This window comes from Oncorhynchus mykiss, chromosome 8 (assembly GCF_057628025.1).
Source record: "Oncorhynchus mykiss isolate SJ-2025 chromosome 8, ASM5762802v1, whole genome shotgun sequence".
Lineage (NCBI taxonomy): Eukaryota > Metazoa > Chordata > Actinopteri > Salmoniformes > Salmonidae > Oncorhynchus > Oncorhynchus mykiss.
The window spans coordinates 23075491-23325796 of NC_143029.1; the positions used below are offsets into that span (position 1 = coordinate 23075491).

Consider the following 250306-nt stretch of genomic DNA (forward strand, 5'->3'; position numbering starts at 1 on the left):
ATCACATGTAAAATATATGAAATAATTAAATAAGATGATATTCAAATAAAAAATGTCATGACAAAGCTGTAAAACATTACCATCAACGTAGTGAATACCATTGGTTTTTAATATGAGGGTTTCAGCATGAAATATCCTTTATATTATATTAAATATTATATTATTTTACACACTTATTTATTTTATTTTACTACTTTGTTGTCCATGTTTTTTAATCAAATGATGAAAAAAGTCAATAGTTGGAAGAGTTGCAACTATGGACTTGCCATTGTCGGTTAGATGTTTTTTTTCATTAGTCAGTCAATTTTCTCTTGAACCATATGTTGTATCTACTAGAAACTCATGGACAATATGGACACAGATGTAAAAACATATACTATATATAAATATTTTTTTAATGATTCAAGTATAAATTACCAAAGTTACGATAGATTGCCATAGATTCTCTCTTAATTACCAAAATTACTGAAGATTCCGGTAACTTTGCAACCCTAGTCACACTATTATCATTATTAGATGTGCAACATTACCCTCTAGTGGATATAATCAACATCACAACAACACCAAGGTCAGAAGTGAACTATGAGGTCATTTTGCAGTGCTTTTCATGAGGTGTAATCATTACATCCAAAATACCCTCAGCCCCAAGTAGCTTCCATAGGCATCCCCCCCCCATAAATGTATTAGATTTAGGTTTGCCAGTGATATTGTATCATGTCTGTTTTTCAGGTTTGTACTGCATCAGTCGCTTGATATATGAGAAAAAGTGATGATGAAAGCATTAGGGTCAATAGTGGGCCTTGCCTTGCTCCTGGTCTCTGCTCAGTGTCTACTGCCTCCATCCAAGGACGATCTAAGCCGTAAGTCATCTGAGAACAAAACATTTTTTAAATACCGGTAAATTGTATGATGCGGGATGTTCTGTCCATTGGAGTCATTTGGAGATTTATTTTTAAGCAACGATTCTTATTGGCAGAGATTTCCCTCCTCGGAATGAAGTACCTGGACAAGCAGATAGAAAATGCTATCAGTGGGGTGAAGGAGATGAAGACAGTGATGGAGAGGTCTGGAGAGGACCATGAGAAGTTCCTGAGTGCCCTGGAGAAAACTTCACAGCAAAAAGAGGTACAGTGTATTTGAGCATCATACTGTACATGTTGAGCTTTGGTCACTATATTGGCCCCCCCAAAAAATCAGTGATCAACTTGTACATTTTGTATGCAATTCATCACCTTATACAGTTTCCTGGGTGATTACAGTAGTTCCCAGCCACTGACCCTGTTTCTGTGCTTGTTTGTCAGGATGCTCTGAAGGCAGCTCAGGAGATGGAGACGAAGCTGAGTGAGGAGCAGGAGGTGTGTAACGGCACCATGCAGTCTCTGTGGGAGGAGTGCAAGCCCTGCCTGAAGAACACCTGCATCAAGTACTACTCCAGGACCTGCAGCAGTGGCGCTGGACTAGTCGGCAGACAGGTATCGCCTCAACTACACAGAACTATCATCAATCAATCTCCACATTGGTTTGCAATTGTAACTCAAATATGTTTTGTGAGAAATACTTACACAGGGGTGTGCAGTACAAAAGCACATGATCAATGTGCTTAACTATTGTTATACAATCCTTCCAAATAAAATAGGTTACTGTTGTACTAGCTGCTTTCTCCTGTTTTCTCTCAGCTGGAAGAGGTTCTGAACAGGACCTCTCCATTCTCCATCTGGATCAACGGGGAGAACATGGATGTTCTGGAGCGAGAGGACCAGGAGCAGAGCTGGAGGTTCCAGAATCTGGAGGAGCGTTACTCCAACGTGGCCGATGGGGTGGACAGCATCTTCACTGACAGCATGAGGGTGTTTGACCACATGCGCTCCCTCAACCCTCCCATGTTCCCCAGCCCCTACCGCATGCCCAGCATCTGGGGTCAGGGTGAGAGGGCCAATGAGAGAGCAAAGGCGGGCGAGGTGCATTCCCGTGTGGTCAGGTCCCCTCTGAAGGACCCAGACTTCCATGGGTTCCACAACATGTTCGCTCCCATGATGGACATGGCCTGGAATATCTTTGGCTCCATGGGGCCTTTCATGGATGCAGATGCTAACTTTGACATCAACCCCTCAGAGGGTATGCCTCAGTCCTAATTAAACAACTGTTATTAGACCATAATATGATGTGAAGAGTCACATAAAATTACCTTTGGGTCTTTTTTTCCACAGAGGGGAGTGTGAATGAGGATGTTGTTGTGACAAAGCCTTCCGGTATGACCTGCAGAGAGATACGTCGCAATTCTGCTGGCTGCATTAAACTGCGAGGAGAGTGTGAAAAATGTGTAGCGATCCAGGATATTGGTAAAGCCCTTCAGATTTGTCTTTTCTCTTTTGCAACATTCACATAACCCAAGTGCTTCATAACTCAGAGGTCAGAACAGGTCTGAACAAAAGCAAGCAGGATTATCCTTGGCACTGACATCACAGGGAGTAGCATTCATCATGCAACATGCACTGGCTTGTACACCTACATTTTCAAGTCTCTATGATACCACAAAGCCATGCCTTGGCTGAATCAAGTATAATAAGTTGCTATTACATCACACCAGAAGTTGCTGACATAGGGCTGAAGGGACAACAGCAACCCTGTTGACTATATAGTTGTGTATTATATGAATTGATGTTCTCTCGTCCAGACTGCTCTGGGAAGAAGCCTCTGACTGGTCCTCTGAAGGAGGAGCTGGAGCAGGCCCTGGCCATGGCTGAGAAGTTCACCCAGGAGTACAACAAGCAGCTGAGGAGGTTTGAGGAGAAGATGTCTAACACATCCAGCCTGCTGGACCTGTTCAGCAAGCAGTTTGGCTGGGTGTCTGCCCTGGCCAACAATACCGACACCAAGGATGGAATCTTCAAGATTGAAACAGTGAGACTCCATAGTCTGCATGGGGTTTCTTTTACTAAAGTATTTCTTTTTATCATGGTCTTATGAATAGACGTACAGTTGAAGTCTGAAGTTTACATACACCTTAGCCAAATACATTTAAACTCAGTTTTTCACAATTCCTGACATTTAATCCTAGTAAAAATTCCCTGTCTTAGGTCAGTTACAATCACCACTTTATTTTAAGAATGTGAAATGTCAGAATAATAATAGAGATAATGATTTATTTCAGCTTTCATTTCTTTCATCACATTTCCAGTGGGTCAGAAGTTTACATATACTCAATTAGTATTTGGTAGCATTGCCTTTAAATTGTTTAACTTGGGTCAAACGTTTTGGGTAGCCTTCCACAATCTTCCCACAATAAGTTGGGTGAATTTTGGCCCATTCCTCCTGACAGAGCTGGTGTAACAGAGTTAGGTTTGTAGGCCTCTTTGCTCACACACGCTTTTTCAGTTCTGCCCACACATTTTCTATAGGATTGAGGTCAGGGCTTTGTGATGGCCACTCCAATACCTTGACTATGTTGTCCTTAAGCCATTTTGCCACAACTTTGGAAGTATGCATAGTCACTGTCCATTTGGAAGACCCATAGATGATGCCATCTATTTTGTGAAGTGCACCAGTCTCTCCTGCAGCAAAGCACCCCCACAACATGATGCTGCCACCCCCGTGCTTCACGGTTGGGATGATGTTCTTCGGCTTGCACGCCTCCCCCTTTTTCCTCCAAACATAACGATGGTCATTATAGCCAAACAGTTCTATTTTTGTTTCATCAGACCACAGGACATCTCCCCAAAAAGTACGATCTTTGTTCCCATGTGCAGCTGCAAACCATAGTCGCTTTTTCATGGTGGATTTGAAGCAGTGGCTTCTTCCTTGCTGAGTGGCCTTTCAGGTTATGTCGATATAGGACTCGTTTTACAGTGGATATAGATACTTTTGTACCCGTTTCCTCCAGCATCTTCACAAGGTCCTTTACTGTTGTTCTGGGATTGATTTGCACTTTCGCACCAAAGTATGTTCATCTCTAGGAGACAGAACGCGTCTCCTTCCTGAGCAGTATGACGGCTGTGCGGTCCCATGGTGTTAATACTTGCATACTATTGTTTGTACAGAGGTACCTTCAGGTGTTTGGAAATTGCTCCCATGGATGAACCAGACTTGTGGAGGTCTGCAAGTTATTTTCTGAGGTCTTGGCTGATTTCTTTAGATTTTCCCATGTCGTCAATCGAAGAGGCACTGAGTTTGAAGGTAGGCTTGAAATACATCCACAGGTACACCTCCAATTGACTCAAATAATGTCAATTAGCCTATCAGAAGCTTCTAAAGCCATGACATAATGTTCTGGAATTTTCAAGCTGTTTAAAGGCACAGTCAACTTAGTGTATGTAAACTTCTGACCCGGAATTGTGATACAGTGAATTAGAAGTGAAATAATCTGTCTAAATAATTGTTGGAAAAATGACTTGTGTCATGCACAAAGTAGATGTCCTAATCGACTTGCCAAAACCATAGTTTGTTAACAAGAAATTTGTGGAGTGGTTGAAAAACGAGTTCTATTTACTCCAACCTAAGTGTATGTAAACTTCCCACTTCAACTGTATGTTGAAATGTCTTGATCTCCTCCAAGGTCATGTCCAAGGACACGGAGGACCCTGAGAAACCAGGGGACACCAACGTGTCTGTGCAGCTGTTTAACACCCCTGCCATGACCTTCAGTGTGCCTGGAGACATTACCTGGAACGACCCGAAGTTCTCAGAGGTGGTGGCACAAGAGGCCCTTGACCGCTACAAACAGACAACAGTGTGAGTTCTGCTCTATTACTGGACAAATAATATTGCAAATCAAACCAGGCTTTATTTATTATTGTTCAACTGCACCATGTGACAATGACAAGAAATGTATTTTAACTTACGTTATTCCCTTCCCAGAGTGGTGAAGTAAACATCTGGAGGGCACCAATGTTCAGGACAATTTCACAAGTCAACTATAAGAGAAGAGAATAGAAGTGAAAGCTACGTCCTCATCATTGTTGATATTACAAGTTATTGTATTCCTATATGTTCTGTGTAACTAGAGTTCATCCTGCTATAAAAAACCTAACTAGAAATGGTGCACCAAGTCCTGTTGGCTTGAGGAGAAAGAAGAATATAGTACTAATGTTACCCTTTGAGTAAAACTGATCCTTGTTTCAAGTGAATTGCAACTTTTTATTTTGTACTTTGTCCTCGTCTGTCTGCATCATTTCCAATCCCCCCTATTTTTTTTGTGAATATATATACTGGGGCAAAAAAAGTATTTAGTCAGCCACCAATTGTGCAAGTTCTCCCACTTAAAAAAGATGAGAGAGGCCTGTAAATTTTCATCATAGGTACACTTCAACTATGTCAGACAAAATGAGAAGAAAAAAAATCCAGAAAATCACATTGTAGGATTTTTAATGAATTTGCAAATTATGGTGGAAAATAAGTATTTGGTCAATAACCAAAGTTTATCTCAATACTTTGTTATATACCCTTTGTTGGCAATGACAGAGGTCAAACGTTTTCTGTAAGTCTTCAAGGTTTTCACACAATATTGCTGGTATTTTGGCCCATTCCTCCATGCAGATCTCCTCTAGAGCAGTGATGTTTTGGGGCTGTTGCTGGGCAACACGGACTTTCAACTCCCTCCAAAGATTTTCTGAGGGTTGAGATCTGGAGACTGGCTAGGCCACTCCAAGACCTTGAAATGCTTCTTATGAAGCCACTCCTTCGTTGCCCAGGCGGTGTGTTTGGGATCATTGTCAAGCTGAAAGACCCAGCCATGTTTCATCTTCAATGCCCTTGCTGATGGAAGGAGGTTTTCACTCAAAATCTCACGATACATGGCCCCATTAATTCTTTCCTTTACACGGATCAGTCGTCCTGGTCCATTTGCAGAAAAACAGCCCCAAAGCATTCTTTGTCCTCCAAACACGACGAGTTGAGTTTTTACCAAAAAGTTATATTTTGGTTTCATCTGACCATATGACATTCTCCCAATCTTCTTCTGGATCATCCAAATGCTCTCTAGCAAACTTCAGACGGGGCTGGACATGTACTGGCTTAAGCAGGGGGACACGTCTGGCACTGCAGGATTTGAGTCCCTGGCGGCGTAGTGTGTTACTGATGGTAGGCTTTGTTACTTTGGTCCCAGCTCTCTGCAGGTCATTCACTAGGTCCCCCTGTGTGGTTCTGGGATTTTTGCTCACCGTTCTTGTGATCATTTTGACCCCACGTGGTGAGATCTTGCGTGGAGCCCCAGATCGAGGGAGATTATCAGTGGTCTTGTATGTCTTCCATTTCCTAATAATTGCACCCAGTTGATTTCTTCAAACCAAGCTGCTTACCTATTGCAGATTCAGTCTTCCCAGCCTGGTGCAGGTCTACAATTTTGCCAGAAATCTTGCTTGTTTGTAGGTGACCAAATACTTATTGTCCACCATAATTTGCAAATAAATTCATTAAAAATCCTATAATGTGATTTTTTCTTCTAGTAAGTCCTATTTTTTTTCTTCTCATTTTGTCTGTCATAGTTGAAGTGTACCTATGATGAAAATTTGCACAATCGGTGGCTGACTAAATACTTTTTTGCCCCACTGTGTATACACACACAGTACTCGTCAAAGGACACGCCTACTCCTTCCAGTTTTTCTCTCTCCTTTTGTGAAGACATCAAAACTATGATACAACACAAAGGGAATCATGTAGTAACAACAAAAAAAGAGTTAAATCAAAATATATTTTATATTTGAGATTCTTCAAAGTAGCCACCCTTTGCCTTGACATATTTTCCCCTAACCCTACCACCTCTCTCCTAATTTGAGTAAACGAATGGACACCACTTAGGCGTCTACTTCCAGCTTATACACTACATACCTTTTGCTTGAGAAATGTTACACCTGGGGAGAAGTTAACTTGTATGTCAGACTGGAATGCATAAATTGATAGTGTTAAAAATGTAGCAATATACACATTTGTAAGTTCTTCCTTGAGTCAAATGAGCAATAAAATAAATTAGACCTGGTAAAAAGGCAGTTAAAATATTGTGCAGTTTTTATTTTGTGTAAAAATCACACAGCTGCTAGTTCATTCTGCAGAGATACATCCATGCAGTTAAACATCTATGATCACACAGCCATAATATAAGCAATTAAATAGAATATTTGCTGTTAGTCAGCAATTAATGCAAATGTACATATGAGATCAAAAGGTGTGTATCATATACAATGTACAACATACCCCTTATACAGTACATCAACCTGAACAGCAGGGAAAAGAAGGCTCAACTTGGTTCAATACAGGGAGAATAGATTACAGTGGAAACCTGAACGCCAGGAGTAAGGCTTTTGAAGACAGGTTAAGAAATTAAGAAAACACAAGAAGTTCCAGAAAAACAAAAAGACAGTTATACAAGGTGTAGATACCAACACAAATGTCAGACTAGGTAAGATACCGTATACAGGTAGAAATCAAGTGGTTTGTATTTAAGCACTGTCTTCATTCTAGATAAGAGCATGAACAACATGCGGGGGGTGGACAAAAACAAAAAACAGGGGAAAAGTGCAGTCGTTTCATTCTGGTCTCGCTTCCATAGTTGGTTATCATATCTCACAGGGAACCTTGTGTTTGGGGCAGGACTGATTCAATTTATGTACCGTAAGAGGCACAGGCAGCGTCAGCATGAGCAACTACAGAGCCAGGAGCAAAGACAAAAAGGTGGTCTGTCATCTGGGGGTCAATCACTTCACATAGTAACACAGCTCATTTTGTTACAGATTAAATTGCAGAAGACTAGTGGAAGAAAAAAATATACATACACACTCATTTCAACATGCCGTTTATGTAACCATTGCGTGCCCAAATAAATCCAAACACACACCATACATACAGCACACATGTATACAGAGACGCACATGGACAGAATAGCCCTCCGCGTAGCAGGATGCTGTAATAAACTGGAACATGAATTCATTCCTGTCACATGATCAGTCCAAAGCACTCCAGGATAGAGTCATCTCCTGTAGACTCCTCACAATGCCTTCACTGGCATGATTATCTGTCCTCGACAGGTCCCAGGAGACCAGGCCCACACACAGCACAGGCAGACCCCAGAGTGCTCCTCTACTGGACACTTGTCATCATGGGGAAGAATGAGGGAGGGAACTCAGCCTTCAATACCCCATGACTCAAGTTCCAGTTCAGTGCCTGTCAGTCTGGCCCCGGGGCCTGTGATATAGTATAAGGAATTGACGTCCAGAATAATCTTTGCTATTTCTTTGATAAATAAAAGTGCCAATATTTGTAACATTCCTATCCCAGCCCCTTTGGAAAGACTGTTCTGTCTGATGAGGGCGAGTCAGGGTGTGTTGTTGCAAACCGACCGTCAGTCCGACCGACAGGCGGTCAAGTCCGTCAGTCAGCCCGTCAGTCAGTCAGACCGACCGACCGTCCGTCCATCCGACAGACAGACCGTCCGACAGACAGACCATCAGGCAGACCGTCCGACAGACAGACGGTCGGTCAGTCCATCTGGTTCCCACAGAAGAGACAGCAGAATGCAGAGGGAATGGACAGCGGAGATAACATGTGCATCACACAAAAGGCCCCTTCAGGTCTCTCCTATCTTCTCTCATGGACTTGTCCTCCTCACACACACAGGTTACAAATGGGAAAATGGTCTGAGCTGTTCCAGTTGAACCTCCAAAGATATCCTCTCTTCTAGTAAGTCCTATGAATTAAAAACAACAAGATAAACAATCCTCAAACGAGGACTAAAGTTTAACCTTGTTAAAGGCTTGGATTTTGTGAAGATAACATTTTCCAAAATAAGCATCAGGTTCATTTTAGTAACAGAATAGCTAGCTAGCATGCATGTATTATTGTAATCACTCCTATACCTTTAGCTGTTGCTGTAATTCACTGTTGAGTCTGGCCAAAACTGTGTTGGTTTCCTTGTTTCTTCTGATAGAGGCTTGAATTGCTTTTTTATCCTTACCAACAGACCTGCAAAAAGTATTCAAGAGAGTTTTAAGTTCGTTACTGATGTTAACTACGGAATCTAATGTATAATCAACAACCACAGACCAGTCACTATTCAGATTTACTATGTGCCCGATGTCACAAGAAGGCCAAAAAGATCATCAAGGACAACAACCTCCCGAGCCACTGCCTGTTCACCCTGCTATCATCCAGAAGGCGAGGTCAGTACAGGTGCATCAAAGCAGGGACCAAGAGACTGAAAAACAGCTTCTATCTCAAGGCCATCAGACTGTTAAACAGCCACCACTAACATTGAGTGGCTGCTGCCAACATACTGACTCAACTCCAGCCACTTTAATAATGTAAAAATTGATGAAAAATGTATCACTAGCCACTTTAAACAATGCCACTTCATATGTTTACACACCCTACATTACTCATCTCATATGTATATACTGTACTCTATACCATCTACTGCATCTTGCCTATGCCCTTCTATACCATCACTCATTCATATATATCTTTATGTACATATTCTTATTCATTCCTTTACACTTGTGTGCATAAGGTAATTGTTGTGAAATTGTTAGGTTAGATTACTAGTTGGATATTACTGCATTGTCGGAACTAGAAGCACAAGCATTTCGCTACACTTGCATTACCGTCTGCTAACCATGTGTATGTGACAAATAACATTTGATTTGAGATTCCTTTGAAACCCCTGTTCCTACCTGGGAATGGATGGCAGTGTAGCTAGAACAGTGGCTATGACGTTAGACTTCGGGGGGAGGGCTTCATCCTGGAGTTCGTCCTCGGATTTCAGTCTCCGGCGGACAGGTTTGGGTGGGGGGGCCATGATGGACCCTTTGGCCTGACAGGAAAAAAACAAACCCGCTGTCTAAATCATCTGAACAAATGAGGACATTTAGGCCCCCAGTATTGGCATCATGGTCTCAGTAAGTCCACTACTTACAGAGTTCACAGTAGCTGCAGCTCTCTCTTCCTGGTTGTCAATCTTCACAGTTCTCAAAGGCCCAGCCCCTTCTGTAGACTTCTCTACCTGTGAACAGAGCACACACAGTCTCAGTCTGTTTTCTTATAACAGAGCACAGCTGATAGAACATGTTCTGTATTATACTGTATGTCTGACTCACTGGCAGACTCTCTGGGTGCTTCTCCCCGTCGTCACTGGGCTGATCTGAGGCAGCGAACGCCTGGAACTGACTGAAGTCAGCGAAGTTGGGCTGCTCTGGGATCTGCTGGGGCGAGGTAGTGGAGTGAGCTGCCAGGCCCTCATCCGAGCGATGCCCACTATGAGGACCAGAGGTCTGGGGACAAAGGGGATAAACAGTGTTCAGACTTAACACTGCACGTTGAAAACTGAACACAACCTTTAACTGGAGAGTACATGGTCAATGACTGTAATCTGTGTAGAGTGAATAGAGCGTATGGACAAGAAAAGACAAAGGGAAGAGATTTCAGCATTTCAATGTGTATATTTCCTATAAAAAAAGACTACCCAGAGGTGGCAACATCTCTTCTGCTATGAGATTGACTTTCTTCTGTCTGTATTGGCTTTCTACCTGTGTGGGTAGCGGCCTAGGAGGTATGGCTGGAGGACAGGCCACGACTCCGGATTGCTGTGGCCCTGTGGGGTGAGCGGCAAAGTTTCTGTTCATGTCTAGCGAGGAGGAGCGGGAGTGGGAGGCGTTGGGCCTGGGAGGGGGTGGTGGGGGGGCAGCCGCCACCTTTAGACCTTCAGGAGAGGTCCCAGAATTAGACCTACAACCCAGACAACACGGCTAGTGAGCTTACTGTTCAAAAGCGCTTCAATAAACAAAGCATCTATTATCTCTAGACATTGAGACTAACTTACCTTTGTCTTGTTACAACACTTGTAATTGGGTCTTGATCTGAAGTATATGAATCTGAACTGCTATAACCATCACCTTTAGTAAAGAACATTAGTATTCTGTTTAACCAATCCTCAAGGAAATGCCATATAATTATGGTCACATGACATTTTCTACAATAGATTTACCTACAAACTGCAATAGTCCTAGGTTCTTTATGATAATGGAACATCCCTTGACACTTACCAGAGTTAGCTGTTACAAACTTCATAGAGGTGGCAAGCTTGGTTTCTTCAGAAAGCTCAGGTGGTTTAGCCATCAGGGGACTGGTAGGATGTGTGTGGTCTGCAGGAATGAGAAAGAAAACAGTAAATTCCATCAACAGTATATATATATTTTTTTTTTAAACAGTTCTTAAAAGAAAAGGGTACAGTGCATCCCTTCACCACTCCCAGCCAAATATGTGAGAGTTGCTAGTTGATGGAGTCTCAAAAGTGAACACTGCTTTAGAGGACAGAGCTCAGTGTATGTTTAAGCGCTGTTATCATATGGGGAAACCATCTTACCACTTCCGGTTCTCTTCAGCTCCATCTCTTGCATATGGATCTTGCTTGGGGTCATGCGGATGGGAACAGGGTGGACAATAGCTGTATCCTGTAAGGACAAAGGTTTCTTGTTTGATCATTAGCTCACAATAATAATGCCTTAAGGAATCTATCCATTCCCTTTGACTGTAAAGAGAACTTTCATACTGTCAGAACAGTTTATAAGGTTAGAAAAGGCTTACAGTGGGGCAAAAAAAGTATTTAGTCAGCCACCAATTGTGCATGTTCTCCACTTAAAAAGATGAGGCCTGTAATTTTCATCATAGGTACACTTCAACTATGACAGACAAAATGAGAAAATGACGTTGTAGGATTTTTAATGAATTTATTTGCAAATTATGGTGGAAAATAAGTATTTGGTCACCTACAAACAAGCAAGATTTCTGTCGCTCACAGACCTGTAACTTCTTCTTTAAGAGGCTCCTCTGTCCTCCACTCGTTACCTGTATTAATGGCACCTGTTTGAACTTGTTATCAGTATAATAGACACCTCTCCACAACCTCAAACAGTCACACGCCAAACTCCACTATGGCCAAGACCAAAGAGCTGTCAAAGGACACCAGAAACAAAATTGTAGACCTGCACCAGGCTGGGAAGACTGAATCTGCAATAGGTAAGCAGCTTGGTTTGAAGAAATCAACTGGGAGCAATTATTAGGAAATGGAAGATATACAAGACCACTGATAATCTCCCTCGATCTGGGGCTCCACGCAAGATCTCACCCCGTGGGGTCAAAATGATCACAAGAACGGTGAGCAAAAATCCCAGAACCACACGGGGGTGAATGACCTAGTGAATGACCTGCAGAGAGCTGGGACCAAAGTAACAAAGCCTACCATCAGTAACACACTACGCCGCCAGGGACTCAAATCATGCAGTGCCAGATGTGTCCCCCTGCTTAAGCCAGTACATGTCCAGGCCCATCTGAAGTTTGCTAGAGAGCATTTGGATGATGTCATATGGTCAGATGAAACCAAAATATAACTTTTTGGTAAAAACTCAACTCGTCGTGTTTGGAGGACAAAGAATGCTTTGGGGCTGTTTTTCTGCAAATGGACCAGGACAACTGATCCGTGTAAAGGAAAGAATTAATGGGGCCATGTATCGTGAGATTTTGAGTGAAAACCTCCTTCCATCAGCAAGGGCATTGAAGATGAAACGTGGCTGGGTCTTTCAGCATGACAATGATCCCAAACACACCGCCTGGGCAACGAAGGAGTGGCTTCATAAGAAGCATTTCAAGGTCCTGGAGTGGCCTAGTCAGTCTCCAGATCTCAACCCTCATAGAAAATCTTTGGAGGGAGTTGAAAGTCCGTGTTGCCCAGCAACAGCCCCAAAACATCACTGCTCTAGAGGAGATCTGCATGGAGGAATGGGCCAAAATACCAGCAACAGTGTGTGAAAACCTTGTGAAGACTTACAGAAAACGTTTGACCTCTGTCATTGCCAACAAAGGGTATATAACAAAGTAGAGATAAACTTTTGTTATTGACCAAATACTTATTTTCCACCATAATTTGCAAATAAATTCATAAAAAATCCTACAATGTGATTTTCTGGATTTTTTTTTCTCATTTTGTCTGTCATAGTTGAAGTGTACCTATGATGAACATTATAGGCCTCTCGTCTTTTTAAGTGGGAGAACCTGCACAATTGGTGGCTGACTAAATACTTTTTTGCCCCACTGTATATGCGTGGCAATTATGCAGATTTAACAAACCAGAAGATATGGGAAAGATATTTCATACTGCTATAATTTATCAAATAAATAGCCCAGACATTGACTTGCCTAGTTAAATAAAGGTCAAAATAAATCAATATATTGTAGAACCCAATATCATATTTTTCATATGGGACAGAAAGTTGAGTATCCAATAAGCTAAGCAAGCAAAATCACATTGACACCTCCGCTGTGGCAGATTCAGCAGAATTAAGTACATGCACTCTAAGAGAGAGATCAAGGGGCCAAGGGTTAATATTATCATTAATACAGAAACAGGCAAACTAGGTGATTGACTTACAGGGTCAGCTGGTGCAATGTTAGAATCAAATTGGGTCAGAGTTTGTGAGCTGGAGGAGCGTTCACTAAAAGTCTCCCACTGCTAGAGACAAGAGCAGAAGTACATCAGCACCACAGGCATCTCAATGGATCGTCACACACAGGATGATTCCAGACCCAGTTACAAACCCCACTGCTCTCCCACAGGAGGGGTGATGAACTACATTTATCATCACATATCATCCATTAGTAATAGTGAGGAGGGGGTGGATATTGGCTAGAAACTGGTTAGTGATAACTAGATAAACAGAAATGGAGCAAACTGACTTTGGGACTGATAAGAATATCAACAATTGCAGCTTTCTGACAAAACATATACAGTATATAAATTAGTAAGTACTAAGTGGTGTTTCTCAGAAATGGAGAAGAAAGGTACTGAATCAGGAAAGTCCTGCAAGAGGATAGGTACTAACACCTCACAATGGAAAGGACCGTATTGATCATTTCATTGAGAAGTCATTTATAAAATGCTGGAAAGGTAAAAGTTCAATAATGTCCTTTTCTACAGTGATAACATGGGGTGGTGCTGTGTCCAACCTCGTTGCCCTGGTTGAGATCAGGCCAGGTCTGGTTGAGTGAGGGCATGGGGGACTTGTTTGGGGTCACCTCCACGGGGGAGCCCGAGTAGCCGACGTCAGGGGCCTGGTCTGGAACCTCTAGAACATGGAACATTTATACCATCAGGATGACTGTTCCATTCAATCACACTTATTTCTTTCCGTGTTTCATAAATCAACTGTCTGCAGCAGATGGTCCCCGGGGCAGATTTTGACAGATTCAGAATATGGAGCAGTAGGAGAGTACGAGCTATTACCTGCTGAGTCATCCAAGTCAATAAGCTTTGGCATAAGACTCTCTGGCAGCTTTTCGGGAAGGTCATAGCCATTTTTCCTAGCAACAACAAGATGAAATGCAGCACAGAACTCATCCAGTGTCAACGCCCCGTCTTTATCAAAATCCGAAAGCTCCCTGTAATGCAAAGAATGTGAGAATATTTATTTAAACCCACTCATGCATTGCAATCTGCTGGAATCCCTTGTGAATTCACCAACTGGTAGCCAAATTCATTAATTGAAGAGGAGTTACCGAAGGTTATATTTTCCATTCTTTGATATAGCTTCCTAGATTAAAACTGAAGCAGATATCTAATGATAACATATGAGCTATGGGGAACATCTCAACTAAAGCCAATAGCACACCTTCTAATAACTTACCAAATGTGGGACAGTTCAAGAATAGGTAGCTTTGATTTAGTGAAAAACTCTTTTGCGGCAGAACCTGTAATATAGACAAAGGGGAAAAGTCAGTTAGTGATAGGCCAATCATTGTAGTGTAACAGCCAGAGTCCCTGTAACCTTTAAATGGGAACAAGTGTAAAAGGTGGTCTCAAACTAGGGTTGCAAAATGTCCTTAAATTCCCTGGTTTGTCAGAAATCCTGGTTGAAGATTCCTGATGTTCTGCTCATTCCAAGAATCCTCCATCCAGGCTTAATGGAAAACCTGGACATTTTTGGAAAGTTACAACCCTATTCTAGACAAAGATCACTCTACTTACCAGGAATGAAACCGTTGAGGTCGGGCTGGATGGTCTTGAACTGATTGATGTAATACTGCCTCTGCTCGTCCGTGATTTTCCAGGGGTCGTCATAACCGCTACTGGACTGTCTTTGGATTTCATTGGCTGTAGTAATAGACGCAACCGTTCGTATGGAAGAGTTCTCCTAAAGGCAGCAAAGTGAAACATTTAGAGGAAAATAACAGATTGAAACAATCCTTTGGAAGAGCTGTGATAGTACTAATAGGTAATGAATACACAGACTGTGGGACGATGGGAAATAAACAGAAGAGTATCAGAAGAGGATTTGCAAGTGTTAACCCACTTACAATGAATCTTGCTCATTTGGACACAGAACTGTTCCTGATTTATTGTAGTGAAATATGTATTTTTATGAAGGGGAAACTGAAGCCATCAAAAAAGAGCATATAGTGAAGTAGGCTAGACAAGAAGTTAAGATAAAGCTCCATCTCTGCCTTTAAGTGAGAAAGATGACAGGTCCATGGAAGCATTTGCTGCACTACCTGGACCGGCGAGAGATGCATTGGTGGCATTTTGCTGGAGGAGGGGGGATAAGTATCTTTCAAACTGACCCAGCTTTCCTGAACGGGGGGAGGTGAGTGGGCAGACCACATCCCATCACCTACCACCACAGGTCCTATGGAGAGAGGATAGTTACACAGCCTCAGACAGTGCTATTAGATTACACAAAGATTGTTCTAGCAACAGTAGAGAGCATACTCAAGAACTGTTGAAGGACTGGACTACAGAGAGACAGTGCGGTGAAGAAGTATTTGCCCCATTTTTTGATTGTCTCTATTTTTTGCATATTTTTGATACTGAATGTCATCAGACCTTCAACCAAAACCTAATATTAGATAAAGAGAACCTGAGTTTACCAATAACAAAATGTATATTTGTTTTATTTAATAAAAGTTGTTCAACACCTAATTCCCTTGTGTGAAAATGTAATTGCCCCCTTAAACCCACAGATATCCCTGAGTGTAAGCATGAAGTGCTCATTTCAAGTCGTGCCACAACATCTCAATTGGGATTAGGTCCGGACTTTGACTAGGCTATTCCAAAACTTCAAATGTGTTGCTTTTTAACCATTTTCATGTTTATTTTAATTATTCATCTAGGCAAGTCAGTTAAGAACAAATTCTTATTTACAATGACGGCCTACCAAAAGGCCTCCTCCGGGGACAGGGGCTGGGATTAAAAATAAAAATATCTAAATATAGGACAAAACACACATCACGACAAGAGAGACAACACAACGCTACATAAAGAGATACCTAAGACAACAACATAGCAAGACAGCAACACAGAATGGTAGCAAAATAACATGGTAGCAGCACAAAACATGGTACAAACACTGGGCACAGACAACAGCACAAAGGGCAAGAAGGTAGAGGTGTGTTTTGGATCATTGTCTTGCTACATGACCCAGTTGTGCTTCAGCTTCAGACGGGTGGCCTGACATTCTCCTGTAGAATTACCTGATAGCAGAATTCATGGTTCCTTCTCTATTAAGTCAAGTCGTCTAGGTCCTGAGGCAGCAAAGCATCCCCAAACGATCAAACTACCACCACGCTTGACCGTTGGTATGAGGTTCTTACTGTGGAATGCAGGGTTTGGTTTTCAACTGACATAAAATGGGACCCATCTCATCCAAAAAGTTGACTCGTGTTTGCCAAAAAGCACCTGGATGATCATCAAGACTCTTGGAAGAGTGTTCTATGGACAGATGAGTCAAAAGTATAACTTTTTGGACGACTTTGCTCATGAAATAAGTACGTAATTTGTTATTTATTCACTCAGGTTCCCTTTATCTAATATTATGTGTTGGTTGAAGATCTAATAACATTTAGTACAAAAAAATATGCAAAAGTAGCTACAATTAGAAAAGGGGCAAATACTTTTTCACAGCATTGTATGACATCAACATCCTTGTCAGGAGACAAACCAGTTCTGTTTATTGGCTGAACCTCTCATTTATTTAAGACATGCAAAAGTTACAGGATGGTGAACGTCAAGACGCATTATTGGACATCTCCATCGCCAGATTGTCATCTTCGCAGAGGATACAGTTTGCAGAGTAGAGTGTGTACCTGATTGTACTTCTCTGAAAGGTGTCCAGACAGCACCTGCCACCACCACAGGAGGTCTCTCTACGTTCCCCCCGCTTGCCTGCCGTTTGTGCTTTCTCCAGGCATGAGGCGAGGTGGGAGGGGACTGGTGGGGAGATACCACTGGGGATGTGGTGTCGGGCTACAGAGGGGTAAATAACATTAGATAAAACGTATGTCTATCAAAGTTAGATCTGTCTCAGTTTCCTAAAAAAGAATAATACAAATTGGTTTGTATCAAATAAATGTTGATTTCCTTGCCTTTTCCAACATGTAGGCTATATCAAACTTTCACCACTATTGAAATACCAGCTCTTATTGAGCATGATATCTAAACTACTTCTCCAGGCGGGAAGAATTATTATGACTGACCTGTGGTTCTACTGTGGGCACACAGGGCTGGATGACCTCGTGGGCAGACACCTTCTTGACCTGCCCTCGGCCAGGGGGTCGTGGAATCACACCCTGGTAAGGCCCCTGGTTCTCCAAGTCGGGGTACATGGCTGTGTGTCTGGCCTCCTGCTCATTTTTGGCCACAACAAAGCGAGGCAGAGGCAAGTCCTTGACTGTGGATGAAAAACACTGCTAGATAACAGCACTACCTCAAATTCCCTCCAGCTAGTTGTCTTGACGAGTCAGTTGTTGTAGTCTAGCATGGCTTATCACAACAAAAGTGTTGATATTGAAAACCAGATCAAGTTAAGTATTACAAGATTGACAACGTGTGTGTGTATAATATATATCTCAAAGGTGCTTTACAAAGCTTGATGTAGTCATATAACAATTCTAGTTGTTTTTCTTTGTTTGAGTTAATGTGTGTGTTTTCATGTCTTTTTGTAGTTTGTCAGGGTAATTGCTTGTGTGTGGGAGTGATTCTTTTGTTAGTTTTTTCTTGGTTTGTTTGCTTTTGTGTGTCCACCAAACTGGGGTAGTGGGCTAAAAGGGTGGGGTGTTCTCGGGGAGGTGTGGAGGGTAGTCTGGGGGACCATGAACCTTTACCTCCCACTTTCCTATTGTGGTTTGAAAATAAATACCAAACACAGGACAAAAAAAAGGTGGTGGCTAAAAAAGACGGGGGAAAAAACCTGATGTTCATGTTCTGAAGGGCAACTTGGAGTCTTTTCCTCCAATCTCACTGGCCCAGCCGCCCGTTTGGGTTGTGCAATTTCCTGTTGACTTAAGTCTCTATTCTTCTCTTGTATCTTAACCCTACAGGGATGCCTTTATTTCCTGCAAATGCTCACCAATGCTCTATCTCTGAACCATCCATATATTTGCATCCTGTTGCTTATTAATAGACAGATATGAGACTTGGGTGAGCCTCCCAAGTGATGCACATATCCTCCATGTTTTGACAGTATACTACACATTTAAAAACAGCTCATCTCTAGGGAGCAAATTCAGTTCAATACCAAAACATACCTTATTTGTATTTTAGGCCCATGTGTTAGGGCTGTGACGATACCAGTATTGTGATATTTGGTCATTAATGATGTTTGTTTCCAACATTGTGTCTGTTTTCCTAAATAAGTTAAATCTGCTTTGTGTTTTGTTAAATTGCCACGATAATAACGAGTATCGCGATATTGGTATTGTCTCGGCCCTACTGTGTGTCCATTGATTCAAATGGGAAACCTAGTCAGTTGCACAACTGAATGCAACTAACCCAACCCCTCTGAATAGGCTAGGCTATCTGAGTAGGCTATCCTTATTCCATCTTTGAAGTTATGCAATCAGCTCTCCTGTTGCAACGTTTGAAGTCAAATAAATGCCATTGTATAGTCATGTGTTCTTTACTACTGTCCCTTCAATATCAGCAGGTTGATTTTAAATATAACCAGACCGAAGGCAAACAAAGATTTAAACATTGTCCGGTGCTATACCCTGCCTCATATTTTAGGGGTCCATTTCTAATAGTTGGAGAATTCTAGACATGTTTACTCACCAGAATTGAGGCTCTCTACCCGGAGAGGCAGTCCAGACTGGGCTACAGCGATGAGTTTCAGTGCAATGTAAAACTGGCTCCTTCCAAAATGGCCCAGGCGAGTGGCTCCACAGAGCTCTGTTATCTGAGACAACAAAATATTACCAACATCAGTCTGTAGTGATACAAACTCATTCTGTTAATGCACTACTGTTTTGTGCCAAAATGTTATAATGGGGAGAATGCTGCAGTCTCTCGCAGAGAAAGTTCCAAGGACATTGCTTCCTAACACAGGAAGACAGTTGTTGCTTTGCGTGCTTACTGAGAAATGTGACTTGTGTCTGCACAAAATGGTCTGTAATGTCTAAAAGGAACATGCACTATCTGAATATGGAGAGGTGTACGCCTTTAGCATTGCAGTGCTATAGGGTAAGACCAACGTTGGTAAAAAATGATGCTACCAGCCTAGGCCTAGTGAGTCAGCATCATTTCAATGTGAAATAGGCGGTCAAACTGACAGACCCAGGAAACATTTCACATCTCAGATTTATGGATCATGTATAAAGCCTATTCTTCAGTATACTAAACAACCATAGCAGAAACTATTAGTCTTGTGTTTCTGCAGGAGGAAGAAATCATGGCCCAAAAAAATAGCAAGTTAATTATGTACACCAGGACAAATGGCTTAGGAATTAGACTGAGCCGGTCAATAACTGACACTTCGAATGAAAGACAGCCCAGAAATCCTTCAACCGTGACAGTAATGTTGATGTCAGCCCAGAAATTGATAATAGCACGAATATACAAAGAAATAGGCAAGCTGAACAGAACTATGTTCAAGTAACTCAGTCTGTGCTACAACGCACATTCTACTGACTTTACATCTTGGATTTGATAAATCATTCAAATGAGCACTTTGACCTTTGGATAGGTCATTATCAACAAACCGTCACAATAAAGGTGCAGCACTTTCGATTTGCCTGCTGGGGGGAGGGGGGGGAAGGGATTGTAAAATAAATGTTAACTACTTGGTTGTAATATTATCACCTCTTGAAGAGCATAGAATGACATTTCTGATTATTCCATGCAAAACAATTTGCATATTCGGCTATAGCTAAATGTGCACCTCTTAAGGAAACGGAGCCTACCGTTATTCCTTAAGGTCCAAGGAACTTATTTTCTGAGTTAGACTGGCTCTTGCAGCCCAAACAACCAAATTCTCCATCTAAAACATGAATCGATTCTCAATTGTGATAAGTGTCTAGAAACATAAAGCCCTTTACTTTCATTTCAAATAAAAAATGCTAAATACTCACTAACCCTATAAAAAAGGTGGGTATTAATTTAACCTTTTCTTTATTATTTCTCGCTGATATTAAAAGATACCGTACCACAAGTGATGCATACTAATGTTCATCCCAAGCTTCTGGGTTCTTAACAAAACACCCCAGTACAGAAGAGGCCTTCATCCAATGAGTCTGATGTGTAGTGTAATGTCATGGAAATGAGAGTCATGATCAGGAGCTAATTTAGCTCTATCAGAGTTATACAACAAGTAACTGCATGTTAATCATGATCAGTAAACATCAATTGATCATGTAATTTCAGATATGTTAGGGTAGTTTCACAATATCTCTCAATATTGGCCACCATCAATTGGATATTTGAGTGATATAAAAGTGAACTAGACCTGTCAAGTATGAGTGGTTTAGGTTAATTTCCCATCCTTTGTGGGCTCTGCATGTCAAGCAGAAGGGATGTCTTTGCCGATGTACTGTTAGTTGATAATTTTTACCTGGTAAGCTACCGGTATAAACTTTGTACACTTGGCTAAACATAGTGGTAAGTAGAGGTAATGTACTTTTTTCTCCAATCAACGTAGGCCAACCTAGTGAAGTTGGCTATCATTATCACATTTTTAACATTGCTTTTAAGAGTGTTTAATCACTATTGGTGCTAACAGACATGATAGGCTTCATTGATTGATGGACCATGACAAATTGGCTAGCTAGCTAATAACATGTTTGACTACACATTTAGCTACATACCAAATTGATAGGCTACCCTCACTTATCTGAAAATACATGATCAATGGATGTTAACTGATCATGATTAAGCATGCAGTTAATTGCTGATTAACTTGGATGATAGAGCTAAACATTTGGAATAATCGGAAATGTGTATATCAAGAGGTGATGATAGTTATAACATTTATTTAACAATCCCTTGAAAAACGACACATAGCTGGGATCCTGAGTGGCACAGTGGTCTATGGCATTGCATCTCAGTGCTTGAGGCGTCACTACAGACATCCTGGTTCGAATCCAGGCTGTATCACAACTGGCCGTGATTGGGAGTCCCAAAGGGCAGACACAATTGGCCAAGTGTCATCTGGGTTTGGCCGGTGCAGGCAGTCATTGACCTGTCTAGTTAAAGGTACATACATACACATATTACACACACAATTGTCGTTAATAGCAAAAGGTGGGGGTCACATTACCCCCCAGCAGCCAAATCGATCGCTCTGCACAGATAACGACCTATATAATCAAGGTAATACAAATTAGATTGTGTCCGTTTAATATGGACAATATTATTGTAAACTTTGTATCCAGTCATCAACTGCACAAGGAAGGAAGTGGGCTATCGACTGTTAGGTAGCTAATAATTAAAATTGTAAGACTATCAAGCAGAAAGATAGCTAGAAGAACATTGGAAATAAATATGGTGCTGAAAGAACATGTCTATTAACATCAGTTTGCCCATGTAGATAATGTAATGCTAGCAACTTGCTAACTTCCTCTGGGTAGCATACTTGGTTAGCAGTTAGCAAAGTGAAAAGGGCTTTGCAACTGGCTAACGTTAGAAGGTGTCTTGTCACGTTCACCAGTCAACAAGCACGCCAGATACAATAAATCTCTATCACACTTCACATATTGATACATTAGCTAGCTTACCTGCAGGACAACCTCACTGGGTAGCTGGGCCGCCCGGAAAAGATCAAGAACTTTGCCGTTGGAAGCCACTTTCTTGGTGTTGTCCGTATCGCAATAAACGAACAAATCAGAGTAATACTTCTGCTCCACATCAGTTAACGTTAAACTTTCCATTATGGCATCAAAAGTACGCGATCAGCAGACTAATTTTGTTATCCTTGTGATAACTGGACTCAACAAGGCGAGAGGAGCGACGTTGCTGGTCAGCTTTGCTAGTTTCTCAGCTTAGCTAAATACTACTGTAACTAGCTAGCTATGGCAAGAAGGGTTTTCTTTTTTTATTTCACCTTCGTGAATGTCCTCAGAAACTAGCCTAGTAGCAATATTACGTGCCGACTAATTAGAACAATGACTTATTTCGGATAATTATGTATGAATTTATCAATCAATAAAATGTGAGTAAATAATGACTGACGTTGCTACCAACGTTAGCTAAACAAGCTAGCTATATGATATTAGCAGGTAGCTTAACTAACAACGTTAGCCTGAAGTCAGCAGTGCCAGTAGTCAACTTCCGAGAATGGAAGTCGCTATTGAACAGTAAATCAACCGGAATTCGAGTTCTTCCGGTTCTATTCCGTTACCGTATGTTGTTTCAATCAATTTAAAATCTTTCTTAATTATGTTAGAAGTAAAGTTTCAGGGTCTTTTGGCTCTTTCCTCCATCAGCCAGAGCCGCCATTCCTATACCCCGTGATGTCATCGTACAGACGGTGAGAGTCAGCGCGTGTCTGCAAAGCAGGGGACTAACCGTGTCCCGGATGAAGGATGTCAACCATAGAAATATAATGAATAGAACGGATCTCCCCATTCAATTCAATGGCCTTTTGTCATTTGACAAAGTCCGTCCTTAGCCCTCTCTTCCCCGTCCTCTCTCCTCCATAACCCGGAAACCGATAAGTGTTGTGGTCGAGGAGTTGTTCCAATTCGTTTGTAGGCAAACGGAAGACGGTCCTCCCCTCCTCGATAGCCTCCTTTTGGTGAGGAAGCAGAAGTGTATCCTTCTCAGAACAATTTAGAAATCTGCCACACCCCCTTTGAATCAGTTATTGTTTTATCGAAGGAATGCACGCAAACATGTGTTACTTATCATTTATTTAAAAAATGTCCTGCACAACTAGCTACATTTGTTTTAATCACTTTATACATCTATTTTGGGTTTTCACCCTCTAAACTTCATAAGTGTTGGAGAAGGAGAGTCTCATTTCATACAAGTACATTTTCGTCCACTTTCCCCTCTCCTGGCTGCCTCTCCTTTTCTCAATTGGTTTGCTTAATTCCTGCGTCCTTAATTCCTGCGTCCTCTCTCCAAGGTAATCGAGGCGAGGGAAAGTGGACGAAAAATTAGATTGCATTTGGATTACTGTTACAGTGCTATTTGGGTTATTAATTGGATTTGTTCGGACATTTCTTAATTTCTTTCTTTTTACATTGTGTGTATTGTTTTGTATTGCTATGTTTTACTACACTGTTGGAGCGAGAAACACAAACATTTCGCTGCACCTGCGATAATGTCTGCAAATCTGTGTAAGCTACAGGTAGGGTTCTGCTTTTCTTTTCTTAGTCAACATTGTTCTTTTTATTTGTGTTCTTGAACATAGCCATGTTTCTTTGTGTTCTGGAACGTAGCCCTGTCTTTCATTTTTGTTGATTGATTTCACCTGTCTTCGGTCTCATCAGTTCCCTATTTAGTTCAGTTCTTTCTGTTTGTATGATTGTGAGGTTTTGTTTGTTTTTGACCATTGCCTGCGACCATGATTCCTGCCTTTTGCATCAGACCGTGGCCCTCAGTTCACCTCATTTGTATGGAAATAATTCATGGAACACCTGGGGATCATGGTCAGTCTCCCCTCTGGGTACTGTCCTCAAGCTAATGGACAGGTGGAGCAGGTTAATTAGGAAGTGGGCAGGGTCCTGAGGTATTACTGTCAGGACCGGTGGGGGAGTGGGTGGGTTTTTCCACCTTGGGCTGAGTACGTGCCGCATTCCCTCCGCCACTCCTCCACTAACCTCACCCCAATACGCACTGGAAAGGCGTATCAGCCGGCCTTGGCAACCCAGCCAGACTGAGGCCCCTGCGGTGGACAAGTGGTTTCGGCGCGCTGAGGAGACCTGGAACGCTGCGCACACTCGTCTCCAGTGTGTTGGCACAAGAAACAGACCGACCGCCACTGCAATGAGGCGCCTGTTTTCTCTCCAGGCGACCAGGTCTGGCTCTCCACCTTTAACCTGCCCCTCCGCCTACCCTGCCGGAAGCTAAGTCTTTGGTTTGTGTGTCCGTTTTTAAAGTCCTGAGGAGAGTTAATGAGGTAACGTACCATTTGCAACTCCCTGTTGACTTTTCATGTCTCTCCTCAGGCTAGTGGTGCCTGGTCCCCTCGCTGAGGCTGGACCCAGTGACGCCCTGCCTCCTCCTCTGGACATCGAGGGAGGTCAGTGAAGTCCTGGATTCGAGGCGTCAGGTGGGGTGTCTCCAGTACCTCATCGACTGGGAGAGGTACGGCCCAGAGGAGTGGCGACGTGTTCCTGCGGTGGACATCCTGGACGCTTCGCTGAGCAGGGTTTTTCACCATTGGCGCCCTGACTGACCCACACCTTGTCCCTGAGGCCGGTACTCAGGTCTGTCTTGTCTCATTACGCACATCTGGTTCCCCCTGATTTAGTGTGCCCTCTCTTCCCCATTGTGCTTTTTTTCTTCATTGGTGTTGAGTTCCTTTGCTCTGTTGTATTGTGCACTTGTTATTTTAAATGGAGAAATAAAACCCCTTATTACGTCTCCTATCATTATACAGCATTAATAGTTATTGTTGATGGCCTTCATGAGAGAGAATTACGTTGGGGGATTATGTAGATTACATTCTCGATTCATTTAGTTACACTTAACTGGTTAGACCAATAGACGTATAAAGAGGGGTTCCTGCAGATTCATTAAGAGTGTGGTTCGATGTGACCGTAATTGCTTGTCAGTATAAATTCCTGACAATAGTCTAAATGAATCGAAGAACACGTCAGCTTTTGCCACGATTTTACTAAAGTAATTTTACATCTAGGTAACATGTTTGCAGTATTTCTCAAGTAAAAAAATGTCTTATGTAGATGCTTGGCAGGTCTGTTTCACTGTTTCCATCAAACTTTTGTGTAAAGTATGTGGGATAACATTTCATGACAGGCCTGATGGAAACATTTTGGAGGAACTTTCAAAATGTTGCCAAAACAAAATAGGCGAGAAGTTGGGATAATTGTCTAAAATAAATCATGCAAGGGCTGTCGGTGGAACGCTTGGTTATATCAATACCCTTTATTTTTTATTTTTTTTAATGCAGTTTATCTGCGGTCAACTGGTATTTTGGATGCAGAATAACTGCAGTGTACTTGTTGCAGATAAAAGGCTGTGCGTGACGTAGTGCACACATTTGCAGTTAAATTCAGTTTGGTGGAAACGCCACTGGTGGGGAAATGCTTTATGCAGATGTTAGAATATTCGCATGAAATCTGAAATGTCACCAATTGGATGGAAACCTCGCTAATAGCGATGTTCCTATTAACTTCTGTGATTTTGTGTTTTCACGACCTTTATAAAGTTCGCATAGAAAATACAATTGCCTGCTAGGGTGCATTTCCAATGAACTATCTTGTGTCGCTAAAAACATTAGCATTCTATGGAAACTTTCTAAATGTCAACATTATAAAAATCACTTGACAAGTTAATGGAAACAGCGATTATCTATTCAACGAGTGGATTTTTCGAATAGAGGATGATTGCCGAATAATTTGAAAGGTACACGTGACGTCACCGCGCAACTATAAAGATCCACTCCACATTGCATTCAAAATGTCTACTGCTTGCAACTAAAACATTTAGTTTCTCTTTGAAGAATGCCTGAATTGCGTCACCTTTCTTTTCTGGTTGGCAAGTTAATGTCACGGACCGTGTCAATACATTGGCACGTGAATAATTAGAATGTGTACTTGTGTAATAAATCAGTGACCGCATGTATGCCCTCCCACCTATCTGTTTCATGTCTCATGTAGCCTTATTTGCCACATTCTAATTGTTCACGTTTTAGTTGCAAGCAGTAGACATTTTGAATGCAATGTGGAGTGGATCTTTATAGTTGCGCGGTGACGTCACGTGTACCTTTCAAATTATTCGGCAATCATCCTCTATTCGAAAAATCCATTCGTTGAATATATAATCGCTGTTTCCATTAACTTGTCAAGTGATTTTTATAATGTTGACATTTAGAAAGTTTCCATAGAAAATAGACGCAATAATTGCCTGCTAGGGTGAGTTACCTGGACGCAAAAGCCAGCATGGATAGTATGCAATTTTAATATTTGCCATATTCTAATAATTATCAGTTTCCGTTATTTGTCGCAATAACAAAACTGACAGAAAAATCCACCCCTGTCAAACGGCTAACATTTTAGTCGATCTTTAGAAAGATTGTCCTATACATCTGCCGTTTCCTTTAGGCTACACCTAATGGTGTAGCGACGTCGCTTTGGTCAAATCAACCTGGGTCAATGGAAACTTAGTGCCGGTGTGTTCTGCGGATGGAGCGCAATCACCGCAGCTGTTTATTCCGCAGCTGTTTATCGGGTATGCGTGGGCATTATTCAAATCCAAAACCCAACCATCAAGTAAGTCCTGACGAACTCTTAATGAAATATCACAAAACCCAAAACCTTAACCGTTTAGATTATATTGACTTCATGACAAATTAACCTACTTGCACTTTCTAGTCAATTTTTGCACTGGAATAAATGTTTCTGACAAACATCGCTGTCACATGCCGTTCAACGAAATAAATTGGTTCTCGAGTTCAGGTCTGCTTTATTAATGCAGATGCAAATTACTGATATATTTAATCAAACATCACACGAAGCTACTAGTGGTGCTCAAATTAATTATGAAAAGGTTTCTGAGATGGGCTATTATCTGTCAGTGTCTAGCAATCTTCACCCTGTCCTTTTTTAGAGTCAACACATTTATTGCCCATCAACAACAGAAGCATGTGTTAGTCAGTGATGTACTATCACCAGTAGAATGTCAGAGGCTGTTGTTGACCAGGCCTGAGAGGTTCATTAGGTGCAGTTCAGGAGTATGTGGGGCAACCTAGGACTTTATAAACTGTTATTGTTTCCCTTGAGGATAAGAGGAAACTAACCAAGAACATATCAAAATAAAATGTTTTTGGTTCCATACAATGGTTAGCAGATGTTAATGTGAGTAGCGACATGCTTGTGCTTCTAGTTCCGACAGTGCAGTAATATCTAACAAGTAATCTAACAATTCCACAACAACTACCGAATACACACAAATCTTAGTAAGAATGGAATAAGAATATGTACATATAAATATATGGATGAGCGACGACTGAGGGGCATAGGCAAGATGGTATAGAATACAGTATATACGTATGAGATGAGTAATGCAAGGTATGTAAACATTATTAAAGTGACTAGTGATCCATTTATTAAAGTGGCCAATGATTTTGAGTCTATGTAGGCAGCAGCCTCACTGTATCAGTGAAGGCTGTTTATAGTGATTGCTGTTTAACAGTCTGATGGCCTTGAGATTGAAGCTGTTTTTCAGTCTCTCGGTCCCAGCTTTGATGCACCTGTACTGACCTCGCTTTCTGGATGGTAGCAGGGTGAACAGGCAGTGGCTCGGGTGGTTGTTGTCCTTGATCTTTTTGGTCTTCCTGTGACATCGGGTGCTGTAGGTGTCCTGGAGAGGAGGGGGTTTGACCTCGGTGATGCATTGTGCAGACCGCACCACTCTGGAGAGCCTTGTGGTTGTGGGCGGTGCAGTTGCCGTACCAGGCGGCGATACAGCTCGACAGGATGCTCTCAATTATGCATCTGTAAAGGTTTGTGAAGGTTTTAGGTGACAAGCCAAATTTCTTCAGCCAACTGAGGTTGCATTATCTTCAAAGCAGGCAAAGGTGTTTAATTTATCTGGAAGCAAGCCGCCTGTGTCCATGACGTGACTAGTTTTCTTTTTGTAGTCTGTAATTGCCTGTAGACCCTGCCACATGCGTCTGTCGTTGAATTGCGACTCCGCTTTGTCCCTATACTGACATTTCGCTTGTTTGATTGCCTTATTCCCAGTCATCTTTCTAAGGTTAAATGCAGTGGTTCGCGCTTTCAGTTTTGCACGAATACTGCCATGTATCCATGATTTCTGGTTAGGGTAAGTTTTTAGTCAAAATGGGTACATCATCTCCAATGCCCTTCCTTATAAACTCACTCACAAATCAGTGTATAAATCAATATTATTCTCTTAGGCTGCCCGGAACATTTCCCAGTCCGTGTGATCAAAACAATTTTGAAATGTGGATTCCGATTGGTCAGACCAGCGTTGAATAGTTCTAGTCACAGGTATATCCTGTTTGAGTTTCTGCCTATAGGACGGTAGGAGCAAAATGGAGTCATGGTCGGAGTTGCCGAAGGGAGGGCGGGGGAGGGCCTTGTATGCATCACAGAAGTTAGAGTAGCAGTGATCCAGTGTATTGCACGCACAAGTTCTACAGACAATATGCTGATAGCCTTGTTCTCAAATTTGCTTTGTTAAAATCTCAAGCTACAATAAATGCAGCCTTAGGATATATGTTTTCCAGTTTGCATAGAGTCCAGTGAAGTTCCTTGACGGCCGTCGTGGTATCGGCTTGAGGAGGGATATGCACGGCTGTGATAATAACCGACGAGAATTCTCCTGGGGGATAATATGGTTGGCATTTGATTGTAAGAAACTCTAGGTCAGATGAACAAAATGACTTGAGTTCCTGTATGTTATGATTACACCGTGAGTTGTTAATCATGAAGCATACACCCCCCGCCCTCCTCCTTCCCAGAGATGTTTATTTCTGTCTGCTCGACACATAAAGAATCCCGGTGGCTGTACCGACTCGGACAGCATATCCTGAGAGAGCCATATTTCCGTGAAACCGAGAATGTTAAAATCACGGATATCTCTCTGGAAAGCAACCCTTGCCCTAATTTAGTCTACCTTGTTATCTAGAGACTGGACATTGGCGAGTATTATACTCGAAAGCAGTGGGTGGTGTGCACGCCTTCAAAGTCTGACCAGGAGGCCGCTCCGTCTACCTCTTCTGTGGCGATGTTGTTTTGGGTCGGCCTCTGGAATCAGATCCAATGTCCTGGGTGGTGGTGCGAACAAAGGATCCGCTTCGGGAAAGTCGTATTCCTGGTCGTAATGTTGGTAAGTTGACATCGCTCTGATATCCAATAGTTATTTCCGGCTGTATGTAATAACACTTAAGATTCTCTGGGCTAACAATGTAAGAAATAATATATAAAAAACTAAATCTGCATAGTTTCTTAGTGACTAGAAGCAAGGCAACCATCTCTGTCGGCGCCATCATGCTAAACAAGGTAGGTGCTATCTGGGATTCTTGGGATGTCCCAACTCTGACTTTACCCCATTTGAAATGTAAAATAGTTACGGTTAGGTAAGGGTGATGGTTAGGGTCACATTTACATTTCCCAAGGGTCCCAGATAGCAATAACAAGCACAACTTCGATAGTGTTTTCTTCTCAAAGTTGCCGGGATGTCACATGTCCTACTTAGGCCATTACATTTTTTGTTAACCAAATTCAACACTCATTGTCCTCCATACAAAAACTCTTTGCTTGGTAAGCGGAAGAAATGGCACTTGCTGGAAAAGACAGATTTTGGGCCGAGTTATCCCTCTTGCTTTGCCTCTTCCTCTCTGTTTACGTTGTGTGGTTCAAACAAAAACACCCTATTGATTGGTTGACAATGATGAATACCACAATGTAGGACGAAGTTGAAGAGCAACTGCAGAAACTTTCAGTCGACTGCATTCAACTTCATGACCTATGATCACATGATTTTTATAAAGTTCATGCAGTTGACATGTACTGTAGGTGCAAGTCGAAAAATGTTTATCCCCATAATGCAACACACTTTGAAAGGCCGTGACACAAAAGTGATCTGTTCGAATGTGCCCATAATTGCAGCTTGTTACAATGTGACACTGATTTGTTTCTTCTGCTGCTGTAGACCATTTAGCAACAATGTAGTCTATCTTTAAAAATACTTTGTTGGAATATCCTGTATTAATAAGGTACCATACATTATAATAATACAATACAAGGAATGTTATGACTTAAATGTCTTCATTATGACACCCCTCCCATTATTCTCCCTTGCTATTGATTTTGGCTTCTGGGAACACCTGTATAATATTGGCATGTGACATTATACACTTTGTTGTACTTCTAGGGACAATGACGGTTCAACATGAAGTATCTCTGCTTATTGTAGAGATCCAACTGTTTGCCAGTAAAAATAAGTCTAATCTAGTATTACAGTGCACGTTGTTTATAACAATAACCAATGCAAAAATCAAACAGATAGTAGTCAATCAATCTGTCAATAGACACTATATATACAAAAGTATGTGGACACCCCTTCAAATTAGTGGATTTGGCTATTTCAGCCAACCCTGTTGCTGACAGGTGTATAAAAATTTGCACACAGCCATGCAATCTCCATAGACAAACATTGACAGTAGAATGGCCTTACTGAAGTGCTCAGTGACTTTCAATATGGCACTGTCATAGAATGCCACCTTTCTAACAAGTCAGTTCGTCAAATTTCTGCCTTTCTAGAGCTGTCCTGGTTGCCTGTAAATGCCGTTATTGTGAAGTGGAAACGTCTATGAGCAACAACGGCTCAGCCGCGAAGTGGTAGGCAACACAAGCTCACAGAACGGGACCACCGAGTGCTGAAGCACGTAGCATGTATAAATTGTATGTCCTTGGTTCCAACACTCACAACAGAGTTCCATACTGCCTCTGGAAATAACGGCAGAACAATAACTGTTCGTAGGGAGCCTCATGAAATGGGTTTCCATGGCCATGCATCCGCACACAAGCCTAAGATCACAATGCCAAGTGTCGGCTGGAGTGGTGTTAAGCTTCCCGCCATAGGACTCTGGAGCAATAGGACTCTGGAGCTTCACCATCTGGCAGTCCGACAGACGAATTTGGGTTTGGCGGATGCCAGGAGAACGCTACCTGTCTCAATGCATAGTGCCAACTGTACATTTTTGGTGAGGGAGGAATAATGGTCTGGGGCTGTTTTTGATGGTTCGGGCTAGGCCCCTTAGTTCCAGTGAAGGGAAATCTTAACGCTACAGCATACAATGACAACATCAGTGCCCGACCTCACTAATGCTTGTGGCTGAATTGAAGCAAGTGCCCTCAGCAATGTTCCAACATCTAATGGAAAGCCTTCCCAGAAGAGTGGAGGCTGTTATAGCAGCAAAGTCAGCACCAACTCTATAATAATGCCCATGATTTTGGAATGAGATGTTCGAAGAGCAGGTGTCCACATACTTTTGGTAATGTAGTGTACTTTGCAAGACAATCTGTTAAAATAATAAAATCACCAGGGATAGGTGGTGTGATTCCTGCAATAGGGGATGCACTGTATTTTAAAACCTCTACAATTCTAGTACTGGGGTGTAATCAAAGTCTGCACACTGTGTGGATTCCCAGAATCATAATGCTAGTAATGAGATCTGTAATTAATTAGTACAATAAAAGTACGCGTATTTAGTCTTCATTTGGACACTTGCTCTTTATCCTCAGGCAGTGCAGCAACTGTTTGTGAACTCCTCTCTGGCTGTTCCACCTCATATTAGCTCCACTACCTCATGCTCTCTCCTGCTGTTGAAAATCCCCTGGCTTTCATATTTGTTTAGAGCCATGCTTCCTCTTTTTTGCTCCTCAGCTGACACAGCCTATTTGAGTGTATTGTTTCAGTATGATCCACTGTTTATCTGAACGGTATATATAATGATTAATGTTTCTGAATGTTTTGGTGGGGAGATGGAACTAGGTGGGGAAGCCTTGCCATTACCATGCAGTGTTAGTGGAAACAACAATGTCATAGACATTCACAGGAGCTTTAGGAATGTTGATTTCTCCTTACTAAACCCTGCTTTGTTTTACACATTCAGATGGACAAACTAGTGTCAAATTTGGTGTTCTGTTCAATGCCTATAAGTGCACCAATATCTTTGAGGCTTTGGTTGTGATTCTGAGGGCTGCCAAGATCTTTCTGAGGGCTGCCAAGAGGAAAAAGATCATCGCTTTTGAAGGGGAGCTGCTCCTGCAAGGTGTCCATGACAATGTTGATAACCATCAGCTTCATTCTTGTAGGAGTGTGTTATCATTATTCAGGTGATAAGTCAAGCGTTTCTTTGAGGCTTTACTATTACATCTACCAGGGATCATAAATCAACATTTTATAAATTCTTAGGACTACAAATATTGTATTTCTAGGGGATGAAATACGTAGACTTCTTAGGAAACAACTTCCTGCTGTTTTATTAACCCTTACAGGAATCACTAAATGGCAAATTAATTGATTGTTTAAATGGTAATTTTGCTACCTCGTGTGGAACTCCTTAGAAAAACTAAGATAGCAAGTGCTTCAAGAGAGACCTTTGCACATACTGCTTTTGCAAAAGCCTCTCTTGAAGCACTTGCATTTTAGTTTTTCCAATGCATGGTGCTACTGTTATTCAAGGAAACACATACTTAGTATTGTGCTCTGGTAGGAAAGAAATGTGAAACTTGATATGGGAAGCAATTGTAATTCTTCAAGGAAATGGTTAGAAAAATAAATAAAAACAATGACAAATTTAGCATTGTACAATTTCTCTGAACTAATACAATGCATTTACAGTATGATCATTATCAAACTTCATCAAAGTGCAGTTCCTTTCCAAAGTTCATCATTGTCTTATAATGGAAATAATACATTCCTAAGAAAGCAATGGGGGGGGTTCTGACGATGGTGAATAAAGTACAAACCTTTACTTTGCAGCCTGATTATTAGCCCAATACAACAGATGCATTGCATACATCTATCTTTTTGTAGCCTTATGCTGTGTTATTACATTGCACTCTGCCTCTACTGTATTATTGAAGAACATTTGTATTCATGAAAAGGATAGGAGACCATGCAACTGCATGTGTGCAAGTCTGCACTCAATCAATCTATTGTTGGCAAAGCCATAGAAGATTATGACTGCAACTGTAGCCTCAGATAAACCAGATAAAGCATTGACTTGATCCTGAGGTATTACCGTGGATTCCCCTTCCTACCAGGCCCCTTTACTTGGGACTCCCTTGCTAGATCTAATTATAACTTACAGCAATGGGTCGGGGGGCGGGGCCGTGTTTCGTCATGGAGGCAGGAGGAAAACAGAACAGCGCCTGACCGATCTACATTCAAAGCAGGAATCAAAACAAGAAACGGACACGCCTTCTTCGTAGGTTACCTTTGCTGTCACAACTGCAGAAATCTAGATGGTGATATAGCTGCAAAAACAGTACCACCAGCAATCAAGAAGAGAGAATCAGTTAATTTGAAGTGGGATTCAAATGGAACCCGCAGAAATGTCAGACAGTCGATTATAGTTTGAAATTATTCATATCAGGATCAGTAAAATGCCCAACCAGAAAAGCAACAAGGGGAAGAGAAATAAACGCACTAATAGTAGTGGAGATGAGCAAGAAAATGGAGCCAGTGCTGCCGCAACAGTGGGAGCACCAGGGGTAACAACCTTATTGGGTGCTACAGCTGCACCGTTACACGAGCATACAAGTGGTAAGTGTGAAATTGTCAAAACATGCGTGACAAGTTATTGCAATGGATTTTATTGCATACGCACTAGACGGCAAGCTTACGTTGCTTCACATATCATTGTTGTCATCGACTGTACCTAACTCACGTGTTATTGCTTTATTGGCGACTAGAATTATACATTGGTAATTTAATGATGCGTTGACATGGAGCTCCATGCACTGCCATATCACGACGCACACATTCAGCCTGGTCTCTTAGACTAGAGTAACATAATAAACGTATATCCGGGAAACGTCAATGAGTACGTTAAGTTACCTTTGGTAACCGCCCTACATAAGACCGAATGTTTTTTTAGGCGGTAAACGAAAGTAAAGTGATTGGTCGGGGTGGATGGGTGAGCCTATAACGCAAACATGTAGCAACTCAAAGTTGCGTGTTTGAATCTCATCACAGACAATTTTAACTAATTAGTAACTTTGCAACTGCTTAGCATGTTAGCTAACCCTAACGTCTAACAACCCAAAGGTTACGTGTTCAAATCTCATCATGGCAACTTTAGCATTTGAGCTAATTAGCTTTGCAACTACTTACTACTTTTTAGCTACTTTGCAACTACTTAGCATGTTAGCTAACCCTTCCCATAACCTAGTTAACGTTATCCATTTAGCCACCTAGCTAACATTAGCCACAGCAAATTGGAATTTGTAACATACTATACACCTCAAATTCGTAACATATTGAACAAATTGCAATTCGTAATATATATGAATTGTAATTCATAACATCATTTTAAGTGGTTGACGGACATTCACAAATGATACTAATTGGAGTGTCCTGGATTTGCATTTGTCTTAGTATGATATGTTTTGTATCGTATGTATTAATTTGTGGATGTCTATCATCCATTTGGTATTGTATGTTACAAATTGAAATTCGTACAATATGTAACAAATTTGCTAAATGTATCATATTTGACAAATTCCAATAGTTTTTGGCTATCGGTAGCTAGGTGGCTATGTGTCTAACGTAGGTTATGAGTTAGGGGAAGGGTTAGTTAACATGCTATGTATTTGAAAATAGCTAAAAAGTAGTGAGTAGTTGCTAAAGTTGTCCGTGATTAGATTCGAATATGCAACATTTGGGTTGGTAGACATTCGCATTATACGTCTACCCACGACGAGCCAACCTACTTTCATTTTTGCCTTAAGTAACCTTCTGTCTCATGTACCCATACCAAACGTAACATATTGTACAATTTTACTGTACTGGTTTTACATTTACTATGTGATGTCTAGTCTGAGACCAGACTGATCTAGAACCTGAAACGGTTCTTCAGCTGCCTGAAGAACCGTTTTTGGTTCCAGCTATAACTCTTTTGTGTTACATGTAGAACTGTTTTGGGTTAAAAGTAGAGCCCTTTCCACAGTTCTCCTATGGGGACAGCCAAAGAACCCTTTTGGAACGCTTTTTCTATGAGTGTAGTGCTTCTTTAATTACTTAATTAAAGGTCTCCCCTGAATCGTTGAAGGCCACATTTTCATTAAATCTATTCATTGGACTACTTTCCCACTCACTTGGCTGTACTGATGGGTTTCCCTGTCTGATGTGTATTCAGATGGCCTTTCTCAGTGATCCATGCTCAGTGATGATGGCTCTTATGTTGCAAAATAACACAGATTCCATTAGCATTCTTCTTATTTTTGAATATTCACACAGTCCATTACTGTTTAATGTTAAGTTCCAGACAGGCTCTGCGTTGATGTTTCAGTCCTGAGTCGTTCACCAACAGCATGGAATATTTTCAACATTGCATTCACAGGAGTTAGTCTTTACAGCATGAATTCAAATCTATTATGTTTAATATCATTTTGTTGTTCTGTGATATGTCCAAAGTGAATTTTGTGCCTCAAAAGCTCATGTTTGTTTTTATTTTCAAGTCATACTTCATATGAAGATGTTATAATATATTTTTGAGTGATATAGTAACTCTTTTGTTTTGTGTTCAGCAGAAACCCCCTGTGCCACCCCTCTTGTGTGCAGTCTAGCCAGAGACATTGACCTTGAGAAGGATGACTATCAACGTGTAGTGTGCAACAGTGATAGCTGCCCCTATGGCAACTGGATGCACTTGCAGTGCTTCTACGAGTGGGAGAGCAGCATCCTGGTCCAGTTCAACTGCATTGGAAGGGCCCGCAGCTGGAATGAGAAGCAGTGCCGGCAGAACATGTGGACTAAGAAGGGATACGACCTGGCCTTCCGCTTCTGCTCCTGCCGCTGTGGCCAGGGCCACCTTAAGAAAGACACAAACTGGTACCAGGTGAAGCGCATGACAGATGTAAAGAAGAAGATCCCTCTGGAGAAGAGCCTGGGGAAGTTGAGCAGCCTAACTGGAGCTGGAGGGGGTGCATGTGGAGGTGGGTTGGATCTGCCTGATGATCCTAAGAGGGGCAAGTTACATGGGGGCAGTAAACTGGCTCACAGAGCAAGTCAGGAGTTGCCTCGCCGACAGTCAGTGGATCGGCAGAACTCTCAAGAGAGGGGACACGTAGGGCTGTTCTGTGCAAGCAGCCTGGGGCCCCGCTCACCCTCTGAGTCCCCGGGCCAGTCCCCTCCGTTAGGCTTCTCCTTCTTCTCCCCGCCCGCCTTCGCAGGGCCCCGCAACTCCCGGCACCTGGGGGAGTTCCTGAAGAATGCAGTGCACATGGATAGCCACCGGAAGCACATGCTGGCAAGCGGCATGCTGGGTCGCGGAGGCCACCTGGATCACACCATCTTGCCTCTGCCCAGACTCACCCTGGGGGACAACCCAGTGCAGTTCCTGCGAAGGCTGGACCTCACAGAGCTGCTGACCCACATTCCCAGACACAAGCTGAACACCTACCACGTACGTATGGAGGATGATGCCCAGGCGGGCCAGGGAGAGGACCTGAGGAGGTACATCCTGTCGGCTCTGAGCGCCAGCCACAGGAACATGGTCAACTGTGCCCTGTGCCACCGCACCCTGCCTGTCTTTGAGCAGTTCCCCCTGGTGGACGGGACCCTGTTCCTGAGCCCCGCTAGACATGATGAGATTGAGTACGATGTGCCGTGCCACCTGCAAGGTAGGCCTGCGGAACAATGTCTGTCTCTGAGGAACTGAATTTGAAACACTTAAGCTATCAGGTTCAGCAGACAGCCAAAACATTGCACATGCCTCATAAGTATGTTGTGATAGGCTACAAACTCAAAAATTGCTAACGGAAAATGGCATCACTCTTGTTTGATATTCTGTGGACATATTTTCCCACAAACAGTCTCAGGAAACCTGTAATTACAACATTGAAAATGATTGCCTTGGTTCCGAGCTTCCTGCTGAGGTAGAAAAAATGTGTACAGTGAAAAGTTCAAGCTTACTGTTGACAGCTGATAAGGTTTCAGGAGCTACAGTATGTGGCTGCAAGCAAATTATTTGGACTCAAAAGGTGTATGGTGGGACAGACAAAGGTGTTCAGAATAATAATTTTCATAATTTATTATTCTGGTCTGCATATAGGGTGTTATCTCTTGCATATATTTAAGATGAGAACACACCATAATAAACATGGCACAATACAATTAATGACTTTAATTGAGAAGTAAATGAAATGATTATGCCACATGAATGTGATCAAGCATATCATACATATCAATCAAGTCAATCTACCCAATTTTCCACGAGCAGCTTGGTAGCTATTCACCACATGGATATGAATTAAAACTGGATGGATGATGTTGCTTTGATCTTCAGGCTTTGATATGCATGATTAATATGCGTTACAATGAAATCCTTTCATGCATGTATTTTTCACGCTGTAGGGCTTATTGTAGATTCTATTAAATAACTATTGTCTCTCTTGTGAAGGGAGGCTGATGCACCTGTATGCAATCTGTGTCGACTGTCTGGAGGGAGTCCACAAAATTGTATGTATCAAGTGCAAGTCCAGGTGGGATGGGAGCTGGCACCAGTTGGGGACAATGTACACCTATGATATACTGGCTGCGACGCCATGTTGTCAGGTGAGTAGGCCATCACATCTTTTTCTTCTCATGAGGAGTTTGAAATTAATTTGGGGGTCAGTGTCTGCATGGTCAAGGGTCGTCATTCGGACATGGCAGGCTGCCATAAAGTAACTTCATGGGCCATAGTCCGAGCAAAATGGAGGTTGTGTTGTGGCTACATCTCTTGCTATCAATTAGTCTCATTGACATTATGAATGGCAAAGTCAACTACTGCAGATCCATAGCCATTTCCTCTCTTTGTGCCCTTAGGCCCGTCTGAACTGCAAGCACTGTGGTAAGCCAGTCATAGATGTCAGGGTGGGGATGCAGTACTTCTCAGAGTACAGCAACGTGCAGCAGTGCCCCCACTGTGGGAACCTCGACTACCACTTTGTCAAGCCATTCTCCTCCTTCAAAGTCTTGGAAGCTTATTGACAAATGTTGTGCATGTATGCTAGTGCTGTTTCTCTTGTTACATTTTTTTTTAACTTAGGCAACTTAATTTTGAGCCTTGAATAATTTTTTCTGGGATTCAGTTTTTGTTTTCTCTTTTTTTAATGTATAGAAAGAATATGACTCCACTAAAAAGTTCCAAGACAACATCTATATGATTTCAGAAAAAATTATATTCATAAGACCTTAAACGGTTTGGAGCTGTCTGGCACTTAAAAAGACGAGCAACACATATACTGTGACAAGTGAATGTATCTGTAGGTCAAATTGCATTTTTACAAAAAATCTCTAATAAAGGAGAGAAAGAAATGTTGCATGTTCTCGTTCGTCATAATTGGCAAACAGCAAAGAGTCGGTCGAAATTAGTACATTTTAAATGATACTATGAATCTCTTTGGTTAATGCTTGGCTTATTGGTGCACAGTGATTGGTACATATTGAAGGTGTGTAGTGACGAAAATCTAACCCCCCCATACTGTAAAAATAATTGCACAGCCTCTCATTGAATTCACTCACTCAAAATAATGTTTAAGATCACAAATAACAATAACTGTAGCAACCCTGTGTTTATAAACGTGGATATTGACTTTACTACTTAAGCATGCCTTTGTGGCACAGTCGATGCCATGCAGGGCTACAGGCCAGAAGGTTGAGGGTTAGCCGACCACCACGGATGAGCTCACTATTTGAACAAGGAGAGTGATGAAGTGCTGCATCAGATAACTGGCCTCCTCAATCATCCGACCTCAACCCAATTGAGATGGTTGGGGATGAGTTGGACCGCAGATTGAAGGAAAAGCAGCCAACAAGTGCTCAGCATATGTGGGAACTCCTTCAAGACTGTTGGGAAAGCATTCCTCATGAAGCTAGTTAAGAGAATGCCACGAGTGTGCAAAGCTGTCATCGAGGCAAAGGGTGGCTACTTTGAAGAATCTCAAATATAAAATATATTTTTAATTTAACACTTTCGGTTACTATATGATTCCATGGGTTATTTCATAGTTTTGATGTCCTCACTATTATTCTACAATGTAGAAAATAGTCCAAATAAAGAAAAACCCTGGAATGAGTAGGTGTGTCCAAACTTTTGAGTGGTACTGTATATACTCACCCTAAAGTTACATTAGTAGCCAGCAATGTTGCTGGGGCTGGAGAGGCGGCATCCTTCTGATGTACTATGACTGTCCCATGTTCTCCACTGCAACCTGTTGAAGAGGGCTCCCCTGACTGGGGGAAGCCCGGGATCTATTTTTCTGTTGCCATAATGTGAAGAAGCCTCCGTTACATCCTGCTTCATACGAGCAAAATGTGCTTCCTGCACACAATCGGAAAAGGGAAAACCATACAACGGATGCAGAAATGTGGCTCTCTGGTAGTCCACCCATTGGGGTGTTACTGCAGCCCCACCTGGTGCTGAGTAGTATCCCACAGGTGGAGGAGAGGGAACATAGGATCCATGCTGCACCGTCCTCAAGCGTGGGGTTTCCATAGGCTCCATAGAGGGGGTATAATCCACATGGTAGTAGTACACTGGATACCGCAGAACCATACTCCACTGGACCGCGGGTTGGCAGCGTGGCAATTACCCTGTGTGGTCTCTGTGGGCCGCCATACTAAAGGAAAGGGGGATACCTAGTCCACATGTTTTAAGCAGACCACCATAGTGCCTGTGCCCAAGAACACTACGGTAACCTGCCTAAATGACAACCGACCTGTAGCACTCACGTCTGTAGCCATGAAGTGCTTTGAAAGGCTGGTCATGGCTCACATCAACACCATCATCCCAGGAACCCTAGACCCACTCCAATTTGCATACCGCCCAACACATCCACAGATGATGCAGTCTCTATTGCACTCCACACTGCCCTTTCCCACCTGGACAAAAGGAACACCTATGTGAGAATTCTATTCATTGACTACAGATCAGCGTTCAACACCATAGGGCCCTCAAAGCTCATCAATTAGCTAAGAACCCTGGACTAAACACCTCCCTCTGCAACTGGATCCTGGACTTCCTGACGGGCCGACCCCCAGGTGGTAAGGGTAGGTAACACATCCGCCACGCTGATCCTCAACATGGGCCCCTCAGGGAGGAGGTCAGAGACCTGGCCGGGTGGTGCCAGGACAATTACCTCTCCCTCAACGTGATCAAGACAAAGGAGATGATTGAGGACTACAGGGAAAAGAGGACCGAGCATGCCCCCATTCTCATCGACGGGGTTGCAGTGGAGCAGGATGAGAGCTTCAAGTTCCTTGGTGTCCACATCACCAACAAACTAACATGGTCCAAGCACACCATGACAGTCGTGAAGTGGGCACGACAAAACCTATTCCCCCTCAGGAGACTGAAAATATTTGGCATGGGTCCTCAGATCCTCAAAAGGTTCTACAGCTGCACCATCGAGAGCATCCTGGTTGCGTCACTGCCTGGTATGGCAACTGCTCGGCCTCCGACCGCAAGGCACTACAGAGGGTAGTGCGAAAAGCCCAGTACATCACTGGGGCCAAGCTTCCTGCCATCTATACCAGGCGGTGTCAAAGGAAGGCCCTAAAAATTGTCAAAGACCCTAGTCATAGGCTGTTCTCTCTGCTACCACATGTCAAGCTACCAAGCTCCCCCCCCTCCCATCTACACACCACTCTCTGCCACTCTCTGTTGTCATCTATGCATAGTCACTTTAATTAACTCTACCTACATGTACATACTACCTCAACTAACCGGTGCCCCCGCACATTGACTCTGTACCGGCACCCCCCCTGTATATGCTGTTATTTTTTTTACTGCTACTCTTTAATTACTTGTTACTATTTATCTCTTCTTCTTATCCAGATTTTTTGAAACTGCCCTGTCGGTTAGGGGCTTAAAATTAAGCATTTCACTGTAAGGTTGAAATACTTGTTGTATTCGGCGCATGGGACTAATAAAATGTAATTTGATTTTGATTTAACCCAACCCCTCTGAATCAGAGAGGTGGAGTGGGCTGCCTTAATCGACATCTACATCATCGGCACCCAGGGTATATTGGCTTGACTGCCTTGCTCGGGGGCAGATCAAAAGATTTTTACCTTGTCAGCTCGGGATTCAAACCAGCAACCTTTCAGTTACTGGCCCAACGCTCCTACCCTCCAGGCTACCTGCTGAGGTGTCAGCAAAGGCACAAATCCAGTTTCAAGGACCATGAAAGAGAGAGCACTAAAAAAATGCAAATTATATCCCCAATTTTCATTTTCGTCAGGGTGTGTAAATAAAGTTCCCTGTATGTGTTAACTCTTGGGGTGCCTTATTCCCCTCTAACTGGGGGCGGTGTCAGTGGGTCACAGGTCAGCAAATACATGGAGCCTGGTCGCTCTCTTTCAAGTACACTCGTAACAATCTAAGCATTATGATAATTCTATTAGATCAAATAAGCCTCACATATCAAAATAACAATTCATGTTTATCTTGACTAAATTCGACACTCATTGCCCCCAAACAAAAATTCCTTGCATGCTTAACATAGATAGATTTTGGGCAGACAGAGCTTTTGCTTTGCCTCCCTCTCTCTGCCTGAACCAACTGTCACTGGTTTAAACTATGATAGAGAGGTGGGGGTGTTCGTTTCATTTGGAATAAGCTTTTCTTTTCATATTTACCACTATCAGTACCAAATGGCATTTTAAACAAATAAGGGAATGGTTCAATTAGAGACCCCCCCCCAAAGTTTGACTTATGTTGCATTTTGGGGAGCTCCTGTTTTCTTCTGGGGTTTGAGCCCCCTTTGGCCTCCTGTAATTTGCACACTGAACAGATGTTTATTTGCATTTATCAAATGGCGTGGCGGTGCACAGTTTGGATGCTAGAATTATATTTTGGACGAACATGTGCAGTTAGCCTTGAAGTAGCCTAATCTGATTAAAACTTTGACTGGTTGTGTTAATGCCACACATAAAAAGGTAATACATTTTATATTTAGGCTATATTGAAGCGTTCTAGGTGAGTGAAAAATAGCTACTTGGATCGGAGAGGAGGCAGTGCAACTTTAAGCTTTCCTGAATAACTGGGCATTCAGAAAGTATTTATTGAAATGAAATACAGAAATATCTAATTTACATAAGTATTGACACCCCTGAGTCAATACTTTGTAGAACCAACTTTGGCGGCAATTTCAGCTTTGAGTCGTCTTGGGTACTGTATGTCTGTATCAGCTTTGCACATCAGTGGTGTGTATTCATGGCTGTCAAGGGAAGGGAAAAATACATGTAAAAAATATTTCGTCTCTCTGTTTCATAATTTTACTTAAAATCGCAAGAGGCGGAATGTATCTCACTGGAGGAAGCACCCGAGCGAGCAAAACAGCGCCCCTCTTTCTCAGTATGTTTAGCCCACTTATCTGAGGCTGTCTGGTCTTAAAGAGTATGACATCGTTGTCGCCCGTAGCATTGAATGCAAGGGAGGCGAGAGCATTTCGCCTCCCTTGATCATTTAAAAATAATAATAGCCAATCAGTGTTGGCTAAACTGAGTGAGCTCAAATGTGAATGGTCCTGATACACAAAAAAAAAGTGTCACGGGAAGCCAGTTTGGATTTGACTTGACACCAATCACATCACATCAAAAGCAGAATGTAGAGGGGAATAAGGCACCCCAAGAGTTAACACATACAGGGAACTTTATTTACACAACTGTTGCATCTCGTTGTTTTTTCTACTTGCACACACGCACACTCAAATCAGCACCATCGACAGCCACATCATATTTAGCTTACTTTGATTCGATTCAATTGTTTTTGGTATCTTAAAGTTGTCACCGTATTAAACTAAGTGCAGGTGATTTGATGATGTTGAAATGTGGCTGGAATAGTGCAGGCAGCACCTGTTTTCTTTTCCACTTGTGGGAACTCACCATGTTTCTAAGTCAATGGTTGTTTAGTAGTCCGAAACATTAACTTGCTTGACCAGGCTGTAGGTCATGAAACTGTTTGTTACATGCAAAATGCTTTGTGGACTTCACCGGACAGATGTTGCTCTCCGGTATTGTGATGAAACAAAGGTGTGGTGGAATTTATTTTTCTACTGTGTCTTATAATAAAAATAATAAAATGTTACCCCTTTTTCATCGCTGCAACTCCCCAACAAGCTTAGGAGAGGCAAAGGTCGAGTCATGCTTCCTTCGAAACATGACCTGCCAAACCACACTTTTTAACACCCACTCGCTTAACCAGGGAGCCAGTTGCACCGTTCAACTGACGACCGCAGTTAGCCTGCAGGCGCCTAGCCTGCCACAAGGAGTTGCTAGAGCGCAATGAGCCAAGTAAAGCCCCCCCGGACCAAACCCTCCCCTAACCCAGGTGACGCTGGGCCAATTGTGCGCCGCCCTATGGGACATCCGGTCATGACCAGTTGTGACACAGCCTGGGATCAAACCCAGGTCTGTAGTGATGCCTCAAGCACCGCAGTGCCTTAGACCGCTGCACCACTCGGGAGGCCCTACTTTAAAGTATTTTTTACGTAAGTACTTTTCACACCACTGATGAATGGTGGAAAGAGGGCAGGAAAGATACAGAAGTTAGACTGGTGGACTTTATTGATCTGTGGTATAGTTAGTGTGTGGAAGTATAGTGCATAAGGATGTACCAAAACACTTTTATAGGGAAGGCTCATTCAAGGCAAGCAGGTGAGGAAATTTGCCTAGGATGGAATAAATGATGTATGTAGTAAAACCTGCAAATGGTCAAATGTAAACCAGAGAAAAAAGATACCACCCTCCCCTTTGCCCAATTTTTAAAAAACTATCTGAAAAGGATGAATGTAAATCAGGGAGAGAAAAAAAAACACAACCCCAAAAAAGTTAGACAACTGTTCCCTATTTTAAAATTTAGAATGAGACATCTCTTGCTCCACAGTGACATAGGGTGCATGCCAGGCAGCAGGTTGTCAGCCAGCCAGCCTGCCAGCTTAGTGGAGTCTGCCACTAGCATAGTCTGTATCCCCATTGAGACCGTGTCTGTGCCTTGATCTAGGTTAGGCAAAACTAAACATGGCGGTGTTCGCTTTAGCAATCTCACTGGAATAAAGACCTCCTTTCCTATCATTATTGAAAGAGATTGTGATATCTCACATCTCAAAATAGGGCAACTTAATGTTTGATCCCTCACTTCCAAGGCAGTTATAGTCAATGAACTAATCACTAATCATAATCTTGGTGTGATTGGCCTGATTGAAACACGCTTAAGCTTGATGAATTTACTGTGTTAAATTAGGCCCCTCCTCCTGGTTACAATAGTGACCATATCCCCCACACATTCCGCAAAGGTGGAGGTGTTGCTAATATTTCTGATAGCAAATTTCAATTTTCACAAAAAAAGACAGTCTTTTTGTCTTTTGAGCTTCTAGTCATGAAATCAATGCAGCTGACTCAATCACTTTTTATAGATACTGTTTACAGGCTTCCTGGGCTGTATACAGCGTTCCTGACTGAGTTCCCTGAATTCCTATCGAACCATTTTTGGTGACTTTAATATTTGCATGGAAAAGTCCACAGACCCACTCCAAAAGGCTTTCAGAGGCATCATCGATGTCCAACATGTCTCTGGACCTACTCACTGCCACAGTCATACCCTGGACCTAGTTTTGTCCCGTGGAATAAATATTGTGGATCTTAATACCTTTCCTCATAATCCTGACCTATTGGCCCACCATCTTATTACGTTTGCAATCGCAACAAATAATCTGCATAGACCCCAACCAAGGATAATCAAAAGCCGTCCAAAGATTCCTAGAATTCCTCCACCTACCCAAGGACGTCAGAGTACAAAAATAGGTTAACCACCTAACTGAGGAACTAAAAGTGGCAGTAATAAAGCCTCTCTTGAAAAAGCCAAACCTTAACCCAGATTTTTTTTTAAACTATCAGCCTATATCGTATCTCACATTCCTCTCAAATGTTAATAAAAAGCAGCATCTCACTGCCTTCCTGAAGACAAACAATGTATACAAAAGGCTTCAGTCTGGTTTTAGACCCCATCATAGCACTGAGACTGCACTCATGAAGGTGGTAAATGACCTTTTAAAGGCGTCAGACCAAAACTCTGCATCTGTCCTTGTGCTCCTAGACCTTAGTGCTGCTTTTGACACCATCAATCACCACATTATTTTGGGGAGATTGGAAACCCTAATTGGTCTATAAGTTCTGACCTGGTTTAGATCTTATATGTCGGAAAGATATCAGCTTGTCTCTGTGGATGGTATGTCCTCTGACAAATCAATTGTAAGTTTCGGTGTTTCTCAAGGTTTCGTTTTAGGACCGCTATTGTTTTTACATCTTGGTGATGTCATTCGGAAACATAATGTTAACTTTCACTACTATGCGGATGATACACAGCTGTACATTTCTATGAAACATGGTAAAGCCCCAAAATTGCCCTTCCCGAAAGCCTGTGTTTCAGACAAGGAAGTGGATGGCGGCAAATGTTTTACTTTTAAACTTGGACAAAACAGAGATGCTAGTTCTAGGTCCCAAGAAATCTTTGTTGGATCTGACAATGTAACGCCCTGAGCTGTTTCACCTGTCCTTGTGCTTGTCTCCACCCCCTCCAGGTTCTGCCCTTCTTCCCCACTTATACCCTGTTTTTTTATACCTATGTTTTCTGTCTGTCTGTGCCAGTTCGTCTTGTTTGTTCAAGCCTACAAGTGTTTTGTGTCTCAGCTCCTGCTTTTTCCAGTCTCGCGTTTCTCGCCCTCCTGGTTTGGACTCCGAGCCCACCTGCCTGACCACTCTGACTGAGCCTGCCTGCGGTCCTGTACCTTTGCTCCTACTCTGGATTATCGACCCCTGCTTGCCTTGACCTGTCGTTTTCCTACCCCTCTTGTTACAATAAAAAAATTACTTCTACACAGTCTGCAGTTGGGTCTTACCTGAAACCTGACAGACAATTACTCTTGGTTGTACAGTCGTCTCAAATAAAACTGAAAGACCTCAGCGTTACTCTGGTTCCTGATCTCTCGTTTGACAAACATTGAATATTTCAAGGACAGCTTTTTTCCATCTTTGTAACATTGAAAACAATCAGAAATGTTGTCCTAAAATGATGCAGAAAAGCTAATCCATGCTTTTGTCACTTCTAGATTAGACAACTGCAATGTTCTACTTTCCGGCTACCCGGATAAAGCACTAAATAAACTTCAGTTAGGGCTAAATACAGCTGCTAGAATCTTGACTAGAACCAAACAATTTCATCATATTACTCCAGTGCTAGCCTCCCTACACTGTCATCCTGTTAAGGCTAGGGCTGATTTCAAGGTTTTACTGCTAACCTACAAAGTATTACATGGGCTTGCTCCTACCTGTCTCTCCGATTTATGCCACAGTCACAAGATGTATGCTACAGTCCTTATTGTCCCTTGAAGCTCAATTGTTATGGAATGGTCTGCCTATCCATGTGAGAGACGCAGACTCTGTCTCGACCTTTGTCTTTATTGAAGACTCATCTCTTCAGTAGGTCCTATGATTGAGTGTAGTCTGGCCCAGGGGTGCGAAGGTGAAGGGAAGGGCACTGAAGCGACAAACCGCCCTTGCTGTCTCTGGCTGGCCGGTTCCCCTCTCTCCACTGGGATTATCTGCCTCTGACCCTATTACGGGGGCTGAGTCAATGGCTTACTAGTGCTCTTCCATGCCTTCCCTGGAGGGGTGCATCACTTGAGTGGGTTGAGTCACTGTCCGGGTTCGTGCAGTGGGGGAGATCCTTGTGGGCCATACTCAGCCTTGTCTCAGGGTAGTACATTGGTGGTTTGTGGATATCCCTCTAATGGTGTGAGGGCTGTGCTTTGGCAAAGTGGGTGGGGTTATATCCTGCCTGGTTGGCCCTGTCCGGGGGTATCGTCGTACGGGGCCACTGTGTCTCCCGACCCTTCCTGTCTCAGTCTCCAGTATCTATGCTGCAATAGTTTGTGTCTAGGGTTAGTGTGTTATATCTGGTGTAATTATCCTGTCTTATCCGGTGTCCTGTGTGAATTTAATTACTTCGACCTCATGGCTTGATTTTGCTCTGATATGCACTATCAACTGTGGGGCCTTATATTGACAGGTGTGTGTGTGCGACTTTCCAAATCATGAACAATCAATTAACTTTACCACAGGAAGACTCCAATCAAGTTGGAGAAACACCTGAAGGATGATTAATGGAAACAGGATGCACCTGAGCTCAATTTCGAGTCTCATAGCAAAGGGTCTGAGTACTTAAGTGTTTCTGTTTTTTATTTTTAATACATTTTTGAACATTTAAAAAAAACGGTTTTTGTTTTGTCATTATGGGGTATTGTGTGTAGATTTTATTTTAATCCATTTTGGAATAAGGCTGTAATGTAACAAAATGTTGAAAAGGTGTAGAGGTCTGAATACTTTCTGAAGGCACTGCACACTGAGTGTACAAATCATTAATAAGGACACCTGCTCTTTCCATGACATAGACTGACCAGGTGAATCTAGGTGAAAACCATGATCCCTTATTGACGTCACTTGTTAAATCCACTTCAATCAGTGTAGATGAAGGGGAGGAGACAGGTTAAAAACTTCTTGGTGACAGGGGGGCAGTATTGAGTAGCATGGATGAATAAGGTGCCCAGAGTAAACTGCCTGCTACTCTGTCCCAGATGCTATTATGTTTATATTATTAGTGGTATTGGATAGAAAACACTTTGAAGTTTATAAAACTGTTTGAATGATGTCTGTGAGTATAACAGAACTCATATGGCAGGCGAAAACCTGAGACAAATACAACCAGGAAGTGGGAAATCTGAGGTTTGTAGTTTCATTTAAGTGATTGCCTATCCAATATGCTGTGTCTATGGGGCCAGATTGCACTTCACAAGGCTTCCAGCAGATGTCAACCACCTTTAGAAAGTTTGAGGAAGGGTGTTGAATAAGAGCTGTTTTAACAAGTGGACTAGGCTGAGACCAATCAGTTGGTTACTGCGCGGTCATGCGGGTAATGAATACGCTATTGTCCGGTTGGAATAGTATTGAAGATTTATTGTAAAAAAAAACTAAGGATTGATTGTAAACATTGTTTGACATGTTTATTCAAACTGTAATGGAACTCTTTTGATTTTTCATCTGGATTTTGCGCTTGCGCATTGTGCCTTTGGAATAGTGAACTAAACGCGTGAACAAAACGGAGATATTTGGACATAAATATGGACGTAATTGAACAAAACAAACATTTCTTTTGGAAGTGGGAGTCCTGGGAGTGCATTCCGACAAAGATCAGCAAAGGTAAGTGAAGATTTATAATGCTATTTATGACTTTTGTTGACTCCACAATTTGGCGGGTAACTGTATGGCTTGCTTTTGTGGCTGAACGCTGTTCTCAGATTATTGAATATTGTGCTTTTGCCGTAAAGCTTTTTTGAAATCTGACACAGCGGTTGCATTAAGAACAAGTGTATCTTTAATTCTATATAAAACATGTATCTTTCATCAAAGTTTATGATGGGTATTTCTGTTATTTGATGTGGCTCTGCAATTTCTCTGGATGTTTTGGAGGCATTTCTGAATATGGTGCCAATGTAATCTGAGGTTTTTGGATATAAATATGATCTTGATCGAACAAAACATACATGTATTGTGTAACATTGAGTCCTGGGAGTGTCATCTGATGAAGACCGTCAAAGGTTAGTGATTAATTTTATCTATATTTCTGCTTTTTGTGACACCTCTCTTTGGTTGGAAAATGGCTGAATGCTTTCTGTGACTAGTTGCTGACCTAACATAATAATATGTTCTGCTTTCGCCGAAAAGCCTTTTTGAAATCGGACTCTGTGGTTGGATTAACGAGAAGTGTGTCTTTAAAATTGTGTAAAATACTTGTATGGTTGAGGAATTTTAATTATGAGATTTCTGTTGTTTTGAATTTGGCGCCCTGTAACTTCACTGGCTGTTGGCGAGGTGGGGCGCTAGCGTCCCGAACGATCCCAGAGAGGTTAAAGAAGGATTTCTAAGCCTTGAGATAATTGAGACATGGATTGTGTAAGTATGCCATTCAAAGGGGGAATGGTCAAGACAAAGATTGAAATGCATTTGAATGGGGTATGGTAGTAGGTGCCAGGCGCAACGGTTTGTGTCAAGAACTGCAACGCTACTGGGCTTTTCACGCTCAACAGTTTCCTGTGTGTATCAAGAATGGTCCACCACCCAGGACATCCAGACAACTTGACAACTGCATTGAACTGCATTGAAGTACAACATGGGCCAGCATTCTTCTGGAATGCTTTCGACACCTTGTAGAGTCCATGCCCTGACGAATTGAGGCTGTTCTGACTGCAAAAGAGGGGGTGCAACTCAATATTAGGAATGTGTTTTTAATGGTTTGAACTTGGTGTATAACTTGTTAACAGTTACCCATTCCTAAGAGTGAGTACTATTTTAATAGTAATGTTAAATAATACACAATGGCTGTTAAGCCAATTATATTTTGACTGTTGCCTCCTGTTGAAGTTTATTGTGATGGTAATGATGTTTGTTTTTGATCATTATTTGGCGGAGGTTGCTAGCTACAGTGGTATCTTCAACCTAGCCCAACTTTGAGCTAGTGTACGCTATCTTGACTTGCTATAAAGTTGGAGAAACAAGTTGAGGAAAAAGTAACTAAACAAAGCATGTTTTATCACCTGAAACAAAATATTTATTCTGTCTGGGGAAAAAAATGTCATATTTTACAATCTTCCAAAATAAATGCGATATCTGACAAGAGGGCTGTCCTCTTTCTTGCGTTAGAGACAGTAAACTTTCCGTTCAATAGCGGGCAAGATTCTGTGATAACATGGGTAGCTGGTATTCTGGGACTGTCCCGGGACCACTTCACATTTCCTGAAAAAATACAATTACAAGACCTGAGAAATTACAACATTTTCCCAATGTCTCACTAATGCAATTCCACAAAATACACAACAGGGTGCTCTTCATGGATGAATCCCGGTTTCAACTGTACCGGTCAGATGGCAGACAGTGTGTATGGCGTTGTGTGTGGGCGAGCGGTTTGCTGATGTTAACATTGTGAACAGTGTGCCAGTGGGGTTATGGTATGGGCAGTGTGACGCCCCTCCCACTCTGTTTGCTGAATTCTTTCTCTTTGCTCTTGTTTTCCTTAATAGGATGTAGGTGGGCGGAGCTGGGAGGGTCATCAGCTGTGTCCCGGGTATAAATGCATCTTTCCCTCATTCATTGAGGAGACTCTCTCCACGCAGACACACTGTATTTTTGGTTCTGGCTTGTTTGTTTTGGCACCTCTCAACACCCCTCATTTTCACCATCTATGCACGCAACCACTTACTTACACTAATGACTACACTCACCATTGTTAATTGTAAATGGTTTACTTTATTTAATAAATATATGTTTTGTTATTCCTTATCTCCACTTTGTCTCCCTCTTTGTTAATAAGGGCTACAAGCCGGGTTCGTGACAGCGGGCATAAGCTACTGACAACAAACACGATGGCATTTTATGATCTGTGCACAATTCCTGGAAGCTGAAAATGTCACAGTTCTTCCATGACCTGCATACTCACCAGACATGTCACCCGTTGAGCATGTTTGGGATGCTCTGGATTTACGTGTACGACAGCGTGTTCCAGTTCCAGCCAATATCCAGCAACTTCACACAGCCATTGAAGAGGAGTGGGATAACATTCCACAGGCCACAATCAACAGCCTGATCAACTCTATGTGAAGCAGATGTGTGGCGATGCATGAGGCAAATGGTGGTCACACCAGATACTGACTGGTTTTCTGATCCACGCCCCTGTGACCAACATATCATCCAAGATGGCGTAGCAGTGCAGACGTGTTTTGTTTGTCCTCTCGTGTACTTTTGTCTTTTTTCATCTATTTTTGTAGATATTTCAATTTTATTTTCAATCTCTTCTCCATTTTAGTTAAATTATACTTTCCGGTAACCTGCCTCACCCAATGTGATACGGATCATCCAAGATGGCGTAGCAGTGCAGACGTGTTTTGTTTGTCCTCTCGTGTACTTTTGTCTTTTTTCATCTATTTTTGTAGATATTTGAATTTTATTTTCAATCTCTTCTCCATTTTAGTTAAATTATACTTTCCGGTAACCTGCCTCACCCAATGTGATACGGATCTGCTATTATTTTTAATTTCTAGACCTTATAGCAAGAACCACCTAGCCATCAGAAGCTAATTAGCTACAAGCTATTTAGTCATTGTTAGTCACTACTAGCGGCCTTTACCTTCTGCACAGGTACCAGCCCTTTTTTTAGCTTGGATAATACTCGCCAGCCTACCAGTAACGGACTGTCTCCATTACAACGCCGGATTTCTGCCGTAATCCCTGGACCATTCTCCTGATCTTCACAGCTAGCTAGCACCCACCGAGTTACCCAGTACCGAAGCTATCCCTGAGGCTCACCTCCCGGCCTACTCAGTTGTTCACCCGGACTCCACCCAAACACGGCTAAAACACACTACTCCACTGGATCCTTGCCGTAAGCTCTGGACCTTGGCACCGGATCACCGCTGCTACCGAGCGCCTATAGTGGCTAACACCCCTGCCCCGAAGCTAGCACCGGTTAGCCGTGAGCCAGGCGCATCTCCCAGATCGAAAACTAAATTACTACAACTACAATACCTATTTCGCCATCTGGCTTGGATCCTTAGTCGACACGGCGCCCTGCCACACCACCATGACAGGTCTGCCGACGAATAATCCATCCACTGTGCCTTCAACCGGCCTCCGTCGGACGTGGGAGCAGACGCTTCTACTAGCCCCGGGCTACTAACTTTAAACGCTGTGTCGCTCGCGTGCTAGCGTAGTAAAGACTACTCCGCGGCTTCCCTGTCTCATCTATTGTTGCCCCATGGACCCTATGACCACTTGGCTACATAGCTGATGCCCGCTGGACTGTCCATTAATCACAGTACTCCATTCTGTTTTATTTATTTATTTGTTATTATTATTTTTTTATCTGTTGGCCCCAGCTGCAAACTCAGGCTCTGTGTGTAGTTAACCCTGTCTGTAACCCTGACCCTGTCTGCCCATTCATTTCCATTTTACCTGTTGTTGTTTTAGCTGATTAGCTGTTGTTGTCTCACCCGTTGTTGTCTTAGCTAGCTCTCCAAATCAACACCTGTGGTTACTTTATGCCTCGCTGTATGTCTCTCGCATATGTCAATATGCCTTGTATACTGTTGTTTAGGTTAGTTATCATTGTTTTAGTTTACAATGGAGCCCCTAGTTCCACTCATTATACCTCTGATACCTCCTTTGTCCCACCTCCCACACATGCGGTGACCTCACCCATTATAACCAGCTTATTCAGAGATACAACCTCTCTTATCATCACTCAGTGCCTGGGCTTACCTCCGCTGTACCCGCACCCACCATACCCCTGTCTGCACATTATGCCCTGAATCTATTCTACCACGCCCAGAAATATGCTCCTTTTATTCTTTGTCCCCAACGCTCTAGGCAACCAGTTTTGATAGCCTTTAGCTGTACCCTCAACCTACTCATCCTCTGTTCCTCAGGTGATGTGGAGGTAAACCCAGGCCCTGCATGTCCCCAGGCACCCTCATTTGTTGACTTCTGTGATCGAAAAAACATTGGTTTCATGCATGTCAACATCAGAAGCCTCCTCCCTAAGTTTGTTTTACTCACTGCTTTAGCACACTCCGCCAACCCTGATGTCTTTGCCGTGTCTGAATCCTGGCTTAGGAAGGCCACCAATAATTCTGAGATTTCCATACCCAGCTACAACATTTTCCGTCAAGATAGAACTGCCAAAGGAGGAGGAGTTGCAATCTACTGCAGAGGTAGCCTGCAAAGTTCTGTAATACTTTCCAGGTCTATACCCAAACAGTTTGAACTTCTAATTTAAAAAATGAACCTCTCCAGAAATAAGTCTCTCACTGTTGCCGCCTGCTATCGACCCCCCTCCGCTCCCAGCTGTGCCCTGGACACCATTTGTGAATTGATCGCCCCCCATCTAGCTTCAGAGTTAATTATGTTAGGTGTCCTAAACTGGGATATGCTTAACACCCCGGCAGTCCTACAATCTAAGCTAGAGGCTCTCAATCTCACACAAATCATCAAGGAACCCACAGGTACAACCCTAAATCCGTAAACATGGGCAACCTCATAGACATTATCCTGACCAACTTGCCCTCCAAATACACCTCCGCTGTTTTCAATCAGGATCTCAGCGATCACTGCCTCAATGCCTGTGTCCGCTATGGGCCTGCGGTCAAACGACCACCCCTCATCACTGTCAAACACTCCCTAAAACACTTCTGAGAGCAGGCCTTTCTAATCGACCTGGCCTGGGTATCCTGGAAGGATATTGACCTCATCCCGTCAGTCGAGGATGCCTGGTCATTTTTAAAAGTAATTTCCTCACCATCTTAGATAAGCATGCCCCGTTCAAGAAATGCAGAACCAAGAACAGATATATCCCTTGGTTCACTCCAGACCTGACTGCCCTTGACCAGCGCAAAAACATCCTGTGGCGGACTGCAATAGCATCGAATTGTCCCCACAATATGCAACTGTTCAGGGAAGTCAGGAACCAATACACGCAGTCAGTCAGGAAAGCAAAGGCTAGCTTTTTCAAGCAGATATTTGCATCCTGTAGCTCTAACTCCAAAAAGTTTTGGGACACTGTAAAGTCCATGGAGAACAAGAGCACCTCCTCCCAGCTCCCCACTGCACTGAGGCTAGGTAACACGGTCACCACCGATAAATCCATGATCGAAAATTTCAAAAAGCATTTCTCAATGGCTGGCCATGCCTTCTTCCTGGCTACTCCAACCCCGGCCAACAGCTCCACCGCCCCCGCAGCTACTCGCCCAAGCCTCCCCAGCTTCTCCTTCACCCAAATCCAGACAGCAGATGTTCTGAAAGAGCTGCGAGACCTGGACCCGTACAAATCAGCTGGGCTAGACAATCTGGACCCTCTCTTTCTAAAACTTTCTGCAGCCATTGTTGCAATCCCTATTACCAGCCTGTTCAACCTCTCTTTCGTATCGTCCGAGATCCCTAAAGATTGGAAATCTGCCGCGGTCATCCCCCTCTTCAAAGGGGGTGACACCCTAGACCCAAACTGTTACAGACCTATATCCATCCTGCCCTGCCTATCTAAAGTATTCGAAAGCCAAGTTAATAAACAGATCACTGACCATTTCAAATCCCACTGTACCTTCTCCGCTGTGCAATCTGGCTTCCGAGCCGGTCACGGGTGCACCTCAGCCACGCTCAAGGTCCTAAACGATATCATAATCGCCATCGATAAAAGACAGTACTGTGCAGCCGTCTTCATCGACCTGGACAAGGCTTTCGACTCTGTAAATCACCGTATTCTTATCGGCAGACTCAATAGCCTTGGTTTTTCTAATGACTGCCTCGCGTGGTTCACCAACTACTTTGCAGACAGAGTTTAGTGTGTCAAATCGGATGGCATGTTGTCCGGACCTCTGGCAGTCTCCATGGGGGTACCACAGGGTTCAATTCTCGGGCCGACTCTTTTCTCTGTATATATCAATGATGTCGCTCTTGCTGCGGGGGATTCCCTGATCCACCTCTACGCAGACGACACCATTCTGTATACTTCTGGCCCTTCCTTGGACACTGTGCTAACTAACCTCCAAACAAGCTTCAATGCCATACAACACGTGGCCTCCAACTGCTCTTAAACACTAGTAAAACCAAATGCATTATTTTCAAACGTTCATTGCCCGCACCTGCCCGCCCGACTAGCATCACCAGCCTGGACGGTTCCGACCTAGAATATGTGGACAACTATAAATACCTAGGTGTCTGGCTAGACTGTAAACTCTCCTTCCAGACTCATATTAAACATCTCCAATCCAAAATCAAATCTAGAATCGGCTTTCTATTTTGCAACAAAGCCTCCTTCACTCACGCTGCCAAACTTACCCTAGTAAAACTGACTATCCTACCAATCCTTGACTTCGGCAATGTCATCTGCAAAATAGCTTCCAACACTCTACTCAGCAAACTGGATGCAGTCTATCACAGTGCCATCCGTTTTTCTACCAAATCACATTACCACCCACCACTGTGACCTGTATGCTCTAGTCGGCTGGCCCTCGCTACATATTCATCGCCAGACCCACTGGCTCCAGGTCATCTATAAGTCTATGCTAGGTAAAGCTCCGCCTTATCTCAGTTCACTTGTCACAATAACAACACCCACCCGTAGCACATGTTCCAGCAGGTATATCTCACTGATCATCCCCAAAGCCAACACCTCATTTGGCCGCCTTTCCTTCCAGTTCTCTGCTGCCAGTGACTGGAACGAATTGCAAAAATTGCTGAAGTTGGAGACTTTTATTTCCCTCACCAACTTTAAACATCAAACTATCTGAGCAGCTAACCGATCGCTGCAGCTGTACATAGTCCATCTGTAAATAGCCCACCCAATCTACCTACCTCATCCCCATACTGTTTTTGTTTTATTTACTTTTCTGCTCTTTTGCACACCAGTATCTCTACTTCGACATCATCATCTGCTCATTTATCACTCCAGTGTTAATCTGCTAAATTGTAATTCTTTGCTACTATGGCCTATTCATTGCCTACCTCCTCATGCCTTTTGCACACACTGTATATAGACTTTCATTGACTTGTTTATTGTGCTATTGGTTTGTTTATTGTTTACTCCATGTGTAATTCTGTGTTGTTGTCTGTGTCACAATGCTTTGCTTTATCTTGGCCAGGTCACAGTTGCAAATGAAAACTGTTTCTTAATAACTAGCCTACCTGGTTAAAGAAAGGTGAAATAAAATAAATAAATATGCATATCTGTATTCCCAGTCATGTCAAATCCATAGATTAGGCCCTAATGCATTTATTTAAATTGACTGATTTCCTTATATGAACTGTAACTGTAACCCTTTTGATTGGGACAGCACCATCACACTGTTTTGAGACAAGCGTGGGGGACTTCTCTAGATAAATCAATCAACGTCAGATCTTCGTTTTCACTGAATCTCCGTTTGGATATTTGGTAACAATTAGGCTGGGGAAATGTTAGCTGTGTTGAGGTGAGTACTAATGATCATCTTTATTGTAGTTTGCTCACATATTAGCTGATCAGAACATTTAGCTAGCTTGTTATACAAGTGGGTTTTGCTCTTCACTCGCGTTGTAGCATGTCCTGCTCCCGACCAAAAGCGTGACTTGTCTGATAATCAACCAATCAATCGATTTTGTTTCATCGAATATCTGTCTGTATATTTGGTTAATTGATCACTGGCTGGACAAGTGGAAGTGGTAGCTCATTTATTTGTTTTCTCAACTATCGCTGATTAGAAACATTTAGCATGCAATAATGTATCCTAAATCAAGTGTATTATTTATCTATTGACTCACGTAGTAGCCATATATATACCCTAGGCTATTTTCCTATCGTCCCAATCCCACTGAAACGCAAAATCTTGACTCATGTCTCGCATGAAAATTCGTAACTTTATTCTGTAACCCATAGGTTGCATTATTAAAGCACGTCTGGGCTATGCATGTCAAAACACAGCTATAACATGTCCCCTGCTTCTCTGCGCCGTCTCGTATTGTTGCCGATATGAGAGCTCCGGTGGAGAATGTGTGATCAACAAACTATATGAGAGTATATATGGATATTTATTTTACGAGTTAGTCCCCGTTAAGATACCTTGATATTTAAACAATTTGCTTTCCATCTCCCCGTTATTCATGATCTGATATACTATCTGTATAACCAAATAGTAGATATGTCATTCGTTGGAGGTTATCTAGCAAGTTTAGGAACTTTGGCCATTTGACTTTTGTTTAAATCAAATTTCAAATCAAAATCAAATCAAATTTATTTATATAGCCCTTCGTACATCAGCTGATATCTCAAAGTGCTGTACAGAAACCCAGCCTAAAACCCCAAACAGCAAGCAATGCAGAAGCAATGCAGGTGTAGAAGCACTTTGTATGATTTGTATGATTTGTATGATTCGACAATGCTGTGGCCTTCTCGGGGTGCGCTCTGTGTCGAGATATCCTAGGCCTACTGGTGAAATGTGATTAATTAATTGAGGAACATAACGCTCTGGATGTTGAACGGCCTTTTGAAATTCACAATGTCATTTGCGATCAAAGTTAGTTAATTAATCAATTAATCATTACTAAATCACAGTTTCACTTGCTGTGAAATCTTTACACAGTTGCGCAGCCAAGAAGGCAATGTGGAGCAGCGACAATCTTATTTTGGGAGAACATTGAGTGACCTTATCTTGGTTTAAACGTTAAATTGGCATTTCTATTTTTTACGGTATTTCCTGGGACTTCCCGGTATTGCAATTTGGCAGATTTTTGGGAAAATATGAATCTCTAATCCGCGAAGACGTACGATGTAAAATGTCATACTTGTTGGTGCTTTCAGGACAACTGGGAACTCAAAAAAATAAGGTACAATTATTTTTCCCCAGTCGGAGATGTTTTTTTTTTGCGAGTTCCCAGTTGTCTTGAAGTCGGACATTTCCGAGTGTGCGGTTTAATTAAGACTTCATCCATAGGTGCGTTCAGTTCGCATGAACGTTTGCTACGTTGCGGAACGGTTTGTTCAGAACAACACATTTCCCCAACACGTTCTTGTAAATTCTTGAAACGATTTTGAGGGAAGTTTGCTCCTGTTTGGTGGTTGTGGCTAGAAGCAATGCAAGACGTATTTAAAGGGCAATGGCCATGCTGACAGCGTTCGACAAGCCAACCCCTCGCACTTTTTTCAACTGGTCGTTCAGTACAGCAACTTTCTCGTTCAATTGAACATCTCAGAACGTAAACACGTACTGAAAGCAGCCCATGTTCCACTATCTCGTTCAGTTTCCATGTGAGTGAACCGAACCCAGACTCCCTGCTCTCACTTCACTGTCAATAACTGCTGATGAAGCGGGTTTAGGGGATATCTTTTATCCGATATCTAAAGTCAGGAAAAGGGGGCCAGCCTGAGAGCCGTTGGGCCAGTGGTTAGAGCCGTTGGGCCAGTAACCGAAAAGTTGCTGGATCGAATCCCCGGCTGGCAATGTAAAAATATGACTTTCTACCCTTGAACAAGGCAGTTAACCGTCATTGTAATTAAGAATGTGTACTTAACTGACTTGCGTAGTTAAATAAAGGTTCTAAAAAATGTTATGACTAAATATTTGGCATGGGCAACATGAACATGTGGTGTCTGGAGCTGTAAAAAAAGTGGATACCTATTTTAATATTCACCCTTCAGGCTAAAATTAATTATATAGGCTGTTGGTAGATACATTAATCTCTAAGATTCTGACTGTATGAAGTGCAAACTCTCCTAAAATATGAGGTATGCAATTAATTTATTCCACCAACATTTTCCCAAGACTGTTAAAGTTGATGTGAGTGTTTCTAGACATACTGTATCAATCCAGCATGGGATTCAAAAATGAGAGGAATGTCAGTATGAGTGTTTTGGTGAAATTTTGAATGGGTTTCAAAGGCCCCATCTGGTGGCCACAACAATGAAGTGAAATATAACTGTGACCGGAAAGCTTTGAAGAACCTCTGCCATACTCTTCTTGAAACAGGTTTTGGAATTACGTGTAGCCTGTTTCCCTACCAATTTGTATGTTTGCAGGGTCTCTTTCTGCCTGCTGACTGATGATTCCTATAGGTTGGTGGTAGTATGATCATACTTTATGACATTGTCAGTTTCTTCATTAAGTGACAGCCAGGTCCTTTTGTCCTTTACTCTAGTTCATAACAGTATAAATTGTTTTCCATTTTTGGCGTGCAATCTGCTCAACCAGTAATACAATCCAGAACATAAACATGATATTCACAGGGATCGGTAGCAGGTCTAATTTGTTTTCCCTGTGGCACTCAACATTGATCTGTATTTATTAAAAACCCATGGTCCTCTGCACTATTATTATCACTCATACATTAGTGCTGTCCTCAACGGAGTCGCAGATGGCGTTGCTATGGCGACTCAGTGCCTGTCAGTCTAATGTCCTGTTGTGTCCTTGGTGGAGGAGAGTTTGTGTAACTCAGTTATTTTGCCAGAACACAGACCGACCACGGCCAGGCCATAACAACCCACTTTGTGGATAGAGACTGTCTGATACAGATTGTGTTAAAAAAGGAAATGTGCACCGGATGGGGGGAGTGTTGCCATGGAAACTACTGTAAGGATCCATCTCTAAATCATTGTGAATGACTGGCCAGTTAACTTTTAAGCAAATAGTTAACAATCCATATAGATAAGACATTAGTCAAAATAAAAAGGGACTTGAAATCAATATCAGGCCTTTATCTAGATATATGGGTCCATCTTGCAATATTTGGTCATATAAGGTTGGATATGAGATGTATATTGCGTAAAACAGTGTGATGGGTCTAAGCAATACATTCCAAAGAGCACAGGCATGTCTACATAGTCTACAATTAGATATTTATTGAAGTTACATTATAGGGGTTCAGATGGAAAAAGTCAAAAAAGACAGTGACTGTTCTGATGCTATTTGCGCAAGGCAACATTCGGCATTGGAAAGTTTTGAGGGTGCATTGTCCTGAATAACCTTTCTACCTATTATTTGGTTATGCAGTAAATCTCTGTCTGTCCTCATCTGGTATACGACTTAAACATACTTCTACTGCACACCACTTCAGATAAAACAGTATATAGACAAACCAAGTTGGATTGGATATCTCAACTCAACCATAACACGAGGCACAGGGACTATAGTTCTAACGCTCACAAAATGACACATTCGTCGGTTCAGCTAGTCTTAATTGCATTCTTCTTTTTTGGCGTCTGCTTCTTGGCGGAGGGCTCTGGCTGTTTTGGGGTCTCTGGCTGGACTGGGGCAGCCATCTCTGCCTGTGCTGGTGCCTCCACCTGTGCTGGTACCTCTACTTGTGCTGGAACCTGTGCTGGAGCCTGTGCTGGTACCTCTACTTGTGCTGGAGCCTGTGCTGGAGCTTGTGCTGGTGCCTCTGTCTGTGCTGGAGCCTCTACCTGTGTTGGAGCCTGTGCTGGTGCCTCTACTTGTGCTGGAGCCTGTGCTGGAGCCTCTGCTGGATCCTCTACTTGTGCTGGTGCCTCTGCCTCTGCTGGAGCCTGTGCTGGTGCCTCTACTTGTGCTGGAGCCTTGCTGGAGCCTGCGCTGGTGCCTCTACTTGTGCTGGAGCCTGTGCTGGTGTATCTGCATATGTTGGTTCTGGTTCCTCTGCATGTGCTGGTGCCTCTACCACTACCTGTACTGGGGCCTTTGTTGGTTCAGGGATCTTCTGGGCCTCAGCAGGTTCTGTAGACTCTGGCTCTTCCTCGCTGTCAGAGTCATCGTCATCATCGTCTCCTGTAGACGGGGCCAGTAGGGAGGCTGCGAACTCCGCCAGCCTGTTCTGCTCAGCCCTCAGACGGGCCATCTCCTCTGTCATCTCTGGCTCCTCAACTATGTCCATGAGGCTGTGGACTGGTTCAGTGGCCACCTCCTGTGTCTCGTCCTTGGGTGTCCCCTCGGTGGCGTCAGGCGTTTGGCGAATGCCTTTGATCTTGGAGTACAGGATCTTCCTCTCATCCTGGAGTGCTCGGCAGAGCCTCTCCAGCTTGTCAATCTTCACGACGAACATCTCATACTCATTCTCCTTCACAGTCCTCTGTGGAAAAGAGAGTCTAACTTGTTGTAGCGCATTTGAATAAAGTCTAACACTATTGCATGTGTTATAGATGAGTATTTACCTCTTCAATCATCTCCGAGAGAGCCTTGTTAGTGCTCTCAAATCTGGTCTTCCAAACATTCGACTCTTTATCAAGTTTTTTCATCTTCTTTGTCATCTATGAAGCAAAATGTTTGTTGGGTTAAAACGTATCTGAAAATGTAACCATCATTCTGAATATGATTAATATAGAAAACAGTCCCTCCAACATAAAGCTGTTTTATCATTTCAGAATTATGTCGACCTTATATTACCTCCATGCACTTGGCCCTAAAAATAAACAGTACATTTAAAGGAAGGATGATTTTATTTTAAGGATGCCACATACCTTCTCCATTTCATTTTTGAAGCTGGCGTACACATCGTTGCTCTTAGACAACGTAGTCTGGAACTCTTCAAACTTCTGGGAGTACAGAGCAAGCTGCAGAAAAACAGAGGGACAGTCAGGAGAGAACTCCAGAAATTGATTTCACATGTAGCATTCATATGCATCTATTCACCTCATGAACAATCAGATCTATGCTTTGAACCTTATTTGACCCAGAAACAAATTTGTTTTACTTTAGAGGGAGATGAGGTGTGGTGAGAGGAAGAGCCAGCCGGTTTCACCAAACATTTAGTCATTCACGACTGACTCAAATATGTATATTTTCCCTGACAAACAAGGTCACGCATTGTTGGTATGCCTTGCCTGGTTTCTTCATTGCTTCAGGGCCTAATTACAGAGCATTGCATTCCAAGTCCTAGGGCCCTCGGTGTGAATGCTCTACACTCAGCTGGCCAGGCGGCCTCCCTGGGCTTCCCTTTAGCAGTCCTCTGCTCAGTGTTGGCAGAGCTATGTTAATGAGCAGCTCTATAAATGTTTCAGTGGCAGTCGGTCCAGCTAGAGTTAACAGGCTAATCTCCAGAGGCCCTCAGGGGAAACCACATCGCACACACCGCCAGTCTCCCGTATTCAAACCTGTCTATCTGCTAGCAATCCCGTTGAGATCAACCGTCTTTATTTGAGAGTTACTGTTTTGGAACAAAAGCAAAACAACTGATTTGACATGCGCTATAAAAGAGGAAAGGCATTTGCTTGGTTATGTGTTGTATTTCAGAAAAGCTCACTTGATACAGATCAGTTTCTGCCTCACGTCTTTCGAATAGATTTTTCTTGCTGGCTGCACTGCTTTGGCCGTTTCCTTGTGTGATCTAAATCTACGCCTGGTATCGTAGAGACAAATAAGGTTGACATTCCTAGTTAATTGGATTGGAAATATGACATGGCCTGGTACAAATACATGATGAATCATATTGTCACGCCCTGATCTGTTTCACCTGTTCCTGTGATTGTTTCCACCCCCTCCAGGTGTCGCTTGTTTTCCCCAGTGTATTTATCCCTGTGTTTCCTGTCTCTCTGTGCCAGTTCGTCTTGTATGTTAGTCAAGTCAAACAGTGTGTTTTTCCCGTACTCCTTTTGCTATTCTCTTTTGATAGTCTTCCTGGTTTTGACCCCTGCCTGACTCTGGACTACTTTCCCGCCTGCCTGATCATCCTGCCTGCCCTGACCTTTATTCTGCCTGCCCTTCGGTACCTTTTGGATTCTGATCTGGTTTTGACCCTTTTGTCTGTCCACGACCATTCTCTTGCCTTCCCCTATTGGATTAATAAATACTGCCTCCTGTGTCTGCATCTGGGTCTCGCCTTGTGTCATGATTATATAGGTACTGAAATACAGTATTAACATAATTTGTTTTATTGTTACTTTGTCATTTGGGAGTCAGGGTAATGTTTCTACTGAGAAAACACAAGGCTTTAAATAATGGCAAGGTTTCTCTGCAATTAATTATAACCATATCAACTGTCAGCTATAATTTCTGAATCCAGCAGGGAAGCATTTATCTTTGTGCGTCAGACCAACTAATTTCATTGTATAATTTGCTTGCACCCATACAATAATTGTGCCATATCCAATAAACATAGCAATTGCAATTGTATCATAATTTTATAATTGAATGATCAATGATGCTGGAGTATGTGGTACTGTGTGGCATTGCATCACATTTTTTAATATTCCCATGATGCTGTGTCATCCTGTTGGTTCAGGAAGAGGGAGTTTCTCTTGCCTGCTGCTATCATGGGAATTATGGCTGCTCTGTACAGTACAGCTGACAAATTTTCAGCTGACAAAGTAAGTACCAAGTACATCAAGCCATATAGCCTAGTTATGAGAGGAGAATCTAATTTTTGATGGTCACTTTTGCCATGGTGAGGATATTGAAAAACATTACTATAGATCCAAATGAACTTAATACAGTATATACTGAAATATTAGTTGTCTTTAACACACATGGAGCACTCCAGAGGACCTTAATGGTAGGATTGGACTTGCCTTTCATAGACTTAGCCCTGAAATAAATGTAGTGAATAAGGGTGTTTGGCACCACATTGGATATATTCACCTGAGCCTGCATGACAGTCTCTTGCTCTCTCAGAAGTTTAGCTTGTAGTTTCCACTCAGCTGCATGTACCAGTAACTGGTTAAAAACAAAACACACGTAAAGCACACATTTACCTTTTTCTTCAACTGCAACTCTTGCTCCTTCAATGTGTAGCATTTCTTTGTTTTGTCAATTGCCTCCCTAAGCAGCTAACAACAGAGACAGTGGATGGTTACAATACTCATTTCTGTGAGCATCACATGCACAACAAACATGATTGGTTGTAAACTTAATACTGTTTATTAGACAAAAGTTACTCAACTATATTTACATTGCTTTACAGTACTTTGTGGGTAAGGTCAGTAAAAGTTGTGCTCCTGTGTGGCTCCGTTGGTAGCACATTGCACTTGAAACGCCAGCATTGTGGGTTTGATTCCCATGGGGGACCAGTCTGAAAATGTATGCCCTTGCTCTGGATAACAGCGTCTGCTAAATGACAAAAAATGTAAGTACAATGACTCACATATTCCTTTTCTCTCTTGTGCTTCTCCTCTGCCTCCTGCAGCTGTGCATTAGCTTGCTCCAGTTTGGTATCAGACAGCTTCTGCTGCAGGTCGTGGTGCTTGAAGATCTTCTCCAAGCTCTGAGTGATAGACAAGGTGAGATGACACACTAGATTAGACACTTAGTTTTAAGAAGGGCTTCTAAGACATTCTGTACAGGTTATGAATCCATCCATTAGGATACATTTCTCTAAAACCACCACTGCCATCCTGTCTGTCTATGAGAAATTGTCATTAACATGTTCCTTGAAAAGTAATTAAGGCCATTGTTGTTTGCGCACAGTATTTCATTGGAAAGTTCAGACACGTTTTATGATGCCTGAGAAAACAGACAAAATAGTGGGTGGAGAACTCGTAAAACCTGGGACTTGAATTACAGTTTCACAATTAACAGGAGGACAAATGCAAAAGCCTTATTATATATATTTTTTAAGTATTGTCTTTTTCAGGATTACATTTACATTTGTCATTTTAGCAGACACTCTTATCCAGAGTGACTTACAGTATAGTGAGTGCATATATTTTCATACTTTTTCATACAACCCTCTCATAAAGGGATTATTATTATCAGGGCACAAATTCTGATAAGAAAACTGACCCCAGATTAGTTCAATTAGGATAAACAATTGTTTCTATAGATATTATTTATTTTTACGCATGAGACTAATCTATACTGCACAAAAATATAACAATTTCAATAATGTGACTGAGTTACAGTTCATATAAGGAAATCAGTCAATTGAAATAAATAAATTAGGCCCTAATCTATGGACTTCACATGAGTATGCGGGGGTGCAGCCATGGGGGACCACTTGGCATTCAGGCCCACCCATTGGGTAGCCAGGCCCAGCCAATCAGAATTAGTTTTTCCCCACAAAAGGGTTTTATTACAGACATAAATACTCCTCAGCTCCCCTCCACAACCCCCTCAGACAATCCCACAGGTGAAGAAGCCGGATGTGGAGGTCCTGGGCTGGTATAGTTACATGTGGTCTGCAGTTGTGAGGCCGGATGGACGTACTTCCAAATTTTCTAAAACAACATTGGAGGCAACTTAGGGTAGACATTTTTTATATTCCCCCCCCCCCCCAATTTCATGGTATCCAATTGGCAGTTACAGTCTTGTCTCATCGCTGCAACTCCTGTACAGACTCGGGAGAGGCGAAGGTCGAGAGCCATACATCCTCAAAAACACGACCCAAACTAGCCGCACTGCTTCTTGACACAATGCACATCCAACCCGGTAGCCAGCCGCACCAATGTGTCAGAGGAAACACCGTACACCTGGCGACCTGGTCAGTGTGCACTGTGCCCAGCCCAACACAGGAGTCGCTAGTGCGCAATGAGACAAGGATATCCCTGCCGACCAAACCCTCCCTAACCCAGACGTAGCTGGGCCAATTGTGCACTGCCCCATGGGCCTCCCGGTCGCGGCCAGCTGCAACATAGCCTGGGCTCAAACCCAGAATCTCTGGTGGCACAGCTAGCACTGTGATGCAGTGCCTTAGACCACTGCGCCACCCGGGAGGCAGGGTAGAGAAATTAACATTCAATTCTCTGGCAACAGCGCTGGTGGACATTCTTGCAGTCAGCATGCCAATTGCACATTCCCTCAAAACTTGAAACCGGCGCTGTGGCATTGTGTTGTGACAAAACTGCACATTTTAAAGTGGCCTTTTATTGTCCCTAGCACAAGGTGCACCTGTGTAATGATCATGCTGTTATAATCAGCTACTTGATATGCCATACCTGTCAGGTGGATGGATTATTTTGTCTAAGGATAAATGCTCATTAACAGGGACATAAATAAGAAATAAGCTTTTTGTGTGTATGGAGCATTTATGGAATACATTTTTTCAGCTCATGAAACATGGGACCAACACTTTACATGTTGCATTTATATTGTTGTTCAGTGTATTTTCTTTACTATGGCAAATAGCCATATGTGTAAACAGTGTGGAATAATCCACAATTTCTCTGCCAAAAGGAGAACATTTAATGTCCATCTGGAAATGAATCCATCTCAGCATTTAGCCAACTATCAAATGTCAACTTGTGTCCATTTTATGCAACTGCTGATGTCAGAATGGCTTGTTCATTATTGCAATGTGTGGTTCTAATCACTTATTTTAATAGGACACATTAGATGTTATTTGGATGTCAAATAATCACATCTCTTTCTGGCACGCTGCCTCTTAAGTGTTTATGCTGACTACAACCAGCAGATGGCACTTGAGACAAATTACTAAAAACTCCACCAGTAAAAAAACAACAAAAAATAAATAGGACATTTAAATCATGATGGTTTTTTACACACCATTCCCAGCTGTGTATGTGAGCAGCAAAAGCAGCAGCAGCCTCAGTGGCAACCAACTGCATGGCAGATCCTGGCTTTTGTATGTCACTTCAGGCTTGTCCTTTCCTTTCTGATGTGTTATATTGTATTTGTTATGGATCCTGCCAAGGCAGCAGCTACTCTTCCTAAGGTCCAAAATAAGGCAGTTATACAGTACCAATCAAAAGTTTGGACACACCTACTCATTCAAGGGTTTTTCTTTTTTTGTACTATTTGCTACATTGTAGAATAATATTGAAGACATCATGAAATAACACAAATTAATCATGTAGTAACCAAAAAGGTGTTAATCAAATCAAAATATATTTTAGATTCTTCAAAGTAGCCACCCTTTGCCTTGATGACAGCTTTTCACACTCTTGGCATTCACTCAACCAGCTTCATGAGGAATGCTTTTGAAGGAGTTCCCACATATCCTGAGCACTTATTGGCTGCTTTTCCTTCACTCTGCAGTCCAACTCAACCCAAACCATCTAATTTGGGTTGAGGTCAGGTGATTGAGGAGGCCAGGTCATCTGATGCAGCACTGCACAACTGTCTTTCTTGGTTAAATAGCCTTTGCACAGCCTGGAGGTGTGTTTTGGGTCATTGTCCTGTTGAAAAACAAATAGTCCCACTAAGCGCAACCCAGATGGGATGGCGTATCGCTGCAGAATGCTGTGGTAGCCATGCTGATTAAGTGTGCCTTGAATTCTAAATAAATCTGACACACCTTGATATGTTTCACCTGTCTTTGTGGTTGTCTCCAACCCCTCCAGGTGTCGCCCATCTGCTCCATTATCCCCTGTATATTCATACCTGTGCTCTCTGTTTGTCTGTTGCCAGTTCGTCTTGTCTCGTCAAGCGTATCAGCGTTTTTCCCGTACCCCAGTTTTCTCGTTTTCCCGGTTTTTACCATTATGCCTGTCCTGACCCTGAGCCTGCCTGCTGTTCTGTACCTTGTGACACTGCCCTGGATTACTGACCTCTGCCTGCCATTGACCTGTCGTTTGCCTGCCCCCTGTTTTTGTAATAAACTTCTGTTACTCTGAACTGTCTGCATCTGGGTCTTATCCTGAGGTCTGATAAAATCACTGACAGTATGACCAGCAAAGCACCCCCACACCTTCACACCTCCTCCTTCTTGCTTCACGGTGGGAACCACACATGCGGAGATCATCTGTTCACCCACTCTGCGTCTCACAAAGACATGGTGGTTGGAACCAAAAATCTCAAATTCTGACTCTTCAGACCAAAAGACAGATTTCCACTGGTCTAATGTCCATTGCTTGTTTCTTGGCCCAAGCAAGTCTCTTCTTCTTATTGGTGTCCTTTAGTAGTGTTTTCTTTGCAGCAATTCGATCATGAAGGCCTGATTCACACAGTCTCCTCTGAACAGTTGATATTGATGTGTCTGTTACTTGAACTCTGTGAAGCATTTATTTGGGCTGCCATTTCTGAGACTGGTAAATCGAATGAACCTATCATCTGCATCTTCCTTTCCTGTGTCGATCCTCATGAGAGTCAGTTTCATCACTGCGCTTGATGGTTTTTGCGACTGCACTTGAAGAAACTTTCAAAGTTCATGATGACTTCATGTCTTAATGTAATGATGGACTATTTGCCATAATATGGTCTTGGTCTTTTACCAAAATTTACCAAATCTTCTGTATACCACTCCTACTTACCATTTCTCCAAAAAGTTTGATCATTGTCCCCATGTGCAGTTGCAAACTGTAGTCTGGCTTTTTTAATTGCCGTTTTTGAGCAGTGGCTTCTTCCTTGATGCCTTTCAGGTAATTTTTTAAACATTTTACCTTTATTTAACTAGGCAAGTCAGTTAAGAACAAATTCTTATTTTCAATGACGGCCTAGGAACAGTGGGTTAACTGCCTGTTCAGGGGCAGAACGACTGATGTCCGACCTTGTCAGCTCAGGGGTTTGAACTTGCAACCTTACGGTTACTAGTCCAACGCTCTAACCACTAGGCTACCCTGCCGCCCCATGTCGATTTAAGACTCGTTTTACTGTGGATAGAGATACTTTTGTATCTGTTTCCTCCAGCATCTTCACAAGGTCCTTTGCTGTTGATTTGCACCAAAGTACATTTTCGCACCAAAGTACATTCCTCTCTAGGAGACAGATCGCGTCTCCTTTCTGAGCGGTATGACGGCTGTCTGATGGTGTTAATACTTGCGTACTATTGTTTGTACAGATGAACGTGGTAACTTCAGGCTTTTGGAAATTACTCCCAAGGATGAACCAGACTTGTGAAGGTCTACATTTTTTTCTGAGGTCTTGGCTGATTTCTTTTGATTTTCCCATTATGTCAAGCAAAGAGGCACTGAGTTTGAAGGTAGGCCTTGAAAAACATCCACAGGTACACCTCCAATTCACTCAAATGATGTCAATTAGCCTATCAGAAGCTTCTAAAGCCATGACGTCATTTTCTGGCACAGTCGACTTAGTGTATGTAAAATTCTGACCCACTGGAATTGTGATACAGTGAATTATAAGTGAAATAATCTGTCTGTAAACAATTGTTGATAAAATTACTTGTGTCATGCCCAAAGTAGATGTCCCAGCTGTCTTTCCAAAACTATAGTTTGTTAACAAGAAATTTGTGGAGGAGTTGAAAAACAAGTTTTAATGACTCCAACCTAAGTGTATGTCAACTTCCGACTTCAACTGTACATGCACATACCCACATATATATATATAAACATTCATACATAAAACACATATATATATATACATACATACACATACATATGCACATATATACACATTTTTTGGAGTATACCTTCCTTTTCTATTCCCCGTAAACCCAACCACCGCTCCCCAAATTGAAGTAAACTAATAAACAATAACACTTAGGCTTCTACTTCCAGCATATACATACTAAACACATTTTATAGACACAATCTATTTTACAATAGTTCTATTTTGTTTGTTTTTAGTCCTGGCCTTCCTCTATTTCTGAGGTCCACCCAGTGCGATTTCTATTTGCCATACATTTTTCAATTGTGCTGTGATGCTTCACAAATTACTGAACCTTTCTATTCTCATAGTTTCTGAAGATTGTAAATTAAAGATAAACATTTTGTTAAAATAATTATTATATTATTGATCGATTGACTATGACTTTTCAAATCACCAAGTACTGCTATCTGCAGCGTTAGCGCTAGGTAAGTATTGCAATTCTTCAGCCGTTCCTGGACCTGTGACCAAAAACGAGCTACACATCGACAGTAACAAAATAAAATAACAAAATAAAGGTGTTTTATCAATTAGTATATTTGAGTTTAACCACAATATTTGTTGTATTATTTGTTCTGCCTTTTCAGGTGGATTAAACTGAAATTGCAACCAACTTTCTATGGCTTGTTTAAAAAAGAACGATATTTTGGCGATGTTTTCAAATAACCGAAAGTGAGCGGTTGTAATCTGAATAAAGGGATAATGGCCATTCTTGAAACATGGGGTGTGTAACGAGTGCGCTGAGAGTCGGGATGCAAGTTCAAGGAGTGAAACCATTTAATTCATAAATGAACAAAACAAGAAACACAAACAGCGCACCGACATGAAACAGGAACAGAAACAACAACAACAATAACGACTGGGAATGAAACCAAAGGGAGTGACATATACAGTGGGGCGAACAAGTATTTGATACACTGCCGATTTTGCATATTTTCCTACTTACAAAGCATGTATAGATCTGTAATTTTTATCATAGGTACACTTCAACTGTGAGAGACGGAATCTAAAACAAAAATCCAGAAAATCACATTGTATGATTTTTAAGTAATTAATTTGCATTTTATTGCATGACATAAGTATTTGATCACCTACCAACCAGTAATAATTCCGGCTCTCACAGACCTGTTAGTTTTTCTTTAAGAAACCCTCCTGCTCTCCACTCATTACCTGTATTAACTGCACCTGTTTGAACTCGTTACCTGTATAAAAGAAACCTGTCCACACACTCAATCAAACAGACTCCAACCTCTCCACAATGGCCAAGACCAGGGAGCTATGTAAGGACATCAGGGATAAAATTGTAGACCTGCACAAGGCTGGGATGGGCTACAGGACAATAGGCAAGCAGCTTGGTGAGAAGACAACAACTGTTGGCGTAATTATTAGAATGGAAGAAGTTCAAGATGACGGTCAATCACCCTTGGTCTGGGGCTCCATGCAAGATCTCACCTCATGGGGCATCATGAGGAAGGTGAGGGATCAGCCCAGAACTACACGGCATGACCTGGTCAATGATCTGAAAAGAGCTGGGACCACAGTCTCAAAGAAAACCATTAGTAACACACTAACCCGTCATGGATTAAAATCCTGCAGCGCACGCAAGGTCCCCCTGCTCAAGCCAGCGCATGTCCAGGCCCGTCTGAAGTTTGCCAATTACCATCTGGATGATCCAGAGGAGGAATGGGAGAAGGTCATGTGGTCTGATGTGACAAAAATAGAGATTTTTGGTCTAAACTCCACTTGCCGTGTTTGGAGGAAGAAGAAGGATGAGTACAACCCCAAGAACACCATCCCAACCGTGAAACATGGAGGTGGAAACATCATTCTTTGGGGATGCTTTTCTGCAAAGGGGACAGGTCGACTGCACCGTATTGAAGGGAGGATGGATGGGGCCATGTATCGCGAGATCTTGGCCAACAACCTCCTTCCCTCAGTAAGAGCATTGAAGATGGGTCGTGGCTGGGTCTTCCAGCATGACAACAACCCGAAACACACAGCCAGGGTAACTAAGGAGTGGATCCGTAAGAAGCATCTCAAGGTCCTGGAGTGGCCTAGCCAGTCTCCAGACCTGAACCAAATAGAAAATATTTGGAGGGAGCTGAAAGTCCGTATTGCCCAGCGACTGACGGATTTCAGAAGAAAGTTATTTGTTTCTTGCCATTTTGAACCTGTAATCGAACCCACAAATGCTGATGCTCCAGATACTCAACTAGTCTAAAGAAGGCCAGTTTTATTGCTTCTTTAATCAGGATGACAGTTTTCAGCCGTGCTAACAGAATTGCAAAATTATTTTCTAATGATCAATTAGCCTTTTAAAATGATAAACTTGCATTAGCTAACACAACGTGGGACGGCAAGGTAGCCTAGTGGTTAGAGCGTTGGACTAGTAACCAAAAGGTTGCAAGATCAAACCCCTGTACAAATCTGTCGTTCTTCCCCTGAACAAGACAGTTGACCCACTGTTCCTAGGCCATCATTGAAAATAAGAATTTGTTCTTAACTGACTTGCCTAGTAAAATAAAGGTTAAATTAAACATGCCATTGGAATACGGTGACCTTTGCTGATAATGGGCATATGTAGATTTTTAATAAAAAATCTGCCTTTTAAGCTACAATAGTCATTTACAATGTCTACACTGTATTTTCTGAACTATTTGATGTTATTTTAATGGGCAAAAAAATTGCTATTCTTTCAAAAACAAGGACATTTCTAAGTGACCCCAAACTTTAGTGTGTACATTTTCAAGAAGTGTGGATCATCATTATATGGACCTTATAGGTTAATGAGCCATATCTGTGTATGGCCCAATAACAAATTTAACATCATCCATCTACCTTGAGGATCTGTTTGGACAATGTGCACATTTGGATCAAAATAATGGCTAATTATTATCATCACCCCTTTTGAGTTTCTTTCCCCATGGGAGAAGTATATTTGGCCCCCCCCAGTCCTTTTTCCACACAACTCCATCTAAAATTGTTTCCTGTAAACAATAGATATTATATTCCTTCTCTTTTAGCCAGGTAAATACTGATCGTCTTTTCTTATTATCTGCTGAGCCTTTACAATTATAACTAGCTACACTTATTTAATGAGACACAAGTTTAAATTCTATTCATCATAATATATGTTTATAATCGTACTATTAAGAAGTAACATGATGATTGAGTGTCTATGCAGCTGTACCATGATATTTGCATTGCTACTAAGTAAAGGGTCACTACTTTGAAGAATCTCAAATATAAAATATATTTTGATTTGTTTGGTTACTACATGATTCCATATATGTTATTTCATAGTTTTGATGTCTTCACTATTATTCTACAATGTAGAAAATAGTAAAAATAAAGAAAAACCCTTGAATGAGTAGGTGTGTCCAAACTTTTGAATGTTACTATACATTTGAAAAACATTACAATACAAAACATTCGTAACAAATTTCACAACATATTAAGTGTGTTTTTTTGTGATTATGCTGTATGTTATAGTGTCACTCAATTAGTGAGATTCAACCTTAAAAAGGGTATGAATTTGTCATGTATACAGCACAAATAAGGAGCCCTTGCCGGCTATATCTCTAAGTATTGATGTGAGTAGGAAGCAATAATAGATTTAAGCATAGCAGCGGGAAGTAAGGGTGCCCCCCAGCACCCCCACCTCTAAACATCTTCCTGCGGCCAGCCATGCCTCTAAGTGTCTCTGAGTGTCTTTATCTGACTCAACTCTTTTGTCACAGCTATCTCACTCAACATTACATACAAGTGTTCATTTCCTGTAGATGAATCATCATCAATAACGTCTTTGGTTATCAAATGACTCTCTGACTGGAGCCTGCATGCATGGGGTTAGTAGGCCGGGGATGAGGGTGTACAGATTTACAGACATGTAACAGTGAGGTTAAGTGTTCCTGTCGTGTACCTCCTCTCTCTGCTCATACTGGCTGATGATGTGTTTGAGTTTGTCTGCCAGGTTGGTGTTCTCCGAACACAGCTTGTTGTTGCGGTTACTGTGCTGCTCGATCTGAGCCTGGATGTCTGTCAGCGTGCTCTGGAAGTGAGTGGTGATCTCTCTGCGCTTCTCCTCATCCTCACGACAACGCGCAAGGGTCTCCTCCTGAGGGAGAGGGATGGGGAGAGGGAGAGAGAGAGAGATACATTCAGACTTTAGTCAACCTCCAACACAACCCTCTCATAAAGTTGCTGGGGTCAGGTTTGTGAAATGCCAGTTTCCAGACTTAGCTTACTGAGAAGCAAGCCAAGCATTGCCAGAGTTTCTATATTAAGACATGGCTGTTTATTTTACAAATGACACAGGCGTAAGCTCCCACATGGGAAATGTAACTCAATTCAACCTGCAGCTAAGTGCTCAAAGACAGAGCTCCTACCACTGAAGTAGCAAAGCACATTAACGCCACTCCTCCTCAGACTCTGCTACCAGATGACAAGACATGATGTTCCACATTGAACAGCTGTCACATTCCCATTCAAATCGGCACATTTTGATTCACTTTGCATGTACTAACAATGTTCATTTTTGCATAATGATTGCTGCATATCAATCGTTTATACCCAATAGTCAAATGATAACCCTAACTCTACTTCCAACCTGATTTCCTTTTGACATTGAAATGTGAAGATGTTAGAAGGAAAGAGATGGATGTGTCAAGGCTTTAGAGCTCTAGCCCATCAGGGGAGGGCCGCGCCCATCCTCTGCTTGTGCCTCTGAGCCTTTTTCTCTTGCCTTTGATTTATAGTCGAAGGGCAGATGCCACAATAGACCAATGAGACCATCCCTCTTGTCAGAGAGCCACGACACCGGTGCCCTGTGTCTGAGGGGTCTCCTCCCAAGGCCTGAGTGTGAATCACACACACACTAATACACACACACGGCGCAGTGTGGCAGTGAGAGACAACAGAGGTCCTCCAAGTGTAGAGAGACGGGGTGTCCAATTACCTCCCCAGGGGAGAAGAACAGGAGATGAAATACGTCCCCGAGGTTGTGTAAGTGGTACACAATAGACAGGATACTGATCCAGTGAAAAAGGTCAATTTGTTTACAGATCATTGAGCATTATGCCATTAATGACCAATAGGGTGATTTATAAATGATTCATAAACAAATCAAATGCCAATTTAATCATACTGTGTACATAATTGTTGGCTGTGAATCAAAGAATACGTGAAACTGGGTTCAGTGATGCTGAATTAAGGGATAAACGTAATCAAAACCGGAGATTTAGCTGAAGAGGTTTCACATTAAGAGAACTAACAGCAGTGGCAACACAATATAAATCTTTGATTATGCTAAACCTGCAACCTTTGCTTAAGCATGTGGCCAAATTAGGTAGTGCTATTGGTCATGGACTTTCTTTGAAACCTTACAGACAAACTGCTTATAATGGGATGACAAAACATGTGTCAATCTATTATTTATAGATGTAACAGGACACTCAAGCATGTAAGGGCTAATTGAGCTATGACCCTCTCACATTGAGAGCACTCTGACTCAGGGAAGAGAGTCAAGGCCTTTTGGAAGTGGCCCCTTTAGCCATCTAACTTTTAGAATGAAAATACCAGTAGTTTAAGAAACAAAATCAAATGTGCAGTGGACAGTAACATTTTCTCTCTCCTGCATTTGATGTCCTATTTCACTCATCAAGTCTATTTGAGTTTCAATACTCACAGCTACCAACAGTGAGACATCAATAGATCAGTTGATTAAACATACAGTAAGAGGCTGGTAGATTGTTGCTCTGCTCCCCTGCTGTGTATTGGAGTCAACTAAAGGTTGACTCCAATACAGGAACAGTTTGTACATACAGTACCAGTCAAAAGTTTGGACACACCTACTCATTCAATGTTTTTTCTTTATATTTTACTATTTTCTACATTGTAGATTAATAGTGAAGACATCAAAACTATGAAATAACATATATGAAATCATGTTGTTACCAAAAAGTGTTAAACAAATCAAAATATATTTGAGATTCTTCAAAGTAGCCACCCTTTGCCTTGATGACCTACATTGGCCCTTCTTTGGCCCTTCGTGTTAACAATCCTCCAGACGAGCTTCAATGCCATACAACTCTCCTTCCGTGGCCTCCAACTGCTCTTAAATGCAAGTAAAACTAAATGCATGCTCTTCAACTGATCGTTGCAAGCACCTGCCCACCCGTCTATTATCACTACTCTGGACGGTTCTGACTTAGAATATGTGGACAACTACAAATACCCAGGTGTCTGGTTAGACTGTAAACTCTCCTTCCAGGCTCACATTAAAACTCTCCAATCCAAAATTAGAATCGGCTTCCTATTTCGCAACAAAGCATCCTTCACACATGCTGCCAAACATACCCTCATAAAACGGACTATCTTACCGATCCTTGACTTCGGCAATGTCATTTACAAAATAGCCTCCAACACTCTACTCAGCAAATTGGATGTAGTCTTTCACAGTGCCATCCATTTTGTCACCAAAGCCCCATATACTACCCACCACTGCGACCTGTATGCTCTTGTTGTCTGGCCCTCGCTTCATATTCGTCGCCAAACCAACTGGCTCCAGGTCATCTATAAGTCTTTTATTGGTAAAGCCCCGCCTTATTTCAGCTCACTGGTCACCATAGCAGCACCCACCCGTAGCACACGCTCCAGCAGGTATAGTTCACTGGTCATCCCCAAAGCCAACTGGCCACCTTTCCTTCCAGTTGTCTGCTGCCAATGACTGGAACGAATTGCAAAAATCACTGAAGCTGGAGACTCATATCTCCCTCACTAACTTTAAGCATCAGCTGTCAGAGCAGCTTACAGATCATTGCACCTGTACATAGCCCATCTGTAATTAGCCCACCCAACTACCTCATCCCCATATTGTTATTTATTTGTTTTGCTCCTTTGCACCCCAGTATCTCTACTTGCACATTCATGTTCTGCACATCTATCACTCCAGTGTTTAATAGATAAATTGTAATTATTTTGCCACTACGCCCTATTTATTGCCTTACCTCCCTAATCTTACTTAATTTGCACACACTCTATATAGACCTTTCTATTGTGTTATTGACTGTACGTTTGTTTATTCCATGTGTAACTCTGTGTTGTTTGTGTCGCACTGCTTTGCTTAATCTTGGCCAGGTCGCAGTTGTAAATGAGAACTTGTTCTCAACTGGCCTACCTGGTTAAATAAAGGTGAAATATATATATATATATTTTTTTTAAATGACAGCTTTGCACACTCGTGGCATTCTCTCAAACAGCTTTATGAGGTCATCATCTGGAATGCATTTCAATTAACAGGTGTGCCTTGTTAAAAATGAATTTAATCAGTTGTGTTGTGACAAGGTAGGGGTGGTATACAGAAGATAGCCATATTTGGAAAAAGACCAAGTCCATATTATGGCAAGAACATAATGACAGAGAAACGACAGTCCATCATTACTTTAAGACATGAAGGTCAGTCAATCCTGGAAAATGTCAAATGTTAGCATTTCTTCAAGTGCAGTCGCAAAAACCATCAAGCGCTATGATGAGACTGGCTCTCATGAGGACCGACACAGGAACAGAAGACCCAGAGTTACCTCTGCTGCAGAGGATAAGTTCATTAGAGTTAACTGGGCCTCAGATTTCAGCCAAAATAAATGCTTCACATAGTTCAAGTAACAGACACATCTCAACATCAACTGCTCAGAGGAGACTACTTGAATCCGGCCTTCGTGGTCGAATTGCTGCAAAGAAAACACTACTAAAGGACACCAATAATAAGAAGCGAATTGATTGGGCCAAGAAACACAAGCAATGGACATTAAACCGGTGGAAATCTGTCCTTTTGTCTGAAGAGTCCAAATTTGAGTTTTTTGGTTCCAACTGCTATGTCTTTGTGAGACGCAGAGTAGGTGAATGGATGATCTCTGCATGTGTGGTTCCCACCGTGAAGCATGAAGGAGGAGGTGTGATGGTGTGGGGGTGCTTTGCTGGTCACACTGTCTGTGATTTATTTAGATTTCAAGGCACATTTAACCAGCATGGCTACCACAGCATTCTGCAGCAATACGCCATCCCATCTAGTTTGCGCTTAGTGGGACTATCATTTGTCTTTCAACAGGACAATGACCCAACACACCTCCAGGCCATGATGGTATGAAGGCCAGATTGGGAATTTAGCCATGACACTGGGGTTAAGTAGAACTTTCTACTTTGAAGAATCTCAAATATAAAATATATTTTGATTTGTTTATAACACTTTATTGCTTACTACATGATTCTACATATGTTATTTCATAGTGTTGATGTCTTCACTATTATTCTACAATGTAGAAAATAGTAAAAATAAAGAAATACTCTTGAATGAGTAGGTCTGTCCAAACCTTTGACTGGTACTGTATATTAAGACATTTTGTAGCATTTTTGTTCATTTTGGTCTTTGGTAAGAGTTTTCGGCTGTTCATACACACAAACAATGTTCTCAAGGCAAGCTGAAGTTTGGAGCCAAAGTCTACGCCATTTCATCTGTCATTGGTCAACAGTAGGGATTCGTCAATTAAGTGTTTGTTGTCATTCAATGATAGACAACTCATTTTCATGCACATTTTGTTCACCTGAGGAATACTGCACCAAACATCTTAGTTAGATATGTAAAATTGCACGACTAAGATCTCCTCTGTGAAAACGTCAAAATTAATGACAGATTTCTTGAGTTATTTTAGAGCTGAGCAGTGAGCATCAACCCACCTTCAGGGTCTTGAACCCATAATGTCGAGTAGATTAGTGTAGTGATGGAGCCGAACAGTTATCACCCACCTTGAGGGTCTTGTTGTGCCTCTGGAGTTCCCTGCAGAGGCCCTCCAGTTTGCTGTGGGCCAGGATGGCTCTGCTGTGCTCGTACTGGAGCTGGTCCCTCTCCTTCCCCATGTGGCCCTGCTTCTTCTGAAGGAACCTCAGCTGCTTCTGCTCCCCTCGACGCTCCTCCAGCTGTGGACCATGCAGACAGATGTGACATATACATTGCACTGCCTTTCAGCCTCTGCCCTCTGTTCAGACTTGGGCTGTCTAAGCTGCTTTTGGCTAACAACCGACTGGGTGACTAAAATAATAAAAACATGTCCTAAGAGGATTTGGTATGGCTGGGTGGGTAGATGGGTATATATTTGTTTCATCTCGACATCTCTTTAGGTTTGTCTCTTTCTTTTTCCTGGTGATACTATGCACTGTATATGTAGGAACTGTCCAATTACTACACATGAAGTAGACTGGTAGGCGATGTCTTTGGTAATATTATTCAAAATGCCTAGTGTTCCTGATGTTGCCTTGTTGAGTAATTACAGAGCCATGTTGTAGCTAGCTGTCTTATTATGGAATATGGCCTTTGCGTTCATATTCGCCTTTGCAGCCAGAGGCGCAGAATATTTAGGTCATCACGGTACGAGACTGAACCACTTTCAAGATCTCACTAGGCACTCTCTGTTTTCCCTGTTGATTCATGTGTGCTTTTATTTGTTTCCTTTTAACTTTCCCTGGTCTGTTTTATTGCTGCTGGTTCCTGCTGTGCTGAAAGACTCTACTCTCTGGTGTGCTGATAGAGGGGAGAAGAGAACACTCACCAGTTCGGCATACTTCTTGAGTAGAGCATCCAGTTTCTCTTCTGGCGTGCACAGCTTGTTCAAACTTTGCATTAGAAGCGTGCCCTCCTTTCCTGTGTGGATAGAGAGAAATCATGTAGTGTTTGTTTCCATTTGGACAGGCACTAGAAAAAGAAAGATGAAAAAAGGCCAACAGGGATCATTCTATAAATGGTTTCAAAATAAATACTTTTCTGAAGCAATTTCCCCTGCATGAAAGCTCTTGCATCTTGACACCTATGGCTTTGGAAAAGCAAATAAAATCAAATGGCTGAAAATGCGTAACCAAGATTTGTATTACCCTCTGTTGCTGGCCTGGTTTCATGTTGAGGCAAAGAAACTATCTCCAACATCTGCTATTGGTTAGAAAATACACTTTGTGTTGCTCTGAAGCAGGCCTCTCCCCATAACTTGTGTAACCTGTCCTCAAAACACAGTCTGAACATGGCACAACCTGGATGGATGTTGAGATACAATAACATGACACTTAACATGTCTACTTGTTCCTTTGTGGATAAGCAGTCATGATTTTAAATGATCTTGCCCACTTATACAGTAAGTCTTAGATTCAAAAGAAGATGAAGGAATGCATCCTCTGACTATATAATAATAATTTGGTGGATGCTTATATTTGTTCTATTTCAAACATTTACAAGTGTGTATTATACGCATGTGTGAATTTGATTTATTTTTTTGCATATCCCAACTCCCCCTGAGAGTAGGGTCATGGCCATGGTCTTCCATTGTTAACAGTGACTCCTGAGCAATTAAGGTTAAGTGCCTTGCTTAAGTGCACATTGACAAATGTTTCACCTTGTCAGCTCAGGGATTCAAACGAGCAACCTTTCAGTTACTGGCCCAACACTCTAACTGCTAGGCTACTTGCCACCCCATTTACAGTGAACAAAAATATAAACACATGTAAAGTGTGTTGGTCCCATGTTTCAGGACAGAAATTAAATATCTCATAAATGTTCCATACAAAAGCTTATTTCTTTCAAATTTTGTTCACACATTTGTTTACATCCCTGTTAGTGAGCATTTCCCCTTTGCCAAGATAATCCATCCACTGGACAGGTGTGGCATATCAAGAAGCTGATTAAACTGCATGATCATAACACAGGTGCACCTTGTGCCGGGGACAGTAGAGGGCCACTCTAAAATTGTCAGTTTTGTCACGCAACACGTCACAGATGTCTCAAGATTTGAGGGAGCGTGCAATAGGCATGCTGACTGCAGGAATGTCCACCAATTTAAATGCACAAAGATGCCGCAACGAGATCCTGAGGCCCATTGTGAGGCCCATTTGTTTAAGGTATCTGTAATCAACAGATGCATATCTGTATTTCCAGTAATGTGAAATCCATAGATTAGGGCCTAATGAATTTATTTTCATTGATTGATGTCCTTAAATGAACTGTAACAGTAAAATCTTTGAAATTGTCGCATGTTGCGTTCATATTTTTGTTCAGTATATATTTGAAGTCAATGAAAACTATTCTTAAGCGCGATATACATCATTATGTATCCAATAATTTATTTTAACACATGTTCTGTCAATTGAATGCTTGTTGAGTGGTAACTAGAATACCTCCTCTTGTCTATCTCATTAGCACACTGCCCCGTCTTTGCGCTCACAGATACTGTTGTCGGACAACAACAGATTATAGCATAGCTGTGTTGAAATACAAAACCATTCTGCTGCTGAATGTAAGGTTGTGGGACTTGACTATGTTTTCTAAATATATCAAAGTGTTAATGTTGTCTTTAAAAACAAAACTGCACAATCCAAGTAATGCATGAGGAAAACAAAACATTGACCTCCCTAAATCCACCTACCTAAGCCTTTCAGCAACTTCTTTGCATCCTTGCCCGTGCTGGTGTTCTTGGCGGCTGTGACTTCATCAGCTTCCTCTCCGCTTGCCTCCTCTTCCACCTTATCCGTTTCCAGGATGATGCACTGTTTCTCTATCAGGCTGGCTGCGGAGCCATAGGTGTTGATAATTTCATCCAGCCGATGACCAAACTCCTCCATGGGGTCCATGTGCTGGCCCTCCTGGGGTAGAGGGACCGGGGTCTCTGCTGTGACTGGGGACGGTGGTGGAGTCACACTGGTCTGGGCTGGGATGACCTCTGCAACAGACTGGACGTTGATCTCCATTCTCACAGATGTGGCTGAGAGGGGACAGAGATATAGGATGTTAGATGTCCTGTATATACAAAAGTCTGTGGACACCACTTCAAATTAGTGGATATTTCAGCCACACTCGTGGCTGACAGGTGTATAAAATCGAGCACACAGCCATGAAATCTCCATAGACAAACATTGGCAATAGAATGGCCTTACTGAAGAGCTCAGTGACTTTCAATGTGGCACTCTCATAGGATGCCACCTTTCCAACAAGTCAGTTCGCCAAATTGCTGCACTCGTAGAGCTGCCCCCGTCAACTGTAAGTGCTATTATTGAAGTGGAAACATCTAGGAGCAACAACGGCTCACACAAGCTCACAAAATGGGACCACCGAGTGAATTTAACATGTAAAAATCGTCTGCAACACTCGCTACCGAGTTCCAAACTGCCCCCAGAAGCAACGTCAGCACAAGAACCATTGGTCGGGAGCTTCATGAAATGGGTTTCCATGGCCGAGCAGCTTAAGATAACCATGCACAATGCCAAGTGTCAGCTGGAGTGGTGTAAAGTTTGCCGCCATTGGACTCTGGAGAAGTGGAAACACGTTCTTTGGAGTGATGAATCACACTTCACGATCTGGCAGTCTGACAGACAAATCTGGGTTTGGCGGATGCCTGGAGAACACTACCTGCCCAAATCATAGTGCCAACTGTAAAGTTTGGTGGAGGAGGAATAATGGTCTGGGGCTGTTTTTCACGGTTTGGGCTAAGCCCCATAGTTCCAGTAAAGGGAAATCTTAACATTACAGCAATGACATTCTCAAAGATTCTGTGCTTCTAACTTTGTGACAATAGTTTGGGAAAGGCCCTTTCCTGTTTCAGCATGACAATGCCCCCGTGCACAAAGTGAGGTCCATACAGAATTGTTTGTCAAGGTCGGTGTGGAAGAACTTGACTGGCCTGCACAGAGCCCTGACCTCAACCCCATCAAACACCTTTGGAATGAATTGGAACGCAGACTGTGAGCCATGCCTAGTCGCCCAACATCAGTGGCCGACCTCCCTAATGCGCTTGTGGCTGAATGGAAACCGAAAGTCCCCGCAGCAATGTTCCAGCATCTAGCGGAAAGCCTTCCCAGAAGAGTGCAGGCTGCTATAGCAGTAAAGGGAGGACCAACCCCATATTAATGCCCATGATTTTGGAATGAGATGTTCGATGAGCAGGTGTCCACATAATTTTGGTAAGGTAGTGTACTACTACCCATGTGGCAGATACGGAGACACATTAGAAAACTAACAAAAAAACGGACAACTATACTAATAATACTAACTATACTAAAAAGGTACCTGTGTAATAGTGGTGCACGGGATGACTCATATCCGCCGGGTGGACGGTTTTAGGGTCATTCAGGTTTGAATAAAGAGAAGCAATGCCTTTAAAAAAATCCATAAATGTATAATTATTGTGCAATTTATATAGGCTTCATTGAGGCTTTTCTTTCACTATTTTAGGCTATCTGGTATTAGTGCATAAGCCTAAACTTCAGGGCTGTAAACGCATCAAATAGCCTACACAGACAATCTCCAAATAATGCTTTTGAGAACGGGTAGAAAAACTTAACGTCAATCGCAGGCAAAACGGACATTGTCCAAGTTTAATTCAATAAAACAAAAGCTGGGAAAGGAGAGTTGAAAATAATGAGAAGGGAGGGCCAGAAAAGTAATGTTTGTAAAATATTTGGTGAAGTGGTAAAAGAGGATGAAAGCCTTGCCAGCGCTATGTTATGTCATGATTGTGAGGCGCTAAACAAATCTGACAGTCACAAGACGGGACTTCAAATAGGCCTATGGCATGTCAAGGGAACAGTAGCATACTGTTTAGATTGGTTAAATGAAAACTGAAATATGGCATTGACTAATCAGAATAACCTACTGTTTTTCTGGCAAACTCCAAAGTCCTCTGATAGTACTAGCCCCGTGCCAATCGACATCCCTGTGTTTTGAGAGAAATGGCTGAGTTTGACAGGTAGCCTATTGCTCATGGTTTGAGCATGAAAACAATAACTGATTTGATGATAAGGACAGATGCTTTGAGACGAGAAGCAAGTACAGGGAGTGAACATTTAATTAATAAACAGACATAAAATAGGACAGAAGAGCGTCTGGACATGAAAAACATAATGACATTAATGCTGACACGGGGATGAAACAGAGGAACAGACAGATATAAGGAAGGCAATCAAAATGGGAAGGAGTACAGGTGAGTCCAATGAAGCGCTAATGCGCGTAATTAAGGTGACAGGTGTGCGTAATGATGGGCAGTCTGTCCCCTTTGAGCGCCAGGGAGGGGGAGCGGGGGCAGGCGTGATACCTGGGCGAGGCGTAGAAGCCCAATGAGCCGACTGAGGCATGGGAGGCTGATGATCCAGCTGAGGCGTGAAAGCCTGACGAGCCGGCTGAGGCATGACGTGGGATGGGAACCTGCCGAGGCAACCGAGGCAAGAAAACCTCTCGAGCCAGCTAAGGCGTGGAAGCCCGACGAGCCAACTGAGGCCCCCCGGCTCCATCGGCAGTGGCTCCCGGACCCGACGTTACCAATAAAAACAAAAGCAAAAACTCCCTGATGCTTCAAATTGTGGTGTCAGCATTCTGTGAGGACAGGCACTTGGAGACGAGAAGCAAGTATAGGGAGTGAACATTTAATTAATAAACATATATGAAGCAGGACAGGAGAGCTTCTGGACATAAAAAACATTAATGCTGACACGGGTATGAAACAGAGGAACAGACAGATATAGGGAAGGCAATCAAAACGTGAAGGAGTACAGGTGAGTCCAATCAAGCGCTGATGCACGTTAAGAAGGTGACATGTGCGTAAAATGATGGGCAGCCTGGCGCCCTCGAGTGCCAGGAAGGGGGAGCGGGAGCAGGCATGACATCGATCAATTTAATGAAGTGCATAGCCTACAGTTGATGTCGGAAGTTGACATACACTTAGGTTGGAGTCATTAAAACTCATTTTTCAACCACTCCACAAATTTCTTGTTAACAAACTATAGTTTTGGCAAGTCGGTTAGGACATCTACTTTGGGCATGACACAAGTAATTTTTCCAACAATTATTTACAGACAGATTATTTCACTTATAATTCACTGTATCACAATTCCAGTGGGTCAGAAGTTTACATACACTAAGTTGAATGTGCGTTTAAACAGCTTGAAAATTTTTTAAAAAATGATGTCATGGCTTTAGAAGCTTCTGATAGGCTAATTGACATAATTTGAGTCAATTGGAGGTGTACCTGTGGATATATTTCAAGACCTACCTTCAAACTCAGTGCCTCTTTGCTTGACATCATGGGAAAATCAAAAGAAATCAGCCAAGACCTCAGAAAAAAATGTAGACCTCCACAAGTCTGGTTCTTCCTTGGGAGCAATTTCCAAACGCCTGAAGGTACAACGTTCATCTGTACAAACAATAGTACTCAAGTATAAACACCATGTGACCACGCAGCCGTCATACAGTGCAGGAAGGAGACATGTTCTGTCTCCTAGAGATGAACGTACTTTGGTGCGAAAAGTGCAAATCAATCCCAGAACAACAGCAAAGGACCTTGTGAAGATGCTGGAGGAAACAGGTACAAAAGTATCTCTATCCACAGTAAAACGAGTCCTATATCGACATAATCTGAAAGGCCGCTCAGCAAGGAAGAAGCCACTGCTCCAAAACCGCCATAGAAAAGCCAGACTACTGTTTGCAACTGCACATGGGACAAAGATCGTACTTTTTGGAGAAATGTCCTCTGGTCTGATGAAACAAAAATAAAATTGTTTGGCCATAATGACCATCATTATGTTTGGAGGAAAAAGCGGGAGGCTTGCAAGCCGAAGAACACCATCCCAACAGTGAAGCACAGGGTGGGTGCTTTGCTGCAGGAGGGACTGGTGCACTTCACAAAATAGATGGCATTATGATGTAGGAAAATGATGTGGATATATTGAGGCAACATCTCAAGACATCAGTCAGGAAGTTAAAGCTTGGTCGCAAATTAGTCTTCCAAATGGACAATGACCCCAAGCATACTTCCAAAGTTGTGGCAAAATGGCTTAAGGACAACAAAGTCAAGGTATTGGAGATGCTATCACAAAGCCCTGACCTCAATCCTATAGAAAATTTGTGGGCAGAACTGAAAAAAGCTTGTGCGAACAAGGAGGGCTACAAACCTGTCAGGAATGGTGAAGTTTAAATGTGACTTTAAATGTATTTTTGCTAAGGTGTATGTAAACTTCCGACTTCAACTGTATATATAAAGGGCGTACATGTATACACTTTCACGTTTAATGCGAATAAATTGAATATCCCCAAATGCATCATAAAGAAATATTGAGCCTATTTAATGCAACCCTTGCTGTTAATAGATCGCAAATCAGCATACAACAGAGCTAAATGTTTTGAACAAGTTCACTTTCTCATCCATAGCCTAAAAACGCACATCAAGTGCAAGTTAGCTCTTTACATCACATCTTAAGGCTGGGGGCATTTAGAATGTCATCTACTGAGGATAGCTAAAATATCCTAATGATTATGATCACACTTCCCCAAAAAAAAAATAATATTGGGACACCATACCAAAGAGGGTTTGGTATGGTTTAGAAATGTAATAATAACTCATGCAGAATTAAGCATTTCTTGCAGTAAAATGATGCACCAAATGTAGGCTAAATTTGGACTTGGGAACAGGAGTGGAGGAATATGATTTCTTTATTTCTGCATCATGAGAGAATGCATTGCCCAGTTGGTGCTGTCTTTATCATAAAAGCTGATTTCAACCATGTGAAATATGCATCAAAGCTGAACTGAAACCTTATCAGAAACCTTTTTTTGTCATCCGCGAACGATGACAGAGAACTTTACCTAAGTCAACTAGATTGAAGAATTCATTCTATGGCAACCAAAGATAAGCTATATGTATCTAATTATAGACAAGTTGACTATCAAATAGCCTACCAAAATGTCAGAAATTATAAGCAGAAACAAATCTAAATCAGGGAGCAACAACAAATTCTGCACCCCTTGTCATAAAATCGTTCTGCAGTCTTTGACTGTGCACATTTTCAGGTCAGGCATGGGTGTGGGCCTCAGATTTTCACTTTAACACATATAGTCAAGCAGTTGCTGATGGGTTATTAGCAATTGTAGGCAGGTGCGCGTGACCGCTATCTGTGTTTTTTATGACATTTTTTATTGAACCTTTATTTAACCAGGCAATTCAGTTAAGAACAAATTCTTATTTTCAATGACGGCCTAGGAACAGTGGGTTAACTGCCTGCTCAGGGGCAGAATGACAGATTTGTACCTTGTCAGCTCAGGAATTTGAACTTGCAACCTTCCAGTTACTAGTCCAACGCTCTAACCACTAGGCTACCCTGCCGCCCCAATGATGTCCTACCAAAAGACAAAAACCTCCTGCGGGGACGGGGGCAGAGATATATATTTTTTTTATATAGGACAAAACACACATCACAACACTACATAAAGCTACATAAAGAGAGACCTAAGACAACAACATAGCACGGCAGTAACACATGACAACACAGCATGGTAGCAACACAACATGACAACAACATGGTAGCAACAAATGGCATCAGCACAAAACGTGGTACAAACATTATTGGGCACAGACAACAATGCATCACGCGAAGCAGCCACAACTGTCAGTAAGAGTGTCCATGATTGAGTCCAGTTTTAGTGTTTTTTTTCAGCTTGTTCCAGTCGCTAGCTGCAGCGAACTGAAAAGAAGAGCAACCCAGGGATGTGTGTGCTTTGGGGACCTTTAACAGAATGTGACTGGCAGAACAGGTGTTTTATGTGGAGGATGAGGGCCGCGGCAGGTATCTCAGATAGGGGGGAGTGAGGCCCTAGAGGGTTTTAGAATAGGCATCAACCAGTGGATCTTGCGACAGGTATACAGTGGGTTTTGCGACTGGTATGATGTGTCCTATAAGGAGCATTGGTGGCAAATCTGATGGCCGAATGGTAAAGAACATCTAGCCGCTCGAGAGCACCTTTACCTGCCAATCTATCAATTACGTCTCAGTAATCTAGTATGGGTAGGATGGTCATCTAAATAAGGGTTAGTTTGGCAGCTGGGGTAAAAGAGGAGTGATTACCATAGAGGAAACCAAGTCTAGATTTAACCTTAGCCTGCAGTTTTGATATGTGCTGAGAGAAGGACAGTGTACCGTCTAGCCATACTCCCAAGTATTTGTATAAGCTCTAAACCCTCAGAGGTGGTAATCACACCGGTGGGGAGAGGGGCATTCTTCTTACCAAACCACATAACCTTTGTTTTGGAGGTGTTCAGAACAAGGTTAAGGGGAGAGAAAGCTTTCGGACACTAAGAAAGCTGTGTTGTAGAGCGTTTAACACAACATCCGGGGAGGGGCCAGCTGAGTATAAGACTGTATCATCTGCATATAAATGGATGAGAGAGCTTCGTACTGCCTGAGCTATGTTTTTGATGTAAATTGAGAAGAGCGTGGGGCCTAGGATTGAGCCTTGGGGTACTCCATTGGTGACAGGCAGTGACTGAGACAGCAGATGTTCTGACTTTATACACTGCACTCTTTGAGAGAGGTAGTTAGCAAACCAGGCCAAAGACCCCTCAGAGACACCAATACTCCTTAGCCGGCCCAGAAGAATGGAATGGTTTACCGTATCAAAAGCTTTGGCCAAGTCAATAAAAATAGCAGCACAATATTTCTTAGAATCAACAGCAATGGTGACCTGTGTACCACTTGCTTAAATCTAAAACAAAATCTCCAAACTGCAATATCTCTTTGTTAATCTAAAAGATGAACATTTTCTGAAAGAAAACTCAGAAATGTACATTTGTAATATTTAATCTGATGTTTAAGCTTCTCTTAGACCGAATACTAGGTATAGTATTAATTCTCAGTAAAGTAACTTTCAGTCTGATGCATGTGGAACAAATCACTGTGGGTGGTGAAAAATAGCACAAAACCCAATAGCCTGTCAGGAGTTAGGAAACAATACCAATGTGAGGATTTAAATCTGCCCTGTCACAAATAGACCTCAGGCCCAGCAGCCTCCCTTCCCACTTCTCTATTTGATTTAATACAGAATTAATTTAAAGCATCCAGAGGTTGTTTATCCCTCAGCTCTATTGCTACATGACTGCTCCCTGCTTATCAGGATAAAATTAGCCCTAGTCCCCCCCCCCCCCCTGCAGCCCCTTTCCCTCTCCCACCCTCCCTGCTTCCAGCGGGCAGGCACATGGCACCTGTTCCGAGGCCTCACTCTATTTTAGGAGCCTCTAAATATGGTCAAGCTATTTGTTATTCCAGCCACGTATCTGTTGATGTCGATGACGGCACTTTTAATGTAGAAGTGTGAAAAACGCAGTTGACATTATGTTCTAAATGTCTACATTATTCGTTGTTAGCTGATAAAACATCTGATGAGATGACATATATATTTTTAAAGACAATGTGTTTCAGTTGATGATTTTGAATAGATCATAACCTCCTCTGATAATGTTGAATAAACAACACAAATCAAAAAAAACACTGAATAATTCAGTGCGACTTCAGACCAAACTAACACAGGAGAATACTTCACCACCAACTCAATTCACCATAATGATACAGAATAGTTAGCTTTACACTACATAAGTTACACATGTCACACTAGCACAACACATTTGTCACTATAATCCGAAGGTAACGCCAAAGACAACTCATCAACTTTGTCACCACACATCATGAAGCGGTGTTTTACTAATCATCAGAACTAAACAGGGCAGATAGACATAGCTCAAAGAAAAGTCCACCAAAAACTCAAACTTGACATAGAATTTCTGTACCTGAACAGTGTGTAAAAGTGTTTGGGAAATCCACTTACCAGGTCCAGGGGATAGAAAGAGAAAAGTGAAGAGGGTCCAACAGGACTCTGGTGACTGAGGCAACAGCTGTGACAGGCAAGCCCCTCAAAATAACTTCCTGCAACTCAACTCTGCTCACATCAAGTGGAGAAGCTGTCAGCGTATGGGGGGCCACAATAATAGCCTTTCTGATCAGGCTTTGCTGGAGGGCAGCTCAAAGGCCCACCCTTGCCTGTCCTTCCTGGAATCTCCAGGGGCTGTTTTTAAAGAAAGGTTTGGTGCAGTTTTACCGTGCAAGTTTGGATTGTCTGGTTATTATAGCTCTTGTTTAGGGCACTGAGTTTTTCCTGACCATGTCACATAGATGGCTCATAACTAGGGCCCAGTTTTTCTATATATACAAAAGTATTTGGACACCCCTTCAAATTAGTGGATTCGGCTATTTCAGCCACACTCATTGCTGATAGGTGTTTAACATCGAGCACACAGCCACGCAATCACCATAGACAAACATTGGCAATAGAATGGCCTTACTGAAGAGCTCAGTGACTTTCAACGTGGCACCGTCATAGGGTGCCACCTTTCTAACAAGTTAGTTTGTCAAATTTCGCCTTGCTAGAGCTACCCCAGTCAACTGTAAGTGGAACACCTAGGAGCAACAACGGCACAGACGTGAAGTGGTAGGCCACACAAGTTCACAGAAGGGGACAGCCGAGTACTGAATTGTCTGTCCTCGGTTGCAACACTCACTACCGAGTTCCAAACTGCTGGAAGCAAAGTCAGCACAAGAGCTGTTCGTCGGAGCTTCATGAAATAGGTTTACATGGTCGAGCAACCGCCATTGGACTGCAGTAGAAATGCATTCTCTGGAATGATGAATCACGCTTCACCGTCTGACCAATGAATATGGGTTTGGCGGATGCCAGGAGAATGCTACCTGCCCGAAGGCATAGTGCCAACTATAACGTTTGGTGGAGGAGGAATACTGGTCTGGGTCTGTTTTTCATGGTTCGGCTAGGCCCCTTAGTTCCAGTGAAGGGAAATCTTAATGCTCCAGCATACAATGACATTCTAGACAATTCTGTGCCTCCAACTTTGTGACAACAGTTTGGGGAAGGCCCTTTCTTGTTTCAGCATGAGAATGCCCCCATGCACAAAGCGAGGTCCATACAGAAATGGTTTGTCAAGATTGGTGTGGAAGAACTTGACTGGCCTGCACAGAGCCCTAACCTCAAACCCATCGAACACCTTTGGGATGAATCGGAACAGCGACTGCGAGCCAGGCCTAATCACCCAACATCGGTGGCTGACCTCACTAATGCTCTTGTGGCTGAATGGAAGTAAGTCCCCGCAGCAATGTTCCAGCATCTTGATTTTTTATGCACATGATTTTGGAATGAGATGTTCGATGAGCACATAATTGTGGTCATGTAGTGTATCATGTGGTCATGATAACCTCCTCCCCTGGCCCTAGTTAAAGCTTATGTTGTGTTGCGACTGCTGTAAAAACGGCCATGTCTCATGTTATATAGAAGTATTTAATAGAGCTGTTTGTAGGACTCATACAAATGTGTATACATTTAATCCAATGGAATATATGATGGACATCAGCTATCAACATTTACAGGAGGCAGCCAAAATGGCACTGGGCCATCTAAATGACCTCTTTTTAATTAAAACTTTTATGGAATGACTCCCGATGATGAGCATTTAACTGCTCCAGAGTGCATTTTGTAACTGCGTTGGCGCCCTGATTTACCACCAGCTGCAACACTACTTCTACTTCTTGCCAAGTCATAAATGTTAATTATTTCATTTCATGGATTTCATGTGGAAGCTTTGCCTCTGCACCATCTATTTCATAGGCCAGCACTGAACTGTATATTTAAAAGAAATGTAGCTACTGACCCCGAACCCTCTATATGGTCAAATTCAATGACTGGCTAAATGGCAACTCAGATTCATCTGATTGATGTGGATTGACTGAGCAGAAGAATATGTTGAATCCTACTGCTGGACTGGGATTAGAATCCTAAATGTAATTATTCAGAACATGATTGAGGTGGCCAGGATTGGGGTGGGGGATGGGGCACTATCTCAGCAGCTTGACAGTATGTGGAGGTTGATAGTGAAAGCCATGGCTTGTCTGTTGTACTGCACAGTATCCTACTTCGCTAGTACCCTACGTTCAGGCCATGCTCAAACCCTACACACTCAAACCCTGCACCCCAACCCAACATACATATTTTTAAAGTCTTTCGTGAACTCACACTCCCACTTGAATTTTCCCCCCCTACTAGCTCTGACTTTGCTGATAACTACTTTATTGAGGGAACACTTACTTCCCATGACTGTGACATGTGGTTGTCCCGCCTAGCTATCTTAAGATGAATGCAGTAAGTGTAAGTCGTTCTGGATAAGAGCATCTGCTAAAGGACCACAAATTAAATGTACAGTGTATTTGGAAAGTATTCAGAAGCATTGCATTGTTCTTGAAAGTTTAATTTAGCTATCAATGAAGACGTGTGGAAAACAACGGAACTAACGACATGCCACACTGGCTTTGAGTAAAGCCAGTGTGTATATGTATGCGGATGACTCAACACTATACACGTCAGCTACTACAACAAGTGAAGTGACTGCAAACACTTAACAAAGAGCTGTGGTTAGTTTCAGAATGGGTGGCAAGGAATAAGTTAGTCCTAAATATTTCAAAAACTAAAATCATTGTATTTGGGACAAATCATTCACTAAACCCTAAACCTGAACTAAATATTGTAATGAAAAATGTGGAAATTGAGCAAATTGAAGGGACTAAACTGCTTGGAGTAACCCTGGATTGTAAACTGTCATGGTCAAAACATATTGATACAATAGTAGTTAAGATGGGGAGAAGTCTGTCCATAATAAAGCGCTGTTCTGCCTTCTTAACAGCACTATCAACAAGGCAGGCCCTACAGGCCCTAGTTTTGTTGCACCTGGACTACTGTTCAGTTGTGTGGCCAGGTGCCACAAAGAGAGACTTAGGAAAATTGCAATTGGCTCAGAACAGGGCAGCACAGCTGGCCCTTAGAGAGCTAACATTAATAATATGCATGTCAGTCTCTCCTGGCTCAAAGTGGAGGAGAGATTGACTTCATCACTACTTGTATTTGTGAGAGGTTTTGACATGTTGAATGCACCGAGCTGTCTGTTTGAACTACTGGCACACAGCTCAGACACCCATGCATACCCCACAATACATAACAACAGAGGTCTCTTCACAGTCCCCAAGTCCTAAACAGACTATGGTAGGCGCACAGAACTATATAGAACCATGACTACATGGAACTCTATTCCACATCAAGTAACTCATTCAAGCAGTGCAATTAGATTTAAAAAGAATATAAAAATACACCTTATGGAACAGCGGGTACTGTGAAGCAACACAAACATAGGTACAGACACATGTATACAAACACACAATAACATGCGCACTATACACACGTAAACATGGATTTTATGTTGTAGAGAGCCCGGACTTGAACCCGATCGAACATCTCTGGGGAGACCTGAAAATATCTGTGCAGTGATGCTCTCCATCCAACCTGACAGAGCTTGAGCGGATCAGCAGAGAAGAATGGGAGAAACTCCCCAAATACCAAGCTTGCCAAGCTTGTAGCGCCATTTATTTATTTATTTTCTTCAACCTTTATTTAACTAGGCAAGTGGCCTCTGTCGTGACGTTGCTATCATTAATGCGATGACGGCTATTCATTGAATAATTACATTCCACGTTCAATTATTATTATTATTATTAATCATATATAATTAATCATATAACAATTAATTAAGTAGTAATCTGCGGCACCACGGGGAAAGTATTTTGAACGAGTTACCGTTTCCCGAATTAACTAAAATATTTGAATATCTTGATATACTCTCCCGTCATCCATCAATCATTTGCTCCTATTTCAGTCTGAACGTCGTAATATCCTATAAATCTGCATGAACCCTAGTCTCCATGATGCTTACACAAATTGGCTTAATTGTTTATTTACTAACTAATGAAATAATCACAAAGGAATACATAAACACACACACAGTATAGTATTGAATATTAACATAATGCAATGAAAAGTCCCTAGTGGACTAACCCAATATGATGGCTGGTTACACAACGAAAGGGGGTGGGGAACAAAAGTGCAGGAGGAGGAGAGACAAAGGAATTCAGCATACAGTTGTATAATATGCTCATCGTAAATGTGGATATTTAGCACCCTAACAACCGCTCATTTGGATTTAGGATTGCAACACATATTTACGCTTGTATGTCTTTGTTGTCTCTCTCTGTTGAAAATGCCCGATCAGTCTGTGGAGTCAGTCAACAGAAATTATCTGGTTGTGTAAGTCTCTGGTTGTCCACCAGAGGTCACCATGTCCTTTGTAGTTGTAGTAGGTTGGTCTATGAGTGTCTGTTAGGACAGATCTTCCAGAGGTGTACCACGTGGTATTCAGCGGGCCTCGTCCTTCACTCTGTTTGTTTAGAATAGATACCCTAGAGATACCTATAATGGTGAGAGGAAATTGTTCTTTGTCTCGTCTTAAATCGAGTTTCCTAGGCTAACAGCTGCAGACTGAATGTTCCTGTGTAGTCTTCTTCTTTGAGAGAATTTCAGAGGGTCTTACCATTTTCTGGTATTGTAGTTTCAAACCATTTTGCCATATCCCGCTCGCGCTGTAGTTCGACTGGTCTTTAGTTTTAAACCATTTCTCAGCAGTGTAGCCACCTCTTCACGCTGTCTGGTCTGGTAGAAATGTTCTTCTTCTCTGTTGAAAGTTTCAGAGTTTCTAACCATTCGTACCTTTCATCGGGCACGCTTGTCTAATGTAGAGTCTAACCATTTTAAACGTCCGGCTTACCGTCCGTATTCTGGTCTGTAGAGATTCAAACCAATTCTACGTGTGGATGGTCCTCACGTTCTCTGGTCTAATGTACATTTTGTTAGCTGTCCTTTTATGCCCTTGTCTTGGAGGGCGGTTCCATCACGCTGCCACAAGGTCTGTACTCACATGTGCGTGCTTACTGACTGGGTAAAACCTTACATTAAAAACAATTATCTCATTTAGAAGGCTAAAATCACATTTCATCTTCTCACAAATAGTTTCATATTTAATCATATAAGTTCCACAACATTTAGATGTAACTGGGACATATACAGTTGTAGAGTTACCGTTATTTGGTTATACCGTCCTTAATAATATCACACAACAACAACTGATCTGACATAATTGTTCTTTAAGTCCCTCCCGACCAATTCCCACATTCTTTGTATTGGGAATATTGTCTCAAAGTTCAACCTTTTGATGTTACAGTACTGCAAAGTCTCTCTCTGTTGTAACAAAGGGATTTTTTTTTTTCAATTTCTGCAGAGTGGGAGAGAGAGTTCCTGCAAGGTATTTACGACAGTCATAAAACTGGCCAACTTCCCCCCCTTCCTCTCTGGTGGTGGAGTAGGGGCTCTCGCTGATCCTCACTTAGGAGGGAAAGTTATGACACCTCCATCATACCCAAGAAGACTCAAGGCTGTAATTTCTGCCAAATAAGCTTCAACAATGTACTGAGTAAAGGGTCTGAATACTTATGAAAATGTGATATTTCAGATTTTTTTTATTATTAGCAAAGATTTTTAAAAACCTGTTTTTGCTTTGTCATTATGGGGCATCGTGTGTAGATTGATGAGGGACAAAAAACGATTTAATCCATTTTAGAATAAGGCTGTAACGTAACAAAATGTGGAAGGATCTGAATACTTTCTGAATGCACTGTAGCCATCAGCAGAGAGCATCAGAAAATCTACCTAGCCAGCATTCACATGTACTTGCTAATGCGAGATAATTGCTATAGCAATACTGATCTTAGGGAGGCCATCAGTCTGTATAATGGGAAATATAACTCTCAATGTCCTCCATGGATTTAGTACTTTATAAATGTCTCACTAATTACAACACACACACACAGAGAGAGAGAGAGGGAAAGAGAGAGCGAGAGAGAGATTTTTACATTGCGCTCAAGGCTTAATTATATCAATGAGTGCTTGCAGCTCAATTGTTTATAATGTCCTCCACCTCAAAGAAAAGACGTTCAACAGAGTCAGAGACCGTTCCATCCTGAGTAAGATGTATTGGTAGACAGCAAATTAACCTTGGTTGTAGCTTTTCATCTATACTGAACAAAATTATAATTCAATATGTAAAGTGTTGTTCCCATGTTTCTTCATAAGCTGAAATAAAAGATCCCAGAAATTGCCCATGTGCACAAAAAAGCTTATTTCTCTCAAATGTTGTGCACAAATGTGTTTACATCGCTGTTAATGAGCATTTCCACTTTGCCAAGATAATCCATCCACCTGACAGGGGTGGAATATCAAATAGCTGATTAACAGCATGTGTAACCAGTGTGAAATGACTAACTAGTTAGCGGGGTGCGGGGTGCGAGCCCATTGAAGTAGATGTTTCCCTTTCTCTGCAAGTTCCGTGGCTTTTGTGGAGCGATAGGTAACGCTGCTTCGAGGGTGACTGTTGTCGATGTGTGCAGAGGAGCCCAGGTAGGGGCGAGGAGAGGGACGGAAGCAATATTGTTACACATGATCATTCCACAGGTGCACTTTGTATTAGGGACAATAAACGTCCACTTTAAAATGTGCCGTTTTGTCACACAACACAATGCCACAGATGTTTCAAGTTGAGGGAGTGTGCAATTTATATGCTGACATCAGGAATGTCCACCAGAGCTGTTGCCAGAGAATTGAATCTTAATTTCTCTACCATAAGCTGCCTCTAATGTCGTTAGACACTGGCCTCACAACCGCAGACCAGGACCTCTGATTCCGGCTTCTTCACCAGCGGAATTGTCTGAGACCAGTCACCCAAACAGCTGATGAAATTGCGGAGTATTTCTGTCTGTTATAAAGCCCTTTTTTGGGGAAAAACTCATTCTGCTTGTCTAGGCCTGGCTCCCCAGCCCATAGATTAAGGCCAAATATATTTATTTCAATTGACTGATTTCCTTGTGAACTGTAACTTAGGAAAATCGTTGAAATTGTTGCATGTTGCATTTATATTGTTTGTTCAGTATAGATTTAACATCACACTTAACCATCTTTCTGTCAGATTGATCAAAGGCGTTTGTTATATTAAACTGATTCAATGTATCAGGAGCCCAGAAACAAATGAATGTGCTATAAATAAATATGATACATTATTTATTTATGTCAAAAGTCTCTGTAATAGACCAGAAACTATTAAGTATCTGTGGTTAGTTTATTCATTAACAAAATCTATTATGTCTTCCATGTACTTTTCAGAAGGTTCCTTTCATCTTCGCTTTGCTCCGACTGACACTGTATGACAAGATTACTTACTGCTAGGCACCAGTATAATTGGCACAATCAAACATTCCGTAGTCAACTGTGGACCTGCTCCGTCTTGCCAACTCATATTCCAGTGCTGCAGTAGCTGTTATAAAAGGTAGGATACCCTGAGTGCATGTTACATAAGCAACAGAGATCTAAAGCATTGCTTTAATTTGACCCAAGGTGACTCTTTCCTTTTCATGGAGTTGAGTTGGAGTCCTGCAGTATGTGCAGTGAATTTGTAAGTGAAGCGCAAAGAAAGCTTTGTGGTATGATTTCAGAAAAACTTTGGGACAGAAAGCAATTGCTTGTTTAAATCAAACATACTGTAGACCAACAATCAGATGATCCGACCATGAAAGCTGACTATATGTTTGATCTGGTATTTCATGTATTGTATCTCCACTGGTCTTAGATGTGGCATATGTACATGCTTTTTCATCTTTGGGGATTTTATACTGTGTATCTCTCTTGATCAATGTCAATCTACATTCTGTTTCTGTCTCCTACAGCATTACAGGCCCTAGCTGCTCCTCTCCTCCTCCTCTCATATCAGATTCATTGTTAACCAAGACACTCTCCTGCTTTAACACTCCAGAGAACCTGAACATGTCATTAAAGAAAGATAAGTTGGAGAGATACACTGTCAAGGAAGTCAGTGGAGTGTATCTTGTATGTGCAAGATGAAAGTGGCCCTGTTACGCAGTTCTACATGTGTATTTTGAATGTAAAACTCCTCTGCAACATGACTCCTCTCAAACATGATGCCTCAGAAACAGAATGTAGATTGACATTGATCAAGAGAGATACACAGTATAAAAATCCCAAAGTTGAAAAAGCATGTACATATTTGCCACATCTAAGACCAGTGGAGATACAAAACATTAAATATTGCTGGTGCTGGGTACAAATAGAATTAAAGGCAACCCAGAGGGATCTGTATTATCCAAGGTACTCTCTCTCACCTTGGGATGGAAAGAAGAAGAGGCATAGTGCTCCTCCTGAGCACTATGCCTTCAGGGTGAGAGAGAGTACCTTGGATAGTGCAGATCCCTCTGGGTTGCCTTTAATTCTATTTGTACCCAGCATAATCCATCAGTTTCCAAACAGTGGCAGGGTTAGGGTGTTGAAAGTACAGATTGGTTCTTTAAATGGTGGTGATTAAGTCTTCAACAAAAAATCTGTGCACACCTGTGAGCAAAATTAATCACAAAGCATTTAGCCTTTTTTAAGGACAGGTAATTGTATTCCTTCTACTAGAAACTGTAAACATACAAATCACGGCTTGTTTGCACACCCGACAAGGTGTAAATGGCACACAGATTGACCAGCAGAGCAATAGCTATGGTTTTTGGCATAATGATACTCCTCTTCACTGTAATAATTAATATACAGTGCATTCGGAAAATGTTTTCAGACCCCTTGACTTTTTCCACGTTTTGTTACTTTACAGCCTTATTCTAAAATGGATCAAATAAAGTAAAATTCTCATCAATCTAAACACAATACCCCATAATGACAAAGTGAAAACAGGTTTTTAGAATTTTTTGCAAATGTATTAACCAGATATATCTTATTTAGATAAGTATTCAGACCCTTTGCTATGAGACTCAAACTGAGCTCAGGTGCATCCTGTTTTCATTGATCATTCTTCAGATGTTTCTACAACTTGATTAGAGTCCACCTTTGGTAAATTCAATTGATTGGACATGATGTGGAAAGGCACACCCCTGTCTATTTAAGGTCCCACAGTTGACAGTGCATGTCAGAGCAAAAACCAAGCCATGAGGTCGAAGGAATTGTCCATAGAGCTCCGAGACAAGATTTTTGTCGAAGCTCAGATCTGGAGAAGTATACCAAAAAAATGTCTGCAGCATTGAAGCTCCCCAAGAACGCAGTGGCCTCCATCATTCTTAAATGGAAGAAGTTTCAATTCCATTTCTGCAGAGTGGGAGACTCTTCCTAGAGCTGGCCGCCCGGCCAAATTGAGCAATCAGGGGAGAAGGGCCTTAGTCAGGGAGGTGACCAAGAACCCAAAGGTCACTCTGACAGAGCTCTAGAGTCCCTCTGTGGAGGTGGGAGGACCTTCCAGAAGGACAACCATCTCTGGAGCACTCCACCAATCAGGCCTTTATGGTAGAGTGGCCAGACGGAAGCCACTCCTCAGTAAAAGGCACATAAAGACTCTCAGACAATGAGAAACAACATTCTCTGGTTTGACGAAACCAAGACTGAACTATTTGGCCTGAATGCCAAGCGTCACGTCTGGAGGAAACCTGGAACCATCCTTACAGTAAAGAATGGTGGTGGCAGCATCAAGCTTTGGGGATGTTTTTCAGCTGCAGGGACGGGGAGACGAGTCAGGATTGAGAGAAAGATGAATGGAGCAAAGTACAGAGAGATCCTTGATGAAAATATGCTCCAGAGTGCTCAGCACCTCAGACTGGGGTAAATGTTCACCTTCCAACAGCACAACAACCCTAAGCACACAGCCAAGACAATGCAGGAGTGGCTTCGGGACAAGTCTCTGAATGTGCTTGAGTGGCCCAGCCAGAGCTCAGACTTGAACCCGATCGAACATCTCTGGAGAGAACTGAAAATAGCTGAGCAGCAACGCTGCCCATCCAACCTGACAGAGCTTGAGCAGATCTGCAGAGAAGAATGGGAGAAACTCACCAAATACAGGTGTGCCAAGCTTGTAGTGTCCTACCCAAGAATACTAATAATTGCTGCCAAAGGTGCTTCAACAAAGTACTGAGTAAAGGGTCTGAATACTTATGTAAATGTAATATTTCAGTTTTTTATTAGTAATACATTTGCTTAAAACGATTTAATCAATTTTAGAATAAGGCTGTAACGTAACAAAATGTGGAAAAAGTCAAGAGGTCAGAATACTTTCCGAATGCACTGTATACTGAACAAAAATATAAACGCAACTTGTAGTTGTTGGTGTTGGTCCCATGTTTCATGAGCTGAAATAAAAGATCCCAGAAATGTTCCATATGCACAAAAAGTATATTTGTCTCAAATGTTGTGCACAAATTTGTTTACATCCCTGTTAGTGAGCATTTCTCTTTTGCCAAGATAATCCACCCACCTATCAGGCGTCGCATATCAAAAAGCTGATTAAACATCATGATCATTACACAGGTGCACCTTGTGCTGGGGTCAATAAAAGGCCACTCTAAAATGTGCCGTTTTGTCACACAGCACAAATCCACAGATGTCTACAGTTTTCAGTGAGCATGCAATTGGCATGCTGACTGCAGGAATGTCTAACAGAGCTGTTGCCAGAGAATTTAATGTTCATTTCTCAACCATAAGCCGCATCCAACGTCATTGGCAGTACATCCAACCGACCTCACAACAACAGGTCATGTGTAACCACGCCAGCCCAGGACCTCCACATCCGGCTTCTTCACCTGCAGGATCATCTAAGGAGGGGTGTGGGGTGGGGATGGGGGGTTGCTGAGGAGTATTTCTGTTTGTATTAAAGCCCTTTTGTGGGGAAAAACTCCCTCTGATTGGCTGGGCCTGGCTCCCCAGTGGGTGGGCCTGGCTCCCAAGTTGGTGGGCCTATGCCCTCCCAGGCCCAGCCATGGCTGCGCCCCTGTGAAATCCATATATTAGGGCCTAATGAATTGATTTACATTTACTGATTTCCTTCTATGAACTGTAACTCAGTAAAATCTTTGAAATTGTTGCATGTTGTGTTTACATGTTTTGTTCAGTATAATTAAAGGGATTGCACAGCACACTTCACAAAGACAAGGGTCTCTATTGCTAACCTAGTGTATTGATGTGTCAATTTAGTTTTTTTATAGTCAATGACACCAATTTCAGGAATTATTGCAATTTACTGATAACCCTTCAACTATTCAGTCTCTCCCTGCTAACAATTCAAGCTTCTTTTTAAAGTGTGTCCTCTGAATCCAATCCTTTCTTTGTTATGAAAGGGATGACTGATTTGGAAATGGGGGAAAAACTCAAGGACAATACAGGGTAGATTGCCTCTGGGATGAATGAGTCTCCACTTCAATATTCAGTAAAAATCTCACCTGGGACTCATCTCCCTGCACTTTTATTAGTCTCAATTATTGATTTAAGCCATGTTTAAAATTCTCTTCAAATTAACTCCCTGTAATAGATACATAAATTAGGAGTGAACAGTCAGTAGTATAATTGTCTTGGCTGAGAAACGGTTCAGGTCTCGTCAGACAGTGAGAGAGAGCTCAACAGATGAAGCCACCGAACATTAGCATGGTAAAGGTTAGACGCCTGCAGCGTAACATCTCAGGGTTCATTCTATAATCTCATTGAGTACTTCCTAGTGGCACTCCAGTCTCATTTTCACCTCATTTAACACCTGATTTACTTAACAAAAGGCACATCTCAATAGGTGGTCCAGGTAAGTCATGACATAGCACAAGTGGTGAGGGGGGGGGGGGGGTTCTCTGTTGCTCCTAAATTGTTCCTCAAGCACTTCCCATCAAACCAACTCCTTGAAGTTTGCAGTTGTGTCTAAAAGACACCATTTTGCTCAAATTTTTTTTTTTTTACCCTGTAGTGTGTGTGTGCTTTACTGTATTTATATCGCTTTTCAACAGTGAAATTTTAAAAATCACTGGAGGACGTTTGTATGTGTTTGGTTCCTCTCTCTCGCACCATTAAGGATCCATAGAAACAGGTATTATGGACTGAAAAGTCTAAAAGTTATTTCATAGTTCATTGTCATCCAAGGAAAGTGTTAAATCTTTTACATTTTTTATCTTATTTACAGTTTGGTGAAAACAATAGGAGTGTACTTATTAACTAGCTTGACAATAAGACCGACCTTTTACAATCAGCATTCAATGGCAGTGCCTTCTTACATGGCATATCAAGCATAACTAAAAACAGTATCACATTAGATCATTGTCCAATATCTGCAGAGGTATCACGTAAATAATAAATAACACAGGTGTGTTATCTTAGTTTCAAGGACAAAGTGAAACTCTCATTGCACTGTATTTCTATGCATGCATAGTTTCAATCACAGGGATGCAAAACACTAGACTTCTTTGTAATACCTATGTAATAAGTACTAGAATTGTTAGGTGGTTGGGTATTTTTAGGCTGTATGCATCATTAGTGGTTAGTCTCAGAACTACACTCTTAGAAAAAAAGGTGCTATCTAGAACCTAAGAGTGTAGTATTTCCTCACAACAACACTAACCGGGCACCAAAGACGTGGATGTCGATTAAGGCAGCCCCCCGCACTTTTCTGATTCAGAGGAGTTCGGTTAAATGCAGAAGGCACATTTCAGTTGAATGCATTCAGTTGCACAACTGACTAGGTATCCCCCTTTCCCTAACCACAACTTTGGGCCCATGTGAACCAAACTGAAATCTGAATGTAAAAGGATAGTTGTTTTTTGTCCTGCCACTATGCAAAAGTATGCAACAACAAACCCCACAAATTGAAAACACATGGAACGGATGCCAACACCCACAATCACACCATGTTCACTTCAGTAATGCACTTCAGCTGCTTTATTCATGTTTGCAAATTAAAATAGAATAAATTACAAAAATACTGTCCAACTTTCCTGGAAAGCTTCAACACAGTAGTATTGCCATGTATCGCATACACTAAATAAGCACAGTGGTGTCAATTCTCAGAACTGATGAGGAAGAAAACATCCTGTGAAATTATACTCTCTACCTTGATAACATTCCACACCATTTATTGTCCACAAAGAAAGGAGCAGGGGGGAGGGGGCCGGGTATTCAGGCAAGGAGTATCCTTTTTCCAAAGACAATATTTTGTCTCACTCTTTCTACCAGACAGGTCCCATTTAAGCATGTGGACAATACCCACACCTCAACACATCACTCCCTCTGTTATTGAAGGATCCACATCTCTCCTACAATTAACCTTTACAATAACCAAGACAGCCAAGTTCACTCACACCGCATCCTGGCTGGGATACAAGCAATGTTAGAAAGACATTTGCAGGGGAGAAGAGAAAAAAACACAAGTTGCAGTTCTCTTCCATGATAGACAAATCATTTTACATTACAGATATCTGATAAGTATATCGCAACAAAATTTTACAGTATATTATTGTAGGGAACAATGACACAGCACTTGTCTAGAAGCATGTTTCTTAACCACTTAAGATCATTTAGAATATGGTTCATTTGCAATTCATAATAATTCAACATCTTCTGTCATCCAAAATGTTTGAATGAGGCAGGAAAATAAATATACCAAGCACACCATTGTACATCTCTATTTTCTTTGAGGACTATTCAAATAAGCAGACAGCTCTACTCTGGTAGGTTTCCTTGATTTCCCATGTTCAGTTGTTCAATTAAGTAATGATGCATTTCATGGATCTGAAGATTTTCCTTCTAACAGACTCGATTGAGATTGTAGTGCATTCCTACTCAAACAAACTCATTTCCATGATGTCTTCCAAATATTAGACCTTCCAAATATTAGAGGAATTTATCTAGTATAGCCTACATGTTTGAATGGTTCTCCATTGGTATATTGCAGATCTCTCTCGAATGCTTGAGTTTAAGAGACAAACAGGAATGCTTTAAAGTCTGTTTGAGTAGATGACTGTATAAATCCACTTGCTGAGATTTAACAACTCACTCGGCTTGGCTGTTGCTTACATACGAAGTCTGTCATGAAATCAAACTCGTTCTGTCCTAACCATAGCTCAGGTAGCTCCTTTATTCGGTCCAGGCCCATCTCAATGACCAGAGACATCAAGACCTCCTCATCAATAAAGTCCGTGTCAATGACGTTGGGGGGCAGTATTGCAGCAGGCAAATGGTGCGCCTGTGGAGGCAAACTGGACGTGCTGTGTTTCGTGTTGCCATCTCTGAACTGTTGTCCTGTCCCGTTAAGTTGATGATTCGCAGGATGCAACTCATGCATATAATGATGATGAGAGGGATGTGTATGGTGGCTGTAGTACTGCGTGTTGAGCTTTTGTAACTGCATACTTGCTGCGAGCTGTCCTTGAGTGGGGACGGCGGCGGTGGGTCCCACAAATTGAGAGCTATAGCGCGCACCGGGAGGCATGTTGCCGTTTGGGTGTCCAGCGTTTACATTTACATTCCCCGAACCCACAGAATGTCTAATTCCGTGGTTAGATGTTACATTTCCCCCTCCGTAGTGCAAATGATCTCCCATAATACCAGTAGTGTAACCATGCTGCTGTTGCTGCTGCTGCTGTTGTTGTTGCTGATGGTGTAATGGGTTCGAGAACTGCCCCATGCCCATTCTGCGTGCTGGGTGGTGATGGTGGAGACCATTAATAGCTTCAGGGAATCGTCCATGGTTCATTGCCATCATGCGGTCTACCATTCCCCAAGCTGTCACAAATTAAAAAATAAAATGTCATTTATATCGACAGGATAAGACAAACATCATTAGCTTATCCAATAAATTACGCACAATGAAAGTGGAAAGGATTATCACCCAGTAAATAGTCTTGCTGTTAAAGCCTACAAATTATCAAATTACAAAGTATTTAGAAGCATACTTCCCATGCAAAACATTAATATTAAACACTATGTATAAAATGTAACTGTACACTGGTTCACAATAATAACAGAGCTGCAAGGTTGTATCAAATGTCTCCGTGATATTGTAATTACTTTTTTTTCAGTGTATAAATTTCCCGCAGGTCACTCCTAGGCTGTTGTCCATACACAAAACTTGACTGGATCCCTTGGATGTGGTTCCGCTGTCAGCACAACACGAGTAACTATATCAGTCCAGTTTATGCGATATGTAGTCCCAACTCAGTGAACACTGTGCATTCTGAAAACCAAGATAGCGTACTTTCAACCTAAGCTCAGAAAAAAATAAAAAACTGTTTCAAGCGCCCTCGCCCAGTGCTGATATACTATACAACCAGTCATGGGCGGAGCGAGACAAATCTTGAATCTGACGAAACGAAAGTCTGGATTCAGGATCGCAAAAAATGTGGAGCAGAGCCTTCGCCACCCTCCCGCACCAATCGCCTCCCGCGTTTACAGCAGAAACATCGAGGCACATTACCTCATTGCAGCTATTTCTGTTTAAGGCAAGAGTGGGAAAACATGAACTCACTTTTCACAGCTTTGGAAAGTTCAACATGCATAGAAGCTGTTCCCCAATTTTGCGCAAAGAGGTGAGAAATTGACCAAATGGACAGATTATTAGGCTATCTATTGACTCCTAAAACTGTTCAGGATCTATACATGTACCAATTCATAAAACTATATCATTAGGATACGCGTGGATGTGTTATCCACGAGTTTATCAACCTTCATAATTATAATTACAGAATCAACTATCCTGAATCATAATGTTAAGAATGACAATGAGATGCTCTGTTAAGGTAGGCTATAAGTATACAGAATACAACACTTTAACAGTGTAGATTTAATTTGTATTAATACGCGTTTTTATATCAGTATTTGACATTTCTGACATGTTGAGAGACACATGAATACAGTTGTAACAGTGGAAACAATCCAATGCTTTTGGAGCCTTTGCTGGTTCCATGTTTTATGAATATCCAAACGCCTCTGCAGGCGTGCGGTACGTGCGCCCTGCTCCTAGCGGTTGTCACCGATGTTTTGATCAGCCAAACTCATGCTCAGTGCTCTGTAAACAAACCTGATCACCTCAACCAATGTACTGTTTTTGCTTCAAACCTGACTATGCTCACTGCTGTGCACAAAAACATATCCTGTTGCTTCTCCTGAGGGTACAAAGCACATGCGGCTGCTGAGTGGAGGACAGCTCATAATAATGGCTGGAATGGAGCAAATGGAATGGTATCAAACACATGGAAACCATGTGTTTGATATATGTGATACCATTCCCTTGATTCGGCTCCAGACATTACCACGAGCCCGTCCTCCTCAATTAAGGTGCCACCAACCTCCTGTGGTACAAATAAAATACAATTTTATTGGTCACGTACATACACATGGTAAGCAGATGTTAATGTGACTGTAGCGAAATGCTTGTGCTTCTTGTTCCGACAGTGCAGTAATATCTAACAAGTAATCTAACAATTCCACAACAACTACCTAATACACACAAATCTAAAGGGATGGAATAAGAATATGTACATATGTACTCATCATTAAAGATATGGATGAGCGATGACCGAGTGGCATAGACAAGATGCAATAGATGGTATAAAATACATTATATACATATGTGATGAGTAATGTAAGATATGTAAACATTATTAAAGTGGCATTATTTAAAGTGACTAGTGATCCATTTAGTAAAGTGGCCAATTATTTCAGGTATGTGTGTAGGCAGCAGCCTCTGTTAGTGATGGCTGTTTAACACTGATGGCCTTGAGATAGAAGCTGTTCTTCAATCTCTCGGTCCCAGCTTTGATGCACCTGTACTGACCTTGCCTTCTGGATGGTAGCAGGGTGAACAGGCAGTGGCTCGGGTGGTTGTTGTCCTTGATGATCTTTTTGGCCTTCCTGTGACATTGGGTGGTGTAGGTGTCCTGGAGGGCAAGTAGTTTGTCCCCGGTGATGCGTTGTACAGACCGCACCACCCTCTGGAGAGCCTTGCGGTTGAGGGCGGTGCAGCTGCCGTACCAGGCGGCGATACAGCCCTACTGGATGCTCTCAATTGTGCATCTGTAAAAGTTTGTGGGATTTTAGGTGACAAGCCAAATTTCTTCAGCCTCTTGAGGTTGAAGAGGCGCTGTTGTGCCTTCTTCACCACACTGTCTGTGTGGGTGGACCATTTCAGTTTGTCCGTGATGTGTAAGCCAAGGAACTATCCACCTTCTCCAATGCTGTCCCATTGATGTGGATAGGGGGGTGCTCCATCTGCTGTTTCCTGAAGTTCACGATCATCTCCTTTGTTTTATTGACGTTGAGTGAGAGATTGTTTTCCTGACCCTACACTCGATTGCCCTCACCTCCTAACTGTAGGCTGTCTTGTTGTTGTTGGTAATCAAGCCCACTACTGTTGTGTCGTCTGCAAACTTGATGATTGAGTTGGAGGCTTGCATGGCCATGCAGTCATGGGTGAACAAGGAGTACAGGAGGGGGCTGAGCACGCACCCTTGTGGGGAACCAGTGTTGAGGATCATCGAGGTGGAGATGTTGTTTCCTATCTTCACCACCTGGTGGCGGCCCGATCAGAAAGTCCAGGACCCAATTGCACAGGGCAGGGTTGAGACCCAGGGCCTCAAGCTTAATGATAAGCTTGTAGGGAACTATGGTGTTGAATGCTGAGTTGTTGTCAATTAACAACATTCTTACATAGGTATTCCTCTTGTCCAGATGGCGAATAGGGCAGTATGCAGTGTGATGTGGACCTGTTGGGGCGGTATGCAAACTGAAGTGGGTCTAGGGTGGCAGGTAAGGTGGAGGTGATATGATCCTTGACCAGTCTCTCAAAGCACTTCATGATGACAGAAGTGAGTCCTACGGGGCGATAGTAATTTAGTTCAGTTATCTATGCCTTCTTGGGGCACTTTCAGCTCTGCGCGAATGCCGCCATCTATCCATGGTTTCTGGTTAGAGTAGGTTTTAATAGTCACATTGTGTACAACATCTCCAATGCACTTCCTTATAAACTCACTCACTGAATCAGCATATAAATCAATGTTATTCTCTGAGGCTGCCTGGAACATTTCCCAGTCCGATGTGATCAAAACTATCCTGAAGCATGGTTTCCGATTGGTCAGACCAGCATTGAATGCTTCTTGCCACAGGTACATCCTGTTTGAGTTTCTGCCTATAGGACGGTAGGAGCAAAATAGACTCGTGGTCGGATTTGCCGAAGGGAGGGCAGGGGAGGGCCTTGTATATGTCTCGGAAGTTGGAGTAGAAGTGATCCAGTTTATTGTCCGCGCAAGTGCTACAAAGCCAGCTCCATATTATGCTTGGCTCTTAAATGGGCAATCAGCAGTTGCTACATCCATTTTTGTACTTGTAACTTAATGAGTTAAGTTGATTCTTGAAGAATATAGCCTAGCCTATAAATACCTCATGAGCTTAGTTGAACTGACATACTCTATCAGAAGCCAAACTATAAGCTTTTTTACATCAATGTTTGTAAACAAAGTAAATGTAAACAACAATGTATATCATCCAAAAATTATTAAAACTATCATGTTGATATCATAGATGGTCAGTCCTTGCATCCATAGCTCTGTCTTTGAATTTGAGAGTGGTTCAATTTATCCTGCCCCAACCTGCCACTTTTTTACAGAACCAGGGAAAGGGGATACCTAGTCAGCTGCACAAGTGAAAGCATTCAACCGAAATATGTCTTCCGCATTTAACCCAACTCCTTTGAATCAGAGAGGTGAGGGGGCTGCCATAATCAACATCCTCAGCACCTAGGTCCTAGGGTGTAGTTGTTGTTGGGGGTTAACTGCCTTTCTCAAGGGCATAACCTTGCTGGCTCGGGGAATCGAACCAGTGATCTTTCTGTTACTGGCCCAACACTCTTAACCACTAGGCTACCTGACGCAAATAGAGGTGGGAAAGACGCTTTGTTATTGTTGATTACCGCTTTAAAGTGACTGACTGCACAGGGATCTGCCTGCCGATTATCAGTGCCACACTGGAGGCAAATTAGCAATGCATGATTGTAAACATCTATTATTTGCAGATCAGTAGGCCTATGTCAGTACTTAATAAGTGAAGGTGGCTCATGCATATGAAAAGGCAATGATACTGGTGTATGCAAATCAACTTACAATTTGCTTTGGTGCAGATACAGCTTCATTTTGGACTCTTTATGATATAGTAATAAACATTTAATTTAGAACCCTGCTACTTGTATAATAACAATTCTTACCATCTAATGTTTTTGGGTGTACGGTAGACTTATACAATGACTGACTTTTTAAATTTTGTCATGTCAGACAGAGTGAAAACCAGAGTGGAAACCAATATTGATCAATTACTTAAATATACATTGACAGGGTATGCTAATTTTGAAGCCATCACGCCTCCATCTTGGCACTCTCCCCACCAGTCTTAAAACATTTTTGGAAAGCTATAGAAATGCATATTTTCCCATGTTTATTCTATTTCAGACACCTTAATGTATGCTTTCAAATTATATTATGTGAGCTAAACATAAAAATAAATGACAAAATATAGAATAAAAATTTCCTTAAAGTATCATTTTTTTAATGTTCAAATGTTACTCTCCCCAACTACAAAAAAAAAAATATTAAATACATGTAATTTTGTCCTTGGAACATTTAATTAAAAAACTGTAGAATTCCATTCATTCCTGTGGAGGACTGCTTATTTTCAAGTAGCTGCAGCCCAATATGGCGACCGGAGCATAAGCGATTGGGTGTGTCAAAAGGATGGAAAGCGAATCAACTAATTGGGCAGATTTGTTGCTTCTCAAGGCCGTTTTGCGTAGCTGATTGGGCTGCACTACGAGTGGATAGTAAGCCGGCTGGCTACCAGTGCTCCGGTGTTGTGCCTGCCGACTAGAAGTGCTTCCTACTAGGTATCATGGACATGTCGCCGGCGGTAGATACGTGGCCATTTTTTCTTTCTCACATGATTTTCTTTCAAGTAGGGTAGCAGCAAGCACAATAAATACCTAATATTGAAACCAAAGACACTTGACTTTTTGCACATTTTTTTACATTACAGCTTATCCCCCCCACTTGAGAGCCCAACAAGGTGTGTCTTGTTAAAATTGAATTTGTGGAATTTCTTTCCTTAATGTGTTTGAGCCAATCAGTTGTGTTGTGACAAGATAAGGGTGGTATACAGAAGATAGCCCTATTTGGTAAACGACAGAGTCCATATTATGGCAAGAACAGCTCAAATAAGCAAAGAGAAATGACAATCCATCATTTTTTAAGACATGAAGGTCAGTCAATCCGGAAAATTTCAAGAACTTTGAAAGTTTATTTAAGTGCAGTACTAAAAACTATCAAGCGCTATGGTGAAACAGACTCAATTCTTGCTTGGCACACCTGTATTTGGGGAGTTTCTCCCATTCTTCTCTGCAGATCCAAAACATGAGAGGCTAGCTAAGATTTTGAAAGTATGATGTTGACATGATCAGTACAATCAAAGCTACGGTAGATATAATGGGATTTGATGTAATTTTATCTGTGGCCAATGACCAATGATGGCACTTTTCTTTTCTTTAAATTAAATTTTACCCATTTTTCTTCCCAATTTCGTGGTATCCAATTGTTGTAGTAGCTACTATATTGTCTCATTGCTACAACTCCCATACGGGCTCGGGAGAGACGAAGGCTGAATGTCATGCGTCCTCCGAAACACAACCCAACCAGCTGCTTCTTAACACAGCGCGCATCCAACCCGGAAGCCAGCCGCACCAATGTGTCGGAGGCTACACCGTGCACCTGGCAACCTTGGCTGGTGCGCACTGCGCTCGGCCCGCCACAGGAGTCGCTGGTGCGCGATGAGACAAGGAGATCCCTACCGACCAATCCCTCCCTAACCCGGACGACGCTAGGCCAATTGTGCGTTGCCCCACGGACCTCCCGGTCGCGGCCGGTTACGACAGAGCCTGGGCGTGAACCCAGGGACTCTGATGGCACAGCTGGCGCTGCAGTACAGCGCCCTTAACCACTGCGCCACCCGGGAGGCCCGGATTGGCACTTCTAATGTAACTCTATGGCAGCACCAAAGGGACTTGAATTTTTTAGCTCTCCCCTTAGATTTTTGGTGACGTAGTGTCCCCATGAGTGACAGAACACTGAGACAATCACAGCGCAACTAGAGAACCAACTACCAACCCCTACGCTTTGTATTTTCAGATGAATGCCCCACCACCACAGAAAGCACTGAGCTTTGCTGAAATAACTGCATTTTGGAGCTGCCTTACCCAAGAAAGCAAAAAAGAGAACATGTTTGTATGCTGCTTTACTAACAAAAAAAATATTTTACATTGCTTGAAAAATTGACATGTGTCATGTATTAATACTAAAATAACATGCAAAACAGGCAATAACAAAAAAACATGTATATATATAGTTTAACTATACACGTGGGGCTCTGCCACACTTGCCCTGAATGAAGGGTCTCCACTGGGATAGTGCCATGTGTCCTCCAGATGTGACGCTTGGTATTCAGTCCAAAGAGTTCAATCTTGGTTTCATCAGACCAGATAATTTTGTTTCTCATGGTCTGAGAGTCCTTTAGGGGCATTTTGTCAAACTCCCAAGCAGACTGTCATGTGCCTTTTACTGAGGAGTGGCTTTCGTCTGCCCACTCTACCATAAAAGCCTGATTGGTGGAGTGCTGCAACCTCTGGTTGTTCTTCTGGAAGGTTCTCCAATCTCGACAGAGGAACCCTTTAGCTCTGTCAGAGTGCTCAGTTTGGCCGGGCGGCCAGCTCTAGGTGGAGTCTTGGTATGCCTAGATAATAAACTGTGAGTAGCAGCAATGTAAAAACAAATGGAGGGGTGAATAATCTGTGTGGCCATTTGATTAATTGTTTAGCAGTCTTATGGCTTGGGGGTAGAAGCTGGTGAATGGAGTCTTTGACAATTTTGACACTGCCTATAGGTAGGTCCTTGATGGCCTCAGTGATGTACTGAGCCTGATGCACTACCCTCTGTAGGATGCTCTCGATGATGTAGCTGTAGATGTAACTTTTTGAGGATTTGGGGACCCATGCCAAATCTTTTTATTCTCCTGACAGGGAAAAGGTGGTGTCGTACCCTCTTGGTGTGTTTGGACCATGATAGTTGGTTGGTGGTGTGGACACTTAAAACTCTCAACCTGCTCCACTACAGCCCTGTTGATGTTAATGGGGGCCTGTTCGGCCCGCCTTTTCCTTTTCACGATCAGCTCCTTTGTCTTGCTCACATTGAGGGAGAGTTTTTTTGTCCTGGCACCACACTGCCAGGTCTCTGACCTCCTCTCTATAGGCTGTTTCATCGTTGTCAGTAATCAGGCCTACCACTGTTGTGTCATCAGAAAACTTGATGATGGCATTGGAGTCATGTTTGAAAACGCAGTCGTGGGTGAACAGGGAGTACAGGAGGGGACTAAGTACACACCCCTGAGGGGCCCCAGTGTTGAGTATCAGCGTGGGAGAAGTGTTGTTGCCTACCCTTACCACCTGGGGGGCGGCCTGTCAGGAAGTCCAGGATCCAGTTGCAGAGGGAGGTGCTCACATAGGTGTTCCTTTTGTCCAGGTTGGAAAGGGCAGTGTGGAGTTCGATTGAGATTGTGTCAGATCTGTGGATCTGTTGGGGCGGTATATGAATTGGAGTGGGTATAGGCCAGGACTGCCCAACCCTCTTCCTGAAGATCTACCGTCCTGTGAGCTTTCAGTCCAACCCTAATTTAACACACCAGATTCTACTAATTAGCTGCTCAACAAGACCTTAACTAGCTGTCAGGGCCCGGTTACGAACCCGGGTCTCCGGAGTGAGAAACAGTCACTTAACCTACTGAGCCACGAATAGTCGGCAGAACCCAGAAGATGAGGCAGACACAGCAGTACTTGAGACGGTGTATTTAATGAAGTAAAAAGAGAAGTCCTTCAGGAAAACATGTGACTCCACAACCTCAAAAGGAATTCCACAAGAACAAAGGTAATCCTCCAAGACAAAAAAGGTAAATCCACAAGGTGGTAGGAATAGCATAAAAAGCCTCAAAAGATACTCAAAAATAAATAAACAAGAACAAAAACAGAATTCCACAAGAGTCCACCGGGATCAACAAGAGTTCACAGAATACTAGGGCTGGGTGCTAACATACAAACACAGAGCAAAGAACTGAGGAAAACTAAGGGTTTAAATACAATCAGGGGAAACGAGGCACAGGTGCAAATAATAATGGGGATCAAGGGAAAACAAAAGGTCAAAAAGCACAATGGGGGCATCTAGTGACCAAAAACCGGAACAACCCTGGCCAAATCCTGACAGAATTCCCCCCCTAGGAACGGCTCCTGACGTTCCTACCAGCTCTCTCGGGGTGGAGGGCCCTGAACCGACGAATGAGGTCAGGGTCCAGTATGTCTTTGGCAGGAACCCAGGAGCGCTCCTCGGGACCGTAGCCTTCCCAGTCCACCAGATACTGCCAGGACCGCTGCACCCGGCGGGAATCCAGTATCCGATGGACGGTATAAGCCGGCTGGCCTCCAATGACACGAGGCGGAGGGGGAGGTCTGTCTGCCGGGACAAGGGGAGAAAAAACAACAGGTTTTAATAAGGAAATGTGAAACGTGGGATTAAGAAGAAGGCCTTCCAAAACCTTGAGGCGAACTGGGGACCTCTGTCAGAAACCATATCTTGAGGAATGCCGAAGACTCGGAACACATGATTAATTACCAACTCAGCAGTTTCCTTGGCAGAAGGTAACTTAGTCAGAGGGACGAACCTGGGGGAACCCAGGGGGTTCAGGTAAAGGGTGAAGGAGTCCTTGAGGGCGGAGGTGAGAAGATTTGCCCTGGCAGCACACAGGGCAGGCATTGACGAAAGTGGCAACGTCTTCTCTTATGGTAGGCCACCAGAACTTACGCTGGATGAACTCCAAGGTGCGACCTACGCCCGGATGACAGGTGAGGCGAGAGGAGTGCCCCCACAGAAAGACCTGAGTCCTCACTGCCTTGGGGACAAACAACCGATTGGCAGGGCCTCCTTTCGGGTCCGGTTCGATAGCTTGAGCTCGTCTCACGGTATCCTCAACTTGCCACGAGATCGGAGCCACGATCTTAGCAGCAGGAAGGACAGGCATGTCCGTGTCATCTCGAATGGCAGGAGCGTAGACTCGGGACAGGGCATCCGGTTTGAGATTCTTCGACCCGGGCCGATAGGTGAGGATAAACTGGAATCGATTGAAGAAAAGAGACCATCTAGCTTGTCTAGAGTTCAACCGCTTCGCCTGCTGGATATACTCCAGATTTTTGTGGTCCGTGAGCACTTGAAACGGGTGAGAAGCCCCCTCGAGCCAGTGTCTCCATTCCTTCAATGCCATCTTAACCGCTAGGAGTTCACGATCCCCCACATCGTAGTTCCTCTCAGCCGGGGTAAGCCGGTCTGAGAAGAAAGCGCACGGATGAAGCTTCTTGTCTTCACCCCTCTGAGACAGGACAGCTCCAACACCAACCTCTGAGGCGTCTACCTCCACCACAAACGGTTCATCCGTAGTCGGTAGTATCAGGATGGGAGCAGAGAGGACGCGCTGCTTGAGTCCTTGGAAGGCCGTCTCAGCTTCTCTTCCCCACAAAAACCTTGCATTGCCACCCTTGGTTAAAGCTGAGAGAGGGGCTGCCACCAAGCTGGAGTTCTTGATGAACTTGCGGTAAAAGTTTGTGAAGCCCAGGAAACGCTGAACTTCCTTAACAGATTTGGGGGTGGGCCAATCCGCTACCGCCCCTACCTTCCTGGGGTCCATTTGGACTCGACCGGGTTCCACTACAAATCCCAGGAATTGTACTCGGGATGAATGGAATTCACATTTTTCCGGCTTAACGTACAGATGGCTGTCTAGGAGGCGTTTGAGTACTTGTCTGACATGCTTTGTGTGTTCTTGAAGAGAGCTCGAAAAGATGAGGATGTCAACCAAGTAAACAAACACAAATATGTTAAGCATATCCCTAAGCACATCGTTTATGAGCGCTTGGAACACCGCTGGGGCGTTGGTCAGGCCGAAGGGCATCACCAAGTATTCATAGTGACCAGTAGGCGTGTTGAAAGCGGTCTTCCACTCGTCACCAGGTCTGATCCGCACAAGATGGTATGCGTTCCGCAGGTCAAGCTTAGTGAAAACAACTGCTTCCTGGAGCAGCTCGAAGGCTGTGGCCATAAGGGGTAGCGGGTAACGGTTACGGACGGTTATGGCATTGAGTCCCCGGTAGTCGATGCAAGGACGTAAGCCACCGTCTTTCTTGGCCACAAAGAAAAACCCTGCTCCCGCCGGGGAGGTGGATGGACGCATGAGGCCTGCTTCCAGAGCGTCCTTGATGTAGGTATCCATAGCAGCTCGTTCGGGTGGAGATAGGGAAAAGATCCGACCCCTGGGGGGGCAAGTGCCCGGAAACAGTTCGATGGGGCAATCATAAGGTCTATGGGGTGGTAGCATGGTGGCCCTCTGTTTGCTAAATACCAGTTTGAGGTCATGGTAACACTCGGGAACTCGGGTCAGGTCGATGGATTCTAAAGACTCGGGAGTAGAACTCGGGGAATTCGAGAAAATACAAGTAGCTTGGCACGTAGGACCCCACTGCTTGATAGTGCCCACAGACCAGTCGATGTGAGGGTTATGGCTGTGAAGCCAGGGGTATCCAAGGACGAGAGGGAACTCGGAACAGGAGATCAAATGAAAGTTCATCAATTCCTGGTGTTGTGAAACTGAAAGTCGCAAGGAGGTAGTGACATGAGTGACAAGTCCAGATCCCAAAGGGCTTCCATCCAATGTAGTAACCCTCATGGGGTCACTTAGAGGTTCAGAGGGAACGCCATTCTCCTTCGCCCAGACACCATCCATGAAGTTACCTGCGGCTCCAGAGTCTACCAAGGCTTGAAGGTGAAGCTTGTGGTTGTCCCAGGAAAGGGTGACTGGAATGAGCAGACGGGAGTTGGACGGATGGGAGGAGGTTGTTTCCCATTACAGTTCTCCCCGGTCTGTACGGGACAGAGCGTTTCCCTGGAGCCCGGGACACGTGGAACGGAAATGGCCCGGTTTGCCACAATATAGACAGCGTCGCTCCCTCATCCGGCGGTCTCTCTCAGCCTGGGAGATACGTCCAATCTGCATGGGTTCCGGTGGAGCCAGCGAGGATAAAGGTGGGGACTCGGAGCTGGGACTGATAGGGGCTAGAGGTCTACGGTTGAGTTCTCTCTCTCTCAGACGCTGGTCAATGCGTGAGGCCAACTTGATCAGGGACTCGAGATTGTCCGGTGGTTCCCGAGTGGCCAGTTCATCTTGGATAGTGTCGGAAAGGCCTTTCAGAAAGCACACCGTGAGCACCTCGTTGTTCCAGCCACTCGCTGCTGCTACCGTGCGGAACTGGATGGCATAGTCCGTCACGCTGCGCCGACCTTGGTGGAGAGTCAGGAGCTGTTTGGCTGAGTCAGGACCACTGCTTGGGCCTTGAAACACTCGTTTGAATTCCTCAGCAAAGGCAGAGTAGCTGGCACAGCAGGAATTATGGGCATCCCACACAGCAGTAGCCCAGGCCAGGGCTTTTTCCGACAGCAGGGTGATGATATATGCGATCTTAGACCGGTCGGTGGGGAACGACGAGGGTTGCAGCTCGAAGGAGAGAGAACATTGGGTGAGAAACCCTTTACAAGCACTTGGATCACCTGAGAACCGTTGGGGAGGTGGAAGACGAGGTTCAGCCAGGGGATTAACTGCCATGGGTACGTGAATCTGAGGTACTGGGACGGGAACTGTTGCCGGGGTAAGTCGATCAGATATCTGCTTTATGGACGTCAGCATCTCCGACAGAAGATGAGAATGTCTAGCCATTAAGGCCTCTTGCTGAACCAGGGCGGCTTTGTGGCGTTGGACAGTCTCCTGGTGGTGGGACAGCATGGCAACAAGGTCCTGGGAACTGGCTGCCTCTGGGTTCATTTTTGGCTCTGTGTTTCAGTCAGGGCCCGGTTACGAACCCGGGTCTCCGGAGTGAGAAACAGTCACTTAACCTACTGAGCCACGAATAGTCGGCAGAACCCAGAAGATGAGGCAGACACAGCAGTACTTGAGACGGTGTATTTAATGAAGTAAAAAGAGAAGTCCTTCAGGAAAACATGTGACTCCACAACCTCAAAAGGAATTCCACAAGAACAAAGGTAATCCTCCAAGACAAAAAAGGTAAATCCACAAGGTGGTAGGAATAGCATAAAAAGCCTCAAAAGATACTCAAAAATAAATAAACAAGAACAAAAACAGAATTCCACAAGAGAGTCCACCGGGATCAACAAGAGTTCACAGAATACTAGGGCTGGGTGCTAACATACAAACACAGAGCAAAGAACTGAGGAAAACTAAGGGTTTAAATACAATCAGGGGAAACGAGGCACAGGTGCAAATAATAATGGGGATCAAGGGAAAACAAAAGGTCAAAAAGCACAATGGGGGCATCTAGTGACCAAAAACCGGAACAACCCTGGCCAAATCCTGACACTAGCTGAATCAGATATGCTAAATTAGGGTTGGACTGAAAACCTACAGGACAGTAGATCTCCAGGAAGAGGGTTGGGCAGCCCTGGTCTAAGGTATCCGGGATGATGCTATTGACGTGAGCCATGACCAGCCTTTTAAAGCACTTCAAGCACTTTGTATGCATCTCTGCATACAAATCTCTAGAGTTTTTTCCCCCTCTGGTTGCACATGTGACATGCTGGTAGAAATAAGGTAAAATGTATTTAAGTTTGCCTGCATTAAAGTCCCCAGCCACCAGGAGCACTGCTTCTGGATGAGCATTTTCTTGTTTGCTTATGACCTTATACAGCTAGTTGAGTGCGGTCTTAGTGCCAGCCTCGGTTTGTGGTGGTAAATAGATGGCTACAGATAATATAGATGAGAACTCTTTTGGAAGATAGTGTGGTCTACAACATATCATAAGGTACTCTACCTCAAGCGAGCAATACCTCGAGACTTCTTTAATATTAGACATTAGGCACCAGCTGTTTTTGACAAATAGACATATTATCCGTGTCGTCATTCAGCCACGACTCAGTGAAACATAAGATATTACAATTTTTAATGTCCTGTTAGGAGGATGGTCATGATCGTATATCATTTGTATATTGTGTGTAGATTGATGAGAATTAGTTTTTATTTAATACATTTTAGAATAAGGCTGCAATATAAAATAAAAAAATTCAAGCGGTCTAAATACTTTCTGAATGGACTGTACATACTATCTACTACTCAATGGGGGGGGGGGCATGTACAGCAACAACACCGGGACAGTAGTGCTTGACAAGCAGCTCAATGTAAGGTAGTTGCAAGTTAAGAAACGGACGGGAAAAAAACAGCTCAATAGAAACCATCTAACCTATAGCAGAGCTCTTTCGACACACCCACTCCTTTCCACACACCCACTACTATCCTTTCGACACACCCACTCGCTGATACTCTGGTTGCCATATTTGGATGCAGCTACACCCTTCTCCTTCTGGGGAGTGCCAATATGGCCGACCGGTGGCTTCAAAGCCTCTCATTGGCCAATACATAGCATCAGAAATCCAGCTTGTATATGCTAATCCTCAACACAGGGGCCCCTCAGGGGTGCGTGCTCAGCCCCCTCCTGATCTCCCTGTTCACTCATGACTGCACAGCCAGGCACGACTCCAACACCTTCATTAAATTTGCCGATGGCACAGCAGTGGTAGGCCTGATCACCGACAACAACGAGACAGCCTATTGGGAGGAGGTCAGAGACCTGGCCATGTGGTGCCAGGACAACAACCTCTCTCTCAACGTGATCAAGACAAAGGAGATGATTGTGGACTACAGGAAAAAGAAGACTGAGCACGCCCCCATTCTCATCGACGGAGGCTGCAGTGGAGCAGGTTGAGAGCTTCAAGTTCCTTGGTGTCCACATCACCAACAAACTAACATGGTCCATGCACACCATGACAGTGGTGAAGAGAGCACGACAAAACCTATTCCCCCTCAGGAGACTGAAAATATTTGGCATGAGTCCTCAGATCCTCAAAAGGTTCTACAGCTACATCACTGGTTGCATCACTGCCTGGTATGGCAACTGCTCGGCCTCCATCCGCAGGGCACTACAGAGGATAGTGCGAACGGCCCAGTACATCACTGGGGCCAAGCTTCCTGCCATCCAGGACCTCTATACCAGGCGGAGTCAGAGGAAGGCCCTAAACATTGTCAAAGACTCCAGCCAGCCACCCTAGTCATAGACTGTTCTCTCAGCTACCACACGGCAAGCGGTATCGGAGAGCCAAGTCTAGGTCCAAGAGGCTGCTAAACAGCTTCTACCCCCAAGCCATAAGACTCCTGAACATCTAGTTACCCCCCCCCCCCCCCCCCCCCCCCTCCACACCACTGCCACTCTCTGTTGTAATCTATGCATAGTCACTTTAATTAACTACCTACATGTACATACTACCTCAACTAACTGATGCCTCCGCACATTGACTCTGTACCGGCACCCCCCTGTATATATTGTTGTTTTTTGACTGCTGTTCTTGAATTACTTCTTACTTTTATCTCTTATTCTTATCCGTGTTTTTTGAAACATGTGACTAATAAAATTTGATTTGATATTATAATTTGTGTTGACTGACAGTAAGGGAAGAGGAGGTAGGCTATGTGAGTGCACTCAGCTGACTGTATAAAAATGAAAGGGACTAGTGAGTGGAACACACAGTGTGGAATGTGTGGATTCCGTTTAAGTTAGCCATGCTTGGTTAGAAAGCACTGCTCCTAGCTTGAGGAAAACGCTTAAGCCGTTGTGTGAAAAGAGAGAGCTGGAGATTCTGGGACCTCGGCAGACAACCTCTTTGTAAAAATGCCCTTTGAGTCACAGATCTGGAAAGTGGTTGAGGGAAGTAGAAGGAAGGGGAGCCATTGGAAGGAAATAGAAAGTTGTTTACACGTTTAGGGTTGAATCAATGTTGATCCTCTATAGAAGCACTTTGGGGTCTCCAATGCCTCTTTTTCTTTTAGAATTGAGCCCTAATAGTTATGATGCTGTTTCTCCTCTGTAGGCTACAACATAAAGGCATGTGTTTTTTCCAGTCTCTCCACTCTTTCCTCCTAGGGATATTGCACATTCTGTTTGGCAAACCACATGCAATTTCCCTCCTTAGTTGATATTGGTTATTATCATTATGAAGCAGAACAAACAATCTTGAGCCATTGCTTCGAAGTCACCACAGTAGACTTTGCAGAATGCCTGCAGTTCAAGGCTCACTGTACATAATGATAAAAGAGACTCTTAATGCCTGGCTTTCCCCCAGCCAGCCAGCTTCTCGTATAACCACGCTTCTATCCTTTTACTAATTGGTCTGTCCTTTTCAAATGTACAGTTTTCTTCCCCTTTCCAGCTGTTGAATGTGGAGGGACAATAGCATTCCTCAGTGGTTTAATCCCAACGTCACGCCTCACTCAACCCCAGTGGGGAATAGAACTAATGAGCCGACAGCCACTAAGCCATAATGGAGACCTATTGCACGTTTGTGCCACAAGAAATCACCCGGGTGCTCTGGCTGGATCTCTTTGTTTTAAAGGAAATGCAACGTGCTAAATTCATGTTTTAATGTGCTGTTCACTGTTTAATTCATTGGTCATATTTTATTTATCCTACTGTTCTTCCGCTTCTAAAATATAAGACCACCCCAAAAAAAAACATTCCCTCAAAATCCACTGTGGTGTGAAATTATATTAATAGAAGCGTTTGCATTTTTATTTACTGCTGTGCAGTGCAACCAACCATGCAGTAAACTCAGTGGGGCCAATACTATTTAATTGAATCAGAAAGTACTGCTTTATGCCTCTTAATAAATCAGAGAAAAAAGATTGCAATAGACCTCCTTTTAGTCTCCAATAGCACAATCCCACCATTAGGCACAGTAAACTAGAATCCAGCTGAGTCCTCCAATCAGGACAGACCAATCAGCCAAACGCTGTGTGGTTATAGCTAGGCCTGCAGGTCCAGGTGTTTAACCTCAATCTTAGAGGAATTAGCTTCTACTGTTGTGGTCTGTTCTGACTGCCCATATCCAGTTATATTAAACGTGCCTGAGGAGGATACTGCCCTCCGAGGCACTGGATCAGTCTGAGGGCAACCAAGAGTAGACCAAATCATTTATTTGGTTGGGTTTAATGTGTGTGTGAGGTGACAGTGTGTTTCTGTGCGTGTGTCTATGTGTGCATGCTTTAAGTACACATTTTAAAACTTTTGGATGCATATCTGTGAAAAAAATATGTGCTTTTTCTAAACAAGCTTATTTATGAATGAATTAATAAAAAAATATCTATGAATAATAACACGAGATGAGCTCTTGAGCAGAGTAAGTAATTGATGATACATCTCAAAGATCATGAAGAGATGCAGTTTTAAAAGGCTTATTTGTAAGTGGATGACCTGAGTCAGACAAACTATAATTTTATTTGACTTCCCTTTAAATAATGGTACATGAGGGAAACTTTTGGGAAAAGTCTAAAAATAACGATTACACAGGGAACAATATCTGAACAGTTACTGAACAGTTACAGCTCTCTAGTCTCTACGTGATCATGTTTACAAGCACCATGGTCAGGAGATCATTTCGTCTTGTTCCCAACCTGTTAGCTTCACTCCCTTGCACTAAAGCAAATAAGTCAAAATACGGTGACTCATAGCCAAGCCATACAATCAACAGCTCCACTGTAGCAAAATGAGTGCGTGGACACCAGGCTGCAAGCATGTGAAGAAAAAGCTCTTAGAAAATAAACTCTCTCAGTTGGCCTGGGATGCTGCAACATTTTCAATGATTGGGTGGCAGGACTTCGCTCTAATTTCACATTACAGTCACTACTCACTACAGGCTGTAAAAGAGCCTGCTCTGGGTTTGTGTCATGTGGTCTGTATTGATGGCTGGCCGCTTCTCCCTCTGCAGAAATGTCTTCTCTTCATGCTGGAGAGGCATAAACAAATAGGTGGCCAGGTGAGTGAACCTGCCGTAATCGGAGGTTAAATATTAACTTGAAAGTGAAAGTTGCTAGGGCAAATGGGCAGAGCCAAGACAGCAGCACATGGATAAGGCAACTATTCTGAGGCAGTCTACTGCTTCCTTCTGCTCCTTTGAGCAAATATCCTTTGAGCCCTTCTTTGATACTGTAGCTCACATGAAGACCTCCTCCTGCCCCTTGGATGTGGTCCCTTCAAGACTACTTAGTATCCAAGATGGCGTAGCAGTTGGACGTGTGTTTGTCTTGTCCCGTCTTGTCCCATGTAAATAGTCGGTCTCATCGTTTTTTCCCGGATATATTTTGATCTCACTTTCCATACGATCTAAATATACTTTCCTGCAACCCGCCCCACCCAATGTGGTACGATTGTCATACGTTATAACTGGAATCTCCATCAGAAGCTAGCCAGCTAACTAGCTAGTAGCTAATAGTCACTGTTAGCCACGGCTAACGGTCTTCACCTTTAGCTCGGTCACCAGCCAGCTTTAGCTCGGTCAATACCTGTCAGTCTGCACAGCGCGATATCGGACTGCTTTTCTCCACCACATCACTGGATTCCTGCCCGCAAGCTCTGGGCCATTACACCGGATCATCGCAGCTAGCTAGTTGCAACCGAGTGGCCACCGCTGGCTAATGCCTCTGTCCCGAAGCAAGCACCAGTTAGCCTTGTGCTAGCCTCGAGCTAGGCCCATCTCCCGGCTAGCTGAAGAGGTAGAGACGCTATTTCGTGGGCTACAATACCTCTTTTTCCAATTGGCCTGAACCCTTTATTACCGACACGGTGCCCTGCCGATCCATCACGACTGGTCTGCTGACTTAATCGTCCAATGTGGTTTCAACAGGCTTTTCCGTTGCGTTGTCCCTGAAGACCCATCTGCTAGCTCCAGCCTGCTAGCTTTTTGAACGGTGTGCCTCCCACTTGCCTAACATAGTAGCGACTACCGAGCGGCTCCCGGACTCTATTGCTGCTCATTGGAACCTATGATCACTCGGCTACACATGCCTCCTTCTAATGTCAATATGCCTTGTCTTCTGCTGTTTCAGTTAGTTATTGTTTTATCTCACTGTAGAGCCCCTAGTCCAGCTCAACATGCCTAAGATAGTTATTTTGTCACACACCCCACACATGGGGAGACCTCACCTGGCTTAGCTGGTGTCTCCAGAGATGCAAGCTCTCTCATCGTCACTCAATGCCTAGGTTTACCCCCATTGTACTCACATCCTACCATACCCTTGTCTGTACATTATGCCCTGAATCTTTTCTACCACGCCCAGAAATTTGACCTTTTCATACTCTGTTCCCAACTGACTAGACGACCAGTTCTTATAGCCTTTAGCAGTCGCTTTATCCTACTCTTCCCCTGTTTCTCTGGTGATGTAGAGGTTAACCCTGGCCCTGTAGCCCCCAGCATCACACCTATTCCCCAGGCGCTCTCATTTGTTAACTTCTGTAACAATAAAAGCCTTGGTTTCATGCATATTAACATCAGAAGCGTTCTCCTTAAGTGTCACACCCTGACCTTAGTATTCTTTGTTTTCCTTGTTATTTTGGTTAGGTCAGGGTGTGACATGGGTGATATATGTGTTTTTAGCCTCGTCTAGGGGTTTTGTATGTTTATGGGGCTGTCACCTTTCTAGGTATATTGTATGTCTATGGTTGCCTCGATTGATTCTCAATTAGAGGCAGCTGTCTATCGTTGTCTCTGATTGGGAACCATATTTAGGCAGCCATATTCTGTGGGTACTTTGTGGGTGATTGTTTCCTGTCTTTGTGTTCTCTGCACCAGATAGGACTGTTTCGGTTTTGCCACGTTTCTTATTTTGTTATTGTGTTCATGTTTAGTTTCACTTATTAAACACCATGAACTCTAACCACGCTGCATTTTGGTCCTCCTCTCCTTCGACGGAAGAAAGCCGTTACACTAAGTTTGCTTTATTCACTGCTTTAGCACACTCCACCGACCCTGATGTCCTAGCCGTGTCTGAATCCTGGCTTAGGAAGACCACCAAATATTCGGACATTTCCATCCCCAACTACAACGTTTTCCATCAAGATCGAACTGCCAAAGGAGGCGGAGTTGCAGTCTAATGCAGAGAGAGCCTGTGGAGTTTTATCATATTGTGCCCAAACAGTTTGAGCTACTACTTTTAAAAATCCACCCTTCCAGAAAAAGTCTCTCACTGTTGCCGCTTGTTATAGACCACCCTTAGCCCCCAGCTGTGCCCTGGACACCATATGTCAATTGATTGCCCCCCATCTATCTTCAGAGTTCGTACTGTTAGGTGACTTAAACTGGGATATGTTTAGCACCCCGGCCATCCTACAATCTAAGCTAGATGACCTCAATCTCACACAAATGATCAAGAAACCTACCAGCTACAACCCTAAATCCGTAAACATGGGCACCCTCATAGATATCATCCTGACAAACTTGCCCTCTAAATACACCTCTGCTGTCTTCAACCAGGATCTCAGCGAACACGCATTGCCTGCATCTGTAATGGGCTTGCGGTCAAACGACCACCCCTCATCACTGTCAAACGCTCCCTAAAAATGTTTTCTAATCGACTTGGCCCGGGTATCCTGGAAGGATATTGACCTCATCCCGTCAGTAGAGGATGCCTGTTTTTTTCTTTAAAAGTGTTTTCCTTACCATCTTAAATAAGCATGCCCAATTAAAAAAATGTAGAACTAAGAACAGACCAGCCCAAAATCATCCTGTGGCATACTGCATTAGCATCGAATAGCCCCCGTGATATGCAACTTTTCAGGGAAATCAGGAACCAATATACACAGTCAATTAGGAAAGCTAAGGCTAGCTTTTTCAAACAGGAATCTGCACTAATTCCAAAAAGTTTTGGGACACCGTAAAATCCATGGAGAATTAGAGCACCTCCTCCCAGCTGCCCACTGCACTGAGGCTAGGAAATGCTGTCACCACCGATAAATCTATTATAATTGAGAATTTCAATAAGCCTTTTTCTAAGGCTGGCCATGCTTTCCACCTGGCTACCCCTACCCCGGCCAACAGCTCTGCACCCCCTGCAGCAACTGGCCCAAGCCCCCCCCCCCCCCCCCCCCCGCTTCTCCTTCACCCAAATCCAGATAGCTGATTTTCTGAAAGAGCTGCAAAATCTGGTTCCCTACAAATCAGCTGGGCTAGACTATGTGGACCCTCTCTTTCTAAAATGACCAGCCGAAATTGTTGCAACCCCTATTACTAGCCTGTAATAGGGGTTGCAACAACCTCTCTTTTGTATCGTCTGAGATGCCTAAGATTGGAAAGCTGCCGCGGTCATCCCCCTCTTCAAAGTGGGAGACACTCTAGACCCAAACTGTTACAGACCTATATCCATCCTGCCCTGCCTTTCTAAAGTCTTCGAAAGCCAACTTAACAAACAGATCACTGACCATTTCGAATCCCACCGTACCTTCTCCACTATGCAATCTGGTTTCCGAGCTAATCATGGGTGCACCTCAGCCACGCTCAAGATTCTAAAAGATATTATAACCGCCCTAGATAAAAGATAGTACTGTGTAGCCGTTTTCATCGACCTGATCAAGGCTTTCGACTCTGTCAATCACCGCATTCTTATCGGCAGACTTAATAGCCTTGGTTTCTCAAATTACTGCCTCGCCTGGTTCACCAACTACTTCTCAGATAGAGTTCAGTGTATCAAATCGGAGGGGACCTCTGGCAGTCTCTATGGGGGTGCCACAGGGTTCAATTATCGGGCCTACTGTTTTCTCTGTATATATATCAATGATGTCTTGCTGCTGGTGATTCTCTGATCCACCTCTACGCAGACAACACCATTCTGTATACATCTGGCCCTTCTTTGGACACTGTGTTTACAAACCTCCAAACGAGCTTCAATGCCATACAACACTCTTTCTTTGGCCTCCAACTGCTCTTAAATGCTAGTAAAACTAAGTGCATGCTCTTTAACCATTTGCTGCCCGCACCTGCTCACCTGCCTTGCATCACTACTCTGGACGGTTCTGACTTAGAATATGTGGACAATTACAAATACCCAGGTGTCTGGTTAGACTATAAACTCTCCTTCCAGACTCACATTAAGTATCTCCAATCCAAAAATACATCTAGAATCAGCTTTCTATTTCGCAACAAAGCCTCCTTCACTCATGCTGCCAAACATAACCTCGTAAAACTGACTATCCTACCGATCCTTGACTTCGGCGATGTCATTTACAAAATAGCCTCCAACACTCTACTCAGAAAATTGAATGTAGTCTATCACAGTGCCATGCATTTGTCACCAAAGCCCCATATACTACCCACTGCTGCGACCTGCATGCTCTCGTTGGCTGGCCCTCGCTACATATTCGTTGCCAAACCCACTGGCTCCAGGTCATCTATAAGTCTTTGCTAGATAAAGCCCCGCCTTATCTCAGCTCACTGGTCTCCATAGCAACACCCACCCATAGCACGCACTCCAGCAGGTATATTTTACTGGTCATCCCCAAAGCCAACACCTCCTTTGGCCGCCTTTCCTTACAGTTCTCTGCTGCCAATGACTGGAATGAATTGCAAAAATCACTGAAGCTGGAGACTTATATCTCCCTCACTAACTTTAAGCATCAGCTGTCAGAGCAGCTTACCAATTACTGTAGCTGTACACAGCCCATTTGTAAATAGCACACCCAACTACCTCATCCCCATTTTGTTATTTTTTTGTTGTTGCTCTTTTGTACCCCAGTATCTCTACTGGCAAATCATTGTCTGCACACCTCTCACTCCAGTGTTAATGCTAAAATATATTTTTTTGCCGCTATGGCCTATTTATTGCCTTACCTCCCTAACCTTACTACATTTGCACACACTGTACATATATTTTTCTATTGTGTTTTTGACTGTACATTTGTTATTTGTCGCACTGCTTTGCATTATCTTGGCCAGGTTGCAGTTGTAAATGAGAACTTGTTCTCAACTGGCCTACCTGGTTAAATAAAGGTGAAATAAATAAAAACTATAAAAACCAACGTTATGCCTTCTGTTGGCCTTTATATTATGTCTATTGTAACTAGCTCCCTGACTTTTGGCTCCTTTCCAGCCTATTTTAACTGCTCTGGTCCAACCTTTCATTAAAAAGCTCAATCTAGACCCCTCCTCACTGAGTAATTATGTACCTCTCTCTAAACCTCAATTTTTAACCAAGATTTTTGAAAAAGTTGTTTCAAGCTGGTCTTAATTCCAGTCGGGCTTCTGCTCATTTCACACCACGGAAACTGCTTAATTGAAAATCAACAATGACGTTCTGTTGGCTGCCGTTGCCAGTAAATGCTCTATTGTAGTTCTTTTGGATCTCAGTGGCGCGTTTGATACTATTGATCATTTACATTCTTGTTGACCGGCTGGAGAGGTGGGTGGGAATCTCTGGTGTTACCCTCGATTAGTTCAGGTCATATTTATGTGACAGACCTTTCTCAGTGAGCATGGGTGGTTCAGTATTGTCCCCAGCACCTATCCTCTATGGTGTCCCTCATGGGCCAATTCTGGGCCCCGTCCTTTTTCTCCCTGTACATGCTCCCCCTTGGTGACATCATCCGCAATCGTAACATTGAGTTTCATTGGTAATGCGGATGACACGCAGCTTTATTTACCTGTCAGACCCAGTGATCAAGCTAGCATAGCTACCCTTCACATGTGTCTTGCTGACATCAAATGTTGGATGTCTGACAACTTAATGATAAGAAACCAGAGGTGGTTTTATTTGGCCACCACCTTGCTAGGACCTAGATTAAAAATAACCTTCACCAATGTAAATCCTACAACCAGAAACCTTGGTGTCTTCTTTGACCCTGACCTAAACGTTTAGCTGCATTTAAAGAAGGTTGTCCAGTCATGCTTTTATCATCTAAAAAATATAGCTCAAGTCAAGTATTTTATTTCAGTTACTAATCTTGAGAAAGTTATACATGCTTTTATTTCCTCATGCCTAGATTGCTGTAACTCTTTGTCTAAATGTCTCTGTTTGAAATCACTCCATCGTCTACAGTTAGTTCATAATACTGCAGCTCGGCTTATAACCGACACGAGAAACTGTAACCATTTCATAACCGATTTAGCTTCTCTACACTGGCTACCGTTCATTTTCAAAAATAGATTTTTTAATGTTATTATTCACGTTTAAGGCTAAGCTCGGTTTAGCCCCATCCTATTTCTCTGATCTTTTATCTCTTTACGAGCCAGGATGTAGCCTGAGATCCTCTGTCAGGGCACTGTTGACCATTCCAAAGTCCAAGTTGAAAAATAAAGGAGACATTTACCATTAGAGCCCCTAGACTTTGGTATGGCCTGCCAGAGATCAGGCTTACAGGTTCAGCCAGTGCCTCTTTTTAAATCCCTGCTGAAGACACATTTTTAAAAATAATTTTAATATATGATTTCAATATACAGAGTGATTTGAATTAACAATCTTGTTTCATTCTTCTACCTCTTGTCTATGTTTCTTTGTTGGTACTTCTATTTTAGTTTATTATTTTATGATGTGAGCACTTTATTACTTATATTGAAAGCGCTATACAAATAAAGTTATTATTAGTATTATAAATAATTTGTCACCTAATACATCTCTTTGTTTTCCTCTCGCTCTCTCACTCTCACTCTCTCTCACTCTCTCTCACTCTCACTCACTCTCTCTCACTCTCTCTCACTCTCTCCCTCCTCCCTCTCTCTCCTTTTCATTCTCTGTTTCGCTTGTTCTCTCTCTCTCTTTCTTTGTCTCTTTAACTAAACATCAAGAAAACTGTCTGTTGGCCACAGGAATAACACTATGCATTTTTTATTCAGCCTCATGGTTGGGTTATATTGTACATCCATGTCTTCCATGAATTATATATATTCTCTTTATTTCTTTATTAGTTGGCTGTCTCAAGCCCTTATGAAACTTACTGTGTAAAAAGTTCAGATTACATATTTGCTTGTACAGCATTTACATCACCTTGTTGGTATTGAGATACTCTGCTTGTGATTTTTTACTTATATTTTACTCTTTGAGGCTGTACATTACGGTTGAATAATTACAATCTATAGAAGCCTATATTTCGTAAAAACCTTGGACTGCTTTGGTAGCAACACGTTTTTTGCTTACTACCTCACCCTTATGTTTCACTAGAAAATGCTGAAGCAGGGATAAAAACAACAGTCAGTATTTTAGCAGGTTAAAAATGTCAGCATTTGAAAATGAACACGACACACTTTGTCAGCTTTACTTACATTGTGGATAAACATACCCATTTGGATATGGTCGTAATGAGAGAAAAGAAGCTGCTTTGAGTCATCTCCTGTCAGCTCTAATTGAAGAATGACCTTGAGTGTCAGATGTCTCTGTATCCGGTGCTGTGGCTGAAGGCCTTTGGTTAATATAAAGCACACAACCACATAATACTCTAAAAGCTTTGATTGTTGTCTATAGATATCAGAATATACTATAGCCTACCCTGTGCTGCTATTTGACTGTAAAATACACCATCCCTTGGTCATTACTCATAGAGGAGGATTCTCCACTTGGCTAGCTGCTCCTCAAAGTGTGGTGCCTGGTGGTATCAGCTTTCATGTTCTAGATCAGGGGTACTCAAGTACTATTTGAGAAGGTCCGGTCCCACAAATTTCCTAGGTCTAGAATTTATCGCCGTAGTAACAAACCCCCACCTCACAACCCATGCGAGCTGAAACTGTTAACACCCCTCTTGTTGGAGAGAAAATGTTGCAGTTTTAAAGCTAAATTCCTGCAATTCTACACATTTAGCATGGGACAGAGATTTGTTTTGCGGTTTTAAAGCTAATTTAGTGCAATTCTATCCATTCTTCCATGTCTTATGTGTGTTTATGTGATACCAGAATTGTATAAGAGTGTGCAAAGCTGTCATCAAGGCAACGGGTGGCTATTTGAAGAATTTCAAGTCTAGAATATATTTTGATTTGTTTAACACTTTTTTGGGTCTACATGATTCCATATGTGTTATTTCATAGTTTGGATGTCTTCAATATTATTCTACAATGTATAAAATAGTACAAATACCCTTGAATGAGTAGGTGTTCTAAAACTTTTGACTGGTAGTATATGTATACAGTTGAAGTCGGAAGTTGACATACACCTTAGCTAAATACATTTGAACTAAGTTTTTCACTATTTCTGACATTTAACCCTAGTAAAAATGATCTGTCTTATGTCAGTTAGGATCACCACTTTATTTTAAGAATGTTAAGTGTCAGAATAATAGTAGAGAGAATGATTTATTTCAGCTTTTATTTCTTTCATCACATTCCCAGTGGGCCAGAAGTTTACATACACTCAATTAGTATTTGGTAGCATTGCCTTTAAATTGTTTAACTTGGGTCAAATGTTTTGGGTAGCCTTCCACAAGCTTCCCACAATAAGTTGGGTGAATTTTGGCCCATTCCTCCTGACAGAGCTGGTGTAACTGAGTCAGGTTTGTAGGCCTCCTTGCTCGTACATGCTTTTTCAGTTTTGCCCACTGTTTTTCTATAGGATTGAGGTCAGGGCTTTGTCATGACCACTCCAATACCTTGACTTTGTTGTCCTTAAGCCATTTTGCCACAACTTTGGAAGTATGCTTGGGGTCATTGTCCATTTGGACGACCCATTTGTGACCAAGCTTTAACTTCCTGACTGATGTCTTGTGATGTTGCTTCAATATATCCACCTAATTTTCTTACCTCATGATGCCATCTATTTTGTGAAGTGCACCAGTCCCTCCTGCAGCAAAGCACCCCCACAACATGATGCTGCCACCCCCGTGCTTCACGGTTGGTATGGTGTTCTTCGGCTATCAAGCCTCTCCCCTTTTCCTCCAAACATAACAATGGTCAATTATAGCCAAACAGTTCTATTTCAGTTTCATCAGATCAGAGGACATTTCTCCAAAAAGTACAATGTTGTCCCCATGTGCTGTTGCAAACCATAGTCTGGCTTTTTTATCGCGGTTTTGGAGCAGTGACGTCTTCCTTGCTGAGTGGCCTTTCAGGTTATGTCGATATAGGACTCGTTTTACTGTGGATATAGATACTTTTGTACCTGTTTCCTCCAGCATCTTCACAAGGTCCTTTGCTATTGTTCTGGGATTGATTTGCACTTTTCGCACCAAAGTACGTTAATCTCTAGGAGACAGAATGCATGTCCTTTGTGAGCGGTATGACGGCTGCGCGGTCCCATGGTGTTTATACTTGTGCACTATTGTTTGTACAGATGAACGTGGTACCTTCAGGCGTTTGGGAATTGCTCCCAAGGAGGAACCAAACTTATGGAGGTCTACATTTTTTTCTGAGGTCTTGGCTGATTTCTTTTGATTTCCCCATGATGTCAAGCAAAGAGTCACTGAGTTTGAAGGTAGGCCCTGAAAAACATCCACAGGTACACTTCGAATTGACTCAAATAATGTCAATTAGTCTATCAGAAGCTTCTGAATCCATGACATCATTTTCTGGAATTTTCCAAGCTGTTTAAAGGCACATTCAATTTAGTGTATGTAATCTTCTTAACCACTGGAATTGTGATACAGTGAATTATAAATTAAATAATCTGTCTATATGTTGGAAAAACTACTTGTGTCATGCATAAAGTAGATGTCCTAACCGACTTGCCAAAACTATAGTTTGTTAACAAGACATTTGTGGAGTGGTTGAAAAACGAGAATTAATGACTCCAACCTAAGTGTATGTCAACTTCCGACTTCAACTGTATATATAGTGTATATATATACTGTATATACACCACCAGTCAAAAGTTTGGACACATCTACTCATTCAAGGGTTTTTCTTTATTTTTACTATTTTATACATTTTAGAATGATAGTGAAGACATCCAAACTATGAATTAACACATATGGAATCATGTAGAAACCAAAAAAGTGTTAAACAAATATAAATATATTTTATACTTAATCCTTCATATAGCCACCCTTTGCCTTCATGACAGCTTTGCACACTCTTGGCATTCTATCGGAGTGTAAAGTGAACAGTTTACGGTTTTAACCTTCATAAAAATACAATCATTGCCATCACCTTTTTTTACCACCTCACACCTCACCCTCACCAGTCAAAACACATCAATCAAACAGAGCTTGTTCCTATCTGTCCTTCCTCTAAGCCAATTGTACCTCTAAGCAGACTAGTTTGCTGTGTATTAATGCCCCTTCATGCTATTCCAAATTTCAGTTTGCATGCTGTTAGGCCAGAAGGTGTTTCTCTGTTGGGGCTTTACAGCAAGGCTTTACACACTTCTCCTTCCCATGCGGTCCCAGTCCCACCCCCGTGATATGTGCTCCATGCTCCAAAACAGCCTGCAGGGTCAGGGGGGTCAGGCGCACCAGGAATGTGTACATGTGACCACCACTCCACACTCTGTTTGGCTCTGCTCCTCTCTCTCTCTCAGTGGGATGCGGCTGCTGGCTGGAGGCTTTCATTTGTTTCATTATGCAAAGACAGGATGTTTACACACTCCAGAGCCAATTCGCCATACAATTACCATAAATCAATTCACTTTGGGTTGGAGCTGGACTTTGATCATGGACGAGCAGAGGGAATGCTTGAATTAGAGGGGTTTCGCAAACACCTCTGCTCTGGATTGCTCCAGAGCTTTTTATTATTAATGGGTTAATATTGTGTTGATGCCATCATTATGGCGTTTTCCCCTCCTCCTGTGCTTGTCCTTGCTGTGTTTGGCTGTCAAAGGAAGCTCTGAGGGAGAAAGTTCTGATACCTGCATGTGATTTTATATCCATACCGAAAAACAAAAAATAAACCTGCAGAGAAAGAAAACTGGGAGCTTATTGTGGATTAACAACTTCATATGATTCTTACCTCCCTGGATCAGTTGTGATATTAATTACAGGAAGTCAGCTAGTTCCTGTTCAATGTCCTCTTCTCCCTCTTTCCCCTTCTGTCGCTTTTTGATATAGTTTATTGCAATTCAGATACAGAATTCAAGACTGAATACGTAGACTACAGACTACCATAGGTCATATCTGTGGTTATTCTTACATTTTGGTCTCACATGAATGTGAGATGAACACTAGAAAATAAACATATCAGTAGCATATAAACAAAATGTGTTTTGATAATGCCTCCCGGTTACTACATGCCTGCCATCCTGTCTGATGTACACATTGGGGCCAAATGATTGTGGAATTCCATCAGACTGGCAAGACCAGTCCTGTGCTCGATTCACACTGGTATAACAGAACTGCACGGTCAACACCAAAGTTCTACATGGCTTGACAAATTGGACTGCAGAGTGTGAGATTGTGGCACAACCTATATTGTGACGTGTTACCATATATACACTTATTGACTAATGTTACGCATTGGACCAATCGTAATGCTCCTTCTATATGACAAAGATAAAATGCTTAGAACAAAACATACTTCTTATTGGCTGTATTTATTTCACTGTCTATAATGTCTGCAGCACATCTCAACTAAAAGACCACAAGATAAGGACTGACCACTTTGTTTTTCTCTCACTAAACCAAGAGCGTTTTTCTCATCCCAAGTACATCCAGAATATTTCCCCATCACTTGGCTGAGAGCAGCAGGATAAATAAACATTGAGGCAATCCAGCAGATAAAAAAAAGCGAGAGCAACTTTCCCCTGGTCTCCAAGCAACAAGAGCCATTGGAAATTAATACTCTATCCGACACTCTGGAATTGACAGTGTACTGGTAGCTACCCGGAATGTAATTGCCAGCCTGAAGGTATTAAATTAAGCTGTGTGGCTCTGTAACTGAAATGTTGGAGATATTACCTAAATTTCCCAGACATCAAGCACTCAGACAGGTTAGATAGGCTACATACTCATCTACTCTACCTTATGAAGTTTGTCAGACCCACACACACACATGCGTGCAGACAGGAACCCATGTACGCACACACACATGCGCTCATGTATTGCACACTGACCTACACTTTATGGAATCTAATATTGGAATACAGCCATTACCACTCCAGCACACTTAGAAATTCACATGAAGCACATGGAAGTTGATTGTGTTTTGGTGGCCATATGGTGTGTGAATATGCAGCAGTGTCACGAGCCATCACTTTAGAAACCCATTGACATACACACGTGAGGTAAGGGTTAGTTTGCTTTTCCTTGATTTATCTGATCAATTGATTTTGGTAAGTAAGTGTGCACCCAATGTATTGATCAGAAACCAAAATTATTGAAAGAATTTAAATGGATATTGCTTAGAAACACTGTGCAAAGTCAGTTCCTGGATGCTAATGACCAGTAGAGTTTGCTGCCAAATGCAAATGAACTATAACTCGGCTCATAAATAATCTAACCATTGTTGTGCTTATCCAATCCCCCTTTAAGAAGTTATTGGACAACAGAGAGTTGTATAGGAAAATAATTTACACAATGATAAACTGACTCCATAGCTTATTGCGTTCCCTGTTTAACACAAGACATTTGTCATTTCACTAACTTCTTGCTATCTAATACCATGCAGCAGGGCTCGAATTTGCTGGTGGCATTGGCAGCCATTGCCGTTGTTGTGTTGCCGCAATGCCCTCAAAAAAAATGTTTATGTCATGTGGACAAAGTGGCTGTTGTGCCCTTGGGCTGAATTTAACAATTATAATTCCCTTCTCCTGGCTGCTAATCGCCGTAGCCTACTCTGAAGCACCTCTCACTCACATGGCTTTCTCAGATATCTCAATTCTTATTAGCCAATGCCCGTCACGTGACCGTGCCCTTTTAACAGGCATTGCAGCTCTGAAGTAGGCTTCAAGTAAAGACCGACACAACCAGGATGCAACGGTGCACATCCTTATTATCGAACTCTGAGGTGCATATGGAATATGTTAGAAGAACTGTCCACATTTACTTTTTTCAGTCAACAAGATGAGTAGGCCTAACAAACAGCAAAAGCGCTAGCCTAAGTCAATCTACTATTCCCCATAGTACAAAAGCTGACCTGTTCTATTGGTCAGCTTGTCCTTCGTACGATAAATAAATATTCCAAACGTACTCAGGGACAGTTGTGGGATGCGATAGATCCCTGTACATCAAAAAAACGTTTAAAAGCAATAACAGGTTTTTAGAAATTGTTGCAAAGGAATTAACAAATAAAAAACTTTAATATGACATTTACATAAGTATTCAGACCCTTTACTCAGTACATTATTGAAGCACCTTTGGCAGCGATTACAGCCTTGAGTCTTCTTGGGTGTGACACTACAAGCTTGGCACACCTTTATTTGGGGAGTTTTTCCCATTCTTCTCTGAAAATCTTCTTAAGCTCTGTCAGGTTGGATGGGGAGCATCGCTGCACAGCTATTTTCAGGTCTCTCCAGAGATATTAGATCGGGTTCAAGCCCGGGCTCTGGCTGGGCCACTTAAGGACATTCAGAGATTTGTCCCGAAGCCACTCCTGCGTTGTCTTACTTTGATCTGTTCATCTTTCCCACGATCCTGACTAGTCTCCCAGTCCCTGCTGCTGAAAAACATCCCCACAGCATGATACTGCCACCACCATGCTTCACCATAAGGATGGTGCCAGGTTTCCTCCAGATGTGACGCTTATTGTTCAGACCAAAGAGTTCAATCTTGGTTTCATCAGACTGGAGAATCTTGTTTCTCTTTGTCTAAGAGTCCTTTAGGTGCCTTTTGGCAAACTCCAAGCGAGCTGTGCCTTTTACTGAGGAGCGGCTTTCACCTGGCCACTCTACCATAAAGGCCTAATTGGTGGAGTGCTGCATATACTGTTGTCCTTCTGGAAGGTTCTCCCATCTCCACAGAGGAATTCTGAAGCTCTGTTAGAGTGACCCTTGGATTCTTGTTCGCCTCCCTGACCAAGGCTCTTCTCTCCCAATTTCTCAGTTTGGCCAGGCGGCCAACTCTAGGAAGAGTCTTGGTGGTTCCAAACTATTTAAGAATGATGGAGGCCACTCTGTTCTTGGGGACCATCGATGCTACAGAAAGGTTTTGGTACCCTTCCCGAAATCTGTGCCTCGACACAATCCTTCGACCTCATGGCTTGGTTTTTACTCAGACATGCACTGTGAATATATAGACAGGTATGTGCCTTTCAAAATCATATCCAATCAATTGAATTTACCACAGGTGAACTCATATCAAGTTGTAGGAATCTCAAAGCTGATCAATGGAAACAGGATGCACCTGAGCTCTATTTCAAGTCTTATAGCTAAGGGTCTGATTACTTATGTAAATATGGTATTTATTTCTGTTTTTTATTTTTAATACATTTGCAAAAATGTCTAAAACCTGTCTTTGTCATTAATGCATTTTAGAATAAGGCTGTAACGTAACAAAATGTGGGAAAAATCAAGGGGTCTGGATACTTTCTGAATGCACTGTATATACTGAACAAAGATATAAACGCAACATGCAACAATTTAAACGATTTTACTGAGTTACAGTTCATACATGGAAATCAGCAAATTGAAATACATTCATTAGGCCCTGATCTATGGATTTCACATTACTGGGCAGGGGCGCAGCCATGAGGCCCCTTCACTTGGGAGCCAGGCCCAGTCCAATCAGAATTTATTTTCCTCCACAAAATGGGCTTTATTACAGACAGAAATACTTCTCAGTTTCATCAGCTGTCCGTGTGGCTGGTCACAGACGATCCCGCAGGTGAAGAAAATGGATGTCGAGGTCCTGGGCTGGCGTGGTTACACTTGGTCTGCAGTTGTGTGGCCGGTTGGATATACTGCCAAATTCTCTAAAATTAATTTGGAGGCGGCTTATGGTAGAGAAATTAACATTAAATTATCTGGAAACAGCTCTGGTGGACATTCCTGCAGTCAGCATGCCAATTGCACGCTCCCTCAAAAGTTGAGACATCTGTGGCCATGTGATGTGTGACAAAACTGCACATTTTAGAGTGGCCTTTTATTGTCCTCAGCACAAGGTACACCAGTGTAATGATCATGCTGCTTAATCAGCTTCTTGTTATACCACACCTGTCAGGTTGAAGGGGATTTTCTTGGCAAAGGAGAAATGCTCATTAACAGGGATGTGAACTAATTTGTTTACAACATTTGAAAGAAATAAGGTTTTTGTCTATATGGAACATTTCTGGGATCTTTTATTTCAGCTCATGAAACATGGGACCAACGCTTGTTGCGTGTATATTTTTGTTCAGTATATGTAATTAAAAGTCTAATTCAAGTTTGGTTACATTTTCAAGCACCTTTCTCATGTCAGCATCTGTTTGGACATGACATAGTCTAGTAGTCATAGGCTATCACCTACACTTCATCTACACCTTGACATGTATGCTAATTATTTATGTACATTTACTTACACTTATGTGTTTCTTAACAGAATAGCTAGCGTTTTTCTGCTTTCAAATCAATTTAATTGGCTATTTTGGTTAATGGCCTTGGTGCCCTGGCAGATTTGGCACCTCTTGAAGGCCAAATGGCCTGGCCGCTAAAATCACAAAATTTCAGGCCTGCCATGCAGACAGATAATGCTATTTTTAAAGGGTTGTTTGATTCGCTATGGAAGTTTCCGCTTACAGCCCAGTTTGAGTAAAGGATATTGAGTATTTTTTGTCTTTAATTTTACCAGAGTAATAATTAGCTTCATCTTAGCAGCTTGATTAGAGTAGTGTGGGCTGCCCTCCCATTCTTAGCCCTCACTGCCTGTCTCCTCTCCTCGCCCCTCTCTCTGAAATGTTGCCAGGCAACTGCAGCAGAACATCATGACAAATGTTTACTGCAACAAAACTTGCATGATGACTCACTTCTCTCTCGCTCATCAAATAGCAGGTGAACTTCATTGTTTGGAGACAATTGGTCTTTTTACTTGTTTAATGTTTTTTTTCAAAGCTGAGAGGCTCTTGTCATTGTGAAAAGTGAAGATTTATTTGATTGGGTTAAAAATGGGGAAATAAGGGGAATAACATCCACATGTGATACCACAGGCTCCACAATATTTCACAATTGTGTGCTTTGGTGGTTAGAAAGCACTTTATTGGTTACGCTCAGCCAATATTGTAGTGTACAGGGTCGGGGATGAACAATATACCATGTATACTAAATGGATTGTTTTGTAATATTCAATTTCATGAGATTGTCAGAAGGGCATAACTTTTCATATTGAAACCAAGTGGACTTACTACAAGTTAGAGAGAGGATGCCTCTGGCTCCCTGTTAAAAGCTTGGTAGGCTATGTCCTGGCTTGAACTTCCATTGTGACTCCAGGCATGCTGTTGCATAAGACGGGAAATACATGTTCATGTAAGGACTTCCTTTGAAGCATTGGCAAACACCAATAAGAGTCAATTTCATGTTAAGCTCTGGATTCATTGGAAGGCAAAGTTCAATTCACCGTTAGACCACAGATTCTCATCTGGGTGGATTTTCTCTAGCACTTCAGAAATACTGTTTGGGGTCCCTGTTTCCTCATGGGGGAAAATAGTACAGAGTGAGCAAAATAACAACAACATTTTTTATAGATGGGATAGGCATGTCATACAAGATGAGTTATGAATACTGCAGTGATTGCATTGCGTGCGACATATTTTCACTCTGTTAAAAAAACGTATTCTGGATTGGTGTCCCTTCCACGGAACGGTTGAGCTAACGTAGGCTAATGCGTTTAGCATGAGGTTGTAAATATCAAGAACATTTCCCAGGACGTAAACATATCTGATATTGGCAGAAAGCTTAAATTCTTGTTAATCTAACTGCACTGTCCAATTTCCAGTAGCTATTACAGTGAAAGAATACCATGCTATTGTTTGAGGAGAGTGCACAATTTTGAACATGAAAAGTTATTAATAAACAAATTAGGCACATTTGGGTAGTCTTGACACAACATTTTGAACATAAATGCAATGGTTCATTGGATCAGTCTAAAACGTTGAACATACACTGATGTCATCTAGTGGCCAAAATCTAAATTGCACCTGGGCTGGAATATTACATTATGGCCTTTCTCTTGCATTTCAAAGATAATGTTACAAAAAAATACAAAAGAACGGTTGGTTCTTTCTTTGTATTATCTTTTACCAGATCTATTGTGTTATATTCTACTACATTCCTTTCACATTTCCATAGACTTCAAAGTGTTTCCTTTCAAATGGTACCAAGAATATGCATATCCTTGCTTCAGGGCCTGAGCTACAGGCAGTTAGATTTGGGTATTTCATTTTAGGTGGAAATTTGAAGGAAAAAAAAGCGGCTAATCCTTATTAAGTAAAACTGTTGTTGTTGTTTTTGCACAGTTCAGTGCTGTTTTGAATGATGTTTTTTTACCTATGGTATTAAATGTAAGATCATTGTAAATAACAAACTAACAGTTCTCTCAGTTATAGGGAAAAGTCCATCTACCTTTTGGAACCTAATCAGAGCACATCAGTTGTCCTTGTAGTAACTAATGTGAACTAGTTATATGATCTCTGACCATATAAGTGAAATACAAAGTTGTCTGGTTTAGCATATCGTGAGAGAGGCCCAGTGTCTAATGGGTGTGATAGGAATTCCTCCAGGTCACAGCGCTGAGCCACTGAGTTGGCCGGGGGATCAGGACCTTGTAAGCACCAATTGGGTCAGTGAAGAAAAACACCTAATCAGGCTTCCCTCAGAGCTAGTGTTTCCCCCAGCACCACGCAGGAAGAACTCTTTATTCATTTCACCGCTCAGCCGTTCTGACATCTCAGCATGATTCTCTGACATTCTCTCCATCTTGAAACACAAACAGTTCTCAAAAGGAGCCCTTTTGTCCTTTTTTCACTGCCCTGTGATCATGCAGCCTGACACCATATTTGGAGGTATGTTTATTTACTGTGGAGGGAGTGTAGACTATCACCTCAGTCCCCAGATGAAGTCCTAGTTGAGTTGAGGCACTGTGTCTTTAAAAAGCCTCTGCCAGCTGTCTGTATGTGTGCAGTCAGGGCCAGGAGAGGGGGAAGGGAAAGAGCAGAGCCACACTACACTACCACGGCTGGTATTCTGTCTCTGTTTTTTCTACTCCCTGTTTTTTAAAATGTAATTTTTTTGTTGCTGGGCTGTCCCTGTGTCAATTACATGCCAGTGTCTGAGGTGGAACCGGTTGGATCCTCTTGCACTAGTAATACCATTTTGTTTTCATTACAAACTTGCTTTCAATTAAAGAGAGAGGGTTGTTTTCTTTCTCCATGGCAGACCCCCCACCCCCCCAACTAACCAACCCTCCCAAATGCCCAACACTGGAGCTGATTAAGGAGGAACCTTCTGGTATAAACAAACACAGCCCATGTTTCCCAGACACCCCATCTGATGTAATGTGTTTGTCACCTTTGGACTGGTAAATGCTGCCTGTCTCATGGTGAGCAGCAAAGGTCGCTCCCCTTAGTGGCTCCGGATTAGACTTTGGCTCCAGACACTAATGAATATAGAGCAGCAGAGACTGGTGACTTGAAAAATTGAAGAGGATGGGAGACCTACGGTGTAGGCGTGGAACGCATGGAGACAACAAAGTGTTTCAAAAATCATCAAAGACAATCTCTTTTAACCTAAAGCATTTAATAAAGACATTTATAGTCAATATTATGGGGAATGGGAATGAGAGGGCTACTTACACAGTGTTGGGAAGGGATCACAGCAGTGATTGAATGAGGGTATGAGGCATGAGTTGAGGTGTTCAGAGGCTTGACTTCATTGCAAGAAAATATTTGACTGGGAAGACAAAAACAACAACACAACACACTACACAGTTAGACAAAAGAGCTAAGAATGAGTTAGTCCAAGCAAGGAGTCAAATCATTGATGTGTAATAATGTGATTGTGTTTGTGATTGACTCTACATACAGTAATGAGAGAAAATTGATAGGGGTACTCACAGTGCTTGGAGAGGAAACATTCAACGTGCCAGTGGATGAGAGGGCACATGAGACATGGCTTCAGTTCATGTCAGCAGAGAGTTGACAATTATAGTTGAGTGGAGTGGTCATCACCTCTTAATCAGGGAACAGGATGGGATTTAGTTGTAAATACTAATAGCAGATACATTCCATTACATCTACGCTATTGTAGGTTTGAACAACAAGTTTCTCCATGAAGTTAAACTCGGACATCTCAAAATACACTAAGCCAAAAAGACTGCACATTTCACCCACCAAGAAACGTTCCTGAATAAAGCCCTGATCATCCACATACCTGACGATAACTGACAACTGCAAGCAGACTGGTGGCACCATAGGTCCCAGAGGGATGGGGCAATTTTCATCTATGCTATATAAATACCGGAGGAAAGTGGAAAGCCTGCTTGAGAGCACGCAAAAAAAATGTGCTTCGTCAACCTCTCTCTTTAATCTAACTTTGAATGGGTGATGCGATGGAAACTATCAAATCATTCTGAATTGATTTAGACATCCCAGATGTAGTTGCCCTTGTTAGCTGAACTTTCCCTCTCGTCATGTCTTCTAAAAGCCTATCATTGCATGCCCCAAAACGCAGTGGTGTTGATAAGCCACTTGAGAACATCCCTGTTTCTTCTTACTTTCTTGTTGTGTCGCGCAGTTTGAATACCCAGACCTCCGTCATGATCGATGCAGCTTTTTCCCAGAAGCTTAAATCTGATGAGGTCATTTATATGCTCTCTGTTTTTGTTTTTCTATTTAGCTGAACGATATTTGTTCTTCAGGCCACTGTACCCCCCTTTCACCCAAAGCTCAGATTTTCCAAAATGCAGGCAAGGCCAGTAATACAGGCGACTTGATGAAAGGCTCCGTGTTAACCAGCTACACTTTTGATACTAATTGCTATTGAATGTCCTCACCTTTTCATCTTTCTTCATTAACATGATCTCAGGCTGAGGTCAACCCTCGGTTTTAATTTGCACCTTTTCCGTGTACCCCAGAGAATAAAAGGGGTTCTTTAACAAAAAAGTAGCCAAACCTGGTGGTAGTGTTTGGCGCAAAGTAGCTACTGCTACTTGTTACTGTAATTAGCAAGGCAAATTGAAATAAATCAACTGTGCACAAAAATAAAGTTCTAAAACCAAGAAAAACAATTTATAATCTACCTCCTCCGTCTTCTGTAATTTGAAGAAACTAATTTGAATTGAATAATATCCAAGAAATGCTTAACTATCACTTTTCAATCTCTATCCAATGTCACCAACTCACCAAGCTTCTCAACACATTGAACCCCCCCTATAATGCTCTGCGACACAACCTAAATATAACACACTAGGGTCATTCTCTGATTCTAATCCTATGATTGGATGGACAACATGTCAGTTCATACTGCAAAAGCTTTGATTGGTTGCAGGTCGTCTTCCAGAAGTGGTCATAATTACCATGTAGGTCTATGGAAGGGTGTGAGGCCAACGAGCCTCCTAGGTTTTGTATTGAAGTCAATGTACCCTGAGGAGGACAGAAGCTAGCTGTCCTCCAGGTACACCATGGTGCTACCCCAGAGAGTGGTGTTGAAGTTACTAAAGACCTTCATTGCAAAACAGTGTGTTTTAATCAATTATTTGATTAATTAGACAAATGACTATATTTAGTATGGTTTTATCTAAAAATGATAACTTTTTTAGTGTTTCATTACTTACATTTTTATGGAATTTCACTAAGGAGGATGGTCCTCCTCGTCCTCCTCTGAGCAGCCTCCACTGATATAGAGCGTGTCCATCCTTTGACAAGACAAGAGCTGCAACTCACGGTCAGTGTTGTGTAAACCGTACATAGATCTGTAGCCTACCATGCAATATTTTTCTTGAAAATGTAAGCAGTCTACTTGTTTTTAATTACAAAGATGTGATTCTGTGAATGCACCTAATGTATGTATTGATCAGAAACCAAAAGGATATGAAGGGTTAAAACCAGTTGGATATAACCCAGTGGTTTGTTTGTTGCTTGTTTCTATGTTAGCAGATTGCTCAGAAGAATATGCTTTTTTGAGCTTCATTAAGCCACTTTGCACATTGAAGAGCCCTATTAATGGTTAATTCCTGCTCCTCCTAACATTGGCTTATTGCAACATATTCTGAAGTGAGGACACACTCAAGGTTCCCAGTAATGCCTTGTTCTGAATAACGTGGCAAAAATCTTAAGACTGGAGTTAACAGGGGCAGGGGGAGGGCTGTATCAATAGAACATACTTGTGCTTGGAACAGAGAGTCAATTAATGGTGGCTTGAAGGTCTGAGGGGCCAACTCCATCGGAATTTTCACCTGAGCAGAAATGGAAATGTATTAAAGAAAATGATATTGCAACACATACTGTTCAAAAGTTTGGGATCACTTAGAAATTTCCTTGTTTTTGAAAGAAAAGCACATTTTTTGTCCATTAAAATAACATCAAATTGATCAGAAATACAGTGTAGACATTGTTAATGTTGTAAATAACAATTTTAGCTGGAAAGATTTTTTATGGAATATCTACATAGGCGTACAGAGGCCCATTATCAGCAACCATCACTCTTGTGTTCCAATGGCACGTTGTGTTAGCAAAACACCAGTCTATACGTCAACAGTGAAGAGGCGACTCCAGGATGCTGGCCTTCTAGGCTAGGCAGAGTTACTCTGTCCAGTGTCTGTGTTCTTTTGCCCATCTTAATATTTTTATTTTTATTGGCCAGTCTGAGATATGGCTTTTTCTTTGCAACTCTGCCTAGAAGGCCAGCATCCCGGAGTCACCTCTTCACGGTTGACATTGAGACTGGTGTTTTGCGGGTACTATTTAATGAAGCTGCCAGTTGAGGACTTGTAAGGCATCTGTTTCTCAAACTAGACACTCTAATGTACTTGTCCTATTGCTCAGTTGTGCAACAGGGTCTCCCACTCCTCTTTCTATTCTGGTTAGGTCCAGTTCGCACTGTTCTGCGAAGGGAGTAGTACACAGCATTGTAGGAGAACTTCAGTTTCTTGGCAATTTCTCGCATGGAATAGCCTTCATTTCTCAGAACAAGAATAGACTGAGGAGTTTCAGAAGAAAGTTATTTGTTTCTGGCCATTTTGAGCCTGTAATTGAACCCACAAATGCTGATGCTCCAGATACTCAACCAGTCTAAAGAAGGCCAGTTTTATTGCTTCTTTAAATCAGGACAACAGTTTTCAGCTGTGCTAACATAATTGCAAAATTATTTTATAATGATCAATTAGCCTTTTAAAATGATAAACTTGGATTAGCTAACACAAAGTGCCATTGGAACACAGGAGTGAGGGTTTCTGATAATGGGTCTCTGTACGCCTATGTAGATATTCCATAAAAAATCTGCCGTTTTCAGCTACAATTGTCATTTACAACATTAACCATGTCTACACTGTATTCCTGATCAATTTGATGTGATTTTAATGGACAGAAAAATGTGCTTTTCTTTCAAAAACAAGGATATTTCTAAGTGACCCCAAACTTTTGAACGGTGTGTACGTATCTCCAAACTTGTAAAAACAGCAGAGAGCTAATATAATACATTTTACAGATGGGTGGTGAATTCATCATAGTTAAACAAGTCACATTTTCCTTATTTTTTTGTCATGTGTTTTTATTAGTGCTTTATCTTTGTTGGCATTGGCCCCCCTCTCATTCTTGACACAAAATCAACGTTTGGGTTTTCTAAAAGATAACTCTCGATTAAATGTCAGGGGTGCACAATGCATCCAGCATGCTATTGACTGTGGCAGGCGAATACGAGCAGGCAGAGTTTATTGTTAGTAAATAGAATGTGGAGTGAGACAGAATGCAGACGGAATGCACTGGAACACTAAGCTTGAACAAACCTTCCTATGACCTCAAAAAAAAAAAAAAAACGCTACCAGATGGGATTCATTCTCAAAAGTGGATTTCTGGTACAATATCTCCCTGTTTCCTGAGGGCAAGAGGCAGAATTGAAAAGAGGGGGCAAGGTTGGAATAAATCAGTATGGACTGGATCATGAGCTGAATGCAATGTTGTGACAACACATTGCGCACAAACTCACTTCCTCTGTGGTCGCCACTTCTTACTTCTATTGGTTCTCAAATCCACAAAGACCTTTGAAATATGTCCAACGATGCACTCAAAATACCAGCCAGAAAGAGTAAAAGAGTCAATTCAGTGTAGAGTAATTGTTCTTGATGTCGTCAGTGTAAATGCCACAGGATCTATGAACGATATGAACCACAGCAAGTGGTCTTTATGAAAAATGTAGGCTCTTCTTTGTATGAGTTTGTATGTTTGTGTGTGATATGTAATTTCATGGTGTGCACACATAATCTACGATAATCTATGAAGGATTTACCGCATTGCAAATATGAGCCTCCTTGTCAGTGTGGCTGAAGAGGCATGTTTTTGTAACAGTCATGGGATTTGCCTGATGAAGAGTCATAGGAAGATATAGTGAGAAAACTTTTGAAAGATCACTGTCATTCCTACTGCCCCCTCGGTTGAATTTCAATGGGCTGTATTGGGCTGCATAACACTTGCAGTTTCAATGGACTGCATATGAACTAACTTTACCCGCTATGCACGTTCAGCAACGCTTAGACTCAGCAAGTTCTTATCTTCCTGAAAATATGTCCCTTTTTGAAGCTCTCTCTGTGTTTTCTGAAGTTAAAAAATCATATAGGAATATGAAGGAAAGTAGGTTCTATTATTCAGGGTCAGGAAGATGTGAAATCATTTTCTCTCCCTTGTCACTCAGTCAGAAATCCATGTCTTCCTCTCCACTGATGTAAACAGTGTTATGGGTACTGCTGTACTTGTCTAGGATGTTTGGAGCAGGTTATACAGGCCAGGGACAATGGTTGTACTAAAGCGATCCCTGGTGCAGAACTAAACCCGCCATTTCTGTCCCACACTCTGAGTGAGCTGGGGGAGCCGTGTGCATATATATTTGTTTCAGGGGGGAAAAAGTCTCAACTCAACAAATCATTTATGTTAGATATTACATAAATGAATAATGGACCACATCAGAGGAGAGCTCCATAACCTGTAGCCGCGTGTGTCAATAAAGCCAAAGCAATAGTGATTATTTTCTCTGCAAACACCCAGCTACGGGAGAAGTGCACGGCGATAATGATGGAGAAAATTATTTGGACCAGGCTTAATTAGCTGTCTGTCAGGGAAAGCCATAGGGGAATGAGCTGGAGTAAGAGCTGTGCTTTGAGAGGGAGTGATCCAGGCGCCAAGCATACTGGAGACAGCGAGCAAAGGAGCAGGTTTAATTTAATATTCAGATCAGTGAGCTGAAGGGTTTGTCCTGGCCCTCCGAGCAGAGCAGAACATGAAGGCTTCAGCAGACCTGCCTCAGGGGAACACTTAAGAGGCCTGTCTTGGCCAATACACTTTTTACCCTTATAACAGCAAATACCACCTCAAAAGCATCCAGCCCATGTTATGTCTGGACTGTATATCCACGTTTAATTTTGAATGTGCTTTGTTTTGTTGTATTTTTATTCTGTTTGTTGAGTTGTGCTTGGTTCCTCCAGTGAAGCCTTGACAAGCTCCATGGCCTTGTGCTAGATGCTGTGTTGACTTTACTTAAACAAAGATACAGAGATGGGGGGGAAGCATCGCAGGGCTTTTCAAAGGGAGTAATGGGGATTGGAGGGAGGACAAACTCTGTAGAGTGTTGTTCAACTGGAGCGAGCTAGAATCTAAGTGGAGAAAGTTGAGAGGCGGCTGGGGGGAATTGTACTAAAACATATGGTAGTAAAGAAACCCCCATAAATGATAAAACACATGGTTAAAATAAACGCCCCTTTTAAATAAAGGGGGGAAAAGTCCCTTCGCTACTTTTATATCTTCCACTATACAATATACAAAACCCGTCAAAACTTTGGACACACCTACTCATTCCAGGGTTTTTCTTTATTTGTACTCTTTTCTACATTGTAGAATGATAGTGAAGACATCAAAACTATGAAATAACACATTTGGAATCATGTAGTAACCAAAAAAGTGTTAAACAAATAATATTTTATATTTGAGATTCTTCAAAGTAGCCACCCTTTGCCTTGATGATAGCTTTGCAGACGCTTGGCATTCTCTCGACCAGCTTTACGAGGTAGTCACCTGGAATGCATTTCAATTAACAGGTCTTTTTAAAAGTTAATTTGTGGAATTTCTATCCTCATTAATTGATTTGAGCCAATCAGTTGTGTTGTGTCAAAGTAGGGGTGGTATACAGAAGATAGCCCAAGTCCATATTATGGCAAGAACAGCTCAAATAGGCAAAAATAAATTACAGTCCATCATTACTTTAAGACATGAAGGTCAGTCAATACAGAACATTTCAAGAACTTTGAAAGTTTCTTCAAATGCCATCACAAAAACCATCAAGCGCTATAATGAAATTGGCTCTCATGAGGACCGCCACAGGAAAGGAAGACCTAGAGTTACCTCTGCTGCAGAAGTTAAGTTCATTAGAGTTAACTGCAACTCAGATTTCAGCCCAAATAAATGCTTCACCGAGTTCAAGTAACAGACAAATCTCAACATCAACTGTTCAGAGGAGACTGCATGAATCAGGCCTTCATGGTTTAATTGCTGCAAAGAAACCACTACTAAAGGACACGAGTAAGAAGAAGAGACTTGCTTGGGCCAAGAAACATGAGCAATGGACATTAGATCGGTGGAAATCTGTCCTTTGGTCTGAAGAGTCCAAATTTGAGAACGCCGTGTCTTTGTGAGACGCAGAGTAGGTGAACGGATGTGTGGTTCCCACAGTGAAGCATGGAGGTGGAGGTGTGATGGTGTGGGGGTGCTTTGCTGGTGTCACTGTCTGTGATTTATTTAGAATTCAAGGCACACTTAACCACCATGGCTACCACAGCATGGTTTGCGCTTAGTGGGACTATAATTTGTTTTTCAACAAGACAATGACCCAACACACATCCAGGGCTATTTGACCACGAAGGAGAGTGTTGGAGTACTGCATCATATGATCTGGCCTCTACAATTCCCTGACCTCAACCCAACTGAGATGGTTTGGGATGAGTTGGACTGCAGAGTGAAGGAAAAGCAGCCAACAAGTGCTCAGCATATGTGGGAACAACTTCAGAACTTTTGTAAAAGCATTCCTCATGAAGCTGGTTGAGAGAATGCCAAAGTGTGCTTGTCATTAAGGCAAATGGTGGCCACTTTGATGAATATAAAATATAAAATGTATGTGTTATTTCATAGTTTTGATGTCTTCACTATTATTCTACAGCGTAGAACATAGCAAAAATAAAGAAAACCCTTGAATGAGTAGGTGTGTCCAAACTTTTGACTGGTACTGTATATATATCTTGGGCTCTATCCTAGCATGCTCTATCAAGAATAACCTTTCCTATTTTGCTTGTATGCACAGTGAATTAATTCATTTTAAATGTATTTTGTATTTTGAAAGTGTATAGATGTGGTTAACATTGACCATAATCTACGCGTATGATATCTAGTTTCAAATCAAATTTTATTGGTCACATAAAAGCAAACGTTATTGTGAAATGCTTGTGCTTCTAGTTCCGACAGTGCAGCGATATCTAACAAGTAATCAAACAATTCCACAACAACTACCCAATACACACAAATCTAAGTAAAGGGATGGAATATGTACATATAAATAGAATGGATGAGCAATGACCGAGTGGCATTGACATGATGCAATATACTGTATAAAATACAGCATATACATATGGGATGAGTAATGCAAGATATGTAAACATAGTTATTAAAGTGGCATTAATAAAGTGACTAGTGATCCATTTTTTAGAGTGTCCAATGATTTCAAGTCTGTATGTAGGCAGCAGCCTCTCTTTGTTCATGATGCCTGTTTAACTGTCTGATGGCCTTGAGATAGAAGCTGTTCTTCAGTCTCTCGGTCCCAGCTTTGATGCACTTGTACTGACCTCGCCTTCTGGATGATAGCGGGGTGAACAGGCAGTGGCTCGGGTGGTTATTGTCCTTGATTATCTTTTTGGCCTTCCTGTGACATTGGGTGCTGTAGGTGTCCTGGAGGGCAAGTAGTTTGCCCCCGGTAATGCGTTGTGCAGACCGCACCACCCTCTGGAGAGCCCTGCCGTTCTGGGCGGCACAGTTGCCGTACCAGGCGGTGTACAGCCCGACAGGATGCTCTCAATTGTGCGTCTGTAAAAGTTTGTGAGGGTTTTAGGTGACAAGCCAAATTCCTTCAGCCTCCTGAGGTTGAAGAGGCGCTGTTGCGCCTTCTTCACCACACTATCTGTGTGGGTGGACCATTTCAGTTTGTCCCTGATGTGTATGCAGAGGAACTTGAAAATTTCCGCCTTCTCCACTGCTGTTCCGTCGATGTGGATAGGGGGGTGCTCCCTCTGCTTTTTCCTGAAGTCCACAATCATCTTCTTTGTTTTATTGACGTTGAGTGAGAGGTTGTTTTCCTGACACCACACTCCGAGTGCCCTCACCTCCTCCTTATAGGCTGTCTCTTTGTTGGTGATCAAGCCTACTACTGTTGTGTCATCTGCAAATTTGATGATTGAGTTGGAGGCGTGCATGGCCACACAGTCATGGGTGAACAAGGAGTACAGGAGGGGGCTGAGATCGCACCCTTGTGGAGCTCCAGTGTTGAGGATCAGCGAAGTGGATATGTTGTTTCCCACCTTCACAACCTGGGGGCGGCCTGTCGGGAAGTCCAGGACTCAATTGCACAGGCCGGTATTGAGACCCAGGGCCTCTATCAAGATAGAGCTGAGAGATTGCTTTGTAGAAAATGACACAAGTTAGAAATCCCTATGTTAATATTTAAACAGTGCAGCACTCTGACATTGAAGAGCATGTTTGCCTAGAGCCCTGTGATGATGCTGGTTTGCTGTGCAGAGCTTGTGAAAGACACAAATTAGATTAGTCATCTCTGCAGAGAGCACGCTGCAGTTTCAATCACAACTACAGACTGCAGACTCTCATTCTGACAAGCCATCTGCCCCCACACACTTCAAATAGTAAGCTTTAATGATGTTTGAGAAATTGTGTACAAGGTCTATCTCTTTCCTATTTAAGACTCTGGTGAGCACCCTCACTGCTCTCTGATAAGTAACCAAGCAATACCAGAACCAACAAGGGAGTGTTGTAATTTTAATGCTTGACATTTAGCTCTGTCAGCAAGAAGAAGCTGTGTATGGTTACCACCTTTCGAAAATGCAAGAAAAAGCCACCCTCCCCCATTCTGCAAGCAGGCTATATGTAGCAAAGACCAACAAAAATGTCAACTGAATCATATGTTGTGGCGCAAAACTAGGGCTGTTGCGGTGACTATACTACCGGCACATGACCACAGTAAAATTCCACGGTAATCTCCTTTTATGCACTCCGGACATGCTTTCGTAGTACCCAACTTGCTAACGACCATCAGGTCCTAATGGCTTGGTATTCAGGTCTCTATTGTCCCTCTAACCACTCTGACAGCAATGTAAATGCAATCGAAAATCACATCAAACACTTATCATCAAAACAGTATGTGCTTTTAAAACTCACCTCACTGTGATTGACCAATTTGAAGAAAGAAGTTCAACAACATTTTGAAACTGAGTGGAAAACATGGTCATAGTGGATGTTGTTTCAAAGCCTAGCACAACGAAATGGACAGTGCTTTCTAAGGTGATGATTAATTCCAAACACCCATACGCATATTAGAGTTTATGCATACACATAGGGCTATATATGAGCCCAAGTCTGAAAAAAAACACAAATTCAAATGAGGATTGCGCCATTATACAGTGCGATTAAAAAGTATTTGCCCCCTTTCTGATTTTCTCTATTTTAGCATATTTTTGATACTGAATGCTATCAGATCTTCAACCAAAACCTAATATTAGATAAAGGGAACCTGAGTTTACAAATAAAATAAAAAATGTATACTTATGTTATTATTTATTTAATTAACAAGGTTATGTAAAATCTAATTCCCCTGTGTGAAAAGATAATTGCCCCCTTACTTTCAATAACTGGTTGTGCCACCTGTAGCTGCAAGGACTGCAAACACATGCTTAGGCCCACTGTTGCATGCAGAACTGCTTTAACACAATGACATTTGTGGGTTTTCAAGCATGAACTGCACATTTTTAATTTAACCTTTATTTAACCAGGCAAGTCAGTTAAGAACAAATTCTTATTTACAATGACGGCCTACCCCAGCCAAACTCTAACCCGGACAATGCTGGGCCAATTTTGCGCCGCCCTATGGGACTCCCAATCACGACCGGTTGTGATACAGCCTGAAATCGAACCAGGGTCTGTACTGATGCTTCTAGCACTGAGATGCGGTGCCTTAGGATGCTGCGCCATTTGGGAGCACTGCACCACTCGGGATTTTCAAGTAATGACATTATCTGATACAGAGCAGAATTCATGGTTCTTTCTATTTAAGGCAAGTCGTCCAGGTCCTGAGCAAAGCATCCTGAAACCATCACACTACCACCACCATGCTTCACCATTGGTATCAGGTTCTTACTGAGGAATGCAGTGTTTGGTTTTTGCCAGACATCCAGTAATGGGACCCATATCGTTGAAAAATTTGACTGAAGTTTGCCAAAAAGCATCTGGAAGCACCTGGATGATCATCAAGACTCTTGGAATAATGTTCAATGGACAGATGAGTCAAAAGTATATTTTTGGACGAGATGTTTCCCATTAAGTCTCGCGAAAATCAATATGGGCTGCATGATGCGACTATAGGCTATTGATGATTTGAGAATGCTCTGTTGCTTGCCTCAGGCTGCACACGCTATTCTCTCATCAAGTGATTCGCCACAGCCCTACGCAAGCCACTGTCAAATTCCATGCTCTGTTAGGACCAGCTTGTTTTCGTTCAGTTTTCCCAGCTTGCCAATGCTTCCCTAGTACGTTGCACAAGTCTATGCAAAGAGGTTTGCGAGGTGTAATTTTCCAATAGCTTACCAGCGAATTTGAGTGGAAATGTCAACAGCAAATTGAATTGAAATATTATCCTGTGTGCTAGAGAAGACTACAGATAGAATCCAGTGGATTTAGCCAGTGGAGCCCCTATTAGACAAAAATGGCAGAGCAGTACAACCTTTAGAGAAACGAGTGGCCATCTGTCTTTAAATTCTAGAAGTGAACAATCACCTCAGCCGAAGCCAGATAGGGAGAAAGAGCAAGGAGTAGAAGACCTGTGTCTGAGCAATAAGAGAGGCAGTCTGCAACCGTACCGCCACAGCAGCCTGTGGCAATTAGAGGCAGGGTGAAATATTTGTTGAGAGAAAGGCTGAGTCCCGGGGGAAGAGAGGCAAGAAACACCCAGGAGATTGCAGATCACAGCTCTTAAGGAGCCACATGCAGTTGTGAAGGTGTGGGGAAGGTGGCAGGAGCCCCCTTAATATCTGGGCATGGGGGCCCATATCTCCATCCCACCACAGTGAAACAGATCTCCAGAGGATCTGTCTGAGAGACTTGTCATCAGATTACCAGCGAGTTCAAAAGAAGCCGCAAAGATACGTGAGAAACATCTTTGGGCTATAACTACAGGCAACTGTACTTATTGAAGTGTAACTGATCAGTGGAGCGGGTTGAGCTAGTGTGTTACAAAGAAAAGTGTTCTAGGTAGGAACATGATTTGTGAAACTAGGCAATTCAAAACAGACTTGGCTGCCTTTATATGAGTTTCACATTTATTGTGGATACGACTCAAGTGTCTGGGGCCTTGATTCTTACTGACATCATCCAGAGTGGAGTATTTAGGTCAAAGCATACAGTATCAACCGGAGATGCCTTGGATATCTTTGTCAAAACCACTTCTCATCTTTCCTGCTGGGAAATGAAGGTGGGAGGATTTTAAATCTTACAGTCAAACATAAATATCTTTCTTATAAGTAAAAGTGAACATGTAAATTGGCTTTCAGATATATTTGCATCTTCAGGCCTTATCTTAGTGAACATTTCATATGCGTCATGTCTAACATACTGTATACAGTGAAATCAGTTTTGTAATCAGTACCACACATTTGAAGAAATATATACTCAGATATTAATTTGAATGACTATAAATCAATATAATATCTTCACATATTTTCTCAGTTTTCATTTTCATATAAAAAAAAATCTAGGCATATACCCTGCTAGGCATACACCCTGCTCTATAAATGCAATAAGAATGAAGGCTTAAGCTGTAAGCATCATTCTGCTGGAGGTATCCAGGGCAGCTGGGAGATGGGGGGGATTGAGGGAGAGGGAAAAAAGGGAGAGGGAGCTAAAGAGAATGAGGGAAAGGGAGAGGGAGCTAAAGAGAATGAGGGAAAGGGAGAAGGAGCTAAAGAGAATGAGGGAAAGGGAGAAGGAGCTAAAGAGAATGAGGGAAAGGGAGAGGGAGCTAAAGAGAATGAGGGAAAGGGAGAAGGAGCTAAAGAGAATGAGGGAAAGGGAGAGGGAGCTAAAGAGAATGAGGGAAAGGGAGAATGAGCTAAAAGAGAATGAGGGAAAGGGAGAGGGAGCTAAAGAGAATGAGGGAAAGGGAGAAGGAGCTAAAGAGAATGAGGGAAAGGGAGAGGGAGCTAAAGAGAATGAGGGAAAGGGAGAAGGAGCTAAAGAGAATGAGGAAATGGAGAGGGAGCTAAAGAGAATGAGGGAAAGGGAGAAGGAGCCAAAGAGAATGAGGGAAAGGGAGAGGGAGCTAAAGAGAATGAGGGAAAGGGAGAAGGAGCTAAAGAGAATGAGGGAAAGGGAGAGGGAGCTAAAGAGAATGAGGGAAAGGGAGAAGGAGCCAAAGAGAATGAGGGAAAGGGAGAGGGAGCTAAAGAGAATGAGGGAAAGGGAGAAGGAGCTAAAGAGAATGAGGGAAAGGGAGAGGGAGCTAAAGAGAATGAGGGAAAGAGAGAAGGAGCTAAAGAGAATGAGGGAAAGGGAGAGGGAGCTAAAGAGAATGAGGGAAAGGGAGAAGGAGCTAAAGAGAATGAGGAAAGGGAGAGGGAGCTAAAGAGAATGAGGGAAAGGGAGAAGGAGCTAAAGAGAATGAGGGAAAGGGAGAGGGAGCTTAAGAGAATGAGGGAAAGGGAGAAGGAGCTAAAGAGAATGAGGGAAAGGGAGAGGGAGTTAAAGAGAATGAGGGAAAGGGAGAGGGAGCTAAAGAGAATGAGGGAAAGGGAGAAGGAGCTAAAGAGAATGAGGGAAAGGGAGAGGGAGCTAAAGAGAATGAGGGAAAGGGAGAATGAGCTAAAAGAGAATGAGGGAAAGGGAGAAGGAGCTAAAGAGAATGAGGGAAAGGGAGAAGGAGCTAAAGAGAATGAGGGAAAGGGAGAAGGAGCTAAAGAGAATGAGGGAAAGGGAGAGGGAGCTAAAGAGAATGAGGGAAAGGGAGAAGGAGCTAAAGAGAATGAGGGAAAGGGAGAGGGAGCTAAAGAGAATGAGGGAAAGGGAGAGGGAGCTAAAGAGAATGAGGGAAAGGGAGAGGGAGCTAAAGAGAATGAGGGAAAGGGAGAAGGAGCAGTATGTAGATGAATAAGCAGACAGGCAGTCAGAATAAAGCCTTCACCCACAACGCTTGACTGGGCCCTACAAAAATAGTCTGGCCTAAAGTTAGCACAGCCCAGCTCTGCTGCTGCTCTTTGGATTTTTTTTAACACTTTAACAATTAGGGCTTGCCTCCAGTAGATCCAAGGCAGACATACATATTTAATCAGAGCTGACACATTCCTCACTCACTGTGTCATGTTTCAGTTCACATTTCTGACATCTGCTAGTTGCATTATACTAACAGTCATAACATAAATGTTGTGTAGCCTATGCATTTGCTTACATGTTCTGTACAAGGTTACATAATAATCTGTAACTTGTGTCATCATCTTTTATTGCACAAAGAACTACAAAGAACCGAGCCGCGAGTTGCCCAGTGACCCGAGCCTATCAGACGAGCTAAATGCCTTTTATGCTCGCTTTGAGGCAAGCAACACTGAAGCATGCATGAGAGCAACAGCTTTTCTGGACGACTGTGTGATCACGCTCTTCGTAGCCTATGTGAGAAAGACCTTTAAACAGGTCAAAGTTCACAAAGGCGAGGCGGATTACCAGGACATGTACTCAAAGCATGCGTGGACCAACTGGCAAGTGTCTTCACAGACATTTTCAACCCCTCCCTGACCGAGTCCGTAATATGTACGTTTCCAACAGACCACCATAGTTCCTGTGCCCAAGAAAGCGAAGGTTCACATCAACACCATCAAACTTTGAAGTTTGTGGAATTTTACTATTTTTAACGTTTATTTGACCTTTATTTAACTAGGCAAGTCAGTTAAGAACAAATTATTATTTTCAATGACAGCCTAGTGGGTTAACTGCCTTGATCAGGGGCAGAACAACAGATTTCTACCTCGTCAGCTCAGGGATTCAATCTTGCAACCTTTCAGTTACACTCTAGTCCAACACTCTAAACACTAGGCTACCTGCCGCTCTAAATTAATTTAGGAGAATATAACATATTAGATCTGGTAAAAGATAATACAAAGAAAAAAACAAATACGTTTTTTGTACCATCATCTTTGAAATGAAAGAGAAAGGCCATAATGTATTATGCCTGCCCTGGTGCAATTTAGATTTTGGCCACTAGATGGCAGCAGTGTATGTGCAAAGTTTTAGTCTGATCCAATGAACCATTGCATTTCTGTTAAAAAAATTGTATCAAGACTAATTGGTTTATTCATACATTTTCAAGTTCATAACTGTGCACTCTCCTCAAACAATAGCATGGTATTCTTTCACTGTAAAAGCTACTGTAAAATGAACAGTGCAGTTAGATGAACAAGAATGTAATCTTTTTGCAAATATCAGATATGTCTATGTCCTGGGAAATGTTCTTGTTACTTACAACCTCATGCTAATCACATTAGCCTACGTTAGCTCAATCGTCCCACGGGGAACCCACCAGTCCTGTAGAGGTTATTAAGTCTCGACAGAAAAGGGTATTATACAACAAAAGTGAGTAATCACAAACCATGAATGATTGTCAATATTTCAGGAGGGTATCTGCATTTCTCTGCCCTTCACATTTCCTATGAACCTTTTAAGAAATCCCTTTTTCTTGTTTTCCTTTTTGGTTAGAAGAAATCTGTACTCCAGACATGTAATTATGTGGTGGAGAACAATAACATTGTTTAGCAGCTCTGCTGAATGGCACAAACATGCACTCATCAGCTGATTTACTCATCTTAGTCAATATGAAACTCTTAGAGTAAGAGCTTCTGTTAAAACCTCTATGGAGGCACATTCAAGCACTATTCACTATAGGTACTCATAGTGACAATTTGCAGAGATAAAATGCATGTTTTAAGTGTAGCAAATACAGTGGATAATAGACAGGCTACATTACTGTTATATAGTTCTAAATTGGTTAAAAATGGATCGAACACCACTATCATTTCTATAATAAATGTCCATCTACATTCCATGCCATTTCACTCTGTCTTCTAGTTCCTTTCATTGCAGACCCAGAGTTGCCTCAGGTTATTCAGCTCCTTGCTTTGAAGACTCTGAAGGCTAGCCACAACTTCGGCAAAGCTACAGGTCCTATTTCCTCTGAAAATAATGTAGAGAATGCATTTTCCCAACAGGCACATGAGCAGTGCTCTGCTGATGTAACTCTCCTCCTTCTCTTTCCTTATATCCATTCATGAGTCAATCAGTAACCATTTTGTTAAGATCGAGGGAATTAGGTGTAAGTATTTACAAACTATAAACCAATTTTGATGTTGTATAATGTTGATGAAAATAATTGAAGCTCAAAATGTAGGACTGGTCTTTTTCCACCAATGGATACATAGCCTAGTTGTCATGGCTCCTCTTAGTGTAAAGTGCTCCAAACAAAGGCATGCACTCTGCCAAACAACACCAAACAACACTAAAACGCTGTGCACAAGGTGCTAACAATAACATCCCTATTAAAGATTGGCATCCAAAACGGTCCGTTACGGACAACTGACACAACAACACACACAACAGCACACATCCAACCAGCTCATTGATGATCATTTGTGCTGCAGCTGATGCCATTGTCTAGAAGACTATTTCTATATTGGCCTATTCAGAATATCTGGCACGAGACAAAGGTCGCTGCCCTGTGGATGCCAGATTTCACAATGACTAGCCTACTCTGCCCGCGCAGTCCAGCAAATTCAGCCTGGGCCTCAGACACTCCAAAACCATGCTAAGTAATTACATACTAAAGGATCCAGAGCAAAAACAACAAACTAGCTACAAAAGAGAAGAATTCCATGAAATGATTTATGCATATTGCAGCAGCATAGCAATCAGTCAAATCAATCCTGAAGTGAGCCTTGATACTAATAATAGCAACAGTAGCAGTGCTCTCCTTCTTCTTTATGACAATATAATCACAATGAGTGATGTTAGCGACTGTCTCCATGTCCTTTGGGGCATCTTGTTCTGCATCTCTCTGTATCTCCATTATGTCTGTCAAATACACTTTAACTAAGGCTGAGGGGAAGGAAAGAAGAATGAGGGAGAGAAACAGTGGGAATGAGCAGAGTGATTGTTCACAGAAGCTGTTAGTAGCATTTTTCAAGCCATCTGTATAATGCTTGTAGTAGGTGATAATTAGCCATTCGTCACCACGCCATCTTGTCTTTGCCCTCTCTAATTACTCTAGCGGTACCAGGAGTAAGGTTGAAACTGATCTGTTATTATTTGTTGACAGGGGGAGATGATGCCATTTACCATTTTGCTTTCTTCTACAGTCCCCGAGCGTTACACAGAGAAATGATTCGCAGCTGATTGAAGATTGCAGGGTGGAATGATCTCTTTGGTTTGTGGTGTGCAGTGAGTGACAGAAGCTGTTGGTGGAGCGGCGAGTCTTCCATTTCCTTCCTGTCATGTCCCCAACACACGGCCTGACCTTGTTCACCACTGTTTTTGGTTTGATTATGGAATCAAGGCTGGCCAGGGGAAATAACATATTATTTCTTATTGGTTTGTTTAATGGGGTGCAGAATGCACTTACTTCTCTTTCACATGGCGCATTAACCTTCTCTGTTCTCTGTATTGTGAAGGAACAATAATGAATTGTCCCTAAATGATTCAATGTTTACTTTGTGGGTTTTGTGGTCTGTAATTGTTTGGATCATATTTGGATTTTGGAGAAGGCCAATGACTAAAAACTGAGTGAGGAAACTCTTGCCATTTTTTGTGAAATATATAAACTCTTGCCTCTTAGGGAGGAATCTGTCCCCTGCCGTTGCAGTTGAATGTCAGAACTGTCAGGGGAGTTCAACAGCTTGTTAGTGGCAGACAGTCATGTCTTGCAGATTATTTCCTAGAAGAGCCCTCTCCTCTCTTCCTCTGTTGACGTGTGGATAGAGAGAGAGGCATCTGAGAATCATTGTGTCACCTTGTCTTAGGTGATGTGACTGAAGTCCTGTCACAGAGACCACTGCAGGGGTACCTGCGTGTTAGGACATCAATCCCAGAGAATCACACACTTCCTGTGTTGAAATGACCAGGAAATGATTAACCATTGAGAGTGCCAGGGAACATGGGCTACTTTATGTCAGTATTTGTTGTTGTTTAATTAACACTCACAATGAGTTCATAAAGGGTGTGCCAAATAAACTCAGCAAAAAAAGTAACATCCCGTTTTCAGGACCCTGTCTTTCAAAGATAATACAGAAAAATCCAAAATAACTTCACAGATCTTCGTTGTAAAGGGTTTAAACACTGTTTCCCATGCTTGTTCAATGAACCATAAACAATTAATGAACATGCACCCATGAGATGGTCGTTAAGACACTAACAGCTTACAGATGGTAGGAAATTAAGGTCACAGTTATGAAAACTTAAGACACTAAAGAGGCCTTTCTACTGACTCTGAAAAACACCAATGGAAAGATGCCCAGGGTCCCTGCTCATCTGCGTGAATGTGCCTTAGGCATGCTGCAAGGAGAAATGAGGACTGCAGATGTGGCCAGGGCAATAAATTGCAATGTCTGTACTGTGAGATGCCAAAGACAGCACTACAGGGAGCCAGGATGGACGACTGATCGTCCTCGCAGTGGCAGACCACGTGTAACAACATCTGCACAGGATCGGTACATCCGAACATCACACCTGCGGGACAGGTACAGGATGGCAACAACAACTGCCCGAATTACACCAGGAACGCACAATCCCTCTATCAGTGTTCAGGCTGTCCACAATAGGCTGAGAGAGGCTGGACTGAGGGCTTGTAGGCCTGTTGTAAGGCAGGTCCTCACCAATCAAAAAAATAACACAAGAAAATTACATAACATAACGAGGCTATATAAAGGGGGTACCAGTACGGAATCAATGTGTGGGGGTGCAGGTTAGTCAAGGTAATTTGTAAAGTGACTATGCATAGATAATAAACAGTGAATAGCAGCAGTGTAAAAACAAAGGCGGGGGTGAATGTAAATATTTCGGGTGATTATTTTGATTGATTGATTTGATTTGATTGATGTTCAGCAGTCCTAAAACTTCTTAGGGCCAGGGCCCTTTTTTCTCAATTTCCTTCCTGAATGACATGCCCAAAGTAAACTGCCTGTTGCTCAGGCCCTGAAGCCAGGATATGCTTATAATTGGTACCATTGGAAAGAAAACACTTTGAAGTTTGTAGAAATGTTAAAATAATGTAGGAGAATATAACACAATAGATATGAAAAGAAAAAAATATTTTTTTTGAGAGACCATCCTCTTAGAAATGCAAGAGAAAGGTCATATTGAAAATTAGCTCCCTGGATGCAATTACACTCAATTCAACTCAAAAATGAATAAGAAATAACAGTTTTAGTAGAAGGACACAGTCTTAGAAATCTGTGTTTGCGCGCGCCATAAAGAAATTATGCACCTGCTAAAATCGGTTTCCTATTGCATATACTTCTTTGCGAAATAAATATTATAGTTTGATTACATTTTATGGTATCTGAGGAGTAAATAGAAACATATTTTGACTTGTTGAAACAAATTTTAGGGGTAGATTTTTTGATTCCTTTCTCTGCAAGTTGAATGAGTGGATTACTCAAATTGATGGCGCCAACTAAACTGACTTTTTGGGATATAAAGAATTTTATCTAACAAAACCACACTATATGTGATAGCTGGGACCCTTTGGATGACAAATCAGAGGAATATTTTTTAAAAGTAAGTGAATGTATATGTGAATGTATGAAACCTGTGCAGGTGGAAAAATATTTTGATTTGGGGCGCCGTCCTCAAACAATCGCATGGCATGTTTATAGCTACTATAAATCCGAAAGTGCAGTTAGATTAACAAGAATATAAGATTTCAGCTAATATAAAACACTTATATATACATAAATGTTTAAAATCCATAATATTTATGATTATTTATTTGAATTGTGCACACTCCAGTTTCACCGGAAGTTGTCCCGCTAGCGGGACGCCGATCCTTCATCGCCCATTAGGACATTTACCAGGCTGAGCAAATTTACCAGGCTGAGTACACACTGCTTATCAGCCACAATTATCTTCCTTCGGCAGTTGAAGAAGTATCAAGGGTGTAAATCGTTGTTAACATTTGGACACTAATTTGATGACATTTTTGTTTTGAAATGCACAGTTGTTTGCCTTTGTTTTAAAAAAAAAGTATATAATTAACTTTGACCATCGTCTTTGTCCACTATGCTGGCTTCTCATTCATGTTACAATATAACATCTCTGAGACTATTAGGAATGTTTCATAGAAGTACATGTTTGATTGTTGAAGATAAAAATCCAAAAAGCATAAGAGGGAGGAAATGGCAAGGACAGACATGATACACATCGCCTGCTACTTACTAAGTGATTCTTCATGTCCAATTATAGCATTCTAGTCAGCTCAGCTCTGCTATGACTGGCAGATAAAGATCACCTCGCAATTCTATTCCTGTAAAACTGGGGGGAAAGTAGTGCTTTTGAACATACAGTATAAATTAGAGTGGGATACTTATAGCAGAGACTTTGCAGAATAACATCAGTGTATTTGGCAGAGATACAATATGCCTGGTAGAATCTATCATTATACATGTTTTTTTTTTAAAGCAGGATTCTTCAGAGCCTTTACCAAAAGTTGAGTGGTGAAAGTAATGAGCAGTGTGATATTATGGTAAATGACACGAAAGCTCACCCAGAAGAGTTCAGTACTGGCAAAATATCTTTAGCTTTTTGCTTATCTCAATTTAATTCACTAGACTTCTGCAATGTTGGATTTTGGGGCAACAACATCAGTAATGTATTGGTGAGGCAGGTAGCCCAGCGGTTAAGAACTTTGGGACAGTAACCGAAAGGTTGCTGGTTTGAATCCCCAAACCGACTAGGTGAAAAAAATCTGCCAATGTTCCCTTGAGCAAGGCACTTAACCCCTAATTTATCTCAAATGTAACAAATGTGCTTCTTCTCACCTTCCAGGATGTTATGATTGGGCCAAGCCTGACCATCCAACTACTGTTAAAACACCAGCAGGCCCTTTTCCAGCGTGGCTCTGAGGGGCTTACTGGATGAATTCTACCACTTATGGGAAATTGATAGCACCAGTTACCCTGCACAACAGCAATAAGCCAGGACTAATTTGTTCCTGTGGTCTCTGGTCTAGACTGGCTCCTCCGTCACTGGAATCCACTCTAAACAGATGAAACCTCGAGAATCCCATAATTTACCCAAAGGTGCCCAGCCGTGCAGTAGGGAGGGATAGCTTGGTGCCTTTTATCTAGTACTACCAGACATTGACATATTGATTAGATGGAGCAAGCAGCATTGGAGATTGCTACTGTGCTCTAAGTGCCCCTTATATATATTTGAATGCTTCCACACATCCATCAGTTTTCACCACCGCTGTTATTCACAGACCATAAATAATAGACATGGAATCAGGCTGAGGAACACACAGATAAAAAAACATTTTATTCTATTCATGTGTAGTATGTGTAGTAGGAGGACATATTGACAGTTAGTGGTGTTATTCTAGGTGCAAATCATTTAAAACTCATAAAAAAATGTACCATACAGTGAATGTATAACAGATTTGAATATTTCCTTGAAAATCTGTCTATCCCAAGTGAAAGTGAGCCGAAATTCCGAAAACGAAATTATTTTGTTATTAAAGTTTATTGGTCGCGTACACAGATTTGCAGATGTTATCGCAGGTGCAGCAAAATGCTTGTTACAAGAGGGAAGTGTGTAGACATGCAATCCTCCAGTGCCGGAAGAAAGCCTTTCCCCAAAGGACATGTCCTCAAGCTGGCTTCTTCCAGCTCCACAGTTTCATCATCCACATTCCACATCTAACTCCTGTTTACATGGAAAAATTAGAGATTTGGACTGTTACTCCACTGAAGTCTTCCATTATCCAGTTAGAGAAAAGTGCTCTCAGTTTGCTTTGGTGCTTATAGCTCTCACAGCCCTGATGAAAAAAGTAAAGTGAAGTGTAACTTAGTGCAACATCCTTATAATTATCACCAACTTAGTGTGTATTTGTCCAACTCCCTCAAAATGTAACTTCTTGCAAGATAGTTTGCGTCTCAATTGACTTCAGCGTCCAAAGCTGTACAAAAATAAATCAGAACTTTGGTACTTTCATTGAAGTTATATTTGGTGTGAAACAGAGCAGTCAGGATTTCATGCAGTATTGTGCTGTTATTCCAGAAGCAGGAAACTATAATATAGCACGTTTTTTTGCATGGGTTCAATGTTTATATTGTGTAAACAATAGAGGCAAAAGACATCATCTAGAGATTTGTTTTTAAAGTAATCTGTGAGAACAGTAGGGGAGACTGGGGTAAATTGAGCCATTGTTTACATTCAGCATCACTACGTCAAGGGAAATGTTGTATTCTTTCTAACAAAGACATCTACATAGTGTATATTTCAAGATGTGGTGTATCCCTGGACATAATCAGAATTCATGTAAACATAACAGTTTTGAAAACATTTCTTGTCCAAAAAAAGTGGTCTCTTGGCACAATTTACTCCGGGTATGGGGTAAGTTGAGCATAGGAGCAGGGTAAGTTGAGCCGCCTTGGGGTAAGTGGGTGATGGTGCAGGTAGGTCAAAGTTGAATTTTATTGTATGTCTTAAATGTATGCCTACATTCAGATATAGATCTGTTCAATATCACTTACCTTTCCATTTCTTGACCAGTTGTCTGTGTCAGGGATGTTGGTTGAATGTGCCAACTTCTAGGCATGTTCTCTGCATTTCATATTTTTAGATAACCTTTATTTAACTAGGCAAGTCAGTTAAAAACAAATTCTAATTTACAATGACAGCCTACCTGGGAATGGTACGTTAACTGCCTTGTTCAGGGGCAGAACAACAGAATCCCCATCAGCTCGGGGATTCGATCGTCAACTTTTCGGTTACTGGCTCAACACTCTAACTACTAGGCTAACTGCAGACCATTTGAAACTGCTAAGCACATGAAACTGGCCCTTGAGATTCTTGATATGTTTAGCAAGCTCAGACTCCATGTCATCATAGCCTCTCATTTGCACAGGTACAGTGCCTTCAGAAACTATTCATACCCTTGACTTATTCCACATTTTATTGTGTTACAGCCTGAATTCAAAATGGATTAAAAAAATAATCCTCTCACCCATCTACACACAGTACCACATAATGACAAAGTGAAAATATGTTTTTAGAAATCTGTGAAAATGTATCAAATGAAATACAGAAATATCAAATTTACATAATTATTTACACCCCTGAGTCACTTTGTAAAAGCACCTTTGTTCCCTCCATCCTTACCAGTTCACAGTCCCTGCTGCTGAAAAGCATCCCCAAAGCATGATACTGCCACCAACATGCTTTACGGTAGGGATGTTGTCAGACGGGTGATGGACAGACTGGTTTTCTCCAGACATAGCGCTTTGCATTCAGGCCAAAGAGTACCATTTTGTCTCATCACATCACATAATCTTTTGCCTGATGATCTCAGTCTTTCATGTGCCTTTTTGCAAACTCCAGGCATGCTGTCATGTGCCTTTTTCTCAGGAGTGACTTCTGTCTGGCCACTCTCCCATAAAGCCCAGATTGGTGAGGTGATGTAGAGACTGTTCAGTCTCTGAGTTCAGTTCAGTCTTTCCCATCTCATTGAAGGAACTATGTAGTTGTGTTAGAGTGGTCATTGGGTTCTTGGTCACCTCGCTGACCAAGGTCCTTCTTGCCCAATTGCTCAGTTTGGTCGGACGGACGGCTCTGGCTAGTTCCATGTTTTTTCAATTTCCCAATGATGGAGACTACTGTGCTCTTAGAAAAGTTCAACACTCTAGACATTGTTTTATAGTCTTCCCCAGATATATATGCCTCATCACAATTCTATCTCGGAGATCTACGGACAGTTCATCGTATAGTTTCAGCTCTGACATGTGGGACCTTATATAGACAATTGTGTTTCTTTCTAAATCATTTCCAAACAGTTGAATCGGCCACAAGTGGACTCCAATCAATTTGTAGTGACATCTCAAGGATGATCAAAGAAAATTGGATGCTCCTGAGCTCATTTTGGAGTGTCATAGGAAAGGGGTGTGAATACTTATATAAATGAGATATTTCTGTATTTCATTTTAAATACATTTGCTAAAGTTTTAGTTTTCACTAGTTTTCACTTCGTCATTATGCTGTATTGTGTGTAGATGGGTGTCACTTTTTTTTCAATCCATTTTGAAATCAGGCTGTAACACAACAACATGTGGAATAAGTCAAGGGGTTTGAAAACTTTCTGAAAGCACTGTACATGTAAGTTTTCTTTTTTTGTCAACGTACCTCTTCAGTGTCATTCAGTCTATTTTTTTCCCTTGCTGCTGCTCGAATGGGACTCATTCCTTCCTCTATTTCCTTGGCTGCTCTCTAAAGAAGGGGGCTGGACCACTGATTTTTTTTTACATTTGTACTTCATGTACACACAGGGTGTGATGATGTCTTCTCTGTAACAATGACAATGCACTATCTTGAGTTCATACTATGCATATTATGCAGAAAACGTACGTATGTCATCATCATTTGTATGGGGTAGGGTGGCCATTGGCTCAACTTAACTCAAGGCAATCATTTTGACTATATTAGCCCACACAGCTCCAAGGATGCACTTTCATGCTAGGTTTAGGACCTCATATTGAAGCTTATAGAGACCCCAACTGATGTATAAAACAATCTTAAAATGTACTTTGGTTTAGATACAAGCGTCATGTTTTTGGACCTACCTTGCTTACCACTTTTCCCATGTGGTTTCTTCCTTCAAACGACTCTACGATATGATGATCGCTTCCTAAATAATTGGTCACATGATTCATTTTGTGTATGGTTTCCTAGAAACAAGGAGTGGCTCAACTAACCCTTTGGCTCAACTTACCCCACTCTCCCCAACAGATGTAGGATCTTCAGTTGATCCTCCTGTTGGATAACTTTCCTGCAGTGCTGGACATTTTAAACTTGTAGTGTATTTGAGGTTTAAAATGGCTTCTGAAGTTTCTAATTTCCACTTCAAAATTTCTGACTTGAAAATGTATCAATGTCACGTCCTGACCTTAGTTCATTTTTTATGTCTCTATTTTAGTTTGGTCAGGGCGTGAGTTGGGGTGGGCATTCTATTTGTTGTTCTATGTTTTTGTATTTCTGTGTTTGGCCTAGTATGGTTCCCAATCAGAGGCAGCTGTTTATCGTTGTCTCTGATTGAGAACCATACTTAGGCAGCCTGTTTTCCCACTATGATTTGTGGGTAGTTATTTTCTGTTTAGTGTTTTTGTTGCACCTTACAGAACTGTTTGTTTGTCGGTTTGTTGTTTTTGTTCAGTATTCATCTTTATTAAAATGATTATGAATACGTACCACTCTGCACTTTGGTCCTCTTTTCCTTCTCCCGACGACAATCGTTACAATCAACCCTGACAAAAATGACCAATAATTGTAATCCACATAATAATTCATGTTTCTTGTTGCTGCAGGATTATTTTCCTGTTAAATTAAGGGTAAGGGATAAGTGGGGGGGATACCTAGTCAAGATCCTACATCTGTACATACTGTGAAATTAAAGCTGCAACAAGTGAAATTAGTTCCTAACAGAGTAGAAATTGCAGTTCAGAGTATTGTCATTTATATATATATTTTTTGTGTACATTTATTTATGCATAAATTCATAATTGTGAACACTGTCAACAAAATCTGTTTTCATCCAATGTATCATCTTTATTTAGCCAGTGCTTTGTTACAAACCACAGGCTTCATGTTTCAAGTGATAATTGTTCTCATTATGAGATCATTTCTCACTGATAGACATCCATTACTCCCAGGGCTCAGGCATTATCTTGGTGGGGATGAGTCGGTGAACAGTGCCTAGAGGTATTCATCAGCAGTAGAGAGTGGAGACATCCAGACCAGTGTGGGTTAGCTACGACTCTAACTACCAGCTCCTACTAATAGGATCTGAGACCTGGAGCGGTTGGCTTCTCAGTGGTTCTGAGTCACGACAGCGACAGGAAGATGAACCCCAAGGCGTATCAACCCCCTGTGTTCCAAAGCCACAAAACCTCCAAGCTCTCTGACAGTGCTTATAACCTTTAAACCATACAATGAGTTTAGGAAATAACTTAATAGGCTTTAAGAGGCTTAGAATGGTTATTTTGACAGAGTGATAACTCCCTTTAACTGTCAGTGCCCACTGAAATGAAGGGAAAAGGAATAGCACAGATTATATTCATAAATATGAAATTACTCTACTTCTCACAGAACACAGAAGACTTGCAGGTATACAATTCTGTCTGCCTAAGATATGGAAATATGGTACAATGTGAACTTAAAAATGAATCTGGGAGAACTGGAGGGTCTGGAGTTTACAACAGCTATGAAATGTAATGGGTAAAATAGTGACAACAGAGCTTATATCACAGCTATTGAGAGCAATACATCTAAAAGCATCGATTTATTGCACATCTTTCACAGGGAGACCTTAGAGGGGGCCATTAAAGAAAGGTAGGGTACCAAAAGATTTCTGCAGCATTGAAGGTCCCCAAGAACAGTGGCCTCCATCATTTTTAAATGGAAGAAGTTTGGAACCACCAAGACTCTTCCTAGAACTGGCTGCCCAGCCAAAATGAGCAATCGGGGGAGAAGGACCTTGGTCAGGGAGGTGACCAAGAACTTGATGGTGACTCAAACAGAGTTCCAGAGTTCCTCTGTGGAGATGGGAGAACCTTCCAGAAGGACAACCATCTATGCAGCACTCCACCAATCAGGCCTTTATGGTAGAGTGGCCAGACGGAAGCCACTCCTCAGTAAAAGTCACATGACAGCCCGCTTGGAGTTTACCAAAAGGCACCTAAAGGACTCTCAGACAATGAGAAACAAGATTATCTGGTCTGATGAAAACAAGAATGAACTCTTTGGCCTGAATGCCAAGTGTCACATCTGGAGGAAACTTGGCACCATCCCTACGGTGAAGCATGGTGGTTGCAGCTTCATGCTGTGGGACTTTTTTTCAGCTGCAGGGACAGGGAGACTATTTGTGAAGTTTCTTCGCCTGGTCCCATACAGTTGATGTGTTGTGCATTGAAGTCCACAAGTGAAGTCAAAAGGTGACAGGAGGAGAGCGCATTGATGTGAGAAGGAATACAATGTCGCTCCTATGAAGTGAACTGTGTTTATGGGTGACAGTGGTGTATTCATTCCACTGTTTCTGTTAAACGGAAGCAAACATATCAAACTGGAATAAACATACCTGAATAAGTCCAATAGAAACTTTTGTTTGCATGAATACATCAGACCTATGAAAAACACATATGGAATCATGTAGTAACCAAAGAAGTGTTAAACTAATCCAAATATATTTTATATTTGAGATTCTTCAAAGTAACCACCCTTTGCCTTGATGACAGCTTTGCATACTCTTGGCATTCTCTCAACCAGCTTCATGAGGAATTATTTTCAAACAGTCTTGAAGTAGTTCCTGCATATGCTGAGCCCTTGTTGGCTGCATTTCCTTCACTCTGCTGTCCAACTCATCCCAAGCATCTCGATTGGTTTGAGGTCAGGTGATTGTAGAGGCCAGGTCATATGATGCAGCACTCCATCACTCTCCTTCTTGGTCAAATAGCCCTTACACAGCCTGGAAGAGGGTTTTGGGTCAATGTCCTGTTGAAAAAGTGCAAACCAGATGGGATGGTGTATTGCTGCGGAATGCTGTGGTAGCCATGCTGGTTAAGTGTGCCATGAATTCGAAATAAATCACAGACAGTGTCACCAGCAAAGCACCACACCATCACACCTCCGTCTCCATGCTTTACGGTGGGAATCACTCTTGCAGATATCCTCCGTTCACCTACTCTGCGTCTCACAAAGACACGGTGGTTGGAACCATACATTTCAAATTTGGACTCTTCAGACAAAAGGACAGATTTCCATCTGTCTAATGTTCATTGCTTGTGTTTCTTGGCTCAAGCAAGTCTCTTATTATTATTATTGGTGTCTTTTAGTAGTGGTTTCTTTGCAGCAGTTCGACCCTGAAGGCCTGATTCACGCAGTCTGAACAGTTGATGTCTGTTGCTTGAACTCTGTGAAGCATTTATTTGGGATGCAATCTGAGGTGCAGTTAACTCTAATGAACTTATCCTCTGCAGCAGAGGTAACTCTGGGTCTTCCTTTCCTGTGGCGGTACTCATGAGAGCCAGTTTCATCATAGCGCTTGATGGTTTTTGCGATGGCACTTGAAAAAACGGTCAAAGTTCTTGAAATTTTCTGTATTGACTGACCTTCATGTCTTAAAGTATTGATGGACTGTCATTTCTCTTGGTTATTTGAGCTGTTCTTGCCATAATATGGACTTGGACTTTTACCAAATAGGGCTATCTTCTGTATACCTTATAACACAGCTGATTAAGCTCAAACACATTAAGAAGGAAATAAATTCCACAAATTATATTTTAACAAGGCACACCTGTTTTTTGCAATACATTCCAGGTGACTACCACATAAAACTGTTTGAGAGTATGCAAAGAGTGTGCAATGCAGTCATCAAGGCAAAGGGTGGCTACTTTGAAGAATCTCAAGTATAAAATATATTTAGATTTATTTAACACTTTTTTGGTTAATACATGATTCCATATGTGTTATTTCATAGTTTTGACGTTTTCAATATTATTCTACAATGTAGAAAATAGTATACGTTGTATGTTGTAAAATTTCATTCACAGGCTAGGTTGTAGCAACCTCATGATGGGTATAAGGACAATTTGAGTATCATGTTGTATCCTAAGCCTGTCACTGTTACATTGAACTGGGTGAATATGAATGACATTCTGTAAGGTTCTGCTTTTCTTTTCTTAGTCAACCTTGTGTTCTTTTTCTTTGTGTTCTTGAACGTAGCCCTGTTTCTTTGTTTCTTTGTGTTCTGGAACGTAGCCCTGTCTTTCATTATTCATTGATTTCACCTGTGTTCATTTCTCATCTGGTCTCATCAGCTCCCTGTTAGTTCAGTTCTTTCTGTTTGTATGGTTGTGAGGTATTGTTTGTTTTTTACTACCTACCTGTGTTTGACTCATTGCCTGCTGACCATGATTCCTGCCCTCTGCGAAGGCTTAATAATTTTCTGCCGCGTTCTGCTCGTGAATTTACACCTTTTTCTCCCTGAGTATTCATTACACATTCATTCAATATGCTGTAATAGAAATAAGGCCATGCTCATTTTTTTTATTGTCCTCATCTTAAACGGTACTGACTACCACTGATATACAGTGCCTTCGGGAAGTATTCAGACCCCTTGCCTATTTCCACATTTTGGTAGGTTACAGCCTTATTTTAAAATGGATTAAATTGTTCTACAATCTACATGCGATACATGCAATTTTTTGCTAATTTATGAAGAGCCCTTTACTTAATACTTTGTTGACGCACCTTTGGCAGTCTTTAGGTGCCTTTTGTCAAACTCCAAGCAGGCTGTCAGGTGCCTTTTACTAAGGAGTGGCTTCCATCTGGTCACTCTACCATAAAGGCCTCACTGGTCACCCCCAAAGCCAATTCCTCCTTTGGCCGCCTCTCCTTCCAGTTCTCTGCTGCCAATGACTGGAATGAACTGCAAAAATCACTGAAGCTGGAGACTCATATCTCCCTCGCTAGCTTTAAGCACCAGCTGTCAGAGCAGCTCACAGATTACTGCACCTGTACATAGCCCATCTGTAAATAGCTCATCCAACTATCTCATCCCCATACTGTATTTATTTATTTATCTTGCTCCTTTGCATCCCAGTATCTCTACTTGCACATTCATCTTCTGCACATCTATCACTCCAGTGTTTAATTGCTATACTGTAATTACTTCGCCACCATGGCCTATTTATTGCCTTACCTCCCTTATCTTACCTCATTTGCACACACTGTATATAGACTTTTCTACTGTATTATTGACTGTATGTTTGTTTATTCCTGTCACGCCCTGACCATCGAGAGCCTCTCGGGGATCTCTATAGTACAATAGGTCAGAGCGTGACTAGGGGGTGTTCTAGTTTTGATATATATGCATATGTATATGCAGCTAATTATCGTTGCCTCTAATTGGGTGTGGTCCTTTTGGCCGGAGCCTTCCTCTGTGCCGGTGCCCAGTCCAGGCACGGCGTCCAGTCCTGCTCCATGGCCGGAGCCTTCCTCTGCTCTGGTGCCCAGTCCTGGCACGGCATTCAGCCCAGCATCATGTCCGAATTTTTGATCTGAGCGGGTGCTACATCCCGCACCGGAGCTGCCACCGACGCTAGTTGCCCACCCTATAACCCTCCCCATCCAAGTTCAGTTTTTGCGGTCGGAGTCCACACCTTTGGGGGGGTACTGTCATGCCCTGACCATAGAGAGCCCTCTGGGTTCTCTATGGTGCAATAGGTCAGAGGGTGACTAGGGGGTGTTCTAGTTTTGATATTTCTATGTTGGTGTGAGTATGGTTCCCAATTGGAGGCAGCTGATTATTGTTGCCTCTAATTGGGGACCCTACTTAGTGTGGTCCTTTTCCCACCTGCGTTTGTGGGATATTGTTTTTTTTTTCAGGTAGTGCCTTGGTGCGCTCTGTACTGGACGTTCGTTGATTCTTTGTTGTTTTTGTTAAGTTTCCCTTTGAAATAAAGTATGTGGAACTACGCAAGCTGCGCCTTGGTACGCTCCTTTTGACGAACGTGACAATTCCATGTGTAACTCTGTGTTTTATATGTGCCGAATTGCTTTGCTTTATCTTGGCCAGGTCGTAGTTGTAAATGAGAACTTGTTCTCAACTAGCCTACCTTGTTAAATAAAGGTGAAATAAAAATTGGTGGAGTGCTGTAGAAATGGTTGTCCTTTTGGAAGGTTCTCTCATCTCCACAGAGGAACTCTATAGCTCTGTCAGAATGACATCCCTGACCAAGGTCCTTCTCCCCCGATTGCTCAGTTTGGCCAGGCAGCTCTAGGAAGAGTCTTGGTGGTTCCAAACTTCTTCCATTTAAGAATGATGGATGCCACTGTGTTCTTGGGAACCTTCAACACTGCAGAAATGTTTTGGTACCCACAATCCTGTCTCGGAGCTCTACAGACAATTCCTCCGACCTCATGGCTTGTGGCTTGTGACCTCATGGCTCATGTCCAATCAATTGAATTTACCACAGGTGGACTCCAATCAAATTGTAGAAACATCTCAAGGATGATCAATGGAAACAGGATGCACCTGAGCTCAATTTCGAGTCTCATAGCAAAGGGTCTGAATACTTGTGTAAATAAGGTCTTTCTGTTTTGCTATTATGGGGTATTGTGTGTAGATTTCTGAGGATTTGTATTCATTTAAATCCATTTTAGAATAAGTCTTTAAATTTGGAAAAAGTCAAGGGGTCTGAAGGCACTGTATATTTATAAATGTATGTTCTTAGTGGTTGTACCCAAGGTCTACTGTAGTCTTGTAACCAAGGTTATTTAAAAAATATATATATTTAACCTTTATTTAACTAGGCAAGACAGTTAAGAACAAATTATTATTTACAATGACGGCCTACCAAAGGCCAAAAGGCCTCCTGGGATTTAAAAATATATATATAAATAAATATAGAACAAAACACACGTAACAACAAGAGAGACAACACAACACCACATAAAGAGAGACCTAAGACAAAAACACAGTATGGAAACAACACAACATAACGATAACATGGTAGCAACACAACATGGTAGCAGCACAAATCATGGTACAAACATTATTGGTACAGTCAACAGCACAAAGGTCAAGAAGGTAGAGACAACAATACATCACACAAAGCAGCCACAACCGTCAGGTAGTGTCCATGATTGAGTCTTTGAATATAGAGATTGAGATAAAACTGTCCAGTTTGAGTGTTTGTTGTAGCTCGTTCCGGTCACTAGTTGCAGCGAACTGAATAGAGGAGCGACCCAGGGATGTGTGTGCTTTGGGGACCTTCAACAGAATGTGACTGGCAGAACTGGTGTTGTATGTGGAGGATGAGGGCTGCAGTAGATATCTCAGACAGGGGGGAGTGAGGCCTAAAAGGGTTTTATAAATAAGCATCAACCAGTGGGTCTTGCGACGGGTATACAGAGATGACAAGTTTACAGAGGAGTATAGAGTGCAGTGATGAGCATTGGTGGCAAATCTGATGGCTGAATGGTAAAGAACATCCAACCGCCCGAGAGCACCCGTACCTGCTGATCTATAAATTAGGTCTCCGTAATCTAGCATGGGTAGGATGGTCATCTGAATCAGGGGTAGTTTGGCAACAGGAGTGAAATAGGACCGATTACAATAGAGGAAACCAAGTCTAGATTTTTTAACTTTCTGTATGTCCAGGAAATTAATATCTGAGAAAAAAAGGTTGAAGACCTATTGGATGAAAGGCAGGGTCAGAAATAAAATAAATGATCCTGAAATTCCATTCCAGGGTTTGCTAGTCCATGCAAACTTCCAGTTTTATTGGTCACTAAAGATACCCAATGAGTTGGAACAATATTTCTTGACAAGAACATGCTGCTTGAGTTTAGTTCTGCACTACACTCACTGCTAGAAGGATAGTCTTATTAGGACTGAGCTAGTGCGTCTGGATAATGCAGGATACATCTTGAGTTTAACTGCTAGGTTGTTAATGTTTTATGGAGATAGTTCATTTGAAAGATAGCCCTCTGAGACTGAGGCAATCATGGCTAGGCTCTATGTTTGAGATGTCTCTCATCTTAATTAATTTGCCCTGTGCGAAGAGAGTGTCTACTGTCTAAATGTTTTCTGAGAACATCAGGAGGTAAAGGCAAATACTGAATACTGACACTGAGTGAATCTTAAGTGTTTTTGATATTTTATGCAAAAGTAACCCAGTTGTGAGGAGACCGGAAATGTATGGGGTGGCGTTCAGGAATATCAGGTTCTGTAAAACATTTTGATGGGTTTAACCATAACCCAGGATTAAGACATTGCAGTGAAAACGAATGCTCAATAGTCTTACCAAAAGTCAATTTTGTCCTAGGTCTATAGTCTTAATAATCTGAAACCAGCCCCACGTCTCTTGTTTTCCCTGGTTCCATATGGATGTTGTACAGTATCATAGTAGATAATAAAGTGAAATGTGGGGATAGAGTCTTTCAGAGGTCAGGGGTACAGGTGTCACACTGCCTCTGACATTCAAAGGGCAGCAGCATCCTGCCATGATGCTTAAAACGACTGCAGATCAAGGGGCTTTGAAAAGGCAGGGGTACCAAGGTGGACAGATTAGGAGACATCTGAAAACGGTTCAACATTTGCAAACTAAAATGGCAGCATATGGAAGCCAAGACCTTTTCTATTCTAATGGCATGCCTCATGGAATGATAAATGACCACTGCGAAGAGACAGTTTCTAAACATCGGGGGCATGTGGACGAGATAAGATGTTGCGTTGTCGTGTTCACAGTGTTCAAATGAAACCCTATGACTTTCGGAAACCCTGTTGCACATACTGGCATTGTAAATCTTTTGTGTTTCAAAGTGAGTATTTTCTGTACTGCTGGCTACATGGAAAGTAAAAATACCACATTATAGTCACTGTATGTGTTACACCATGTGATATTGTAAGACTGTGCTTGGATTGTTTGGGTCTCTACTCTTTGCATCAATGTTCTTTTGTCATCTTCCCCAGATAAGAGTAATTATGTTCATGATGGTACCAAAGAGAGATACCAAAGAGATGTGTATCTCCATTATCCAATGAAACAACCAGAGTCCAGCTCTTGAGCAACTGGTCAGACAATTATCAATACTCAACTTGAACAGATTCAGTAATGCAGTTTAGTGCCATAGCTTATGCCTTGATTTTCTCTGAAACCAATGTTCATTACCAATTACCTTCATCCCAGCAAACTGGGAACATTCCCAGAACATTAGCTAAGATTCCCATTAACTTGTAGTTGGGGTTTATTCTAACATTAGGATGATAACATCAAAGAATGTTTTTGATAACAAAATATATTTTTATTGTATATTTACTTTTTTTTTAATGAAATATCCTTGGAATGTTCTCCTAAAATTCACTAAAAAGTTGTTCACAACATCTGTAACAACCACAGAACGTTCCCCCAAATTTCTCATTAGGTTTCCAGGTAATGTAATAACACAATATACTAGTATTATTTTCCCAGCAAACCAAAATTGATTCTGTAAAAGTTCCCAGAACAGTTGTTAGGTTGTGGCAAATGTTCTCATAACACAAAAACTATCTAGTTGTCCGGATGATTCTACAATGTTCATTTTAGGGTACTAAAAACATTCTCCTGATGTTAAAAGAACATTCCCAGAACACATTTTGTATGTTCTTTAAAAGTTCCCAAAACATTTAATTAGAGTGTGGGAATATACATTACAAGAGATAGGTTCTGAAAAATATGATCAGTTCTGATGACATTCAAACAATGTTTAAGTTAGGTTGCACAGGATATTCCACTAATGTTGCACAAATATTGTTGTGATATTCATGAAGGTTGCACAGAACATTCCCAAAATGTTGCACAATGTTCCACAATTTCCAAATTAGTCCATTTCTATGACGTTCATAGCATATTTGTTTTAGGTTTAACATAATATTCCATTGATGTTCAAGCAATATACATTATACAATGTCTTGGAGGTCTTCAGAAAATGTCAAGAACGTTTAGAAAGTATTTTACCTAATATTACCATAACATTCCTCAGCATGCAAATTTGTTGCTCCTTAAAGCAATACAGTAATTCACATTTGAGGTCTTTAATGTGGGCCCACTACAAGTTGATATAGACAACTTCATTCATAGGACATTCAAACAGCAATGAATCATACAAATTCAACCATATTTTTTTGTCCTTTTATTTTGACAATCTGCACATGTGGGGTTTGGCTCCCCAAGTCAGGTTTTTGATCCCCTACACCACCAGGAAAGCACTCATTCAACCTCTTTTTTTCAGTCTATAGCCATGGCAGTATAGTCAATCAGGAATTCCATGCTTCCTTTGTTACAGAATATGTGGGTTCAACCTGCCATCTTTGGATCTGCAGCCAGAACATTAACCCTCTGCTCCACCAGAGTTATGGTACTGTTTTGATTTTTCAGTCTAATACGGTCAATCAGGACACAGAGCACAATTTCTGAGATATTCAAATGATTGTCAACATATGAAGTGTACAAAATATGGTTGTGTTTGTATGATTAAATGCTGTTCAAATGTCCTATGAATTAAATCATGTGCAGATTGTCGACATTTGAAGTGTAAAAAATGTGATTATGATTAAATGCTGTTCAAATGTGCTATGAAATGATGTGCAGATAGTCACCGTATGAAATGTAAAGAATATGGCTGTGTTAGTATTATTCAATTCTGTGTAAATGTCCTATGAATAAAATGATAATGCTGTGTGTCTCTGTACATCAAATGCAAATTGCCATAAATCTGGAGAGAAACATGCTTTAAAGAGACAAATATGCAGGCTGAGAATGTTGTGGTAATGTTAGGTAAAATTTCAATGTAACATCTTCTAAATGTTCTTTAAATGTTCTGAGGACCTTCAAAACAAGGTAAAATGTATATTGCGTGAACATCAATTCAATATTATGTTCAACCTAAAACATTTATGCTATGACCGTCATTAGAAATATACTTATTTTGAAATTGTGGAACATTGCGCAACTTTGTGGGAATGTTCTGTGCAACGTATGTGAATATCACAAGAATATTCTTGCAACATCTCAATGAACTTAGGCCAGCTGTTCTGTCAACATTCTTACAACATTAAAGGAATGTCCTGTTCAACCTAAATTAAACATTATATGAATGTCATCACAACTGAGCATATGTTGTGTTTTGGAAACCTATCTCTTATAATGTACCCAAGAAAGCAAAGGTAACTGAACTAAATTACTATTGCTCCGTAGCACTCACTTCTGTCATCATGAAGTGCTTTGAGAATAGTGAAAACCTCTTTGGGACAGGGGGCAGTATTTTGACATCCGGATGAAAAGCGTGCCCAAAGTAAACTGCCTGTTACTCAGGCCCAGAAGCTAGGATATGCATATAATTGGTAGGTTTGGATAGAAAACACTCTAAAGGTTCTAAAACTGTTAAAATAATGTCTGTGAGTATAACAGAGCTGATAAACCCGAGGACAAACCATCCCCCCCAACAATTCAGCCTATCACTGTTTCCAATGGCTGTCATTTTTATTATGAGACGAAATCCTCCCAGATTGCTGTTCCTAAGGCTTCCACTAGACGTCAACAGTCTTTAAAAAGAGTTTCAGGCTTGTTTTTGGAAGAATTAGCTAGGTGGCTCCCATTTTGGCTGTAGTGTTTTCATGCGTGTGGATGAGAGCGCGTTCTTTGTTGTTTTTCTTCGGTAAAGAAAAAAATAACGATTCTCCGTCTTACATTTTATCGTTTATTTATGTATTAGAGTACCTGAGGTTAGTCTTGTTAACAAATTACAGTTTTAGCATGTCGGTTAGGACATCTACTTTGTGCATGACACAAGTAATTTTTACAACAATTGTTTACAGACAGATTATTTCACTTATACTTCACTCTATCACAATTTCAGTGGGTCAGAAGTGTACATACACTAAATTGACTGTGCCTTTAGACAGCTTCCGTAAAATTCCAGAAAATTATGTCATGGCTTTAGAAGCTTCTGATAGGCTAATTGACATCTTTTGAGTCAATTGGAAGTGTACCTGTGGATGTATTTCAAGACCTACCTTCAAACTCAGTGCCTCTTTGCTTGACATCATGGGAAAATCAAAAGAAATCAGCCAAGACCTCAGAAAAAAATGGTAGACCTCCACAAGTCTGGTTCATCCTTGGGAGCAATTTCCAAACGCCTGAAGGTACCACGTTCATCTGTACAAGCAATAGTATGCAAGTATAAACACCATTGGACCACGCAGCCATCATACCGCTCAGGAAGGAGACGCGTTCTGTCTCCTAGATATTTATATACTTTGGTGCGAAAAGTGCAAATCAATCCCAGAACAACAGCAAAGGACCTTGTGAAGAAGCTGGAGGAAACAGGTACAAAAGTATCTATATCCACAGTAAAACGAGTCTTATATCGACATAACCTGAAAGGCCGCTCAGCAAGGAAGAACCACTGCTCCAAAACCGCCATTAAAAAGCCAGACTACGGTTTGCAACTGCACATGGGGACAAATAATGTACTTTTTGGAGAAATGTCCTCTAGTCTGATGAAACAGAAATAGAACTGTTTGGCCATAATGAACATCGTTATGTTTGGAGGAAAAAGTGGGAGGCTTGCAAACCAAAGAACACCATCCCAACCTTGAAGAACGGGGGTGGCAGCATCATGTTGTGGGGAGGTGCTTTTCTGCCGGAGGGACTGGTGCACTTCACAAAATAGATGGCATCATGAGGTAAGAAAATTAGGTGGATATACTGTATTGAGGCAACATTTCAAGACATCAGTCAGGAAGTTAAAGCTTGGTCGCAAATGGGTCTTCGAAATGGACAATGGCCCCAAGCATACTTCCAAAGTTGTGGCAAAATGGCTTAAGGACAACAAAGTCAAGGTATTGGAGTGGCCATCACAAAGCCCTGACCTCAATCCTGTAGAAAATCTGTGGGCAGAACTGAAAAAGTGTGTGCGAGCAAGGAGGCCTACACACCTGACTCAGTTACACCAGCTCTGTCAAGAGGAATGGGTCAAAATCCTCCCAACTTATTGTGGGAAGCTTGTGGAAGGCTACCCGACACGTTTGACCCAAGTTAAACAAATTAAAGACAATGCTACCAAATACCTATTAAGTGTATGTATGTAAACTTCTGACCCAGTGGGAATGTGATGAAAGAAATAAAAGCTGAAATAAATCATTCTCTCAACTATTATTCTGACATTTCACATTCTTAAAATATAGTGGTGATCCTAACTGACCTAAGACAGGGAATTTTTACTAGGATTAAATGTCAGGAATTGTGAAAAACTGATTTTAAACATATTTGGCTAAGGTGTATGTAAACTTTCGACTTCAACTGTATCAATTAAACAATTGACAAAATGTAAACTTATTAAGTTGAGAAAATGCAAATAAACAACACGAATTAGCAACTGTCAATACATTACTGATCCCTTGCCAGATCTGGATGTCATATTGTTCAGATCCATTCTACAGCTACAGATGTAGGATCTTACTTTGATCACCCTGTTGCAGGAGAACTTTATGCAAAACTTGTAGTGCATTTGAGATTTGTAATTTCCACATTTTCTCTTATCGAAAATGTATCAACCCCTACAAAGATGTCCATTATTAAAAATGTCCATTAATTACGATCCACAGAATTATTCACATTTCCTGTTGCAGCAGAATTATTTTCATGCTGTAGCAATCTGTCTCAAATTAAGATTTTACATCTGTCGGGGCAGCGGTTAAGTGTGACAATGTTGTGGGTGATATAGAACATTGCAGTTGGTATAGACTATCAATGTTACAGGAGAATGATAATGAGATGTTTTGTAATAGAACACTATTATTTTTCACTATTATTCTCTGATCCTGAAGGCTAAACCTATTTCAAAACGAACAACGAACATGCATTCTGCTTAGAAAGGAAAATGTCTCACCATGAAAAATGCTTAGTCCTCTCCACACACAGTATTAGTGATAGGATTCATCAGGACAATGGGATGTGTAACTCTCACTTTACACCCCAAATCACTCCCCTTTGTCTCCTTAGATTGACATTAACATCAGATCTCCTGTAGTTAAAAGCCCACCTGAAAACAATAGCCATGGAAGGAGGGATTTTTTTGTAGTTAAAGCGGTAGTTCCTAAACTGTGGAGCATGCCCCCCATGGAGATGAACAAACATTTATTACTATTATATTAACAATTACATTTATTATTATTGTTTTTGGACCATAGGACATGGCAAAATCTGTAGAGTTTCAGGAAATTAGCTTTAAAGTGGCACTCCAGTCTCCCTTTCACCTCATTTAACACCTGATTTACTTAAAGAACAGACTACATGTGTTCTGGGAATGTTCTTGCAAGATCAGGCGATTTTGTTTTCAACCTAATAGAAACATTGTAATAATCAGCACCTGGACATTTTTTGTTGTTTTGAGAACATATCTCTTGTCATGGCCACACAATGTTCCCACAACCAAATTAAATATTCTGGGAACCTTAAAAGAACGTTCTTGTAACATAAGGTGTTTTTTGCACACTAAAATAAACATTGTAAAATCACTCGCAAAACTGGACAGTTTTTGTGTTTTGGGAACATATCTTTTCTGATGTCCCCCCATTGTCCTCACAAGACTGTTCCCACAACCTAATGAAACATTCTGGGAACATTTAAATAACAGATTAAATGTGTTCTAGGAACGTTTTTGCAACATCAGGCAATTTTTTAAATCTAAACATTCTATAATCATCACCACAACTGGAGAGTTTTAGTGTTATGAGAACATTTGCCGCAACATAACAAATCTTTTGGGAACTTTCACAGAACCAATTTTGGCCTGCCGGGGACTTACCTGGACCACCTATTGATATGTGCCTTTTGTTAAAGGTTCCCAGAATATTGAATTATATTGTGGTAACAGTGTGGGTACATTACAAGAGATAGGTTCCCAAAACACAAAATATGCTCAGTTGTGATGACATTCATACAATGATTAAATTAGGTAGCAAAGGAAATTCCCTTAATGTTGTAAGAATAAAATAAGTCAGCTATGAAATTCATAGTGTATTTGTTTCAGGTTTAACAAAACATTGAATTGATGTTCACAAAATATATACATTTGACATTTTCTTGGATGTCCACAGAAAATTTCAAGAGCATGTTATATTTAACTTAACCACAACATTGAATAGTTTAGTTCCGTAAATCAGATTAGAATGCATCCCCATTATCTTTCTCTCCAGATTTAATGGCAATTTGCATTTGATGACTGTATTGTAGGTGATATAAAAACACATCACATGTTAATTTCCTTTACAGGATATTTGAACAGCATTTAATTACACAAACACAACAACAAAAATGTTTTGCACTTTATATATAGACCTATCTTATGGAAGGGGAACCTAAATGTGTAAAGCCTAAACACCACAGGAGTTAAATCTGGTTTATCTCAAATAAGAGAAATGGCTTAATTTATACATTTAATATCAAGTTCACATCAAAAACATAATGTTGGCGAAATTGTTTTGATTGTAAGTCAAAGAAGTAATTGAAGACACAGAATTGGAGGATACGTGAGAATGAAAAATATACTCTAATTATTTGAAATCAGTGCACATAGCACACAAGCAGGAACATTACATAGTTTATACAATGGAGCATTCAAAGACTGACATTAATTGATCAAAATGTAATTTGAGAATTCGGCTAAGGGCTTTTGTGCTCCGAGTGATTTAAAAGAAAGGGTAGAATACTGTTCAGTAATACATCAATTACAAATGATGCTGTATATACATTTAAATAAACACCACAAAGGGACAAACAATTGAACACAAATAATTACAAGTATATATAATTAACTGAAAATGGAGAGTAACTGATCGGTGGCTCCATCAGAATGCCCAGCCCGTACGGAGCAGAGGACGGGGCTGACTGAGGGACAGCCGGGCATAGGTGTGGAGGTCAAAGACAGAGAAACAGCTGGGCACAGGTGTGGAGATCATGAACAGAGGCCTAGCCGGGCATAGGTGTGGAGATCAGGAACAGAGGCCCACCCGGGCACAGGTGTGGCGATGATGAACAGAGACCTAGTAGGGCACAGGTGTCATGGGCAGAGACAGAGGCCCAGCCTGGCACAGGTGTCAAGGCCACGGAGTCCGTACAGGAGCTTAGGACTGATGCGGGTAGAGGTGTGGCCTGGATGCTGGATGATGGTACTCCTTCAAAGTAATCTGATTGGCAGCAAGTTTTTTTGCATCAGTCTTCATCGATGCCACCAAATACCCAGCACACCAAAGATCATTGTCAACAACAGACTTGAAGGTCTGCTTCCTCTTAAGGCTGAACTGCATCTCGTGTTGACCCAACAAGTGTGCTTTGTTGCTGGGTTGCCATCTCGGAAAGCTCTCTTACAGCTTATTTTTTTCAGTATATGCTGGTCAATCAGGAATTCCAGCCTTTTAGACATTTAGCCTTCTTGGAGATAACTAACCCAGGGAAATACTTCACCCATCCTCTTTATATGATGCTTACTTCTGGGTCCATGTTTACAAGGTATCCAAGACCATGAGGGCTGATCTTACAATCACTTTTGCTTTTCAGACCATGAAAAATAAGCAAGGGGGACCATACCGAGTGTCTCAAGCTACGAAAGATATTGATGTGTTGAACAGTATTTTTTTTACATAACGTTTTATTTTTTTTACAGTTAGTCTAATTCTGCATTTCTGATTGGATTTGTACATTTGGATGAAATAAAGACATCCTCTCTTTTAGTCGATTAAAACCTGAGCCTCAAGTTAAAAAAAATATCTGAAAAGAAACATGGTTAAAGAATATTTTGAACCTGCAATCGTCAGATATACAGCAAGATTGTTAACCCTCTGTGCCAGGGGATAACTGTTGCATTGTGGGTTTTCAGTTAAATATGATCAATCAGAACCCAATTTCTGAGTTATTAAAGGTCCCACACAGTCATCCTATTTCTCAAATTTAAAAAAGTATTTGAATGGTCAAAACATCACTCACAGTATTTTTATGCTATTAAAATGCTCAGAATTTAAGACATTTTACCTTTTTTCTAATCTCTATTTATCAGGAAGCCTGTAAGAACAGTATGAGTGTGCGGGGTGCTTATATTCATTATATTCGCCCTTGTGGTCGTTTTCAGGTAACAAGGTAAACAATGAGCCACATGTTATTCCAAGCCTAAATAATATGCCTCAACCCATTTTCTTTGCAAAATGCTCTCATTGTCAACACAGCTGATCATGGACTGTTGGATATCAGGCAAACAGCAGCAATACACAATTACATTTCTACTGTTTTGTAACTAATTACAGAATACAGTTCACTGATACACTTCTTCACAATAATTAGTAAAGCCCAACTCACCCAACTCACCTGCATAGGCATAAGGGAATGCACAGTACATGAAAACAGCATACAATAAGTGTACTGGACAATTTTTTGGTGACTCTGCATAGCCAAAATATTGATCAACATGAACACTCTGTCCCAACAGTGTGCAGGACCCATTGATTTGTACATTTTGTAACACTCATCTCCTGTCTGAATGCTTGAAAATCAATACAAAGTAACAAAGAGTGATGTCATACCACATAAAATGTAATTACTTAGGCTTTAGGAAATACAACCAACTATAGAGATTGATGGGAAGGGGAGAAGAAAAGGACCCATGTACCCTGCTTCAATCAAGCAGGCTTCAGCTACCCCCAAAATCCAGCTATGGCCTCCACCTTGTCAGGCCTCTCACACTGGGCAGACATGGACAACTCAAACAGCTTCCCCACATACAGCGCTGGATCAAGGGTGACATGTTGAAGAGGAGATCCGAGCCTGTTTTTATATTTAACTAGGCAAGTCAGTTAAGAACAAATTCTTATTTTCAATGACGGCCTAGGAACAGTGGGTTAACTGCCTTGCTCAGGTTTTCTTTTTACCTTGTCAGCTTGGGGATTCAATCTTGTAACTTTTCAGTTACAAGTCCAACGCTCTAACCATTAGGCTACCTGCCGCCCCGTCTACTTAGCCTGTAAAGTTTTTGGAAAGGGAAATGTTTGTTCAATGGATCGTGAATTTAATTTCCTTTTATTTCCTTTCTGAGTTATGATGCTCTCAATTCGTTGATGTAGTGGTCTACTCATTCTACAATGTGTTTTCTGGTGTTTAAAAGCACTCCATTTGAAATATGCAATATTTGGTTGTGCACTTTTTTGATGAAAACTTTCAATTAATTATTGTGTGCCTGAAATGTTCAATTGACTCACATTTGCAATAAATAACTATAACTTAGAGTATGTTGGGTCTGTCTTCACAGGTTTCACAGCATATCCCACCTAATTTACCTTGGGAAAGCTGATTTTGTATCACAGCATTCCTGCTGCTGTGGTTGCCTTTACTGTGCAGACAGTAAATTTTCTAAAATGTCTATCATTACAGCTTGATGATTGTCAGAATTGCGATACTTAAACTAACTGTAAAAAATACAACATTGTGGAATATGCACTGTTAAAAAAACGTACGTAATATGATTCCTACTTTGAAATTCTGCATATGGTCCCCCCTGTCTTATTTTTCCTGATCTGGAAAGCAAGTGACCAAGATCAGCACTCAAAGTCTTGGATACCTTGTAAAATTCTACTATTAGCTCTGCGACTTTGAATCCAATCAGGAAGCCTATTGTGGCTAACTCAACCAGTTCTATTGACTCTTGTGTCACCATGGATACTCCTGCTGTTTTCAAATCTCACAGAGGGCTTGGAATTTTACGTATAAATGTCGTCTAATCTGGACTTTCTGGACATCTGAGTGCATGACACTAGCCCGGTCGCTCTGGTCTCAGAGACCTGGCTGAATAATCTGATTACGGATAAGAGCATTGCCAGTGTGGACTACAACATTTTCAGATGTGATAGACAAAAAAAAAAAACGGGGAAGGGTGGCTATTTATGTAAGATGTCCATAAATCAAAACATGCATATATTTATTGCTGTGGTGTACCACCCTCCAGCCGCTTCGTCGGAGGCTGTTGGTATCTGAACTGGTTGTGTTAGGAGATCTAAATCTTGATTGGGCTACACATGCCTCAGATCAGTTTAAGAATATCTGTCCTAAATTCGACTTGACTCAGCTGATAATGATGCCCACTCGGATTAATGTATAATATCTGGCAAACTCATCATTTATTGACCTTATCCTGACTAACTGTCCCCATAAGTATTTGGCTAGTGGTGTTTTTGCAAATGTTATCAGCGACCACTTCCCTATTTCTTGCAATACAGATACCAAATGGAAATACTCTGACCCTCGTATAATTGTGAATATTTTTTTTTTTATCTCACCCCTTTGTTCCTTACTATCTATATTATTCAGAGTTTTTTTTCTACTAACTGCATACCAGACACTTACATTTTTCTCATCCATTTTTACCTCTCTGGCTGATAAATATGCCCCTTTCAGCGACTCAGAGTCAACAAAGTAAGTAATCCATGGCACTCTCCTGTACTCTCAGACCTGAGCCAAGGCTAGACAACCTGGCTCGTTAGCTGATTGGCAGATATTTAGGCAATTGAGAAATAGGTGTACTGTCTCAGTTAAACATGCCAAATCAAACTACTTCCTTAGTACTATGACAGACTGTTAGTGATCCCTCTAAATTCTGGAAAATCATTAATTCAATGAAGCTGGATAATTCCTCTACTTCCTTGCCTAAGCAAGTAGTTTTAGACTCCTGTATCATTACTGAAAAAGTTAAGATGTGTGATGCTTTAATCAGCATTTTATCTCAGCTGGTTTCTAATTGGATAGAAATGGTGGTCATACTGGTCTTGGCCAATCCGTTGTCTGTTCTTCCCACATACAGCCTCCAGTTGCCTTGATGAATCATCAGTCAACCTCACGTGACTTGGGAAATGGTAGGGTTTTTCCTTTTGGCTACTCACAAAAACAGAAGATCTTACTACCTTATTAGCTGTTAACAACAATAAGTAATTAGGGGGTGGCAATTTTGACACGTCCTTGCTTAACTATGCAGTGCCACTCATTGTTGGCTCAGTAACACATTATTTATTTAACTTTAGTATCAGGAAATATTCAAAAACGGGGGTAAGCAGCTTTTGTGCTACCACTCCATAAGAGCGGGGATAGTAGTTCTCTTCTTAATTATCGACCTGTTTCCAGGCTCCCTTTTCTTGTGAAAATACTAGAATTGTTTGTCAACAAACAGCTACGTGATTTTCTCTCTGTAAATGGTATTCTTAGTGTTAATCAGTCCGGATTCAGACCTAAACATAGCATCACTAGGCCTACCATGCTTGTTGTAAATGACATAGCAAATGTCTTAGATGATAGAAAGAATTGTGCTGCCATGCTTGTAGACGTCACAAGCTTTAGATACTGTAGACCACGTTATTCTGTTGAAGAAGCTGTCCTCGAAATGGTTGGGTACTGATGCTTCCCAATGGTTTCATAATTATCTCAATTACAAAACTCAGGCCATCAAGGTAAATGGGGTCAAATCTCAGTTCCTTGTGTTACATAAAGGAGTGCCCCAAGGTTTGATACTCGGTCCCTACTTGTCACAAATCCCACCGAAGATGGTGCCTCTTCCTGTTCGGGCGGCGCTCGGCGATCGTCGTCGCCGGCCTACTAGCTGCCACTGATCCCCTTTTCTGTTTCATTTAGTTGTGTCTGATTAGTTGCGCCTGTTTGGTGTTTAGGTTTTGGTTGTGGGCTATTTACACCCGGTAGGCCCGCCGGCTTTTGTGCGGGCTTGCTTTTCTGTTTATGGTGTGTGATTATTTTGTGGTATTCATTTTTCCGATCAGTTTCGTCCTGTTTGTTTGGACTGGGTCTTTACGCGCCCTTGTGTGTGTGGCGTGACCGTCTCTCTGTTTTTTTTGGAAAATAAAGATCCACATCTTTTGAACTTCCCTGCTCTCTGCGCCTGACTTATAGAAGCCGTGACACTACTATTTACAATCTATATAAATAACATTGGTAAAGCTGCAAAAAAACAAACATTTTCATGCAGATGATACAGTGTTGTATTCTATTACTTCATTGGTTGGCCAAGCCGTTTCACATTTGAAGTCTGATTTTCAATCATTGGATAGGGCACTACTGGATCTAAAGTTAGTGCTAAATGCAAACAAAACTAAGTGCATGCTTTTTTCTAGGTCCCATAACCCATATTTAAATTAATTTGTAATGACTAGTTTGAACGGTACACAAATTGAGTTCCTTCCTACACATATCTTGGTATCTGGCTTGATGACAAAGTGTCAGTGAAAAAACGTGCCATCGATCTGGTGAAGAAGTTGAAGTTCAAGGTTGGTTTCTTTTACAGAAACAAAGCAAGCCTGACTATTGCTAATAGGAAGGACATTTTCCAGGCCACTTTTATGAATATTTTATGTTATATTATGTTATGGGGATATTATCTATATGCATGCAGCAACATCTACACTTAAACCACTAGATGCTGTTTTCCATTGTGGCCTTAGTTTTATCACTGGTAATGGTTACAGAACTCACAATTGTGTTTTGTATCAAAAAGTGGGTTGGGCCTCTTTATATGTAGGGAAATAGCAGCATTTTATTGTGTTTATCGACAAGGTACTCATGCAGAACCTTCCTATGTATTTATCATCCTTAATTCAATTTAGACTTCCAAATAACCAAACCCGGTCTCAGGCTTTGAAAACACTGAGGCCCATTCGGTCTCCAACGAGCTGGGTTAAGTTGCTTTTAGTTTTTGTTGCGCCACTTACGTGGAACAACTTCCAGAGCTCTCTTAAATGAGATGTTCTGGTCCCCCTTGGTCAGATCAGAGTAATGACCGGAGACCTCTATGTTCATAAATGTTTCGGTTTTGTATAGTGTATATTGTATGTGTTAGCTGTATTTACGCAGGGTTCATCTGTAAAAGAGACCATAGTCTCAGTACTTCCCTTTCAGAATAAAAGTAAAAATAATAATAACTGTTCCCACAACCTAATTAAATGTTCTGGGAACCTTTAAAGAACTCAGAAAGGCTGTTCTGGGAATGTTCTTGTAATATCAGGTGAATGTTTTTGCACCCCAAAAAACTGGACACTTTTTTGTGTTTTGGGAACATATCTTTTGTGATGTCCCCACAATGTTCACACCAGGCTCTTCCCACAACCCAATGAAACATTGTGTGAAATGTGTGAAAATCATTCAATGGCATTTTCTCCTACTTGTCTCCAAATTGAGATAACAAGTTTATCAAATTCCAAACAAGCATAACTTCCCCATGTTTCCTCCAACTGCAGTGCACAATATACTGTACCATTCAGAGTCTGTAATAAATAAAAAAGAAACCCCAAAGAAATTTGACATAAACTGACCTTCCTGAATTCAGTCACATATGTTTTGATAGGTCAATTGCACAACATTTCCTAATGCCATAGATTCCTAACATGGTAATAGTAACAAGGTAATAGTAAGAAATTGTGCCCAGTGAACATTCAGTATTGTACGTCTGATAATGGAGACTGAGAGGCTGTTTCATCTTCCTAACCAAAAGCACAGAGAGAATGACAAGGCAGGAGTGCTGCCACTACAGTACAGCAATCAGGAGTCTTCTGTCTGATTGGAGGTTGGAGGGAGACAAGGGGGACACTAGGGTGGGGTGGGGGGGGGCTCGGCTCTCCTCCTCTCTGAAATACTCCACTCTTCTCTCTCTCATGGTTCTGAGAAGCCATGTAATTACATAGCAGTGGCCTGACACTAATTATTGCACTGTTTGTACCTGCTGGCAATTACCATGGAAATGGTTCTTCAAACAAGGAAGAGCCGTAGCAGGTGTTCCAATAAAAAATAGTTTTGTCCACTTTCTTTGTCTTCCCTTTGTTCCCCCGCTGAGGTGGGTGCTGAGGTGGGTGGTGAGGGGTTAAAGACCTTGTTGGTTGATAAGATGTTGGGCAATGATGGTTACATCACCAGCATGTGCATTCCCTGTCGGTCCTGAGAATTGTGGTGTCCGTCCAGACATGCTGTCCTTTGAGACCCGGTGTTCAGTTGTCACTTAGCTGAGAGACAGCTGATTGGTCGTCCAGTCCTCAGGGAGAACTTTATGTAAGGGTAATTGTGTGAAAGTAGTCGTGAAGTCTGTAGCTCGCGGAGGGTTTTCAGTTGGAGTCAAAGGAAGCAAATATGTGTACTTGTTAGGCTTTAAGGACTTGATGACTTGCAGAGAACATTAGCTACAGATGAGGAGATACCAGGTGTGCCTGAAGCATTTGTAGCTTTCCCCAAATGAATTACAATAGGTTAACTGGGTTATTGAATCTAGCCTAAACTAGCATGCCTTTTGTCAATGTGGCTATGACTGCTAATGATAATGTAAAATATCTCTAGAAATAAGACAACTCCTGTGTACAAATATACTACCTCTTGTAACATTTTCACACTCACACTACATAATGTTGGCCCATGCCTCATAATCTTAACTTTAGTTCTTGCTGTCATTTCAGAGAAAAGGAATGTCACAAAAATGTCTTATCTGCCTCGCACTACCAGTGCACCCCAGCCCCCCTGTGGTTCAGTGCCATGTAGCTGGGAGCCCATTGAGTCTCTTCCCACTGCTGAGAGCTCTCTCCTCTGAGATGGTCTCTGTCTCCTCCAGTCCCCCTAACTACTGCTGTTACTCCCACACTGCTACACTAATGAGGAAGCTCCATCAGACAGGTTGCAAACTGGGACATAATCTACATCCCAATTGTAGTGCTTCCTGGATGAGATTGGATCAAACCGTAATAGCTCTGTGTGGTCTAGTGCGATTACCTAGGAGGGGAATGAGGAGATAATGGAATACAGCTCGGAGAATTGAGCACTAGACAGCTCCAAACCAGTACAGCCGGCACACATATAATTCCAGACTATCATTATCAGCCTAATGAAGTGATGAAAAAAAATAATCTCACCTTCATGGACTCCTTTTAAAAATGTTGACTTATTTCAAATCGCAACTAAGAACTGGCAAGCAACCTGTGCTATCTGAAAAGTCAAATTAAGGAAGTTCCGTCCGGCTTAACACACAAATAATATCTTTGTGTTTTTATGTTGTTTTTTTCACCACCTGCACGCAAGGATGTTAGTATAGTATATGAAAAAAATACTTAAATAACATTGCCTAATTGTTAATTACGTGGGAAAACATCAGAAGTGACAGGAATAGGTTGTACCTGTGCTCCTACACTCTGTATTTATTCATATGTAATGTATACATAATTCAAGCTTGAGAACAATGAAGTGCCGGTGCAAATGTTGTATTTGAATGAGATGATTTGCATGTGTACATCTTTTGCCATGGTTTATCTACGAACTGAATGTATGTGTGTATTGGTCCCATAATTAACTAATGCACGTAGACAGGAACTATTTCACTACCATGCAGTAAAAGATTAAACACGCTCTGAAGTGGTTTACCCAGAACTGTATTCAATGTTTTGTTCCCCAACAGTTTGATAAGATCAGGCAGCATTTCAAATGACAAGGCACCATTATGCATTGAATCACTTTATTTTATTTCAACATGTCACAGAGTACAGGACAGTCGAGCTCTGGGAACAAAATGATTAGCATAACAGAAAAGGACCCAAACTAAATAAGATTCTGGGTGACATGAATTATAAGAGTCACAGGAATTATAAGTGTCACATCATCAAATAGAAATTAGCTTCAGCTACCCTGAGGGGGAGCTCATTTGGCTGTTGGCTACACTGCCAAAATCAGTTTGACCCCACAGCTAAATATCCATCCATATCCTTTCATTGAGAAAATGGCACACAGCATTGGTTGTTAGGCAAATGTTATTGAATGTGAATGAGTTGAGTGGTCAATAATATACATTAAATCCCTCATCCTATGTTGTAAGTAAAAAGTCAGAGCTAAGATAATGCATGGACAACAATGAAAAAAATAATAACGTTACCAGGATACATTGTTTCTCTCATCTATTCTAAAGGCTTGCTGTCCTTGATTAACAGTGTGTTCATTAGAGACGGTGAAATCAGACTGACTGAGCACTAACGGAGCAGTCTGCAGGCCCAGCCCTCTGTCCAGTTCCAGCCAGCTGGCAGACCACAGCCATGGTCATTGGGAAGTCACCCATGCAGTCTGCTGTTTTAACAACCATCAGTCTCTCAGACAGTCAGACCTGCAACACTGGCATTCGGCCAAGAACATGTTAAAGTACAAAGCCACGATGGGGTCTTTTTGGGGAAGATTTTGCTCTGGATGTGTGTTTATAGCTTGCAGAGGGACAGACACTACACAGAGCTGTGGCAATGTTATGAACATGATAACCCTGAGGATCTCAGGGGATAGAAGATGCCATAGACAGAATGGAGCAATTTAGGAGGTAGAAAAACACAGTAAGGGCTACACTGTCAACAAGTGATTAGAAACTCATGTATATAGACAATGAAATGACAGAATGACAAGTACTTTTTAAGAGTCATTGCTTTCATCTCTGTCAGAAACCTCTCTGTCTCTCTTCAATACTGTGATTCCTGTTTATTTCCATATTGAATAATAGACAGCAGCTTTTCGGTTTGCCGGTTCATGTAATGAAGTGTCATTAGTTTATCCCATCTGCCAGATGATTTTTGCCATCCAAGTGTGAAAAACGAAAATAGCAGGTACAAATTACTTCCTGATGCTTTAGGCTACATTTGTCTCATTTCCAATGATCTGGAAGTATTTGTTTCTCCTCACTATGCCTCTGGGCCCAGGGAAAGCAGCAAGCACATTTTATAATCTTGTTGGCATGTCTACAGCAATCTAAATCCAGCAGTTAGTTCCCCCTTGCTCGACAGTTGGTCTCTCCATTCTGCCAGCCAGTGTATTACTTAATTCATTCACTGCCTCTTTTCAAAGAGTTGAGATAATAACTTGTGAAGAGTTACTCAATGCATATGTAATGATGGAGTTGAGTCAATGTTCTATCATCTGGATCTTATATAAAGACTGGCCTCAAGGTTGACTTAATCATCTTAAGTTGGTAAGAAGTAGTGGTAGGGGACGTTTTTCCTTCTTGACTTGTCTCCAGTTGATATGTTTTACAGCATCATAACTTCAAATAATTTACCCAAATAGTTATTTGCTAAGTGAATACCAGTTTTAATAGCTTACCAAAAATAAGATGCTTCCCATTATATTATCATAATTAGGAATGTCAAAATCGGTTGTTTTCCTAATACATTTGATGCTCGTTGAAACACTTTCACACAAGTTCACCCATTGCCTTTCAGTGAACTTCACTTATTTCTTTTGAATTAGCAGCTCTTGTAAATGCGACCTCAGGACGTCAAGGTCTAGATGTACCAGGGCAAATGGTGGTAATGCATTCATGCATGTAATGTATCTTTTATGTATTGCCCAAACTATTCTGACCCTGTCTCGGGAGGTCCTGGGGAATTAGCCTGAGTGCTCAATCACACTTCCGTTCAGCTTTCTAACACATGGCCCTCTTTAGACTGTTAGAACATGTGTCTACTCGTCTTGAATGGGTTCTTATAAAGGAACGCTTGTCAGAACACAAGTCACAAGCTGATGTGATGAGGGTAGGGAGAGCCAATGCCTTCTAGTTGTATAGAAGGAGTTAGAGTATAGGGGGAGGAGGCCTTAACGCGTCCACATGCTTCCCAGCCGAAACAGTTGGGAGAGTTTGTGTATATATTATGATGACATTTTGTGAATTGTTTTTTTCGTTTTGGACTTCAGTAGGACTGTTCGGGCACACAACATTTTTCTCGAGGCAAGCCGAAGTCGATAGACGAAGTCTACGCCCCCTTAGTCAACCGTAGGGATTCTTCAATAAAGTCTTTGTTGTCATTCAATGAGAGATGGTTCGTTTTCATGCAAATCTTTTAATTGAGAAATACTGCACCAAAATTTTTCGTTAGATGTAAAATTGACCAACTAAAAGAGAGTTATCTAAGACTAATTTGGACTATTTTGAGGAAGCGTATACTGGCTACGGCGTCTCAAAATGTACAAATTGTACTAATGCTGCTTTTTTCTTGTTTTTTAAGGGAGTATACTGTCTTTTAAGGGAGTAAGGGTCTTTTAAGGGAGTATGCGGGTCTTTTAAGGGAGTAAGGGTCTTTTAAGGGAGTATGCTGTCTTTTAAGGGAGTAAGGGTCTTTTAAGGGAGTATGCAAGCACACTCGGGTTGCCTAGGCGAGTTCGACTAGGCACCAGCCGAACTGAAGCATGCAGAAGCCTTTAGGACTGCATATGAGGGTGGCAATACCGTATACAGCACTACAAGAAGTGAACAGCCAGCACTAAAAGGAGATTTATGGTCCTTGACGTTATATGAAGTTGAAGATGTTTATTGTATGTTGTTCATGACATCTGTATGGCTTGATAAATTGCATTTTTTTAAAGCAACTTTTTAAAATGTAAGTAACAAACAAAAAACATTGGAGCATTGGAAAGGCATCAAATAGGTTTCAATATTCCAATGAAAAATATTATGACAAGATCAATGTTCCCAACTAGAGCAGAACATTGAACACCAAGATGTCAAAACATTTTAACATTGTAATTGATTTGATCTGTTGTTCAGTGAGCTCATGCATCCCTATAGCTTTCAGGGTCAGGACAGGACTGTGTAGTCTGGTCCTCTGGTCCCTTGTTTCCCAGGGAAATATCCTTGCATGTATGCTGCCTGCTGCCTTGTAACTGGTGCTGGTGTTCTGCTGCTTTCTGTAGCTTAACCATGCCACCGCCCCCTCCCTCCATCCGCCTGCCTCCCCCTCCTTCCTCCCTCCCCCTCCAGGCCTGGGATTAGAATTGGAATAACAAATGACTCCTGAGGAATGTGTTTTTGTTGCAGATGTGGCCACAACATGGTCAGGTGATCTCCTACCGAAGTTCCCTGGGGGCCCAGTGCGCCTTCTTCTCTTTCGCAGAAATTTACTGGAGCAATAAATCTAGTGCACTCATGGAGAAAAATTAAAGTGGAGACTCCCACAATGAGCGAGAGAGAGAAGAAGAAGAAATGAAGGTGGAAGGGAGGGGAGAGAGGTGGAGATAGGGGTCAATCTGAAGAAGGGAAAAATACAAATGTTACAACTGTACCCTCTCTGGAGGTTATTTCAGCATTGACAACGTAAGAACAAAGCAGAGGCCAACCTAGAGAGTCTGGGGTTTATGGCTGTGAGTTCACCCACTCACTGAGCCGGTTATGTCCTCGTGTAATGTAGAACAATTCACCTGGAGAATACTGGGCTCAGGAGCCGTATCAATATACATTGTTCACCCTCAGGAACACTGTTTCCCGTACATATCAAGGCATAAGAGGAAGGTTGAGTGGATTTCCTCTGAGGTTGATAAGGTGTTTGTTAAACACAATCTTATTTAAATCAGATTAGGAATGCACCTCACAACTGAGCTCTCTGTTGGCTATCTCTCCCATCTCACCGGGGGGAAATCTCTATCCCTTTGTGTATGCCACATTTCCTATTGTACCGTTGGGAGTTTCCCCTAGAGGAGCGTTTCAGTAATAAGTGTTGAGCTAGCAGACGGTGCCATGCTTTCCCCCAAGGCCCAAACATTCCTCAGATTGCTCCCATTACTCTGTGCTCTGTGTCTCTCAATGGGGAGGCAAGATGCCTAATGAAATATTAAGATGCCGGAAATGAGACTCATTACTGAGGGGAATATTCGCTATGTTTGTGCTTGTGAAGAATAATGGGAGCATTGCAAGTCATAACTCAACCATTTAACTTCTGGTTGGTTACTTCTTTTTCATGACAAAGCAGTTGAAATTGATATAGCAATAGCACTTAAGACAATAAAGACAAGTTAAGATAATAATGACACAAAGCACAGTATGATTATACATATACTCCCACTGCCAAATGAATTGCAACACATGCAATTAATTATTTGACTTTATGACGTTACACTTTAATACTCTATTTTACCCTAAATGATATACACTCAGAGCTTTTCCTTTGTATCTGTGTTAATTGGACACACTTGAACAGTAAACACCTCCTGGGGCACCTCTCTGGTTTCTCCACGTGTCAGTCGCCATTAGATCCATATTCAAAGGCATCCTTAAGAACCATAAATGAGCTGCCGAAGCTCATGCTATCCTTAACAGAGTACAAATGGTCTGCAGACGGAAATTGACTGGACAGCTCTCAACATAAAACCACCAGATCTGAATTAGATTGTGGTGTTAGGTCTTGCATAACAGCCCAATAGAAAATTACAGCCTAATGGAATTTCTTATCGAAATCTATTAACCTTGGGTTTACCCATATATTTTCATGCAGTTTTGTTCACTGATAGCTCTGTATTGTGTGAGTGAATTGTAATTTCACTTCTCTCTCTCTGAAGTGTTTAACACCAGACGCATGCCATTGCAGTGTTACAGAGGTCCAAGTGAACCATGTTCTACTCTATTTGTATTCAAATACAGTACATAGAGCATGCATAATTACATATACCAGACAATGATGTACTGGCACAAACAATAGGTGGGCAAACGCCGTTTGCGGTAAGTAAAGTAAGGCTTCCTATTCCTCCAATGCATTTTTGTGCAAAAGTTGGGTAAATGCTCTGGCAAAATCTAAATGAAGCGTTTTTCCTCCAGTACACCACTGATGCCAGTCTAGTGCACATTGTACGTTTAAAGCGATTTGTGAAAAAAGGCCCTCAAGTTGGTTTATTGTTAGCATTGTTTCCTTGATTGTGTCTTTGACTCCACTCCTGCGTCTGGTTTGAAAAGCCCATGTTTACCCCATCACCTCCATCTGTACAATGAGCTGGTTGTCTCAGCCTTGGACCATTATGTCAACCTAATGTGATTCCTCAAGTTTATGTGTGCAGTCAGCAGCGTTGGGTTAGGGCAACAAGTAAACAGCAGGGAGGATATTGAGGGATTAAATCAGTTCAAAAAGGCAAGGCTACTACACGGAAAGTACACCTGATCCCATTTCCCCAAATTAAACCACAGGTTGTCACTTTGTATACAGTCAGAAGTAGCTGATATAGTGGCCAATGCTTTTTAAAAAATGATTATACCGGTAATAGTGTGTTTTGTTTAAACCTTCCTTTGATCTTCAAGTATCTGTGAAGACAATGGACAGGTATCTACAGTGCCTTCAGAAAGTATTCATACCTCTTGACTTATTCCACATTTTGTTGTTAGAGCTTGAATCCAAAATGGATGATATAGATTTTTTTGCAAATTTATTGAAAATTAAATACATAAATATCTAATTTACATACAATGTAAGTATTCACACCCCTGTGTCAATACATATTAGAATCACCTTTGTCAGCAATAGTTTTGCACACCTGGATTGTACAATATATGCACTTTTAAAAATTCTTCAAGCTCTGTCAAGTTTTTCTCCCCAATTCCGTGATTACGATCTTGTCTCATTGTTGCAACTCCCTAACGAGCCGGGAGAGGCGAAGGTCGAGTCATGTGTCCTCCAAAACATGACCGGCCAAACCACGCTTCTTGACACCTGCTTGCTGAACCCGGAAGCCAACCGCACCAATGTGTCAGAGAAAACACCGTTCAACTGACGACCGAAGTCAGCCTGCATGTGCCCGGGCCACCAGAAGGCAATGATTTTTCTTCTAAAAAACTCCCTAGTCCTTGCCGATGACAAGCATACCCATAACATGATGCAGTCACCACCATGCTTGAAAATATGAAGAGTGGTACTCAGTGATGTGTTGTGCTGGATTTGCCACAAACATAATGCTTTGTATTCAGGACATATAGTTAATTTCTTTGACACATTTTTTGAAGTTTTATTTTAGTGCCTTATTGCAAACAGTATGCAACAAGATGCATGTTTTGGAATATTTTTTATTCTGTACTCTCCACTCATTTAGGTTAGTATTGTGGAGTAACTACAATGTTGTCGATCCATCCTCAGTTGATCCATCCTCAGTATCCTTCTATCACAGCCATTAAACTCTGTAATGGTTTTAAAGTCACCATTGGCCTCATGGTGAAATCCCTGAGTGGTTTTCTTCCTCTCTGGCAACTGAGTTAGGAAGGACACCTGCATCTTTGTAGTGACAGGGTGTATTGATACACCATCCAAAGTATAATTAATAACTTCAACATGCTCAAAGGGATATTCAATGTCTACTTTTTGTCCTTCTTTTTTTACCAATAGGTGCCCTTCTTTGCGAGGCATTGGAAAACCTACCTGGTCTCTGTGGTTGAATCAGTGTTTGAAATTCAGTGCTCGACTGAGGAACCTTACAGATGATTGTATGTGTGGGGTACAGAGATGAGGTACTCATTCAAAAATCAATGTTAACCACTATTATTGCACACAGAGTCCATGCAACTTATTATGTGACTTGTTAAGCACATTTTTTCCCCTGAACGTATTTAAGCTTTCAATAATAAAGGGTTTGAATAATTATTGACATTTCATCTTTTCATTTTTAATTCATTTGAAAAAGATTCTGAAAACATAATTCCACTTTTGACATTTGGAGGTATTGTGTGTAGGCCAGTGACACAACATCTCAATTGAATCCATTTTAAATGATGTCTGTAACACAACAAAATGTGGAAAAGGTCAAGGGGTGTGAATACCTTCTGAAGGCACTGTACTTCCTTCATGATTCCCAGTTCATTTTGATCTTAATGTTAATTAACAAAGATGAGAAAAAAAACTGGAATCTTGAGTGGAGCTCTTACAGTATCCAGCAGTGTGTTTTCTGTCCAGTAATTGAAAGCAACCATGCACAAATGTTTCCTCCATCTCTAGCAGTTCTACACACATCAATCTACAGATCCTTGATCTATTTCATGTTGTTCTTCATCACTCATATTATGCATTTTAATAGTTTAGAATACAAATATTAACATCATGCTTAGGGAAATATCTTTATGATATTCAGCTGCACCTAAATAACCAAATGATATGCAGAAGCTTACTCAACGTTAAACAATCATCATCTAGAGTGCATTGCCCCAAAATGCCTGACTTCCACATCACTGTATCCATCATGCTGTGTTGAATTAACTCCAGCAAAGGCTGCAATTGTTAATATGAAAATCCACTCAAAAACGATCTTTCAGTATTTTTTTTATTAGTCCAACGTTGTCCCAAATTATTTTGCATGTCAGCAGTCAAGTTTTCAAGATATAGGACTTTCAAGAAGCAAAAATTAACTGGCCACATCATCATGATGATGCAAAATTAATCATATGCTGACATGCAATGAGTATAATGAGAAGAAAAAACACAAAAATAAGTTTTTTAGTCAATTTTCCCTTTAATAAAAGCCCATATAAACATGCAGTCGGTAGTCAGGAGTACTTCATCAATCAATTCCTCACTGTAACTGAGTATTTCCAGGCTCCCTCAGCTGCCTCTGTGGAGAGACAAGTAAATTGTGCTGTGCTTGACAATGCTCATGAAATGGTTAGCTGGATTTCCAATCGATCACCAAGATTACCCAGCTGTTACACTGTCACCAGAAGAACAGAACAGGCTGTTTTTCACAGCTCCTGGGTACTATGCTTTAGTTTCAACATATTCCCATCATATCATGTAAAAATATCATAAAACAAGTATGGATGTGTTTTAATTGCTTTTATTGATCAAAATGTGAAATGCATTGCTTGTTTGTGTGAGTGCATGTGTGCATGTGGGTGTGTGGGCATGCTTCCTCCATCTCTAGCAGTCAGACCATCAGACATTGATTTTTGGATTACGAATGAAGCCACATGATCTGCTGAGTATACAGGGTTGTGGTCATGATCAGTAGACATGGATAATTATGACTGTGACTATACATGTACTGTTAGTGTAAGACACGTTATTTAGAGACAGTGACCTTAGTGTTCCTCAGGCAATCAGCTGACACTTTGATGACGCTTCCTGTTTGGTGCGTCATTCAGAAACGCTTGTCCCACATTTTTCATATTTGTCATAAACTGACTCAATTACACATAAGACTAAAGTGCATCTTCGAGAGAACTCTCAGATATGTTCCTATTGTATTGCAGATTTCACATATTCTTAACGGCCTTTAAAATGATCAATTTCCAGTTTTATCTTCTTGTCTTTGTTTCCAATCTGGTGTAATTTGGCTGATTTGCTTTGTGTGTTTGTGAATAGTCTCATCAGTAAACAGTTGTTGTGTTTAGCCGCTTGGCTCCAATGAGAGTGGCTCTTCGTTATATCCCACAGCTTGTTGTTTGTGTCATTTGCATTCCACTGCTTCCCTCCTCCAGGAGAAATAACCTGGCTTGGCTGTGAATGGGAAAACAATGTGAGGCTCGCACATCACTGTCAGTATCACCTATATGATGGAGGGTTTTATGACAAAACCAGTGAGAGTCTTTCAAAGTCCAACAGGGCATAGGGAAATCCATAAGCACCACAGTGGAATAGTTGTGGGCAGGCAAGTTTTCTGTCTGGAAGTTTTCAGCAACACCATCACTGACATACTCCCAAGTTTTCTGAGTCTGTGCACGTCCTACTTTTTCATTATCAAGCACACTGCGTTTGGAGCTTGATTTGAACATTCCCCACCAGCAACAGCCTGTCCCCCTGAGTCTAGAATAGTATGAGTCTCTCCCCCACTGGAATTTGAATACCTGATGTAATAATACCCTTACTGGGTTTTATAATGGTCCGATTTCCTCCGAGAGTCTCATATAAATAACTATTTTGTCAAGTGGCTTAACACGTTCATGCTTCTGTATGGTGTTATACAAGCATAGACTAAATAATCAAATAGTCTTCGGGCTTCCCTAGCTGTGGTATAAAGTGTAGCCTTGAGGTCAGCTTTCTTGCAGATACATGTGGACTTGACACGTAACCAGAAATGCATGTGTTGGACAGTGCATGTTATCACCAATATTGGTCTATCTGGCGCCACAGAAGTCAGAGGGTATGTTTGCACCTTACTACCATAAATTACACTGGCTATCTCCATGGGACCAGACCAGTGAAATAGAATATCATGTCCCAATTATGTCATGAGATATACTTACAGTCCACAGTATGTCATCGATTTCTGACCTCATCAAGACAGCTACTAACGTACTCTCATACCTATATTTTGTGCATGCTAGTAACTATAAGGGAAGTTAAATACAGATCAACTTGACAAGCATTGCAATATTCCAATTAGATGTGCAACAAGGTGGGTTTGACTGTTGAAAACAATACATCAGAATGTGTAAGTGATTCCAGAGACAATCATGCAATCAACTATTAAACAGTTATTTCAGAGCTGACTTTCTTTATAAAAACGCAATTTGTTTAAAACATATTGTGTAAAACAAGTTAGTGTAGTCTAACTACTACGGATAAGCTTGAGAGAGCTCAATCCACTGTTTTTCCAATGACTTCCTCAAACACCATACCACCATCTGTTTTCTTTAATGAGTACTGAATGAAATGCCTATAATGCTTGATATAAGTGCATTTATTCTCTTACGTCATCAACAATGGCCCCAACACGCCCATTGAGAAAGGATCAGATTTGGACCACGTTTCACAGATGTTGATTGTATGTTCACAGCGAAAACTAATCAATTGAGGTGTGTAGTTTTCCTGCTCATTATGAGAGTGAAGCATTAATCCTCCCCCATCACAGTGAGTTCCATTAGAGTTGGGAAGTAAACATAATTGCTGGGTTTGTTTCAAGCCTTTACCCCTTTACTAGACACTAATAATCACCAGTGTCTAGGTATTAATACTACTTAACAGCTCTAGACATCTGAGTCATTTAACAGAGACTCATATCCAGAGCAACATACATTTTCATACTTTCTTTCATACTAGTCCACGATGGGAATACAACCCTCAACCCGGGCGTTGCAAGCACCATGCTCTACCAATTGAGCCACACAGGATATTCCTGGGTCATGCAGGCTTTTTATCCAGACCGCTGTAACACACCTGATTAAGCTTATCAAGGTCTTAATGAGCAGCTGATTAGTAAAACCAGGTATGTTAGATAAAGCAGGGCTTGAGCAAAATCCTGCATACCCAGTAGCTCTTCAGGAGACTCTTCAGGAGGAGACTCTTCTGGTTGGCCACCCCTAACCATCATAATGTATAGTAGTTGTCGTCAGCTTCATTGTGGATACTGTGCCACTTGCCCATCCATCTACAGTCAGAAGTTTACATACACCTTAGCCAAATACATTTAAACTAATTTAAACTACATTTAAATAAATTTAAACTGACCCACTTTATCTTAAGAATGTGAAATGTCAGAATAATAGTAGAGAGAATGATTTATTTCAGCTTTTATTTCTTTCATCACATTCCCACTGGGTCAGAAGATGACATACACTCAATTAGCATTTGGTAGCATTGCCTTTACATTTTTTAAACTTGGGTCAAATGTTTCAGGTAGCCTTCCACAAGCTTCTCACAATAAGTTGGGTGAATTTTGTCACATTCTTCCTGACAGAGCTGGTGTAACTGAGTCAGGTGTGTAGGCCTCCTTGCTCACACATGCTGTTTCAGTTCTGCCCACACATTTTCTATAGGATTGAGGTCAGGGCTTTGTGATGGCCCCTCCAAAACCTTGACTTTGTTGTCCTTAAGCCATTTTGCCACAACTTTGGAAGTATGCTTGGGGTCATTGTCCATTTCGAAGACCCATTTGCGACCTAGCTTTAACTTCCTGACTGATGTCTTGAGATGTGTCTTCAATATATCCACATCATTTTCCTTCCTCATTGATGCCATCTATTTTGTGAAGTGCCCCAGTCCCTCCTGCAGCGAAGCAGCCCCACAACATGATGCGGCCACCCCCGTTCTTCACGGTTGGGATGGTGTTCTTCGGCTTGCAAGCCTTGCCCTTTTTCCTCCAAACATAACGATGGTCATTATGGCCAAACAGTTCTGTTTCATCAGACCAGAGGAAATTTCTCAAAAAGGGTGATCTTTTGTCCCCATGTGCAGTTGCAAACCGTAGTCTGGCTTTTTTATGGCAGTTTTGTATCAGTGGCTTCTTCCTTGCTGAGCTGAGTGAACTATCAGGTTATGTCGTTATAGGACTTGTTTTTGGCTGATTTCTTTAGATTTTCCAATGATGTCAAGCAAAGAGGCACTGAGTTTGAAGGTAGGCCTTGAAATACATCCACAGGTACACCTCCAATTGACTCAAATTATGTCAATTAGCCTATCAGAAGCTTCTAAAGCCATGACATAATTTTCTGGAATTTTCCAAGCTGTTTAAAGGCACAGTCAACTTAGTGTATGTAAACTTCTGACCCACTGGAATTGTGATCCAGTGAATTATAAGTGAAATTATCTGTCTGTAAACAATTGTTGGAAAAATGACTTGTGTCATGCACAACGTAGATGTCCTAACCGACTTGCCAAAACTAAAGTTTGTTAACAAGACATTTTTGGAGTGGTTGGAAAACTAGTTTTAATGACTCCAACCTAAGTGTAACTTCTGACTCCAACTGTATATACTGTGAGTGGCAAAAGTATTGGACAGTGACTTGTTTTTTGTTGTTTTGGCTCTGCACTCCAGCATTTTGGATTTGAAATTATACACTGACTTTGAGGTTAAAGTGCAGCCTGTCAGCTTTATTTTAAGGGTATTTTCATCCATCTCGGGGAACAGTTAGAAATTAGAATTCTATACTATTCTACTGTATCTTAGTCACTTAATAATATTTACATATCTTGCTTTACTCATCTCATTTATGTATACTGTATTCTATACTATTCTACAGTATCTTAGTCACATAATGTTTACATATCTGGCATTACTCATCTCATGTATATGCTGTTTTCTATACTATTCTACTTTATCTCATTCAATTAATAATGTTTACATATCTTGCATTACTCATCTCATATGTATATACTGTATTCTATACTATCCTACTGTATCTTAGTCCATTCCGCTCTCACATCGCTAGTCCATATGTATTTAGTCTTAATTCATTCCACCTTAGATTTGTGTGTTTTGGGTAAATGTTGTGTAATTTGTTAGATATTACTTATTAGATATCACAGCACTGTCGGAGCTAGAAGCACAAGCATTTTGCTACACCTGCAATAACACCTGTTAATCATGTGTATGTGACCAATACAATTTGATTTGATTTGAAATTACAGCATTATTTGTACACAGTCCCCCCATTTTAGGGGACCAGAATAATTGGGACAAATTCACTTATATGTGCATTAAAGTAGTTAAAAGTTGAGTATTTGGTCCCGTATTCCTATCACGCAATGATTACACCAAGCTTATGACTCTACCAACTTGTTGGATGCATTTTCTGTTTGTTTTGGTTGTGTTTCAGATTACTTTGTGCATAAAATGTGGTGAGTAGTTGACTCAAAGTGAAAGAAAGACAATCGTTGAACAGTTTTGAACAAATTAATTTCTTCAAAAATGGAGGAGCAAGAGAGAGAGAGAGAGAGAGAGAGAGAGAGAGAGAGAGAGAGAGAGCTAGCTATATTTGGTCTTTTTTTCACTTTCACATGTAGCAAATGCAGCTAGCTAGTTTAGCCTTTTCAAACACCCGGCTCAAACAGGGGAATGCTATGTTAGCTAGCTGGCTATGACTATCAACACTGGAACTCTTCCAAGTCAAGGTAAGCTTTTTGTTTTATACATTTATTGCCACCGGGGCCCGCCTGGACACAGACAGCTGATGTGTTGTCCATTGAAGTCCACAAGTGAAGGGAAAAGGTGAGGGAAGGAGAGAGCGGAGATGTGAGAAGGAATACAACAAGATATTTTTGATGTCGGGGTGTATTAATTCCGCCGATTCTGTTGACAAATGTTTCTTGAGCGGAAGCAAACAGAATGAAACGGGGATAAACATACCTGAATTTGTCCAATAGAAATTATTGTTTGCAACTGTTGGACTAATGATTACACCCTAGATCAGCTAGATGCAGGCAAGGTGGTATTGAATGTGTCACTGTCTGTTCATGTGTCACTGTCTGTCACCTCAAATATTTATCTCAACCTGTGTGCACCTATGTTGTAAACTTTTATTTATAGGCTAGGTTGTAGCAACCTCATGATGGGTACAGGGTAAATTTGAGTATCATGTAGTAGCCTAAACTTATCAATGTTACATTGAGCTGGGTGAATGGAATATGAATGACAGTCATCCAATACGCTGTAATAGAAATAAGGCCATGCTTGTAATAAAAAATATAATCCTCCCTCATCTTAAAAGGTACCGACAGCCACTGGTATATACAGTATACAGACCAACCCTAATCTACGCTGGTATTTGTTTTATGGCAGTCATGTTTGAATTACTTCAAACTGTAGTTTTCAGATGGCACTTGTTTTGGAGTTATTACCAACTGGGCATGAAAGTCAAAGGATATTTTGTACATTCTTGCCAAAATCAAAAGACACAAACAGTGACAAACATATTAATGAAATGTCTCTTTACTTTTACATGAATACATTTGAAGTTATGCACGCTTGTTAATAAGTGTACAAACGGCTTTAATTGAAGGTTCCTGCAGCTGTGTCTCTGTATTCTCATTATCTGCAATATTTCTCCTGTCACAGGATTTCATTTGAGCCTGTCGTTCAGGCCACTAATCTCGTGAAAATGAGACTTCTATCTTCGGGAAGTATGTGCAGCTAAAAAGAGGCAAAAAGGGAGTATTTTCACCCAGCGTGTTATGTAAATGTCTTAAGAAAACAAGGACATCTGCTGTTTACGAATAAACATCTTCTCAGTATGATATAACCACATTAATGGACAACTTAAATTCTACATGCTTTTTGTCAGTTGTTGAACTAAATTCGCTTTATTAAAATACTAACCACAATAGATGTGTTTACTCAAACACTGCATGGGTTTAAGTGATTATTAAAATGATTCATAGAGCTCAATGTGTTTCATTGGGGTAAATTACCCCCACTCTTAGACAGCTTCAGCTTAGGAGTCCACACTGTTCTGGTTAGACGATTGGCACACACTATCAATGGTTAACTGTCTAACGGCATAACTGCTTTCCAAAATACTAAAATAACATTTACAACCCATCATTTAATCCATGCGGCTAGCTCTCATATTAAGCACTGGTTGATAACTTAAAGATTCCATAATTTGATTAATTTGTGTGAGCATTAATGTTATTAATGTGTTACACATGTACTGTTGTTTCCACGGGATCCTTGTCTATTTCCTTATTACCTGTGTAAGTAAGAGTGCCGGTAAGGCAGGGAAGCAAGTTTTCTGTCTGGATGCCATGTCTGTTATGTGTTCTGTGCTTATAGCTCTCGTAGCCTGAAGGAAGTTTACCTTTTTCATAAGCCGTTAATGATTTATTAAGAAGCCCTGACACAGAGCGCCATGCACGGAGAGCGAACAAACCAACAGCATCTCTCTCAAGGTGACTTACCACAGAGTGTCAGACTCAGCAGGCTGTACATCTGGTAAATTGGGAAGAACAAGGGAGAAAACGAGGAGAGTGTTTGCTTGATATAATGTCTCATCACCTCAATAGCTGTTTTAGAGCAGTATCGCTGAACTAAGGAAAATCTGTTTTTATTATAGAAGAGACATACATACTCATCTTTGTGTGAGTATGATTATGAATGTCCTCTATACCATAACGCATTATTCGTACAACTATGTTGATATGTTTCTCATCTGGGGAGGCATATCTATGGAAGTTATATTCTCTTGTACTCTACTATCTCTTCACATCAAAACATGTCAATTGGTTCAAATCACCTTTCAGTACAGATTATAGCTATATCCATAAAGTGTTCATTATGACATTTCCCTATATGTCTCTTCTCTGTACACATCAATCATTTCGCTCTCGCTGATGGTGATTCTTTGATCCACCTCTACGCAGACGACACCATTCTGTATACCTCTGGCCCTTCTTTGGACACTGCGTTAACTAACCTCTAGACGAGCTTCAATGCCAAAACTCTCCTTCCGTGGCCTCCAACTGCTTTTATATGCAAGTAAAACTAAAAGCATGCTCTTCAACCGATCGCTGCCCGCACCCGCCCGCCCGACTAGCATCACTACTCTGGAGGGTTCTGACTTAGAATATGTGGACAACTACAAATACCTAGGTGTCTGGTTAGACTGTAAACTCTCCTTCCAGACTCACATTAAACATCTCGAATCCAAAATTAAATCTAGAACCGGCTTCCTATTTCGAAACAAAGCATCCTTCACTCATGCTGCCAAACATACCCCAGTAAAACTGACCATCCTACCGATCCTCGACTTCGGCGATGTCATTTACAAAATAGCCTCGAACGCTCTACTCAACAAATTGGATGCAGTCTATCACAGTGCCATCCGTTTTGTCACCAAAGCCCCATATACTACCCACCACTGCGACCTGTATGCTCTTGTTGGCTGGCCCTCGCTTCATACTCGTCGCCAAACCCACTGGCTCCAGGTCATCTACAACTCTCTACTAGGTACAGCCCCACCTTATCTCAGCTCACTGGTCACCATAGCAGCACCCACCCGTAGCACACGCTCCAGCAGGCATATCTCACTGGTCACCCCCAAAGCCAATTCTTCCTTTGGCCGCCTCTCCTTCCAGTTCTCTGCTGCCAATGACTGGAATGAACAGCAAAAATCTTTGAAGCTGGAGACTCTTACCTCCCTCACTAGCTTTAAGCACCAGCTGTCAGAGCAGCTCACCGAGCTGTAAATAGCTCATCTGTAAATAGCCCATCCAATCTACCTCATCCCCATACTGTATTTATTTATTCATCTTGCTCCTTTGCACCCCAGTATCTCTACTTGCACATTCATCTTCTGCACATCCTACCATTCCAGTGTTTAATTGCTATATTGTAATTACTTTCCCACCATGGCCTATTTATTGCCTTATACCTCTCTTATCCTACCTCATTTGCACATGGTGTATATAGATTTTTCTACTGTATTATTGATTGAATGTTTGTTTATTCCATGTGTGTAACTGTGTTGCTGTATGTGTCAAACTGCTTTGCTTTATCTTGACCAGGTCGCAGTTGTAAATGAGAACCAGCCTACCTGGTTAAATAAAGGTGAAATAAATAAATAAAATAAATATGATACACTCATCTGATTGAGTTGTGTCAACAAAAGTACTAGTAAAAGCTGTGAAACTACCACCATTGTGGAGACATCTTCAGTTTTGAGTTTTCATCCCAATATTACACTTGATATACATCACAGAAGACTAAACTGTTTGACATAAAAACACTGAAGTGTCTGCGATTATTTTTGGAAAAGGTTTATTAATTATGAAATTCTGAAAAAGATTAATAACATTCCACCCATGAGGCCACTAGAGGGCAATTTGGCCATTTGATTGCAGGAAAAGTGTCTTCTGCAAAGATGTCTTCTGCTAAGTCTTCCACAGTAATCACACTATTACACACTCACTTCCAACAGCATCATACCCCATTGAGACCCCTGTTAGCCATATTGCATCCAGACAGATCCCTGGATGTGATATAGGATGGGATGCTGGTACATATCATGTAGAATCTAAGGTGTGATAACTCTACTACCCAGTTGTTGTTTCAGAGAGTCATTCATGTATCTGAGGCCACAGAAGAGGGTGTATTAACAAAGATAAAATGTGGCTAGATATATTTCAGGAAATAAATGTCACTTAACAATACCTTACACAGTATTGCCATCATACCAGTCTACCACTATATGCTTAATTGCTATTTAACTAGGTAGGCTACCTTGAGATTCTCTACAAGAATGACCTCACAAGGAAGCTGATAGATGTAAACTTTTTGGGTCTAAACTCATAAGAATTTTCTGTTAAATTCCCCTCATTGGCAAAGGACGCCTCCACTGTGGTGTGAAGAATGGCAATATTTACGCAACTGTCCAATAACCTTTTTATAGCCCAACAATGGTACAACATTGGAATGCTGAGTCATTCTCTCCACATCGTTATTTGGAATAATAAAAGAAATGTCTTAAAAAAGACTTGAGGTTCGTACACAGCTCAAGTTCATTTAGCATAGTGTTCTTTTCATAAAAGATCAGAAGGTTACCTGGTGAGATCAATACCTCTGCCAGGGAGCTTTGGATCGGCAGTCTGTTAGTTCAACAGACCTGTATCCTCCATACTCTACCTACTGAACAACATATCTACCCTACAGAGTAACTGTGGAGTGCACAGCACTCAAAGACATTGTACATTGTAGTCTTCATCATAGTATACATTGTAGCTCTTCTCCACTAAAGAACATATTCACATGTAAAATATTTACACATGACAGTGTACAAAGCTGTGACAGAACAGGAAATGTTTGCTCTACTGGAGTGGGACTTCAAACAAACACCTTCAGAGACCAAAGAGGTCATGGAGTTTTTCCTAATCAGAGCCTTGACCTATTGTTCGAGACATTGTAAGATAAAGAGAAAATTAACAACGGAATCAATGTTGCCAGTATATGGTGGTTTTAGCTGTTTGGACTATGCACTTGTGTGTAATGACCACTACACCTGTTAATGACAAACACTCACAGGAACATAGTCAACCACACTTTTCAGGTAGTCTTCATAAGGCATCTTTTCAGAGCCATGAGAGAGCCAGAGAGCCAGAACCACTCAATGTCATTTGCTGGTTCTATATAATCTGCTGACATGTTGGTAGGGGTAAATTACTTATCTTCACGGCACAAGTGGAAGCAGTGCAGTACAGTCTGGATACCATGCCCCAACTCACATGGCCTGATATAACAGAGCCAAGGACACCTAATAGATTATGAAGATAACACAAAATATTGACAAATACTTTCTTGTGTATTTGGCTTTGAAATGTCTACAGCCCCTAATGTTTTGCTCATTAGTGTGTTTCAGAGTTACTCCACAGTTATTCAAGCAAGACCAAGCTAATGGTGTAAACCTAATGTGCCTCAGGACAGCTTGCCGAATCGTCTGCGGTACTGCTTCAGATTTAATACAAAAAAATGAACTGTGTGTTGCAAATTCAAAGAATACAATCTGTTGTTATTTTAATTGAACCCTATGCAATGGGTAAACATAAGCTAAAGGAAGTATGCAGTAGTTCCTCAGATGTCAGCTTTTAAACAGATAAAATGTCTCAATATAAAGTCTTAATGTGATTGAGTGTATGGTTTATAATAGCATAAAACATGAATAATCAAACCGTGTTTGTTGAATGTTCTATGGCCCATGAGGTCTCTAAAACGCTCTGAGAATGTTTTTTATTTATTTTTTATACCAGAATGCAAGTATGACCTTCAGAATAATTTGGGTTGTAACTTCCTGTCTGCCATGTTGCCATGGTAACTACTCCTCTGCGTCTAATACAGATGATGTAAAGCGAAGTGTAAAACACTCCGGCCTGAGCGGTGGATGCTTTTAGTGCTGTCAGAGCCGCGTAGCAATACTGGCAAACTTCCACATTATCTAGGAGTACCCAAAGTTTATTTGAGGGGAGGTTTAATACTTAAAAAATGTAGTGCCCATAATGTCTACTTTAAGTTTCAACACAATAATGTTTACCTAGTTATTGCAATGTTTATTTTACCTTTATTTAACCAGGCAAGTCAGTTAAGAAGAAATTCTTATTTTCAATGACAGCCTAGGAACAGTGGATTAACTGCCTGTTCAGGGGTAGAAAGACAGATGTTTACCTTGTCAGCTCGGGGGTTTGAACTTGCAACCATCCGGTTACTAGTCCAACGCTCTAACCACTAGGCTACCCTGCCACCCCAATGTCATTCATTTAAGTTTGGTACAGCCTCATACAGAAAAATCTTGATGAGTTATTTCTCACAAACTATTTTACATATAGTCCAAATCATGAATTGTTATGAAATAGAAACGTCAGCACAGGCTTTCACTAACAGGCTTTACATGAAAACCATTAGCCTACTTGAACATTACAATGTCGTTTTATTAGCATAACATTTGTGTGAGAGAAAAAAAGCTCGAATTTCAGCGAAATGTAGCGGTATTACATTTCTGTCAGATATGTGCATAGTGATCCATAATCAATTTATATCTGTAATGCAAATTGTTAATCTAATGAATATGTTTCTCTCACTCATGCTCTTTGTGCATACTAATTTCGACATTGACCCAAGGAACGCGGCCCTGCCGGTCTAAAAATGAAGCTCTTTTCACTTGCGAAATGTAACTTCATACACGTTTATCCCCAACATGGTGCCAAAACAAACACCTACAGGCAAACAATGGTTGTTAAAGTCTATTTTGGAAGCGCAATGAACCTGAATCCTGAGTTTCATTAACTGTGGAATCAGCAGATCATGCAACATATGAGGATATAGACATTCTTTGCTGGTTTAATTACGATACAGTACCTGTGTATCTGTAGTAACTGTGATTATTAACAGCGTTGTTGTTACATGGTACTTCAGTAATTGCTTTGTAATTGCATAGTAATGGAGTAGAGTGTTTTTGTTACATTAGTGGAATAAGGAATATTCCGTAATTTGATCATATGACTTCAGTTCAGTTTCTGCCTCGAATTAGCCATTTTGGAGGTTTTTCTTGGTAAGCCCTTCTCATAACTTGATGGTGTAACTGGGAGTGACAAAAAGTTGGAGGATTTTAATTTAGTATTCAATTTTAAAACAATTAATATGTAAATGTAAGTATATTAATAAAACAGTAATCCTTAAGAAACTCTCCTCCGGTAGGCTACAACCAATCATTGTCATTCTATACATGGTGTAGTGTACAGCAGTGTATCCATGACCAGTTCACGTACTATCATACCTTGGAACAGATTGCAAAGTGTTTAATGTCATATATCAAAAGTGTTTTATTGCAGTAACAGATTTATTCTGTGTTTTATTTTTTACTCTAGGCTCTTCATCCATCACATCAGAGTATAAGCTTGCAGTTATTGTCTTGATGGTCTTATTCAAGTTGCCATACGTATCACAGAATCTCAATGACAGAATTATTTTATTGTTCTTTCTACAGATAATTATTTTCTTAGAACTAGGGAAATGGTCAATGTCAAGAGAGCATTCACATCTGACAGGAGTCATTTGATAGACATATTTCAGTAGGGTTTTCCTCATGTATTAGTAGGTTAAATGTTAAACAGGTATGTCATATTCAATTTGCCCCATTCCATGGAAATATACTCCATTTACATAACTTCAATGAAAAGCTGGTGATCCATTTTAAGTATGCAGTTTAATGAGTTTCATTGAAATAAATGGTTGGAAGAAGGGATACTTTTATGAGATGCATTCATTAATATCAAGTGACCAGAAAGTTGAATGTACTTATCTGTCACGTGCCCTGAGTCTCTCTCTCGTATACAGTCTTACCGCTATCATACTCTACCCTCAATTAAAATCATACTGCACATCCTCTATATTCTTGCCTTGACAATTGCTATCTTGAGGATAATCTCAATAGCACAATGAATTGATCGTCAAGTACTGGTAGTACTAACCAGCGTTGGGAAAGCTGCTCTGAAAAAATAGTTACCAAGCTACCAATTACTTCACACTGGAAGAAGATAAGCTACACTAAAGCTACATTTACTAAAGTTAATTTGAAAAAGTGTTCACTGCATCCAAACTACTTTGTGAAAAATGATCATATATAAATCTGAAATGTCATAGACTACAAATTGCAAGGCACAAAATCACTTTGGGCCAATCATGTTAACAGAATGTGTCATTTAGCCGATTATACACAACAAAACGTGAGAATTAGGCAGAGTTGATGCTGAAAAAGAAAGGAGATTATTGCCTACTTCACATATATTTTATTTTTGCAAAAAAAGTAGTGTGTAGTTCCAGTAGTTAGCTACACCACTACATGGCTAAAAAGTAATAAACTACTGAAAACACTACCTAGATTAGAATTTAGTTCAACTACCACCAAGCTACTGCAAAATGTAGTTATTATTATTATTATTATTAATTGAACAACATGTAGTTCACTACTCCCCAACACTGGTACTAACATATTTAATAACAGTCTGTTCTATGTTATACGTATATCTTGAATATATCCATACTTGTCCTCTCATGTAACCAAACTATGGTGTAGTCATTATTAAGTAGGTCAGCCTGTAGATAAATAGGTAGAGGAAATGTTACAGTAGTTATGACAGCCTGTTTCCCCGGCAGCGTATCCCTGCTTGAGCAATAGCCTACTGTTAATCAGTAACACATAGGATATTTGGTTGTGACAGCTTACAGTTCAAGCTAATGATATTTGTCCCAAATATATGACACCCCCTGTTTGTCACCCAGTACAGCAAGTTTTCTGGGGACCAGTTGGAGCAGGGAAATAATGATTACTCATGAATCCAAATGGAGTGATGAAGAGCACAATGGATAGTATTAGCAGTGGTAAGAAAACAACATATGAGGCGTGGCACAAACATGAGATAGAGTCAGGGTTGGATTTAGGGTTAGGAAATACCACATCCAGACTAGAGTTTGTGACAGGAGTGCCAGTGGGATGTAGTATATGGCAGTTAGTTACAAGGATGAACAAACATAGATGTTCTAGAGAGATGACTGGCTGCCAATAGAACATGACTTTGATTTGGACTTCAAGGACCTTGGTAGATTATGTTCAGAAGGATTGAAGAAAATCTCTGGACATCAAGATGTACTTGTGAAATATGTTTCATTTGATAACAATCAAGGTCATTTTTTAAGTCTGTAGTGAAATTAAAAGGGGGTTAGGAATAGAAACAACATAATGTTGTAGTGTCTTCTAAAAACAGATCAGACTGCCTTGCTGCATTGATTAGCAGATCAGACTGCCTTGCTACATTGATTAGCAGATCAGACTGCCTTGCTGCATTGATTAGCAGATCAGACTGCCTTGCTGCATTGATTAACAGATCAGACTGCCTTGCTGCATTGATTAACAGATCAGACTGCCTTGCTGCATTGATTAACAGATCAGACTGCCTTGCTGCATTGATTAACAGATCAGACTGCCTTGCTGCATTGATTAGCAGATCAGACTTCCTTGCTGCATTGATTAGCAGATCAGACTGCCTTGCTGCATTGATTAGCAGATCAGACTGCCTTGCTGCATTGATTAACAGATCAGACTGCCTTGCTGCATTGATTAGCAGATCAGACTGCTTTGCTGCATTGATTAGCAGATCAGACTGCCTTGCTGCATTGATTAGCAGATCAGACTGCCTTGCTGCATTGATTAACAGATCAGACTGCCTTGCTGCATTGATTAACAGATCAGACTGCCTTGCTGCATTGATTAACAGATCAGACTGCCTTGCTGCATTGATTAACAGATCAGACTGCCTTGCTGCATTGATTAGCAGATCAGACTGCATTGCTGCATTGATTAGCAGATCAGACTTTCTTGCTGCATTGATTAGCAGATCAGACTGCCTTGCTGCATTGATTAGCAGATCAGACTGCCTTGCTGCATTGATTAGCAGATCAGACTGCCTTGCTGCATTGATTAACAGATCAGACTGCCTTGCTGCATTGATTAGCAGATCAGACTGCCTTGCTGCATTGATTAACAGATCAGACTGCCTTGCTGCATTGATTAACAGATCAGACTGCCTTGCTGCATTGATTAGCAGATCAGACTGCCTTGCTGCATTGATTAACAAATCAGACTGCCTTGCTGCATTGATTAACAGATCAGACTGCCTTGCTGCATTGATTAACATATCAGACTGCCTTGCTGCATTGATTAACAGATCAGACTGCCTTGCTGCATTGATTAGCAGATCAGACTGCCTTGCTGCATTGATTAACAAATCAGACTGCCTTGCTGCATTGATTAACAGATCAGACTGCCTTGCTGCATTGATTAACAGATCAGACTGCCTTGCTGCATTGATTAACAGATCAGACTGCCTTGCTGCATTGATTAACAGATCAGACTGCCTTGCTGCATTGATTAACAGATCAGACTGCCTTGCTGCATTGATTAACAGATCAGACTGCCTTGCTGCATTGATTAACAGATCAGACTGCCTTGCTGCATTGATTAACAGATCAGACAGCCTTGCTGCATTGATTAACAGATCAGACAGCCTTGCTGCATTGAGTAACAGATCAGACTGCCATGCTGCGTTGATTAACAGATCAGACTGCCTTGCTGCATTGATTACCTCAATGTTGAAGGGACTGCGTCTCATGCAAAACATTAAGTACAGGTTAATAGACACTAGTCACATTCCTGCCTCTTTGTATTGGTCATTAGATGTTAGGTCCACAGTGGGGGCAGATGTTAAAGAGGGCATGTGTGCTGAAACAGCAGTGACAAGGCTATTCCTTCCTGCCTGCCTGAGAGCTGAAGAGGGATGGCGAGAGGGGCTGGGCGGCTGGCCGGGGCTGAGTGAGCAGCCTGTGTGTGAGTGATTAATGGGATTGTACCAAGCGTTCCAGAGTTAGAGAGAACAGGACCCACATCACATCACTCGAGATGGCATTAAGATTCACTGGATGCCTGAACAAATTACGCGGGAAAACGGTAAGGCTGGCAGTGAAAATGTGATCACAGTGAGTGACAATGGGGCACTGTGAAGAAGAGAACTGCTCATCCAAAAAGAGAAAATTAGAGAAGGGAACATTGAGAGAGAAAAAAATGCTGAAGTAAAAATACTTTTTCACACTTTCTGTGTTTGCAATTTTAAGTGTGCAATATTGGACATGCCTCTACACAGACAACACTCATCTTCTAGAGTGGTTTTAGATTGATAATTGTGCACATATAGTAGCTACTGGATATTCCCAATTTTCCAGAAAGCCAAAGTAAGATCCATGCTATAACACAATCCCTTTGGACAAAGATATAGTGTATCCAAGGTTATGAGGTAAAGACATGGGGTCAGACTTGGTAACTGCTCTACAAATACTCCAGAAGTTTGTATGACATACGCCAATAGTTACGAGTGGTCACAAACTCCATAACCTGAAAGTCCTGAGTGCTAAGGTCATTTTAAGATGTCAGGCTTGAAAATCCAATCAGCCATTTTAACACAGTGACTCAAAGTTAATATACAAAAAATAATAATTATTATTATTATCAATCAACAACAGTAGACAAGTATGTCATTTCTGGTGGCATACAGATCATATGATGTGCTATTGACCTACTGAATGAATAGTCAAAACATTTATGGAGATTTCATTTTCTAATTCAAGCATTCAAGTCACTGTCTGTTCATCCAAAGGCTTGAATAATACACTGACACAGTCAGGGAAGAGAAACTATTGTCCTAAGATTTGCACCATGCATGTTTGTTGGGGCATCAGCAGATAATTAATGAGGGTCTACAGTATGTTTGATTGACACCTTCTCTTTCATTCTTCCAGCAAAAGCAGTTTTTAATGTGGTGGTGCAAGAGGAAGCAGCTGGGTTGCCCATCCCCCATCTCAATGCAGGCTTTGGGAGGAGGCCACATGCTGTTACACAAGCACATTTCTTCCAGAGGAAGATTGCCTCTGCATGGCACTTAAAGGGGAAAACATTTTAGCATGCCCTTAACTACCTCAGCATTACAATTCCATTGATATGTTGAGTTGGATGCTCCTGACAGTCACTGAGGTATAAAACTGCCAGGGTTCGGCATTGTTTGTCGTTAAATAAAGTAACTCCCATGTGGGATTAAGATGAGAGATGACAGACATATAGACATTAGATTAATAATTGATGCATATTTAATCCCAGCCAGGTCACCTGTGATTCAAGTCAGTATTCAATGTCAATCCATGTCTGAGGAGGATGACGTGGAAACTGGCCACTAGAGGCAACAGTGAGTTCTGTTACCTTCAAGTAAGTTTTGGTTTTGCTAGGCAGTTGTGGACGGGGTGTCATATGGGCATAAGCATCTGCCTCTGATTCCAAATGTTGCGATTTTGAATCCATCGTTAGACAGTTGTTTTTGAGATTTGTGTTTTGAGCCTATCACAAACCTTAACCCTTACCTTACCCATTCAAAGTGAACGCCTAACCTTATGATTTCGGCTTTAATGCCAAAATTTAACCTTAACCGTAAACATGTGGAGTTACTGCCAAAACTTAACCTTGAAAACTTAACAAATTTTCACGTTTGCAGCAACTTTCGAAATGTAATGTTTGAGAAACATGGATGAATGTCTAATTCTGATGTGAGACTGAAAGCTAGTTGTTTAATCCACACAGTGGGTTTTTTTATTACTCAAAGTGGTTCTTCAGCTTGGATTTGAGGGGGAAAAAAACATGTCCCTTTAAACTGAATTTGGAAATTTGTTGTTGCAGCATTATTGATGGAGTACAGATGTAAGATCTTAATTTGATCACCCTGTGCAGGATAACTTTCCTGCAATGTAGGAAATGAAAAACTTGTAGAGTATTTGAGGTTTAAAAAGGCTTCTGAAGTTTGTAATTTCCAAATTTCAGAAATATATTTTTCCTGCTGTAGCAAACTGGCTCAAATTAAGATCCTACATCTGTAGGCTGTAGTTGGCCCTAGACACTGATCCAAGACCAGCTATGTGTTCTTCCCCTAATGGTTAAAGTTAGGAAGCTGAACCTAGAAACTCTATATGCCCAACAGTAAAATGTCCCTGAAGTGTGACAGACAGGACCAACCATTTAAAATGACCTATACGTTTTCATGGTGCCATCGTGACGTTCACTCATGCTGTTATTTGACTGCCATCTATGGGAATGATTCTTTCTTCTCTGTTACTGTTATGTTGTTAAGTGTACCTTGAAGACGTTATCAGTGATGTGAGTATATGATTACACTTGTAATGTTTTCAGAAAAAGGAAAATATCACCATGGACTTTTTATCTTAGTATTAAAGTACTAGTATTAAAATGGGCAAACTTCCCCAAATACTATGAATAATGCTATTGAGAAATCCACGACTTCTCTTTTTCCCATCAAATAAGGAAAGAGAGAATGTACTGCTTGCAGCCAAGTCATTTTAGTTAAGATTCACATCTAGGGGATTTCATGACACATGTTGTACAAGTGGAAATGTTCTGTCAAATGAAGGACAGCCACTAACAGCACAAAATGTTCCTCTCATAAAGAAACGTGTGTTGTACGTTGGTTGCACATCTTTACTTATCACCATGCAGTTGCATTATGTAAACTGCATCATCCATAGTATATTGTACAAAGTGGGAATGACATTTAAATATATTAGGGACTGAACATCATTGCTATTGGGATCTGCATGATCCCATTATCCCAATTCATTGGAGTTCATCTGAAAGAGCCTTTCAATAAAAGAGTAAGCACTGCAACGTCTGAGACACTCAGATTTTTTTTTCTCCCAAGGATGCAAACAGTAGACTTTATGTAAGTCTCTCCAGGGAGCAGTCAGCAAGGAAATGCAAATAGCTTGAACAATCCACCTTGACAATCCAGTACAGAACATACTGGTTGCTTCACTAAAGCAGAAGCTTTTCCCGGATGAATAAGGCTGTAATGCGTATGGTGTTACCTTGCTCTGGGGTTGCCAGCTCTGCTTTAGGCACTATGCCAACCCTGAAGTTGGTCATAGATTATGTTGAAATGGAACATATTGCATGAGCGAGATGGGATATCTCTACTGCATTGTCACAGAGTGACATTAAAGGGAAGGTTCCCTATACAGCTGTGGAGTGTGGTGTAAAGTTGGCTTAGATTTGTGGTCCATGATTTGAGGTCCATGATATGAACTTACAAAGAAGATTACAAAATACAACACAAAAATAACTGAATACTGAAAATTATACCATTAGTCCCCCAAATATTTAGACTCTTCAGAAGATGAATATTATTTCATCGCTCTATAAAATTGCTCTATAAAGACATTGCTTTATTGGTGCTGTCTGCCTAAACTAATGTGAAGCACACTCATGCATGCACCCACTGCTGTCTCAGCCTCTGAATGCTCAGCTATGAAAAGCCAACTGACATTTACTCCTGAGGTGCTGACTTGTTGCACCCTCTATAACTACTGTGACTATTATTTGACCCTGCTGGTCATCTACGAACATTTGAACATTGTGATGAACCATCTGGCCTAAATGGCCATGTACTCTTATAATCTCCACCCGGCACATCCAGAAGAAGACTGGCCACCCCTCAGAGCCTGGTTCGTCTCTAGGTTTCCTAGGTTCCCTGCCTTTCTAGGGAGTTTTTCCTAGCCACCATGCTTCTACATGTGCATTGGTTGATATCCGTGGTTCTAGACTGGGTTTCCGTTATAAGCATTTTGTGATAACTGCTGTTGTAATAAAGGCTTTATAAAATCAATTTGATTGATTGATATATGACACTTTAAAATAAACAATATTTAGACAGTAAAAAGTGAGTAAAAGAGCACAGAAATTAATCTACTCTTCCTTCCTCCGGTGTAAACCAAGCCACAACACTGTAACTGTCTGTCAGCACAGAGAGGAGAGGCTAAGACAAGGGTACGCTAAAAACCAATTATAACCTTCATTTTGCGCTTCAGTTACTTAAAAAGTCATGCATTAATTACGCAATGGAAAATATGACTCATTATTTCCACTTTGTAGTGATGACTTCTCTCTTACGACTACAGGGGATTATGGATCCTGTTTTTTCCCATGGAACTTTTAAACTGCCTCATTAGTTATTTTAAAGTTTAATCATTGTTCCCTGAAACAAAAGAGTGGCTTAGCTTGCCCCCTACATGCCACATATACTGACTTTTCTATAAAGCCTTATTAATGTTGTCTTTACAAAAATGATGACAGTTAATAAGCTTAATAGTGATTGGAAATGTTCACTTTTTAACATCAGCATTCAACTATCTGTGCAAGTCATTCTATATGTTATTCAAATGACATCATTACAACCAGATAACAACCAGTAAACTTTGACCGTTGGGATCTAGATCTAGATCAAGAAGATTCAAGATATTGTTATATCATACTGTTACATAAATAACAGTTTGAAAATGAAAATACACAATCGATTATCAATGCACTTAATGAGGCAATACAATTAACGTATATTTGGAGCTATACAGTAGACAGTAGAGTAATTCAAGTTCACCTCAAAAGCCATGCAGGTTGTAGTAATCACAGAGGAATTTCCAACACACAGAAAAACGTCAGTAGGAGAAATTCATGAATTAAACTTGAGCAAATTAATAATTTTCTAGCTACATTATTTCCAATTCCTTCAAGATTTCTCCAAGAGCAATACATTTCAGATGTTTTTACTACCATTTGACTATTTACTCTCATTTCTCCTTAAATTAATTGCATGCTATTTTGGGGTTTGCATCAGAATGATTTCATGTTGTCTGGAATGTAGACAAACCCTGCCAGTATACTTATGGACACAGTTTTTCTCCCCCATTACCTTGTCTCAAAACCCCTGCACGCCAATCCTAAAAAGGGAGCAAAACCTGAACCCTGTGTTTGATGAGATAATGAACTACTTGTATTTGTTTAAAGTAAGATACTATGATTGGAGTTTTTTGAATGCAATATAATTAAACCATCGCCGTTGTACTATTATTTGCATCATTAGGAACAGTAATTGAGCAATGATGCAATGTTTTGCATATATCTGAGAAGCAGGCAGGCAAGGTTCAGTATCCATGCCCTGCAAACACAGAAGGAAATTGGCCACCTAATTATCTGCCAACATATTTAGTTTTCTCTCTCCGCACATCACAGATATCTCACCCCTATGACTGGTATGAACAAGTCAAGACAGAGGCTTTTTCCATAATGCCTTACAAGGTCTTGGGAGAGGGTGAGACCTAAGGAAATGTGTGGCTGCACTGAGCAGCATGTGACAGGAAGGGCTTGTCTTAATATGTCTGGAATTTAGCAGGACTGTACTTAAGGCCAAGAATTTACAACAGGACTGCTGTCAGATGCATTTTGCTCCCTCGCTAGTTGATGCATGCTGATAAAAGACAAGATACTGTAGCTGATTGGAATTATGAAACACGTCGGGAATTCTATTTGATCTGATTGGGACTGTATTGGATTTGTAGAGAGAGATGACTATACTATATACCAGGGATACTCCTACAGGTACAACTCTCACTTTTGGAAGAGTAGGTGGTAGAGTAAGGATGGCAACCCAATATATTACCTCATAGTGACCTAATGAAGACGTTTTGGTTGACCACGTTTGTAGATATCATCTCTGTTCTCATCACAGTATATCATATGATTCCTATCCAACTGTCAAAAAACATCCAATGGAAATGAGGCACTCTACCTAGGTGATATTCAAAAAGTATATATTTACTTGAGGAACAGTGCAAATGCAAAGTTTGGTAACAGAATGACAGTAAAATCTCCCTCAGTGTTTTGCGAACACGTTTTCCAAAGACTCTGTTAAACATGTACTCCGAATTAACATTCAGAGATGTCTGCAGAGAAAATGGGGTGCCAGCTATGACATGACAGCTTAAGTTAAACAAAATCTCTTTTGGTTATCAAATCAACACCAAAGTGCAGGGGTACGAGGTAATGGAGGTAGATATGTACATATATGTAGGGATAAAGTGACCAGGCAACAGGATGGATAAATAACAGTAGCAGCAGTGTATGTGATGAGTCAAAAGGGTCAATGCAGATAGTCCAGGTAGCTATTTGGTTAATTATTTAGCAGTCTTATGGCTTGGGGGTAGAAGCTGTTCAGGGTCCTGTTGGTTCCAGACTTGGTGCATCGATACTACTTACCGGTGCGGTAGCAGAGAGAATAGTCTATGACTTAGGTGGCTGGAGTCTTTCACAATTTTTATGGCCTTCCTCTGACACCGCCTGGTATAGAGGTCCTGAACTACAGTAAGTGAAGTAGATCAACACCCAATAACAGAATGATGGTAACATGATGGCATCATGGGTCCTTGATCTGTACTATGCATAAATGCATAATGATTAATGTAATTGTCTTCATGGTGATGTATCCTGAATAGGATTAGGGTTAGACACAGGTAGAACAATTGAATATCGTCCTTTGCATGTTTGGGTATTATTCTACACAGTGGATATTATTTGAATGAGCTCTGTCCCCAGACCAGACCAATCTGTACCAATCATAGACTCATAGACACACGTTTCACAAGTTTGGACATCACAGTACAGCACAGCAGAGCACAGTAGGGTAGAGTATAGCACAGTACAGTAGAGTACAGTTCAGTACAAGTACTTTCAAAGTTCTTGAAATGTTCCGTATTGACTGACCCTCATGTCTTAAAGTAATGATGGACTGTTGTTTCTCTTTGCTTATTTGAGCTGTTCTTGCCATAATATGGACTTGGTCTTTTACCAAATAGGGCTATCTTCTGTATACCACCACTATTGATTTGTTTAACAGTTTTTTTTGGTTACTACAAGAGTCCATATATGTTATTTCATAGTTTTTATGTCTTCACTATTATTCTGCAATGTAGAAAATAGTAAAAATAAAGAAAAACCCTTGAATGAGTAGATGTGTCCAAAGTTTTGACTGGTACTGTAGTTCAGTATAGTACAGTAGAGCACAGTAAAGTACAGTATAGTAAAGTACAGTATAGTAAAGTACAGTATAGTAAAGTAAAGAAAAGTCAAGTAGCGTATAGTTCAGTGCAGTATAGTTCAGTACAGTAGAGTTCAGTACAGTAGAGTTCAGTACAGTAGAGTACAGTATAGTAAAGTAAAGAAAAGTCAAATAGTGTATAGTTCAGTACAGTAGAGTTCAGTACAGTAGAGTTCAGTACAGTAAAGAAAAGTAGTGTTCAGTACAGTAGAGTTCAGTACAGTAAAGAAAAGTCAAATAGTGTATAGTTCAGTACAGTATAGTTCAGTACAGTAGAGTTCAGTACAGTAAAGAAAAGTAGTGTTCAGTACAGTAGAGTTCAGTACAGTAGAGTACACTAAAGTAATGAAAAGTAGATGAGTACAGTTCAGTACAGTATAGTTCAGTTCAGTAGAGTTCAGTACAGTAAAGAAAAGTAGTGTTCAGTACAGTAGAGTTCAGTACAGTAGAGTACACTAAAGTAATGAAAAGTAGATGAGTAAAGTTCAGTACAGTACAACACAGTACAGTCCAGTAGAGCACAGTAAAATACAGTACAGTACAGTAGAGCACAGAGTACAGTACAGTCCAGTAGAGCACAGAGTACAGTACAGTCCAGTAGAGCACAGTAAAATACAGTACAGTCCAGTAGAGCACAGTAAAATACAGTACAGTACAGTAGAGCACAGAGTACAGTACAGTAAAGTAAAGTAAAGTAAAGTAGAGTGTAGTTCAGTACAGAAGAGCACAGAGTACAGTACAGTACAGCACAGTCCAGTAGAGTAGAGTAGAGTATAGTTCAGTACAGTACAGTGCAATATAGTACAGTAGAGTGCAGTATAGTAAAGTAAAGAAAGTCAAGTAGCGTATAGTTCAGTGCAGTATAGTTCAGTACAGTAGAGTTCAGTACAGTAGAGTTCAGTACAGTAAAGTACAGTATAGTAAAGTAAAGAAAGTCAAGTAGCGTATAGTTCAGTGCAGTATAGTTCAGTACAGTAGAGTTCAGTACAGTAGAGTTCAGTACAGTAGAGTTCAGTACAGTAGAGTTCAGTACAGTAAAGTACAGTATAGTAAAGTACAGTATAGTAAAGTAAAGAAAGTCAAGTAGCGTATAGTTCAGTACAGTAGAGTTCAGTACAGTAGAGTTCAGTACAGTAGAGTTCAGTACAGTAGAGTTCAGTACAGTAGAGTACAGTATAGTAAAGTAAAGAAAAGTCAAATAGTGTATAGTTCAGTACAGTATAGTTCAGTACAGTAGAGTTCAGTACAGTAGAGTTCAGCACAGTAAAGAAAAGTAGTGTTCAGTACAGTAGAGTTCAGTACAGTAGAGCACACTAAAGTAATGAAAAGTAGACGAGTAAAGTTCAGTACAGTACAACACAGTACAGTCCAGTAGAGCACAGTAAAATACAGTACAGTACAGTAGAGCAGAGTACAGTACAGTCCAGTAGAGCACAGTAAAATACAGTACAGTCCAGTAGAGCACAGTAAAATACAGTACAGTACAGTAGAGCACAGAGTACAGTACAGTAAAGTAAAGTAAAGTAAAGTAAAGTAGAGTATAGTTCAGTACAGTAGAGCACAGAGTACAGTACAGTACAGTACAGTACAGTACAGTAAAGTAAAGTATAGTTCAGTACAGTAGAGTGCAGCACAGTCCAGTAGAGTAGAGTATAGTTCAGTACAGTACAGTGCAATATAGTACAGTAGAGTGCAGTATAGTCCAGTAGAGTAGATTACATTATAATGTACTCTAGTTATGTGTTCTCTTCTGTACTGTACTGAACTCTACTCTATTGTATTGAACTTTACTGTATACTGTACTATTCTGTGCTGTACTGTGCTCTAATGCAACTGTGGTTGTGACTACTAATGTATATGATTTCCCATTGTGGCCAATTCAATTGCAGTCGTTCTGTTACAGATTTTTCAGTCACCTTGTTACCGATTTAGTAACAGAGTGACACGCTTTAATCACTTAATAATTCATAATCAAAATTGCTATCAGTAAAAAAACTATAACTAATTGATAGGTCTATCTTTACTTGTGACTTCTGTGAACTTGTTATCCTCTCTCCTCATGAGGGAGAGAAATTAGAAAATATCTTAAGGATGTGGGGGGTTTTTGGTAAAAGAATGACAAGACATTACAAAGCAGTATTTCTTAAACTTACAAAAGGTAAAGAATTTATGCAAAACTAAATATAAATGTTGATAGTAGTTGCCAGGGTCCTTTACTTCAACATGAATGTGTTTTGATGTATAACTAATACCTTTTAAGACTTTCTAGTAATGTATTTTTAAGTCTCCTTTTCCATCTGTGTGACCAGAAATAAAAGCCTTTGCTTATTCGTAATTTTTAGGATGGAAAATGGTTGAAAGATGTATCTATGCCTTCATTTCCCCAACACATAGACTCTTAGCTTTCATTTGACACCAACGTTGATATGCTCCTATTAACTTCACATGGGTCCTTTTAAATGACCATAGGTAAAGGTAAAGATGTGTTTCTGTAAATAACTAATTTACAGTATGTGTTTGGCACCAGATCAAACACAGTTCTGCTTGGAAGGGTTGCTCCAAAACCCTGCCTGGCTCAGCTCATTATTTGATAGGGATTCCGGGATATTTGTCCTCCTCTGTGTTGATAACCTTGTACAACGATTGCTAAAGGAAAGACAATATCATGATCAGGGCTAGCTCAATAGTAAGATAAGTCACACAAAAGATAGGGCCACTGGTTGAAAACATTTTGTTTCCCCGTTATATTTAACTACGCAAGTCAGTTAAGAACAAATTCTAATTTTCAGTGACGGCCTAGGAACTGTGGGTGAACTGCCTTGTTCAACAGATTTGTACCTTGTCAGCATGGGGATTTGAACTTGCAACCTTTCAGTTACTAGGCCAACGCTCTAACCACTAGGGTACCCTGCCACCCCATAACCTTAACAAAAGAATAAATCAGTGTGATGAAGTTGAATCGACGTGGAAAACTGTTTGGATTCGTAAAAAGTCATCAGAGATTTTTGTATTTTTTGAATCTAACTTGCAACCTAAATCCAATGACAGGGTGATGCTTTTTGTTGATTTCACGATGAATCCACGTTAGTTGACAACTCGACCAAATGTAAATCAGAACTAAACGTTGAACTGATGTCTGTCCCGTGGGGGTTGCGGTTAATTCCATTTTAAACAGTTGTGCCCATCTCTAGCTACAGTATCTCTACAAAAACCTAAGACAAAGACTGCGTAATGTATGATGGACATAATACACACCGAGTGTACAAAACATTAAGATCCCCTTCCTAATATTGATTTGCAGAACTACCTCAATTCGTCGGGGCATGGACTCTACAAGGTGTTGAAAGCGTTCCACAGAGATGATAGCCCATGTTGACTCCAATGCTTCCCACAGTTGTGTAAAGTTGGCTGGATGTCCATTGGGTGGTGGACCATTCTTGATACACACAGGAAACGGTTGAGCATGAAAACCCCAGCAGTGTTGCAGTTCTTGACACAAACTGGTGCGTCTGACACCTACTACCATACCCTGTCCAAAGGGGCTGCAGGGTAGCCTAGTGGTTAGAGTGTTGGACTAGCAACCATAAGGTTGCAAGTATAAATCCCTGAGCTGAAAAGGTACAAATCTGTCTGTCTGCCCCTGAACAGGCATGCTGTTCCTAGCCTGTTATTGAAAATAAGAATTTGTCCTTAACTGACTTGCCTAGTAAAATATATATATATTTTTAAAGGCACTTAAATCTTTTGTCTTGCCCATACACTCTTTGAATGGCACACACACACACAATCCATGTCTCAATTGTCTAAAGACTTAACGTTCCTTCTTTAACCTGTCTCCTCCCCTTCATCGACACTGATTGAAATGGATTTAACAAGTGACATTAATAAAGGATCATAGCTTTCACCTGGATTCACCTGGTCAGGCTATGTCATGGAAAGAGCAGGTGTTCTTCATATTTTGTACACTCAGTGTATATTACAATGGAAGTTAAATTCAATCTAAATTCTATCCCCACCAAAGCGTAAAATCAACAGTGGAACAAAATGACACTGAACAGGTACATTACGATGGACAGACAAAATTCACAGATGAAATTATCTGGCTACTTTCGAAACGATAATACCGTAGGAAATCGCCTCACACCACTTCATCTTATTTGCAGCAATGTATATTCAAATTTGATCCAGACTGAATAAATGTATTCTGGGCTATCAAAACGAGGATCTATTTGAAGTAGGCATCTTATGAAATTGTTATGGATTCTTTACCCCTATCTCCCCAAGGCAATAAGTATTTATTCTACAACCCTAAGCAGTGGATTTATATAAGATTCCTTGGGGGTCAAGAAAGAGAAACATCAGCAGTCAGCTAAATTCTCTGCATGTCTCTGGAAAGTCAAGGAGGAAATCTGTGCATTTAAAAACAGATCCAGATATCGCTATGCCACCCTGTTTTGGAATAGGTCCACTAAAATGACAGAGTATTGCTTTCGGCATAAAGGCTACCCAGCTACAGTCGATCAGAAGTCCAGAAAATGCTCATAAGGATGTGTCACACACAGCTAAATTGTCTTTATGTGATTCTCATTGATATTTCATTGTGATTTAGATTTTAGCAGACACTAACTACTACTGTGGTTTACAGTAGTATGTGCATATATTTGTTGTACTTTTCCATACTGGTCTCCCGTGGGAATCGAATCCCCAACCCTGGGGTTGCAAGCGCCATGCTCTACCGACTGAGTAAAATCAAGATTGAAGATATGTTGCCAGCAGTACTTTCCTTTGGGAATAAACGTGGTTAAGGCTTCCGAGGAAAAGGGAGAAGATTGCAGACACCATTCTGTTTTTGTATGCGTTAAAAACAAAATATTTTGTATTTTAAGTAGGATTCAAGCTGTAATGTAGGAACCTTTGTTCACTCTTACGATATCCAATCAAAGTCATACATCCATAGCGATCAGTCTCTGTTCATTACACACCTGTGGGGCTCATGCGTTCACTCATTCTTCATCCACTAAATACTTCCATTTCCGGGACAATATTCATTTTTATGTCTCACTCAAATGAGCTGATTCAGATTTATATTGTTCATGGTGTTTTACCATAAATACCCAAATTGACTAAATGTATTAGAGCACTGCATTCTCCCTGTCTTCTAATTTCATGGTTGAGAGAGGCTAACAGCTGATTTGAATACATGAATCAATTATCACTGAGTGTAAAGTGTTTGATTAAGCAGGATAATTGTCACCATTATTTGCACAAAGAATTATCATCCCAAAATATATTTTTTCCAGCTTTGTTTCCCCCGTCTCTTTGGTTTAGATATAAAAGCTATTGTTTAATAGATTACTGGTTTTGTTTATGTGTATGTTCTGGTGTATGACGTAATATTGAGGTAATTTACTCTATGGATAAAGGTCATGACTGGTACGACTTTCACACTTACACAAGCTATATTTGTATGTACATTATCCATGGATATGACGTGCAGAATGTAGATGACCCCATCCTTTTTCCCAGCTGAGCTCATAAAATGACCAGCTACTCTGAGATTACAAATGATTTGTCATGTACAGTAAATGGTTTATTTGTCCATTAGTGTGTAATTCCAAATGTGGAGTAGAAAGTGATCCATGTGTTTCTTACATTGCTTGTATCTAATGGATGTTTTGATGACGTCCTTCCATGGGACAAAACCAAGGGAGCCCAATTTGGCTCCAAAAGGATTAAGGAGGTTAAAGTATGTTTGGATAAACACACTTTCCCCCATTTCAGTAGCATTTCTGTGCATTTTATGGGCAGTCTAGCATTCTCTTTGTACAGTATGACATCCCCAAGCCAAAAAACTCCAGTTGCATTAATCTGTAAATGTCTCCCCTAGGAAATGTCCAGACATGTTTAAGTGTGCCTCCGCCCCTCCACCTCCTTGTCAAGAGTTTGGCCCTTTTTGTCAAAGATAAGTTAAATGCAAATGACAGGGTGTTAGGTCGTAATGTTGTTAGTGCGGGACATTGTTCTATTTTCATTCCAAGTATAGTGTTATTTGTAACACTTTTAAAATGTTGATATATATCTTGTTTCAAGACAAAAACACATAGGTGGTGTGTTCTCTATTACTATAGTGTAGACATTGTTCTCATTAGCTGAATGTTGATAGGCTTTATAACCCAAGGGAGCAACTACGTTTCAGTTGGGAAAACGATAGATATGTTTAAGGATTGTGTTCACGCCTGCAAGTTTCTCTGCAGATTGGCATCCCCCTCTGATTTATTCCAGTCATTTTCCAGATAGGCACACTGAATACAAAGTGAAAAGACAAAGTGATTCCTTCAAAGCATTATTTTATGCAAATGTAATGACCAGGTTATAATGATATTAATACTATGCACATATTTGAAGAGCTCAATAAGATATGAATAACATCCTGTATTGTTCAATAAATATTACCGTCATATGGGTATTATTTGCCGTATCTACTGTAGCTGATTACAACATGCAAGACCTTGTAACTGCTCATTTAATCAAAACACTAAGTTCCTTGAGCAAACAACATAAATTAACTCTAATTTCACACACTTGCATCCACAACATATCATCTACGGCCTATAGGGGCTGTGGAACGGCTTCCTCCAATCCAATGGAGCTGTAGTTGATGGTTACCTGGATGGATTATAAGTCAGAGCAAGTGGCCAGCTGCTTGGTCGCCACACCATGGCTCAGTGCCGGCTGGCTGCGGGCTGTGGGCTGCGGGGGAGGGCACTGTGTTGATGATATCACTGCTGAGTCTATGTGGCAGCATAGACTCTGCCCACTCTGCCCACTATCTGCCCACTTGGCATAGGGCTTAGATCACTCTGCAACAGACTGGTTCCACTGAAACGGCCTTATTAAATGCAGCTTATTGCTGTTTCATTTATGCTGAGTGCCAGTCAGTGATCTCTCTGTCATTTTATGAATGAAACATCCGGAGAAGAACACGGTGTGCCTTTCACTGGGTGGTGAAGATCATCTGGTGCCCCTTTTGGACCAGCATTGTTCACTGTAATATGCATACATGCTGTTTCTGTGCATATGCTTGTCTATATTGAGCTACTCATACAGTATAATGGCATTGTGGAGGATGTTCTCAACAGCCAGGACATCAACCATTTCTTAACCATCAGTGATTGATATGCTTCATGTACAGTAGGACCAGGATTTTTTCCTGCGCACCAGATCTGACCAGAAAATCTCCAGCCACTGATCATTTGGTGTACGCACTTTGCATGGTTTATTGCAACATCACAATAAACTATTCAGATTAGACAAAACGTTCATTATGTTACTCTGAATGATGCCATTTTGTCTGTAAACACCACTTCTACAACTAGATAATACAGTAGCAATCTAACATTTATACAAATAAAAGCTACATGTACAGTAGCAGTCTTGGTACTGGACACACCTACTCACCTACTCAAGGGTTTTTCTTTATTTTGACCTTTTTTTTATCTACATTGTAGAATAACAGTGAAGACATCAAAACTATGAAATAACACATAGGGAATAATGTACATAGTAACCACAATAGATTTGAGATTTGAGATTTTTCAAAGTAGTCCCCCTTAACTTTGATGACAGCTTTGCACATTCTTGGCATTCTCTCAACCAGCTTCATGAGCTAGTCACCTGGAATGCATTTCAATTGACAGGTGTGCGCTTTTAAAAGTGAATTGAAATGTATTTCCTTCTTAATGTGTTTAAGCCAATCAGTTATGTTGTGACATGGTAGAGGTGGTATACAGAAGATAGCCCTATTTGGTAAAAGACCAAGTCCATATTATGGCAAGAATAGCTCAAATAAGCAAAGAGAATCTAAGTTTATTTGTTACGTGCGGCAAATACAGCAGGTGTAGACCTTACAGTGAAATGCTTATTTACAGGCTCTAACCAATAGTGCAAAAAAGGTGTTAGGTGAACAATAGGTAAGTAAAGAAATAAAACAACCGTAAAAAGACAGGTTATATACAGACACCGGTTAGTCAGGCTGATTGAGGTAGTATGTACATGTAGATATGGATTTAAGTAACTATGCATATATGATGAACAGAGAGTAACAGTAGCGTAAAAGAGGGGTTGGGGGGGCACACAATGCAAATAGTCCGGGTAGCCATTTGATTACCTGTTCAGGAGTCTTATGGCTTGGGGGTAAAAACTGTTGAGGAGCCTTTTTGTCCTAGACTTGGCACCGCTTGCCATGCGGTAGTAGAGAGAATAGTCTATGACTGGGGTGTCTGGGGTCTTTGACCATTTTTAGGGCCTTCCTCTGACGCCGCCTGGTGTAGAGGTCCTGGATGGCAGGCAGCTTAGTCCCAGTGATGTACTGGGCCGTACGCACTACCCTCTGTAGTGCCTTGCGGTCAGAGGCCGTACAAGGCAATGATGCAACCAGTGATGCTCTCGATGTTGCAGCTGTAGAACCTTTTGAGGATCTCAGGACCCATGCCAAATCCTTTTACTTTCCTTAGGGGGAATAGGCTTTGTCGTGCTCTCTTCACGACTGTCTTGGTGTGTTTGAACCATTCTAGTTTGTTGGTGATGTGGACACCAAGGAACTTGAATCTCTCAACCTGCTCCACTACAGCCCCGTCGATGAGAATGGGGGCGTGCTCCGTCCTCCTTTTCCTGTAGTCCACAATCATCTCATTCGTCTTGGTTACGTTGAGGGATAGGTTGTTATTCTGGCACCACACGGCCAGGTCTCTGACCTCCTCCTTATAGGCTGTCTCGTAGTTGTCGGCGATTAGGCCTACCACTGTTGTGTCGTCTGCAAACTTAATGATGGTGTTGGAGTCGTGCCTGGACATGAGGTCGGGGGTGAACAGGGGGTACAGGAGAGGACTGAGCACGCACCCCTGTGGAGCCCCAGTGTTGAGGATCAGCGTGGCAGATGTGTTGCTACCTACCCTCACCACCTGGGGGCGGCCTGTCAGGAAGTGCAGGATCCAGTTGCAGAGGGAGGTGTTTAGTCCCAGGATTCTTAGCTAAGTGATAAGCTTTGAGGGTGCTATGGTGTTGAAGGCTGAGCTGCAGTCAATGAATACCATTCTCACATAAGTGTTCCTTTTGTTCAGGTGGGAAAAGGCAGTGTGGAGTGCAATAGAGATTGCATCATCTGTGGATCTGTTTGGGTGGTATGCAAATTGGAGTGGGTCATTACCAACCTTTCAAAGCTCTTCATGGATACGGACGTGAGTGCTACGGGTCTGTAATCATTTAGGCAGGTTGCCTTAGTGGTCTTGGGCACAGGGACTATGGTGATCTGCTTGAAACATGTTGGTATTACAGACTCAATCAGGGACATGTTGAAAGACACCTGCCAGTTGGTCAGCACATGCCTGGAGCACACGTCCTGGTAATCTGTCTGGCCCCACAACCTTGTGTATGTTTACCTTTTTAAAGGTCTTACTCAAGTCGGCTATTGAGCGCGTGATCACCCAGTCGTCCGGAACAGCTGATGCTCTCATGCATGCCTCAGTGTTGCCTGCCTCGAAGCGAGCATCGACGTGATTTAGCTCGTCTGCTAGGCTCGTGTCACTGGGCAGCTCGCGTCTGTGCTACCCTTTGTAGTCTGTAATAGTTTGCAAGCCCTGACACATAAGACGAGTGTCGGAGCCGGTGTAGTATGATTCATTCATAGCCCTGTATTGACGCTATGCCTTTTTGATGGTTTGTCACAGGGCATAGCGGGAGTTTTTGTAAGCTTCAGCTCTCGCACCTTGAAAGCGGCAGCTCTACCCTTTAGCTCAGTGCAAATGTTGCCTGTAATCCATGGCTTCTGGTTGGGGTATGTACGTACAGTAAAGTCACTGTGGGGACGATGTCCTTGATGCACTTATTGATAAAGCCAGTGATTGATGTGGTGTACTCCTCAATGCCATCGGAAGAATCCCGAAACATGTTCCAGTCTGTGATAGCAAAACAGTCCTGTAGTTTGGCATCTGCTTCATGTGACCACATTTTTATAGACCGAGTCACTGGTGCTTCCTGCCTTAATTTTTGCTTGTAAGCAGGAATAAGGAAGATAGAGTTGTGGTCGGATTTACCAAATGGAGGGCAAGGGTGAGCTTTGTACGCGTCTCTGTGTGTGGAGTACAGGGGATCTAGAATTATTTTCCATCTGGTTATACATTTAACATGTTGATAGAAATTTGGTAGAACTGTTTTAAGTTTCCCTGCATTAAAGCCTCCGGCCACTAGGAGTGCCGCCTCTGGGTGAGTGGTTTCCTGTTTGCTTATTTCCTTATACAGCTGACTGTGATATTTGTGCAAGCATCTGTTTGTGGTGGTAAATAAACAGCCACGAAAAGTATAGCTGAAAACTATCAAGGCAAGTGGCCTGCAATTTATCACAAGATACTCTACTTCAGGCGAGCAAAATCTAGAGACTTCCTTAGATTTCGCGCACCAGCTGTTGTTTAGAAATATGCACAGACACCACCCCCCCCCCCCTCGTCTTACCGGAGTGTGCTGTTCTATCTTGCCGGTGCAGCGTATATCCCGCTAGCTGAATATCCATGTCGTCATTCAGCCACGATTCCGTGAAGCATAGGATATTACAGTTTTTGATGTCCTGTTGGTAGAATATTTGTGATCGTACCTCGTCTAATTTATTGTCCAATGATTGCACGTTGGCGAGTAGTATTGGCGGTAACGGCAGCTTTTCCAGTCTCTGGATCCTGACCAGGCAATCTTTGTCCTCTGTACCTGCTTCGCTTCCTCTTGCAAATAACGGGGATGTCGGCCCTGTGAAGTGTTTGGAGAATGTCTTGTGCATTACTTTAATATATGAAGGTCAGTCAATCCGGAAAATTTCAAGAACTTTGAAAGTTTCTTCAAGTGCAGTCACAAAAACCATCAAGCGCTATGATGAAACTGGCTCCCATGAGGACCACCACAGGAAAGGAAGACCCAGAGTTACCTCTGCTGCAGATGATAAGTTCATTAGAGTTACCAGCCTCAGAAATCGGCAATTAACTGCATCTCAGATTGCAGCCCAAATAAATGCTTGACAGAGTTCAAGTAAGACACATCTTAACATCAACTGTTCAGAGGAGACTGTGTGAATCAGGCCTTCATGGTCAAATTGCTGCAAAGAAACCACTACTATAGGACACCAATAAGAACAAGAGACTTGCTTGGGCCAAGAAACACGAGCATTGGACATTAGACTGGTGGAAATCTGTCCTTTGGTCTGATTTTGTCCAAATTTGAGATTTTTGGTTCCAACCGCCGTGTCTTTGTGAGACGCAGAGTAGGTGAACGGATGTTCTCCGCATGTGTGGTTCCCACACGTGAAGCATGGAAGAGAAGGTGTGATGGTGTGGGGGTGCTTTGCTGGTGTCACTGTCAGTGATTTATTTAGAATTCAAGGCACACTTAACCAGCATGGCTACCACAGCATTCTGCAGCAATACGCCATCCCATCTGATTTACGCTTAGCGGGACTATCATTTGTTTTTCAACAGGACAATGACCCAAAACACAGGACAATGACAATGACCCAAAACACCCCTACAGGCTGTGTAAGGACTATTTGACCAAGAAGGAGAGTGATGGAGTGCTGCATCAGATGACCTGACCTCTACAATCACCCGATCTCAACCCAATTGAGATGGTTTGGGATGAGTTGGACTGCATAGTGAAGGAAAAGCAGCCAACAAGTGCTCAGTATATATAGGAACTCCTTCAAGACTGTTGGAAAAGCATTCCAGGTGACTACCTCATGAAGCTGGTTGAGAGAATGCCAAGAGTGTACAAAGCTGTCATCAAGGCAAAGGGTGGTTACTTTGAAGAATCTAAAATATATATTGATTTGTTTAACACTTTTTAGGTTACTACATGATTCCAAATGTGTTATTTCATAGATGTGATGTATTCATGATTATTCTACAATGTAGAAAATAGTAAAAAATAAAGACAATCCTTGAATAAGTAGGTGTGTCCAAACTTATGACTGGTACTGTATATCAACAAACACTGTCAACATCTCAAGAATAATGGCTCAGACCAACAATGAATACTGGTAGCCTAACTATTGATTCAGTGCCTGGGGAGCAGGCAGCAGATACTGTATACTGTCTGTGGGTGTGTCATCTTTATGTTCTCTAATTACCTCCAGTGTCCTACAACTGCATATGGGAATTACCATCTAAATTGCACGGTCATTTTATGTGACAACACATTATTAGTTCAATCAACTGCAACCCACACATAAATGACACTGGCCACAAAACATAAGCCATTGAATCAGCAATGAGACCACAGTGGTGAACTCGGTTGTACAGATATTACCACCGAGTGGTACAGATATTAATTGATTGTTATAATTTGCATTGTTGGCCTGCTTATTGCCACTAAGTCAATGATCTGATCTGACTGGAAAACTCATGGCAGGATGGTTGTGTTGATTAGGATGGTGTAGAGTGAGTAAAGCACACAATACAGAATGTGGTTGTGGAATCCTCCTCAGTATTTTACTGCCTCGCCATTGTCAGAGTTACTCATAGCAGAACAGTGTAGGGATCATCATGAGGTAATAGTGTGGTGGAAAGTCGAACAAGAGACAGGGAGAGAGAGCGGGAAAGAGGGGAGAAAGAGAGTAGGGCAGGTATAGAGAGAGGGGAGAAAGAGAGAAGAGTGAGAAAGAGAGAATGTTATTTTCTGTAATGACCTTTGACCCTTATCCTTGAATGACTGTTCTGAAATGACTTGTTGTTTGACTGAACCTTATTTGATCATTTTCTTCAGCACAGACATTCCCTTGTGTTCATGGCAATGGAAGTAATATTTACTGAACAAAAATATAAAAAGCAGCATGCAACAGTTTGAAACATTTGACTAAGTTTTAGTTAATATATGGAAATCAGTCAATTGAAATAAATTCTTTAGGCCCTAATATATGGATTTCCATGACTGGGAATACAGACTGGAATCATTAACCCATCCTCTTCGGAGGACAATATTTTTTTTTTTTTACAGCTTTTCTGCTACATATACATGTATTTTACATATACATTTTACATATACATTTTACATACACATTTAGCATACATTGTTCTTTATATAAAGCAATCACATAACAATAATACATTACCAAACATAAGCTCTTTAAACCCACCCCTCAGCCCATCCCACCTATCACCATAGGCCTCAGCTCTTTAAACCTACCCCTCAGCCCATCCCACCTATCACCATAGGCCTCAGCTCTTTAAACCCACCCCTCAATCCATCCCACCTATCACCATAGGCCTCAGCTCTTTAAACCCACCCCTCAATCCATCCCACCTATCACCATAGCCCTCAGCTCTTTAAACCCACCCCTCAGCCCATCCCACCTATCACCATAGCCCTCAGCTCTTTAAACCCACCCCTCAGCCCATTCCACCTATCACCATAGGCCTCAGCTCTTTAAACCCACCCCTCAATCCATCCCACCTATCACCATAGCCCTCAGCTCTTTAAACCCACCCCTCAGCCCATCCCACCTATCACCATAGGCCACCCTCGTTAGGTTTCCATGTGACAAGTATTTTTTAATTATGCTGTGATGTTTTACATACATTTTGAACCTTTCTAATAGTATAGTATCCACAGATTGTGAGCTAAAGATGAAAACCTTTTCTTCAAGTATTATTACATTTTTTATTGACTGACTATGGCTTTCCAAATCACCCAATACTGCTATTTGTAGGGTTCAATTTAAGTGCATGTTGGGATTTTTTTTAACCATTCCTGTAACCAGAAACAAGCTACATAGGAGCAATACCAGAATAAATGATCTAGTGATTCTGCCTCTTCGCAGCTGAGATTGTTGTATGCCCCATATACTGTATATAGCATTCTGTTGGTGGCAAGAATAATTTCAATTAAAAAACTCGAAGTGTTGAATCAAGTGTTGGTTTTTGAACCAATTTATTAACCATGTGCCATGGAATCGGTACATTTTTGGTACATTTTTTTCCTCAAATGAAATGGGGATATTTTTTATATTTATCCCTGTTCCTTTCAGCCAATTTGTAATATATGGCAAGCAAACAAGTTCCCTACCTGCCTCCTTTTAAACACCAGATCTGAAGGGGGAAAAAAACACTTTTAAAAACAACTTCAAAACCCCTGCCACTGTCACTTTATGCCCAGGCTGTGTGTTACAAGGGTGAATGGTCGGACTTGGGGCAGACTCACTCCATGGAAATGTAGGCTCCCCTCTCAGGTGTGCTCTCCCTCTTTCCCTCTCTCCTCCTCTCCCTCTGCTTCCTCTTCTCCCTCTGCTTCCTCCTCTCCCTCGCCCTGCTCATCCTCTTCTTCCTTCTACTCCTCCTCTCCATGTTCCTCTTCTTTTCCCTCCACTCCCTTCCTTTCCCTCCACTCTCCTCTCGCTCCACTCCTCCCTCCTTTTCCTCCTCACTCCACATCTCTATCCCTGCAATCATCTCTAACTCCTCTTTCTCCCTGCCTTCTGCTGCTGAGCCCTGACTCTCCACATCACGTCCCTTGCTTTCAATGACCTAGAGGAACAGAGTAACACCAGGTGCCCTTGAAGAATTCCTCAATGAGACCTTGATAAGGTCATTTCCTGACGATGGCTCCTAGCTCTTCATTCTTGGCGACTTCAACTTCCCGACGTCTGCCTCCGATTCATTTCTTTCCAACTCTCTCTTTCCCCTCCTTGCCTCTCTTGACCTCACCCTTTCCCAGTCCCCTCCAACTCACAAGACAGGCAATGCGCTTGACCTCATCTTACTAGAGGCTGCTCGCCTACTAATCTTACTGCAACACCCCTCCAGGTCTCTGATCACTACCTTGTTTCTTTTTCTGTCTCCCTTTCCTCCAACCCTAACCACTCAGCCCCTACCCAGATGGTCAAGCGCCGTCACAATCTTCCCTCTCTCTCTTCCACTACTCTCTCCTCTTCTATCCTATCATCTCTCCCTTCTGCTAAATCCTTCTCCCTCCTGTCTCCTGTTTCTGCCTCTTCGACCCTACTCTCCTCCCTTTCCACATCCTACGACTTGCACTGTCCCCTTTCCTCTTGGCCGGGTCGGCCCTCCCTTCCTGCTCCGTGGCTGAGTGACTCATTGCAAACTTACAGAACAGGGCTGCAGGCAGCTGAGCGAAAATGGAGGAAAAATAAACTTTGGAAGACCCATCATCCTTTCACTCCCTCCTCTCTACCTTCTCTTCCTCTGTATCCACTGCTAATGCCACTTTCTATCACTCTATCACTTCCTAGAGCTTCTGCCTCTAACCCTAGGAAACTCTTCTCCACCTTCTCCTTCTCCTTAATCCACCCCCCCATCCCTCCTCCCTCTTTGTCAATCACTTTGAAAAGAAGGTTGACGACATCCGCTCCTCATTTACTCAGCTTATTGAGTTTACTGGTCCTACTCACACAGAACTACCCTACACCTTGAACTCTTTCTCCCCTCTCTCTCCTCACTCATCCTGACCACTGGTTTAAGTCCCCTCTGACTTCAAAATGGCCCGAGTTGCTCCCCTCCTCAAGAAACCAACACTCATCTGATGTCAAAACTATAGACCTGTAACCCTTCTTTCTTTTCTTTCCAAAACACTTGAGAGTGCTGTCTCTGACCAACTCTCTTGTTATCTCTCTCGGAACGATCTTCTTGACCCTAACCAATCAGGCTTCAAGATGGGTCACTCAACCGAGACTGCTCTTCTCTGTATCACAGAAGCTCTCCGCACTACCAAAGCTGACTCTCTCTCCTCTGTTCTCATCCTCCTAGATCTATCCACTGCCTTCGATACCATAAACCATCAGATCCTCCTCTCCACCCTCTCAGGGCTGGGCGTCTAAGGTTCTGCACATGGATTGTATCCTACCTGGCAGGCCGCTCCTACCAGGTGACGTGAAGAAGATCTGTGTCTGCACCACGTATTCTCACTACTGGTGTCCCCCAGAGCTCGGTTCTAGGCACTCTGACTTCTCTCTATACACCAAGTCACTTGGCTCTGCCATATCTTCACATGGTCTCTCCTATCATTGCTATGTGGATGACACTCAACTACTTTTCTCCTTCTCCCATTTTAATACCCAGGTGGCGAAACACATCTCTGCGTCCCTGGCAGATATCTCAAGCTCTAGAAGAAAAATAAACGCACACCTAGTAAGACGAGGTGCTGGCTAGCGGAGTAGAAACTTTAAAATAAAATAGATAGATACAGTGCCTTGCGAAAGTATTCGGCCCCCTTGAACTTTGCGACCTTTTGCCACATTTCAGGCTTCAAACATAAAGATGTAAAACTGTATTTTTTTGTGAAGAATCAACAACAAGTGAGACACAATCATGAAGTGGAACGACATTTATTGGATATTTCAAACTTTTTTAACAAATCAAAAACTGAAAAATTGGGCGTGCAAAATTATGGGGTATGTCTCTATCAGTTTTGCACATCGAGAGACTGACATTTTTTCCCATTCCTCCTTGCAAAACAGCTCGAGCTCAAGTGAGGTTGTATGGAGAGCATTTGTGAACAGCAGTTTTCAGTTCTTTCCACAGATTCTCAATTGGATTCAGGTCTGGACTTTGACTTGGCCATTCTAACACCTGTATATGTTTATTTTTGAACCATTCCATTGTAAATGTTGCTTTATGTTTTGGATCATTGTCTTGTTGGAAGACAAATCTCCGTCCCAGTCTCAGGTCTTTTGCAGACTCCATCAGGTTTTCTTCCAGAATGGTCCTGTATTTGGCTCCATCCATCTTCCCATCAATTTTAACCATCTTCCCTGTCCCTGCTGAAGAAAAGCAGGCCCAAACCATGATGCTGCCACCACCATGTTTGACAGTGGGGATGGTGTGTTCAGGGTGATGAGCTGTGTTGCTTTTACGCCAAACATAACGTTTTGCATTGTTGTCAAAAAGTTCAATTTTGGTTTCATCTGACCAGAGCACCTTCTTCCACATGTTTGGTGTGTCTCCCAGGTGGCTTGTGGCAAACTTTAAACGACACGTTTTATGGATATCTTTAAGAAATGGCTTTCTTCTTGACACTCTTCCATAAAGGCCAGATTTGTGCAATATACGACTGATTGTTGTCCTATGGACAGAGTCTCCCACCTCAGCTGTAGATCTCTGCAGTTCATCCAGAGTGATCATGGGCCTCTTGGCTGCATCTCTGATCAGTCTTCTCCTTGTATGAGCTGAAAGTTTAGAGGGACGGCCAGGTCTTGGTAGATTTGCAGTGGTCTGATACTCCTTGCAGTGGTCTGATCAGATACTCTGATACTCGAAAATCTTTTTGTATCCAAATCCGGCTTTAAACTTCTTCACAACAGTATCTCGGACCTGCCTGGTGTGTTCCTTGTTCTTCATGATGCTCTCTGCGCTTTTAACGGACCTCTGAGACTATCACAGTGCAGGTGCATTTATACGGAGACTTGATTACACACAGGTGGATTGCATTTATCATCATTAGTCATTTAGGTCAACATTGGATCATTCAGAGATCCTCACTGAACTTCTGGAGAGAGTTTGCTGCACTGAAAGTAAAGGGACTGAATAATTTTGCACGCCCAATTTTTCAGTTTTTGATTTGTTAAAAAAGTTTGAAATATCCAATAAATGTCGTTCCACTTCATGATTGTGTCCCACTTGTTGTTGATTCTTCACAAAAAAATACAGTTTTACATCTTTATGTTTGAAGCCTGAAATGTGGCAAAAGGTCGCAAAGTTCAAGGGGGCCAAATACTTTCGCAAGGCACTGTAGATATCTCAAGCTCAACCTCGACAAGGCGGCGCTGCTCTTCCTCCTTCGGAAAGACCTGCCCGCTCAAAGACCTCTCCATCATGGTAGACAACTCCACAGTGTCACCCTCCCAGAGTGGAAAGCACCTTGGCGTGATCCTGGACAATACCCTGTCGTTCTCTGCAAACATAAAAGCAGTGACTCGCTCCTCCAGGTTCATGCCCTACCTCACACAGGAAGCGGCGCAGGTCCTAATTCAGGCACTTGTCATCAAACCCCTGCAACTTATCCAAAACACTACAGCCCAACTTGTTTTCAACCTTCCCAAGTTCTCTCATGTCACCCCGCTCCTCTGCACACTCCACTGGCTTCCAGTCCAAGCTCGCATCCACTACAATACCATGGTGCTTGCATACGGAGCAGCAAGAGGAACTGCCCCTCCCTACCTTCAGGCTATGCTCAAACCCTACACCCCAACCCGAGCACTCCATTCTTCCACCTCTGGTCTCTTGGTCCTCCCACCCCTATGGGAGGACAGCTCCACTCAGCCCTGTCCAAGATTTTCTCTGTGCTGGCACACCAATGGTGGAACCAGCTTCCCCCTTAAGCTAGGACAGCAGAGCCCATGCCCATCTTCGAAAGCACCTGAAATCCTACCTCTTCAAAGAGTATCTTATATAATTCACTGAACCAACACTTGCACTTGATCCTCCCCTCCCCCTTCTAGCTCTGACTTTGCTGATAGCTACTTTATTGAGGAGAAGTGTACTTGTCCACCTAGCAATCTTGAGATGAATGCACTAACTATAAGAGCGTTTGCTAAATGACTAAAATGTAAAAATGAGAGAGAGAGAGAGAGAGAGAGAGAGAGAGAGAGAGAGAGAGAGAGGCAGAATAACAAATAGGACACAATTGTGGTCAGGAACATCATCTTTCTCTCTCCCTCTCACGCTGTCTCTCAAATCCTTCCTCTACTTTTTTCTCAACCATACACATATTCTCTCCCTAATAATCACCTCTTAGGGATTTCCATAAAACAGTGTGTGATACAATTACACACCTCCCATTCCACTCACACACTCACTCACTCACTCACTCACTCACTCACTCACACACTCACACACTCACACACTCACACACTCACACACTCACACACTCACACACTCACACACTCACACACTCACACACTCACACACTCACACACACACACACACACACACACACTGTTTCTCAGTTCATGATGATGGATAATCAGACAGGATAGAGTACAGAAGAATACATTTGTGAATATGTTCATAGATGGATCAGATTATTACTGTAAATGCTACATAAGGTACACACACTTCAAGAACCATGGTCAGATGACTTTTCATAGATGGTAAGATTCAACATTATTGTTTTACAGATTCAAGTGTTGTTTATTTACATATGATGTTGAAAGTTAAACATTACAAAGATGACACTGTACAATTTAGCCAAACAGGCTTATAATAATATTTCATCTATTTCGATGGGCATAGTTTGCTGGTTGTCTTTGTAGGGAGGGATAGAGTTGATCAAGCGATAGCGTCGTGAGCGAAGCACAATTTTGCCTCCAAGCAACTCTTGTTTTATTGTCCAACAGTTTGCTGATGATTTAAAACATTTTGTTATTATATATTTTTTTATTGTCACATACACCGGATATGTGCAGTGAAATGTGAGCTGAGGCAGTTTCCAAATTAATTGCATTGGTAGAAACAGGACAAAACAAGCAACATGTTAGCAGGCTATGTAAGAAAATACACTATATATATAGAAAAGTATGTGGACACCCCTTCAAATTAGTGGATTTGGGCAATTTCAGCCACACCCATTGCTGACAGGTGTATAAAATCGACCACACAGCCATGCAATCACCATAGACAAACATTGGCAGTAGAATGGCCTTACTGAAGAGCACAGTGACTTTCAAAGTGGCACTGTCAAAGCATGCCACCTTTCCAACATGTCAGTTCGTAAAATTTCTGCCCTGCTAGAGCTGCCCCAGTCAACTGTAAGTGCTGTTATTGTGAAGTGGAAATCTAGAAGCAACATCACCACAATAACTGTTTGTCGGGAGCTTCATGAAATGAGTTTCCATGGCCGACCAGCCGCACACAAGCCAAAGATCACCATGTGCAATACCAAGCGTTGGCTGGAGTGGCGTAAAGCTCGCCGCCATTGGACTCTGGAGCAGTGGAAACGACTTCTTTGAATCACACTTCACCATCTGGCAGTCCGACAGAAAAATCTGTGTTTGGCGGATGCCAGGAGAACGCTAGCTGCCCCAATGCACAGTGCCAACTCTAAAGTTTGGTGGAGGAGGAATAATGGTCTGGGTCTGTTTTTCCTGGTTCAGGCTAGGCTCCTTCGTTTTAGTGAAGGGAAAGTGACCTTCTAGGAGATTCTGTGCTTCCAACTTCGAGGCAACAGTTTGGGGAAGGCCCTTTCCTGTTTCAGCATGACAATGCCCCCATGCACAAAGCGAGGTCCATACAGAAATGGTTTGTCGAGATCGGTGTGGAAGAACTTGACTGGGCTGCACAAAGCCCTGACCTCAACTCCATCGAACACCTTTGACCTTCTAGGAGATTCTGTGCTTCCAACTTCGAGGCAACAGTTTGGGGAAGGCCCTTTCCTGTTTCAGCATGACAATGCCCCCATGCACAAAGCGAGGTCCATACAGAAATGGTTTGTCGAGATCGGTGTGGAAGAACTTGACTGGACTGCACAAAGCCCTGACCTCAACTCCATCGAACACCTTTGGGATGAATTGGAACGCCAACTGATCGACCAACATCAGTGCACAACCTCACTAATGGAAAGCCTTCCCAGAAGAGTGGAGTCTGTTATAGCAGCATAGGGGAACTCCATATTAATACCCAGGTGCCGACTTACTTTTGGACATGTAGTGTATCACTGCAACACAATATCATATGAGCTCCACTGCACGGGCATATACCCTAACAAGACAGCTAAGCTGGCAAATAATAGGAAAACAAGACAGTATAGTCTATGAATGCCTAAGCCTAACAGATAAACACAAATTACTCTAATCTCCATTTCGGTGGCTAGTTAGCTGGTTGTCTGTATGGCTAGCTACTGAAAATATCAGCTGAGGTTGACGCTTCACGAGCACAGCCCAAATTACCTCAACACAAAACGCTTGCCTGACAGACTAGCTAGCTAGTGAGCTCTAGCAAGCAGCTTGAGCTGTTTCCATATGTATTACATTGGTAGAAACAAGACAAATCAACCAGCTAGTTAGCAGACTATATACAGATATAAAACTGCAACTATTTCCATGAGACAGAAAGCAATCATTTGAGCTCCTGCTCCACTGCTTATTGCTCGCCTGTACCAACAAAGTGATCATGACAGAATTAGCTAATCTTAGAGCTATTCCCCAAGTTTCACAGCATCAAACATCGACAACACCAAACATATATCTGCTGTTTACTTATTTCACTCAACTCGAAATCATCACTTTCAAGGTGCAAGGATGTCTCAGAATCCGTATCAGTAACCAAGATACAGTCACTTCCACAGTGAAAAGTTGAAAGTTTGAGGAATGAAGTAATTAAAAAAATATGTATAAAATGACAGCATACCCTGATTTCCAGTTTCTGGTTGACAACTACCATGCGAACATGACAACAGGTTGTTAACGAGTTGGCAGGGCAGGGAACATACCATGCCAAAGTTGTGGGTTTGATTCCCAATGGGGACCAGTATGAAAATATATGCACTCAATACTGAAAGTTGTTATGGATAAGAGCATCTGATAAATGACTGAAATGTAAATGGTTAATTTGCAGCCGGAGCATTAACCCTTTGCGCCACCAGGAGATAGCTGTGGACACAATTTCTGAGTTATTAAAATGCTTCCATTTCATATGCTGTGTACTTGTAACTCTGCATTTTAAGGTTTTCTTAATTCGTCACGTATTGAAAGTAAAAAAAAAAAAAAAAATGTCTCCCAAATTTCGTGGTATCCAATTGTTAGTAGCTACTATCTTGTCTCATCGCTACAACTCCCGTACTGGCTCGGGAGAGACGAAGGTTGAAAGTCATGCGTCCTCCGATACACAACCCGTACCAAGCCGCACTGCTTCTTAACACAGCGCGCCTCCAACCCGGAAGCCAGCCGCACCAATGTGTCGGAGTAAACACCGTGCACCTGGCAACCTTGGTTAGCGCGCACTGCGCCCGGCCCGCCACAGGAGTCGCTGGTGCGCGATGAGACAAGGATATCCCTACCGGCCAATCCCTCCCTAACCCGGACGATGCTATGCCAATTGTGCGTTGCCCCACGGACCTCCCGGTCGCGGCCGGTTACGACAGAGCCAGGGCGCAAACCCAGAGTCTCTGGTGGCACACCCGGAAGGCCCACGTATTGAAAGTCATATGAAGTATGATTTTAGTTGGATAGAGCTTCCTTTAAATAACTTGTATTATTGTGTAGTTACACGCTATTTAAATACAAGCTCAGAATGTCTATGCACAGATAATAAATAGCACGTAGCAGCAGCGTATAAAGTGGGGAGGAGTCAATGCAAATAGTTGGGGTAGCCATTTGATTAGCTGTTCAGCAGTCTTATGGCTTGGGGGTAGAAGCTGTTAAGAAGCCTTTTGGACCTATACTTGGTGGTCCGGTACCGCTTGCCATGCAGTAGCAGACAGTCTATGACTAGGGTGGCTGGAGTCTTTGGCATTTTTTCCTGGATGGCAGGAAGCTTGGCCCCGGTAATGTACTGCTCTACCTTCTGTAGCGCCTTGCGGTCGGAGGCTGAGCAGTTGCCATACCAGGTGGTAATGTAACCAGTCAGGATGCTCTCGATGGTGCAGCTGTATAACATTTTGAGGATCTGAGGACCCATGCCAAATATTTTCAGTCTCCTGAGGGGGTCTTGTTGTTGTGCCCTCTTCACGTCTGTCTCGGGGTATTTGGACCATGTTAGTTGGTTGGTTATGTGGACACAAAGGAACTTGAAGATCTCAACCTGCTCCGCTGCAGCCCCATTGATGAGAATGGGGGAGTGCTCGGCCCTATTTTTCCTGTAGTCCACAATCATCTCCTTAGTCTTGATCACGTTGAGCGAGAGGTTTTTGTCCTGGCACCATACCACCAGGTATCTGACCTCCTCTCTATAGGCTGTCTCGTCATCTGTGATCAGGCCTACCACTGTTGTGTTGTCTGCTAACTTAATGAGGGTGTTGGAATCGTGCTTGGCCACGCACTCATGGGTGATAAATATACAAAAACAAATTCAGGTTCAATGCAATAACAAACAGCTCTCCCCTGGTGGCTCAGAGAGTTATGTGATCTGGCAGAAGATTATCGGTTCAATCCCACAAATGATTTAACCAAATGAGAACTTTTGGGGAAAGTTCAGTGATGGTTGTGACAGATGTTGTGAACACAGTTTTAGTGAATGTTAGGAGAACATTTCAAGGATATTTTATTTAAAAAATGTATAATAATTGTAATAATAATTGTTATCAAAACATTATTACAATTGTTTGGGGATGTAACCATCCTAATGTTAGATACAACCCTAACTAGAAGTTAATAGGAATCTTAGCTAATGTTCTGGGAATGTTCCCAGTTTCCTGGGCAAGCACCACAGATTGAGTTTGCTCAGACTAATATAGAATAACCAATTAAGTTACCATTCAATAGGATGACAGAACATTCTTGAGATTGGCTAGATTTGACAAAACCACACTGCATTCAGGCAATTATGGCAAAAAGCACAATCAGCATTGCTGTGACTTGAAGCCATGATTGATGATTTAGTCAATAGACTGTTTCTATCACATTCTGAAACGACATAGAAAGCAGATCTGAGCAGTCGGTACATGTTTGTTATAGAAGCACGTTACATGTCTCCTGTGACATTTGGAGGATGTGTCAAAGTCTATATACACTGAAGAAAAAAAAGAAATGCAACATGCAACAATTTCAAAGATTTTACTAAGTTACAGGAAATCAGTCAATTGAAGGAAAACAGTCAACTGAAATAAATTCATTAATAAGTCCTAATCTATGGATTTCACATGACTCTTTTGGTCACAGATACCTTAAAAAACAGGTAGGGGCATGGATCAGAAAACAAATCAATATCGGGTGTGACCACCATTTTCTTCATGCAGAGCGACACAACTCCTTTGCATAGTGTTGATCAGGCTGTTGATTGTGCAAAACCACAGTTTCATCAGCAGTCCGGGAGGCTGGTCTCAGACCCGCAGGTGAAGATGCTGGATATGGAGGTCCTGGGCTGGCATGGTTACACGTGGTCTACGGTTGTGAGGCTGGTTGGACGTACTGCCAAATTCACTAAAACAACTTGGATGTATTATTTTGTCAAAGGATAAATGCTCATTAACAGGGACATAAATAAGAAATAAGCTTTTTGTGTGTACCTTAGCAAAGGAGAAATGCTCACTAACAGGAATGTAAACAAATTTGTGTACAACATTTTTGAGAAATAAGATTTTCATTTCTGGGATCTTTTATTTCAGGTCATGAAACATGGGACCAATACTTTTCATGTTGCGTTTATATTTTTGTTCAGTATAATTTCAAGTTGTATATTTACCAACATGTAAACATCCCTGTCTGTGAGCAGTGTGTTTCTCTGGGGCCGCTCTCCTTTGTTGTTCAAATATATTTATCCCTGAACTGACATTGAAGCTGATGTACTCCAGCAATAGCAGTATGCCCTGGGAATGACTCTCCTGTGAGCACAACTTGGAATTATACAAGCATCTGATCTGCTTTGGTCTTAAACACATTGTGATTTAATATTTTCTGTCTCACAATGCAGATGGTCAGGCAAAAACAGCCTCTCAGAATCAAAACTGAGCCAACATCTCTTGGCCTGAAAGCCTATTGGTTCAGCGGGCTTGGTCTGGCATATGGCATTCACCATGTAGAAAGAACATTAAAATTGCGACCAGCATTCATTTAGCTAACATCTACGACATGAAGGCAATTTGATTTGTTTCAGACAACAGGGGAGGGAATAGACCAAGCAGTAGTCATCATGATACAGGAATGGAACATATTTGTGTTGCATTTATCACATGAACAATTGTGGGGCTGAGAGGTTTTGAAAATGATCTTTCTAAGGTCATGTTCAGAAGTGGATTGAAGACTTCCACGTATTTGCTGTCATGTTCTTTGTTTATTTATGTGTTTTGTGATAATGTGATATATACATATCTAAGTAAGGGTGACATGACATGTAATACACAAACAGAAGGTTTGAATCTCTTCTTGCAACATAGCAGAGATTGTGGCCCCTACTAGCGTCTATAAACTATATGTTATCAAAACAAGTGAAAGTCTGGTCTGTTCCACTTACATGCCAGCTATCATTAGCTTATAGTCAGTTTCACAGAATTACCAATGGTAAAGTAACGTAGAAGAAAGTAGCATCAATATCATGCATCTTTCAAAGTGATGGCTTTATTGTGTCCTCTTGACATGTTGTAGACATAGTAGCCTATATGTTTAGAACATACTGTACAGATGGTTTGGAGACTGGGGCCATATGGTAAAGATGTACAGGTGGTGTGCTTGTGTTTCTGCTTTAGTGAGAGGTCAGTTTTGCTATAATGAAGACCAAAGCTTAGCAATTGCTAACTTACGGTTTCAGAAAATTCTTCAGAAGTCGTGACAATGATCAATGCTTGGCACATTATTTTTCTAACAATTATCTAGCAATTTTTCCATGATTTAGTTGCCATCTACTGTAATTCAAGTAATGTTTTGTTTTGTATAAAACTAGCATACTGTAGTCCTAATTAACTAGAGCCAGTAGGCAGAGATTGGTCCTTGTGTCTCATCTCTAGTTCATTCCCCTTCAGTGTAAAAGCCTGTCCAAATGTGTTATCTAACTTTGACATCAACATAATCTACAGTATACTGAGTTGAAGTCTGAAGTTGACATACACCTTAGCCAAAACTCAGTTTTTCACAATTCCTGACATGTAATCCTAGTAACAAATTCCCTGTCTTAGGTCAGTTAGTATCACCACTTTATTTTAAGAATGTGAAATGTCAGAATAATAGTAGAGATAATTATATATTTCAGCTTTAATTTCTTTCATCACATTCCCAGTGGGTCAGAAGTTTACATACACTCAATTAGTATTTGGTAGCATTGCCATTAAATTGTTTAACTTGGGTCAAATGTTTTGGGTAGCCTTCCACAAGCCCATTTTGGCCCATTCCTCCTGACAGAGCTGGTGTGACTGAGTCAGGTTTGTAGGCCTCCTTGCTCGCACACGCTTTTTCATTTCTGCCCACAAATTTTCTATAGGATTCAGGTCAGGGCTTGTGATGGCCACTCCAATACCTTGACTATGTTGTTCTTAATAAATTTTGCACAACTTTGGAAGTATGCTTGGGGTCATTGTTCATTTGGAAGACTCATTTGCGACCAAGCTTTAACTTCCTGACTAATGCCTTGAGATGTTGCTTCAATATATCCACATAATTTTGCCCCAGTCCCTCCTGCAGCGAAGCACCTCCAAAACATGATGCGGCCACCCCCGTGCTTCACGGTTGGGATGGTGTTCTTCGGCTTGCAAGCTTCACCCTTTTTCCTCCAGACATAACAATGGTCATTATGGCCAAACAGTTCTATTTATGTTTCATCAGACCAGAGGACATTTCTCCAAAAAGTATGATCTTTGTCCCCATGTGCAGTTGCAACCCGTAGTCTGGATTTTTTATGGCGGTTTTGGAGCAGTGGCTTCTTCCTTGCTGGGTGGCCTTTCAGGTTATGACGATATAGGACTCATTTTACTGTGGATATAGATACTTTTGTGCCTGTTTCCTCCAGCTTCTTCACAAGGTCCTTTACTGTTGTTTTGGGATTGATTTGCACCTTTTGCACCAAAGTACGTTCATCTCTAGGAGACAGCACGCGTCTCCTTCCTGAGCAGTATGACGGCTCCGTGGTCCCATGGTGTTTATACTTGCGTACTATTGTTTGTACAGATGAACGTGGTACCTTCAGGCATTTGGAAATTGCTCCCAAGGATGAACCAAACTTGTGGAGGTCTACAATTTGTTTTCTAAGGTCTTGGCTGATTTATTTTGATTTCCCCATGATGTCAAGCAAAGAGGCACTGAGTTTGAAGGTAGGCCTTGAAATACATCCACAGATACACCTCCAATTGACTCAAATTATGTCAATTAGCCTATCAGACGCTTCTAAAGCCATGACATTATTTTCTGGAATTTTCCAAGCTGTTTAAAGGCACAGTCAACTTATTGTATGTACACTTCTGACCCACTGGAATTGTGATCCAATGAATTATAAGTGAAATGATCTGTCTGTAAACAATTGTTGGAAAAATTACTTGTGTCATGCACAAAGTAGATGTCCTAACCGACTTGCCAAAACTATAGTTTGTTAACAAGAAATGTGTGTAGTGGTTGAAAAACAAGTTTTTCCTAAGTGTATGTAAACCTCTGACTTCAACTGTACCTAGTTACTGTATTGTCTGACCAACATCTATGCCCCCAAACCAGTTAAATAGGTATAGTATAGTGACTGATGTACACATAGTTGTACACATGATGTACACATAGAAAATGTATGTCTCTGCTCCTAGGGCACCGGGATTTGGAGAATAGTAATTGACAATGGGATTGTGATGTGTGATGAAAATACATTTTGAGGTGGACTGTATGTTGTCTCTCCACTTGTGCTCTCGCCAGCCAGAAACGGGCACTCACGCAGTGGCTGCAGGGAATGGAATGTGCTATAATGGGCCACAAGTCCAAATCCAAAGTTATTTGTATTCGCTCAGTGAACACATCCAAAAGAGCCTCAGATATTTTGTCAGGGACCTAAGCTTGTGATGACATTGAGATTTTCCCTTTAGGATGCATTCTTTAGAAAAGGCGGTCCCACCTATTAGTGACGAGTGGTGTAAGTTACCACCAAGCGTACTGTCTGTACAGTATGTTTGAGACCCAGTTTTGAGACTAAATGACAAACATTGGTCCATGTATCTATCACTTCTATAACATGAAAAAAGCAGACACATATTGCTCCGAATGATGAAAGCTATTGCCAGCAATGCACTCCAAATGTTTCCAACCTGATGGATACTGGAATTACATGTGGAGATTGCATTGATATTCCTATCAGCTGACACACTGCAAATGTTTTCTGCTGTCACCTGTGACGGAAAGACACAAATGCATATGAAGTCACCTGTCTACATTACCTCTAAACTTCCAGGCAAAGCTTTCGGTATTGATACAGTATGATCGTTTTTTTCCCCATACATTTAATGACTCAGACATTGAGGGTCAGAGTTTACCATAATTCCTGCACCTCATTATACGGCCACTTTTTCAATTACCAATGAAATTATTTACAGTAATGTCCCTACCCCCCACACCTATCACATCCTGATTGGGAGCAGTTTGGTAATTGTTTAACTTGTCTCCATACCACAAGATTTAATGGTGATTCCATGGCCACGCTTCTCAATTGAAATGTAAAATAAGCCCTTGTCCTTGATCGGGAGAAAGGGAGATAGAGATGGCAGAGACTGAGCAATAGAGATGAGAGGGTTGGAGTGAGAGAGATAGTGTATTATATTTGTCATTTAATGTTAAGTAGGCCAGTGTTTGTGTGAGGCAATGAAATTAAATGAGGGCCTTTACTGCCAACTGTAAAAGTAAAATGGAAAACACCTGGTAATTTCATATACAGTAAGTGTACAAAACATTAAGAACACCTGCTCTTTCCATGACAGACTGATCAGGTGAAACCAGGTGAAAGCTATGATCCTGTAAAGACCACACTGGGAGACAGGAAGCAAGTGCAGGTAGTGAGTTTAATAATAAACGTAACAGAAAACAATGCAAGATACAAGTATAGCGTACGGACATGGAACAACATTCATGGCAGATATAGGGGAGGTAATGAGAGAGGAATTGGAGTCCAGGTGAGCATTATCATGAGGATCAGGTGTGCGTAAGGATGGTTGCCAGAACCGGTGGTTAGTAACCCCCCCCCCCCCTGACGCACGGCTTCAGCCACAGGATTACGCTGGCCAGAGGAATGGCCCCGAGGAGGAGGAGCAGTCTGGTAGGCGAAGATGGAAATCACGAAACCACCGGAACCCAACACTGTTCCACTGGACCGTACCCCTCCCAGTCCACCAGACACCGACCCTCCCGACGTCGGGAGTCCAGTGGGGATCTGATGGCATAGGTAGGACCTCCCTCGATGTGCAGGGGGGGGTTGGAGTGTCGTGGGAGACAGCCTCAGCCAGGGGACCAGGAACCACTGTCCTGAGAAGAGAGACATGAAAGGAAGGTGGAATGCGGTAGTCACTGGGGAGCTGTAATCTACACATCACCTCATTGACCCTCCGGAGAACCTTGAATGTTGCAACAAACCGGGGACTCTGCTTTTTGCAGGGCAGGCGGAGTGGGAGGTTCCTGGTAGAGAGCCAGACACGATCACCAGGATGGAACACAGGAGTCTCTCTGAGGTGGCGGTCTGCCTTATTCTTCTGACGGTGGACGTCGCATTGGAGTCTCATGGGAGCAGGAGCTTCGGTCTGGCTTGGGGTCCACGGAGCCAGGGCCGGCTGATAACCCAGAACACACTGGAAGGGAGTCAGCCCGGTGGAGAAGTGAAGTAACGAATTCTGGGCGTACTCCGCCCATGGAAGGAATTGGGCCCAATCCCCGTGCCGGTCCTGGCAGTGACTCCTCAGGAACTTCCCAAGCTCCGGGTTCATCCTCTCCACCTGCTCGTTTGACTGAGGCCTATACCCGGAAGTGAGGCTGACCGTGACCCCAAGCTTCTCCATAAAGGCTCTCCATACCCCTGATGTGAAATGGGGGCCACGGTCAGAGATGATGTCCTCTGGAAAGCCATAATGCCGGAAGACCTGCAGGAACAGTGCCTCAGCGACCTGGAGAGCAGTAAGAAGACCAGACAGGGATGAAACGACATGATTTCGAAAATCTATCCACAGAACAGGAGTTGAACTAGCGAGTAACATTCTGCGCCAGGGTGGGCCACCAATACTTTTCGGAGAGCGATTGTATAGTACAGGTGATCCCAGGATGTCCAGCGATGACAGCTGTGTGTGCCCAGGTCAACAGTTGCTCCCTTATCCCCGTGGGAATGTAGCTCTCCGAAAATAAGTACAGGTAGTGGGAGCGGGTTCCCTCTCCAGAGCCTGGCGAATGTCCACAGCTACATCCCAGACCACAGGGGCTGCGACATGAGAGGGAACAGGAAACAGGCATTCAGGTGACCAGTCCATGATTCTCATCCTTGACCATGAGATGGTGGGGTTATGGAGTTGGTGCCATGGGAGGCCGAGGCTGATCTTGTGAGCTGGTGCACTTGTGATGAAGGGGATGTTTTCCTGATGAATGAACTCCACAGTGAGGGTGAGTGGTGTGGTGATGGTTCCGGATCCTAGTGGTTGATTATCAAGGGCTTGAACCAGAAACGGAGCGGGTATGAGGAGATGTTCAGAGAGGCGGCAAGGGTCTGGTCAATAAAGTGTGCCGTGTCACAGGAATCCACTCACGCTGTAGCAACAGTACATGAGGGACAGCCTGCTAGCTTAGCTTGATCGACACTAAAAAGGTTTTAGCAGAAACTGATGAAGATGGGATACTCACACCTACCCCAGGAGTTGAAAGATCAAGTGACCGTCCCTCTACTCTCGTGGATCCCAGGTTGGGACGTACCGGACAGTGCTGAAGCCCTCCTTGACCACAACAGAGACAGAGCCTCAGCTGTCTCTGTCTGCATCGCTCCGCTGCAGGGCGGCATGTGACCCCTATCGCCATAGGTTCAGGCTCTGCTACAGAACGTTCACTGAGGGAGGGAGAGAAGTGATGAGGGTATCGTCGCTACTGAAGTAGGTTATCCAACCAGATGCCCATCGTGATGAGGGCGTCCAAAGAGAGGTGTTCATCACAACATGCCAGTTATGTTTGCCTTCCTAGCGCAGTCCTCTTCGGAATAGCGTACGGAGCGCCGGCTCATTCCATCCACTGTATGCTGCTACTGTCCGGAAGGTGAGCGCTGACTCGGCAGCATTCCAGTCATCCTGCCGTAGTTGGAGTAGGCACTCTCACCCCCTCTCTGCCTTCCAGTGGATGATCAAAAATACCTCTGAACACAGCCATGAACCCCTAATACTTAGCCAGCTCCTCCTTTCCCAAATGGC

At 41.7% G+C, this 250306-nt stretch overlaps 5 protein-coding genes across 12 annotated transcripts; 2 read left to right on the plus strand and 3 right to left on the minus strand.

Annotated features, from left to right (window-relative positions):
- Positions 1-729: 729 nt before the first annotated feature.
- On the plus strand, positions 730-5323 carry LOC100136120 (clusterin-1; the record flags this gene model as incomplete). The annotated part of the gene is given in 9 exon segments (NM_001124418.1): positions 730-804; positions 806-860; positions 977-1125; positions 1302-1472; positions 1677-2115; positions 2208-2339; positions 2675-2901; positions 4553-4728; positions 4855-5323. Coding segments are annotated over 9 exon segments (1410 nt in total). The 3' UTR covers positions 4868-5323.
- Positions 5324-6981: 1658 nt separating this feature from the next.
- Positions 6982-23036, minus strand: LOC110529618 (ralBP1-associated Eps domain-containing protein 1). 4 transcript variants are annotated; one of them, XM_021611975.3, is made up of 19 exons: positions 22012-23036; positions 19076-19199; positions 17503-17696; positions 17113-17272; positions 15592-15656; positions 14999-15164; positions 14658-14721; positions 14258-14412; positions 13981-14099; positions 13406-13486; positions 11345-11432; positions 11025-11123; positions 10802-10874; positions 10509-10707; positions 10080-10253; positions 9899-9985; positions 9657-9796; positions 8844-8949; positions 6982-8674 (listed from the first exon to the last, which is right to left on the minus strand). In XM_021611975.3, exons 1-19 carry the CDS (start codon positions 22162-22164, stop codon positions 8606-8608), a joined length of 2316 nt encoding a protein of 771 aa, XP_021467650.1. In that variant the 5' UTR covers positions 22165-23036; the 3' UTR covers positions 6982-8605. The 4 variants fall into 4 exon arrangements, with proteins under 4 accessions (XP_021467650.1, XP_021467649.1, XP_021467652.1 ...); XM_021611974.3 differs by having other exon boundaries at positions 15523-15656; XM_021611977.3 differs by lacking the exon at positions 13406-13486 and having other exon boundaries at positions 15523-15656; positions 22012-23035.
- A 10265-nt stretch (positions 23037-33301) lies between these two features.
- Positions 33302-38485, plus strand: LOC110529619 (headcase protein homolog). Of its 2 annotated transcripts, none has more exons than XM_021611979.3 (4): positions 33302-33727; positions 35716-36807; positions 37587-37741; positions 37994-38485. In XM_021611979.3, the coding sequence occupies exons 1-4, from the start codon at positions 33568-33570 to the stop codon at positions 38156-38158; spliced, it is 1572 nt and encodes a 523-aa protein (XP_021467654.1). In that variant the 5' UTR covers positions 33302-33567; the 3' UTR covers positions 38159-38485. The 2 variants fall into 2 exon arrangements, with proteins under 2 accessions (XP_021467654.1, XP_021467653.1); XM_021611978.3 differs by having other exon boundaries at positions 33345-33727; positions 35713-36807.
- A 21124-nt stretch (positions 38486-59609) lies between these two features.
- txlnba (taxilin beta a) lies at positions 59610-88866 on the minus strand. 4 transcript variants are annotated; one of them, XM_090242946.1, is made up of 11 exons: positions 88649-88866; positions 80436-80771; positions 78579-78670; positions 77779-77949; positions 72902-73096; positions 63845-63964; positions 63343-63417; positions 61227-61319; positions 60921-61016; positions 60341-60838; positions 59610-60251 (listed from the first exon to the last, which is right to left on the minus strand). In XM_090242946.1, exons 2-11 carry the CDS (start codon positions 80755-80757, stop codon positions 59958-59960), a joined length of 1956 nt encoding a protein of 651 aa, XP_090099072.1. In that variant the 5' UTR covers positions 80758-80771; positions 88649-88866; the 3' UTR covers positions 59610-59957. The 4 variants fall into 4 exon arrangements, with proteins under 4 accessions (XP_090099072.1, XP_090099071.1, XP_090099074.1 ...); XM_090242945.1 differs by lacking the exon at positions 63343-63417 and adding an exon at positions 63456-63530 and having other exon boundaries at positions 88649-88793; XM_090242948.1 differs by lacking the exon at positions 88649-88866 and adding an exon at positions 84051-84191.
- Positions 88867-101526: 12660 nt separating this feature from the next.
- Positions 101527-103822, minus strand: LOC110529621 (Cbp/p300 interacting transactivator with ED-rich tail 2). The gene is made up of 2 exons (XM_021611981.3): positions 103682-103822; positions 101527-103396 (listed from the first exon to the last, which is right to left on the minus strand). The coding sequence occupies exon 2, from the start codon at positions 103386-103388 to the stop codon at positions 102657-102659; it is 732 nt and encodes a 243-aa protein (XP_021467656.3). The 5' UTR covers positions 103389-103396; positions 103682-103822; the 3' UTR covers positions 101527-102656.
- Positions 103823-250306: the final 146484 nt, after the last annotated feature.

Coding starts and splice junctions, on each gene's coding strand:
- LOC110529618 (XM_021611974.3), bottom strand. CDS start 22,164: ATGGAAAGTTTAACGTTAACTGATGTGGAGCAGAAGTATTACTCTGAT. Junction 14,100..14,257: donor TGACTTGGATGACTCAGCAG/GTAATAGCTCGT, acceptor TCCATGTTCTAG/AGGTTCCAGACCAGGCCCCT. Junction 9,986..10,079: donor AGCACCCAGAGAGTCTGCCA/GTGAGTCAGACA, acceptor CTCTGTTCACAG/GTAGAGAAGTCTACAGAAGG.
- LOC110529619 (XM_021611978.3), top strand. CDS start 33,568: ATGCCCAACCAGAAAAGCAACAAGGGGAAGAGAAATAAACGCACTAAT. Junction 36,808..37,586: donor TGTGCCGTGCCACCTGCAAG/GTAGGCCTGCGG, acceptor TCTCTTGTGAAG/GGAGGCTGATGCACCTGTAT. Junction 37,742..37,993: donor CTGCGACGCCATGTTGTCAG/GTGAGTAGGCCA, acceptor TTGTGCCCTTAG/GCCCGTCTGAACTGCAAGCA.
- txlnba (XM_090242946.1), bottom strand. CDS start 80,757: ATGGAGATCAACGTCCAGTCTGTTGCAGAGGTCATCCCAGCCCAGACC. Junction 78,671..80,435: donor GAAGTTGCTGAAAGGCTTAG/GTAGGTGGATTT, acceptor CTATCCACACAG/GAAAGGAGGGCACGCTTCTA. Junction 61,017..61,226: donor TCAAAAATGAAATGGAGAAG/GTATGTGGCATC, acceptor TTTGCTTCATAG/ATGACAAAGAAGATGAAAAA.
- LOC110529621 (XM_021611981.3), bottom strand. CDS start 103,388: ATGGTAGACCGCATGATGGCAATGAACCATGGACGATTCCCTGAAGCT.